The following is a 281,323-nucleotide window of genomic DNA, read 5'->3' as shown; positions in this document are numbered from 1 at the left end:
CACCACCCTCACCACCTCCATCACCATAACCAGTACCACCACCTCCAACTCCACCACCATCACCACCCTCACCACCTCCATCACCATAACCAGTACCACTACCTTCATCTCTACTACCATTACTACCCTCACCACCACCACCACCATCATCATCATCATCGTGACTCAGACTTGGAGCCAGGCACAGGGCTTTGAATTTGGAAGAAGGTGCAGAGAGGTCAGAGGGAGTGGGGAGGGTCCCAGGAAGGGTCCTGGAAGAGGAAGGCTGTGGACAATGTGCAGCCTGGGCACAATTCTTTCTGTCTCTTCCCTTTTTTCACTAATTGCCAGTGGGTCAAGGCAGAGCTTCCCATTTTTTTGAGCAAGAAACTAAGGTCCAAGACCCCAAAAGAACCAGGAAAGCAAGAGGATTGGATTGCCAGGCTCACCACCTCAGAGCTCAGCAAGGATGAGAGCATAGAGGGGTGCCAGCCCCTGTCCTCCACCTCAGTGCCAGTCAGAGCTGCCGCAGCGTGGTGCTTAGGCCAAGGGAGGCCTACAGTCAGATATGGGAGAGGTGTGAGGTTGAACGGGTCAGGCAGCACTGGGCTGTCTGTCACTCTCACTCTGAGGCTGGAGGGGAGATTGGAGTTGACAGTGTACAGGGTCAGGAGGACAGCAGATATAGAGCCTGCCCCCGGGGCCTGAGGAGGTCTAGGCTTGAGGCCTCTGTCAGGGCCATGAGGGGTAACATGCTAGCAGTCCTTCTGTCCTTCTCAGTAAGACCCCAGCCCCTGGTGCTGAGAAGGCTGCTGAGACCTAGGAGTGCAGAGAAAATGGCCAGGCTCTGCTTCTGACTGCTGCATGACATTGAGAAATCACTTGACCGCCCTGGATTTCCATTTCCCCAACTGAAATGACAATGAATTAGAGAAGTAACTTGGACTAGAAGTCAAAGCACCCAGGGTTTAAATACCTCTTCATGCCTCTAGCCAAGTCATTTGATATCTCTGGTCTCAGTGTCTCTATCAAAAGGAGACAATAATCTCAGGGCGCTGCTGTGTAAATGAAGTGAGGCCATAGGACCAGGCACATAGTAGACCCTCAGGGATTAACTGAAACTGAGCTCTCAAAATCTGAGCATAGGATTCTATTTTTTTTTTTTAATTTTTTTAGAGACAGGGTCTTACTATATTGCCCAGTCTGGTCTTGAACTCCTAGCCTCAAGTGATCCCCCTACCTCAGCCTACTGAGTTCTGGGACTACAGGTACCTGCCACCCCACTAGGCTCATAGGATTCTGAAATGAGCTCCCACCACCACTACCACCACTTCCACCATCATCTCCATCACCCCCTCCCATACTACCACCATCACTACCTCACCACCACCTCCATTACCACCACCATCATCACTTCTATCATCACCACCACCTCCATCACTACTCACCACCATCACTACCACCAACACCACCATCACCTCCATCATCACTACCACCTACCACCATCCCAACTATCATCACCGCCACACCCACCATATGATTTTGTAAACTTGAAATCCAGAGACAGAATAAACTGAGTGAAGAAAGGGGCTTTCTCTCTGAAGTGTTCAGGTCATCCAGGAGGCAAATCCAGGCCTCTCCACCCTTGAATAAGAGGCTCCCCTTAGAACAGAATCAGACCGTCTGGGAGGACAGCATGAAGCACGGACCTATGGTCCATAGCATGCTGGGTCCTCCTGCACCTCCCAACACCCCCTAAGCTTCCCACCCTCCCGCCCTTGGGGAGATGCAGCGTATACCCCTGGCAAAGGGGCTGGGAAAGGGCCCAGCATTAGTTGAGGCCCTACTATGTGCCAGGCACCATCTTTGGTGCTTTATATACTTAATCTCCTTTGTTGCTGACAGTACTTTAGTGATGGGTATTAGTTATTGCGTTTCACAGAGAAGGAAACTGACTTGCAAAGATGAAGCAATTTGCCTAAGGTCACCTGGCCAGTGAGTGTCTAGGTTGATTCATACTATTGCCCCCATTACCAGGCGGCCTGATTTTGTGGGAAAGTGAACCTGCAGAGACAGGAGATGGGTGGGAAGGAGATGTCAATCCTGGAATGGGAGAAGGATTCTGGGGCATTTCCAGGTATTCAGCTGGAAGAACATAATGTCCGGGTCCCCAGGCTGGGCACTGAGACATTGCTCCCTGGCCGCCTAGGGAAAAAATGCTTTATTACACATTTGTTTAGTTTTGATCAACTCTAAACACTGCAAGCAAGAACCTTGTCTGGCTTTTTCACTGGCTCCCAGGACACAGCACAGGGCCTGGCACTTGGATGAATAATGGTTGTTGAGTAAATACATGAATGAACCTGGAAAGCATGAATCAATCAGGACGTCAAACCTGGGTGGAAAGCTGCTCCGATGATTTAAAAAACAGGAAAACAGCAGTTGACACAACTTTCCCTGCTTTTTATTATTACTCTTCTTTTTGCCTTTCTGATTTTATAGAAATGGTTGTTCTCAGATTGCAGAGCACAAACTGACTGATTGATGCCCCAGAACTAATACCCTGAGACAGACCCGAGGCGAGAAGGACGATTATTTAACACAGCACCCAGGGGCACGGGATATGGGAACATCGTTCTTATGCATGGTAAAAGGAGATGAAGTTAAAAGTTTTTGCTAAAAACACATCAAGTTCCTCTTAATGGCTTTCCTCCCCAACGCCCTCCTCAAGCCCCTGTCTCCTGCACTGGTTCCTGTCCTGTCTGGAGGGTTCTGGGTGCCCGGGAGCAGAGCGTTGGCCTGTGCTCCTGAGCCCAGCGGCAGGGTCCAGGGTCCTGGGCAAGTCTGGTTAGCACTGCCCACCTTTTGGGGAAGGGGACCAGTTGTTCCCCTCCCTCCACTGTGACAGTGGGAGGTAAGGGTAGCCAGCCAATCACTGGTTTCTTCTGGGTCCCTGTGGGGGATGAGATGGGCACTGATGGGTGAGTTGGCAGCTGGGCTGGAGTGGCACGGCCAGCCGCCCTGGGCACTGTCCTCCCTGCTTGTCACCACTCCCGCCTGCCGAAGCAGCAAAGCAAAGCCACAGTGACAAGATCCAGAGGGGAGAGGCTGCAGCTGGGGGTGGTGCTGGTCTCACAGACCACTGGAGCAGCAATGTGACAGCTCCGCATCCGGGGGGGCCCTCTGTCCCCAGCTTCTGCCCCCTCTGCCTTGACCCTTGTCAGCCTGTGTTTCTTTGGCTTGTCTTTGTCTCTGCCTCATGTCCATTCCAGCTGGTGTCAGCTCTTCATGGCCCTTGGTCCAGGCCTCTCTCCATCTCTTCCTCCCTCTTCCTCAGACACTATTCCCTCCTGCCCCCCACACTCACACTCAAACTCACACACACACTCACACTCATAGCCCACATCAGACAGGAAACTGGTGTTTCCCTCCCAGGACCTGCCTTAAGGTCTGTAGGGAGGGGCTGGGACCTGAGCCCACGTTGGGTCTGTGAGTGCGAGCTGGTGTGTGTGCAGAGGTGTGAGCCCATGAGCATGCGAGTGAGCACCAGTGTGGATGTGGGAGTTAGAAAGTGTGTGTGGACAGTGAAGTGTGGGATGAATGTTGAAACAGTATGCGTGGGTGGGGGCAGTGTGGCCTTGGCCATGTGAGCTGTAGCCAGCATGGGGCATGTGAGTGGCTCTGAGGGTGGAAGCTGAGCCCAGGGGCGATGGACAAACGCATCCTTCTTGCTCATGTTCCCGGATGTGGAGGCTGCCAGCCCTACACCCTGCTTCATCACCCCTCTTTGCCATCCCCTCAAACCAGGCCAGAGTGTGGGGAAGGGGGAGTGAAGTTGCTGAGCTCTGGGCAGGGCCCCTGCCCGCTCCCTGGGCCTGTCAGCCACTGATCTGTTCCATGTTCCTATAAATATTTACAAATCCCAGCTGCTGAGGAGCAAGACATCCTCCACCAGCTGGGGCTCCCAGCCTGGAAGCCAGCAGGGAGGGAACTAGCGAGCGAGGAACATGGGGGAAGGGAGGAGGACTGCACCACAGTCAGGCATCAGGGACTCCTGAGTTCAGCTCCTAGTTCTGCCAAAGGCCAGCCTGGGTCCAGCATGTCCTCACCAGGAACCTTCAACCACGCCTCTGCCCTGCCCCTACCTGATAGAGACAGAGGCTCCCCCTTTTCTGCTATCTTCTGCCTTCTATCCACAGCTCTCAATTAGGGGTAAAGGGAGGGGACCTCTTAATTTTTAAATGACACAGAAAATTCTTCTGAAGTCCCGGGATTGTATTATCTCTTTGAACTCAAAATCTTTCCCATGACACTTTCAGGCTCTTTCTGGATTGGAGGCTGGAGGACATGGCAGCACAGACCCCTGTCATAAGAGCCCCTCTGTAGCCCCTAAGGGGAGCTAAATCCTTTTACCTGGCCTCATCCCACCCCCAGTCACCCCTGTCACTGCTGGAGCTGGGCTGGTTGTGAGAACCTGGAGGCAGTCCGAGGGGACCTCTGGGGAAGATGCCCCAGTCCATCAACTCTGTGGCTCAAGCTGGTGGTCAAACACCTGGCAAACTAGCTCAAGAGAGCTTCCCTTCTGAGGCAGAGACTGATTTTTTATTCTGGAGCCCCTATACCCAGTGTCCAGCCCAGGGTCAGGCACAGGCCAACAGGCTGGTGGGCATTTGTGTGGCATCATCAGCCATATGCCTAGATCTCCAAGTCAAGCTTCCACAACAGCACTTGGTGGAAACTCCAACTCCTAGTCCCCGAAGGCATGTGCCTGAGGACAGCACCATAAGGCCTGGATGTGCTGGGCCTTTCGGCTCAGGCAAACCCAGAACAGACACAGGAACCCCTGGAACTGAGTGAGATGAGAGCTCTTCCCTTGTCTGGGCTAGAATTTCAAACTTACTAATGTCGAGCCCTCCTGGCCCTCCATGGGACTCCCCTTGACCATGCCCAGGTAGTGTCTATATCCTGGTCCAGGTCCTTCCAAGAAGACAGACACTGGGAAGGATCTGGAGTGGGAGGGGGAAAAGGCAGAGGGAACCCTATGACAGTGAGGGGCTGTGTGTGGGACACCCCCGGAAACTTGGCCCAGATGAAACATCAAAGGCAGTCGGGACTGCAGCTTCCTGTCTTACTCTCCCAGATCCGGGTCAGCTGCTTTCACTGGGTGGGGGAGTCTAACCATTCCAATTTCATAATATGAAAAGGGCTGGGGCCATGCTCAGTCTGCCACCTCTCTTAGTCCAGAGCTTTGTTGAGGTACATGGAGAAGGCACAGGGCAGGACAAAGGTGGCTCAGGGGCCCAGAGCTTTCCTTGGCAAAAGTCAACTCGCCCCACCACTGAGAAAACTCTGACCTTCTCAGCTGCCAGGGAGGAAGAGGGACTGGGGAGGAAGAAGCAGGGAGAGGGGATAGTCTGGCACTCTGTGTTCTGGAAGAGAAGTCTGATGAAGGCAGTGGCATGGCAAGGGTTAAGAATATTCCTAAAATAGCCAAGTGAGAGCCTAAGCCAGCCGGCTAGTGCCTCTCCCGGAGAGCAGATCTATAGCGGGAAAAGTCAGGCTGGTCAGGCTGATCGTGCCCCACCGCCTGCTGCCTGGCTCTGGCTGCTAATTAAGCCTCCCACTCCCTTCCCCCCACCAACCCCCAACTCCTCCTGTCCTGGGGGTAGGGGATGATCAGTGGGTGAAGGGGCCAAGTCTCCCCAAATGACAGAGAACTCCAGCTGGGACCAGGAATCCTGTTACCCAGAAGCCCCCTCCATACATACTCCTGGCCTGGGCCAGGGAGGGGCACACAGAGGAACAGACAGGCACAGTGCAGGCCTCATGGATGGGATCAAGGCCAACAGGACAGAACAGCCAAGTCCTCCCAACCCCACACATGCATGGTCAGCTACTGTTATCAGGTGAGGATCCCCAAGAAGCTCATCAAATGGTAGCATCTCCTGGGTATGTGTCTCCTTCCACTCGGGGCATCTTGGGGTGATGTTGGGGCATGGAGGGGTCAAGGGAGCCCCTTCAAGAACAAAGCACATCTCTGTTTCAGGGGCAGGACCAGCTACATAATTTGCACGGCCCAGTGCTAACTGAAAATGCAGAGTCTATTGTTCAAAAATTGTTATGACTTTCATCTTCCTTTTTCTCTGATAAAAAGATTTAATAATAAAAAAAAGAGATAAAAGACAAAAATTGTTATGACTACTCGGGAGGACTGGTTGAGCCCAGGAGCTCAAGGCCACCCTGGGCAACATAGCAAGATCCTATCCCTAAATTAAAAAAAAAAAAATATTAAGAATGTCAAGGCGGGATGAGGCATGGTGGTAGCTTAAGCATGTAATCCCAGCTACTCAGGAGGCAGGAGGATGGCTTGAGGCCAGGAGTTCAAGACCAGTCTGGGTGATAGAGCAAGATCCTGTCTCAAAAAAAAAAAAAGAATTTCAAGGCAGTGAGAGCAGAGCATTGAAGCAAGTTCAGGTCCCTCCTGGGTGCAGGGCCCCTGCCACCATGCCACTGCACAGGTTGCGTGTCCATAAGCTGACCCTGTGTAGGAGTTCAGTTTAATGAGCATTTACTAAGCACCCACTGCTCAGTTGTACTGCTCTATTGGCTCTGCCACCTCAGAAAGCCCCTCTCAGTGATGCTGCCCCCAAATGTATGGAGATGAGGTGCTCAAAGACCCCTCTCAGAACAAGGAAGGGCGGCGGCTGGGCCACTTCTGACCCTGGCTAATTTGGGCTCTCCTAGGGTACTGCTGCAGCCATGTTCTACTCCTCACGTCCAGCAGTTAGACTTCCCTGGCCCCACCCTCCACTACTGCCCTCCAAGGCTCTGTGTGGACCACTGGGCACAGAAGCCAGCAGTCAGCCCCTCCTCCTTGGTCCTCTGATCTCTCACTTGGGGCATGTCGGAAAGGGCCCCTGGATTCCCATCCTGCCTCTGCCTCAGGTTGGCACTGTGACCCTGGGCAAGCTGTTTCCTCTCTCCAGGTATCGGCTTCCCTGTTTGTCAAAGGAGGGGTCTCTAAGACCTCTCTGGACCCTAAGTTCTATGGTCTCCTGAGGTGGGAATAAGAAAGAACATTTTTCCTAGAAGAGACAGGGCTTCCAGAGAGGAAGCCCTCCCGAGCCACCCTAGGGAGCACGAGGCCTTCTTTCTGATGCCCCATCCTCAGACCCAGAACGCAGGAAAACCAGCTGCTCCCCAATAGCCCCAGTTCCTATTCCTCCCTCAACCCTGCCTGGGGGATGGGGGCTGGGGGTCTGGAAGAGTCACAGCCTATGGGAGGGGGTGGGGAGCCCGTGGACCACACTGGCCAGGCGGTGCCTTCTCTGCTGCCTGTGCAGGAGGCTCTGCATAATTGCACTGCCTGTCACTCCTGCGTCCTGCTATCTGTCTCTCCAGCTGACCCGGCGCGCCTGCCATTATATTGGTTCCTGTTGGGCTGCAGAGACTCATCACTTATACATGCAGCCGGGAGACGCAGGCTGGGCTGAGGGAGGTGGCCCTTCCCAGTAGGTCCCCCTCCCTCAGCCGGGGCCTTCTTGGGGCTGCTATGCTGAGTGGGTGGGGAAGATGCCCAGGCTAGGCAGGTCCCCGGAACACCCACGCATGAGGCCCAGAGTTCTTTAGTGAGAGAGGAATAAGAAAACCTGCCTATGACCAGGGTACTTGGGCGCTGCCCCCTCAATCCCACACTCTCCTCTTTAGGAGACAGTGCTGAGGGGAGGGGCTCCTAAAGAAGGTCCCCTCACCAACCTCTACACCTGGCCAAGACTCAGAAGTTCTGTGACCAAGCCTGGCTTAGCCCACTGAGGTGTGCCCTGGCCTCCCCACCCCAAATCACAGCTCAACTTCCATTCTCCCATATTTTCTGACCAAATGCTCCCTCTCCAAAGGGGTGTTGAAATTATGAAGGGTTTTTCCAAGAAGGATCTAGAAGTGCCTGAATTAAAATGTCATTGCGGGATTTAAAATATTTTAACGGATGCCAATCACAGCCTCTGAGCTGTCCCAGACAATTACCCAGCCCAGAGAAAGAACTGGAAGCCCTAAAATGTGATGAGACAACACATGGCAAGTTGGTGGCCTAACTGGGCCTCGGGAGCAGGTCTCTGGCTCCTGGTGCCTTATTTCCTATCCTGTCCAATCCAAGGCTGTAGATTAGTGGCTTCAACCAGAAAACAAAAATATGCCCTTTATACTCCTGGGCCTTGACTCTAAAGTGCCTTTGTCTTGCCCGCCAGGTGTGCGCCTGCTGGGTAGAGTGGGTGCTGACAAGCCCCCACCTGGGTGAAACAGACCTGTGTTCCAACTCTGCCCTCCCTCGTACCAACTGAGTGATCTCGGGCAAGTCATTTAACCTCTCTGAGCCTCAGCATCCTCATCTCCAACATGGACATAATGCTTATTCCTTAGACTTCTAGTGAGGGTTAAATGAAATTGAGTATCTAAAACACCTGGCTTTATGTACTTTACATTTCAGTACCCAAGTAACAGCAACAACATTCATCCCTTCTTCATTCAACAAACATTTTGAGATACTTCCAGAAATCTGAAAGTTTCCTGACCTCTAACCTGTCCAGTCCAATCTGTCTACAAGGTAGACATTCCATCTCCTGCCTTCCCAAGTCAGGCCACGATCAGCTCTCACCTGGGCTACTGCAACTACCTCCTACTTAGTTTCCTTACCAATACTCTTACTCAATTTTAATCCTCCTCCCCACAGTAACCAGAGTGATTGTTCTCATTTGAAGAAATCTGATAATATCACCCACTTAACACCCTTCTAACTGCCCTTAGGATAAATTATAAACTCCTTGTCACAGCCCACAAGGCCCTGCAGCTTGGTCCTTAGCACATGCTGTTCCCCCTGCCTGGAATACTTTTCCCTCCCTCCTTCCTCAACTTCTGACGGCCATCTTCTCCACCATGCTAACTCCTTTGTCAGAGCTTAACTTAAATATCACTTCCTCCAGGAAGCTTCCCATGATTCTCTGCCTCAAGATGAATTTAGGTGACACTGCTGAGCATGCCTATAGGACACATTCCCAGGCAGTGCACTTATCAGGCTACATAGCAATTTCTTCTTTGACTGTCCAGGTTCCAGCAATACGACGTAAACTACATGAGGTCAGAAGCCTTTCCCACTCTTCATTATGTCCTGTGGTAACAAAAGCTATGATGGTCAATTAACATCAGTTTATAAAGTGGATGAAAGTTGGATAAATGGAGGGATGAACATATAGACGGAGAAAATGACACTCTCTGTAAACTCTTCCTGGACTCCTCTAGGCAGGGCATTTTTTTTTTTTTTTTGAGACAGAGTCTCGCTTTGTTGCCCAGGCTAGAGTGAGTGCCATGGCATCAGCCTAGCTCACAGCAACCTCAACCTCCTGGGCTCAAGCAATCCTGCTGCCTCAGCCTCCCGAGTAGCTGGGACTACAGGCATGCGCCACCATGCCCGGCTAATTTTTTCTATATATATTAGTTGCCCAATTAATTTCTTTCTATTTATAGTAGAGACGGGGGTCTCACTCTTGCTCAGGCTGGTTTCGAACTCCTGACCTTGAGCAATCCTCCCGCCTTGGCCTCCCAGAGTGCTAGGATTACAGGCGTGAGCCACCGCGCACGGCCTTGGCAGGGCATTTTGAGCTTCATAACACCTAATGCAAACCTCTACCCAAGCCTTAGATTCCTTGGCTATAAAATGGGGAAAATAATAATATCTACCTCATGGGGTTATTACTCTTAAGTGATATAAGCCATGTAATAGTTTTAAATCCATGGTAACAGGTTAAGTTTAAGTGAGATAATCCACATAAAGTGCTTAGAACAGGATCTTGCATTTAGTAAGTGCTCAAAAAATGTTAGTTACAATAATTATAATAGCATTTATAATTTTCTTTCTGCCTGTGTTGCCCACCAAATAGTGAGCTTCTCAGGGGCACTGCTTAGGTCTTACTCATCTTTGGCTATCCCACTGCTGCCACCTCTCAGAGCCTAGCTAGGTGTTTTTTAGGAAATGTATTATAAAAACAAGCAAATGCAGACTTGCCAGCTGATGAGTCAGGGCACAGCAACCCCCTTCATCACTCACAAATCCAGACACACACTAACACCGACAGTCTCTTACACATTCACACCCACTCACATTCATTCAAAGAACCCCAAAATACCATGGAACAGCCACTCAGTTTCCTAAAGTCAGCTATGCATAAGTAAACAGCCTTACCTACCCGCCTCCCTGTAGCCTTCATAATCCACCCGATCCCCAGCACCCCACCCCTGGAATGATGGGAGGGAAAGCAAAGCTGGACCTTCAGCCCCTAGCCCTGACAGCATCCCAGCCACAGATGGTGCTGCCCTCCTTCCCTACTGTGGGTGCACTCCTTTCCCTTTCTGAAAACCCGGGTCCCTGGTGTCGGCAGGTGGTTGAAGAAGAGTCCTGGGAGCCAGAACTCCAGGGTTCCTTCCTCACTCATCTTGTCCCATCTCTGAGCCTGGAAGCATAGACCCACTGTCCCCCAAGCGCAGCAATCTGTAGGAAGATGGCAGGGTCCAGGAAAACCCAGCCTAGGATGGTGCAAGGGCCTTCTTAGCCTTGAGATGAAATAATTACACCAGCTACCCTGTACCGGGTGCATAAGGGTAAAATACTGAGCCCTAGAACTTTTTACACGCGTGATATCTCATTTAATCCTCACAACCACCTTGTTCCAGAAGAGGACACTTGGGGCGCTGCAGGTTAGGTGATTTACCTAACATCAGCAGGTGGGATCCGCATGCAGGTCTTTAATTCTAGAATCTTTAACCGCCAGGCTTTACGGAATGTGGGGGCGAAGGGGGCCTGAAGGGTGGCCTTCAGGTATTAGGCCGGGAGTTGCCTCTCAAGACAGCACCCACTCCGCGATCGCCAGGCCCTCATCTCCGGGGAAAAGGGGCGCTGAGCTCCCGGGGTGGGGGTTGCTCCTTTCGAAACCTGGGCGGGGCTTGGCGAGCCCAGGGGAGGCACCGAACCGGTGGCCCCGGCTCACAAGCCAAGATGGCTGTTAATTAAAGTGCTGGCGCCAGCTCCTCTCTGCAAAGTTTGAATCCGTTATTTTCCACTCCAGCGAAGCGGGGAGAATCCGGCTGGGCTGACGGAGACGCCACACCGCGCCAGGGGAGCGGGCGCTCTGTCGGGGCGGGAGACGGGGCGCTGTGCAGCGGCCAACGCGCCTCCCGGACGCCCCGGCGAGCGCTAGGGTGGGTGCTCCTGTCGCCTCCTCCGCCAGCCGGCAGCCAGCTGCAGTAGCGGCCAGCTGCGGTGTCCCCAGGGTCTCTGCAGAGGGCTGTGGGTGGCGGGCGAGCCCCAGCGCGGTAGCGGAGGAGGGGCCCGTGTACGTGCATACCTGGGAGAGCCGGGTCTGTACAAACCATGTGCTAATGACTGCGCACATGCCCATCGGGTTCCCAGCCCTGTCGCTCGTGGGGGGCGGGGTCACACTGAGGAGACAGCCATGGGGGACCAGGAGGCCGGACTGACTGACAGCGACAGCCGAGGATAGTCAGCCTGGGGAGGTCCAGCTTGGGCTGAGTCCCCTACCCCTGCACTTTGGGCAGTAAACAGCACCTGGAGACCCACTCTCGCTGAGGCTGAATCCCTGCTCTACCACTTATTAGCTGTGTGACTTTGGGCAAATCTCCCAACTTTCCAGAGCCTCAGTTCTCCATCTGTAAAATGAAAATAATGATGGGCTTTACCTCTTTGGATTGATGTGAAGATCAAGTGTGATCACCTATGTAAACCATTCAACACAGGGCCTAGCACACAGTAAGCCCTGAGTAAATGCTATTTATTGATTTTTTTTAGCTCCCTCCTTGGTGGTGGGGATCACTGTAACCTGGACTCAGCCATCAGTGCTTGGAGGGTCCTCTCTCACAGCCTCTCATTAGATGTCTCCATATATCTTTCTTTGCAGCCCTGGGCACAGGTAAGCAATCTCAGCCTTGGGTAGGTAAGGCCAGAGATCATACGGCCAGTGGCGATATGTCAGCAGGCAGAGTGTGAGCTGGGAGTGGGCCTCTCAGGCGAGAAGAGGCTGGGGTGTCTGTCATTCTTTAGCAGTAGCCAGAGCTCTGGGAATGGAATGGCAGAGCCCTCCCTGGTGGGCTGGATGAAGGAGGGTGAAGGAGGAGCAGTGGGGCAGCACGAGCTGGGTCTCAAATAACGTGACAAATATTTTGATGGAAGCAGACACATTTCAGTTTATGCAACCTAAACACTATTGCACTAGAGGAAGAGGAGAGCCTCACATAATCTGATGGAGAGAAGAGTTAGGGGTCGTTGAGGAGGCTGAGGGTGGAGCTGAGGGACTGGGCGAGATCAATGGCTCCTCTAGGCGGCTGGAAAAAGGGGCCACTACCCAGGGATATATCTGTACCTGTCAGCGCAGAGAAGTAACGTGGCGGTGCCCACCTTCTTAGGATCCCCATTTCTCCCTGGCCTAGAGGCAAGGATAAGGGGATGATCAGAGAAAGACAGAGGAAGGGGGCACCAGGAAAAAGCAGCCTGGGCGGAGACCAGCGAGGAAAGGAAAGGCGACGACCTGGCAGAAGGCAGGTCCCGGGAACAGTCAGTGCCAGAAAAGAGGAGGCAGCTCCTCAGCACTCGGGATCTGCTGGGCACGCTGACAGGCAGGTATTCGATGCCTGGATCTCCCAGACGCTCGGCCTGAGTGTGGAATGGCCCCTCTCTGTCCTTCCTTTGCCTTCCCTCTTTTTCCCCCTCATAGCCCCCTTCTCATCCTACCTACCTTCCCGCTCCCCGCTCGGTCCTCCCCTCAATGCCCTCTTTGTCCCCTGCAGACCCGGTGCTACCCCCTCGCTTCCGCCCCCTGCCGGTCGTGCCCCTAGCGCCTCCCTCCGTCCCTCTAAAATTCCTCGTGACCGACCCTCGAGGCTCTCTCCGGGTCCCCTCGGCGCTCTCTGGTCTCTCTGTGGCCCTCTCTTCCGTTCTCTCTTTGGTCCCTATACTCTCCCCTTCCCTCTGAGAGCCTCTCCTGTTTCTCTGACTCTAGCCCCCTCCCCATTTCCGAGTCTCAATCTCTTGCTTTCTCGGTGGCCCCTTCCTCTCCCGGCTCCCGCCCGGGTCTCCACGGCCCCGCCCCCTGCGGGCCCCGCCCCCTCGAGGCGCCGGCGGCCCAATTAGGCGCCGGCCCCGCCCGCAGCCCCACCCCTAGCGCTCCGGAGCCGCGCGGAGCGGGCGGGGCGGGGCCCGGCCGAGGGGGCGGTGGCCCGAGCGCGGGGCCGGAGGAGCGAGTCGCTAGGCGGGAGGCGGGAGGCAGCGGCCGCGGCGCTCAGTCCGGTCGCGCAGCGGGAGGGAGGCGCGAGGCAGGAGCTGGCGGCTGGGCTCCGCAGCGCACCCAGCGCAGCGCGGTGCCCGGGGCCCGGCCCTATGCCCGCAGCCCCGCCGGACCGCCCTTGAGCGCGGGCGTCTCGCCCGCGCCCCCTGCCCGCCGGCACCATTGCCCCGACGGCGCGGCCGGGCGGCCCGGCGCTCCCCAGGTTCCGCGCGGGCCGGAAGACGCTGCTAGCGGCCGCCGCGGGTGTGGTGATGCTGCTGGTGCTGGTGGTGCTGATCCCCGTGCTCGTGAGCTCGGGCGGCCCGGACGGCCACTATGAGATGCTGGGCACCTGCCGCATGGTGTGCGACCCCTACCCCGCGCGGGGCCCCGGCACCGGCGCGCGGCCCGACGGCGGCGACGCCCTGAGCGAGCAAAGCGGCGCGCCCCCGCCCTCCACGTTGGTGCAGGGCCCCCAGGGGAAGCCGGGCCGCACCGGCAAGCCAGGCCCCCCCGGGCCTCCCGGGGACCCGGGTCCTCCAGGCCCTGTGGGGCCGCCCGGGGAGAAGGGTGAGCCAGGCAAGCCGGGCCCTCCGGGGCTACCGGGCGCAGGCGGCAGCGGCGCCATCAGCACGGCCACCTACACCACGGTGCCCCGCGTGGCCTTCTACGCCGGCCTCAAGAACCCCCACGAGGGTTACGAGGTGCTCAAGTTTGACGACGTGGTCACCAACCTAGGCAACAACTACGACGCGGCCAGCGGCAAGTTTACGTGCAACATTCCGGGCACCTACTTTTTCACCTACCATGTCCTCATGCGCGGCGGCGACGGGACCAGTATGTGGGCGGACCTCTGCAAGAACGGCCAGGTGGGCCAGGAGGGGGCATAGGGCTGGCATTGGGGGCAGGGCACCCAGAAAGCCTGGGGCAAATGGGTACCCCATCAGAGTAGGCGGGTGCGCCAGGCGGACGCAGGTGGAGATCCCACAGCGGCCCCGCTTAGGCATCACATGTGGGGCTGGTCGGAGACAGCGAATACCCCTGACATCTCTCTTCCTGGGCCCGGGCTCCAAAACAGACGCTGCTGGGCACTGGCGACATGGAAATGCAGCTGATAAAGCCAACTAGTCAGAGCGTAGAGCTCCGGGGCGCGCAGACTTGCCCTTGGGGGCTTGGCCTTTGGGAGGCGGTTTCAGGCAGATACCAACCGGCAATAAGGGGAGGGCAAGGATGGCTCTAGGGCACCAGGTAGGGAGACGCAGCCTTGGCGCCCTCGGGCGCCTAGGCGCTTGGCTATGCGCGCATGCTGGAAGGCGGGGTGCAGGAAATGTTTGGGACACAAAGGCAAAGAAAGCCCAGCGCTCAGAGCCCTAGCCGCAATACATCCCCCGCCCTCGGGAAGGGACCATTAAGCGGATCTGACACTCTTTGCAAAATCTGGGACTTGGGGGGGGGCGGGTTCCCACTGTGTCAGAGCTACGTTGTGCTAGAAGGCTGCCTTGGGGGTGAAAAGTTTTTCCTCTGAGACAGGGCAGAGACAGAAACTACCCCTCTTCTTGATCTCCCAGCTCCAATCCCTCCTGACTCCTGGACTGTAGGGGGATCCTCTCTATTCCCTGTCCCCATTCCAAACACTGGAGCTGGAAGGCGCCCAGTGTGTGGGGAGTCAGGTATTGGGACCTCGAGTGTGGCTAGCTCACCTTGGAATGGTCTCTCCAGGACCAACCTCGACCCAACCCTGCCCCAGGGTGACAACAAGGTTACTCAGCTCCCTTGATACCACCTCCTATCCCAGTGCTCCCAGCTCACTGAGGCCTGGGGGCCTGAGGGCATGGCCAGGCTGAGTATTCTCTTGAAAGAAGGGGACCCCTGGTCAGAACTAAAGCTAGGAATTGGGAAGAAATCTCCAGAGATTGAGACCCAAGACCTTGTTGGAACCCTTCCCACCACAGCACTACCTTGAGGCTCTGTTGGCCTGCAGTTCTGCAAGGCTTTTGGACAGGGGAAGGGGCAGGCAGGGGGTGTCAGCAGACCGCCTACCAGGTGCTTGTAAGTCCGCCCCCATCTTCTGTTTCCTCTGCCTGGCCAGTCCCCACCCTGTTTTCTGGTTTCTGCCTCTTCTCTTTCTCTCTTTTCTGTCTCTCTTCTGTGTCTGCCACTTTCTGTGTCTGTGTCTGTCTCTCCCTGGGTTTCTGGCCTCTCTCCCCTGGGGGTAACCCCCCTCTTCTCTATTCCTTGTGTGTCTCTCTCCCTCTTGTATCTATTAGGCTTTCCGATGTCTCTCTTCTTTGTCCTTGGTTCCTGACCAACTGGGAGGCCCCAGCATCCAGCAAGGGCTCCTTCTGCAGACAGCCCCAGGATTCCCTTATTAATCACCAATACGGGATGAAGCAATGTCACCTTCGTCAATAGAGTTTCCTCCTTTACCAAAGAAGTTTGGGCTGGCACAAAGCTGAGTTTTCAGGGAGCAGGGGCTTTGCCTGGATAGGGCGGCAGTCACCAGGCCAACTGTAGCCCCTAGACCCTACCTAGTGCCTGCTGGGCACCACCTCAGGAGTCCCAGCAGGGCCCCAAAGATGCTGTGTGCCTGGGGCAGGGGCACTTGCTTTAGCCACTAGGAGGTGAAACTATCTCAAAAGCCCCTTCTTGGCCAGGCACGGTGGCTCACACCTGTAATCCTAGCACTCTGGGAGGCCGAGGCGGGCGGATGCTCCAGGTCAGGAGTTCGAAACCAGCCTGAGCAAGAGCGAGACCCTGTCTCTACTATAAATAGAAATAAATTAATTGACCAACTAATATATATAGAAAAAATTAGCCGAGCATGGTTGCTCATGCCTGTAGTCCCAGCTACTTGGGAGGCTGAGGCAGCAGGATTGCTTGAGCCCAGGAGTTTGAGGTTGCTGTGAGCTAGGCTGACGCCACGGCACTCACTCTAGCCTGGGCAATAAAGCGAGACTCTGTCTCAAAATAAATAAATAAATAATAAATAAAAGCCCCTTCTTTCTCCTTCAGGAGGGGAAAGGTGTTGGCAGAGTCGATGAAGGGTGCTCACTATAGGTGGCACCGCAGGCTAATAGAAACAAAGGAGGTGGCTTTAACTATAGGCTTCAAAGACTCAGCACTTTGTTACTCAGATCATACTCCCCCAAAAGCCCAAGACAAATAATGGGGCCTACAGCCCCCTCCCCTATATCCTTCATGATTTCTCCATCCAGATTGCCTAAGAGACTCATTTAATCTCACTAGTCATTCCACATATTAATTTTGAGTCCCTGCTAGGAGACAGGTTTGGGGCTTGGTACCAGGGGTTCAGTCTACTTGCCCTCTAGACCTCATGGCCTCTGTAGGGGGAACAGTAATAACCATACAATAACACACCCCAATAATACTGTGTTAAAGGTGGGCTGTGAGCCCTACTTGTGACTTCTGTCCCCAAATGTGTTGGCTGGGAGAGAGTGATTCAGTGGGGCCTACCTTGGCTCCAACCAACCTGATGGGAGCAGAGACTGGTGAACCTGGGTCCTGAAGGTAAGGAGGCACAGCTAGGGAGAAAATGAAAGGTCAAATGTAGGGAAAGGCTGGCTCAGAGGTGGATGAGGACATGCAAGTTAGCAGAGAAAAAAAATGACAAGACTGGGCAATGGACAGGAACAGGAGGGGAGCTTGTGTCTCCCATGCCTTCAGAACTGGGGGTTGCTCTAGGCTTTTTCTTCTTGGCTTCCTGTCTACAGAGAGGCTTCCAGAATTTCTTTGGGAAGGCAGAGCCAAATCTGGGCCTTGGCCCTTTCCTGGGCAAGATGGGGGTGGGAGAAACCACCTTCATACCTGGTGCTGAGGCCCCCTCTGTCATTATCTGAGGTCCACTGGCCCCTGTCCTTAGGGATGGCTTTTAGTCGACACCCCTCAACCTGAAGGCACTGAGCCCTCATTATTAGGACATGAAGAGCCTGAGGAAAGGGCTCTAGGTTAGGGGTGGTGCTCAGGGTCAGCTGCCTGCAGTGGCCGCCAACAACCACAGTTCAGATGGGTCAGGGAGGATACAAAATTGATAAAGGGGGCCGTGTGGGGACCTGCCAGGGCCTATGGTCAGGGTGCTACTTGTCCAGGGTAGGAGGCAGCGGGGAGGTATTACAAATGGGCGAAGGCTTAGACAACAGAGTCTAGTTGAGGTGAGAGGTGCTGGTGTATATAAATTGAGGGCTACAGTATAAAGACTTAACTGGAAATCATCCTCTCACCTGGTGGTGGGAGGTGGCCCCCAGCCAGCCTCTCTGGCCACTAATAGCTTTCACAACACAGCACAGTGCCTGGCACAGTAGGTACCCAATAAATGTATGAAAACACAAGTGTCCCCTATGGGCCAGGCTGACTGCCTGGGAGCCACACATGCATATCCAAGACCCCAGCATTGATCTGGGGGCAGGGACATGTTTGCTGGATACCCTCTCACATAGTTCTCCTAGTGATACCACTGCCTCAGTTTCCCTTCCTGGCAGCCCTTGAGGAGGTGGTTCTACAGTGCCCCCTGGTGACAAGGCCCAGACCTACTTTCCTGCTTCCATGGCAACCTCAATTCCCAGACTTCCCCTTGGACCCCAGGAGGAGCTGGATGCCTCAATTGTTTCCAGTCAGGCAGAAAATTGGGACCCCTGGGTTCCATTCCTGGATCCCCCACTGTCTAAGGATGGAAGGGCATAAATTCTCCCTGCCTCCTTGGATAATTAGGATAATTACAGCAACAATCATAGTGATGAATAAATAATAAACATAAGCATAACAGTTCTGATGCCTGTCACATCACTGGGAGATTCCCGATGACTGATGACTGTATTCTAATGGATTTAGCTATTAAGGAGCACACTGTTTTAATGAGTTAAGGCTAAATTAATCTGGGTAATAAAAATAATTGTTATTAGTAGTAATTTATTAGCAAAGATAATGAAATGCATGTGTAATAATAAATACTAGCAAGATTAGGGCCCAGGGAACAATACAGGAGTTGGCTGCTTGCTTTCAGCTGTTCCCTAATAGCTCAAGATTTAAATATTTTTTCTTCACCATCAAAAGGCTTTTACAAAGGTGGCAGTGGTGAGCACGGTCTTCTCATCCATTTTTCTAGACAGAGAAACTGAGCTCCTTGACAGACAGCATCTCTCTCATTTTATACCCCCCACTTTAGCTGGACCAGGAGTTTTCCCAGTTAAGTGCCCAAATAGTTCCTTCTTGGATTGGGGAAAAGATGTTGAGCAGGGAGAAGGGGCTGGAGGAATTTGGGCTTTAGATGGAGGACCGCATGCAAATATGTCGGGTCCTCTTCATTGCAGCATTGCGGCTGAGTCAGCAGCTTCGGCACAGCTGACCTGCAGTTCTGCCTCCAGCCCAGGAGAGAGGATGGGCCCCTCCCCTAATTTGGCTTGGTTCTGCCCAGACATCAGCCATGGGGGGAGGGGGACAGTGAGCTGCCTTCAGGGAAGGGACAGGATAGAGGGGCCTTTGAGAAGCCTGGCTGAGAGGAATCCCCCCTCAGTGCAGCCTCCCCACACCACAGGCCTTAATCCTGTAGGTGGCTCTTTCCTTCCCATTCTCCACCCAGGGTCCTGGAGAAGCCCATATCTTCATGCTCAGCCCTGTGTTGCCTCAGTCTGAGAGGAGTGTCTGGAGATCATTTTTCCACCATCACACAATAGCTATGATTAGTCAGAGTCCCTAAAGGTGATGGGCAGGCTTCAAACTACAATGCTAGTACCCCTTTGACCCATCATGCTGCCTGTCCCTCCCCACCCCCATCAAGGCAAGAACCAGCAAGGATGTCAGATCAGCCTGAGCATCACAGAGGGAAGTAAGGCCTGAATTCCCTTCTTCCTACCCAGTTCCTTTCTGCCACCGTGGGGTGAGACAGAAGGAGCTAAATGTCCTCTTTGGGTGGGGTAATAGTCACAGGTATATATCTACAGCTCCCTGGAGGCTGGGACCCAGCCCCAATCTAAGTCTTAGGAGGGGAAAGAGTTACCAGCCTTCCATCTCACTGCTGCAGTGTGGGAGACCCTGGCATGAACTTCAGACAAGGCGTCCACAGCCCCCCCCCACCCCGGTTCTGGGATAGTTGCTTACTAGCAACCTGGCATTGGTCCAGACACCTGACCTGTGGTGCCAAGGGGTGCCCTTGTGTCCATCCACTGACATGAGATCGGGTGGATGTGGCTGAAATGTATGTAAGCATCATTATTATTAAAGCAGAGAGAAAGGAATGATGAGAGGAGGGAAGGCCTTCCATCCCCTGGGGGTCCAGAGAATTCCCCTGAGCAAGGAAGGACTTCCAGGCTTGGATGTCCTGGAGGCATTGAGGTTCTCCAAGGCCAGATGGGAACACCTAGAGGAGTTAAGGAGGAAGACTCCACCTTCACTCCAAATTCAGGCCCAGATTAGACCTCCTGTAGAAATCCAGGGCTCCCCTGTGACCCCCTCCCAAAATGTGTCATGTATAATTGGAAGCAGGGTGGAGTGGGATGACGAAAGAAGCAGGGGGAGAAAGAGGCTGGGCGCCCTGTTTGGGCTGGAGGCCGGGCTTTAGGGCCTCCGGATCCTCCCCACCTGGCTGCCTCACCTCCCTACCCTCTCACCTTCTCCCATCTCCGCCCCCCATACCCGCCTCCGCAGGTGCGGGCCAGTGCCATCGCCCAGGACGCAGACCAGAACTACGATTACGCCAGCAACAGCGTGATCCTGCACCTGGATGCGGGCGACGAGGTCTTTATCAAGCTCGACGGAGGCAAAGCGCACGGCGGCAACAGCAACAAATACAGCACGTTCTCCGGCTTCATCATCTACTCCGATTGAGCTCCCCGCGTCTGCATCCCCTGTCCCTCACCCCCAGGGCTCCCTTCCGGGCGGGGCAGGTGAAGACCCATCCCCCGCTACACGACCCGGCTATGACGCCCTCGGTCCGCCCACACCACCGCCTGGGCCGCAGCTAGGCCCTCCCGCCAGCTCGCCGCAGAGCCGGGCTCTGCGCGTCCGCGCCGGGTCCCAGTACCCCGGAGGCAGTGTTTACCGCCCCACGCCCCCGCCCTGGCCCGCGCTGTATATTTGTACAATAGGACTGTTTACTGCCCACCCCCGCCTACCAGCCCTCCCCAGCCTGGGGCAGGGTCGGTGGGGCTGCTTCCTGCGCTCTAAGATGAGCAGCCCTCTGCTCCTCCGGGGTGGCACCGCCTGGGGGAGGGGTGAGTTGGGGGCTGGATAGCTTCCCAGCACCCCCAGAGCCCCAGCCCGGCTGTGCCCCGTTTGACCAAAGCTATAATAAAAACATTTCCATCCTGCGGGGTTTTCAGTATGTGCCCTAGTGAGGGATGCGGGAGGGGACCTCGGACCCTGCTCTCCTCCAGACTGGGAAGCAGTATAGTGGAAGCTTCTGGGGAAAACCAGGTGCCAAAGTCAGAGTAGCTCCAGGGAGACTGGCCAAAGGGCCAACGTCCACCACAGCCCAAGTGGGCTTGGGAAGCTGGAAGGGGAAGCAGCCCAGTTACGTCACCATTTCACATGGTGGACAAGTTCCATGTTTGCATTGCTTAAAGTGGCTTCAGCATTCCAAAGGCAGAGGCCATCCTTAAACTGGGAGACAGGTTCTCAACCCTGTGCCACTCACTGTGTATGATCCTGGGCAAGTCACTCCTCTCAGACTCAATTCTGGGTTGCTGACAGCCATAGAAAGGAACAAGCTTTGCACTATTAATAAAAGCTGGCTGATCTTGGTCCAAACACTTCACCTCTGGGCCTCAATTTTCTCAGCAATCCAATGTAGGTGAGGAGGCCTATCTCACTTGATTGAGGATTAAAGAGGTATAATGTCTGCTCAATAAACATAGCTTTTATTATTTATGCATAACTTTAAAGTTTGCAAAATGCTTTCAGGTATTTATCTCACTCAAGTTTTCCAAACGGCCCTGGGAGGTTGAATGGGCAGATTTTGTTCTTCTAGGGAGGTGTGACAGTTGCTATGTTCTGTGATTGTACTGAAGTCCACGACACACTAAGGCTCCTTGCACTGCCACCGCCTCCCACACCTCCTGTGATTGGGGGCTGTGACAGTCACATAGGGCATTCCTAAATAATTATACCCAATATTTAGAGAGCACTCACTATGTATCAGACACTATGTAAGAATTTTATAAATACTATCTCATGGATATGTGTGTGGGGTGGGGAGTGGATTTGCAGGACAGCTCTCATGCACTTTAACATAGATGCTGTTATTTTATCCATTTTAAGTAAACAAACTAAGGCTCAGAGAGGTTAAGTAATTTGCCAAGATCACAGAGCTAGGAACAGGCAGATGTCAGTATTTGAACCAAAGACCATGTTCTTACCCAGTACTCCATATTTCATAAAGAATTGAGATCTCCAAAGCAGAACTGAGGATGGCGTTAGGGCAGCCTGAGTCCAGTCCTTCCATTCCCACCCTGGCCCTGCAGAGATCTGATTTATTTACAAGCATCTGCCCTGGGCAGCAGCCATGGCATGAGCCTCTTGGAGAATCCCAAGGCTCTACATTGAGGAAAAGTGCCATCTGGCCTCCCCCCACCCCAGTCTGGCTCAGCTGGAGAGACAGGAAGGAGGGGTGGCTTCCCTCCTGGCCAGGCCCCATGTATGGACCCTTGTCATGGCTGGCAGACTTGAATGACTTTCTTTATCTTCTTTTCTCTTCCCTACCTCCCCCACTGCCAGCTGTGGCCATTTAATAAAATTAGCTTAATGCTTGTTACTTCCCTGTGGGCTCTGGAGATTGAAATCTGCGGGTCCCCACAAACCCAATAAAACCCCTGGCAGGTCTGGCTGGATTGAGAGTCTCTGTTGAGAAGAGTGATTAGATTAGAAGGCACTCCTCCTGCCCCACCGGTGCTGCCCACAGCGCCCTGTGATTCTGTAATGGCCACATTGGCCTGGAATTACCCAGGCACCACACCTGACAGGCTCCCCACCACTCCCCAGAGGCCACAGGGACTGGTCCAAGACCTCCATTACAATGAAAAAGCATGTTCGTCATTTCTGTAGTGAGTGCCTGACTGGCCAGCTGGCTTGCTTTCTTTCTGGTGACTTGACAATCCTCGTGTCATTTTGAGAGATGGGACTGAAATTTCCATTTTGCAGATGAGGAATCATAGTCTGAAGAAAATTCATGACTTCCCCATGGTCATGCAGTAAGTTTGTAGCACAGCTGGGACTGGACTGAAGTCAAGGACTTTTTCTACCTTTGCAGGGCACAAGGAATGTCCTGCAGCACTAGCTGCCAGCTGCTTGTCACTCAGGCAACATCCCAGCTGCGGAAGAACCTACCGGGAAAGTAGCTCCCCCATCAAAGAGGGGCTCCCCAAGAGCAAAATCTGTTTTTTCCCTCAGATGTGGGACACTCTAAGGCAAGAACTGTGTCTTTACCATCAGATTGGGAAGCTTCCTGAAGGCAAGACTTGTGTCTCCTCCATCAGACTAGTGGGGTCTCAAATTGTACTTTCTCCTTAAATTGTCAGCTCCTTGAGGGTGGGGTATTGCTGCCGAGACCAGGGATTTGGGGGTTTCTGGATGCAGAGACTGTGACTGCCATTAATGGTGCTGAGGGTAGATACTATGCTTTTTCTATTAAACCAGGCCTTTTTGAGAGCAGGGGACAGTCTCCATCCTTGGACTGGGGGTTCCCTGAAGGAGAGACTCTGTCTGCTTATCCAACTGGGGCCTCGCTGAGAGCAGAGGCTGTGTCTCCCCTTTGGACTGGGGGCTCCCTGAAAGCAGGGCATGGGTCTCCCCTCCTCCTCAGTCAGGAGCTTTTCTGGCACAGGAACATGCCAGGGGCAGGGCTGGGTGGGTGGTGGAAAGGAGGCTGGACAGGCAGAATGGCAGGTCCGCTCTGGAGGAAGGAAGCAACAAGCCTCCCCAGGCTGCCTCCCCTTTAGAAAGATGTGTGATTAATTAGTGAATGATGTCCCTGCCAGGAGGGGTATGAAGACGGAGGTGCCCCTGGAGCTCACACACGTGGGATACGCCAGGCCATCCTGTGCCCAGGCAGCTGCCAGCCCTAGGGGCTGGTGCTGTCCTGGTTTGGGGGTTTATGGGGACCAGAGAGGGCAGCAAGGCCCACCACTGGGGGTTGCCCTAATTGGATGACTTTGCAGGAAGGCCAAGCAGGTGTGCTTGGCTCTCCACTTCAGCTTGCTACAAACACATCTGCCGTGGTGAGGTCCAAGGGTTAATTGCCTCCTGCCTCACTCCTGGTAACCAATATTTCATTTACTGCTTAGAGGGGGAGCTGCCCAGAGAATCAATCCTGGATAAGCATCCAGGAGACAGGGGAGTTGGGGAGGCACAGGAGCTGTTTCCTGGAGGAGCTCTGAGCACCAGAGGAGGAGTAAAAGCACAGAGAAGGCGGCCAGTTGCTCAAAGCTATTCTGGGCTTCGCCTAAATTCTGCTGAAACTGCCAACAAGACCCCCAAGGGCTAGGAGAAAATTCCAGGGGTCCAGAGGCTGCACTACCCCAGCTAGCTGTGTTGTTTCCCATGTCCTGGTTCTTTCTGTATTTATTTATCTGGGTGCCCCCCGCAGATAAAGCTGTAGCAGGTTAGACTCTGTTAATAAGGTTATTTTCACAAGTGATGAAGGTATATTTGAAAAGTGGAATTGGAGGTGTGAGTTCCTCGCTCCTTTCCAGGTAACCTTAAAATCCCACAAATGAGGTGATAATAAAGTGGAAGTGAAAAGTCTACACATGTTTGGAACTGGAAGGGGGTGGAAGGGTTACTGAGAGGTGGCAGCTGGGGGCTGGAGGAGAAAGAGATCAGAGGGCTGCCGACCCCACACTTTCCATATCCTCGCTTTGCCCCATCTGCCAAAATTGAGAATGAAAGCAACAGAATGGGCAACTCCCATTACACGGCTGGAAAAACTAAGAACCAGAGAGCCCAAGTTTGCTCAGGTTGGTTGAGGGCAGAACCAGAGATAGCAGGACCCAGGAGACATACAGGAAGTGGAGACAGGAGAACTGGGTTCAAGTCCTGACCATACTCAGTGTTTCAGTAAAAGACACATCACCTCTCTGAGTCTCAGTTTCCCCGTCTACAAAATGCAGCTGAATAATAAAATTATCTACTTGAAGGGCTGTTGTGAGGCAACAGATGACAACCTGTTTTGTAAGTTATAAAGCAAAATGCAAATGCACCCAGAGATTCAAGATACCTGCAGGGATCATACAGATACATCCAGGACACAGTGGTATTAGAGGGCAGGGAAGGTTTTACAAACTGTTAGCACGGGTTACCTCTGAGGGAGCTGTACTAAGTGGGGCTTATATTCTTTATTTGTATGTTTGGAAATGTTTTACAACACCATATTTTCCTCCAAAATCTAAGCCTCCATCCCCGGAGCTTTTGCTGAAGCTGCCCTTTGGGGGATGGCAGTGAGGGGTAGAACTGAGGCAGCTGGGGGATTTCTCTCCTTTTGTCCAAGGACTTGGGAAATATTGAAACTGGAGGAACAACAAATACTCCCTCATCTCTGTATCAATGGCAAAGTTATAGCAGTAGCTTATATATCATGCACTGTTCTAAGAATTTTGCATTTATTCATTAATTTAAGCCTCACAATGATCCTGCAAGGTAGTTACTGTCATCATCCCCATTTTTTCTTTTTCTTTTCTTTCTTTTTTTTTTTTTCTTTTAAGAAATAAGGTCTCACTCTGTCATCCAGACTGGAGCACAGTGGCACAATTATAACTCATTGCAACCTCCAACTCCTGGACTCAAGCAATCCTCCTGGCTCAGCCTCCCAAGGAGCTAGGACTATAGGCAAACACCACCATGCTTGGCTAATTTTAAAATTTTTTGTAGAGATGGGATCTCGCTATATTGCCCAGGCTGGTCTCAAACTCCTGACCTGAAGTGATGCTCCAACTTCGGCCTCCCAAAGTGCTGGGATTACAGGCCTGAACCACCATGCCCAGCCTCATCCCCATTTTTAGATGAGAAAACAGGCACAGAGAGGTGAATTAACTTGCCCAAGGTCACATGGCTAACCTTTTCAGGGCACAGGCCTCATGAATGGCCCTTCCTTATTTCTGTCCTTCAAGGAGGGGAAGGGTTGAATTTCACACTCTCCCACTCAGAGCAGTCTTTCCTTCCCTAAGTCACCTAGCACCCCTTGCCATGATGCCTGTTGCCTGGGCAGCTTATGTCGAGGGTGGGGCCTCCTGCCTCTTCCCAGATGGTGAATGGCTCCTTTCCAGGCCCACAAGGCACAGGCCCCTTTGCTCCCAGAGTGAGGAGCACCAGCCTGGACTAAGAAAACTGCCTAGGCTGGGAGAGTTACAGACCTCTCCCTGCCTGACCAGAGCCATACGAACACCTGCTCATTATTAAGTCCAGGCCTATTGCCTCCTCTTCCTTGAAGCCTTCCTGGACTCCCCCAGTAGGTATATACCTGTCTCCAAGGACGGACTGAGAGCATCTTCCAAGTAAGACAATGTCTCACTCAGCATGTAACACTGTGTCTGGCACATAGTAACCATTCTACCATATAGCAGCTATTTCAAACAGCTCTCATTCTGCTTAAACTTTCACCTTTCCCTGCTGTGACGGACGCTGTGATGCACTGCCCAGGTCTCCTTCAGGACTGAAGGATCCATTCCCCCAGCAGATGGCTGTCAGCTACCAGCCCCCTTTCAGGGATTTCCTCTGTTGATGTGAGCTGCCTTGTTCAATGCCCTGCTCCTTCTCAGGGCAGCCTGCTTCCCATGACTGATCAGCATGCGGGTTTAACTGCCTGGCCCCCAGCCCCTACTCAGGACAATTCTGAAGTGTCTTCCCAGCTTCAGAGCTCCCAGCTGAACTTCTCCTTCTGCCCAATCCTGCTTCCTTCCCTTCTCTTCCACAGGTATTAATTCCAAGAGCATTCCCCAATAAAGTTCCTGTACACTGATCTCTGTCCCAGTCTGCTCCAGAGTACCCAGTCTGCAATGCAGAACCCAACCCCATCTTACTCATTCACTGATCCTTTCAGCCGATATTTATTGAGTAGCTGTATGTGTCAGGCCCAGAGCAAGGGCCATAAGGGCCATAGAGCGTAAAGCTAACCATCCAATGGATGAGCACATCTCCTATCTCACAGAGAAGCCAGAAGTCACAAGAGGGAGATTCCATCAACTTTCCACCATAAAATTCATAAACTTCCTGCCCTACTGTGCCCCTCCTTTCCTCCTTCTTTCTTGCCTGCATGGAAGATACATCCTGTGCTCTCCCACCAGCAAGATCTACCTATTTTTGTTAGCTCAGGGCTGCCCCAGTTCTAAACTGATCATCTGTGAAACCCCTCAGTCCCAGCCAGGTACATTGGGATGGATGATCACTCTACCTCCCACTATAATCACACCTCTCTATTAATCTTCAGCTGCTCACTCTATATCAGCTCCTTCCCATCATCATTTAAATCTCTCCTATCCTGAAAAATCCTCCTTTAACCGCTCACCCATTCCAGCTACTACTTCATTTCTCTGCTCCCTTTAGCAGGCAAATGCCCTAAGAATTGTCACTTTTTCCTCAAGTCCCACTCTCACCTAGCCTTGCCACTCCTGTCAAGTCATACCTACTTATTGATAAACCAGTGAGCACTTTTCAGTCCTCAGCATGTTTGACTTCTGTGCTAGGACAGATCAGACCTTGAAGTTTGGCCTGGGTTTAAGATGGAAAGAATGATGTCTTGTACTTGATTCAAGGACCTTTTAAAATTGGTCTATATCAGAAGTAGCTAATGCCACACCTCAATGCAAAGGATGTACAGTGATAAGGGTGCAGGTGGGAGGATATGCCTCTCTCTGCTTCCTTTGAGCACCTAGGGTCTTGGAAATCATAAACAGTGAGACATTCACATGCCTCACAAGAGCACAGAGCCTGCTGCCTTTCACACCCCAACCACATCAGCCCAGAATCACCTTGTCTCCACACAAGGAAAAGTTCTGTACCCAGCCCTCAGATCAGGGTTCTAGGCCTTGAAATTCTTGTTGGGCCAATTCCAAACCAATCTACCCTTCTCAGCACCTGTGATGTAACACCCCCAAGTTTTCCAGTTGTGTCCATTAAGGCAGGCCTGGCCAGGCCCTACCAAGGCCCCTCAGCATCATGCAGCAAGGCTGACTCTCTCACCTGTGAGATTCTCTTCCCTTGTCTTCTGAGAGCCAAGGAACAGACTCTTTGGGCAGGCTAGCTTCCAATCCTCCCTCAGACCTCAGCCAGCATCCCACTCCCCATGTTCTCATTATTGACTGTATCTCATGTAATTGTTCATACTTAATTGTCTAATTTCTTCCATAGACTGCAAACTCCATGAGGGTAGGATGAGGGTGTTTATCACTCACTACCCTATCCTCTGAGCCTACCTGTCTCATATCAGTAAACAGTTGTTGAATAAATATGAGACTACCCATTACCATTTATTTCATTGAATGTCTGCAAGGTGCTTCACCTACATTATTTCTAGCCTTTGTAACAAGCTAAGTATTATTTTATTCCCTATTCTGTAACTTCAGAAACTGAGGCTCTGAGAGGCTAAGTGACTTGCCCCAGATTATCCAGCAAGTAAGTGCCCCTTTCCACTGCCACAACAGAGCCTCCCTCTGCCCCTTGCCCATTCTGACTCACCTCACCTCCAGCTAATTGTCTGATCCAGAGCAGGACCAAGGCAAGACCTGGCTTATAGGACACAAGAAGCACTTGCTCCTGAGGGCTCCTGGGAGTCCAAAGCTCTGTTCAAATACACATCCTGGCTCAAGCAATCCTTCTGCCTCAGCCTCTTGAGTAGCTGGGACTACAGGCATGCACCACCATGCCCGGTTAATTTTTTCTCTATATTTTTAGTTGGCCAATTAATTTCTTTCTATTTTTAGTAGAGACGGGGTCTCGCTCTTGCTCAGAGCTGGTTTTGAACTCCTGACCTTGAGCAATCTTCCCACCTTGGCCTCTCAGAGTGCTAGGATTACAGGCATGAGCCACGGCACCTGGCCCATCCTTTAACAGTTTTATTTCTCATGGTTAGTGGAGATGGCAAGAAGTACCCTGGTTTTCTTGTAGTTTTACAATGACATCACCTTTGCATAGCTCTTTTTTTTTTTTTTTTTTTTGAGACAGAGTCTCACTTTGTTGCCCAGGCTAGAGTGAGTACCGTGGTGTCAGCCTAGCTCACAGCAACCTCAAACTCTTGAGCTCAAGCAATCCTCCTGCCTCAGCCTCCAGAGTAGCTGTGACTACAGGCATGCACCACCATGCCCAGCTAATTTTTCCTATATATATTAGTTGGCCAATTAATTTCTTTCTATTTATAGTAGAGACAGGGTCTCGCTCTTGCTCAGGCTAGTTTTGAACTCCTGACCTCTAGCGATTCGCCCACCTCGGCCTCCCAGAGAGCTAGGATTACAGGCGTGAGATACCGTGCCTGGCCAGTTTTCTTGTTTTAACCTCACCAAACTGGCAGTGCTATTCTATTGTGTAGAAGGCAATTGAAGTCCAGGGAGGTGGATAAAGAGTTTGGGCCACGTCAACTGGTTATTAAATAGTGACTCTATTAGCTTGATGGCTGGTCCTATGAAGGAATTTTGCCTTTCTCTGTCCTACATGCCCCAGATATGCCCACAGTCTCAATGTGGGGATAGATCAAGTTTACTGAAAGTGGTGAGCAACTGGCGCCTAATGCAGCCTTCACCTGCTTGGTCCTAAATCGAATTCATAGAAAGCTATTCCCTTACCTATGCTGGAGCTTTGGAGGCTTTCATATCCATGCTGTCTTAGGTAAGTAGGAAGGGCATGATATTTGCCCTATTTTATAGATGAAGAAACTGACACTCAGCTAAAGTGACTTCCATAGTCTCAGCACTAGTTAGTGACTGGGCCAATTGGCAATTCTTGGACAACCACAACCTCCGGTGTTGGAGAGCAACATGAGGTTGGCCCACCAGAATCCAAGCAGCAGGCAGCTGTTCAGGATGGAGACAGGGCAGCCCATTGGTGCTGCACGGGGCCAACCCTCATATACAACATTCAGTCATGATGCTCCTGACGCTGTGTAAGCCACGTGGATGGAATTGCCTCTCTGTCTCCCGGCTAGAGTGCAGTGGCGTCATCGTAGCTCACTGCAACCTCAAACTCCTGGACTCAAGTGATCCTCCCGCCTTGGCCTCCCACAGTGCTAGGATTACAGGCATGAGCCACTGCACTGGGAATTGCCATTCTTGACGTCCATCGGGTTTGCCACATCAAGGAGGTCCTTGAAGTTCATTCTTGGAATGGTCCCCGACAGAGAAGAGACGCTGGACAGTGGCTCTTCCCTCAGACAGACGGATGCGACTTAGCCCAAGAAAAAGCAGGCTTAAAAACCTGTTGGATGTCTGGTTGCTGTAATTAACAATGAGTCCAGCTCCAGGGACCACAAAGACGGGTCGTGGACTCCCGTATCCCAGCCCCGTACTGGTTTCGGCCGGCCACTCTGGTCTGTCAGCCTCGGAGGCGCTGCCTCAGACCCGCCTGCACCCAGGAATGGGAAGTGCGCAAGCGCACTGTGAATAGCGCCAGCCACCTCGGCTTACTTGGTTACTCAGGAAACAGCCAATCAGCGATCCAGGCGGTGGCCAATGAGAAGCGCGGACCAGCCGCCCGGCTAATTTGAACGCGTGGCGCGGGGTGGAGGTTGGCGCGGGCGGGGGAGGTGTGGGGCCCGCGCTCCTGCGGTCGGGGGCTTCTGTCTGTGGCGACGGGACCTGCGAGCGAGCGGCGACACCAGCGGCGGGGAACCGACGAAGGGTAAGCCCTGGCCTACGGCGGAGCCGGCCCCGCGCACTCCTGCGCTCAGGTCTCGGACGCGCTGACCGTTTGTTGCTCAGGGCGGAAGCCTGAGCCAGGCCTTTTTTGTGCTAGACTTGAAGGTGCAGCGCGGAGACCGGGCAGGTTCTGGGTGGTCCTCTCTGAAGTGGGCGAGAAGCTGGGCGCTCCTCGCACATCTGTACGGGAGATGGGGATTCTCTGCTCATGCGTGCAGGACCTAGACTGGGCCTGCACATCTGCACTGAGACCTGGCCTTCTGTACATCGGCTTTGTCGAAAGGTCCTTCTCGCGTGTGAGAAGAATTGAGTCCTCCTGAACACTGGAACTGGAGACCTGAGACCCCCTGCACATGACTATGGAGTAGCTAAGCCTCTCTCCACGCATCTTTACAGAACTGATTGCAGAGCTGTACGTGCCTGTGGTTGTAACTTAGTTACTGGGGCACTCAGTAAATATTTAATCGAATGAAAGAACTTCTTTATGATAGAAAACCAGGCCTCTTCTACTGTTCCTTAGATGCTTCTCCTCTTAGCTTTGAAACTTTAGGGTACTGAAGTGACATGGAAAAGATAAAACCAGGTCTGTGCTTAGGGAATTTAACTGCAGACACTGGGTCTTCTGGCATCATGGGAAAATGCCATGTCATATAATTCTAATAGTGGTGGCTAATAATTATTGAGCACTTATCAAGTTTATATGGACTCATTTAATCTTCACAACCCTGTGGGATAGATGCTAATATTATTTACAATTTACAGGTTGGGAAACTGAGGCACAGAGAAGTTAAGCCTAGCTCAGAGGAGAACATCACAACATTTTCCTGAATGAGCTTCTCCTCAATGTTACATTGCTTTCTCCAGTCTCCTCCCTGTTCTATTTCTTCTGCCATCACGGCTTCCTGTGCTTCAACAACTATAAAGGTATCCAGTTCTTCTCTGCCTGTTTCATTATTGAATTCCCCCATCCCCAGGAAGTTATTTTAAATGTTGATCTTTATATTATCCAACTCAGATCCATTTATACCTTTTTGTAAGGTATATAAGTATTAATAGCATATTTTTATAGACATTTATAATTTTTTTGCTCTACCTGGCCACAATGCAAATCTAAACAATTATCAGAGTATTATACAAACCATATTCTCTTTCCACAAGCAATTATAAATACCAATGAAAAAAAAAGCAAATCCACATTTGGAAAATATACTTAGTCAAAGAGGAAATCATAATTGCAATTAAAAGATAATTAGCATGGAACAACGATAAAAATCTTATTTATAAAAGTTGTAGGCCGGGCGCGGTGGCTCACGCCTGTAATCCTAGCACTCTGGGAGGCCGAGGCGGGCGGATTGCTCAAGGTCAGGAGTTCAAAACCAGCCTGAGCGAGACCCCGTCTCTACCATAAAAAAAAACAGAAAGAATTTAATTGGCCAACTAATATATATAATATAAAAATCAGCCGGGCATGGTGGCTCGTGCCTGTAGTCCCAGCTACTCGGGAGGCTGAGGCAGGAGGATTGCTTGAGCCCAGGAGTTTGAGGTTGCTGTGAGCTAGGCTGACGCCACGGCACTCACTCTAGCCTAGGCAAGAAAGCGAGACTCTGTCTCAAAAAAAAAAAAAAAAAAAAAAAAAAAAAAAAAAAAAAGTTGTAGAATGCAGTTAAAGCAATACTTGGAGGGTAATCTATGATTTTAAATGCTTACATGAGAACATTTGTTTAAAAAGCTGAAAGTGAGGCAAATATCAAACTTTAATAAGATAGAACAGAACAACAGAATACATATGTAAAATATGAAATGAAGAAGTTAAAAGCAGAAATTAATGAAATATGGAATGTTGAACAGATATTTTATTTTAAAAAAAGAAATTAATGAAATAGCATTTTACTATATAATAGAGAGGATTAACTTAGCCAAAAGGTGTATCTTTGAAAAGACTATTAAAAAAGCCAATGCTCTGACAATATTAAAGAAAAGGGCCGGGTATGGTGGCTCATGCCTATAATTCTAGCACTTTGGGAGGCTGAGGTGGGAGAATCACTTGAGGCCAGGAGTTTGGGACTAGCCTGAACAACACAGTAAAACCCCATCTCTACAAAAAAATGGAGAAATCAGTGGACACACGCCTGTAGTTCCAGCTAGTTGAGAGGCATGATTGCTTGAGCCCAGTAGTTTCGAGGCTGCAGTGAGCTATGATTGTGCCACTGCAACCCAGCCTGAGCAACAGAGAGAGACCCTGTCTCTGAAAAAAAGGAAAAGAAAAAAGAGCCGTGGAGATCAGTGTTTATTTACCATGGAAGATGAAAGATTTTGCTTTTTCCTTTTTCTGAGTGAAGGCTGCAACTTGTGTAGCCAGCATTTGGTTAAGCTCACACCTATCTCTCAGAGTCAGTGGGCTGGAGGCTTGTTGGAATCTAAGAGTGAGAAGCAAAACAACTTTCAGCTTCCTGGGCCCTTGACTGTCCTATGGATCCACATAGTTCAAAATATCAAATTACTATATAATTTGTAATTACTAATAATCATATATAATAGGATTAATTTAGACAGAGCGAGACTCTGTCTCCTAAAAAAAAGGAAACACAAAAGATGATTTTAAGAATGAAAATAGGAACATAACTTCAGTTACAGAGATTAAAAGAGAGAGAAACTTCAGTGAAACATCCTTTTTGACAATGCTTTTGGAAATTTTTCTAGGAAAAAACAACTTACCAAAACCTGCTCAGGAAGTTATGGAAGTTTTGAATAGACTTAGGACTATTTCATTGAGGAATTCAATTTTCCAATAAGGAAATTGAATTGGTTTAAAATCTACCTTCACATACATCAAAACCCCCCACCAGATTCCACCAGAAACTTACAGGCAATTAGAAAAGACGATTCTAATCTTATACAAACACTTCCTAAAAACAACGGAGAAAACAGTTTTGGTCTACTTTATGATACCAAAAATGAGACAAAATTATAAGTCAGTTCTTTTATAAATGTAGTTGTAAAGATCTTAAAATATTAGCAACTAGAAGCCAGCAATGTATAAAAACAAACAAACATAACTAAGTTGAGTTTATCCCCGGAATGCAAGAATAGTTTAACATTACAAAATCTCTTAATACAATTTTCACAATTACAGATTTAAAGAGAAAACAATATCCTGTTAGGCATAGAAATAGAATTAAATAAAATTCAATGGTCATTCATAATTTTTAGAAATATATATATATGGGTAAACTAGAAATGGAAATACATTTTCTTAAACCAATAAAATATAAATAATAGGAGCATTCTTTATAAAATCAGAAAAGAGACAGAATACTCAACTATTACTGCTTTTATTCAGTATTATACTGGAGGTCCTAGCCAGAACTCTAAGACAAGAAAAATAAATTAAAATGATAAGATTAGAAAGAAAGAAAACTATCAGTTATAGCCTTATGATTGTCTATTGAGAAAGCAAAAGAACAAAACTCCTTCTTCTGCACAACCACACATAGGAAGAATCAGTGGTCCTGGGATGCTGTTCTATTATGGGTACCAAGGGGTGGGGGAGTTGGTAAAACCCAAGTGCAGGGCAGAATAGCCTAAGGATGGAGTAGTGCCTCTAGTGATAAAAGGTCAAGTTCTGGCCTTGCTGCTTACCATCTGGGAGACAAGATCACTTGCCTCCTGTTTCCCTTGTAGAGTAGGGATGTAACAATTCTTGTGAAAATTAAACACCATTTGTAAAGCACTTAGCATAATGTCTGATACATAGTAAGCACTCAGTAAATGTTAGCTATAAGAATAATTATTTTTAGACTTTTAGATTTAGACTCTGCTCTTTCCTGGCCTTTATTCATTCACAAGACAAATTCAGCATCTGCTGCATGCTAGGCTGGGTTCCCAGGCACCTAGGTTGCACAGACTATGTCAGAAGAGGGTCCTGCTCTCTTGGAGCTTAAGGACAAAAAGTAAATGTTTGAGGGTTGTGAGGGAGGGATGAAGGAGACTACAGCGACCCTTATAAAAGTAGGACATCCCCCACCTTTCTCAGCTCCCAGTGTCTGCAGGGGGATCCCCTCAAGTCCTCTGAAATTCTTCTCCAGGGGCTTCTGAAGAGCTCAAGCTTGTTGGGCAAGGGAGGCCATCCCCAAAACAACTGAATCTTGGCTTCTCAGCCCCAGCTCAGCAGAGCACTAGCCTCTGGGTTTTTAATGAGCTGCCCTAGGTTAGAAACAGGACGTGACTGTGGCTGGCTGAAAATCCTGAAGATCTTATTAAAGAATCATCTCCCTTGTACTTTGGGCTGAAATGCTCTTTCCAACCAAGGATCAAAGCAAACTTGACAAACGTTCTCTCATTAATCTCCCCATCCCCCTGGGGTGGGAGCAGAAATGTAGCTATTTTTCTCTGGCTTTCAAAGGGGGCAGCTGACGCGACATCCACATGGTGTGGCTGGTGAAAAGACCTTCCTCTCAGTCAGATGCAGAACAGGGACCAGGACCCAGGCATCCTAGCACCGGCCATGCCAAGTGTCACCCGAATCCTGCACCCATGCCCCCAGCACTGGCTCAGAAAGAAGGAAAACATCTCATTAGGCAAACAGACTCAGCCTCACTGCCCTCAGGAGGCGGGGAGGAGAGAACTGTAAAGGTTATGTGCACTCCTTTGCCAGTGCCCTTTTTAATTTCCTGCTTAGATTGTTAGGCTGCTCTGTGGCTCCTCAGCTGGTGCCCTCCCCATGGGGAGCTGGGACTGCCAGGAAGGCAGCCCATGCAGACCCAGGCACCCTCTGCCTTCACTTCCCCAGCTACAAAAGTGGGGTTTCCCGGGGGTGGGAATGCAAGGGTGGGAGATAGGAACTCTCTCTGTTGAAAATTAGGTACAGTCCATATATCTGAGAGTGTTTCCAGAGTACATAATGCTAATTCTGTAAAAGTGATTATAATTATTACACAAACATAAGGGACTATTACAACAATGTGATCATCATAGCATAATATATAATATCATTATAAAGCAGTATAGCAGGCTCTGCAGTTAGACTGCCTTGGTTGGAATGGAGCTCCATCACTCACTAGCTTTGGGACCTTGGGCAAATTGCTTAACCCTCTCTGTTTCAATTTCCCCATTGAAAAATGAGTATAATAATAGTATCTATCTTGTGGGATTGGAATGGGGATAAAAGGAGGTGATATGTGTAAGGTGCTTTGAAAGGTTTCTGACATGGTGAGCACATAGCTAACATGTTTATTATGGCAATCTGATTGCTGGGACAGGAATAGAATTATACACATGTAAAAGGATTATCGTTTGTTGATATATTTTTCTTGTTTTCTGTGGTGCAGAAGTGAAGAAGTTTAGGGGTAAGGGGACAGGAGTTTCAAATCAGCTCTATTCTGCCTCATTCCCCAAGGAAAATCTGAACTGTTTGCTGGAGTATTAGGTAGAAACTCTCCTTTTCTTTGCTGAATGACCTTGGTAATTGTGACCTAGCAGTGGGACCTAGTCTTTACTGGGAAAACATTCATCTATTCATATCCCCCAGGAAAAGCCCCCACCTTTCTTTGTTAAGATATCCCTAGAGTTGGGTTGAACTTTTCCAGAATATCTGTGACTCCCCCATTCCAAAAATTTTATCCCTATCCTCACTAAGCTGGCTCAAAAGAGAAATAAAAAACCAAGGAGAGGGCCGGGCACAGTGGCTCACGCCTGTAATCCTAGCACTCTGGGAGGCTGAGGCGGGTGGATCGTTTGAGCTCAGGAGTTCGAGACCAGCTTGAGCAAGAGCGAGACCCCGTCTCTACTATAAAATTAGCTGGACAACTAGAAGTATATATATAAAAAATTAGCCGGGCACAGTGGCGCATGCCTATAGTCCCAGCTACTCTGGAGGCTGAGGCAGGAGGATTGCTTGAACCCAGGAGTTCGAGGTTGCTGTGAGGTAGGCTGACTCCAGGGCATTCTAGCCCGGGCAACAGAGTGAGACTCTGTCTCAAAAAAAAAAAAACAAAAACAAACAAAAAAACCAAGGAGAGAAGTCTAGGGGAAATACAAGAGAGAATGGATAAATAAGTATTTGAGCTGGGCACAGTCTGTAGTCTCAGCTACTTGGGAGGCTGAGGCAAGAGGATTTCTCAAGCCCAGAAGTTCAAGGCCAAACTGGGTAATAGTGGGAGACCATGTCTCCAAAAAATTTTTTTTAAATGTTTAGGGGCCGGGTGAGGTGGCTCATGCCTGTAATCCTTGCACTCTGGGAGGCCAAGCCAGGTGGATTGCTCAAGGTCAGGAGTTCAAAACCAGCCTGAGCAAGAGCGAGACCCCGTCTCTACTATAAATAGAAAGAAATTAATTGGCCAACTAAGCATATATATATATATATATATAAAATTAGCCGGGCATGGTGGTGCATGCCTATAGTCCCAGCTACTCAGGAGGCTGAGGCAGGAGGATCGCTTGAGCCTGGGAGTTTGAGGTTGCTGTGAACTAGGCTGATGCCACAGCACTCTAGCCCGGGCAACAAAAGTGAGACTCTGTCTCAAAAAAAAAAAAAGTTTGGAATTATTACCTGGTTAACATTAGGAAATCTGTTGTGTCACCCTCTACATTAACATAGTAAAGGAGAAATACTGTGTGATCATTTCAGCAAGTGCCAAAAAGCATTTGACAAAATTCAACAGCCATTCCTATATTCCTAATGGGCAGCAGAGGTGGTGAACTAAATATACAAAAGTTAAAAATAGAAAGTAACTGTCATTATTTGCAAACTATATTATCATTTAATCGAAAGACCTAAAAGAATCAATGACAATCTATTATAAACATAAGGGAGTTCAGCAGTGTGGCCAGATACAAGATCTGCATATATAAATAAGTAGCATTCATATATTCTGACAAAAATGAATCTGAAAATGTAATTTTAAAAGGAGCCTATTCACAACATAACAAAGACTATATAATAACTAGTAATAAACCCATTAAGAAATATATAATACCCATGTGGGGAAAATTATGAAATTTTACTGAAGATTATAAAGTTGTGAATAAATGGAAAGAGGTACCAGTTCCTAGATGGGAAGACTTTATCATAAAGATGTCAATTATCCTCATATTAATCTATAAATTCAAAATAATCCAAATTAAAATCTTAGCAGGATTTTCATATAACTTTATAAGCTGATTCTAAAATAATATGCAAGACAAAATGCCAAAGAATAGCCAGGAAAAGGAGCAATGAGAGGATATATTACAGACCCACAGCATCTACAACAGTGAGATGCTGGAAATGGAATGGACATATCCATGAGATAGAATGGAAAGTCCAGAAACAAATTCATGTTTCTATGAGAATTTAGTTAGGTTAAATTTGGCATTTCAGGCTGGGTGCAGTGGCTCACGCTTGTAATTCTAGCAGTCTGGGAGGCTAAGGTGGCAGGAGTTTGAGACCAGCCTGAGCAAGAGCAAAACCCTATCTAAAAAAAAATTAGCATTTCTAATTGGTGGCGAAAGAATATACTATTCAATAAATGACCTTGATATAACTGCTTACCAATTGTAAAGAAAATATATTTAGAAAACTCCTCATGTAGTTAACAAAAATTAAATTGCATCTTGATGAAGACCTAAATGTAAGAAAGAAAAAGTATTAGACAGAAATACAAGAAAGTGTTTATTACTTTGTGGGGGAGACAGAGTCTCGCTCTGTCGCCGAGGCTAGAGTGCAGTGGCATCATCATAGCTCACTGTAACCTCAAACTCCTGGGCTCAAGTGATCCTAATTTTTCTGTAGAGATGGGATCTTACTCTTTCTCAGACTGGTCTCGAACTCCTGAGCTCGAGCAATCCTCCCACTTTGGACTCCCAGAGTGCTAGGATTACAGATGTGAGCTACTGTGCCCAGTCATGTTTGACCATTTATTTATTTATTTGAGACAGAGTCTCGCTTTGTTGTCCAGGCTAGAGTGAGTGCCATGGTGTCAGCCTAGCTCACAGCAACTTCAAACTCCTGGGCTCAAGCAATCCTGCTGCCTTAGCCTCCCCAGTAGCTGGAACTACAGGCATGCACCACCATGCCCAGCTAATTTTTTCTATATATATTAGTTGCCCAATTAATTTCTTTCTATTTATAGTAGAGATGGGGTCTTGCTCTTGCTCAGGCTGATTTTGAATTCCTGACCTCAAGCAATCCACTCGCCTCGGCCTCCCAGAGTGCTAGGATTACAGGCGTGAACCACCGCGCCCGGCTGGTTTAACCATTTAAATGTTGAAAACTTCATTGTGGCCAGGGTAGGATTTTTTTTCCAGGAATGCATGGTTGGTTTGATACCAGGAATAATATCAAATAACTTACCAAACTGACAAAATAGGGGAGGGGAAAAACCCATAAACATATCTGGAGATACTAGAAAAGCATTAGGTAAAATTCTATATTTTCCTAATAACAATTATGACTAAAATAAGAATAGAAATTACTAATACGATAAAGACTATTTGTCCAAAACTAATTTCTTAATACTGTAGCACTAAAGCTATTTCCTTTAAGATCAGGAGCAGCACAGGGATGCCCGTTATCACATTATTATTCAACATTGTTTTAGAAGTTCTAGAGACTGCAGTAGACAAGAAATGAAATATTTGGTGTAAGTGTGAAAAAGAATAGCTAATTTTTTTTCTCTTCTGATACTTAATTGTATACTTAGACAACCCAATAAGCCCTAATAAAAACAATTGGAATTAATAAGAGAGTTTGAGGGTGGTGGATATAAGACAAATATATAGAAATCAATTATGTTTCTCCATACTAGCAATTACCAGCTGGAAATGGAAATGAGGGAAGATGCTCCATTCATAAGAGCAATTAAGTCCATAAAATACCTGGGAATTATATTAACAGAACAATCACAGAACCTAACTGAAGAGATAGAAAACTATAAAATCTTATTGAGAGACATAAAAAATATCCAAACAAATAGAAAGGCAATAGCCACAGTCTTGCCTGAAAAGGTTTAATATAATAAAGTAAATATGTAAATTTGATGCAAGTCCAATTGTAATCCCACTAGGGTTTTTTTGAGGGGAGAGGGGGCTGCTGGGTTGGGCTAGAATAGATATTAATAAAATGTTCTTAAAGTTAAATAATATAATCAATGCCTGAAAATAACCAAGAAAGTTATGAGAAAGGAAGACGAGTAATGTGGTTCTTGCTTTACTAACTATAAAACACACTGTAAAGTGCTACAATGGAAACTGGTACTGGCATAAGAGTAGACAAATACTTCAGGAACATGATAGAAGGCACAGTAATAGATGTCTAAAAATATAGTCATCTGAATATGACAGAGGTATTTCAGGTGAGAAAGAAATATTTATTAGTCACTGGTGCTGGCACCAACATTCTTACTGTCTTGTATAAAATGGAGACTGGACCTTGGGAAGGGGGCGGAGGTGGCCCTTGAATGCTGAGGAGGGACTTGTCAGGCCCGGGGTCAGGTTGGTCCTCATCTCCATCATGTCTCTGCCCAGGTGTTGCCATGGTGATGGCAGTGGAGGACAGCATGGTGCGGGTGGTGGTGCGGGTGCGGCCCCCCACCCCTCGCGAGCTGGACAGCCAACGTCGGCCTGTGGTTCAGGTGGTGGACGAGCGGGTGCTGGTGTTTAACCCCGAGGAGCCCGATGGCGGGTTCCCTGGCCTGAAATGGGGCGGCACCCAAGATGGCCCCAAAAGGAAGGGCAAAGACCTGACGTTTGTCTTTGACCGGGTCTTTGGCGAAGCAGCCACCCAACAGGATGTGTTCCAGCACACCACCCACAGCATCCTGGACGGCTTCCTCCAGGGCTACAACTGCTCAGGTGAGAACCTGCACCCTGCCTGGTAGTGGCCTTGCCTCCTGCCTCCTCCTAAGGGGAGGGTGTCATGTGTCTTCTGACACGGGCCCGCCTCCCCCGAGCTGGGAACGACTTGAGGAGAGCTCTGGCCCTCTCATTCTCTGTGGGGCCCCCATTCACTCACTCTGCCCTGTGTGAGGCACTCTGTCCGGCTTAGGATACAGTAGCAAGTCAGACAGACCCTACGGTTCCTCCCTCTTGATGCTTCCAGTCTAGAGGGGGAGCAGACATGAATCACAAAATCACAAGTGTGTAACCAGGTAACTGACATGAGGGAAAGAATTCCAGGCCTTCAGCAGAGGAAGCTACCCAGACTAGAGTAGTAGGGGCTGGCCCCAGCATAAAGGGGACCCCATTACCCTCAAACCCATAAGCCTGCAGGGAGCCAAGACAAACACGGAGAACGCAGAGCTGCAGTGGGAACATAGGATGCAGGTGGTAGGAGCAGCAGATGGGTGGACACGGAAGGCAAAGGAAAGAGGCTCGAGAGGGAAGGAAGGCTGAGCTGGGCAGAAGTGCACTGGGGGCCACCCTAGGGAGGTGGATCAGGAGCAGCACAGGGATGCCCGTGCTGCCCTGCTGCCACCCTCCTCCCTACTCTGTCCTCTGCAGTATTTGCCTATGGGGCCACCGGGGCTGGGAAGACACACACCATGCTGGGAAGGGAGGGGGACCCTGGCATCATGTACTTGACCACTGTGGAGCTGTACAGGCGTCTTGAGGCCCTCCAGGAAGAGAAGCACTTCGAGGTGCTCATCTGCTACCAGGAGGTAGGGCTGTTCCCTCCCCTGGCCTGGTGGCCTCACCTCTCCTCACAACCTGAGGAGGAAAGTGAGCATGTGGGGAGGTGGAGTAGTGGGGGCGGGCAGGAAATGGAGACCTGTGGCCTGATGAGAGCTCAGGGCCCCAGATACAGCCCCGTGAGCAACTGTGAGAGAACAGAACTACCCACCCTGCTCTCATCACTAACATCGTCCCTCAAAGTACCACTGGTGGCCTGGTGTCTCCACTCCTAGCCTCTAGAAAGAGAGGTTTCCTGCTGGGTCCTCTCCCTGAGGTCTGCTTCCCACTTCCTTTCTCTGCAGGTGTACAATGAGCAGATCCACGACCTCTTGGAGCCCAAGGGGCCCCTTGCCATCCGTGAGGACCCCGACAAGGGGGTGGTGGTACAAGGACTTTCTTTCCACCAGGTGTGGGGCTGGGTTCAGGGGGAATGAGCAGCCCCTTTGGTCCTCTGGGGTTCCCTCACAGACCATTCGGAGACACCCTGGACCCTGTGGTGGTGGGAGGGTGACAAAGGGGGGTGACATTAGTTCTGAAGAGCAGCCTTTCCTGTGAGGGGAAAAGCCCTGGTGGGGGAGACCACAGCCCCCTTCCTGGGCGTGTTCTCTGTAGCCAGCCTCAGCTGAGCAGCTGCTGGAGATGCTGACCAGGGGGAACCGGAACCGCACACAGCACCCTACTGACGCCAACGCCGCATCCTCCCGCTCCCATGCCATCTTCCAGGTGAGAGGGGTCATGGGTCAGAGCCTGAAGCTGGGGCTTCTGAGGCCCGGCTCCCCCTTACCCCTGCCGCCTGCCCCAGATCTTCGTGAAGCAGCAGGACCGGGTTCCAGGACTGACCCAGGCCATGCAGGTGGCCAAGATGAGCCTGATTGACCTGGCTGGCTCGGAGCGGGCGTCCAGCACCGGTGCGAAGGGAGAGCGGCTGCGGGAGGGCGCCAGCATCAACCGCTCTCTGCTGGCCCTCATCAACGTCCTCAACGCCCTGGCCGACGCAAAGGTAAAGCAGCACTGACCAGTGTCCTCCCCAGGACAGCAGCCGAGCACCCAAAACCTGGGCAAAAGGCCACCAGGCCCCAGCCTGAGTCGGTCTTGTCCAGCTACCTCACCCCACATCTCCTCGCTGCCCCCAGGGTCGCAAGTCTCACGTGCCCTACCGGGACAGCAAACTGACCCGCCTGCTCAAAGACTCCCTTGGGGGCAACTGCCGCACAGTGATGATTGCTGCCGTCAGCCCCTCCAGTCTGGCCTACGAAGACACGTACAACACCCTCAAGTATGCTGACCGGGCCAAGGAGATCAGGCTGTCGGTGCGTGCCAGCTGGGAGGGCTGGCCTAGGCATGGAGGGAGCTGCAGCCCGGGAGCAGGAAGGGACAGACCCAGATGCCCAAGGCAAAGGAAAGAAGTTCCCTAGGCTCTGTCTTCTGGAGATTCTCTGCGATAGAAGCCACACAGTCCCCATCCTTGGGTGGGAAGATTCCAGCTGGGGAGAGACAGGATGGTCTCCAAACTGAGGGGAGCAACGAGGCGAGTAGCTGAGTGTTGGCCAGTAGAACAATTCAGGCTTATTTTTAGCAGTAGGACCATATTTCAGCAAAACAGACAAGTGTTAACACAGATAACAACAGAGTTGCTCTGGTTTCTGCCACATCTGCTTGGCCTCCCCCACTTCCCTGTCTCTTGATCTCCTGGGGCCGCTGCGGATAAGCCCATTCCTGGCCAGAATGTCTTGGTTGAGGAGTCGGTTTTGGGTTCAAAGGCAACTGTCTGTCTCAGGCATGTTTCCCCACTTGTGAGGGCGCGTCACAGTAACGTGAGACCCCCAGTACAGAGCCCGGCTGTTGGGGTGGTTGATAAAAGCTTCTTTGAATGAACAAACAAATCTCTCCCCTGTGCCCCATCTTAGCTGAAGAGCAACGTGATCAGCTTGGACTGTCACATCAGCCAGTATGCCACCATCTGCCAGCAGCTCCAGGCTGAGGTGAGGAGCCCACCTGGAGAGCAGGCTAGGCAGAGAGTGAGGGACAGGAACTTTGGGGTGCAGCCAGAGCTCCAGGCCCTCCCCTCTGCTCCTGTGCTCAGCTGGGGCTCTGAGGGGCTGGGCTGCTCCTGTTCCAGGTAGCTGCTCTGAGGAAGAAGCTCCAGGCATATGAGGCAGGAGCCCAGCCCCCACATCAGGACTTCCCAGGGTCCCCCAAGTTGGGCCCGCTACAATAGTGAGTTCTACTGCCCATGCCTGCCCCCACCATTCAGCTTGGCCAGGATGGAGAGCCAGCCCCCCGTCCCCAGCTTCTGCTCCAATACCTAGAGTCAGGAGTTCCCACCCAGTGCCCAGCAACCAGTTGTCACCTAGAATGCCCTATGTCAAAGGAGCCAATGACACCACAGCCCACAGAGGCAGTAACTACTATTCCAGAGCAGATGAACTCAGAGGTTGGGTATCATTGTTACTTAAACCAGAAAATCCCTGGCTCCTTCTCCCACCCTCATTTGCTGCCCATTTGTCACCCAAGTATCCGTCCCTTATGGAGTCTATACCATCTGGGTGCCACAGAGATCCTGCCCCATATCCTGCTGCTCAGACTCTAACTTCCCCCCTCAGCCTTCCCAGCTCTCCCTTACCACCCTGCCCTCTCAGCCAGCCCTGCACCCCAGAGCTCCCCATGGGGTCCGGAACCCTTCAAGAGGAGAGTCTGGGGACAGAGGCCCAGGTAGAGAGGGTCGTGGAAGGGAACTCTTCAGACCAGGAGCAGTCTTCAGTAGACAAGGACAAAGGCCCAGCTGTGGAGGTAGGACTTGAGGACATAAGGCCTGGGCATTGGGAGGGCTTAGAGCTGGTGGAATATTGGAGAAATGCCTCTCCCTGACTTGTGGGGCCCCTCATTCCCAGATCTCCACCTAGATGTCTTCCACTTTAGTCATTAGGAGGCGTGGTGGCTCACGCCTATAATCCTAGCACTCTGGGAGGCCAAGGCAGGTGGATCGCTTGAGCCCAGGAGTTTGAGGTTGTAGTGAGCTACAATGACACCACTACACTCTAGACAGGGTGACAGAGAGACTCTGTCTCAAAAAAAAAAAAAAAAAAAAAAAAAAAGGGTGGAGGGGAGGCTTTTAGATTCTGCAAAGGAAGGAAAAATAGTCTGTCAGATCCTTGTGTGTTTGGAAGTGACTAGGAGGATGAAAACCTCTCCCAGGACCTGGGCATTCCAGGAGCTACCATTGCCATGCTTGGAGGAAGGAAAGATTTTAGGAACTGCTTTCGTAGAGGCAGGGTGGCCACCCTGGCTCTTCCAGCTATGCCTCCTCGCTCCTCTTTAGGTTCCTATCCACATACTGGAGCAGAGCCCCAGGCATTCACTGCCAGGACTCCTTGGCCCGACCTTGCAGCCCAAGCCCATCGTGGGTGACCGCTCAACACAGAAGCTGGACAGGGACCATCCTATGCAGTAGGTGTCTTCTCCTACTATGGACTCCAAGGAGGGAACGGATGGGGTCAACCTCCTGGGGGTGGGATGGGTGTGAAAAGCATCTCAAAAGCTCTGGTCTGTCCAATTTGGAGTCTTGTCTCTTTTCTTCAACACTGTCCCTTATCTGCTTTCAACGCCTTGATATTATCACCTACTCTATTTACTTATCATCATCATCTCTATTTATTCCTTCACATGGCTGGCAGCCCAGCAGGAGAGGGATGTGAAACACCAGATTCCATCCAGACAGCTGGCAGGCATGGAGTCAGGGCAGGGCTGCTTGGGCTAGAGCTTTTCTTTCCAGTCTGAGGGCAAAGCAGCCCGTCCTCAACAAGGAGGGAACAGCCAAGAGGAGTTGAAATTAGGGACAGCCTTCCTGAGTCAGGTGTTTGTCATGTGTCTTCATCAACAGATTGACTGTGGCTATTTTTTCTCAGAAGTAAATACAAACCACCACTCAAAGTCAACGAGAAATGGATTTTGGACCATTCTTTCTATGCTTAATAGAGAGATGCTGCTAGTATTTTTTCCTTGGCCCCCAGCACATAAATCCCTTGCCACTTAGGTTTGCTACTGCCAACCCCACTGTTCCCTCCCCAGCACGCTTCACGCTAGACAGTGTATTTAAAGCTGCTGGACAGAAGGGCCTGTTTAATTTTATTTCTTGTTGGGGAGTGTCTGTTTCCGACTCAGCAAAAATGCTGCAGCCTGAATAATCGGCGGTTCATTATCTGTCTCCTGCTGCTGACTCCCCGGGGCCCTAGAGAGGCAGGGACACACTGGTAAATGTCCCCCCAGCCACCAGGGAACAACCACAGGCTTCCACCGATGATTCAGGGTCTTTCCACTTGGTGTCTCTTGTCATGAGCAGACATGACACCAGGGTCCTCATTTCTGCTTTGCTCTGGTTTTTTGATCTCTGAAAGTTGCTTCAACCTTGGCTGTGATTTGGGGAACATAGCCCTTAGTCTCCCTACTTCTTGAGGGTGAAGTACTAATAAAATGTGACAGAAGACCCCAAGTATCGGGTTGTAGGACATTCTAGATTGTTTCCATATTTGGAAATATCCTAACTACCAGATAATCAAAAATAATTTACCTTTGGCTTTAGAATTTAGAATCTTGGACCACCAGGGCAATTAGTAGATCTTAGATTTTCCAGTTCAGTGGTTTTTCCAGAATTTTTTTTAAATGCAAAGTTCTTGCTTCAAATGAAATCCTGTGCTGAAATCTAATGCATAGCACAGACAAAACAGAGTTACTCTGCCTGATGGATTTTTGAAACCTAATTTGAAAACCCCTGATTTAGACCAACTCCCCACCTGGCAGAGGGGGTACTGAGGCCTTTACCCAGGGCAGGAAGGATGGGGCCACTGCAGTTCCCCCGAACACCCCCTCTTCTCCATAGTCTAATCTTCCTTATAATGTGTGGCTCAGGCAGGTATAGAATGAGTCTGCTGTGTCCTTTTTAATTTACATCCTGCCTTCTTTCAGAAAGGCCTTGAGGCTGCTTTATAAAAATGAGTTTTTGTTCCCAGAGCACACTGACTAAGGGCAGCAGAGGGGGTTCAGAGATGTCCAGGCAGGTAGAGCTACCTGGGGATAAATCATTTTCTACAAATAATCCCCACCGAGATAATTGTGTTTGTTCTTTTATCATAGGTATGCCTTACAGAAAGAAAATTTGCTTTATTAGAATCTAATTTTAGACCATCAATAATCCCATTACCCTCATAATTTCCTTTAAATAGCCCCCGAGCACATGGGAAATATGCATTGGTTCACAAATACTTTTCCAGGATCCCAACCATTAAGCAGCAAGCACAGACTGGATGTACTTTTGAGGATCTTCTCAGATCCAAGATGAACACAGCCTATCTTATTTAATTTCCTCTTAGCCTAATAAGGTAGGTGATGTTATTTTACAGAGAGTAAATAGTTAGCTAAACTTATAGGGCTTACTACGTGCCAAGTATCCTTTAAACATTGTAAAATAACTCGTGTAATGTTTCTAACAGCCCTATGAAGTGGTTGCATTTTTTACCCCCATTCTAAGGTTGAGACCGAGGTTAACCAGTGCATCCAAGATCACATCGCTAAGAGACGTTGGAGCCAGGATTTGAGCAGGAAGCTGGCAGTCTGACTTGAGCTGGGTTCTTAACTGCCACCTTACATTGCTTGTAGGGTAGATTAACGTGTGATCACTGCACTAGTAAGTGGCAGAGCTGAGCAGAAACTCAGACCTTCTCAGGCCAAGGCCACTTAGTTCCCTTTCACTACTTCCCAGGTCACTGTCATGGACATGTTTAATGGTGACACCTCCCACCATTACCTGTGGCCATCTTGGCCAGCCTTGGCCTTCAGCAAGGGTAGGGCAGAACAGGAGCCACAGCTGGGAGGGTGGCGAGGCTGGCCAGCCAGACTGGGGCTAGCCAGGAAGGAGCCAGGGCACCAGCCCAGCTGTGCTCCTCAACCACACCTGGAGTGACGGGGACAGATGCACAGCACAGCAGATCCTGGTCAGGCCGGGTCTCAGAAGGGGCGGGGGGATCCCCTTCTCTCTGTTCCAGATTGGCCCTGAAGGTGCTGTGCCTGGCCCAGCGGCAGTACTCCCTGCTCCAAGCAGCCAACCTCCTGACCCCTGACATGATCGCAGAGTTTGAGACCCTGCAGCAGCTGGTACAAGAGGAAAAAAATGAGCCTGGAGCTGAGCCTTCCAGGACTCCTGGGCTGGCCAGAGGGACACCTCTGGCTCAGGAGCTGTGTTCAGAGTCAAGTGAGTCTCACCCTGTCCTACCCTGACTATTGCTGCCGTCTCCAAGGCCCGGCTGGGGCAGAGGGCTGGCCGGGGGCCTCAGTTGCTGGGTTATGCTGGGGTAAGAGGCTGGCCCCCTGGGATCGTGGACTTTTGTACACAGAGAGGCCCCCGGATGTCTGAGGAGATAGGGTGTCCTTCATGTCTCCAGTGTCTGGCTTCTCAAGTTCTATACTCTCCTTCTTCTGGCCTGTCCCTGATCCCCCTCAGCACCCCCTTCTCTCTGCCCAGAGTCTCCAGCATACTCTGGCCCTGTGACCCGGACCATGGCAAGGCGACTGAGTGGCCCCATGCACACTCTGGGCATCCCACCTGGGCCCGAGTGCTCCCCAACCCAGGCATCCCGATGGCCGATGGAGAAGAAGAAGAGAAGGAGACCAAGCCCCTCGGAGCCAGATAGTCCCCCGGCCCCAAAGCAGAGAAACAAGCGCCAGCGCCAGTCCTTCCTGCCCTGCCTGAGGAGAGAGTCTCTGCCTGAGGCCCAACCGTCATTTGGGCCCAGCACCCCCAAAGGGGGAAGGGCCTCCTCTCCCTGCCATTCCTCTCCTGTCTGCCCAGCCACAGTCATCAAAAGCCGGGTGCCCCTGGGCCCCTCCGCCATGCAGAACTGCTCCGCCCCGCTGGCCCCACCCACTCGGGATCTCAATGCCACCTTTGATCTCTCTGAGGAGACCCCCTCAAAGCTCAGTTTCCGTGAAGGTGCTGGCTGGGAGAAAGTTCCCCAGGAGCTGAACAGGCCAGACCAGCCCTTCATGCCCAGGTGGGTCTCCCCTCCTACCTTCCTCCCCCGCCTCGCAGCAGGGGACAGTGGTGCTGCAAGCAGAGTGGAGACAGCCTGACTCTTGGAGCCGGACATTTGCTGTCTGTTTCCCTTTGGTCATGATCAGCTTCCCTCCCTGGGCCCAGGAGAGCAAGATGTACAGTTGTCGGGGAGACCGGGTGTCTCTTGGGGGCCCTTGCCTTGTCTGTCCATGCTGCAAAGTCACTAGCTTGTGCTGGCTTGTGGCACACTCATGGGTAGCTAATGGGACCCCAACTTGGGAAGAGTGAGCAGAGAGCAGGAATGAGTGAGGAGAGGCCAGTGCCATCTGCTTCTCTTTTTTGTGTGGGCCCTCTGGCCCGGTCCGAGTTCTGTGTTCCTCTGGGAAATACCTACTTCCACCCCCAGATTTTGCCCTCCAGCCCAGCATTTGGAATGGGGGAAGGGGTTCCCAGAAAACTTTATTCAGGATTTTCCAGTGAGAAGATGAAGCTCCCACCCTTGCCTTTCACCCACATGGCAGGGTAGGGGAACAGCAGCCAGCTCAGGACAGTCCAAGGCCAAGAATGAGTGGTGGACTGACCTGGGCTTGTGAGACAGGCCAGCAGCTGCCTGCCCGCACCCCTGCCAGAGCCCACAAACTAGCTCTCAGTAACAAGCTCAGAGCTGGGCAGGTGGAAGGGTGAAATTGTTTGAACTCCAGTTCCCGGGACGCACCAGAAACTGACATCTGGACGTCCTCGCAGAGCAGGCCTGTCACTCAGCTGTCAGCCTGGGCCAAGTGAGGCAGGGAGAGGACTCCACCTTGTAGTAGGAAGAAACCTCAGAGGTCATCTCATCCACCCACCCCCCAGTTCCCTCCCCCCAGCTGGGGGCTGGAGGGAGGAAGTGGCTGGCACCATTTCTGGTTCCTTGCTGATCTCCCTCCCTTCCCCTTCCTTCCTCCCCAGTGGACCCGTGCTGTTCACCATGAAGGGCCCCAAGCCAACATCTTCCCTCCCTGGGACCTCCACCTGCAAGAAGAGGCGCATTGTGAGGTGAGGTGTCCAGGGAGAGAAAAAGCTCTCAGCAGGGCAGTGGACACCTGGGCCAGCTCTAGGTCCCCAGTGTGTCTCTGAACCCCCTGGAGCAGGAGCTGAGGTCTATGAGCAGAGCAGGATCTAGTTTTCTGCCCAAGGTTTCCTTGGCCTTTGGCATTCCAGGATCTCCCTAGAGCCGAAGGGGCCCATAGGCCCCGTATTGTCAAGGGAGACATTCAGTATTCATTTCTTCACCCAGTGATTGGACCCACCCCATCTCCTCTCCTTCCCCCTCATGTCCCAAACCCCACAAGCCTCTCCTCCCACCACCGCCTCTCCCTCCCTCAGATCAGGCCCCAGAAGCTCCTGTTGGTGTTCAAGCTCCCCTGCTCTCAGCGCCCACCCCCATGCGCAGCACACACCTCCATGGCCCAGAGGAAACCTCCCACCTTTCTTCCTTCCCTCCCTCAGTTCCTCAGTCTCCCGGGGCCACAGCCGCATCGCCCGCCTCCCCAGCAGCACCTTGAAGAGGCCAGCTGGGCCCCTCACAATCCCAGGTGACTGGCACTGGGGACAGGGATGGCCCGGGCCATGGTGGCAGATGAAGACAGGAAGTAGGAAACAACAGGGTGGCCTGAGACCTGGGTAACAGGAGGGCCTGGGATGCTGCCAAGGATGTCAGGGACGCTGATAAGACAGGTGGGAGATGAACCAGGGGACAATGGGACAGAGCCTCACTTTCTCCCTTCCTTCCTACAGCCCCCCCATCCAACTGGCCTGTAGAGCTGTCCTTGAGTCCGCTCCACGCTGGGGACAGGAGGAGCAGGAAGGAACTCTCTGGGGTTGGGAGAGTGCTGTCAGCTGGGAACTGTATCGCCAAGGTGTCCTGACCATCAAGGTGTTCTGACCCACCAGCCCCTCTAGGCAGGCCACTCCCACTTGGTCCCTGGAGCCGCCTACACCAGGAGCCGTGACCTGCCTTCCTTACCTGGGAGCCTTTCCTTTATTAACACCCCTCCCCCAACCATCCGTTCTGTTACTCTCTTTATTAATCTCTTATCACGCTCAGCTTCTCAGCAGGAACATATTCATTTGTGAGTGTTAACATGTTGCTATTTTAAAGGGTGCTGCCATGTTCCCTCTCATTTATGATGCCCTCCAAGCAGGCAGGGAGCCCTTTTGGGCTCCCTTCCTGGCCTGTATCTAATACAGGGCCCTGCACAGTTGATGGCCACAGGCAGTGGAGGAGGAGAATAGGATGGGTCATCCCAGCTTGGTTCTTCCTGGTTTCTGAGAGAGGGGCATCTTCAGCCCCACTCCTCCCAGCCCGGAGCAGGAGCCCCAGTCTCCGGCCACAGTCCTGGTGATGATGTGGGTGATAGGGTGCCTTAACTTCCAAATGAGAACAGCTTTACTGTTTTTGTCCTGTTGTGGACAAGATCCAAAAGGAAATGTAAAGAAGAAAGGGGAACTCAGCCTAATGCTACCACCTGGATATAAATGCTAGTAATACTGAAGTTTATAAGCCTCTGATCCTTTATTTCTGCATATATACATATATATATAAATATACATGTAGATATAGATATATTTTTATAATAATTAATAAACTCTCTCTATCCTTGGTGTGTGTGGGTTCGGGTTTTTTTGTTTTGTTTTATGAGACAGTCTTTCTCTGTCACCCTGGGTAGAGTGCCATGGCGTCATCATAGTTCACTGCGACTTTAAACTCCTGGGCTCAAGCAATCCTCCTGCCTCAGCCTCCCAAGTAGCTGGGACTATAGGCATGCACCATCATGCTCAGCTAATTTTTCTATTTTTAGTAGAGATAGGCTCTCACTCTTGCTCAGGCTGGTCTCAAACTCCTGAGCTCAAGCGATCCTCCCACCTTGGCTTCCCAGAGTGCTAGGATTACAGGCATGAACCACCACCCTGGCCCCTTGGTATGTGTTTCTCTGTACACCTAGGAAGGATAGCAGCACTTTCCCTTTCTCATCCTCCTATTCTTCAAGCCCTCGAGAAACCTCTGAGTATAGAAAACAATCCCCCCTCTGCATCCCCCAGCAGCCTTAGGTCTGGGCCTTTGGCTGAGCCCTGCTCTTTCCTCCACAGCCCAATCCGCCCGCTCCTCAGCGGGTTTAGAAGCAATTACACCTGGAGGTTGTCCATCCTCCTGCAGCCTTGGGGATGGTTGCTAGGAGTCCTGCTGTCAGGGAGAGCATTTTTAGTGGTCCCCAGGTCTTAGGTGAGGCTCTGAGCTATGCCCCCACCAGCTCGAGCCTAGTGAGGGGTGAGGGAAGTCTGGCCCTGCCCTCACCCCCTCCACCTGTTCGTGGCTTCCATCTCCACTCATTGGAATTGTGTGACAGTTCAACACAAGTTTACCTCTGCTCTCCCCATGCAGACATGGGTGGCTGAACGAACTAATAGTGTAAACAAAATTACATGAGTCTGTGTTTAACCTGATTCTGAAAACAAACATGTAAAAGGTATTTAGCACATTGTGAGTAGTGTATAAATAACGCTAATTTCAAATAAGTCCTAGCTGTTCTGGGGGAGCAGCCTCCTCCCCCTCTGCCCTGTGAGCCCCTCCATACTCAGTCCTGAGCACGTGTTGGATGAGAAGAGAAGCGTTGAGTTCCTACTGGCTGCTAGGCCTCTTTACAAAGCTTCCTGACCTCGTGGGGTTGGTAATGAGGAGGTAGAAGGGAAAAGGCTCCGGAATCTCGCCCAGAGTTAGACAGCAAGTGCCCAGGATCCAGGGGCTGGTTCTTTGCATTTCACCAAGCGGCTTCCCTTTGGAAGTGAACAGATACTGTTTCTTTTCATGTGCCTGGGGTTCCCTCCTCTCCAATTAGTCTTAATGAGTTTTTTTGCCCCCTGCATACTGTGATTCGCACAGAAGCAGTCACAGCTTCACATCATCTATAGCCCCCAGCGGCCTGGCATGGTGCCTTGACCTCAGGAGGCCCTGCTGAATGTTGGTTGGATTCAAATTGAATAAGTTCCCCCATTTCCTGGAGCCCTCACATATATTATCTCATTTGATCATCACCGTCCCCCCTGCAAGTGCAGAGGCAGAAGGCACAGGGCAAGGCAGCTGGTAACTAGAGCCGGGAGGGCAACCTTCACGCAATAGGGTCCCTTGCACGAGGCAGAATTTGCTTGGGCTGGGGACAGCTTGCAAGCGGAAGGGGTCACTCCTGACAAGGATGCTCTGCAGCCAGCCATTCCCTCGGCAAACATTTGTGGCTCTGTGGTGCAAAATGTGCTCTCGGGTGATCCATTAAATGCACAAAGACTCTGTGCTGATAGAGTTAAGCACGTGTGGCTCCTGCCCTCAATCACAGGAGGTCAGGCTGAGAGCGCCCGCTGCGTGATGTCGCGCACCGAGAGGCAGCCTGGCTGGTCCGAGCTTCTCAGGGAGCTGGCAGGGCTCGAGGGGCAGTGAGCTGACAGCCAGTTCCCAGCTGACCTCTGTGGGCGGCGGTGAGACTCTGAGATTGGATTGTTCTTACACGAAGAGAGTCAACCGCAAGACATGGCGATCGATGGCACCCCCACCCACTGCGGGCCCAGCCGGGTGTAAGGCCCGCTCTCCCTGCCTCATCTTGCCTCTTCCACCTTGTAGGCCTGGGCAGAGCCTCTCACTTTACTTCTCTCGGTTCAGAAGTCCTGTCTCCCCAGGCCCTGTACCACCACTTCCTTGCTTACCTTAGTCCACACAGCTCATGCCTGGACCCCCACCCTGGGGTACAAATTACTGTCCAGTTCACAGAACCAAGGTCAGTACTAGGGGCTGAAAACACAGAGAACAAGACATGGTCCCTGCATGCAGAGAGTCAGGATGGCACCTGTCCCTGTCACCTGAGTGTAAAACCAAACCTTCCATCAATGTTGGTACCTGTCAAGGAGAGAGCACCAGGTCTTCTTTTTGGGTCCCCTCCTACCCACAGCCATCAGCTCAGCCCCCCAGGGGACTTCATCACCACCTAGGGAGCCTCCTTGGCAGCTCCTGACTCAGGAGTCCAGCGTCCCAGACCCCAGATTTCCCCAAGAATATCCCTTTGGCTATGTTTGGGGGATAGCCAAAGGGGTATTCCCTTCCTCCAAGGTTCTTCGGTGAAGAGGGATTCAGGAGGGCTTGGGATGAAGGTTGTTTGGGGAGGAGAGTCACCCCAAGGGCCTGGAGACTGTGGCTGTGTTTTCTAGCTCATCTCGAGGGCTCCCCCCAGCTCGACTACAGCCCCCCATCCCCACCTCCATTCTCCATCCTCATCCTGTCTGTTGGGAGGACTGCTGGATTAGAAATAACAGGCCACCCGCCAGCACTCTCCTCCCACCAGGGCCACATCTGGTCCCTGCCTTTTGTCCTCTGGAGGGACACAATCAGGCAGGGAGACGGGAGCCAGGAGCAGAGCAGATCAGGGAAAGCAATTAAAAAGCTGATCTCAGGGTTAGAGACTGGGGGGGGGGGGGTGGGGAGGCTGAAGTGGGCCTGCCTGGGCTGGGGAGAAGCCAGTGAGAAAGGTCTTGTTAACCCCAAGGCAGCAGCCTGGCCCCCTGGAGTCTGTGAAGGGGAGTGAGCTGATGCCCCCAACAAGCTGAGAGGGGCCAGGGAAGAGCAAGAGGAACGAAGGGTCCGGGGTGCAGCCAGGGATCATTCTGCAGCCACAGGAGTCAGTTTCGAACTCACAGAACCGGGCTGGACCCAGGCTAAGGATGGGGAGAAGGGATGGTCCCTGCTCTGAGGCAGCCCCTCCAAGTGAATAGGGAGACAGCCCCTGCCCTCAAGGAATGTCTGTCTGACAGTGAACTGTGGATTCTCTCGTTAGGGAGCTCTCATTCAGGGGGGAAGGACGGCTCCTGTCCTGTGGGTGCTTCAGTCTTGGGGGGCAGCCCTGTCCTTGGGGAGAATCCACTTTATGGAAAGACATAGGTCCTAATGTCAGGAAGCCCCCATCGCAGTCCCCTCCCCAGGAAGCCTTAGATGAGACCCACACCCATAGGAGGTGGTGTTGGTTCCCCAAGAACTCAACCTGTGTGGATGTGGGCTCAAGGTTGGGGGTAGGGAAGGGAAGGGGTGGAGGGAACAGAGCCCATGGAGTCAGGGAAACAAAAAAACAGGGTGACAAACAGCCTCTACTGGAGTCTCCAGGGCAGTTGAAAATTACTTGCATGTATCCCCTGGGAGACCAGAAGCCACCAACAGCTAGTGGTCTAGTGGGGGTGAATGGTGCTGACTTCCACCCTCCCTTCACTGGCTGCAGTCCCTCTGCCCTGTCCACACTGCCAGGTAACTGCCTTTGAGGGGGTGCCCACCTATTCCCAGTGGAGTCAGTAGGACATGGCAGCCCCCCAGAAAACCCAGCTCCCATTCCTCCAGGCCAACCTGTCACAGATGTGCTAACATTGATAGGTAAGGCACATGGGAGGTGTCATTACGTGGAAGCTACGACTTGTCAAGCACCTGCCGTATACAGCTTCCAATGATATTATCCTCACAACTACCTTGCTTGGGAATAGGAATGGCAAGTCCCCATTTTGTAGATGCAGAAATGGAGATTCAGAGAAGGTTCCTGAAGTCATCCAAGGGTTCAACAGCTGAGTGACAAGGCTTCGCTCTCTCTCCTAGAGCGCATTGCATAACAGCCAGAGGCAAGGCTAGAGAATAAAGGGGTAAAGCCTCTGGGTGATACAAATTTGGGTTTTAAAGAACCCGCCTACAGCTGTGAGATCGGCTCTCTCCCTGCCTCTAAGCAGCTGTAGCCTGTGGCCACTGGAACCTGGGCAGCTGAGCAGCGCCATCTAGTGGCCACTGGGCTCAGTTCCCTTCCTTGGGCATGGACGAACAGACCAGTGGTCGCCAAGAGGTTGGTTGGCCAGAGAGACTCATGTTCCCTTCATCCCACCCAGCTTGATGACCACCGTGATGTGCCAGGCACTGGGCAAGGAGCGGGGGCACAAGCAAAGCCCGTGGGCAGCAGCCAAGTGGCAAAACTGCCACTTGAATTAGAGGCTGGTGTATTTGGCAAACACCAGGTACGTTGTGTGGGGGTTGAGGCCAGATGTGGGGTTGGTCTGTCCTGGGAAGCATTTGGGCTTTGCCTTGTAGGCAGGAGGTTATCTGACAGATTCTGACACAGGGGAGGGACACAGAGAGGTCATCTTGTCCCCATCTGGGCTTGAAGCGAGGCATGGCTTGGCTGCAGGCTCCTTGAAGGGGTGTCTGGGCACCCCACTGCATGCCAGCAGCATCCGGCTGTGTACTCTAGAAGTCAGTCTAGCATTTGGCTTGAGGCTTTGGATGTTAGGATCTTCTGTGGGGTGGGGCAGGAGAGGAGCTCCCCCTCCCCCCCCCCGAGAATGTGGCCTGAGCCAGGCTAGGAGAAGGGGTGGCAGCTGGGAGGGCTGAGGGCTTGCCTGTCTCTGTTGGCCGTGTCCGCCTGGGGCAGATGTGAATCAGAGTGTGGTTTAGAACAGGGAGAGAGAGACAGAACATACTGTCCAACGACAGGGCTTGGTTAAATGAATGCATATAGTGGAAAACCATGCAGCTGTTAAAACGATGATGTAGATAAATATTTATTGATGTGGAAAGATGTTCACAACATATTGTTGAGTGAGAAAGGCAAATTGCAAAATAATGTGTACAGCATGCACACACTTTGAAAAAACTGAGTTTATATGTGTGGAAAAAATCTGGCAGTGTTTATCTCCAGGTGGCAAAATTATGGCTAATTAAACTTTGTTGTATTGCATATCTGGTATTTTCTGATTTTTCTACAAGGCATGTATAACTTAAAAAATAATGAAAGTTTGGAAAACAACCACAACCAAGTCTGTGTCCCTCTGGTTCTCTGTGCCGACATCTTTAGGTGGTTAAGGGCTGAGTGTGGGGATGGGTCTAAGGGGCAGGGCTGGGGTTGAGGATGGAACATGGGCCTGCGACAGGGCCCCAGGCAGGTGGCTGAGGACAAAGACTGGGAGACTTCATCTGCTGGTGCTGAAACAAACTAGTGCCTCACATACACAGAGACAACTCACTGAGCTTCGATGACAAGTGCCTCCTGCTCTTGTCACATCTTTTCTCCCCAGGACTGCTTTGCCCTCATTTCAGTGAGATTTCACTTGAACAAAAAGGGAAGACTGTGACTTGCTGGGCAACGTGGAAGGGCGGGCCACTGCTAGCCACAGGGATGAAAGTTAGGACGAGGGTTTGTTTGTAGTCTTGCTCTTCCCTGAAAGCCCCCCGTCCTTTCCCAGTTCCCCAACCCACAGCGGGATCAAAGGTCACTGGGTGCCCCTTCCTCAAGATTGCCCTGCCCACTCAGGCCAAGGGTCAAATGTGGCTGGAGGCCAAGGGGCTCTCACCTCCCTCTCTGCACTGGACTCACGTGGGAAACCTTAGCAGGCAGTCCATGACATACCCGAATGAAGAACATCCCCTGGCGTGGAGCTCGAGCTGTTGCTCCAACGGGGCTCAGGGGCCTGAGCTGGCTCTGAGAGCCAGGAGGGCTGAGCAACCGGCTTTGTCTGCAGGCAGAGACCTGGTAACACTGGCTGGCCGCCCCCCAGGGCCCTCTCCTCATGCCCACTGGATGACTCACCTTGGCACAGACACAATGGTCGGGGGTGGGCACACTGCCTGCTTCCCGCTGCACCCCAGGCCCCCTCAGTTGCATTCCGAGAAGCCCATTGAGCAGGGGGCTTGCGTCGCACCCCAGCCTGGCAGCCGGGCATCTTGGGATAAAAGCAGCATAGCCCCCTGGGGGCTGCCCTTGCTGTGTGGCGCCCTCACCGGCGGTGGAGAACAAGGCTCTATTCAGCAAGTGCCCAGGAAAAGGGAGCAGAGGCCCAGGCATGGGCAGTGGGCGGCAGGGAGGCAGGGGGGAGAAGAGGGGTGTCTGCTTCCCAGAAGTTGGAGGACACAGATGGGTGATGGGCCTGGGTGGGGCTCTGTCCCTGTGGGACCAGAGTGGAAGGGTTAGACCGACCTGTCTCAAGGGGCAACAGGCCCCAAGCTCCCAGGTGGACCCAGTGGCTCATGGGTTCCCAAACCAACCCCCCCCCCCAGGGGCCTTTCCCATCTTCTCAGGCTGATGTGTGGGAATTCAAAGAAGATAAATCTGCAGTGGGACAGTGAAGGTGACCAGGGAAACGGGGTGCTGCCGGAACAAAGATTCAAGCTGGCACAGCCAGCTCATTCATAACTGCTTTGTGGAGCTGTCAGAGCCCAGGCTATGGGAGGGGGTGCAGGGAGGCCAGACAAGGGAGGGATGTCCTGGTGGGACTAACACGGGGGTGGGGGGCTAATGAATAGCCCAGGGAGAAGGCTGAAGACCCTGCCCCTCTTGCCCTATTAGGGCCTCCACATCCCTCTGCCATCCCTCCACTACCAGATTGAGGCTGCGATCCCTCAGACCCTCAGATGAAGGGCTGGTGTCCAATCCCAGCCCCCAGCCCCCAGCCCCCAGCCCCCAGAACTCCAGGGAACAGGCAGAAAGCAGGAGGTGGGATGTCAGTGTTCAAAGCAGAGGACTCCAGGAACCTGCTGGGAATGGGGTTTGATAGGAAACTATGACATAGGCTGTTCCTTGAGGATAAGGACTGGGTTGTTCTTCACCAAATTCCCAGCATCTAGCAGGAACTTACAGGAGTGCTAAGTGAGTGAGTGAGCCTGGGTTAGGAAATCTAAGACTCAGAAGTCAGGTCAGGGGTCATCTGATCCAGCTCTTCCTTCATTCAGTGCTTCCTTTTCCATTTTTAATTGCTGCATAATAATTGTACATATTTATGTCCAACCAACCCTTTCTCCACCCACCTTCCTAGGGTGAGGGTCTGCTTGCTCAGTGATCAGGGCCCCCAGACCCAGCATCTGGCCCCAGGCACTGCCCTCCCCAGGCGGGGGCTGCATGCCCGGAAAGCCCTCCCTCTGGGCACAATAACCTGGATGGGGTGAGAGGAGCTCTCCCCATGGCTGGGCCGCGGCCCAACCCCACCCCCTCAGGCTATGCCAGGGGGCGTAGCTAGGGGCAGCCAGGCAGCACCAGTTCGCCCACTCCTCCATAAAGCCCTTGCACCCCAGGAGCTAGCAGAGCCAGGCAGGATGGAGAGGAGACGCATCACCTCGGCCGCTCGCCGCACCTACGTCTCATCCTCTGCGGAGATGGTGGGGGGCCTGCCTCCGGGCCGCCGCCTGGGTGCTGGCACCCGCCTCTCCCTGGCTCGAATGCCCCCTCCTCTCCCAGCCCGGGTGGACTTCTCCCTGGCCGGGGCACTCAACGCTGGCTTCAAGGAGACCCGGGTCAGTGAGAGAGCAGAGATGATGGAGCTCAATGACCGCTTTGCCAGCTACATCGAGAAGGTTCGCTTCCTAGAACAGCAAAACAAGGCACTGGCTGCTGAGCTGAACCAGCTGCGGGCCAAGGAGCCCACCAAGCTGGCCGACGTCTACCAGGCTGAGCTGCGCGAGCTGCGGCTGCGGCTGGACCAGCTCACCGCCAACAGCGCCCGGCTGGAGGTCGAGAGGGACAACCTGGCGCAGGACCTGGGCACCCTGAGGCAGAAGTGAGGAGCGGGCAGGGAAGAGGGCCCTGTGAGCAGAGAGGACTGAGCCCCAAGAGGGAGTGCCTGCAGGCCTGCAGAGGCTGGGGCAGGGGCTCTGCCTCCCTACTCGCTGGGTCTCTCCACCTTGGGGGGCCCTCCTTGCTCCCCAGCATGATGGGAGGGACAGGGAAGAGACCCAGGACCTCAGGGATCTGATTCCCGGACACCTTCTGCCAGGGAGCTGGGGTCCTCTCAGCACCTCCCCAGTGGGGAAAGCTGCGGGGAGCAGTCGGGACCCCAGCAGGCAAGATCTTGGTTTCGGGCCCTATGATTGTGGGCAGGGGGCTCACCTACTCTGAGCCTGGGTCTATATAAAGGAGGAGTCACAAGTAGAGAAGGCTGGTGTCCACGAGGTGGACTGGACTCTGGGGTAAAGGAAGTAGAGGTGCAGAACACAGGTGACTGCCTGTCACCAGCTTATGACCCCAGCCAAGTCACTCTGACTTGCACAGCTGTGAAGTGGGATCATAATAAAATCCATTTCCAAGGTAGTGGCCTGGGATCAGAGGAATCCCTGAGGGGGTGGTGCTTTGCTGAGCTGGCAGGGCACGTGTGTGCCCTCAAGTGCAGGACGTGTGTGCGCACACGCACAGTGAGCGTGTCGGTGGATGTGCCTGTGTGAGCAGGAGCAGGTGCGCCAGCCCTGATAAGGCACCTTAGTAATGAGTTAAAGCAAAAGCCCTCGTCTGCTCTCCCTCCCGCCAAGGCCTCTGTCTAAGGCCCCCCGAACCCTCATTCCTCCTGCTGCTCTTCTGGTCCTGGGGGAATCTCTGTGACAGCCACCTCCAGGGAGACTGGGGCAGGGATCCAAGTGTCCTCAGAAGAGCCTGGACCTAGGAATGTGTCCCCCTACCCCAGGCTCCAGGATGAAACCAACCTGAGGCTGGAAGCCGAGAACAACCTGGCTGCCTTTCGACAGGTAATAGAGGTAGAGGGCAGGGGCAGGGGCAGGGGCAAGGGAAAGGGTTGATGGCAGCCCACCCAAACACAGCCCCCTAGCTGAGCCCTGCAGAGCAATGCACTGCTCCCCCTGCCCCAAAAGGAGGGGTAGGACAAGGCTGGGGCATGGGGAGGACGAGTCTGGGGTCAGAGTGGCCCTTTGCCTCTCCCCACTCCAGGAGGCAGATGAAGCCACCCTGGCCCGTCTGGATCTGGAGAGGAAGATTGAGTCCCTGGAGGAGGAGATCCGGTTCTTGAGGAAGATCCATGATGAGGTGAGGCCAGGGCAGAGGGAGGAAAGCTCGACACAGAGATTGCAACTGAGAGACAGAGACAGAGAGACTGAGACTGAGCGAGATACTCAGTTAGAGAAGGAGAGAAACAGATTGGCAGATAGAGAAAGAAAATGAGAGAGACAGAGAGAGAGCGCACATTCCTAACCACTGGTGAAATGCACACAGACATACACTCCATTTACTGAGAAGTACAACAGGCCTTGCTGCCTCACAGCCCAGTGAGACAGGAGCCCTCCCAGTACTCACCTCCTTTCACAGAGGAGGACAACGAGGCCCAGAGAGGTTAAAGAATGTGCTAAGGCCACACAGTCTCTCTGATTCTACCCCCTCTGCCATCTGTCCCCATTAAAATGATAGCCATTCATTAAAAATAAAAAAAAGACCCTGCTAAGCCCTGACCTCAGACCCTGGATTTAGAATCCATGGCCCCAGCCAGTGTGGTGGCTCACACATGTAATCCTTGCACTCTGGGAGGCCAAGGCGGGAGAATCGCTCAAGGTCAGGAGTTCAAGACCAGCCTGAGCAAGAGTGAGACCCTGTCTCTACTAAAAATAGAAAGAAATTAATTGGTCAACTGCGCATCCCTGTAGTCCCAGCTACTAGGGAGGCTGAGGCAGGAGGATCACTTGAGCTCAGGAGGAGTTTGAGGTTACTGTGAGCTAGCCTGATGCCACGGCACCCTAGCCCGGGCAACAGAGTAAGATTCTGTCTCAAAAAAAAAAAAAAAAAAAAAAGAATCCATGGCACCATGGAACCTGGGCACCCACAGCACACACCCCATAGGGACGCAGTCACTCACCCATGAGAACACCAGTGCATTTTCAGCACCTGGCTCCTGCCTATCCAGCCCTCGGGGGAAGAATGCTATGAGACCCTCAAACTACCCCCTGCCTCCTTTAGACTGAGGAAATGCCATTTCTTCCAACAAGGGCTGCAGCGTTTCCCTTAGCCAATGCCCATGGCCGAGGGACGGGCAGAACAGGGCATGACACCGTGGGGAACCCCAGCTGCGGCCTCGGTTCTGAGCCCTGGTACCCCTTCTCTTCCCTCTGCCAGGAGGTTCGGGAACTCCAGGAGCAGCTGGCCCAACAGCAGGTCCACGTGGAGCTGGATGTGGCCAAGCCAGACCTCACAGCAGCCCTGAGAGAGATCCGCACGCAGTATGAGGCAGTGGCGTCCAGCAACATGCATGAGGCAGAGGAGTGGTATCGGTCCAAGGTATTGGGCTGTGGGCCAACCCACCTCTTGCAGGCAGCCCTCCTTGCTCCATACAAGAGAGTGGGGGAAGGAGAGTAGAGGAAGCTGGGAGAATATCCTCTCTGGGTAACTGATTTTCACCAGAGAAATGAGATAACTTGTCCAGGGTCACAAAGGCATTATGATTTCCAAAAGTACTCATAATTATTACAGCTACTCTTATTATTATTGTTGGCCAACTTTGTTGTGTGCCAGGCCCTGTGCTTTGCATGGATTGTTTTACTATAAAGTGGGTACCACTCTTTGACAGATGAGAGAACTGAAGCCAGAGAGGTTAACTAATTTGCTCAAAGTCACACAGCTCCTAAGTGGTAGAGTCGGATTTCCAATCCCAGCCCGTCTCTCTAGGGAGCCTGAATGCTATGCCTCTGCCAGCCTGTGTTCTGGGTTACTGAGCATCTACTGTATGCCAGGCACTTCCTGGGACACAGAGAGGTGTTCAACCGAGAAGACGTGATGCGCACCCAAATATGGTGCCCACAGAGACCACCACAGCGTGGAGTTAATATGCAGTGTCAGAACCAGGGAAGATGCCACAGAAGGGGCATTTGGGATGGGCAGGGCAGGCAGGCTATGGGCATGAAGAGGAGGGGGAAAGGACATTCCCAGTGCAGGACAGAGCCTGTGTAGAGGTCTGAAGGCAGAAAAGCAGAGAAGCAGGGCCCAGAGATGCTGGCCCAGCGTGCCACGCTGAGGAGCATGGGCAGCAGATGCCACTGACAGTCTCAGCAGGGTCGAGGCCTCAGCAGCTGTGAGGGCCTCCCTGCAGGCTGGGGGAGAAGGCGCTGTTAGAAACCCCGGCTCTGCTCGCCAGAACCCACCATCCACTGTGTGGGAGGACAGGGTTCAGTCCTGCGGAGGGAGCTGCCAGTGCAGAAGGTTCTGGATTCTGTGGCACTGTTCATGCATTCGTTGGCTGACCAGGCATGCATCGTGCTAGGTGCTGGGGCCCAGCAGTGGCCACGCTGCCCCAGCGTCACAGCTGCTAGGATTGATGCCAGCCAGTGCCAATGCCCTGGGGTCCTGCCCACCTCTCTGATTTCCTGGACACCGCCTGCCCACACAGCTCCCCTACATGTGCCCCCCATCCCTGCAGCCCCGTGGCCCCAGGCTGCCCTCAGCCTAGGACCCTCTCCCCATCTAGTTTGCGGACCTGACAGACGCCGCTGCCCGTAACTCGGAGCTGCTCCGCCAGGCCAAGCACGAGGCCAACGACTACCGGCGCCAGCTGCAGGCCTTGACCTGCGACCTGGAGTCCTTGCGCGGCACGGTGAGCGTGGGCTGGACAGAACGGGCGAAGGACGGGGGACCGGCCATCCCAGGAGATGCTGGGGAGAGGGCCCAGGCGAGGACCAGGCTGGGGGCTAGGGGAGGGCTCTGAAAAGTTACCCTGGGCTAGAGGCGGTGCCTGGGGCTGGGGGTGGAGCCTCGAAGCCTCTGAGTCGTGGCGGTCGAGCGCGGGGAGGAGCCGGGAGAAACCTGCCGGCTCCATTTCACAGAACGAGTCCCTGGAGAGGCAGATGCGCGAGCAGGAGGAGCGCCACGCGCGGGAGGCGGCGAGCTACCAGGACGCGCTGGCCCGGCTGGAGGAGGAGGGACAGAGCCTCAAGGATGAGATGGCCCGCCACCTGCAGGAGTATCAGGACCTGCTCAACGTCAAGCTGGCCCTGGACATAGAGATCGCCACCTACAGAAAACTGCTGGAGGGCGAGGAGAACCGGTGAGCCCTGGTCACAGCCCTAAGGGATTGTCCCTGCTGCCTCCATAGAGTCCAGCGGGCTCCCTTCAGGGACTGAGTCCTATTCAGCCCTCCTCGCACCGCAATGCCCAGCACAGTGCATGCCCAACGCACAATAGGTGTTCAATAATGTTTGATGAGTGAATGAATGGATTCAACCAATATTGATTAGGTCTCAGGGCCAAGTACTTGGGCCACCCCCCAAATTAAGAGGCTCACTTCCCACCCTCCAAACAAAGATTGGACTTCTTTTCACCTGACCCATCTCTTCTGCTCCTTGGAACTTTTTTCATCACTTTCCCCTCCCTCTGTCATCTCCCTTTGGATACAGATGCGCCCCTTGCAGACAACACCCAAGCCCCTTGCAGACTTTTAGAGCTTCAGAGAGCATGTTGGCTGCTGGGGAAAGCTAGGAGAGGGAGTCAGACTTCCCAGGCAAGGGAAAGGGCCTTGAGGTTGTCATGATGACCCCTGGACCAGAACCCAGCCTGGGAGTGTCCCAGGGCAGCCTGGTCATCCATTTCCCTCTGCTTTCTTTCAGCATCACCATTCCTGTGCAGACCTTCTCCAACCTACAGATCCGAGGTCAGTAGAGCAGGGCCTTGTAGGAAGGGTGTTGGAGTCCTGCCCCCTTCCCAAGACTGGTGGGCTGCTCTGGCCGGGGGCCAAGGACCAGGGCAAAGGGGTCCGGGCTCTCTTTGGGGGCCTTCATGATTCACCGCACAGCTCCTAGCCACAGCACACCATCCCAGGGAATTTCCAAGTGGGGCTTGCAACCACCCTTGTCCTGCTGTTCCCTGTGCCCCACTCCCCCTCCCTGCACCCCCTACCCCTGCAGAACAGGGTGAGGCCTCCACCTAAGCAAGCTCTGCCCTGCTGAGTGTTTTATGTTTTTGTTTTTTAACTGCTTGTCACTACAGGGGGCAAAAGCACCAAGGAAGGGGAAGGTCACAAGGTCACAAGACATCTCAAAAGCCTCACAGTACAAGTTATACCAATACAGGCTCAGCAGATTGTAAACGGAGCCCCGCCGGCTCTCGGTTAGCTGCCTGCCTCTCAGCTACAGCGCTGGTCTCAGCTTGACAGGGAGGGAGCCTCACCGGCCCCACTTTCCCCCGTCCTTTTGGATCCTCTCCTCCCAAGCTTCCCCTAAAGGTCCAGGACTGTGTCATTTTTCCAGGAACCTCAGTGCCCAGCCCAGAACCTGGCACAGGGTAAATGTACATTAAGATAGCAGAACTGGTTAGTGTTAATGGAGGTGTGTCCTAGGTGCTCGGATGAGATGCTCTGGGGACATTGAGTAAACACCAACCTCCATCTCACCTCTTCTCCGTCACTGGGAAGGCCCCTTGGGTCTCTCTGTGCCTGATGGCCAGGCTCTCTGCTTGATCTGTTTGTCCCTGAGACTCCAATGCTCAGCTCAGCGCTGATTCAGTCCAGAGGATTATTTCCCTCTGGGCCGCTGCTCTTGTAGTGAATAAAGTTTTATGTTCTCTGCTCTCAATTTTAAATATTAGCGAGTGTGACATGTTATATTTTTCTCTCTGGGGGGCGGGAGAAACTAAATTACTTTTTACTTGTATGTGGCCCTCAAATAGTTCTTAGCTAAGGAAATAAAATCCTCTTCTTCTGGGCTAGAATACTTAGAAACACTAGATATAGATGTCCCAGGGCTTAATTCGCATCAGAAGGGTTAACCAGGCTGACCAGGTACAAGTAATGCTGCCAAGTGCTAAACAGCCAAGGGTCATTGGGTCCAGATAAGTGGCAGAAGGAAGGGGAAAGGGGACAGGAAAGGGACCCATGTGTATTGAGCACTAACATGTGCCAGATGTTTAACACACGTTGCTTTAGTCACTTGACTCCTCACTCCCATTTCTAGAAGTAGACACCATCATCCCCATTTTGCAGATGAGGAAATGAAGCTGGAAGAGGTCAGTTAACTGGCCCACAGTCGTGTGGCTGGTTGGTGGCTGCGCTGGGACTCGAGCTCTGGTCTGCTTGATTTCAAAGCCCATGTGCTCCTTCCTTGGCACAGCACTGGGTTGTCAGAAAACCAGGGGCCAGGCAAGGGCTCGTGCAGGGGCTGAAATGAAGGCAGGCCAGCAGACAGAGCAGCCGGGACCTGCCCAGCACTGTGGGATCTGAGGGGTCTCCAGCCCCTTTGGAAGAGCCTAGGCTCTCCCCGCCTGGTTGGATAGGCTCTCATACTCGTCATCGGGGTGTGATGGGGAAGCCGGGGCTCAGAGAAGATGCCTAGTACTCCCAGAGCCCATGGGAGGCCTCTTCTCCTCACGCCTGCAGAAACCAGCCTGGACACCAAGTCCGTGTCAGAAGGCCACCTCAAGAGGAACATTGTGGTGAAGACCGTGGAGATGCGGGATGGAGAGGTGAGGGGGACTCTGGCACAGTCCGGCTTCAGCTACCCCCAGGAATTCTCTAGGCCAGGGGTGGAAGAAAGCCTGGAACTGGCACATACAAGGTCCCCAGTAACTCCCAGGAGCTGCCTAGGGAACTGTGGACAAGGGGAAGGAAGTTCTAAGGGGAGCTTGGGCCACTAGATGGGGTCCTAACTCAGGCTTTCTGCCTTGCCTACCCTCAGTCTCAGGTGTCCCCAGGGTCAGGCCTCGGGGATAGGGGAAGAGAATTAAAGTTAGCAGCTCTAACTTTATTAAAGTTAGCAGAATTTAGCTCTAACTTTAGAATTTAGCTCTAACTTTATTAATTAAAGTTAGCAGAATTAAAGTTAGCAGCTCTAGCCACGACAGCTGGGGAAAGGGAAAGCTTTCAACTTCCAGCTTAGTGAAAGGACCCTGCTGGGGGAATGGGAAGAAGGGATTTGGCATCTTCCCGTCCCCATCACACCAGCAACAGGGACAGCTAACCTCACACCACCAGCTGACCATGTGCTAGGCATGGTGCTGAATGCTTTACAAGTGTATGTCACTACCCCCTCTGACCACTGCACTTGGTAGTTGTGATTACTATTAAAAAAGAAAGAACCAGGAAGACTGGGGACTTGCCTGAGGTTACACAGCCTGGCAATGGTGGGCCTGGGGTCTGTGTGAGCTCCTAACTGTTGCCTGTGTACCTTCCCTGTGCCCTGCAGGTCATTAAGGAGTCCAAGCAGGAGCACAAGGACGTGATGTGAGGCGGGCCCCACCTGGTGGCCCCTGCCCCACAGTATGAGGAGCCTGCAGCAGGAGCAGGACAGTTGCCCCACTTCTCATAGATCATTTCTCCAGACCCGAGTTCCAGCTCGCCCTGGCCACTCCCCTCCCTCCGTTTCTACCCGGCTTGCTGCCCTAGGCTCCGTCAGCATTAGGCCAGTCGGACAGCACCCGCCCGGCACCCAGCAGCTCCAACTGACAGGGCACTCACCCCAAAGGGGCAGCGTGGAAGGGCATGGCTAGCCGCTTGGGGTAGAATTGGGAAGAGGAGAGGCAGGGGGACCTAATAAATCATCCTCATAGCCCCGATCCCTGTTGTTATGGCAACTGTTGCCAGAGCTAGAAGTCTCTGGGGTGTCTGGCAACTGGGCCTTTGAGTTTCCTTAGGCTGCTGGAGGAAAAGTGAAACCCAGACAGGAACGGAAGTCCCCACAGGCAAGGGAGCCCTGGCCACAGGCTTGTTCTTCTAGACTGACCCTGACCAGTCTAAGAATGGGTGGCGAGATCCTGCCACATCCCAGAGGGGCCTCCCGAGTATCGATGCCAATGTCTCAGTCCCACTGAGCTGCCATCCAGGGCCCCTGTCTGTGGGCATGCCGTGGGCACGTGGGCACCTGATTCTCAGCACTTGGGGGATCTACAGTGTACGTGGAGAGGGAAGGGGTGCTGGGAGGGATAGAGGGGGGCTGCCTGGCCCCCAGGTGTAGGTGCAGAGAGGTCAAGCTCTGGAGGACATGCAGGCTGGAGGGGGCGCTAGCAGAGATGGTACAGGTGGCAGTTGGGATGATGCTAGACATTATAGTCAGGGGTTGTGAGTGACCAGTTACACTTGGCCTCTAGGTTGTGGGAATCAAGGAAGTGACTTATCCTCTTGAAGAGGCTGAAATAGGAGGGAGAGGGGCAGGGCACAACTTTGTCCCAGCGCTAAAGGCCTCTTCCTTGCTGCACAATCCCATCCACCCAGCCCCTGAGCCCTGGGACTGCTGACCCCCTCCCCCCACAATGACCAGCTTCTTCTCCCTCACCCAAGGGCATCTTGTGATCCCTTCTTGCTCATACACGATATGTACCCAGTAATTTAGGAAGCACCCTATTTTACAATTCAGGAAATTGAGGTGTGAACAGAGTGTTCCTGCAGCCTGGAGGCCGGCACTTAGGGCTAACACTTCTGCCCCAGAGCACCCCTCTGCTTTATCTGGGAAGACTGGTGGGCAAGTAGTGGGTATCTGTGCCCAGAAATGGGGCCAAGGGGACCCACCCCAGGGTCTTCCTCTCCCCTGTAAGTCTGCAAGGAGAGGTGGGGGTCCCTCCCTCTTCCCAAGACTTGGTGTCCTTTCCTCCGACTCCTTCCTGTCACCTGCTGCTGCTAACCTTCAGGGCACTGCTGCTGCCTTTAGTCACTGAGGAAAAATAAAGACAAATGCTGTGGTCTTTCCCAGAGTGGACTCTGATCTGTTCTCAAGAGGGTGGGACTGGGGCCAAGACATAGCCATGGACAAAACCACTGCTTGTTACTACTGACCACCCTCACGGCCCAACGCTCCCAGCAGCAGACACATGTCGATCTCATTCAACACTGCTCTGCCACAGTCGAGCCTGGGCCTGGCAGCCCCAAGGCCTTTGCTCCCACGTCTCTTGTCACCCCCAGTACACTCTCTCAGGAAAGCCCTGAATTTGAGCTCCACTTTCCTCACCCATTTCCCCTGTTCTTATTTTTACCTTTATTCCCAAACCTGCTATTTGTACCTGCCAGCAGCAGAGCAAGGCTGGGGAGGAGGCCAAAGAGGACAGACACTAGCTCCCACCACGCTCTCCTTCCCTCTTCTTCCCGCTACCCTCAGTTTCACCCACTCGGCAATGCTGCAAGGCAAAAGGTAAAGCACCCCAACGCTGTTCGGCAGTGGATAGCCATTTGATCATGCTCAGCTCACTCCTTCCTTCTCTGACCGGAGCGTGAAGTCAGGACACCTGCGCTTTATTCCCTCCCAACCTCGCTCCTCAATCTCCCACCTGCCCCAGGATCCCTCACTCCCAGATCAGGCCCCAGACTGGCCCACAAAAACGGGGAGCAGGCTGTAACTAACAGAAGACTTGTCCGTACCGTCTCAGTTCCAGCCCAGGGTGTCCACCCAAAGGCATCTGGTATCAACAAACACATCGAAGCACAACTGGTCTTCAGAGCTGGGCAAGTGAGCACCTAGAGGAAGAGGTTGGGACAGCAGCGAAATAAGTGACAGAAGCAACGACAGAGGTGAATGGTGACAAAGACTGCTGTGATGAGCAGGTAGCCTATCAGGGTGAGCACCACGGCAGAGTGAGTCTCCGGGTCCGAGAAGGAGGCCGGGTAGTGCCCTCGGGATGTCACACCCAGCCGAAACCCAGCAACCCGCACCCCCTGCCGCCAGCAATAGTAGATGCCCCGGTCATCCAGCTGGGTAAAGCGGATGTGGAGCTGGTTGCCGTGGTCGATGAACACCCTCATGGACCTGTTGACACCCTTTAGGTACTGTGTGCGGTAGAGGTACTGGCGGTCCTTGTCCCAGGCCACGGCATGCTCTGGCCGGGCCCCGGGACAGGAGATGATGAGTCCGTGGCCCAGTCTCTGCTGGTGGAACTGAATGGGCACCTGGGGCACCCAGGGCCGGCTGCCCGCTTTGGACACGTAGTTGAAGATGGCCAGCACGCCCTCCCGGAATGTCTTCTTCTTCTCACAGGGCACCACACAGCTCTGGACCAGCAGCTCGGGCATGTGGTCCCTGGCTCTGGTCCGCAGCTTCCTTGGCACAGCCTGAGAGCCACAGGACACCACGTCCGGCACTGTCTTGTGGTAGCGTGGGGAGAGGTCTGGGCTCTGCAGGTAGCAGAGGCCGATGCGCCACTGCTCCCCACGCACCCCGCAGCGGTCACAGGGCGTCCACTCCCAGAAGGTGGTGAAGACATGGAGGTTCCCATGGTACTCGTCTGCAAAGGGCTCCTGGCCCTGGTCCTTGAAGGTAGTCACCATCCCCTCACCACTCTGGATGTCTACATCATAGGCGTAAAAGTAGTCCCCCTTTCGGGTGCCGCAGAAGTACAGGCCTGAGTCCTCAGGCTGGGCGCGGAAAACCAACAGGCTGAACATGCGGATGCTGAAGCGGACAAGCATGTCGCTGCCCACCCGCACCTGAGCTGCCTCCGTCAGCACCCGCCCGTCAAAGTCCGTCAGCACTTTGGTGTGGCTGCTGCCTAGGTGCTTTTGGTAGAACCAGACCACAGCCGAGACCTCCTCAGGCTTGCAGCGGCAGGGAAGCTCAAAGCTCATGTCAGCCAGGTACGCTGCGTTGTCGAACATCAGGAAAGCGGGGCAGGGGGTCTTCTGAAAAATGTTCTCCTTCTCTACAATTTCAAAGGCCTGGAGACTTCCCCATGCCCACAGGAGCACAGTGGTGTGGGCCAGGCTCATGCCTGCTGGAGGAAGGGTACGGAGGGGTAAGGCAAAACCAAGACACTAAAGGCCTATGGGGCTTCTAGAAATCTGTTGAGAGGAAGCCTCTATATGAGGAAAGGATTAAGCAGCCAGGAAAAGAAGAAACGATCTGCAGGGGAAGCTGCCAAATGCAAGGCAATTTATTCCCAGTGAATGTACAAGATGCCCTTCTAATGTTCCAGACCTGATCTCAAGGGAAAATCATTCTAGAACCTCACTCTCACTTCCCTTTCTAGAACACTGGCACTTACCCAAGAATGGGCCATGGGAAACCAGAATGAGAAGGGCCCAGGTTCTTAGGCAGGGAACGCTCTGCCTCACTGCTGCAGGCCCTGCCCTGTTGGCCTGGTGGGAAAGTCTTCCCTTTCATCAATATGGGAGATGAAGGAAACCCGCCTTCCTGCTCATCTGGCCATACAGGAGGCTGGCCAGACCTAAGCTGATGGCACAGGGCTTTCCTAGGCCCAACATCCACAAGAACTCGGTCCCTAGAGGAAGAGTCTGTACCTCAAATGGGGAAGTATTTGCTCATTTGTTTATTAAATGTCCAGGTATTGGTTTGGGGTTATAAATATTCTTTTTTTTCTTTATTTATTTTCTGAGACAGAGTCTCACTCTGTTGCCCAGGCTAGAGTGCTGTGGCATCAGCAACCTCAAACTCCTAGGCTCAGGTGATCCTCCTGTCTTAGTTTCCCAAGTAGCTGGGACTACAGGCATGCATCACTATGCCCGGCCAATTTTTTCTATATATTTTAAGTTGTCCAGCTAATTTCTTTATATTTTTTTACTAGAGACAGGGTCTCACTCTTACCCAGGCTGGTCTCAAACTCCTGAGCTCAAACGATCTGCCTGCCTCGGCCTCCCAGAGTGCAAGGATTACAGGGGTGAGCCACCACACCTGGCCTATAAATATTCTTGTTAAGAGTTGTGGGGGCCAGGCACAGTGGCTCATACCTATAATCCTAGCACTCTGGGAGGCCAAGGGGGGAGGATGGCCTGAGACCAGGAGTTCAAGACCACCCTGGCAACACAGTGAAACCCCATCTCTACAAAATAATAAAAAATCAGCTGGGTATGTTGGTGGGCACCTGTAGTCCCAGCTACTTGGGAGGCTGAGGCAGGAGGATCACTTGAGCCCAGGACTTCAAGGCTAGAGTGAGCTATGATCATGCCACTGCACTCAGGCCTGGGCAACAGGGTAAGACTCTGTCTCTAAAAATATAAAGGGGGGAAAGAAAAAGGAAAAAGAACTATGTAGATCAGTGTTTATTTACCATGGAAGATGAATGATTTTGCCATTTCCAAGTGGAGGTTGTAACTAGTATAGCCAGCATTTGATTAAGCTCACACCCATTTCTCAGGGCCAGTGGGCTAGAGGCTTGGTGGACTCTAAGAGTGAGAAGCAAAACTGTTTTCAACTTCCTGGGCTTTTGACTTTCCTGTAGATCCACATAGTTCAAAACACTGAGACACTGAGGGTCTGGAGAAGTGGGGAAAACTCAATTTCTGCTTTTTATCTGAAAATTCTAAGTTGAGAAGGGAATTAAGTGTAGGTTTCTCCTTACAGTCCTGCAGAAACCCTATTGCCACTACCAAAAAAATGCCTCCAACTACCACTAGGGTGTCTGAGGGCAGCTGGTCCTATCAATTGAGCTGGTACAACCCTAGCAACTCCTGCAAGAGCCTCTCCTCCTCCTGGGGCCCACCAGACTGTTCCTTTAGATCCTGCTCCTCTTGACTGAGCCCCTCCTTCATGGGTCTGGGGCCTCCCATGGCCTGTAGCTTCTGGAACAAGGCTCTGCAGCTCTCTCTTTCTGCTTGGCTCAGCAGGCTCAGGTTCAGGGTGAAGCGCCCGGTGCTGGCCAGGCTGCGCAGGATCCCCAGCACTGCCGCCCGGTGGACCGGCCTCACATGATCAGCCAGGGCCACCAGCAGCTCCCCCAGAAGTCCAAACCCCACATCTGTCTGGAAGAGGTGGCCCAGCTTGGGACCCCCAAGCTGCAGCAGGGCCTGGTAGCGCTCTGGCCCACTCTGCAAGTGTCGCCGCCAATCTCGGTAGAACTCTGCTGAGGTCTCAGGCTGGCAGCGTACTTTCTCCTGGATCACAAAAGAAGGAAAGAGAGTCCTGAGCTCTTATGGCTGTTCTGCAACAGTAAGATTGAGGGGAGCCTGCAGGTTTTCATCTTAGCTTTGATACTGCTCTCTGAGCACTGGAAAGGCTGTGGGCCTTGGGGGCCTCATTTTCAGATGAGGGAAATGGGATGGGAGGAGGAGGGAGGGCAAGGAATCCAGGCCATGATTTGAGATTCTCATTTATACTGGGATTTTCCTAGTGATGAATGGGGACACAGCTCTGGTCTTCAAGAGTAAGTTAAAGTTTACTCTGAGTTGGGTGGAGGGATTGACTGGCAATCTCAGGAAGAGAGAAAGGAACCAAAAGTGACTGTCAAAGATCTGACAGGCTGGGGCTCTCTCTCAAAACTGCCAGAGGATCATTATACCATGAATTATATAACCCAGAGGCAGAGCAACACAAATCTGACCTGAGCATGAAAGTCAAAGGACTGATTGAAGAGGACCTGCCTAACCCACCTTTCTGACTCATTCTGCCTGGTTCAACTCAACCATCTGCTGGTTGCTTTTCTTTCTGGGATTGGAGGCAGAAACCTGTCTCTGTTGGTTTAACATGACAAATAATGAAGAGGTATTTGTTGTAAGAAGACAGGACTGAGGCCAGGCACCGTGGCTCACGGCTCACGCCTGTAATCCTAGCACTCTGGGAGGCCAAGGTGGGTGGATCGTTTGAGCTCAGGAGTTCAAAACCAGCCTGAGCAAGAGTGAGACCCCGTCTCTACTATAAATAGAAAGAAATTAATTGGCCAACTAATATATATAGAAAAAATTAGCTGGGCATGGTGGAGCATGCCTGTAGTCCCAGCTACTTGGGAGGCTGAGGCAGGAGGATTGCTTGAGCCCAAGAGTTTGAGGTTGCTATGAGCTAGGCTGATGCCACGGCACTCACTCTAGCCTAGGCAACAAAGGGAGACTGTGTCTCAAAACCAAAAACCAGCCTGAGCAAGAGCGAGACCCTGTCTCTACTAAAAATAGGAAGAAATTAATTGGCCAACTAAAAAATATATAGAAAAAATTAGCCGGGCATGGTGGTGCATGCCTGTAGTCCCAGCTACTCAGGAGGCTGAGGCAGAAGGATTGCTTAAGCCCAGGAGTTTGAGGTTGCTGTGAGCCAGGCTGATGCCACAGCACTCTAGCCCAGGCAACAAAATGAGACTCTGTCTCAAAAAAAAAAAAAAAAAAAAAAAAAAAGACAGGACCGGAGCTTTAGGGCAGAGAATCCTGCTGGGCTAAAGAAGCTGGGCTTCACCTACCTGGGAGATTTCAGTGGCCACATCCTGGAAAGTCTTTCCCTGAGTAGTGCAACAGTTCCATGGCACAGTTCTCTTTCTTCCCATCTTGTCTTTCTGCTCCAGTGGCTTCAGATGTGATGCAAGGACAATACCCCTGTGAACAAAGGACAGAGATTAGGGGATGGATTTAATGCTGTGCCTGTGCAGGCAGCTGGTATTTTCACAATATAGGCTGAACCTGTTGCAAGCCAATATGAAAATAACAGCAGTGACAGCTGACCACTTTCAAGCATTTCACATGTGCCAGACACTGCTCAGAATCTTATAAGCAATAGCTCATTTAATTATAACAAGTTAATCTCTTTTACAGATGAGGAGTTGAGGCTCAGAGACATTAATGAAATTGAACAAGATTATACAAATAGCAGTGAGGCCAGGACTGAAGCCCAGAATGGTTTGATTCCAGAGCATTTGTTGTTAACCACTATAATCTACCAAATAGGAGGACCTAAGAAAAATGGCAGTAAGCCAACCTGAACTCCTCATAGGAAGCCACCCTCTGTTCCACTGCCCGTAACTTGGCAGCATTCTCCCGTCTGTACTTCTCATCAGCAGTGAGTGCAGCCTGCAGCTCTTTCTCCAGAGCCTTGAAGTCGATGATGTCATTCCTTTCCATGGCCTGGGAAAGCAAACGGAATGCACATGAGTAGAGGGTCAAGATCAGGGGAAAGTGGGTGCCTCTGGATTATTTGCCAGAACACAAAATAACCCTAAAGCACTCTGAATAGCCTGGCGCTTATTTTGGGGGGGGGTGTTACAAAAATTTAATTTTCTACTTTACAGAGATAAGCAGAGTTGTGCAGTGAGGACTTAAACAAGACTTGTCACTGAAAATAGAGTCCTGACTTCCAGTTTGGAGCCGTCTTAATTTTGCTCTCTGCTTCTAAAAATACTTTTAATTTTGATGCTCCAGCAGAGGAGGCATTTGGATCCCAGAATTCAGTTTCTTCACTCTTCACACAAAAGCAGAACTCTTCGACCTGAAAAAGCTGATTGGAAAAAGAAAAAGCGGAACTCTAAGCCCAGGGAAAAAATTTCATCCTTCATTAAATGTCTTTAATGGGGAAGGAAACATTCCATTAAACCAACCAGATACAATGCCTGTGCAGGAAATTCAGTAGAAGTGGCAGAGAAAGGAGTTTAATGATCTTCACCCATTAATACACTCTGTCCAGCCCAGGGCTGGAGCACAGGTCCCCAGGTGTCTGGGCAACGCCTTTAGTTTTACCACTCTACGTCTGCAGCCTCTGCATATCTGAGGCTGATTGACTATTTCTACAGAGAGATTATCTATTAATATATGGGTTCTAGTCTTGGCTGTGGCATTTTTTTTGTGAGACCCATCTGAACCTCAGACTCCTGGTGGTGAATTGAGCTAGATTTAGTGGCAGAGTCATCAAGAACAGCTCTAGGGCAGGGAAGCAGGAGATACACAACCAACTCATAGCCACCCCCACCCCAATGTGGGGAAGCTGAACACCAAGAAAGGGGCTGAGCTGACCAGCAGCTCAGCTAGGGTGTTGTGGCTCCTGACCAGTCCTCAGCCCTCCCCAGTCACTGAATAACTAGAACTAATCCTACTGTCCCCCTTACTCAGCCACCCAGACCTCCACCCCGGCCTTGGTCCCCTTGCTTTCTTTGGGGATCCCCTGATATGCCAGAACAGGAAGGTAGCTCAGCGCAGATCAAGCACAGCAGCTGTGGTTGCCCAGCAACTGCTCCAACAGCCCGCCCACGTGATCTGGCCGAAGGCCCCCCACGCAGGGTAGTCCGAGGCGCCTGATCAGATTCATGCGTCCTCAGGCGTAACTCTCTTTGCAGTAGCCCACGCCTTGGTTTGGGGACCCACAGCTCCACCATGCCGGCTCCTGTCTTTACGGCTGGCATTCCTTGGCGCCGATCCTCAGGCAGAGGGCTGTCCTCCGGGGCAGAAACGCGACTTTGGCGTCTGCGGGGTCCTTCCTGGCGCTAGGCGCAGGTGTTGCCGCGGCGTGGGACGGAAGCTCGGTCTCCGGCGACGGTCTTGGCGCTCTTGGCTGAACGAGCGGGAGGTGAGCGGGTGCGGGTCAACGGCGTGGGAAGGTTGGTCCGGCTGGGATGGGAAATTAACTCCTAGAAGAGGCGTTATGTGTTATCTGCCCCTTTCGCTTTACAGATGGGTAAATTGAGGCTTGGGGCAGGAAAGGGAACGAAAGAGTCTCCCCGCCCTCAGGATACAATCACCCGGATTCCGGGGTTCCCTCGATATCCTCCATCCGCAGAATCCCGTCCCGGGGCAGGGTCGTGCTCTATTTGTCCAGTCCCCTCTCTCACCCCCTCTTCCGTCTGTGCCGCCTTCACCAGCCTACCTTCGTCTTTATTCGGTATACCTTTGAGAGCTTGCATCGTAGCGGGAAGTTGCAGTAAGGCTTGGTACCAAGAGTCACTAATTTTGTACAGTTGTGGGCGAGTCAGCTATCTTCTCTGTGCCTTTTGGGAGTCATCCATTCATTCATTCAACAAGTATTTATTGAGGGCCTGTTTTATGCCAGGCGCTGTTCTAAGTGGACAAAACAAAGTCCTTGCTTAAAATGTATTTGGGGAAATGAACAATTAAACAAATGACTAGGTGTATGTCAGCTAGTGATAAATGTTAAGAATAACAAAACAGTGCAAGTGGGAGTTGGAGAGTGTATGATATTGTGTGTGTGTGTGTGTGTGTGTGTGTGTGTGTATACCTTTTAAATAGAAACGGGGTCTCTCCATTTGCCCAGGCTGTTATCAAATTCCTGGCCTCAAGCTATTCTCCCGCCTTAGCCTCCCAAAGTTCTGGGATTATAGGTGTGAACCACCGTGCCCAGCCTGGGAGACTTTTTAGAGTGACAGAGAAGGTGACATTTTCGTAGAGACTGGAGTGAAATAAAGGAACAAGGCATAGATACCAAAAGGAAGAGCTGTTTGGACAAAGAATGACAAGTGCAATGACCCCGAGGCAGAAATGAGCTTGGTTTCTTCCATGAACAGCCTTCTACAAAAGTTTCTGCAGTTGCTTGATGGGAATATTGGGGGAATGAAGTGAGCACAGATATGATAGTTCTTTGGAAGTAAAAAGAATCTGTACCTATGAAAGTTTCCTTAATAGTTTACATTTAGTTGCAAGTCCTTGGAGCTCTCTTATCCTCTATTTTATCTACATTCAGCACCCAGCAGATGGCATTGAGGGAGGTAGAGGTATTAGCCTAATACAAGAAATATCAGTATCTCAAAATTAAACATTCCATTCCGTTAACATTTATCCAGTTCCTCCTTATGCAAGGTGCTGTCTTGGTCATTGGCAGGTGGGTACAAGGAATACAGGATTCTTGTATTTGACAATGGTCAGAAATAATGCTAGCTAACATTTATTGAGGTTGGAGCTGTGTTAAATCCTTTACACAGAGTATTTTCTTATGTGGGGAGCCCATTGCCATGGCTGCTTTGGCCACTGTGGTTGATCCTCTTGTGATTATGTAGGATGAGCTAGCTCTGGCCTTCTCCTGCACGTACGTATGTGTTTCCCTTTTTTGACATCACCCATTATCTAGTGTCGGTGATGGCTCTGAAACATCAGCTGAGAGCAGCAGCAGTGGCATGGAAGAATCCTCTTTCAAGCTGGTTTACAGCTATGCTACACTGCTTTGGTGGAGGAATTATATGCTGTGTACTGCTTGCAGAGCCTCCATTGAGGTTTCTTCAAACGACACTCACATATTATGGGCATCTTCAACCAGGTATATTGTTTTTTGCCCATGTGACCTAGTTTCCCAGCGCCAGTTATTCCTACCTGTTCAGCTCCTGGCCGCAACAAAGTGACCAGAACTTGGAAAATAGTAGATGGAGTCACACATGCTAATAACTGTTACAGAAATGGCTTGATAGTCATGATAACTATTAGATGAGCCTGATGTGTACAGGTGGTACCATTATCACAAATTCTGAGAGGTTGGTAAAAGGAAATTGAAAGGTCATGAATGACTGAAGATGTCTTACTCTTCCAAGGTAACCCTGCTGGGATCAGTTATCTCCCCATTCCAGCACACCAATCATCTGGCAACATCAAAGCATAATCTTATGTTCCTTTAGATCGTCTTTATTGCAGCCACAAAGGTAACCATGATGATTACTCAGACTTCTACTATGACTTTTGCTCGTTTTGAGGATACGTTGAGTTGGATGCTGATTGGCTAGCAGCAGCAGTTTTCATCATGTGAAAAGAAAAGTAAAGCAAAATAGTCTTCCAATGGCATTCTGTCATTGGCCTCCAAACCTACAGATGACACTCAGATAAGGTTAAAAAGAAACATACTAAGAAGATAATACATTTACTTGATGATCTCTTGAAGGCAAAAAAAAAAAAAAATGTTTTCCTTATCTACCTGTCAGATTGTGATAATATATCTGTGTAAATGATGTGAAATAAAGATTATATATAAGGAATGGAGGTGACAAAAAGAAAGAAATTCTCTCTGTTTCAGGGAAACTACCCCTCTCTGGATGGTAATTTGTGTTAGGAGGATTCATGTGAATTTGTTTTTCTAATATAAAAGATTCTGTTGTAATTATTTGAATAGTTTTATATTGATTGTAGAAGGCTGGATTCTTTTTTTGAGACAGAGTCTCTCTCTGTTGCCTGGGCTAGCGTGCCATGGCGTGAGCCTAGCTCACAACAACCTCATACTTCCGGGCTCAAGCAATCCTCCTGCCTCAGCCTCCCAGGTAGCTGGGACTACAGGTGTGTACCACCATGCCTGGCTAATTTTTTTCTATATATTTTTAGTTGGCCAATTAATTTCTTTCTATTTTTAGTAGAGACGGAGTCTTTCTCTTACTCGGGCTGGTTTTGAACTCCTCACCTTGAGCCATCCTCCCCCCTTGGCCTCTCCCAGAGTGCTAGGATTACAGGTGTGAGCCACCGCACCCGGCCTGGATTTTTTCTAAATGTTAGAAAAAGTAAACCTATCATTAAAAAAATAACAAAAATTTAAAACTTTTAAAAAATGTAGGTATTTTCGTACATATTTTTTATTTGACTCTATTGAGCTTTAGTTCAGCAGAACAGAATTAAATTTTTACTTCACATTACCATTATAATTGCTAGGTATGAAAATAATTTCTATTTAATTTTTTGTGTTTTTTTTTTTTTTTTTTTGGAGACAGAGTCTCACTTTGTTGCCTAGGCTACAGTGAGTGCCGTGGCGTCAGCCTAGCTCACAGCAACCTCAAACTCCTGGGCTCAAGCAATCCTCCTGCCTCAGCCTCCCAAGTAGCTGGGACTACAGGCATGCGCCACCATGCCCGGCTAATTTTTTCTATATATATTAGTTGGCCAATTAATTTCTTTCTATTTATAGTAGAGACGGGGTCTCGCTCTTGCTCAGGCTGGTTTCGAACTCCTGACCTCGAGCAATCCTCCCGCCTCGGCCTCCCAGAGAGCTAGGATTACAGGCGTGAGCCACCGCGCCCAGCCTCTATTTAATTTTGAACACTGAAAAGAGTAAACTTTTCTTAAACCACTTTATAGTATAAATGAAAATAAATGTCTAGTTTATTTTTTTAAAAGAGTATTTTATTTAATCCTTATAGCTTTTTATGCAGTGAAGATTATTCCCTCCATTTTCCAGTTAAGGGAACAGGTTTGGAGAGATGAAGTAACTTACCTGAAGTTACATAGTTGTTAGTGACAAAGTTAGGATTTGAGTCTAGGTCTTCTAACTCCCTGGTACTTAAGCCATGCTCTAGTCCATCGTTTATTGCTTATAAACTGTAGAGTTGTTGGTGAGGGTAATTAGTATAGTTAACTATTAATACCATTCAAGATAGAATTAAATATCAATAAAGGTGCAAAAGGCTGTAGCAGGATAAGAAATTGAGGATCTAGAAAGTTTGAAGGAGGTGTATTTGAACTGTTTCTTTGAATAGAATTTCAATAACTGAAGAGAAAACCTACAAAGTAGTACTTAATTACAGTGGGAAAATGAGTGACTTTACGATGGAAAAGCCTGGCAGATAACACATGAATCAAGTGATCAAAGTTAACATCACTACTAAGGTACAAATTAAAATCATGTCTGCCCTGATAGGAAATGCACTGACAAGAACACAGCATCACTTCTGTGATATTCCTGCCAAAAATGCAAAACCTGAATATCTTCATGAGGAAACACCAGACAAACCCAAATTAAGGGGCATCCTACAAAATCAATGGTTTATAATCTTCATTGTCAAATCATGAAAGTCAAGGAAAGATTTTGGAACTGTTCTAGATTGCAAGAGACTAAAGACAGCTAAGTGCAAACATGTGATCCTTGGGTGTGCAGGATATTATTGGAACAATTTGTGAAACTTTAATGGGGATCTGTGAATTAGGTAGCAATAATGTGTCTACATTAGTTTTCTGATTTTGACGGTTGTATTATAGCCGAATGTCCTGGTTTGTAGGAATCACACATGCTGAAGCAGGGGTTTGCAAACTTTTTTTTTTTTTTGAGACAGACTCTCACTTTGTTGCCTAGAGTGCCGTGGTGTCAGCCTAGCTCACAGCAACTTCAAACTCCTGGGCTCAAGCGATCTTTCTGCCTCAGCCTCCCAGGTAGCTGGAATTACAGGCATGTGCCACCAGGCCTGGCTAATTTTTTTTCTATATATTTTGAGTTGGCCAATTAATTTCTTTCTATTTTTAGTAGAGACAGGGTCTCATTCTTGCTCAGGCTGGTTTCAAACTCCTGACCTTGAGCGATCCACCCGCCTCGGCTTCCCAGAGTGTGCAAACTTTTTATATTAAGGAATGTATAATAAGTATTTTAGACTTTTTGAGCCATATGGTCTCAGTCCCAACTATTCAACTCTGCTGTTACAGTGTGACAGCAACTAAAGACAATATAAATGAATATGCATGGCTGTGTTCCAATGAAACTTTTTTTTATAGACACATTTGAATTCTGAGTAATTTTTATGTATCTGGAAATATTTTTCATTTGACTGTTTTCCCAACTATTTAAAAATGAAGAAAACATTCTTAGCTTGAGGGCCATGCAAATAGAAAAAACAGCCCTGGAGTTGCCAGATTTGGCCACAGGCCAGAGTTTACCAACAACTGCACTAAATTATTACAAAGTGATAAGGCATTGTGTCAGCAGCTTACTCTCAAATGATTTAAGAAAAATAAGGTTATTTGTACTATTCTTGCCACCTTTTGGTATTGAATTATGTTAAAATTAAGTTTAGTATTAAACAAGTGGAAGGAATGGTATGAAAGTAGAGACAATGAACAGGGCAGAGAGAGGAAAGTAGTGGGCTTTTGGAGGAGCATTCAGTAGGTTGACATAACTGGAGAAGAGGTGAGTGAAGGGATGTGCTCAACCAGCAGACTAGAAAGGTGGGGCCACATCATGGAGACCTTGATTACCTTGCCAGAATCTAACTCTTCTCCTCTCCTTGATTTGTAGCATCATGGATACTGACTTGTATGATGAGTTTGGAAATTATATTGGACCAGAACTCGATTCTGATGAAGATGATGATGAATTGGGCAGAGAGACCAAAGATCTTGATGAGGTAAAACAAATATTTTATTCCTTTCATCTCTCTTTTCTTAAAAAAAGCAATGAAGGACTGAATCCTCTGTGTTCTAATAATACCCTGTGTGCCTCTCTAACATAGCCTTTTTTATAAAATGACCTATTGGGGTCTTATACTGCCCCCAAGAAAGCTAGCTACTAAGGTTCCAAAAGGGAGTATATAGTTTCATTAATGAGGTGGCTTTGTAATCTGATTTCTAGTTCATATGGTAGTAGCTGTGCTTCCATTTGCCTGAAGTGTCTTTTTTGTTGTTGTTGTTTTTTTTTTTTTTTTTTTTGAGACAGAGTCTCACTCTGGTTTTTTTTTTTTTGTTTTTTTTGAGACAGAGTCTCACTTTGTTGCCCAGGCTAGAGTGAGTGCTGTGGTATCAGCCTAGCTCACAGCAACCTCAAACTCCTGGGCTCAAGCAATCCTCCTGCCTCAGCCTCCTGAGTAGCTCGGACTACAGGCATGCGCCACCATGCCCGGCTAATTTTTTCTATATATATTAGTTGGCCAATTAATTTCTTTCTATTTATAGTAGAGACGGGGTCTCGCTCTTGTTCAAGTTGGTTTCTAACTCCTGAGCTCAAATGATCCACCCGCCTTGGCCTCCCAGAGAGCTAGGATTACAGGCGTGAGCCACCGCGCCAGGCCCAGAGTCTCACTCTATTGCCCCAGCTAGAGTGCCATGGTGTGGTGTCAGCCTGGCTCACAGCAACCTCAAACTCCTGGGCTCAAGCAATCCTCCTGCCTCAGCCTCCTGAGTAGCTGGGACTACAGGCATGTGCCACCATGCCCAGCTAATTTTTTCTATTTTTGGTAGAGATGGGGTCTCACTCTTGCTCAGGCTGGTCTCGAACTCCTGAGCTCAAATGATCTGCCTGCCTTGGCCTCCCACAGAGTACAGGGATTAGAGACGTGAGCCACTGCGCCTGGCCCTGAAGTGTCTTTGGAAAATCATGAATAATTCCAACTTAGAAAAGATATTTATTCCAGGTACAGCTGCACTCAGCTTCCTCACAAGTTTTTTACTTTTGGAGACAGAGTCTCACTCTTATAGTCTGGGCTAGGTTGCAATGGCATCTTAGCTCACTGCAACCTCAAACTCCTGGGCTCAAGCTATCCTCCTGCCTCAGCCTCCCAAGTGGCTGGGATGACAGGTGTGCACCAATGTGCCTGGCTAATTTTTTCTATTGTTAGTGGAGTGGATCTCACTCTTGCTTAGGCCAGTCTCAAACTCCTGAGCTCAAGCAGTCCTTCTGCCTCAACCTCCCAGAGTGCTAGGATTATAGGCGTGAGCCATCACGCCCGGCCATAAGTTCAAGTTTTTATTTTTTTTTTGTTGTTTTTTTTTGGGGGGGGTTGTTGTTGTTTTGGCCCATTCATGTACTTGTATCAAGTTTTTAAAGATGTGTAAAAACAATAGAAAAGGAAGGTACAGATCTGGTGACTCCCCTTCAGGAGGGCTAGGAAAGGTGAAGTCCAGAATGATCGGAGATTTGCAAAAGGCATGAAAGATGGCTTTTATGTTTTAGCATTGTTCAGAATAAGATGAACAAGAAGCAGATAGTCCCACTGCTTAGCAATGGATTAGTCCGTGTATTAATGATACTTAGCGATGGAGGTGTGATATTAATGGGACAGCTGGAAAGCAGAACAAAAATCTTGGCTGCCATCTATCTTTTCCATTGGAGGAAACATCCTTCATACTAGAAAAAATAGAATAAACACTGGAAAAATAAAATTGAAGCCATATAAGTAGAGTGAAAGAGCATCCTGCAGCTTTAGATGTGTTTAAGCCTCCAGGCCCAGATGAATTATGCCCTGGCTCAGGTGGGGCCCTTGCAAAGGGAAACTGAGAGCCACTGTAGTCACCTTTAAGAAAATGTGGGGAGTGGCCATAGTGCTACTGAGGAAATCAGGCAACTTGTCCCAATTTTCAAAGATGGAGATAAGGCACTATATTTCAGAAATCACAAATTAATAAGTGCTAATAATATGCATCCATGGTAAAATTATGGAAGGAATTTTAAAACAAGTGACTGTTGAACACTTTAGGAAGCTAGTATGAGTTTTATAAAAATAATTTTCTCTTGGTAGGATTATTGGGTTGAGATACACCTCAAGGTCTATGGCCATACCACCCTGAACGTGACTGATCTTGTCTGATCTTGGAAGCTAAGCAGGCTTGGGCCTGGTTAGTACTTGGATGGGAGATACAGCTCAGGGGTATGCTGTGGACATGAATGATATATCTTGATTTGGGCATGATATTTTTTATTGATCTCTTATAAACCACTTTTTAAAACAATATTGTTTTAAAGAGGTATTTTTTAATTGTATAAGTAATTCACAAGTACATTGGCCTTCAAACTATATGGATAGAAAAGTCTTCTTTCATCCTCGTCTGTTTCACTCCCTTTCCCAGTTAACCTCTAACTCATGATGTCCTTGTGAAAATAACATGGCCTGAGTCATAATACAATTAGGGTAGGTCACAGCTGATTGAATAGTGGGGCCCACAGAGTGTTGATTAATGGGTCACCACCAGAGCTCTTGTGATGTGACGTGACGTGCCCTTGGTATCTGTGCTTCATCCTGAAAAGGTTCTTTTCTATCTTTTTGTCAATGACTTGAGTAAAGATAGAGAACAGAGACTTATAAAATGTACATATGACATAAAGCTTATATATTGGATAGCAGAATCTAAATTCAAAGTGATCCTAACAAATCTGAATTCTGGACTACAAACTCAATAATTCATTCTTTCATTAAGTATTTATAGGCCAGGTGTGGCGGCTTATACCCACCAGTGTAATCCTAGCACTATGGGAGGCCAAGGTGAGAGGATCATTTGAGGCCTGGAGTTCCAGACCAGCCTGGGCAACATAGCAAGACCTCATCTCTACAAAAAAAACAAGAAATATTAGCCAGGTGTGGTGGTGAACACCTGTAGTCCCACCTACTTGGGAGGCTGAGGCAGGACGATCACTTGAGCCCAGAAGTTTGAGGCTGCAGTGAGCTATGATGACACCACTACACTCTAGCCCGGGCAACAGAATGAGACCCTGTTTCAAAAAAAAAAAAAAAAAGAAAGAGAGGGGGAAAGAAAGAAAGAAATATTGATAGAGCACATAGGCAGGGAATTATGATACAGAGAGAGCTGAGGCTCAGCCCCTGCCTTCCAGGAACCTACCACTTATCAAGGGAAATGAAGTACAGGTATTTATAATATGAAGCAGGGAAGGACAAGTACCATTTAAGCGATATTAGCTTAGTGTTATAGTAATAGTATGTAAGGAGGAATCATTCCTGGCTAGGATGACCAAGAAAGTCTCTGAGGAAGTGACATTCGAAGTGGACCCGAAGAATTGATGGGCATCTGTAGAGGTAGAAAGTGGAATGATTAGTGGTTGGGAGGTAATAGCTAAAGGGTACACAGTTTCTTTTTGGAGTGATGAAATGGTTTTTAACCATTAAATTGTACACTTTAAATGGGTGAATTGTATGGAATGTGAATTATATCTCAATAAAGCCGTTAGCAAAATAATAACAGCAACAAAAAAAAGAATGGTGGGCGGGGCGTGGTGGCTCACGCCTGTAATCCTAGCACTTTGGGAGGCCGAGGCGGGCGGATTGCTCAAGGTCAGGAGTTCGAAACCAGCCTGAGCGAGACCCCGTCTCTACCAAAAATAGAAATAAATTAATTGACCAACTAAAAATATATATACAAAAAAAAAAAAATTAGCCGGGCATGGTGGTGCATGCCTGTAGTCCCAGCTACTCGGGAGGCTGAGGCAGTAGGATCACTGAGCCCCAGAGATTGAGGTTGCTGTGAGCCAGGCTGACGCCACGGCACTCACTCTAGCCTGGGCAACAAAGTGAGACTCTGTCTCAAAAAAAAAAAAAAAAAAGAATGGTGAGGTGGTGTGTGAACGTTTTCACCTCATTACAGACAGTTGAGTTAATCATACTCTTTAGTTCATGCTGCTTAGTATCATTGATGTGCAAGGCTCTGGTCTTGTTTAATTAATTTTTTCCCCATTTATCTCATTCCCATACCTGCCACCATAGTAATCTTTCTTATTTGTGTATGTTTCTTTTTGTTTGTATGAGTTAAAAAATACGTGTAGTTGCATTGTGGGTATGTATTTTAAATTTAAGTCAATGGAATATTATCTGCATCATTTTGTTCTTTTCCCACTCAGTGTTGTGATGAGTGGTGCATCTTAGGGGTCCATCCCTGTTGCTGTGTATATGTCTAGCCTGTGGCATCTGACTGCTGCTCAGTTCTTCAAAGTGGCATCCCTCTCTTAGTGCTGGATACCCGGGTTACCGGCCCCCAGCCTTCCCTTGCCACAAATAATACTGTGATGAAATTTCTCAGATGGGTTCCTTGATGGACCATGTGAAAATTTCTTTGGGTTGTATTCCTAAGAGCAGAGTTGCTGATTTGGGGAGTGTGTGTGTGTGTGTGTGTGTGTGTGTGTGTGTGCGTGTGCGCGTGTGTGCGCGCGCGCACATACTTACTGCGTTTATACTGAGTTGATATATTTATACTAAGTACTTTTAGATTGCTCTTCAGAATGAATGCACTAGTCTATCCTCCTTCCAACAGAATGAAGATTCTGTATCTTAGTCCACATGAGATACATAGATTTATTTTTAAATGCTTTATTGTGGTATATGAGAGTTAAGAGATGCATAGGATTTTGATATTGAAGACAGGAAAGAAAGATGTCCATTCTACAGAGAAGGGATGCAGTGAGCAAGGGCCCAGAGGTCGTATGTCAAGCGGGAATGATTTGTCCTCCAGATTGCTAAAGCACAGCCCCTGGAGGACAGCTGTGGGTGTGAAGCAGAGGCAGTGGGGCCACACAGTAAAGGGGCTTGAGTGGAGAGCTGAGAGTAAAGGCTGACATGGTCAAAACAAAATGCTGGGACCTTCAGGAGCCGGAATGTACAGAGGAACGCTGGTTATTTACACACAAAAGGCAATGATAAAAGGATGCTTATTTAGTTTTGTTTTAGACTTGTTGAGTTTGTGCTACTGTCAGGATGCTCAGGTAGAGGTAATTATAGGCAGTCAGAAATTATTACATAAAATCCCGCAATTATTAATGGATTCATAATGTATTCAGCAGTATGGGACAGAGAAAACTGGCTTGATAGCTATTTTGGAGCCACCATTAGGAGGATATATAACTGCCAAAAGAGCTGGTGTAATCTTAGGTCACTTTACAAGAAGTAGAGTGTAAAGATGGTAGGAGTTAGCCAGTCTCACCACTGGAGGGGTTTTGTTCTTTTTAAGGAAGAGGTTGGCATGCTGGAATTTGCATAAAGGAAAACAAGCACCCATCACTAACTACATCTACCCACCTGCCTGCATCTGTACCTTATAGGATGCCTTCACTTCTGTTCTTACGGATGATTTGTTAATGTTTCTGTTTACTAGAAATGAGATCCCACATCTTCTCACCACTCAAGACCTTTACCCAACAATTCTCCCCTTACTCTCCTGCATCGTCAGCTTTCCCTGTCTGCTGGGTGAACCCCATCAGCTCCCAGACATGCTATTATTTCATCTTAACCCCTCTCTTGACCACACCCCCTTTCAGTTACCTCTCTTTTTCCCTGCTTCCCAGTACAGCACATCTCCTAAGAGTTATTGATACTCACTGTCTCCAAATCCTCTCTTCCTATTTTCTCTCAAACTCACTTCCATCCTTTTGCCTCTCCCACTCCACACAGCCTTTTCTTATCAAGATCACCAGGGGCCACTGCCCCACCAAATCAAAGGTTGGTTCCCAGCTATCATCTTACTTGCGCTGCCTGCGGCATCTGACCCAACTGAGCATTCCTTCCTCTTTAAAAAACTCTTTCCTCAGCTTTCGGAGAACCCCCTGGCTTTCCTCCCCACTAGCCATCCCTTCTCAGCCTTTGTTGCTGGTTCCTCCTTTACTCCCTGACCTCTAGATGTCCACAGGCCCCAGGGATCCACTCCTTATATCTCTTCTCTATCTACACTTACTCTCCTGGTGAGCTCATCCAGTCCATCAAATAACTTCTGTTCATGAGGATGCTCAGATTCGTATCTCCAACCTAGACCTTTCTTTCCAACCTCAGGTTTGTATGTCCAAGTTCCTGCATGGCATCTCTAGTTGATGTCTAATAGGAAATTTCAAACTTAACTAAAACCTAACTACTGAGCTTCTCCCTGCCACCACCTACTCTTATAGTCTTCCTCGTTCCCTGTCTCAGTGAAGACAGTGCCATTCTCCAGGTGCTCAGGTCACACACATTGTCTCTTCTCTTTCTTACACCTTCTTTCAATTCATTAGAAAACATTTTTCATTCCACCTTCAAATATTTCCAGAATTCAGCCTTTCCTCACTACCTTCACAGAACCTACTCTAGTCCAAGCCACCACAACTGTCTTCTCTTTGCTGAATTACTAGCCTCCTAACTAATCTCCTTCCTTTCAGTATATTCTCATCACAGGACTGAGAGTGGTTCTTATAAAACAGAAGTCTGATCATATCACTCCTCTCCTCAAAACACCTGGTGTAGGCGTTTCTTGAGAGCTTATTTGGAGGTTCTAGCAGAGGAGCACAGCTACTCATATACCCTTGACTGAAAAACGGTCCTCCTCTATCGGGGAAGGTCATCCTCTTCGACTGAGCCTGCAGCTTCAGAAGGGCACACAAGGAGCAGTTAGGGAGAAAGGGCACACCTGCCTAGCCAGCTAGATCAGCCAAATCAACTCTGGCGATCAATGCGGTGATAGATATTGCAGCCAGATCCCGCTCACATCCAAGGTTTCTTAACTTTATCACCATTAACATTTGGGACCAGTTAATTCTCTTTGTTGGAGATTCTGTGCATTGTAGGATGTTTAGCAGCATCCCTGGCTTCTACCTACTGGATGCTAATGATGGTAATGGCACAACTCCCCTGCTAAGTTGTGGCAACCAAAACTGTCTGCAGGCATTGTCACATGTTTCCTGGGGGGCAAAATCATCCCTGGTTGAGAACCACTGCCTAGAGTAAAAGTAAAGTCAGAGGCAGGGCACAGTGGCTCACGCCTGTAATCCTAGCACTCTGAGAGTCTGAGGCGGGAGGATTGCTTGAGGTCAGTAGTTCGAGACCAGCCTAAGCAAGAGTGAGACCCCATCTCTACAAAAAAAAAAATAGAAAAATTAGCTGGATGTGGTGACATGCACCAGTAGTCCCAGGAGCTTGAGAAGCTGAGGCCAGTGGATCACTTAAGCCCAGGAGTTTGAGGTCACAGTGAGCTTTGAGGATACCACTGTACTCTAGCCCAGGCAACAGAGCGAGACTCTGTCTCAAAAATAAAAAGAAAAGTAGGCTGGGCACGTCACGCCTGTAATCCTAGCTCTCTGGGAGGTCGAGGCGGATTGCTCAAGGTCAGGAGTTCGAAACCAGCCTGAGCAAGAGTGAGACCCTGTCTCTACTATAAATAGAAAGAAATTAATTGGCCAACTAATATATATATAGAGAGAGAAAAAATTAGCCGGACATGGTGGCGCATGCCTGTAGTCCCAGCTACTCAGGAGGCTGAGGCAGTAGGATTGCTTGAGCCCAGGAGTTTGAGGTTGCTGTGAGCTATGCTGACGCCACAGCACTCACTCTAGCCTGGGCAACAAAGTGAGACTCTGTCTCAAAAAAAGTAAAGTCAGATGACTTAGCATGATCCAGAAGATCGTGTGCATTTACCTCCCATGTGATCTCAGCTTACTGTTCTCCCCATCATTTACTCCATTCTCACCATGTTGGTCTCCTTGCTAATTCCTCAAAGTGGCATGCTAATCCTCAAAGTTGCCACATGTCCTTGGCTCTGGGCCTTTGCATTCGCTGTGTTAGCCAACTAGAATGCTCTTTCCCAGGTACTTGTAGCGCTTCCTCTCTTCCTTCAGATTGTTACTTAAACGTCATTACCTCTTTTGTTTCATTGTTGTATTACCAACACCTAGTACAGTGCCTGGCACATAGTGCCATTTTCATCATCCCAGAAAGAAGCCCCCCACCCATGAACCATTGCCCTCCCCACTGACCCTCACCTCCACCCTCCCACCCCCACCCTAGGCAGTCTGCTTTTCTGGACATTGTCTTTTCTGGACATTATCATATAAATGGAATCATATAATAAGCAGCCTTTCGTGACTGATTTTTGTCACTTAGCATCATGTTTTCAAGGTTCATCTGTGTTGTAGCATGTGTATACATACAGCATGTATACGTACCGTGTTTCCCTGAAAATAAGACAGGGTCTTATATTTGTTTTTCCTCAAGAAGATACCCTAGGGCTTACTTTCAGGGCATGTGTTTTAAGTACAGTACAACAATCTACATTTATTCAAATATAGTTAGGTTGTCTTCTTCTAGAACATCATCATAACTCTCCAAACCCCGAATTTCATCCTGAATTTCTTGCGACTCTATTTCCTTTAGAACCATTGGCCCCAATCTCTCATGTCGAGCAATAGAGCTCTCATGGGGCAGATGAGAAGGGCTGCTTGTCTTCTTTACCGCTCCACAATGAAATGCACAGGTTGTGCAGATGCGCTGTGTAGCCACGCCCATCACTAGGTCTTATTTTCGGGGTAGGGGTTATATTGCCAAATGCTTAGAAATCCTACTAGGGCTTATTTTATGGGTAAGTCTTATTCTCGGGGGAACATGGTATATTACATTTCTTGTCATTGCCAGATAATATTCTGTTATATGGATGCACCGCATTTCATTTATCCATTCATCAGTTGATCAACGTTTGGGTTGTTTCCACTTTTTGACTATCCTGAATAATGCTGCTAATAACATTCACGTACATTTTTGTGTGGCTTTTAAGTTTTTGTTTGTCTTGGGTATATACTTAGGAATAGACTTGATGGGTCATGTGTAACTCTGTGTTTAACATTTTGAGGAACTACCAAACTGTCCTCCAAAGCAGCTGCACCATTTTCCCACCAGCAGTGTATAAAGTTCCAGTTTCTCCACATCCTCACCAACACCTGGTATTATCTGTCACATAAAAATGTGAACTTTTTCACAGTTTCTACCTCAGGTTCCTGCTTTTTGCCCTTGGAGAAAGTTGTTGTTTTCTTCCTCTAATGGGTGCGATGAGCCATTTGTTTTCTCCAGTCTCAATCCACTTGTAACCAGTGATCACATCCAGGAAGGGGCAAGTTTGAGTCAGGAGAGCTGTCTGTAGCCTTGGTTTACAGTCGTCTCTTTGTGAAGGATCTCACCCCACTGGCATAGAACTCAAAATAAGGAACAGTCTAGCACATGAAGTCAGTGCTCTTACTCATGAAAGGTAGTCAGTCATCGAGCAGAAGTGTGTGCCTCTTCCATCCTGCTTTCCTCTCTTGCTTGCAGATGGACGATGATGATGATGATGATGACATAGGTGATCATGATGATGATCACCCTGGGATGGAAGTGGTGCTGCATGAGGACAAGAAGTACTACCCAACAGCCGAGGAGGTGTACGGTCCTGAGGTGGAGACCATAGTTCAGGAAGAAGACACGCAGCCTCTCACAGGTAAGTCATGATGAGCTAAGTTGTGATAGGTGAAGTTGAAACCTGAAAACTTTATCTCATAGCCATCAGCAGATGTTAAAAGTCCAGTGAAGCCAGGCGCAGTGATACACACCTGTAGTCCCAGCTACTTGGGAGACTGAGGGCAGAAGGATCGCTTGAACCCAGGAGTTTGAGGTTATAGTGAGCTACAGCCAAGCCATTGCCCTCCAGTCTAGGCGACAGAGTGAGACCCTGTCTCTAAAAAAAAAAAAAAAAAAAAAAAACCACCCAGAAGTTTAGTGAATGAATTGATCAGTTTTTCTTTACTATTTTCAGGTACTGTTTCTAGGTTGTGATTCAGTTAATCCTGTTTTGATATTCCATAAAGCTCCTATTACTAAACAAATAAGTTATTTGTTTATCTGTTTAGGTACATGAAGACTGTTAGTAAGTTTTCCCTTTGGTCTGATAGGTTTTTCGGTCCAAATAATTCCAGCTCTTTTAACCAGTCCTCACAATGCTTATTGTCTGTTTCTTAATAGTTTTCATTGATCTTCTAGAAAGTAATTGCATCTTACAAATGCAAGGAGAGATTTTGAACTGACATTAATCTCAACCTATATCCATTCTCCTTGCCTTCCCCCAACCCTTCCACAAAATGAAGTTCAAATGCCTCAGTCCACAAGTCAAGATCCTTTACTCTCTCATACCAAATAGTATTTCTGGAACTTTCTCAACATGAGTGATCCTTAAGAATCAAATAAATTGATGGCATACATCATACATTCTGAAAGCTCAGTCTAATGGAATAGGGCTCTGTATTTTCATGTTTTATACCTACCTACACATCACTTCCTTTTTTTTTTTTTTTCCTAGAACCCATTATTAAGCCAGTGAAAACGAAGAAATTCACTCTGATGGAGCAGACATTACCTGTCACAGTATATGAAATGGAGTAAGTTATAAGGTTTCTCAGCTTCTCTGCAGAGGTAGTGTGGTTCATATTTCTGTGGAGGTAGGAGGTAGTTTGTAGTTGAAGTAGCCAGTGGATTGTGGCAGCAAAAATCTCTCAACAATTCCCCTTCATCTTATATGGCTGCTGGGATATTTAGGCTCTGTTAACTTTTCTCTTGGTGCTCATCTATGTCTTAGCTGTTTCCTCTTCTTCCAGACCCTTAGTTTGGTATTAGAAGCCAGCCTTTGAGAACTGGGTATTTATCAGTGTTGGGTCCACCAGAGTCTCTTTTGACTTGGGAAGACAGCTGAGTACCTTTAGGACCGTATCAACTCTTTATTTTGAAAAGGAGAGCACAAGTAGGTAGATAGATACATGTATAGGATCATTTAGGCTCTTCATACTACAAGCTGTTTTTGGAAACATTTTTACTGGCGAAATGCACTTGTGAGGCCCTCATGTATTGAAGTGCTTGTAACTGGTGATTAGATAATGAAACATTTTTGTTTCTAAAACATATTGACCTCTTGTATGTCCAAAAGAGCAGGGTCCCTTCTGAAATGATCAGCTCATTTGCCATCATTCAGACATTTTTTAAACAATTTTTCAGTTGTCTATAGAATTTGCTTCATATTCCTTTGCATTCTCAATGGTGACTTTTGAAATCTACAATCTTTGAGAGTGGACTTGATTTTTGTGAAGAGTCCAAGCTATCCAAGGGCTGCATGCCATAAGTAATGTGGCTGATGAGCGAGAAGGACAGTGCTGATTTTGATCAAGATAGAAGTCCTAAGACTCAACGCAGTTAACAAGATGGGGGTTTTGTCTTGTCTTGTCTTCTCTTTTCTTCTCTTCTCCCCCTCTCCCCCGCCCCCTCCTCTTCCCCTTCTCCCTCTACCCCACTCCCCCTCTCTCCCTCCCCCTCTCCCCCTCTCCTTCTTCCTTTTCCTCTCCCTCTCCCTCTGTCAGCCCAGGTAGAGTGCAGTGGCATCATCATAGCTCACTGCAACCTCAAATTCTTGGGCTCAGTCCATCCTTCTTCTTCAGCCTCTCGAGTACTTGTGACTACAGGCATGCACCACCACACACGCCTGGCTAATTTTTGTATTTTTAGTAAAGATGGGGGTCTTGTTCTTGCTCAGGCTGGTATCGAACTCCTGAGCTTAAGTAATCCTCCCACCTCAGCCTCCCAGAGTGCTAGGATTACAGGCATGAGCCACTGGGCCTAGCCAAGATGGGGTTTTCTTGAATGCCTTCAACAACAACAATTTCAATAGAAGCTCCCAAAGTGATTTTAAACCCCTTTGGCATCAATGGCATATAATTACAGCCTGAAGATTTTTTTTCCTTTTTTTGAGACAGAGTCTCACTTTGTTGCCTGGACTAGAGTGCCGTGGCGTCAGCCTAGCTCACAGCAACCTCAAACTCCTGGGCTCAAGTGATCCCTCCTGCCTCAGCATCCCAAGTAGCTGGGACTACAGGCATGTGCCACCATGCCCAACTAATTTTTTTCTATATTTTTAGTTGGCCAATTAACTTCTTTCTATTTTTTTAGTAGAGACGGGGTCTTGGGGGTCTCACTCTTGCTCAGGCTGGTTTCGAACTCCTGACCTTGAGCGATCCTCCCACCTTGGCCTCCCAGAGTGCAGGGATTACACAGCCTGAAGATTTTTAAAGGGACAGTACTCATGTGTATGTGTTAGTTTACATATTATGTTTTTTCTTCTTTCTTTTTTACTCCCATGATATTTCATTCACATGGTCATGTTACCTCTTGGGTAAGTCTGTTACATTCCCAAAGCCACAGACATGTCTGTGTCTGTGTAGACACAGACATTCATGTCTGCCTCTGAGCATTCTCCAGTTGGTCTGAAAGTTGTTCCTGGCTGAAAATACCCAAAATGCTTTTGAACCACTCCCATTTGAAAGCTTTTGTCAAAGTCACTTTTCTCTTTCCTTTTCTCCTTTCAGTTTCTTGGCGGATCTGATGGATAACTCAGAACTCATCAGAAATGTTACCCTTTGTGGCCATCTCCACCATGGCAAGGTGAGAGAACTTTCAGATATTTGGAACAGGAGTTCCCTTTGTTCCTGCTCATGTCTTGGGCCCTCAAGCGTCACAGAGGTTGAGGTTTGAGGTCATAAGGCTAGACTTCCTGACTCGAGGTGGGAGGGAGCCTCCATGCCTACTATAAAACTGTGCTGTGAAATTCTGGCTTTTTCTGAGCAGCATGTGGAGCCTGTTTCTAAAGCCACTTGTATGCCTGAGCCCTGTGTCTACATCTGGACAGAGGAAGGGAAATTGAGCCTCACTCTGATTTTTATAAGTTTTCATTTCCTGGTGGATGCTTGTCCAAGAAAGATTTCATCTTTCATTTGAAAATAATCCTGTGGCTTCAGCGTTAATACTTTGCTGTCCCATCATCCTCTTTGCTCTCCTTTTCCTCTCCTTATTCCTAAAGTACATGGTGCATTGGGAGCTGGGGGATGGGCACAGGACATTTTCCTCTGTGGCTGACAGGTCTTAACTGTCTCTTCCCTTTCAGACATGTTTTGTAGACTGTTTAATCGAGCAGACTCACCCAGAAATCAGAAAGCGTTATGACCAAGATGTGAGTAGAACTTCTGCTGAGGGTTTAGGAGGAACCATTCTTAATATGTAGGGATGTCTCCTTCCCCTTCCTTCACCATTCCCACTCTCTTTATAAATAATGACGCCTACAGAGTGAGGCTTTATGATTGTAATCTCTATTAATAGGCTGTAGGAAAATAATTTCAACTTTCTCAGAAGCATAGAGAATATTAACCTGCAGTATTTTTGGATGATCTGTTTTGTACTTGGGAATCCCTTCTCTGTTATGAAATATCCTGACTTTTATTTTATATTCTTTCCCATCATAGTATTAATAGCCTGCTCTATAAATATAATACAATTGTACCTTGTTTTCACAGTAAATTTAAATGTCCTTGAATGAGGCCAACTGTGGCTGTAAGTCTCAGTGCAATAAATGTTCAGTCTCTGCCAGATTGACTGTTTAGACATGTTGGCATGAAGGCTGGCACATGTCTTCTTTTACCACTCCAAGAATTTGGTGCATTTGATAGAATTTAGCTCTCCAGCTCTATCTGGTCTTCATTGACCTGCCCCTGCCTTGCCCTCTCCCCCCAAAACCCCAAAACCTCTACACATCCAGAAGCATTTCCAGCTGGGAGTGTCTCATTGTCTGCAATTGCTTTGGGGACACCCTGTTGTCTTTAATCTGTTCTCCTCCTTAGACAGAAACCCTTGAGCTGGGAGGTGGTGAGGGAAAGTGATTGGTATTTCATTCATGGGAGAAGAGTCTGAATTCAGGTGGTCATGACAGTTAATCTTTTTCAGCTGTGCTATACTGACATCCTCTTCACAGAGCAAGAGGTAAGTGTGCCTTGGGAAATCAGATTGTTGCCCATACCAGACCCACCAGTAATAGTTTTGCAGGGAACTCAGGGAAGCCTCTATGATAGCACTTTGGTCCATCCCCACCCCTCTGTACCCCACTGCCCCACATGCTTTATCTCCCAGCTTCTCCCAGTCATCCCAGGATTGTAACTCCAAAGAGAACTAGGTAAGCAAGATGTAGGAGGAGGGGGCCCTCCTGTCCTTGACTGGATTTAATTTGGACAAATCAGGCAAATATTAAGAGGTGATGTCTACATTTATGCTATAAGTGATGCAGAAGCTCAATGTGGTTTTTATTTTTTATTTTTTATTTTTTTTAGGCCCATTCATGTACTTGTATCAATGTGGTTTTTAAAATGACATCCTTAAAATCTATAAGGTGACTCCATCCATATGATGATCTCTTTCTAAGAGTAGCTTCTCTTTGAGAATGAGTTTGTGTGTCTTTGTGCTTCTCTTTGTCTTTCGCTGTGGAACTTTATCTCTTCCTTCTGACCCCTGTCTTTCCCTTCTCTTCTTTAGTTCTTTTTCTTTTTCTTTTTGACACAGGATCTAGCTCTGTTGCCCAGCCTAGAGTGCAATGACATCATCATAGCTCACTGCAACCTCCAACTCTCAAACTCCTGGGCTCAAGCGATCCTCCTGCCTCAGCCTCCCAAGTAGCTGGGACCACAGGCACACCACCACCACACCCACTAATTTTCTGTTTATCTATAGAGATGGAGTCTGTCTACATTGTTCAGGCTGGTCTCAAACTCCTGGCCTCCAGTAGTCCTCCTGCCTTGGCCTCCCAAAGTGCTAGAATTATAAGCATGAGCCACCACACCTAGCCTGTCTTCTTTATTTCTGTCCTTTTTTCCTAAATGACCACATGAAAGACTCAAGTACATAAGTTTGGTCAACTGGAGGACCTTGGAACAGTGCTGGCATGTGATAGGCAATCAATGAATGCTAGCTAATATATTTCTATATTTGGAGTTTTTTATGTGTTTTGTTTTTGTGGGTTTTTTTTATTTGAGACAGGGTCTTATTCTATCACCCAGGCTAGAGTGTGGTAACTTGATCATAGCTCACTACTCCCAAACTGTTTGGAGTTTTTAAAATATTTATTTCCTATTATAGCTTTTATAATATTTCTTTAAAATAAAAAAAAATAAAATGTTTGTTTTTACTTTTAAGATGCTCAGCTTTTTTGTTTCCAACGTGTGAGGAGGATAAGATTCTAGGACCCTGGATTCCCTGTTAAAGTTTAATACTGTTTTGCTTGCTTGTTCATTTTAATTTTTTTACATTTGAACCAACCCCATCCAAAAATGCTGTCTGGCACCAAGATATTTCATCTTCAAGGTCATGTTGGTTGAGGCCTAGATAAAAACCCAAGGCCGGGCGCGGTGGCTCACGCCTGTAATCCTAGCACTTTGGGAGGCCGAGGCGGGCGGATTGCTCAAGGTCAGGAGTTCAAAACCAGCCTGAGCGAGACCCCGTCTCTACCAAAAATAGAAAGAAATTAATTGACCAACTAAAAAAAATATATATATATATATATATACAAAAAATTAGCTGGGCATGGTGGTGCATGCCTGTAGTCCCAGCTACTCGGGAGGCTGAGGCAGAAGGATCGCTGAGCCCCGGAGATTGAGGTTGCTGTGAGCCAGGCTGACGCCACGGCACTCACTCTAGCCTGGGCAACAAAGTGAGACTCTGTCTCAAAAAAAAAAAAAAAACCACTACAAGAAGAGACATTAGTGTAATTTACTAGCAACTGGCAAGCCCCAAGAGCAGAATGAACCCCTCTTGCATAAGAACAAGTCTTGACCACTATCTCTTTGTGCCTTTCAGAGAGGTGTTGGCATCAAAAGCACTCCCGTGACGGTAGTCTTACCAGATACCAAAGGAAAATCTTACCTATTCAATATCATGGACACCCCAGGTAGGACATTCTTTGACTTTTTACTGTCAGAACCTTGTCCCATTGGGTATTTATGCTCCTGCTTTCCAGAGCAGAAACAATCAGACATCTTTGTTTTTACATTTTCTTCACCTTCACTGAGACAGTTTTCATTTTTAACTCTCTCTTTTGGTTAATTAGCAAGCAGCCATGCTCCAGGCCTCGAATTTACTTTTTTTTACTCTCCTCTAGAATATTTAAATTTTAGGGAATCCTAATTCATTTATTCATTTCCCACCTGCGTTGGGCCACATACTAGCTGCTGGGGAGATAAAGATGAGTCAGACTTGGTCCCTAGCCTCGGCACGCTCAGGCCTTTGAATGAGGCTCATGGACATGGAGATTACTGTGGGGGCAGCACCTCTTGTCCTGTGGATGACTCTTTTATGGAAAGGACCAACTTGGGATAGAGTTTTTAAAAACTCTGGAAAATTTGAGATTTGGGCTGATTTGCCTTCATGCACTATCAGATGTCTGGTGCCTGATACCTCTCAGCCCCTGTCCCCCAACTTCCTTGGGCAGCCTTTGCCCCTTCTTCTGTCCCCAGCTTGTCTTATGTCCCATAGAACTCTACTCACTGCTGATTAGACTAAGTGGTGTGTGAGTGTGAACTCATTATGCCCTCCTGGGTAAAACACTTCCATCTTTTTATGCATGGAGGTCTCCTGTATACAAGTGTAATCCAAGGATGTGACTCTACTGAGGGGAATTTATTATACTGCAGGGTGCTGTCGGGGGGAGGGGATATTTGGGTACAAGCTTTGCAGTGCCCCTCTGATCACCCTACAAGTTAGTTATGCCTCATCCTGCGCTAAATGGGAACTTACTTTGTATCTACTTTTCAGGACATGTGAATTTTTCTGATGAGGTCACAGCTGGCTTGCGCATCTCAGACGGAGTGGTCCTTTTCATTGATGCTGCTGAGGGGGTGAGTCAGACTCAACTCTCTTAGAACATCTTCCGCTATTATGTTTGTCCCCCACCCCGACAGTGCCCAGAGACTGAGATAGCTGAGAGCCAGAGAATGTGAAAGTCTGTGGGGTTAAGGCTCAGAATTGCTATGAAATTAGGGCAATAAATAAAGTTCAAAATTAATTTTCATCATGAGTCCTCTTGCTCCCTGCCCAGTGAAACTCAAAATGATAGGACCCCTTGTCATTCAGGAAACACAAAGATAAAATGACATGTGTAAATAAAAGAGAGGGAGGAGAGTATATTCATATAAATGGGTTTTAAATGTTAATGAGTTTTTCTAAGAGACTGAAGTTAAAAGGGTGTCTAATACTTCTCGCTTGAAAGGTTGAGTTGGCTAACCTCACTCGTGTTGTCATTGGTGAGATGGCCAGCAGAGGGAGCTAGCCAGAATTATCTTTTTTTTTTTTTGATTGATTCTTCATTTTGGAAAAATTTAAAACTTAGCGAAAAGTTGTAACAATAGTACAAGAAACTTGCCCCCATTTGCTTTGTACTTTTCTCTCTGTACACATGTGTGTGTTTTCCCCTTGAACTGTTTGACAGTAAAATATTTCAGAATGCATTTTATAAGAATAAGGACATTCATTTTTTATGACCATAGTACAGTTACCAAAAATTAGGAAATTTAACATTGTAAGTACTATTGTAGAGAGCTTTTTCTACAGACCTTATTCACTCTAATTGTACCAGTAATGTCCTTTACAGAATTTTTCCCCTAATCCAGAGTAATTTAGTTTTCATGACTCTAGTTTTCATTTCTCTTTGAACTGAAGCTGTTCTTAGCCTTCCTGAATCTCTTATGACATTGGCACTTTTGAAGAGTACAGAGCATTTATTTTGTAGAATATCTTTCAATTTGGGTTTGTTTAGTATTTCCTTATGATTAGCTCAGGTTATTTTTGGCAGGAATACTACATAAGTAAAGCTGTGTTCTTACTGGTCCATCACATCAGAAGATACATGCTGTCACCTTATCCCACAGTTTGTGATGTTAACTTTGTTTTTTTTTATTTGTTTGTTTGTTTTTATTATTATTTTAGCATATTTTGGGGGTATAAGTGTTAAGGTTACATATATTGCCCATGCCCTCCTCCCCCTGTGATGTTAACTTTGATTACTTGCTTAAGATGGGTCGGCCAGATTTCTCCAGTGTAAAGTTACCATTTTCCTCTTTGTGATAAATAATTTGTGGGGAGATACTTTGAGTCTATATGTACATTCTATCTTTTTATCTACCAGTTTTAACATCCATTGATGATTCTTGGCTTATTCCTGTGATAATTGCAAATGGCAATTTTTCTATCTCTTATTTTTTCTACATTTATTGGTTGGAATTCTATGGTAAAGAAAAGCTTTCCCTTCTCCCCTATTTGCTTATTTATTATCAGTGTGGACACATGGATATTTATTTTATTCAGTGGGTTATAATCCATTACTATCCTTACATGTTGTGGAGCTTTAGTTATCCCAGATTTGGCTAGCAAGAGCTCCTTCGTCCTTTTGAGATGTCTCATCTTTGCATTTCCTTACTTTTCAAACACAAAATATTCTGTACATATCTTTCCCTGCCCCAATCTTGGAATCAGCCATTTCCTCAAGGAGCTCTGACTTCTGATAGTGAGGACTGGTATTTAGAAACAAAGATCCGAGAATACTCGTTGCTACTAAGGTTCATTGCTTATAGGCCCTTTCACTGAGCCCCTAGGTCATATTTATTCACACATACCTGTAACTACTTTTGCATTTGTATATTAAAAGTCATTTGTTCATCCTAACAACTCTAATCCCATTTCAGCACCACAGGTCCTTCCCAGCCTTCATAGTTCCTTCTCTAGCACTGACAAACCTGACTCCCAGCGTCATCAGTCATGTATTTATTTCTCAGTCCTGCAAAGTGTTCTCTTAAAGTTCCTGCATCTGCCTTCAGACAGGGTGCTCTCTGCTTCCACCCAACAACATCTCCCCTGGTCCGCTTTCCCCCTCAGGCTTCATATTTTAAAATACTGTCCTCTTTGGCTCTGCTCTGGACTTTCTGCATTCTTTGTTCTTATCACCACCTTCTGAGCCTTGTGTTTCTCAGGTGATGCTGAACACAGAGCGGCTGATCAAGCATGCGGTGCAGGAGAGGCTGGCGGTTACTGTGTGCATCAACAAAATTGACCGGCTGATCCTGGAGCTGAAGCTGCCTCCGACTGATGCTTATTACAAGCTGCGCCACATTGTGGATGAGGTCAATGGATTAATAAGGTGTGAGGCCCCTGGAGTAGATTTCCTGTCCTCAGAGGCTCGGGTTTTTATAAATCTTAATTTTAACCCTGAATACCTCTGGGAGTAACTCTGATTATTTCTTGGCATGTGTTGATAAGCTTGTTGGGCAAAGCTAGAGGAATATTCTGGATCTCTACAGGGATTGACTCCACATTCTTGGCCTCATTAACTTTGTGCTTTAACAACTTGTGCACCTTAACACATCTTCAGTTTAGTATTGTGCCCATACCATGGGTTCTAGAATCAGTCTCATCTTCACCACATACCAACCATGCAAAGTTGGGCAAATTACTTAAGCTCAGTTTCTGGTTCTGTAAAAAAAGAATGATACCTAGGTGACAAAGTGAGACGCTGTCTCTTAAAAAGATAAAATTTTTTAAAAAAGTCTTGTCTGCAGGCTGAAGGGTGTATGGATGACTTCTTGAGGCCCTCACATGGGCCTGGGAGGAGGCCATCCTACTAAAAGAATGCCTCACCAGTTGAGGGTTGGGAATGGTTCTTGTGTGGCTCGAGGCAGAGTTAACTTCAGGAGCCTCCCCAGTTTATAGCAGCCATTCTCAATAGAAATGTCTTTACTCACCTCATCTCTGGAGAATGACTAGAGCCCAACATGACATGAGTCCAAAAAATGAAATGATAAACTTATGTTTTTTAGAAACAAAAAAGGTATGAGATAAGATATGGCTAAATTTTACCTGATGTAACAAAATAGGAAGTCAAGAGGTCATGTTTCAAACCTCTAAATAAGAAAATGGAACATATACTTTGGGAGGCCAAGGCAGGAAGATCACTTAAGACCAGGAGCTTGAGACCAGCCTGGGCAACATAGCAAGACCGTGTCTCTACAAAAAATTATATTAAATTGAAATTGAAAAGAATTAGCCAGTCATAGTGGTATACAACAACTGTAGTCCCAGCTACTCAGAAGGCTGAGGCAGGAGGATCGCTTCATTTAAGCCCAGGAATTTGAGGCTGCAGTGAGCTATGATTGTGCCACCACACTCCAGCCTGCATGATAGAGTGAGACTGTCTCTAAAAAAATAAAAAAGTAAAAGCAACATAAGCATATTATTTAGAATTATGGAGGTGAATATTAAGACAGCTTTAAAAGAGTTGAAAGCAGTTGCCTCTGGGGGAGCATAACTTGGGGATGGGATGAGCTAGAAGACTATCTTTATCAACCAATGTTTTTATTTCTAAATTAGGAAATTCCATAAAATAATGTACTAGTAAAGCTAGGGTTGTGGATTATTTGATCCCTGTTTGCAACTGGTTTTCTTATAAATATTAGTGAACTAGGGGTGCTTGTGGCTTCTGCATGGCTTCTTTTTTTTTTTTTAGACAGAGGCTCACTCTGTCGCCTGGGCTAGAGTGCAGTGGTGTCCTCATAGCTCACTGCAACCTCAGACTCTGGGCTCAGTAATCCTCCTGCCTCAGCCTCCTGAGTAGCTGGGACTACAGGTGTACACCACCACACTCAGCTAATTTTTCTATTTTTTGTTGAGATGGCAGGGGTTCTCTTGCTCAGGCTTGTCTTGAACTCCTGGCCTCAAGTGATCCTCCTGCTTCAGCCTCCGAAATCTGCATGGCTTTTAAGATTCAACGTCTTTAACATGAATTTGTAAAACAAAGCAAACCTCGGCAAAATGGGGAAGAATAGGGCAGTGAGGTGGAGAGCAGAGTTGCTTTTCTTCTTTTTCTCTCTCTGGCTTTTTTCTTTTAAGTGGTGTTCATGTCTGTTTGTATTTGTGAAATTGAGATTTCTGCAGTGTATTTCTGTCTTATCACATTCGATTCATTTCCTGTGTTCCAAGATCTTTGTCTATATCCTCCAGGTTTCCCCTTGTCTGTCTGGTACAGTTAACTTTTCCAAGATTGTGCAGAATGTTCCCGGCTCTGGGAAGTCAACTTGTTACTGGGAATTAGGGAACAGCTCCATCATGTCACTTTCTTGGACCAGGCTGTTGGCAAAACTGAGTGTCTTATGCAAGCCCCTCCGGAGGGCTGGAGAGCGGCTGTGCCACTGAGTTCCTGCCCTCCCCCTTGGCAGTGTGTCAGGGCTGCTGCACAGCCTGGCACTGTGCTCACCACGTCTCTGTTTCAGCATGTATTCCACCGATGAGAACCTGATCCTTTCCCCACTCCTGGGCAACGTCTGCTTCTCCAGCTCCCAGTACAGCATCTGCTTCACACTGGGCTCCTTTGCCAAGATCTACGCTGACACCTTCGGTAAGCACTGGCTGGCGGCCTGTCTCGCCAGCCTCCCCAGGGTCGTGTGTGCCTTTCCGGCTGAATGGCTCCGAACTTGGCTTCGTGTCAGAGTACCCTGCTGGAGGAGCGTTTTATCACCTGTTATCACATTTGGGGCTCTTTTTGGCCTTTAGACCCTTTCTGTGGGCTAAGTGGTTTCTAAACAACAGAAAAATAAGTGACTAGGAGAAAATGGGAGAATAGGGAGCTCATCTTAGGAATAAAAATCTCTCCTGGAGTGAGACAGATTTTGTAAAATAGGAATTATTTGTGCCTGCAAAGCACTTTCAGACCTCCTTCTCCGAGGTGGACTCTCTCACCATTAACACTTCCGGCCGTCTTTCCAGCCGTGTCTGCACACGTAAGTGTGATAGGCCCAACTGAGAACACGTCTTGGGCTTGCAGTCAGCACATACAAGCCTCCGTTGGCATCCCCAGTTGACTGATTTTATGGATTCCTAGAGCCTTCACACCAGATCCCTAGGACCAGCCTCCCAGCCCGCCAGGCTCTCCATCTCTCTGCCTCCCCAGTTACCTCACATTCCAGCAGGAATGGTGTACTGAGAGTTGTGTGCGTGTCAAATGCTGCACTTAGAGGGGAGTCATTGTTACCCCCATTTTTGGAGCTGAGGAGACAGGCTCTGTGAGAGGTCTCACAACCGGCAGGGAGTGGAACGCCAGCATTTCTCTTCTTGCTGGTCAGTTGTCCTGCCGAACCCTTGGTGTGGATCCCTTTGCTGTTGTGGAAAACTGGGCAATTAAAACTCAGTCCTTTTAAAAAAATATTTCATACATGCTCATTGTAGAAAATACAGTAAAATTTAGTCAAGAAGTCAAAATTAACCCATAACTTCCATACCATAACCACTGGTCACATTTGATGATAGTTCCCTCTTTTTCTGTTTATTATATTACATACATGAGATTATGTTATATACATAAACACACAATTGACCCTTAAATAACATGGGGGTTATGGGTGCTGATCTCCCTTCACAGTTGAAAATCCACATAAAACATTTTTGTTTTTGTTTTTTGAGACAAAGTCTTGCTTTGTTGCCAAGGCTAGAGTGAGTGCCGTGGTGTCAGCCTAGCTCACAGCAACCTGAAACTGCTGGGCTCAAGCAATCCTCCTGCCTCAGCCTCCTGAGGTGCTGGGACTACAGGCAAGCGCCACCATGCCCGGCTAATTTTTTTTCTATATACATTAGTTGATCAATTAATTTCTATTTATAGTAGAGATGGGGGTCTCGCTCTTGCTCAGGCTGGTTTCGAACTCCTGACCTCGAGCAATCCACCCGCCTCGGCCTCCCAGAGTGCTAGGATTACAGGTGTGAGCCACCGCGCCTGGCCCACATAAAACTTTAGTCTGTAAAAACTTAACTGCTAATAGCCTACTGTTGACCTGAAGCCCTTACTGATAACATGAATAATTGATTAACACATTTTATATGTATTATAATACTATATTCTTATAATAAAGTAAGCTAGAGAAAAGACAATGTAACTAAGAAAATCATAAGGAAGAGAAAATATATTTACTGTTTATTAAATGGAAGTGGGTCATCATGAAGGTCTTCATGGTCATCATCTTCACATTGAGTAGGCTGAGGAGGAAGACCTTGAGGGCCGGTCTTGCCGTCTCAGGGGAGGCAGAGGTAGAAGAAAATTCATATGTAGGTGGACTCGCACATTTCAAACCCATGTTGTTCAAGGGTCAACTATGTATATCTCCTATGTTTTTCACTCAGCCTTGGATCACTGATCATTTTCTTGTCATTAGATGTATATTTCAGTATACATGAAATACATATATACTGGGTAGATATGGGTAGATGAACAATAAATTCATTTGAACAGAGTTCCAGTAGAAGATTATTTTTCATTGCCCTTTATATCAGCATGTGAAGCAAAATCCAAGACCCTTTCTGTCATTGTAATATAAAGATGATTCAATTTCTGATTGAAATGGCCCTCAGCCTTGGGAGATATTGTTAGTCATCCTCTGAACCCACTGTCAGTTTAAGAAGGAGCCAGCAATGGGCTCCAACATCATTATCGTGAAAAGCCTTGTTTGGGCTTCTAGAAAGTCAGCACTGAAGGAAAGCATTGAGTCCTTCCCCTTCATTTTACATATGGGGAAACTATGCCCATGGTCACAGAACTTATCGAGAGTTGGGACGAGAATCCATTTATACCATACTGCCAAAATTATACCATGTCCTCTTGCTAGGAATACAATACAAGTCATGATGAATCATCTCTGACTTCTAGGAACTTCATCCAGTGGGTGGGCAGAATCATATAGAGTGATGAATGACAGTGTGATAGTGTGAGCTGAGTGCTAGTTAGCTGCCACAGGCAGGTAGAGCTGAGGGAATCGGGGGCAGGGGGCAGGGGCAGCTACAATGGTCTAGGGGTTGGGGAAGGAGAAGGGGTTAGGTATGTGGAGAGTAGGGAGCCAGGAATTCCAGACTCTAGGAATTGCAGGGTTGGAAGAGGAGGAATGGAGGCAGGTGGCATTGGTCATGACCTGTTCAGGTAACAGTAGACTGTTTCACCAAGGAGAAAAGTACAAGTAAAAACTACTGGTGGGGCGTGGTGTATGTGCCTCATTGTCCCTGTCTGCCTGCCTGGCTAGAAGGAAATTTCTGGGCCCTGGAATGGAAGGTGCTAGAATTCCTCAGCTATGAACCAATTGTGGCACCTGAAACAGAATTTTGAACAACACTTTGCTAGGTGGCTTATAATTGTGTGCCTTCTCCTATAGGTGACATTAATTACCAGGAATTTGCTAAAAGACTCTGGGGTGACATCTACTTCAACCCTAAGACGTAAGTAGAGTGTGAGACATGACTCCAGAGGGGTGATCCATTTTCCCAGTAAGCAAGGAGAGATAAGAAAAGACTTCCTAAGATTAAAACTTACTTTTTTCTTAGCCATAAACTACCATCTTTCCTCCCTTAAAAGGGTTGGCATTGTAAGTTCAAATTGAGTGAGAGGCTGTTTCTCCTGAGGTCTTCACAGCTTGGCTCAGGCATGCAGGAGGGTCATAACTAAGTGTCCTCTCAGGAATCTCTGTTTGGAAACTTTATGATCATACTCACATTCCTCCGCCAGCTCCTGCTCAGATTCAGAATTTAAGCAATAGTCTCTTGGGGTCAGTGACACTGCCTTTTCCCTCCTGGGTCACTCAGAATTCTTTTTCTCTTTAGGCGAAAGTTCACAAAAAAGGCCCCAACCAGCAGCTCTCAGAGGAGCTTTGTGGAGTTTATCTTGGAACCACTTTATAAGATCCTTGCTCAGGTGAGTGTCAGGCCACCAGGTTCAGATCTGCTCTTCTAAGCACACATGGAAAAGCTGGTGAACTCCGGCTTCCCTCTGCCCCTGAACCTGCTCAGATTTACATTACGAAGTATAAGGGTGGTTGGTCACCAGTTGTTTATGAAGTAATCTTCTGGATCTCCAACACTACACTACTCCAAGTGCTGTTGAAATCTGAGGAAAGGGAGAAGGTACAAAAGAAGGAAAGAAAGAAGGCATAACCTAGGGAAAGTTTGGGGACAGATATTAACTATTCAGAAGAATGTGACACTGTAGAACTAGTCATACCAGTTATGGGAATTTAAATGTTAATTAATTATGTTCATCTGAAGAAATGAATTATAGTACATCCCATAAAATGAAGTATTTTGCAGCCGTTAAAGGCATGACTGTCCACCTGGTACTTTCTTGGAAAAAAGAAAAAAAATGCTAAAAAATAAAATTAAAAAAAGGCATGACTGTGTGAACTGTTTTCATGACTGTTCTGGGCAGGTGTGTACTGGAATGTGATGTTAGGTTGAAAGGACGCATGGGAAGTGGTAAAGATGTAGTTAAAGTTGTAGAATACTGTGAAGGAAAGAATGTAACCTTATGTTTATATGAATTTGTGCTACCTAAAAAATAGGACTAGGACTAAAAGGGTAAAAATGTCATCTGGGAATTTTCAGACCTTTCTTCCAAGACAGTAATAAAATATGCAGGTGTATAATAAGCACTGTACACAATGGACACACATACACAAAACATGTGTGGCCATTCCGGCTGACAAAACAGCAAAACATAGCAACAAGACAAAATAACGACTTAAATTTATTAGTGCTGAAAAATACTTAGTATCTCATGTCAGACTGGAATGGATTAATAAAAGAAATTTATAGAACCTGCCTCAGTAGAGACCTTGAGTCTGCTGAGGATGATTTAGCTTGGCCCTGTCCCCACAGGATGGTCTGCTAGGTGACCTTTTTTGGTTCCTTCCAGTGCAATGATGCTCTAAATCTGAGAAGTGTGATTAGAGAAGGGTAGGGATTTCCTCAGTGGGGTGAGATGCTACTTTTCAGACGCCAGGGGGCAGCACTGACGGTGATCAATCTGAGTGCTTGGTTTATTGACTGGTATGGGGATATAACCAAGTCAGCTTCTCCCAGGTTTGATTTGAAGGGTGGGTACCAAAGACATCACTGAAACTAGACTGTTGTCATTGCTAAGAGCTCTCTCTGTGGAAAAGAACGTTGTGCAGGGGCACTTCAAATTACCCTTTGGCCTTCCCATGTCCTCTGTAGCACCACAGCTGGGGCTATTACTACAGCTGAGTGGTGTCTGGTACCCTTACAGGTTGTGGGTGATGTGGACACCAGCCTCCCAAGGACCCTGGACGAGCTTGGCATCCACCTGACCAAGGAGGAGCTGAAGTTGAACATCCGCCCCCTGCTCAGGCTGGTCTGCAAAAAGTTCTTTGGCGAGTTCACAGGTAATAAAAAGCTCATGACCCCTTAACACTATTTAGGAATAGTTCTAAGTAGATCTAGAAAGATGAGATAGGATGCTTATTTAGCTCAATGCAAGTGTTCAGTAAATGCTTATGTTTAATAAAAGTTCATGGGTTGATGTATTTTAAGGTTTTTGTCAGCTGAGTTCCAAGGAATCACATACCACTGAGACCTGCTTATTGCTCTTTCCTGACATCAATGTGACTCCAAGTCTTTTAGCAGCATATTCCCAAGAAACGGGGTATCACTTCCCCCTAGAATCATAGTGCCACAGCTTTTAGAGCTAAAAAGATCAGTCCCCTCACTTTTAGCCTTCTGACCATCATGAGAGGATCAATAACTCTGGCTCACTTCTCCCTGTGCGCATACATTAAGGGCTTTCTCTTCTCCCCCCACAGGCTTTGTGGATATGTGTGTACAGCATATTCCTTCTCCAAAGGTGGGCGCCAAGCCCAAGATTGAGCACACCTACACTGGTGGAGTAGACTCTGACCTTGGCGAGGCCATGAGCGACTGTGACCCTGATGTAAGAGAATGTGGCCTGCTGGTTCTCTGAGTTTTGTCCCCTCCTGCATAAGGATGCTGATATCTGGTCATGGGAATGATGCCTTCTTCCCTGTCCTTACACGTGAGCGTGGGCAAGGGAAGGCCTAAATTCAAAGCCTGATGTTGCCACTATCAGTGGTGTGACCCTGAGAGCATTGCTCGTGCTTTCTGAGTCTCAAGGTCTTGGTCTATAATATGAGGACAATAATATGTGAGTGGTTGTTATGAGAATTAAAGAAGATTAAGGAAGTTTTATAGCCGGGTGCAATGGCTCATGCCTGTATTCCTAGCACTCTGGGAGGCCAAGGAGGGAAGATCACTTGAGCTCAGAAGTTCTAGATCAGCCTGAGCAAGAATGAGACTGCATCTCTACTAAAATAGAAAAAATTAGGCAGGTATCCTGGTGGGAGCCTGTAGTCCCAGCTACTTGGGAGGCTGAGGCAAGAGGATCACCTGAGCCCAGGAATTTGAGGTTGCAGTGAGCTGTGATGATGCTACTACACTTTAGCTAGGGTGACAGAGTGAAACTCTGTCTCAAAAAAAATTTTTAAATTTTAAAAAGGAAGTATTTTGGTTATATTTAGCATATTGCCTGGCAGATAGTAAAGATTCAACAAATGGTAGCTAATCTTATCAGTCCTGGCTTTTAACAACATCTTTCCCAGCCATTCCTTAGGCAATCCAGTTTCTTGTTATAAACATACAGCAAGGTAGAATTATGAATTACATCTTCAGAGGAAATTTGGGGCAAGTAATCTTGTCAGCAGTGCCAATCTGCCATCCTAAACCTGTCTCTCTTCCCCAATGCCCTCATCCTTCTAGAAAAAGAGAATTTTTCTTGCTATGCCTGTATTTCCTGTTAACCCTCCTTAGAGAGAAGGCGTAAAGCATGATTTGGAATTTTCCAGGGAGATTGCCTTATCTTCCTCTAGCTTCTCATCCAGCTTGTGTGATTCTGTCAAAGGAGGTGGGGACAGTGGTACTTCCCCAGAGGGTAGACATGGTTGAAGGTGTACTCTGTCCCCGCTCCAGGGTCCCCTGATGTGCCACACTACTAAGATGTACAGCACAGATGATGGAGTTCAATTTCATGCCTTTGGCCGGGTGTTGAGTGGCACCATCCATGCTGGGCAGCCTGTGAAGGTGCTAGGGGAGAACTACACCCTGGAGGACGAGGAAGACTCCCAGATATGCACCGTGGGCCGCCTTTGGATCTCTGTGGCCAGGTACTGCTAATCAGAGCCTTGCCTTCTCTCCTGGATCTGCCCCTAAGGAGCTGGAAGGGGTGGTCCTCCTTGAAGACACAGTAGCTGCCTCGCTCTATGCGATAGAGGGTAATATGACCCTCCCTCAAGAGATCTTTTGACTTATAGTTCTCACTATTCAAGGTTGCTAGGGCCTAAAGGCAGCTATTATTGGGATAACACCGAAAGCTGTGCCTTTGCATTTTGGGTGGTTTGTATCAACTTTTGTAGCAGGATTTTCATTTTTATTCATCTTACTCCTCTTTTCATTTCCTCATCTGTGTTCTCTTTAAGTCTTAACCTTTGTGTTTCTTCACAAAAGAAATTCCCCCTCCTCCACTATCTATTCTTTGACCAAGATAGAAGGCTTCACCGGATCCCTTGTGGCAGAGTCAAACTTAACTTAGGTACCAGGGCTACGTGTCAGTTAGTTTATAAGTTTGGCATCTCAGTAGGCAAGTAAAACCAAGGCAGTCCTGTTCCCTAATGTGGCTGCTCTGCCTCGATGACAGCCCCTTTTCCCTTCTCCAAATCTACCTTGTTTGCTAAAAGGCAGAAGAATATTGAAGAGCTGGGAGAGTTGAAGTGTTTTCTGTGGTGTTTTTGCTCTAAGTTCCATTGCTGCTTATTGGATGTTGCAGGTACCACATTGAGGTGAACCGTGTTCCTGCTGGCAACTGGGTTCTGATTGAAGGTGTTGATCAACCAATTGTGAAGACAGCGACCATAACTGAACCTCGAGGCAATGAGGAGGTAGCGTTTCTGAAGAGGCCAACTGGTTTGACTGAAGCTAGGGGGTCACAGGGACAGGCAGGAGCAATAAGCAGCAGAACCCACAGAGGACTGTCCAGTCACTGCCACTCCCTGATAACAGGCTCCAGCATGGGCTCAGCCTTCTGGATCTGACCCTGCTGGGTTCTCTCTGTGCTCAGCTCAGATGCTAGGAATTAGGAGGAGTGCCTCTTTTTCTTTTCCCTCTCCTTTCTGCTAGAATATATGGAATAAATGCCCCTTCAGGCTGCCCCCACAACTCCTGGTTGGGGAATCCAATAGTCTGATCTCAGCACGTCCCCAGCTCCTCTCTTACTTCTGCACCTTCTGTGCCTGCTTATGCCAGATGCCCTCACTCCTCTGCATTTTGGATCTCAGGCTCAGATTTTCCGGCCCTTGAAGTTCAATACTACGTCTGTTATCAAGATTGCTGTGGAGCCAGTCAATCCCTCAGAGCTGCCCAAGATGCTCGATGGTCTGCGCAAGGTCAACAAGAGCTATCCATCCCTCACCACCAAGGTATGCCCATGACCTGCAGAAGCTGCCGGGCCCTACTTTTCCCAGCTAACTGGTCTGTGTCCCGTGCCACTTTGTGTCCCTTGGGCGTCCCTGATTTGCTGTTTCCAGCAACCTATGTCAGCAGCAGTCCCAGCCCGTTGCTATCATTTGAAGGCAAGACAAGACCTGTGTTTATGTGTGTGTGTGTTTTTTCCCAAATATATTTGGATAGGAAAGTATTTCTTGTAGAGTACACTTTGAGTTGGTTTTCCAGAAAAGACAGAAGGAAAAGTGAGTTACTCTGATACTTATGCACTCTTAAGCCTGCCAGCATGCCTTTCTGAATAGCTGGCCAGGAGGGCTAAAGGGCTATCTTATGTCCATGGACATAGGGCCGGGTTTTCCCCCTAAATGGCTAAGATGGGAATTCAGTCCTTGACCTCACCCAGTGGCACTGTGCTGAGTGATCCTGCTGTCTTGAGGACTGACTCACAGGTAGATGCTCCCCACTGAACCTTCTTAAAGAGGCTAGAACAAATACTAAACAGTAGCTATTTCTGATAGGCACTTTCTCTTGGATTCTGGCCTTGATTTTGTTTGTATCTGCTGTTGCTAGCAAAAGAGTCCAAGATGTGATCACCAGGGCTGTTGTATTTCAGGTGGAAGAGTCTGGCGAGCATGTGATCCTGGGTACCGGAGAGCTTTACCTGGACTGTGTGATGCACGATTTGCGGAAGATGTACTCAGAGATAGACATCAAGGTAGAGCATTACCTGACCAGGAGCTGGGCGCTCAGCTGCAGACTGATTTTTACATGTGGCCAAATCCTTGATTCCCCTGGAAGTTCCATGGGAAGCGAGGGTGCATTGGAGGAGATACGTTTGTAAAAAGCATGATCTGTTGCTCTTTGTATGGGAAGGCTTTTGAGAACTGGTTTTCTCCATTCTGCTAGGTTATTTTCAATGTCATATGTTTATAATCAAGTCTCCCAATGCAAAGTTATTCTTGGTCCTTTGTTAGGAAAATAATTGCACAATTAACCCATCTGTGGTGATTAGGGATCAGAGTGGATGTGTTGAAGGAGAGAGTGAGGGCCTAGTATGTTGGCTCACACCTCTAATCCTAGCACTCTGGGAGGCCGAGGAGGGAGGATCGCTTGAACTCAGGAGTTCAAGACCAGCCTGAACAAGGATGATACTCTGTCTCTACCAAAAATAGAAAAATTAGCTGGGCATGGTGGTGTGCATGCCTGTAGTCCCAGCTACTCAGGAAGCTGAGGCAGGAGGATTGCTTGAGCCCAGGAGTTTGAAGTTGCTACGAGCTGTGATGATGCCCGTGGGCTCTGGCCTGAGCACGACAGAATGAGACTCCATCTCAAAAAATAAAAGACCGGGTGCAGTGGCTCACACCTGTAATCCTAGCACTTTGGGAGGCTGAGGTGGGAGGATTGCTTGAGCTCAGGGGTTTGAGACCAACCTGAGCTAGAGCGAGACCCCGTCTCTACTATAAATAGAAAGAAATTAGCCAAACAACTAAAAATAGAAAAAATTAGCCGAGTGTGGTGGCGCATGCCTGTAGTCCCAGCTACTCGGGAGGCTGAGGCAAGAGGATCGCTTGAGCCCAGGAGTTTGAGGTTGCTGTACGCTAGGCTGACACCATGGCACTCTAGCCCGGGCAACAGAGTAAGACTCTGTCTCAAAAAAAAAAAAAAAAGGTGGGACTGGGTCTCCTAGATTCATTGTCAAGCCTTGATGTAGCCACTCAGTTAAACCATTCATTTCTTGGCCTCCGTCTCCCATTTGAGACACATTTTTCTCCAGGGCCCTGTGGCACTGGGACAGGTGCCCTCAATACAAAACTCTCCTGATGTGCCCAGAACTGGTGCTGGAGAAAATACTGGGTTTCCCTGGCAGCAGGCCGTGTGGGGGCATCAGGGAGGAGCTGCACTCCCAGGCATTAGGGGTTGAGAACGGAACAGGTGCTTGCTACCGGGCTATGGCGCCAGCTCTGTCCGAGCTACAGGAGTTGTGCCAGGAATGGTGGTGGACAGTTGAACGCGTGGTGAAGGCTACCTTAGAAGACTATAATTAAGGCCCTAATTTGATACCCCACTTACTCTTGGCTTAGGAATATAATTTCTTTACTATGTGAAGTTTTCTGAGTCTTTTTAGTGACAGTATTGGACAGTTCTTTTAACCTGCTGCTGTACTGTATGTCACTTCTGCTGATGAAGGCAGATGGGGTTTTCACAGAGGTAGTGTCAAGGGAGTTTCAGAATTCCCTTAGGTAGAAGGTTGTCCTTCCAACAAAATTAGACCTCGCTTCAACAATTTATTAATATTTTCTGTTTCCCAGGTGGCTGACCCAGTTGTCACGTTTTGTGAGACGGTGGTGGAAACATCCTCTCTCAAGTGCTTTGCTGAAACACCCAATAAGAAGTAAGCTGGGATCACAGTGTCCCTGGGGCTGACAGCCTCAAGAACACTCCCTCTTATCCCCCAACTCCACCCCAACCACAGCACTGTGGAAAAAGAGACCTCTGAGTCCAAACCTTACTTTTTAAAGACTGGTCAATTCAAATGAAAGGAGACAGAAGATGACCCCTTTTTACTCTACCCTGCCCCTGTGGCTTTCCCTGCTGTCGCTGGCTCAGCTGTCCATTGTGTTACCCTTTCCTTAGGATGTCCCTTCTGCTAGTCCTGTTAACCCTCATCATTGCCCATTTCCATTCTGACTAGGAACAAGATCACCATGATTGCTGAGCCTCTTGAGAAGGGCCTCGCCGAGGACATAGAGAATGAGGTGGTCCAGATCACGTGGAACAGGTGAGAAAGTGGCTCTGATGTCAGGGCTGAAGGCAGATGGGGACGGCATGGCTTACCTGCTAGCTCTCTTAATACCACACCTCTCTGGAAAATGTTTGTGTCTCCCCACTTTGCTGTCCTGGACACAGCGTGGGTAGGATGAGGTGACTGTCCTCCAGAAAGGGCGGGTCTGTGGCCCCAGGAGCCAGCAATCACAGAGCAGTCTGCTACCTCCATTTTCCCCTCCTTTCCCCAGGAAGAAGCTGGGAGAGTTCTTCCAGACCAAGTACGACTGGGATCTGCTGGCTGCCCGTTCCATTTGGGCTTTTGGCCCAGATGCCACTGGCCCCAACATCCTGGTGGATGATACTCTGCCCTCTGAGGTATAGTGGAACTGATGGGAACCATGTTGTGGTGTCCTAGCTCTTGAGTGGAAGAAACTACAGAGTGTTCTTCTTTTCCCAAAAGTGTTTTTTGTCCTCTGGTAAAGGAGAGCATCCCCTTACAGGTGTTCTATCTTCTTCCTCTAAACTCTTCTGCTATTGTCAGGGTGACTGCTAAGGAGGCCTCATGTTTCTGTGCAGGTGGATAAGGCCCTTCTCGGCTCAGTGAAAGACAGCATCGTTCAAGGTTTCCAGTGGGGAACCAGGGAGGGACCCCTCTGTGATGAGCGTAAGTCCACCAGTACCTCCCGTAGCCTGGTCCTTGAGGGTCCTTGCACCTGGAGGGACGGCAGGGGGGTGGGGCTCACTGTCTTTGGGACCTCACAGGAAAATCAGCATGGGCCACACAGGGCCATCCCATGACCTGGGCCAGCTTCCCATCTTTTTCTCTGTCCTGGGACCTCTGTTTGGTACATCCTGGAAATGTAAGTCGTTTCTAGTCTGGCATTTGCTCCTCATTCCTGAGAAGGATCTGGCTTTGGGTGTGTTTGAGGAAGGATATCAAGAGGATGATGAGATGGGAGTAGTTTATAAGCCCTGATTGAACTTCATGGGACTAAATGTGCAATTCCTAGAATTCCTACACCAAGAAAATGTAATGATCAGCAGAAGATGCACATAAACTTCTAGGAAAGCTCTATATGTCTGAGTGTGGTCTGAAGCAACACTAAGAACATGTGCTTAACTTCTGGCCTCGGTGTCCCAGGCCTGCCTTACTCAGAACAGCCACCTCCAGTGTAATTTTGTACCATGTCTTCTGGGGCTGCAAGACAGCTGCGGTGAGCAGGAAACTCTGCTCTGCCATGGCCCTGTGATGAGCACCAGTACCTTTCCTCAGCCAGCTGCCCCATCTCCTTTTGCAGTGATTCGGAACGTCAAGTTTAAGATCCTGGATGCAGTGGTTGCCCAGGAGCCCCTGCACCGGGGCGGGGGCCAGATCATCCCCACGGCCAGGAGAGTTGTCTACTCTGCCTTCCTTATGGTAAGAGTGCGGCTGTAGGGGACTCTGCCTCCCTGGACAGGGAGCGAAGTGGAAGACAAGTTTTGGGGGCCTCAAGACTACAGTCCCCAGCCTTCCCTCCATAGAGGGTCTTGCTTCTCCGCCTTCCCCTGCTGAGGAGCCTTTCTTCCTGCTCTGTTGCAGGCCACTCCTCGTCTCATGGAGCCTTACTACTTTGTGGAGGTCCAGGCCCCTGCAGATTGTGTCTCTGCGGTTTATACTGTCCTGGCCAGGCGCAGGTGAGCAGCTGCAGGCGTGTTGGGGACAGTGCTGAGAGAGTAGCCGAGCAAGAAGCACCTCGCCCCTGCCAGCAGGAGAGATTGGCCTCCCCCACCCTCTCCATGCCAGAAACTCAGCTGGTTTCCCAGAAGGAAGTAGAAAATGAATGAGGCAATCCCCAGCTTTTGTACAGATTAAAATTTGATTATTTCTTCCTGAGTCCCCTCCCCAGAGAGCTACTATGGGAAGTGCTGAGGCAAGTCAATGGTGGGAATGTCTGTAGGCCTTGTCCTGTCACTGTTTACACTCCTGTCATCTGCCCAGAGCTCACTGCCCCTTGACTTCACAGGGAATTGTGTTGAGTCCCCCAAGCCTCTGCTATCTGTAGGGCATTCTTAGTTATTCTTTCTTTGATGGTAACTCTTGGCTGGGATGCATTTGGGGGCAGCAAAAGCCATATTGCCACTTGGCTTTTGGCCTCTGTATGACTAGGGACTCAGCCTTTGTTTTTCTGTCTCAGGGGGCATGTGACTCAGGACGCACCCATTCCAGGCTCCCCTCTGTATACCATCAAAGCTTTCATCCCAGCCATCGACTCTTTTGGCTTTGAGACTGATCTCCGGACTCATACCCAGGGACAAGCCTTTTCCTTGTCTGTCTTCCACCATTGGCAGGTGAGAAAACAGTGCAACTGATCTCCTTCTGGCCTGTTGCCCTTCCAGGCCTACAGTGAGACATGCAGCATCCTAGAGAAGAGTCCTGCTTCTGGGCCTGAGGCCTCTGGGAAGCTTCCTCAGCCATCTGAAATCAATCCCTTTGCCTTTCAGATTGTACCTGGTGATCCTCTGGACAAGAGCATTGTCATTCGCCCCTTGGAGCCACAGCCCGCTCCTCACCTGGCCCGGGAATTCATGATCAAAACTCGTCGTAGGAAGGTATGTGTCCCTCAGACCTATAGCCATCCCTCAACCCCTGGGGCTCCCAGCAGGAGCTAGAGCTCTCTTTACTTCTTCTCAAGGGACCCTTTTCCAATGTAGAGATTTGCTATCTGTGCACTCTTTGGGCAACCAGACCTGGGGCCCACTCTGCTGGGGAAAGAAGGCCTTCGCCTCCAATGTGATAATACCCTAAAGGCAGTGCTCCTAAAACAGCCCCACCTAAGCTCTAGCCACCACCAGCCTCCCCCTTGAACACAGGTCTTGGATGCCCCACCCCCCCCCAGCTTAGCCAGCCACCAACCAGATAGGGCTCACTCTTGCACGTGCCCTCCTTCTATGCAGGGCCTCAGTGAAGACGTGAGCATCAGCAAGTTCTTTGACGATCCTATGTTGCTGGAGCTCGCCAAACAGGACGTTGTGCTCAATTACCCCATGTGAGCGAGGGACTCCTGGCAGCTCCTGCTCCCTACAGTGGACTGCAGTTCTTGGACTTGAAACTGAGACCTGGTGGGACTCGGCCTTCCTGTCGTCAGCAAGTATCTGGGAGTTGCCGTTGCCATCTTGAACAACCCACAAACCTCCAGCCCAGAACCCCAGTGAGGGAGGAGCATTTGGCCTCCTGTTTCTTTCTGTGGCCTCTGCCTGGCTCCATTCCCAGGGAACAGAGTGGAGCTTGGGCTCAGGGAAAGGGAAAGAGATGAAACAAAACCCCAAGGGGTCCTGTCTTTGGGATTTACATGGAATTTTATTTTTTACATGTTTGACCTTATCCATGGTTTATAAGTGAACAGAACATTCTGACTCCTGCCTTGCTCTGCTTCTTTCATCCCCCTCGCCCTGTCTAGTCCTGGCGCTTACATTCTGAATATATGTCACCTCCCAGGAGGCTTCATCGCCTCTGCTCCCAGCTGCAGCCTGCTTCCTGCCTAGGTCCCCAGGGAAGCAGCCTGTGGTAGGAGGAACATATGCAGTGTTCCCATGAGCATCGAGGCCCTTCTACTACCCTCACCCTCCCACTCCCACTCCTTGCTGCTTCTGGGTGGGACCGAGGTAGCGTTGTGGGGTTCCTGGGATCAGAGGTCTACACGCCACCCACCTCTTTGGGAGACCGCTGCCCCTTAAGAATCGCCCTTGCCCTGGAGTTGGCGTACAGAACACTAATTTCCAGCTGTTTGCTCCAGGTCCTCTCCCCAGCCACCACCAGTCCCTTACTCTGTTTTCCCCCCATGAAGAAGAGCCTGTTGATTTTCCTAAAAACTACTTTATTAGGAGCATTCCTGGGATTGGTTTAGGGGGCATCTGACTGCCCCTGATTCTATAGGAGACCTACTTCTCTCCAGCATCCTGTCCTGTCCTCTTGACATAATCTTTGTACATTGTGTACACAGCACCTATGTGAGGGAAAAGAGAAAAACACCCCTTGGCATTGAACCCTTCACCCGTCCCTGGCTCTCCCAGGTGTCCACCTCCAGCTGCTCCCTCGAGACTCCCACTTCCCCGCTCGTGTTTCTGCCCCAGGACCCAACAGCTGCTCCAAGCATCTGACCACACAGCCTGGGGAACAACCCATCTGACAGTTCAGGAAGCACATTCATGTACATTATATATCCGTGAGAAACCTCACAGCAACCTGTGAAGTAGGCCAGCCAGGGGTAGTTATCGTCATGTAATACACAAGGAAACTGAGGCTTAGTGAGAGGGCTTTGTCCACTGTCACGCAGCACGTGGCTGTCTGCTTTTTGATCCAGAGGGGAAGAGAAATTCAGTATGTGTTCTGCTACTTGATTTTTTTCACCTCTAGAGCAAACTGTCATAAAACACTGGGCACCATCCACACAGGCCTGGATTAGGAGATGAAAGAGGGAACCCTAAAAATGTCTCAGTATCAGGGCTTCACCAAGGATTCGATGTAGACCCCAGTATAGGGATCAGGGACTTAAGTCATGGTCCTTTTAGCTGGCAGAGTCAAAGCCAAACTGACTTTGCCATATCTGTTTTGCCCTCAATTCTCTGACCCCACCAAACTACTCACCTAGCATGATCGCGCCCACAGCACAGGCCTGCGCTGCCACGCGTGTGTGAATCAGGTGAATGGACATCTTGGTAGAGCCCCGAGCCTTCAGCCGGTAAATCCTGTACGCTGCTACCACCAAGCAGCCGCCTAAGCCTGTGGTCAGAGAACATGACCCCTGGGCCACAGCCACCAAGCACAGTGTTCCCCTGACAAGCGATTCCTCACTTGTCAGGCAGGGCACTCGAATAAACAGCTGCTTTCATGCACCTTTGTGCGACAGTGGGAGTGGGGGTCATTTGAATAGTGACTTTCCCTTCAATGTCATTTTTAAAATGACTGCCTCCTCCAATGATGTCCCTCCCCCACATACAAATAGCCCATCGTCACGCCTGCCCCCGCCTCAGCTCTGCTCTGGGCCCTGCTCCAACCGCCACTGGCTCCGGATCCTGGTACAGCTGTTCTACTTTCCCAGGGCCTGGAAGAAGGAAGCCCTGGAGGACCCCAAACTGCCCCTCTGACCCTTCCCATCCTGGCTCTGGTATTGGTGCCCCAAGTTTCTCCATATCCCAGGTACTCAGTGGGCCACCATGTCCACCCACCCAGACTCATTTCATTGTAAGGGTTTGTCCCTTGGCACTTTTTCTACTGGTTCCCTTGTTCAGGGGGTAGGACCACTTGAGTTCTCTGACCTCTGCTTCATTCTCCTTTGAAAGCACCAGGAGACATGATGTCTCAAGCCTCCTCCCCACCCATCGTTCCATTCTCCACTCACCTATAGGCACCAGTGGAGATTCCCGGGTCTTCCTCAGGAACTTCTCAGACACAGTGTCCTCGCCCTCCGATGGCACCCACCAGCCTTTGTTAGCAGACATAATCCTGGGCCCAGATGTTAATAGCTGGGGTTCCTCGGCTTCTGCCTAGTCCTGGTAGGAGGCACCCTACAGTTACGAACTTCAATTCTCAGTCTGGCATGGAAAGGAGGGGGTTACCTGCTAAGACCCTCCCTTACCATGCCAAGCACAGCCTCTTGAAAAGATGTCCTTCCCAGGTGTCCTGTCTCAGGGGGCTGGACCACTAGTGCCATTTCTCCATCTCATCTTCCTAACATCTGCCTCCTCCCCAGCCCATTTCGACTTCACTGTCTCCTCTGCTTCCCCTTCCCCCAACTGCATCCTTGTGGGTGTGATCCTTGGGCCAAGAAAAACAGCTGGAAAAATCCACATATGAGGATGGGAGAAACAGTCCTTGAGCCTTGTGGCCTTGGGTTTGTGAAAGTTGCTCCCGAGAGAGCCAGAACCATCCCAGACAGTGTTACAGCACTGGCTACCAAGTCACCAGAGCCAGAGATTTGAATGATCTGACATGGGTTTGTGTATAGTTTAGCCTATATTTTGCACATTAATACTAAAAGGATAGTAGCTCTTTCCTGAGCTGCTACTCTGTTTCTAGGTCCCTCTTTTTCCATGTTCTTCACAATTACCCACCTGCTAACTCTATCCCTAGGCTAGAAACCCTGTCGCTCCACTTGCTAACCCCTGTAAATGTCTGCTCTGATCACAAACTAGACAGAGTCCCAGAGTACCAAACCTCAGACCAGGGGTTCTGCCAGTAGGATGCCTTCTAAGTCTGACCATGAGACAATCCCTGTTTGAGACAACTATTCCTAGTTGGCCCTCCTCTGCTGGAGGAGCAATGACAGGTAGCCCCACCGGCCCTTGGCATGCTGGTGCTTACCCTAGGAGATGACTAGAAAGTAGAGAGCGAGCAGCCAGGCCAGGGCTCAGCGTCTGCTGTTTTGAACTGGCTAAGAGCTGTTGATGGAGCTGCCACTATGGGGTCAGGGAAGCAGTGACTTGGGCTTTATGGCGACTTTGAAGTCAGAGATGGAGAGGGGAGGAGATAGGACAGGGCATCAGTCTTAACCCCCCATCTGCTGAGTTCCAAGCCAGAGCTCCAGGCGCTAGAAAGTAATGAAAGGCCAGATGGAGGGGAGCCCCTAACTAGATTCAGTCTTCTAGTTCCCACGGATGTAAGTGGCTGGGTCAGAGACTGGCTTAATGTGGAGAACTGAGATAGAGATATTAAGGCAAGGATGGGAAGAGACCCTGGGTTCTCTCCCAAGTTATACTGCCTTGGATACAATTTTTTGTTGGGAGGGGAAGACCAGGTCTCTGTTGCCCAGGCTGGAGTGCAGTGTCCCAATCAGTTTACTGCAAACTCAAGTGGTCCTCCTGCCTCAATCTCCCAAGTAGCTGGGGCTACAGGCATGTGCCACTACACTCAGCTTTTTAGAAAAACTTTTTGCAGAGGGCAAATGTGGTGGCTCACATCTGTAATCCTAGCACTCTGGGAGGCCGCAGCAGAAGGATTGCTTGAGCTCAGGAGTTTGAGACCAGCCTGAGCAAGAGCGAGACCCCATCTCTACTAAAAATAGAAAAATTAGCTGGGTGACATGGCGCGAGCCTGTAGTCCCAATTACTGGGGGTGCTGAGGCAGGAGGATCTCTTGGGCTCAGGAGTTTGAGGTTGCAGTGAGCTATAATGATACCACTGGACTCTACCCACAGCAACAGGTTGAGACTCTGTCTCAAAAAAAAAAAAGAAGAAGAAGAAGGAAATTGAAAGCCCCTCCAATAAACTTTTTTTCTTTCTTAGAGATGGGATCTCATTATGTTTCCCAGACTAGTCTTAAACTCCTGGTCTCAAGCAATTCTCCCACCTCAGCCTCCCAAAGTGCTGGGATTACAGGTGTGAGCCACCCTGTCTGGCCCAGATACTCTTATGAACAATGTGGGATATAAACAAAGTACCCTAGTTGTAAGAGACAGGCTCCCTGGTCTTAGTCTTATTTTTTTTTATTTTATCTTTTTTTTTCTTTCTTTATTAAAATATAAAGAATTTTAACTTTTTAGTTATATCTTTTTTTCTGTTCAGGTGTGGTTACAGCCTGGTCTTAGTCTTGATCTCTTCAAAGATGCTTTCCAGACTAGAGAGATTTATCCAGGAGTTTAAAACAAAACTGGACTGACTTTCCTCATGTCTCCAGAGCTCTGTATATCATCTGTGGGGCTGATGCCCACTCAGGTTGCGAGGATGGCAATGACTGCCGTTGGCACTATTCTATACTTGAGATCTATTCAGGCCTCTCAACTATTCTATATGGGAAGTAGCAGTTTGTTCACAAAGGAACGGACCTTCAGAGAAGCTAAATGGCTTTTCTGAGGATACACAGCCAGTAAGTGGCAGTTTCATGATCTGAATTCAGGTCTGGCTGGCTCCAGTTTGCACTCTTGACTGCAATACCAACTGTCAGGGAGCCAGCCAGACTGAAACCCTCAGCACCAGATTCTTGATTAGGAGAAGAAAAAGTATGTGCTAAGCAAATGGGAAAAGATAGGGAGCACCAGTGAGAGTCCCACACCATCCCAAGCCTTTGTTCCTTCCCTAGATGACTCAGCCCCATATAACTGTCCTAGAAGGGCTTTTTCAGCACTGGAAATTTGTCCAGCAGCTGATGTCCCTCCTCTCTCCCCAACACTCACTGCTCTAGGAAGAAACCCAGGGTCACAGCAACTCCCCAGGGCCTACCCATATCCCCAGCGTCCATGGGAACTCTCCTCCCAGCCTTTCACACACACCCTCCTGTGTGCCTCTCTGGGTCCCAACAGTGGCCTGAATTCTCAAGAAATGGATTGTATATGCCCTCACTGGTCTGGGCCACAGTGGGGGGATGAAAATGTCTGTGTGAGGCTGCAGGAATCAGGATCAACTCCAAGTCCTTTGAAGAACAAGGACCAAACTATGGAGAGTGAAATTCAGCTTCTTCCTACTGGGATTATGTTGATGTGCACACAGCATGCCAGCTTCAAACTAAGAAATGATAATAATTGCTATGATTTACTGAGTACCTTCTATGGGCTGATTGCTTTATGTAGATTACTCCTTATAATAACTATGTGGTAGGTAGTGTTATTATCCCCATTTCACAGATGAAAAACTGAGGCTCTGTTTAATGTCTTGCCCAAGGTCAATAAGTGACATAAAAAAGTCCAGAATTCTAACCACTCCTAAAATTATATCTCATTGCTCTGGACTAACCTGGGAGAAGTTGTGTAAAGTGGAGGGGAAGTCTTAAAATAGAAAAACTATAAGCCGAGTCAGTGGCTCCTGCCTATAATTCCAGCTACCCAGGAGGGTGGTTTGAGCCCAGGAATTCCAGGCTGTCGTGAGCTATGATCATGCCCCTGCTGCACTCCAGCCTGGGTGACAGCAAGACCCCATCTCTAAGATAAAAGAAAATTGCTTTTTTTCTTTTTATTTCAAAAACTTCTGAGAACATACAGTAACTAAAACTTCAAGGGTCAGATTTCTGTGGAGTCCTGCTTTAGTAAACAGAGAAGATAAAATTATGATAGCATCATTTTTGTTAAGAAGCCAAGTCTTTAATAATTGTTTTCCATTTATACATTTCTGCATTAGTAATTTACTTATAAACCTCTTTTTCTTCCAAATCAGGGCACACCAATAGAAATTCTGATTTAGAGGGGTCTAAATGAATGATGCAGACAGACTTAGTGTAGGCAGAGTCAACCCTGGGATCAATTAGCCCATACACCAACTAAGTATTTGGTTATGCCATGCAATCTCTTTGAGTCTATGACCTCAGCCATAAAATTGAGGTAGCATCTACCCATAGGATTATTGTAAGGACTCCACAGGATGATTGCTAGAATTCCTCTGTATACTTCTGCTCCTCTTCCTCCGGATGGAGCAAGTGGCAGGGAATGGGTAGCAGCAGGCTGGGGAGAAATGGAGAGTCCCTGACAACAGATGGCAGGGTTGACATATTCTGTGTGGTCCCTTTCTCATCCCCTCCCCCAGTTTCCCCATCCTCCTGGGCTTCCTCACCCTAACTGTGTTGGAGGGGAAGGGATGGGGGCAGGGGCGACCAAGGCTTGAAGCTCTCAATACACTCTAAGGCACAGCTGTGCTATATATAGCCCAACAGAGCTGAGTGACCAAACAGGGGAGGGGAGGGACATGTAGCTTTTGCCTTGAGCTAATGAGAGCTGTGAGTGAGGGGATGATGAAGAATGAACTAGACAAGGAACAGATCCTTCCAGTTGCATTTGAAATGGGAAGAACCCGGGTTGAAGGGCTGGGGGAATCATGGGGGAGCAAACATTAGTGGTGTCTGGGGGACTGGAGGGGGGTAACAGGAAGAGGCTGTGGAAGTTTCCAGATAAAGTAGCTAGGCAGAGGCAGCCCTAGGGGGGAAGAGGGTAATACCCCTCTCCTTTTGAAAATAGGTGATGGTTTCTTTTTTCTTTTCTTTTCTTTTTTTTTTTTTTTTTTTGAGACAGAGTCTTGCTTTGTTACCCAGGCTAGAGTGAGTGCTGTGGCGTCAGCCTAGCTCACAGCAACCTCAAACTCCTGGGCTCAAGTGATCCTCCTGCCTTAGCCTCCCTAGTAGCTGGGACTACAGGCATGCGCCACCATGACCAGCTAATTTTTTTTTCTATATATATTAGTTGGCCAGTTAATTTCTTTCTATTTTTAGTAGAGACAGGGTCTCGTTCAGGCTGGTTTTGAACTCCTGACCTCGAGCAATCCTCCCACCTCAGCCTCCCAGAGTGCTAGGATTACAAGTGTGAGCTACCTTGCCCAGCCAGGTGGTGGTTTCTTGCCTGATGGTAAAAAATAAAAATAAAATATACCTTTTCCAGCATTCAAGATGTCGAAGTGAGGACGTGCTGGGTCCTCTGGTGTGAAATTCCAGGTTTCCCTGGTCCTTCCGATAGGAGCCGTGATCAACTGTGCTGACAACACAGGAGCCAGAAACCTGTACATGACCAAGGGATAATTGAACAGAATTCCCACTGCTGGTATGGGTGACATGGTGATGGCCACAGTTAAAAAAGGCAAACAAGAGCTTAGAAAAGGGCCGGGCATGGTGGCTCACACCGGTAATCCTAGCACTTTGGGAGGCTGAGGTGGGAGGATTGCTCGAGGTCAGGAGTTCAAAACCAGCCTGACCAACAGCGAGACCCTGTTTCTACTATAAATAGAGAGAAATTAATTGGACAACTAAAAATATATAGAAAAAATTAGCTGGGCATGGTGGCACATGCCTGTAGTCCCGGCTACTTGGGAGGCTGAGGCAGTAGGATCGCCTGAGCCTAGGAATTTGAGGTTGCTGTGAGCTAGGCTGATGCCACGGCACTCTAGCCTGGGGAGTAGAGTGAGATTCTGTTTCAGAAAAAAAAAAAAGCTCAGAAAAAAGGTACATCCAGCAGCGGTAATTCGACAACGAAAGTTGTACCAGAGAAAAGATGGTGTGTTTCTTCATTTTGAAGATAATGCAGGAATTATAGTGAACAACAAAGGTGAGATGAAATGTTCTGCCATTACAGGACCCGTTGCAAAGGAGTGTGCAGACTTGCGGCCCAGGATTGCGTCCAATGCTGGCAGCATTGAATGATTCTCCAGTATATTTGCAAAAAACATTAAAAAGTATTTGCTAAGCCGGGCGCCAGTGGCTCACGCCTGTAATCCTAGCTCTCTGGGAGGCCAAGGTGGGTGGATTGCTCGAGGTCAGGAGTTCAAAACCAGCCTGAGCAAGAGTGAGACCCTATCTCTACTATAAATAGAAAAAAATTAATTGGCCAACTAATATATATAGAAAAAATTAGCCAGGCATGGTGGCGCATGCCTGTAGTCCCAGCTACTAGGGAGGCTGAGGCAGAAGGATTGTTTGAGCCCAGGAGTTTGAGGTGGCTGTGAGCTAGGCTGACGCCACGGCACTCGCTTTAGCCTGGGCAACAAAGCGAGACTCTGTCTCAAAAAAAAAAAAAGTATTTGCTCCCACCCACCCCAAAAATAAATAAAATAAAATAAAATAAGAACAGGTGGTAGGTTTCACCTTGTAGCATTTGTCCAAGGAAAGCCCCAAGAGCCACAGCCCTGAGGCCAGGAAAGTGCCTTTGGTACCTGCTAATCTTTCTGGGGAGACTGTTCACATATTTTAAAATATTTTTTTTGAGACAGAGTCTCACTTTGTTGCCCAGGCTAGAGTGAGTGCCGTGGCGTCAGCCTAGCTCACAGCAACCTCAAACTCCTGGGCTCAAGCAATCCTCCTGCCTCAGCCTCCCAAGTAGCTGGGACCACAGGCATGTGCCACCATGCCCGGCTAATTTTTTCTATATATGTATTAGTTGGCCAATTAATTTATTTCTATTTATAGTAGAGACGGGGTCTCGCTCTTGCTCAGGCTGGTTTTGAACTCCTGACCTCGAGCAATCCGCCCGCCTTGGCCTCCCAGAGTGCTAGGATTACAGGCATGAGCCACCGCGCCCGGCCACCGATATTTTAAAAGATTTTAAGAGAGCGTGAATAGTGGTGATTGGAAAGCTGAATCAGACTGCAGTAATGCTGACATTATAGAATCATGACATTATAGAATCACGTCATTTGAAGGAACAATTCTGAGGACACCAATAGGGACCCCTGTGTCAGATGACAAAAGGGTGCTCCAGAGATTTGAAATGTTTTGCTAAGGTTCTCATGTTGTGTGCTTTTGAATATCCAAACTACCCAGCTTCTTCAAAAACACACCTCGGGGAACTAGGTACTGTACCACAGTTCATACTTATAATCCCAGCACTTTGGGAGGCCGAGGTGAGAGGATCACTTGAGGCCAGGAGTTCAGGAGTTCGAGAACAGCCCGAGCAACATTGTGAGAAGTACCCCCCCCATCTCTACCAAAATAAATGGGAAAGGATTAATGTGTTGGGTTTTTTTTTAAGATGGGGGTCTCGATATATTGCCCAGGCTAGCCTCAATCTCCTGTGCTGAAGTGATCCTCCTACCTCAGCCTCCTAAGTAGCTGGGATTATCGGCCTGTGCCACCACATCTGGCTAAGGGGACTAATGTCTTGAGAGCCCACAAGGTTTAGATAATTTTCATATTTCGTTTAATCTTCACAATCACCCCAACAGGTAGATGTCATATTTTACAGATGAGGAAGCCAAGTTTCAAAGAGTTTAAGTTACTCAGATCACACGGCAAGTAAATGGCTAAGACTAAGCTATCCAACCAATAGTGATAACCACTACAAACCACTTTACAATAGAAAATTAACATATAAAAAGGTATAATGTGACTTAATATTCATTTCATCATCTCATTCTCAAAACCATCTTAAAAATACAAGTAAATGGCTGGGCGTGGTGGCTCACGCCTGTAATCCTAGCAATCTGGGAGGCCAAGGCAGGCGGATTGCTCGAGGTCAGGAGTTCGAAACCAGCCTGAGCGAGACCCCATCTCTACTGAAAAACTAGAAAGAAATTAATTGACCAACTAAAAATATATATACAAAAAATTAGCTGGGCATGGTGGTGCATGCCTGTAGTCCCAGCTACTCGGGAGGCTGAGGCAGTAGGATCACTTGAGCCCAGGAGTTTGAGGTTGCTGTGAGCTAGGCTGACGCCACGGCACTCACTGTAGCCTGGGGAACAAAGTGAGACTCTGTCTCAAAAAAAAAAAAAAAAAAATACAAGTAAACATGCTATCTGCTTTCCCGTGGAGGGGAAAAATACAAATAAACAAGAGTGCAAACAGCTGGGCAGAGTGCACTTTTGAACTCAGGGCTTTCAAACATTCAAGGACTACTCACTTCTCACCAAGACAGGGTCAGTCCTGGGCCAATGCACTGTGTTCAGGGCTGTCCAGAAGTCCCTGCCTGGTGGGTGGTATCACAGCAGGTCTCCTTAACTCTCCCCAAGCCCCACCTTCACATTCTGAACATACTATAATACATCTGCCCCTCCCTCTAAGGAAATTGACCTTAATTTAAATTCAGCATTAATACACAAGAAACTGCTAACAGGGCCCCCAGGAGATACCTGGTGGGAGGCTGTTTTATATACATTCTATACTACTTGTATTACCTATTCAAGATTGTTTTTTGACAACAAAAAAAAATCTGCTTCAGCCAACATCCCTGTGGACAAGGGCGGAGAAAGCAGTATAATGTGTCCCACAGGTTAACCGAAACTGCTAGGGATTAGTGGAGAGGGAGGGCAGTGAGGGCAGTTTGTGCTACTAATAGCTCTCTCCCATTAGCAGGAGTCATCAAGAACTTCTTTAACAATTCTTCCTTACTCTCCAGCCAGTCTGGGGCAGACATCAGGACTCCCTCCTGCCAACAAGGAGTAGTCTCAAAACCTACCTCTTTGGGCCTCTATTTCTATCCTCCAAGACGGGAATCTGCTCTGAGTTTACCAGACAAGTGGGGACCCTGGAAAATGTGTAATGGAAATAGTGACACACTGTAGCCTTCAAGTTGACCCTACTGTTCCCAAACCACAGAGCCCCAGGGTGACTCTCAAGTTCTCAAATTGGGTTTTGATCTTTTCCTGCCTGGGCCCCATGTGAATTAAAAGTGACTGGTTCTCACAGCACCGGGATCCACCACTCCCTGCTGGAGCTGGAAACCAGACCAATTTCCCTATTGGAAACTCGGGGCTTTTTCCCCACTTCCTTCCAGTAGCCTGTTTTTTTGTCCTAGGAATGGTGAGCCTTCATTCACTCAGCATATATTACTAAGTACCTACTATGTGGGAGGGTCTGTTCTAGGAGCTGAGACACAGTGCCCCTGTCTTCAGGGAGCTCACATCCTATTGGACAACCTGGTTTGCTCCTGATCTTGGTGAACGTTTGGGCCCAAGAGTCTCTGGGCTAGGTTTCTGACCTAAGTTTCCCCACCTGTAATGGGATTTAAGGATGTCACTAGCTGGCAAGGTGACAGAAAAGAGAAAGAAGAGTCCCGACAAGAAGAAAAGAGCCTTAGGTTATCTTTCTGATTTTTAAACTACCTACAGGTAGAACAGCTTAGCTTCTTTGGGTCTAATTTTTACAATCTTTAAACGCTGCAGACTTGGTAGTAATGTAACAGATTTACTAAGTGAGTGTATTGTTTCCAATCTCCATGAAGAATAGGCAATAACAAAAGATAGGAAGTCTTCCCTGGCAAGTTTATTCATGAATTTACAGGAAGATAATACCTAATGAACATTTGCATAGGTATAAAAATTATACACATTTATTTGTATATCTTTATTATTTGTATATCATATACATATATAATCAATGCTTTCATACGACTTTAAAAGGTTTTTAAGGAAGTCTTAATAAGCCACAGAAAAGTACACTTTCAAAAGAATGCAGGTCTGCCTGGCGCAGTGGCTCACACCTGTAATCCTAGCACTGTGGGAGGCAGAGGCAGGCGGATTGCTCGAGGTCAGGAGTTCGAAACCAGCCTGAGCAAGAGTGAGACCCCGTCTCTACTATAAATAGAAAGAAATTAATTGGCCAACTAATATATATAGAAAAAATTAGCCGGGCATGGTGGTGCATGCCTGTAGTCCCAGCTACTCGGGAGGCTGAGGCAGGAGGATTGCTTGAGTCCAGGAGTTTGAGGTTGCTGTGACCTAGGCTGACGCCACGGCACTCACTCTAGCCTGGGCAACAAAGTGAGACTCTGTCTCAAAAAACAAAACAAAAATAAGAAAAGAATGAAGGTCAATGTATCACCTGAACACACCTGTGTATTCAGCATCCCAATCAAGAACAACAGGACCAGTCCGTCAAAAGCCCCTTCATATTCTCTTCTACTAACTATCCTGCGTGACAGATAACCATTACCCTTACTTCTAACAGCATGGATTAGTTTGTGCCTTTATTTGAACTTTATATAAATGGAAACTTTTGTGAGATTCATCTATCTTGTAATTATAGATTGTTCATTCTCATTGCTGCATAATGTACCATTTTGTGAATATAACACAATTTATCCTTTCTATGGTTGATGGGCATTTTGGGTAGTTTCCAGTTTTTTGGCTGTTATGAAGAGTGCTGCTATGAATACTCTGATGTGAGTATTTTGGTGAACCTTTGTACACACCTCCGTGGAATTTCTACGGAATTTCAAAGTCACAGTGTATTCATTCATAGGTCAGCTTTAGTAGTGTAGGGGCGGAAAGGTGTGATACCTTTCCTCACCAATCATAAGAGTCACAGTTGACACACCTATAACAAAAGTTATATTAACAAAAGAAAAACATAACAAAGTTTTTTATTTTTATTTTTTTTTGAGACAGAGTCTTGCTTTGTTGCCCAAGCTAGAGTGAGTGCCATGGCGTCAGCCTAGCTCACAGCAACCTCAAACTCCTGGGCTCAAGCAATCCTTCTGCCTCAGCCTCCCGAGTAGCTGGGACTACAGGCATGCATGCGCCACCATGCCTGGCTAATTTTTTCTATATATATTAGTTGGCCAATTAATTTCTTTTATTTATAGTAGAGACAGGGTCTCATTCTTGCTCAGGCTGGTTTTGAACTCCTGACCTCAAGCAATCTGCCCGCCTTGGCCTCCCAGAGTGCTAGGATTACAGGCATGAGCCACCGCACCCAGCCAAATTTTTTTATTTTTTATTATTTTTTTTGAGACAGAGCCTCACTTTGTTACCCAGGCTACAGTGAGTGCCATGGTGTCAGCCTAGCTCACAGCAACCTCAATCTCCTGGGCTCAAGCGATCCTACTGCCTCAGCCTCCTGAGTAGCTGGGACTACAGGCATGTGCCACCATGCCCGGCTAAATTTTTGTATAGATATTTTTAGTTGGTCAATTAATTTCTTTCTAATTTTAGTAGAGACGGGGTCTTGCTCAGTTTGGCTTCAAACTCTTGACCTTGAGCGATCTGCCTGCCTCGGCCTCCCAGAGTGCTAGGATTACAGGTGTGAGCCACCACAACCGGCCACATAACAAATTTACTTAAGGTTTTATGTGACACAGAGCCTTCAGTAATGAAGACTCAATGACCCAAGGAACACTCTTTATGCTTAGTTTCACTGAAGAATGGACAGCTAGCTGTGTAGAAATGTAATTGGACAAAAAACGGGTATGATCTAATGGTAATAGACCAAGCGGGGGAACCTAGCAAGGCCTGTGTGTTCAGATTCTTTTTGTCCTCTCTGCATAGCATTCCTTCCTCCCAGGTATGGGATAGGACCCTTCTGAAATGATGGTCTTCAAGGAGGAAGAGAGGAGAAAGGGGAGAGTGGTGTGACTTTTCTACATTTTATGACTTGCTTTTGGGGAGGAGAGCTCTAGTTTTTATGACCAGCCTTTGCGAAGAGAAATTTTTGTTTCTGTGATTCATTTCAGGGAAGAGGGTGGGAGAGATTTCTGAGGCTTTCCAATCTCCTTTAGCTCAAAGTACTCAGCATGCCAAAGCGCCCTATTTGGGGTATTTCTGAGCCCTGACAGTAGATATTGCCAGTTTTCCAAAATGATTTTCACCAATTTACACTTGCAATTGCTAGCAGGCTGTGAGAGTTTTCATATTTTAGTCAACATGTGCAATAGTGTCGCCTCCTGCATTAACATATCCTTTATTAACATTTCCAGGGTCTTCGCATTCATCATTTTAAATACATCTGTAGAGAGTTAATGTGATAAAGGGAGGGGGTCGACTGGGGTAAGGCAAGCACAGGGAGAAGTACTTAAATATTCAGAGGCCAAGCAAGTAATTAATGATTCAAGTAGCTGAGTGGGGACGGTGCCTGCCTTGGATAAAAAAAGGTTCCTCAGAAGTAGTTCCCAAGTGAAAATAGAGGTTCAAAGTGAGCACATTTTTTGACTTTTTAGAGAGAAGCTAGAAGTGCGGGTTTTAAAATTTTGGCAATTTTGGAAAACACCATCAGGCCAAACAAAACCCGTCAGTGGGTTAGATGCCTAGTCCTCAAATTTTCAACCCTTAAACTAGCCCTTGCATTTGGGTGCGAGTGTTTGACCTGCAGCAAGTAACCACACTTGTTAGACATTAATTTCCTTTCTGGTTAAAGGGGCAAAATAAAAACCTATCTATTTGTATTGTGATGCTCAAATGAGATAATTTAGGAACACAGGAAGCTTTTACGACACTATACATGGTAAAGTACTCTCCCATCTCTTCAGAAAGCCTTCCTTTGTTACCCAAGGTCTCCCTCTACTTAAAGCAGTTGGGGAATTTTCAGTTTCTTGCCAGGCAGTTTAAAACTGGAGATTACTATGCACGCAGTTTTTTAGAAAGTCCATTGAATGGGATCACGCTGGACCGCAAGCAGTTAAGAGGAAATGGCCTATTAGGGTCTTGCTAATCCAAGAAGTTCAGGACCTGAAAAGTATCTAGAATGCCTCTAAAAGGCACGACTCAAAGCAGCTAGGATGGCTGACCCACCGAGGGCCCGCGGGATACTCGCCGAGTAATCGTAGAGCAGAACCTAGACCCAGGCATCAGCACCCGTGTTGCACCGGACCAAGGCCTGGGCCCAGCGCACCGAGGTCAACTCCGGGGCCGTTGAACCAAGCCAGGATACCCAGGTAAGGAGAGTCCTCAGGGCACCGTTAGTAGCCCGCTCAAACTGAGGCACGGCAGGCGGGGGACTCCAGTCCAGAGGATCAAGCAGGAGGAATGAATTGCCCGGAGCGAAGTCTGCGCCCACCTCGGGTCGGGACTCCTGGTGGGTGGGTCCTACACTCTCGCGCCTCCGCCGCGTCGGAGACCGCCCGGGAGCGCGCGCGGACCCGACCGCAGAAAGTTGGCGCTCGCGCCGCCGCCCGCGCGCTCGGGGGCACCCCCTCCCACCCCAGCGCCACGTGCCACGCGACCCCCGCTCCCAGGCCGCGGCGGGACGCCCCCGCCCCCACCGCGGCGCGTAGTGCGCAGGCGCCTCCCCCCGGGTCCCGGCGGCGGGAGCGGGAGGCGGCGGCGGCGGCGGCGGGAGCGGCTTCAGCCTCTCTTGGAGACTGAGGCGAAGGCGGCGGCGAAGGAGGTGAAGGAGCGACGAGGGCGGCGGCGAAGGCGATGGCGACGCGGGGCACATGAAGCGGTGGCCGGCGGGACGGGCCGAGGCCCGGCGGAGAAGGCGGCTCCGGGGGAACCCGCCGCCGGGTGAGGGGCGGCCGCAGGGCCGGGTGAGGAGAAGTGGGCCAGGGGCGGGACCCCAGGGGGAGACCGGGGAACTCGTGGGGAGCCCGGAGAGGGGCCGAGGAGAGCCGGGGTTCGGGGAGGAGCGCAGCTGGGACTGGGAGGATGGAGAGGGTCTCCTCCAAGGGGTTCCCGCCGAGACTGGAGGGGCGTCGCCTCCCGCGTCCCGCCGCTGCCCCCAGCGCACCCTCCCTCTTTGTCCCCAGGCGTGGGGTTTCCAAATTGGGAGGGAAACGGCCTGGGGGTGGGCCCGGGCCGCGGCCGCGGCGCCGGGGCCGGGGCCGGGGACCGGTGAGGGAGCCGGGGCGGCGGCGGCGCGCACTTGGCGCTCAGGCGGGGCTCCCAACTCCTCCGGGCGGTTAGGGGCGCAGAGTGCGCTGGGGCCGCCCCTCGCCGCTCGGCGCTTCGCGGGCTGGTCTTTGTCTGCACGACCTCGGCCCCTGCTGTCTCTCCGTGCGGCGTGCGGGTTCGTTTGACTCTTTTCTAACATCTCCCCACCCGGACTCCTGCCTAGAGGAGGTTTAGTTCGAGGGCTGGAAGCGGGAAAGAGGGGGGCGGAAGAACTGAGGTAGTCACCTCTTGATTAACTCGTTTTCTTTACTAAAAATGACTTTTTCCCCCACTTCGTGAAACTTTGGAAGACTGTTGTTGGGGGTTTTTTGTTGTTGTTTTGGTGTTTTTTGTTTTTCCATGAGTCTCCAGCTTCAAAATTCAGAGAAGGCGCTAACGCTGTGATTGTGGGCAGTTGTGTGATTGGCGGCAGTTGTGTGATTGGCGGCTGAGTTTGGACCTTTGAGTTGAAAAGATTTATGTGAATCTGTGGTTTAGATTTTTTTTCCTTCTATTGCGATTGTTTGATTGGGATTACTTTTCCTTTGCGAAGTGGGCAAGTTTGGTTTTATCATTGGAAGGAATTTTTGTTCATTGAGAATTGGCAGTGGTACAGATTTCATTGTGCCCACGGTTTGTTTTGTCAGCATCAAGACTCTGAAATTGAGTAAATCAAGTTTGAGTGAGTTCTGGATACGGGTTATCTTGTATGTTTGATAATTCTAAAATTATGTTTGTGTTTTGTACACGTTCAAGTGAAAACGCTATAAAAAGCAAACTATAAATGAAAGGAAGTTCTGTAAGCAGAAAACAACATATCTCGAGTACATTACTATCTGCAGAAAAAAAGATTAATAATATGACCTAGGAACCAAATCCTTTTCTCCCTAAAGAGGGTTTGAGTATTATTCAGAATAGGCATGCAAAAAGAAACCCCCCAAAACCTTTAATTTCAGAGCTCCTGACTAAAATTATTGTAGATTGTGTTTGTTTGCTGATTTTTTAAAAATGTAGCATAGAGTTGTATCATCACACTTGCTTTGGATTCTTAATAGCAGAATTAATGAAAAACGAATTGACTCTTCTCTGTAAAAGACAAAAAGCTCTGGTAAACAAATGGTGTCTTAGTTTTCATTAGATCTTTGTGCCCAGTGTGCTGTAGGCAAAGAGCATTTTGAAGAGAATTCATAGAAATTAAATGGAAGTTTTGTTAATATTTGTGCTGATTCCTAATGGCTAATATTACTGACTACTTGTGTTAAACTGTTGTGCATTTTTCCAAAGCATTTCAAATATCCTTTTCAAAGGTCAGCACTTGTAACTTTTTTAGGTTGTGTGACTTCAAAATTGGTTTTCTGCTTACTCTAGGTAGACAACACAATTCTCTTAGAAAGGAGCAAAGGATCCAGTCATTTTCTCTAATCAGTTCATGAAGGTAAAATTGAGTTTTAGCCTTTAATTCAAAGGATTTAGGAACTTAACACATCTCCACATAAGAATTTTATTTATAAGTGCTGTTAGCCTTTGTTCATTTTTCTTCTTATATTTGTATAAATCAGCCAAAGAAGGAATGTAGGGCTCTGTCTCTGATTAGCCACCTAGCCCCCAGCTCCAGGCTTACTTATCAATTCAGTAATTGGAATCTTAGAATACAAGATATGTAATTAAAATCCAGAGCATCATTCTCTTAATAAATATATAGTGTTTGTTCCATACCTAATTCAGGGCAAAGTGGTGAGTTCCAAAAAACTGTTTATTTACTTTATTTGAAGTTTGTTCACATTTCAAAATTGAGATGTGTTCCTTCGATAGATGAGTGCAACCCAGGGGTATAATAACTTATTTCGGAATTCATGCTTTTCTTGTACCATAGAAACGTGTGGTTCTTATTCAGAATATTTGATGCAAATATAGGCACAGAAAGAGTAGAATTATCCTTTCTGTAAGACCATTTCTTTGAGAATAGATTTGAGAAGATAGATTTTGGCCGATACCATTAACCTGAAATTAAGACATAGAAAACAATTCTGAACTGTTAGTATCATCTAAGTGCCAATAGTTTTCACACATGCTACTACAGCTGATGAGTTTGTGTGGAAGTAAGGACCTATTAAAATGTATTGTTTAACTTACTCTGTTAAGTCAGAGCATTGCTATTTTTTACAGAGTTCAAGAATGAATGACTACATTGTTAGTACTGGCTGGCACATGGTAGTAATATTCTTGAATTTTGCAAGGAGTTGGCTGACAGTACTCCTAGATAATAAAGGTTTATATTATCTTTCAGACCTGTAGAATGTGTTGCCTAAATGGTTTTCCTAAAACAAGGATAAGATGATCTCTTTAAAGATAGCATTTTATAATACTTCTAGAGAAATTAAGTGTTCTGAGAAATGAATGAAAAATGAATGAGCTCCCAGTAAAGTTGTTCTTTGAGGCTGTGTTGCTGTAGCACCAACACAGTTTGGACAAAAGTGTTCTGGTGCCTATTCATTTATTCAGTGATTTTTTTTTTTTTAAAATCAAGTGCTTATATGTCTGGCACTGAGCTAGATGTTGAAGATACAAAGATGAACACTACGTGTTTTTTGGTCTCAAAATGCATTTAAACATGCTAAAAGGCTTAGCCATCTGGAAGTTATCTAAAATCTTTGAAACATAAGAATTGTATAAGGTTTCAAAGTAAGTTTTGATGTTTTTCCTCTACAGAAGTAGGATAAACTTCATATACCACATTCTTTTTTTTTTTGAGACAGAGTCTTGCTTTGTTGCCCAGGCTAGAGTGAGTGCTGTGGCGTCAGCCTAGCTCACAGCAACCTCAATCTCCTGGGCTCAGGCAATCCTCCTGCCTCAGCCTCCCGAGTAGCTGGGACTACAGGCATGTGCCACCATGCCCGGCTAATTTTATCTATATATATATTAGTTGGCCAATTAATTTCTTTCTATTTATAGTAGAGGTGGGGTCTCGCTCTTGCTCAGGCTGGTTTCGAACTCCTGATCTTGAGCAATCCGCCCGCCTTGGCCTCCCAGAGTGCTAGGATTACAGGCGTGAGCCACCACACTCGGCCCATAAACCACATTCTTATCCTCTAATCTCTAAACTACATTCAACTCTCAAATAATTATAAAGATTATTTTCATCCACATCTTTGTAAGATTTATCAGTTTTGGCTGAATTTATTGTTGCTTAACTAATGACTTGGAATGTTCAGAGTAAATTGGAGCTGGACTCTATTTTTAGGGAATTCCCTTTGACTCATTCTTGGACCGGAGATTCCTATTTGCCTTTCTGGAGTAGGTGTCTATTTGGATTCAAAATTTTCCTTCCTGAAGGCAACTCTCTTCTCTTGGATTCTAATATCCCCTTCCTCCTTTCTTCCCACCAGCCTTTTTTTCTACCAGATCTTTAATTTATGTACTTTCACAAGTCTTGGTCCTTAGTCCTCCTCTTTTCTCACTTTAATCGTGTCTACTCGGTGTCTTCAGTTACCATATATACCCCTTTTTTGATCCTGGCTGTGTCTGTGTGTTCAGCATCTCTGCTGAGATACTCAGAGGTAATTTGAATTGAGTTGTCCAAACTGATCACCGTGCCCCCCTGCCCCCCAAACTAAACTCTTGATCTTGACTCCAAACTTACACCTCCTTCAGGGTATCCTGTTTCATTAATTGGGTCTATCAACAATTTACTGAGGCCACACTCTGAAGATTACTCAAGTAACCTCTACTCTCCCTGTCCTAGTCCAGGCCACCCTTTCTTAAGACTGCTATAGCTAATTAATTTATTTATTTATTTATTTATTTATGAGACAGAGTCTCACTCTGTTGCCCAGGCTAGAGTGCTGTGGTGTCAGCCTAGCTCACAGCAACCTTAAACTCCTGGGCTCAAGCGATCCTTCTGCCTCAGCCTCCCGAGTAGCTGGGCCTACAGGCGTGTGCCACCATGCCTGGCTAATTTTTTCTATATATTTTTAGTTGGCCAATTAATTTCTTTCTATTTTTAGTAGGGATGGGATGTCACTCTTGCATAGGCTGGTTTTGAACCCCTGACCTTGAGTGATCCTCCCGCCTCGGCCTCCCAGAGTGCTAGGATTACAGGTGTGAGCCACCACGCCTGGCCTGTTATAGTCATTTTAAATGATCTTTCTTCATTCACTCTTTTTTTTTTTTTTTTTTTGAGACAGAGTCTCGCTTTGTTGTTCATTCACTCTTATTTTTAAAAATGTAATATGAAATATTTAAGATAGGAGAAGTAATACTACAATAAATATGTACCTGTCAACTTAAGAAATAAAATACTACTATTATAGTTGATGTTCTCTGAGTTTCTACCTGTTGTATCTCTCCTCCCATTATAGGCCTCTTTATCAGAGGTAATCACCAACTTAATTTTATTAGCCTCTTGCATTTCTTTTTTTTTTTTTTTTTCTGAGACAGAGTCTCGCTTTGTTGCCCAGACTAGAGTGAGTGCCATGGCGTTAGCCTAGCTCACAGCAACCTCAAACTCCTGGGCTCAAGCAATCCTTCTGCCTCAGCCTCCCAAGTGGCTGGGTCTACAGGCATGTGCCACCATGCCTGGCTAATTTTTTCTATATATATTAGTTGGCCAATTAATTTCTTTCTATTTATAGTAGAGACGAGGTCTCGCTTTTGCTCAGGCTGGTTTTGAACTCCTGAGCTCAAATGATCCACCCGCCTCGGCCTCCCAGAGAGCTAGGATTACAGGCGTGAGCCACTGCACCCGGCCTTCTTGCATTTCTTTATTGCTTTTGCTACATGTATATAGATATATCCCTAAGCTGTATACCCTCATCTACTCTTCTCACAGCAGCTAAAATTATCTTATAAAATAAATTTAATCAAGTTACTTATTAGAAAATGTCTGTTATTTTCCCTTTAAAACCTGAATCTTTTGTTTTTTAAAGAGACTATGTCTGTGTTGCCCAGGCTGCCCTCAAACTTCTAGGCTCAAGTGATTTTCCAAGTAGCTGGGACTACAGGCATACGCCACCCCGCCTGGCTAATTTTTCTAATTCTTTGTAGAGACAGGTCTTGCTCTTGCTCAGGCTGGTTTTGAAAACAGATAGGAGTGATGGTTATACATACGATAGTATGAAAACAGTTAGTGCCAATGAACTATATATTTAAAAATGGTTAAAATGGGCTGGGCGTGGTGGCTCACGCCTGTAATCTTAGCATTCTGGGAGGCCAAGGTGGGAGGATTGCTTGAGCTCAAGGAGTTCAAAACCTGAGCGAGAGAGACCCCATCTCTACTAAAAAGAAAAAATTATCCTAGTGTGGTGGCATGCACCTGTAGTCCCAGCTACTCAGGAGGCTTAGGCAAGGAGGATTGCTGAGCCCAGGAGTTGGAGGTTGCTGTGAGCTAGGCTGTTGCCATGGGACAATAGCCCAGGCCAAGCAGCGAGACTCTGCCCCCCCCATATATATATATATAAAACTAAGAAACTTTATTTACAAGTGCTTTTTTTTTTTTTTTTTTTTTTTTGAGACAGAGTCTTACTCTGTCGCCTGGGCTAAAGTGTCGCAGCATCAGCCTAGCTCACAGCAACCTCAAACTCCTGGGCTCAAGTGATCCTTCTGCCTCATCCTCTCGAGTAGCTGGGACTACAGGCATTCACCACTATGCCCAGCTAATTTTTTTCTATATGTTTTTAGTTAGCCAATTAATTTCTTTCTATTTTTAGTAGAGACGGGTCTCGCTCTTGCTCAGGCTGGTTTCGAACTCCTGACCTTGAGCGATCCACCCGCTTTAGCCTTCCAGAGTGCTAGGATTACAGGCATGAGCCACTGCGCCTAGCCATAAGTGCTTTTTATTTATTTTGCCTTCCTGGTTTCAAGTGACGTGCATGTCAACCCACTTTCTTGAGATAGATAAGAAAATGGAAATAAGATATCAGTGCTCAGAATAATGGTCTGAATTTCAGTTTAGCTAATCTTCAAAGCTTTAAAGTAACAGATTATTTTGGTTTTAAGAAATCCATCTAGGTCTATACATAATATTTAGTATTACTCTAGGGAGATAGATACATCGAGTTCGTACTGAGTCTCATGGGCATATAGTTATCCTAACAGAAGAATCTTTGATATGAAGTATGGAAAATGAAACAGTGATTAAGACAGGAAGTATGAGTTTTGCAGTATTTTCATTTGTCAAGTAAACATTTAGTAGAACTCACTTGTGGTGGAGACTGGTAAGTTTTTGATGGCTCTTTTAGTCATTAATTTCTCAAATAAAAATAACTCCTTCCAAATACTCAATACCATACAATAACCAGCAGGAAATAATGCAACAACTGTGTATTTCAAAAGAATATATATATATATTTAAATCCCTTTCCTGAAATAACGCAAGCATCAAGAAAATATTGGATATAATTTTCTTTATTGCTTCTGTACCATTATATAGTAAGTCTCTAAAGGAATGAGAAGTGCAGCATTGTGGTACTAAGCTGATATAAGATCGTGTCAGAGTACTACTATCTTTTAGTCCCTACAAATTAAGAATTACCTTCTGTACTCACCATTCTGTATTTTACTCTGGTTTTTTTTTTTTTTTTTTTTTGAGACAGTCTCTCTTTGTTGCCCAGGCTAGAGTGAGTGCCATGGCGTCAGCCTAGCTCACAGCCACCTCAAACTCCTGGGCTCAAGCAATCCTGCTGCCTCAGCCTCCCGAGTAGCTGGGACTACAGGCATGCGCCACCATGCCTGGCTAATTTTTTCTCTATATTTTAGTTGGCCAATTAATTTCTTTCTATTTATAGTAGAGCTGGGGTCTCGCTCTTGCTCAGGTTGGTTTCGAACTCCTGAGCTCAAATGATCCGCCTACCTCAGGCTCCCAGAGAGCTAGGATTGCAGGCGTGAGCCACCGTGCCCGACCTCTATTTTACTCTGGAATATCTTTTAATTTATTTTCTTTAAATTTAAAATTGCTGTTTATTTTGAGCATCTGGATGCAGATGGGTGGAGGCCAAAGAAATCATCCACCTCTGAAGTGGAATTTTATATAAATTCTATCTTGAATCTCTATATGCAAGGGGGTGTAGTAATTGTAGTGAAGGTCCTATGAGATAGTATATGGTATGAATATCTGGGATCTAGCAAGGCTTGGGTATAATATTTGTACTCTTCTGTGATACATCCATTACTTAGGTCTTTATGAATGTATAAAAATATTGAAATTTGTACCCTAATCTATTTTTTAAATTTCTCTCAGGGCTTTTGTTTTGTTGCATAGTAAAGCTTTGCCAACTCCATTATTACATGTTTATTGTAATACTGAATAGTATATAGAATACTATACTGAAAAGTATATAGAAGAGAAATCGTTCAGAGGCCGCTGTTAATGTTGTATTTTCATTCAGACGTATTATGCTGTTGGTGCTTTTGTTTGTTTTTCTGTTTTAAGAGATGAGCCTGTTGCCTAGGCTGGAGTACAGAGGCACAAGTGTAGCTCGTTGCAGGCTGGAATTCCTGGGCTTAAGCAATCCTCCTGCCTCAGTTTCCCGAGGAGCTGGGACTATAGGCGAGTACCACCACGCCCAGCTAATTTATATATATATATATATATATATATATATATATATATATATATATATACACACACACACACACACACACACACACACATATATAATTTTTTTGTTTTTATATTTTGGTAGAAACAGAGTCTTGCCATGTTGCCCAAGCTGGTCTCAAACTCCTGGCCTCATGGCCTCAAGTGATCCTCCTGCCTCAGCCTCCTTGGATCGTAGCCATGAGCCATTGTATCTGGCTATTTTGTTTTTGTTTGTTAGGCGGGGTTATTGTTTTTCTTGTCTTTTTACTACATATGAACAGTTATAAAACAGGTCAGAATTTGGCAAGCCTTATTCAGCTCATAAGATATTTTGCTCAGCGCTATTTAAGTTTTTTTTTCTTTAGTTGCCAACATAAAAAAGAGAGACAGGAGTGTAAGTTGATACAACCCCTTTGGAAAATTACTAATATACTAAAACTGACATGAGTACCCTATAACGAGCAATTCTGCTTCTAGATATTCCAACAGAAATACATACAGATGTTCACCAAAAGACATGCATGGAATGTTCATGGCAACATTATTTGTAGTAGCCCCAAACTGGAAACTGCTGAAATGCCCATCAGCAATAGAATGGATAAATTGTGATGGCAGTATAATAAGACAGAGAGAATGAACAGACTAGAACTAAGTAAGTGCAGCAAGATTGGTGACTCTCAAATTATGTTGAGCAAAAGAAGTCAGACACAGGGAAAGGGCATTTATTGAAACCTTAAAATCTGTACCCCCATAAAATGCCGAAATAAAAAAAAGTCAGACACAAAAGAGTATATTCTTTATGATAGTCTATTCTGTGTGATTCGTTTTATATAAAGTTCAAAAACGTGTTAAACTAGTGGCTCCCAGTGGGGGATAATATTTTATCCTAAGGGACATTTGGCAATATCTGGAGACATTTTTGGTTGTCACAGCTAGAAGAGGCCAAGGATGCTGCAAAATATCCTACAATATGCAGTTAGCACCCCACGACAAATAATTATCCACAATGTCGATAGAGCCAAGACTGGCCTTGGATTAAACTAATCTATGTTAGAAGTCAGAGTGGTGGTTTCCCTTAGATAGTAAGGAAGTAGTAGCTTTGGGTGGCTGGTAATGTTTTGTACTTAATCTCCATGCTGGTTACATGGGTGTGTTGAGTTTGTGAAAATTCGTTGAGTAGTCACTTAAATTTTTGCAACTTTTTGTAGGTATTTTTTTTTTTTTCCCCAGGGACTAGAAGTTGGAGTATTTTTGTAGGTATTTTATACTTGAATTTAAAATTTACCAAGAAATCAGATTTCACGTAAAAATCCAGGTTGAAGTGTTCCTTTGAAAGATGCAACAGTCTGGTAATTCCCACAGCTAAAAAAAGTAGCACTCTTTAGATGGCGCTTGTGTTCTCCATTTGCCTCAGGCTCTATTTTTCTGTTTCAGTTATTTGAATAACTTTACTCATATGTAGACACTAAAATTGTTTTTAAAACAGCTCTATTGAGGTAGAATTCACACACCATATAGTTTACCCATTTAAAGTGCACAGTTCAGTGTTTTTAGTATATTCTTGTGGTTATGTAGCCATCACTGTAATCTGATTTTAGAATATTTTTTGTCCCTCCCCTCTGAAGAAACCTCATACCCCATCATTGGCTTTTTTTTTTTTTTTTGAGACAGAGTCTCACTTTGTTGCACAGGCGAGAGTGAGTGCCATGGTGTCAGACTAGCTCACAGCAACCTCAAACTCCTGGGCTCAAACAATCCTTCTGCCTCAGCTTCCCAAGTAGCTGGGACTACAGGCATGCACCACCATGCCCGGCTAATTTTTTCTATATATATTAGTTGGCCAATTAATTTCTTTCTATTTATAGTAGAGACGGGTCTCGCTCTTGCTCAGGGTGGTTTCAAACTCCTGATCTCAAGCAATCCGCCCGCCTTGGCCTCCCAGAGTTCTAGGATTACAGGCATGAGCCACTGCGCCCGGCCGCCCATCATTAGCATTTATTTACCGTTTCCCCCCATTCCTCCCAGGCCTGTGCAGCTACTAATCTACTTCCTGTCTATATGATTATAGGCATTTGGATTTTGTCTGTATAATTTTGAATTTTGTCTGTATAATTATAAACATTTGAATTTTGTGATCTCTGTTCTGGTGTAGGGTTTTTTTTTTTTGAGACAGAGTCTCACTTTGTTGTCCAGGTTAGAGTGAGTGCCATGGCATCAGCCTCGCTCACAGCAGTCTCAAACTCCTGGGCTCCAGCGATCCTCCTGCCTCAGCCTCCCTAGTAGCTGGGACTACAGGCATGCACAACCATGCCTGGCTAATTTTTTTCTATATATATATTAGTTGACCAATTAATTTCTTCCTATTTTTAGTAGAGACGGGGTCTTGCTCTTGCTCAGGCTGGTTTCGAACCCCTGACCTCAAGCAATCCGCCCGCCTCAGCCTCCCAGAGTGCTAGGATTACAGGCGTGAGCCACTGCGCCCAGCCTGGTGTAGGTTTTTTTTTTTTGTTAATAGGATCTTGCTCCCTTCCCTAGGCTGAAGTGCAAGGTATGATCGTAGCTCACTGCAGCTTTGAACTCCTGGGCTCAGGTGATCCCCCTGCCTCAGCCTCCCAAGTAGCTGGCACTTAGATAGCAGGCCACCACACTTGGTTGATGATCTCTATTCTAAAACAAAATTTATGTCAGCTGTCCAATAGTCATTATAGAGGTTATACTATAAAATTTTTTTTTTTTTGAGACAGAGTCTCACTTTGTTGCCCAGGCTAGAGTGAGTGCCTATACTATAAATTATATAAAATTCTTATGTCTGTTTATTTAGGGTAAATTACTAAATGTGGAATTACTGACAAAGGGATAAAAGCATTTTAAAATTCTTGATAAATATTGCTGAGATGCCTTTCAAAAAGGTTGTACTTACTGTCAGTATACAATGATGTTTATTAGAAATTGTGTATTGTAAACCTGTTCTTATTGGAAATACCATACGTTTAGTTTTATTCTGTCTTAGACATTCCTTTTCTTAGACTGAGCATCATTCAGAACAATTGGTTTGACCTAAGGTTATGCTGTTTTGGACAAATATACCAATACTGTCCTTTTTGCATGAAGATGGTCCTACTTTTATGATGTGTTATGAATGCATGCATTATCCCTATCCCAGGTTCCCCATACTTCTCCAGCTGGTTCCTGAAGGTTCTTACATTCAAGCAGAATGGCTTTTTGCCAGTGAAAATTGGCACTTCAATGCACAATAGCACGTTTTGTTTCTTCTTTGGTTAATAGAGCCAGAATTCAAACTACTCTCTCTATGTTGATTCACAACAAATTATATTTGTGTTTTTCAAATATTGTCTGTAGCCAGGAGCTCTTTTGAAAACAAATTGTTTTTATGTTTGTAATACATAGATTACTGTTTGCTAGTTAGCTGCCATAGTGCTTTTGCTTCGAAATTGTCACCAGCTAGTTATTAAACATCTATTATCACTCATGTGGAATTAACTTCCACTTAAAACGTTCCAGTTAAATAAAACTTCATTGTATACTCTTTAATTGATTCCTTGTCTCTGCTATAAAGCAGTCTCATTTAGGGATGTGAGTCACTAGCATGATTCTTAGTGGATTGCTCAGCTCATGATCTGGGATGCTCAAATAGTTAATATTTATTTTGGATTCATGGTGAGTCAGTATTTAAATTTTTTAGTTTAGTCCAACCACAAATTTTCTGGGGTGACTGGGAAAAGCCATTTTGAAAATTTGACATCTTGCTATTGTTTAATTTCACTGCTGTTATTTCGTTTTTTTTCTGTTATTAGAGTTCTGAATTCCATGTGATTTGTCAGTTGTTTTATGAATTTTACTCTGCCTGAGAAAGTTTTCATCAAATGCTAATGGAAGGGACCTTAGAAATCATCTAACTTTATATTCTCCATTTACTTCACAAATGAAAATATGGAAAGGACTTATTCCTGAAGTCCTGGATCACATTCCAGTATTGGAATCTCTTCCTAGTCCAGAACTTGGTCTGTCTCAGTTTCACAAAATTCAAGGTTAAGAATCTCTTTTCTAGAATGTTAATTTTAATTCATCCAGAATTTTGGTTTTGTTTAGAAAAGAAGTTAAGATTTTAAAATATAGGCTACCTGTTATGAGTGAGGTTTTTTTTTTCTTTTTATAAAGAAAAAATTATCACTTTGATCCATTTGTATTTGGTTGTTGCTTTGGTAAAGCATTTAGAACAGTACTAATTTAAAATTTTTTAATTTCCTTATTTTTATAGTTTAGTGAGCACTAAAAATTGACAGGAAGATTCTGAGAAGATGGCAGAGTAGAAAACACGAGGAATCTGTGTCCCTACCTAGACAGCAGTTGTACTAGCAGAATCTATCTGATGTAACTATTTTGGAACTCTGGAGTTATTGAAGGCTTTCAACTTGCACCAGAGGGCTTGGAAGGTAAAATGCAGTTAATTTCAATCAGTGTGAGCTCTTAGCACAGTAGCAGCTAACCATCTTCCATCACAGTGGCAGGCAGCTGTGTACTGCATTTCTTTTTTTTTATGAAACAGAGTCTCACTTTGTTGCTCAGGCTAGAGTGAGTGCCATGGCGTCAGCCTGGCTCACAGCAACCTCAAACTCCTGGGCTCAAGCAATCCTACTGCCTCAGCCTCCCGAGTGGCTGGGACTACAGGCATGCGCCACCATGCCCGGCTAATTTTTTTCTATATATATTAGTTGGTCAATTAATTTCTTTCTATTTATAGTAGAGCTGGGGTCTCGCTCTTGCTCAGGCTGGTTTTGAACTCCTGACCTCAAGCAATCCTTCCGCCTTGGCCTCCCAGAGTGCTAGGATTACAGGCGTGAGCCACCACGCCCGGCCTGTACTGCATTTCTACGGTGGTTTGTACACAGCTTGCAGAAGCCAGGTTGGGCAAAAAGCACCATATCCTCCAAATAGCAGGGATTTTTGCTAATAAGCACGCTAATTGTTGCTTCTGATCACAGAGGAATAGACAAAGAGGTAGGGGGCCATTGTTGTCACATTCCCCCCCCCCCATTTGTTGCAGGCTTCTCCCCTCTAGCTGAAGTAACTTCCAGGGGATTTAAAGGACTGGTGTACCCCCTCTACCTCCACTTCATTTTTCTCTTTTTTTCCTTTTGGGGAACCAGGCATTAAAACCTAGAATGTTCAGAAAGAACTTCCTATACAGGGTAAATGAGAAAGGAAGTTTGCATGCCCAGGAAAAGGGTACAGGTTCAGAAAAGACCTGAACAGACAGACCTTCAGTATTTACTTCAGGCTGATTCTTGGCAGAGATACCCTACAACAGTTTTTTTTTAAAAAAAGCAAATCAGTAAACAAGAACAATAACAAAACCCCCAAGCAAACTCTGAGGAAGGGGGAGAATTTTATTTCCAGAGTTTATTAGATTCAAATGTCCAGTTTTCAACAATAGCAAAAAAAAAAAAAAAAAAAAAAAAAATCACAAGTCATAGGAAGAAACAGGAAAGTATGGCTCATTCAAAGGAAAAACCTGTTCTTGAAAAAGGCTTGATAGCACATCTACTAGACAAAGACTTAAAAACAGCTATTTTAAAGATGCTCAAAGAACTACAGGAAGATGTAGAGAAAATCAAGAAAATGATATAGGAACAAAATGGGAATAGAGATGGAAAACCGAAAAAGAAAACAAAAAGAAATTCTGGAACTAGAAAACAAACTAACTGAAATAAATTCACTAAAGGGTTTCAGAAGCAAATTTGAGCAAGCAGAAGAATCAAGTGAACTTGGACATAGGACAATGGAAGTTATCACAAGTCTGAGGAACAGAAAGAAAAAAATGATTGAAGAGAAGTGAACAGAGCCTAAGGAACATGTAGGGTGCCACGAAGTAGACCAATATATGTATTGTGGGAGTTCCAAAAGAAGAGAGGAGAAAGGGGCAGAGAGAATACTTAAATAAATAGTAGCTGAAAAGTTTCCAAATCTGATGAAAGACATGAATATAAACATCCAAGAAGCTCAAAAACTCCAAATGAGATCAACTTAAACCCACAGAAAGACATAATCAAACTTTCAAAATACAAAGAGAGAATCTTAAACATCAAGAGAGAAGTGACTCTTCACATATGAAGGAACCACAATGATATTTTCAGCAGATGTCTTGGAAACTTTGGAGGCCTGAAGGCAGTGGTGGGTTGGTATATTCAAGTGCTAAAAGGCGGGGGGTGGGGGGGAGTGGGGCGGGGAGAGGACTGTCAGCCAAGAATCCTATATCTCACAAAACTGTCCTTCAAAAGTGAGGGAGAAATTAAGACATTGCCTTATAAACAAAGGCTCAGGGAGTTCCTTATCACCAGACCTGCCCTCAAGAAATGCTCAAGGAAGTTCTGCAAAATGAAATGAAAGGACAATAGACAATAGATCAAAACTATATGAAGAAATAAAGATCTCAATAAAGGTAAGTACATGGGCAATTTAAAAAGCTAGTATTATTGTAACAGTGGTTTATAACTCTTTTTTTCTAAAAAGTCTTTTTTATAAAAGACTAATACATCAAAAGAAACAGTTATTAGTCTAAAATCATATTATTGCCTGAAGCAGTGACCCATGCCTGTAATCCCAGTTACTTGGAACACTGAGGTGAGAGGATCGCTTGAGCCCAGGAGTTTGAGGCTGTATTGCACAATTATTGCACTCTGTATAGGCACTGTACCCCAGCCTGGGCAACATAGTGAGCCTTGGTCTCTAAAAAATAAATTTAAAAAATTTCTGTAAAGGGAACGTGTAACTTTGGTTTATAACTCCACATTTTATCTTCTATGTAATTTTAAGAGACTAATGCATTTTGAAGACTTATTTATAAAGGTGTTATTTTGTTCCATCAACAAATTAAAAGGGTGGGGATAGCTGTAAAGGAGCAGTTTCTATATGTTATTGAAGTTAAACTGTAATAAATTTTAATTAGAGTGTTATATAACTTTGGATGCTAAAGGTAATCTTAATGGTGACAAAATAGCTACAAAATATATATAAAATGTCAAATAAATACAAAACAAGACCAATAATGTAGGAAATGAGAAACCAAAAAAGCTATATGGCATATAAAAAACAAATAGCAGAAAGTCCTTACCATTAACTACTTCAGATGTAATTGAAGTAAACTTTCCAGTCAAAACACAGAGATAGGCAGAATGGATAAAAACACGTCCAACTATATGCTAGGTTGAAGGTGAAGATATGGAAAAGATATCATATAGAAATAGTAACTAAGAACAGACATGACTATACTAGTATCAGACAAAGTAGACTTTAAATCAAAAAAGGTTATAAGAGACAAAAAAGAACATATTCCAGGATAGACTATATGTTAGGCCACAAACTAAGTTAAGTCTCAGCAGATTTAAAAGGATATATAGCATACAAAGTATCTGACTGCAGTGGGATAAAATTAGAAATCAATAGCAAAAGTAAACCTTAAAAACTCACAAATTTGTAGAAATTGACACATTCTTAAACAACCAGTGGATCAAAGAAGGAAATAAGGGAAAATACTTAGAGACAAATGAAAATGAAAACACAACCCACTAGAACTTATGGAACACAGCAAAAGCAATGTTAAGGGACAATTTTATAGCTATAAATGCTTACATTAAAAAGAAAGATTTCAAATCAACCCTAGCTTTAAAACTTAACTAGAAAAAGAACAAATTAAACCCACAGCTAGCAGAAGGAAGCGAATAGTAAAGACTAGAAATAGATAAAGAAAATAGAGAATAGAAAAACAATAGAGAAAATCAGTAAAACCTAAACTTGGTTCTTTGTAAAGATCAACAATATTGACAAGCCTTTAGGTAGATAGATGGACTAAGTAAAAATAGAAAAGACTCAAATTAGAAATATAGTGGGAACATTACTACTGATTCTACGGAAATAAAAAGGATTATAAGAGAGTACTATGAACAGTAATGTCAACAAATACTGTAACATAGATGAAATGGACAATTTCCTAGGGGAAAAAAACCTATCAAGACTGAATAGTGAAGAAATAGAAAATCTGAATAGACTGCTAAGTACTAAAGAGATTGAGTTGGTAATCAAAATCTTCCAACATCTGGGTGAGGTGGCACGTGCCAATAGTTCCAGCTACTCAGGAGGCTGATATGGCAGAATCGCTTGAGGGTAGGACTTTGAGGGTGCATTGTGTTATGATTGTACATGTGAATAGCCACTGCACTCCAGCCTGGGCAACATAGCAAAATATCCCATCTCTAAAAACAAACACCAGCAGAAACTTTGCGGCCAGGAAAAAAATTAAAAAAAAACAAAAAATATCCTCACAAAGAAAAGTCCTGGACCTGATAGCTTCACTGCTGAATTCTACCTAAGGTTTACAGAACTAATAATACCAATCCTTCTCAAAATGTTTCCAAGAAATTGAAGAGGAAAGAACACTTTTTAACTCATTCTGTGAGGCACATGTTATCCTGATATCCAGGTAAGAAAAAGATACTACGAGAAAACTAGAGATGTATCTCTTATCAACACTGATGCAGAAATCCTCAGCAAGATACTAGCAGTCTGAATTCAGTAGCATATTAAAGGAATAATACACCATGACTAAGTCATACTTATCTCTGGAATGCAAGGATGGTTCAACATACTAAATTAATATAATATACCACATTAACAAAATAAAGTGGGAAAACCACACGATCATCTCAATTGATGCAGAAAAAACATCTGACATAACTCAACACACCTTCATAATAAAAAATCTCAGCAGATTGGGAATAGAAGGAAACTACCTCAACATAATAAAAGCCGTATATGAAAAAACCCAGTGTAAACATTATACTTAATGGTGAAAGACTAAAAGCTTTTCCTCTAAGATCAGGAACAAGGCAGGGGTGCCTGCTTTTACCACATCTATTCACTGTAGTACTGGAAGACCTAGCTAGAGCAGTTAAGCAAGAAAAATAAAATTTAAAAAGAATTATAATTATTTTTGTTCACAAATAGTATGATCTTTTTTTCTTTTTCAGTTTCTGACCATTTCCTTCATGAGATGATATATGTAGAATCTTATATGTAGAAAACCTTAGAGTCTACCAGAAACATATTAGAACTAATAGAATTCAGCAAAGTTGCAGAATACAAAGTCAACATGCAAAAATCATATACTAACAACAAATGACCTAAAAAGGAAATTACAAAGGCAATTCCATTACAGTAGCATCAAAAAGAATAAATTACTTAGGAATTAACCAAGAAGGTGAAAGGTTTATACAATGAAAACTATAAAATATTGCTGAATGTAATTAAAGGTGATATACCTAAGTGGGAGTGCATCCCATGTTCATGGATTGGAGGACTTAAGATACCAGTGCTACTCAAAGTGATTTACAGACTGGCCAAAACAGTCTTCAAAAAATAGGCAAGGGCTTTGAATAGACTTTTTTCCAAAGAAGATATACCAAATGGTCAGATGCTTACCATCACTAATCATTAGAGAAATGGAAATGCAATTCTAAACTACAGTGATATACTTCCTCACCCATTAGGATAGCTACTATCAAAAAGAAAATAACATGTTGTCGGGGGTGTGGAGAAAATGGAATGCTTGTGCACTATTAGTGGGGATGTAAAATGATATAGCTGCTGTAGAAAACAGGATAGCAGTTCCTAAACAAATTAAAAGTGAAATTACCATATTATGCAGCAATTTCACTTCAGGATATATAAACAAAAGAATTGAAAGCAGGGACTTGAAGAGCAATTTGTACATCCATATTCATAGTAGCATTATTCACAACAGCCAGAAAGTGGAAGCATGCCAAGTGTAAACAAAATGTGGCACATACATACAATGGAATATTATTCAGTCTCAAAAAGGAAGGACAGTCTGACACATGCTAGAACATGGATGAGTCTTGATATTATGCCTTAGCAGTGAAATAAGCCAGTCACAAAAAGACAAATATTGTATGATTCCACTTAGATGAGGTAATTAAGTAGTCAAAATCATAGAGACAGAAAGTAGAGTGGTGATTGCCAGGGGCTGGGGGAAATGGGAGTTATTGTTTATAACTCCCCATTATAAACAGTAACTCCCCATTCAGTTTTACAAGATGAAAAAAGTTCTGCAGATGCTTGAACATGGATGAGATAGTAAATTTCATGTGTATTTTAACACAATAAAAATTTGGAAAAATAATTTCACAGACCACAAATTATTGGTTTTTTAGTACTTAATTTGAAAACCTTGGGTCGGGCATGGTGGCTCACGCCTATACTCCTTGCAGTTTGGGAGGCTGAGATGGGAGGATCACTTGAGGTCAGGAGTTTGAGACCAGCCTGAACAAGAGCGAGACCCTGTCTCTACAAAAAATAGAAAAATTAGCTGGGCATGGTAGTGTGTGGGCCTGTGTTCCTAGCTATCAGGAGCTGAGGCAGAAGAATCGATTGAGCCCAGGAGTTTGTGGTTGCTGTGAGCTATGACAGCACCACTGTACTCTACCCAGGACAGAGCAAGGCCTTGTCTTTAAAAGAAAAAGAGAAAGAAAACCTTGGGAGCTTTTTTTCTTTTTTAACACAAGTCTATTAGACGGACTTTTCCAAATATATGTATGAAAGTGATATTTTTGGATTAGTAGTGGTTTTGTGGCCTGCACAGAGGGATTGTGATGGAAACAATGAATCAGATAAATTGGAAAGTAAAGCTTTTCTCTGTGGAGTCACTACACTGTAAAATAGCACTGTAAAATATCCTAGCACTCTGGGAGGCTGAGGCGAGCAGATCACTCAAGGTTAGGAGTTCCAAATCAGCCTGAGCAAGAGCAAGACCCCATCTCTACTAAAAATAGAAAGATATTGGCCAACTAAAAATATATACAAAAATTAGCCAGGCATGGTGGCGCATGCCTGTAGTCCCAGCTACTCAGGAAGCTGAGGCAGAAGGATTGCTTGAGCCCAGGAGTCTGAGGTTACTGTGAGCTAGGCTGATGCCACGGCACTTTAGCCCCGGCAGCAGAGTGAGACTCTGTCTCAAAAAAAAAAAAAAAAGTGTGTGTAAATTTACTATAAAGTATAAAGTGCTAAGTTGCAAGCTTCTTAATGGCAGATAAATATTGCATAAATAAATTTTAATCTAAAATATTTGGGTTTTTGCATTTTTATTATGGTAAAACATACATACAACTTTTTAAAGGATATGGTCCTGCTTTGCTGGAATTCAGTCAGTGCAGTGGCACAATAATAGCATGTTGCAGCCTTGAACTCTTGGGCTCAGGTGCTCTTCCCACCTTAGCCTCCGAAGCAGCTAGGACTACTGGCACACACCACTATGCCTAACTGATTTTTTTCAATGTTTGTAGAGATGGAGTCTCACTATGTTGCCTATGCTTGTTTCAAACTTCTGGCCTCAAGCCATCCTCTCCCATCTTGGCTTCCCAAAGTGCTGGAATTATAGGTGTGAGCCACCATGTCCAGCCATAACTATGATTTTTTTTTTTTTTTTTTTTTTTTTGAGACAGAGTCTCGCTTTGTTGTCCAGGCTAGAGTGAGTGCCGTGGCGTCAGCCTAGCTCACAGCAACCTCAAACTCCTGGGCTCGAGTGATCCTTCTGCCTCAGCCTCCCGAGTAGCTGGGACTACAGGCATGCGCCACCATGCCCGGCTAATTTTTTTATATATATCAGTTGGCCAATTAATTTCTTTCTATTTATAGTAGAGACGGGGTCTCGCTCTTGCTCAGGCTGGTTTTGAACTCCTGACCTTGAGCAATCCGCCCGCCTCGGCCTCCCAAGAGCTAGGATTACAGGCGTGAGCCACAGCGCCCGGCCCATAACTATGATTTTTTAAGGGTCGAGTTATGTGTCCATGACCATCAGTCTATCTTCAGAACTTTTATTTTCTTCCCAGTTTAAACTCTGTATCTATTAAATAATTCCTTATTCCCCCCCTCCCCTGTCAATCCCCATATTACTTTCTATCTCTATGAATTTGACTACTCTAGACATATAAGTAAAATCATACAATATTTATCCTTTCGTGACTGGCTTATTTCACTTAGCACATGTTCAAGGTCCATCCATGTTATAGCCATGTCAGACTTTCCTTCCTTTTTGAGGCTGAATAATATTCCATTGTGTGTATATACCACATTTTGTCTATCTGTTTATCTTTTGATGGACTTTTGGGTTGTTTCTGGCTGTTATGAATAATGCTGCTATGAACATGAGTGTACACATGTCTGTTCAAGTCCCTGTCTTCATTTCTTTTGGTTATATATCCAAAAGGGAAACTGTTGCATTGTATGGGAATTTTATATTTAATGTTTTGAGGAATTGCCCTACTGTTTTCCACAGCAGCTGTCCCATTTTACATTCCCACCAGTAATACTCAAGGGTTTCAGTTTCTCTGTATTTTTGCCACCACTAATTTTCTGTTTGTTTTTCTATTAGCCATCCAGTTGGGTGCAAAATGGTATATCATTGTAATACTTATTTATTTAGTTAGTTTTTTTTGTTTTTTTGAGACAGAGTCTCACTCTCTTGCCTGAGCTAGAGTGCCGTGACGTCAGCCTAGCTCTCAGCAACCTCACACTCCTGGGCTCAAGTAATCCTTCTGCCTCAGCCTCCCGAGTAGCTGGGACTACAGGCATGCGCTACCATCCCTGGCTAATTTTTTTTTTTTTTTTTTTTTTTTTTGAGACGGAGTCTCGCTTTGTTGCCCAGGCTAGAGTGAGTGCCGTGGCATCAGCCTCGCTCACAGCAACCTCAAACTCCTGGGCTCAAGCAATCCTGCTGCCTCAGCCTCCCGAGTAGCTGGGACTACAGGCAGGTGCCACCATGCCCAGCTAATTTTTTTCTATATATATTAGTTGGCCAATTAATTTTTTTCTATTTATAGTAGAGACAGGGTCTTGCTCTTGCTCAGGCTGGTTTTGAACTCCTGACCTCGAGCAATCCACCCCTTGGCCTCCCAGAGTGCTAGGATTACAGGTGTGAGCCACCGCGCCTGGCCCCTGGCTAATTTTTTCTATATATTTTTAGTTGGCCAATTTCTTTCTATTTTTAGTAGAGACGGGGTCTTGCTCAGGCTGATTTTGAACTCCTGACCTTGAGTGATTCTCCCACCTGGGCCTCCCAGAGTGCTAGGATTACAGGCGTGAGCCATGACGCTTGGCCTAGTTAGTTAATTTTGAGATAGTTTTCTGCTGTGCTACCCAGGCTGGAGTGCAATGGTATCGTCATAGCTTACTGCAGGCTGGGACTCCTAGGCTCAGGTGATCTTCCTGCCTCAGCCTCCCAAGTAGCTAGAACTACAGGTGCCCACCACCATGCCTGGATAATTTTTAAATTTTTCTATAGAGACAGAGTTTTGCTGTGTTGCTGAGGCTGGTCCTGATTTCAAGCGATCCTCTGGCCTGGGCCTCCCCAAGTGCTGGGATTACAGATGTGACCCACCACGCTTGGCCTTACTTTATTTTTTCCATTTTCCTAATTATCAGTGTTAGTCTAAAACTTATTAAAGTTTAGACTCCAATTAACCCTTCTTTCTTAAAAAATAAAGTCATACTCTGCCAGTGGAAATTCAAATAGGTACCAGCCTTTTAGAATTTGTAATACTTAGGAAAAGTTTTGGAATTTTTGGAGAGATAATTGGCAAAGAAGTTGACCTTTTCTTATACACAAAAAATTTCACAATTCATACAACTGTTGACCCAACAATTCTTTTAGAAATTTATATCTGTAATTGGGAATGTATACAAAGATATAAGTATAATAACAAACTGTTGTAGACAACTTAAATGTCTAAGCATAGAAGATTAGTTAAATTCTGATTTGGTAGGCTAGGAGTGAGAGTTGGGTAACTGTGGCCTGGGAATCAGCATTTCCTACAGGTACTCTGGACAATTCTGATGAAGGTGATCTATGGGCAACATTTGAGGAACATTTATTTACCATTACTTTCATTAATTTCAGGTTCCACAGTGTGCTAAGGTCTTCTGCAAACTGGTCTTTAACTTCTCTGTTCAGCCTTCTCTCCAACTACTTCCCAAACATCCTCCATCATGTTCCAGTCCAAGAGACTTCTTATGCAACTTTTCCCTCACACCATTTTCTCCATCTTCCTGGCTGGCCTCTACTTCCCACTCCAGCTCTGCCTGGTGAAACCATACCCATCCTTCAAAGACCCACTTGCTTTGTGCAGTAAGCCTATACTTTTTAATTCATAGGAGTTAGTCTCTTTCGTTTCTCTATGTATCTTTATGTTTTATACTGTTATTCCATTCATTGTATTCTTTCCTGTAATACCACTGTATTGATGAACGTGTGTGTGTGTGTGTGTGTGTGTATTTAATTTATTTTTTATTGTTTTAATGAGTTGTTGCCCGGGCTAGAGTTCTGTGGCGTCAGCCTAGCTCACAGCAACCTCAAACTCCTGGGCTCAAGTGATCCTCCTGCCTCAGCTTCCCAAGTAGCTAGGACTACAGGCATGTGCCACCATGCCCGGGTAATTTTTGATATATATTTTTTTCAGTTGTCCAGCTAATTTCTTTCTATTTTTAGTAGAGATACAGTCTTGCTCTTGCTCAGGCTGGTCTTGAACTCCAGAGCTCAAACAATCTGCCCCCGTCGGCCTTCCAGTGTGCTACGATTACTGGCGTGAGCCACCACGCCCAGCCAGATGAACATATTTTTTTATTTTCTACTTTGCACAAATACATTCACATCTTTAGTTCAATACATCACACGTGTATTGAGTGACTTTTGTGTCCTGCCAGAATATTAGGTACTAAGGGTGCACAGAATTAAAAACAAGGGCTATACCCTCAAAAAAACTCATATTCCAGCAGAAGAGACTGATACCACTAACATTGATTTAATAGAGCAAGTGTTGATATTAATGAAACAGAAAAATTATGGGCTTTCTGGGGACGAGATTAATTGAGGATATCAAGGAAGCTTGAAGTGACTTTTTTAGTTAGATTAAAATTAAAGGATGAAAATTTTTCTAGGTAGGAAATTATGGAAAGGCAATTTTAAAGTAGAAGAAAAACTGTAAGTAATGACTCAGATTTATTAAATCACTCAACGAATAGTTATTGAACACCTACTGAGGTGCTCATTGTTGTGGGTGCCATGGATAAAAGAACAAAGTACTTGCTTTTGAATTCTTTTGGGGGTAACATATAATGAACAAATTAAAAAGATAAATGGCCAGGCATGGTGGTCACACCTGTAATCTCAGAACTATGGGAGACCTCCGGCAAGAGGATCACTTAAGTCCGGTAGTTCAAGACTCGTCTAGGCAATATGTGAAGACCCTGTCTCTACAAAAACATTTTAGATAATAGCCTGGCATGGTGACATGGGCCTGTACTTCCAGCTACTCAGGAGGCTGAGGTGGAGGATTGGTTGAACCCAGGAATTGGAGGTTGCAATGAACTATGATAAGGCCATTGCACTCCAGCCTGTGTGACAAAGTGAGACCCTGTCTCAAAATGAAATAAAAGAATGTGGTTAGGCAGCATTAAGGGAACTGAAGGAAAAAGGCAAAGTGAAGGCAGGACATAGAGAGTGATAGAGTGATAATCATTGTAGGTAGGTAGTCAGAGAAGGCTTCACCAAGGGAGGTGGCATCTAAAGAGAAGCATATGCAAACTAGGAGGATGTCCAGGGGAAGAGGATTTCAGAGGAAAACAAGAAATGCATATGTGAAAATGTGTAGAATAAAATCCAAATTTGATTTTTTAAAATTTGAAGTAGAACAGATTAAGATACTTTTTATAAAACAAGAATTTTTAAATGTTTTAAAAATATAAACAAAAGTTTTAAAAAATCTTAAGCAGGCTTTTTTCTCTAGGGCAGTGGGATGCCTTTAGGACTATTTTCTTTAGAAAAGCAGTATATTTATTTGGTTCAAAAAACAAGACCATATAAAAAGATACATAATAATATACTTTCACTACTTTTACTTAATTAAATAACAGATTTCTTTCTTTACAATGAAAGCATTCCTCATTATTTTTTACAGCCACATGGTATTCTATTGTATATTAAATAGATATATTTAACCATTCCCCTGACAGTGGACATAGCATTGTTTATACTATATTAATTAACCTTGTACCTGTGTCGATATTTATTGATGCAGTTTCCAAAGGTGAGATTGCTGGATTAAAGGATAGATGCATTTGTAATTTTGTTAGATATTGCCAAATTGCCATTAGAAATTGTACCACTTCTGTCAACAATGTATGAGCGGCCAGGCCAAGTGGCTCACGCCTGTAATCCTAGCACTGTGGGAGGCCAAGGCGGGCAGATTGCTCAAGGTCAGAAGTTCGAAAGCAGCCTGAGCAAGAGCAAGACCCCGTCTCTACGATAAATAGAAAGAAATTAATTGGCTAACTAATATATATAGAAAAAATTAGCCGGGCATGGTGGTGCATGCCTGTAGTCCCAGCTACTGGGGAGGCTGAGGCAGCAGGATTGCTTGAGCCCAAGAGACTGAGGTTGCTGTGAGCGAGGCTGATGCCACGGCACTCACTCTAGCCTGGGCAACAAAGTGAGACTCTGTCTCAAAAAAAAAAACAAAAAAACCCCAAATGTATGAGCATGTCTGCTGCTCCATAACTTCCCCAACTTTTGCCATGTGATAAGAGAAAAATTGCATCTCAAAGTAGGTTTTTAAAATATTGAGACATAGTTCACATGCCTTAACAGTCACCCTTTAAAGTGTACAGTTCACTCGTTTTTAATACATTCACAGGTGTGTTACCATCACCACTAATTTCAGAATATTTTCATCATCCCCTAAAAGAAACTCCATACCCATTAGTAGTCACTCTCCATTCCCTCCAGCCCCTGGCAACCGTTCATCTATTAATACTTTCTGTCTATATGGATTTACCTATCCTGGACATTTCATATAAATGACATTATATAGTATGTGGGTATTTCATTTCTGGCTTTTTTCACTTAGTGTTATGTTTGTGAGATTCAATCATGTTGTACATTGTGTTTAAGGGAAATTTGTGTTTCTCATGTGTGCAATGTCTGTTCATGTCCCTTGACCATTTTCTGTTCTGTTGGCTGTTTTTGTAGTATTTCTTATAGATTTTTTGGAGTTCTTTATATATTAGGGAGATCAGCTTTTTTGCCTATAAAAGTTACCAAAAACTTTTTCCCCAATTCATTATTTGTTTTTTAATATTTGTTAGGGCATGTTTTTTAAAACCATAGAGATGTTTTCATTTTTTTGTACTCATATTTATTAAAAAAGGGGGAGGCCTTCCATTTCTCAGATTGATATTTCTTATAAACCATGTTTTTTATAATACTTTTTATGGTTTCCATTTTTATATTTAAATACTTACTTGGGTTTTATCCAAATGTCTGATATTAGGTATGAATTCTCCTTTTATCTTTTTTTCTAGGTGACTATCCTGTTGCCCAAACATCATTAATTAAAAATTCCATCTTTGCCCCCACTGATGTGAGGAGCCACCTACATTAGTAGCTTTTCAGCAGAGGAGTAACACATCTGTGTTAGAGAATTCTGGTGGAGATGTAGAAGACAGACTGAAGAAGAGAAAGTAGAGCAGGTATTGATTGGTTTATAGCCTTTCAGGATTTTTGGTTGTTTTTTTTTTTTTTAGGGTTTTTTAATGCATAAATTTTGTTTTCACAAAATTGGGATAATTCTATAAGTGTGTGAATTTATTGAACAGGTATTTATTGAGAACCCATCACCATTTTTTAGGCCCTGGGGTTTCAGATAACTGGGGATAAAAGAACAGAGTCCTTGCTGTCAGGAAGCTTCTATTCTAGTGGAGGAACTAGGCAATAAAATAAAAATATAAATTACATACATATATATAAATAGGCCAGGTGAAGTGGCTCACACCTATAATCCTAGTACTCTGGGAGGCTAAGGCAGGAGGATCACTTGAGGTCAGGAGTTTGAGGTTGCTATGATGATGCCACTGCACTCTAGCTGGGGCAACAGAGCAAGACTGTCTAAAAAATATATATATATATACACACACACACATACACAAACATAATGTGTGGATTAAGTGCTGTAAAGAAAATTATGGCTAAGAAAAAAAGGCTGGAGAATTATAGGAACTGTTAGAAGTTGTCTAGGGAAGGTCTTATTAAGGAAAGTGACATTTGAGCAAAGCCTTGAATGAAGTAAGAGTGAGTCCTGCCAGTATCTATGAAAAGAGTTGTTCTAATCAGTGAAAATAGCAAGTGCAAAGATTCTAAGGCAAAAGCATGGCATGTTTGTCATGGTTTGAGGAACAAAGAGGATGCAGGTAGATATTCCTGAGGCAGAATGAGGAAGAGGGAGAATAAGTGGGAATGAGACCAGAAAGTGAGCTGATAAAGGACATTGTAAACTACCGGAAGATTTTGGATTTTATTCCAAGTGTGATGGGAAGCTACTACTAGAGAGTTTTGATCAGAAAGGGAAATTGTCTAACCTACCTTCTAAAATCTTTACTCTGGTTGCTCTTGGAGAGAGGATGAGGGCATAAGCTAAGGCAGTGGTTCCCAACGTTTTTTGGCACCAGGACAGGTTTCATGGAAGATAATTTTTCCATGGCCAGTGGGGGGTGGGGCGGGGCGAGGTGGGGAGGTAGAGTTCAGGTGCTGAGAGGAGTAGCTGTAAATATAGGTGGATCTTCGCTGGCCTTCTACTCACCTCCTGCTGTTCACAGACTGATACCTATTCATAGACTGATACCAGTTCTATGGCTGGGGTTGGGGGGTGATGGGGATCACAGGGCTAAGGGACCAGTTAGAGGGTTTGTTTTTACAGTGGTCTTGGTGACAGATGAAGGTGGCTTGGATCAGAGCGATAGCAATGGAGGTGGTTAAGAGTGGTTAAATTGTGGATATATTTTGAAGATAGAACTGACAGGATTTGCTGATAGTTTGGTGGTGGGGAGAGAAAAAGGAGCAAGATTGACTTTTCCTACCACTCTTTGCACTCCTCCTCCAACCTGTCAATATAGACAACTACTGATCTGCTTTTTCTCACTAAAGATTAGTTTGAATTTTCTAGAATGTTACAGAAATGGAATCATACTGTGTGTATTCTTTTTTCACTTCTGTCATTCAGCCTAGTTATTAGTGTTTTGAGATTGATCTATACCGAATGTATCAGTAGTTTTTTTATTCCTGTAGTATTCCTTTATGTGAATATACAATAGTCCATTTATTCTGTGAGCATTTGTGTTGTTTCTAGGTTTTGGTTGTTACAAATGAAACTTAACATTCATGTATGGCTAGGCACAGTGGCTCACGCCTATAATCCTAGCACTCTGGGAGGCCGAGGAGGGTGGATTGCTCAAGGTAAGGAGTTTGAAACCAGCCTGAGCAAGAGCGAGACCCCATCTCTACTATAAATGGAAAGAAATTAATTGGCCAACTAATATATATAGAAAAAATTAGCTGGGCATGGTGGCGCATGCCTGAAGTCCCAGCTACTTGGGAGGCTGATGCAGCAGGATTGCTTGAGCCCAGGAGTTTAAGGTTGCTGTGAGCTAGGCTGACACCACGGCACTTACTCTAGCCTGGGCAACAAAGCGAGACTCTGTCTCAAAACAAAAACAAAAACCATTCATATACAAGTGTTTTTATTGAGATAGAATTTCACCTCTCAAGTAATGCTTAAGAGCCTTCCTTCTCTTTTCCTATAACTGTGATTTTGCTGGGTAAAGAGTTCTGGGAGAATTTCTCTGGATTTTAAATGTGTTGCTCCACTATCTTCTGGCTTTCATTGCTTTCATTGAGTATTCTGTCATTAAAATTTTTTTTGTTTATATAGTATGTTTTTTCCTAGCTGCTTTTAAGATATTTCTTTATTGGTTTTAAACAATTTGGTTATAATGCTATGGAGTCCCCTTCTTCTTATTCCTTGTTCTAGTGATTTGTTGAATTTTTGTGGATTTATGATTTTCATCAGATTTAGAATTTTTTTTTTTTTTTTTTTTTGAGACAGAGTCTCGCTTTGTTGCACAGGCTAGAGTGAGTGCCGTGGCATCGGCCTAGCTCACAGCAACCTCAAACTCCTGGGCTCAAGCAATCCTCCTGGCTCAGCCTCCCAAGTAGCTAGGACTACAGGCATGTGCTGCCATGCCCGGCTAATTTTTTTCTATATATATTAGTTGGCCAATTAATTTCTTTCTATTTATAGTAGAGACGGGGTCTCACTCTTGCTCAGGCTGGTTTCGAACTCCTGACCTTAAACAATCCGCCCGCCTCGGCCTCCCAGAGTACTAGGATTACAGGCGTGAGCCACCGCGCCCGGCCCAGATTTAGAAAATTTTAATTATTATTTCTATTAACATTTTTCTGCTCCCTAGAGACCCCCCTCCCTTTTCTCCCTGGGATTCCAGTTATACATATATTAGACCACTTGTTTCACAGCTCACTCATACCCTGGTTTTTTGGGTTTTGTTTTTAATTCCATTTTATTCTGGATAGTTTCTATTGCTATATCTCCAAGTTTAAAATCTTACACATTGTCTCAGATGTAATTTTCATCTTTAGAAGTTCAATTTCAGTCTTTTTTTTTTTTTTTTTTTGAGACAGAGTCTCGCTTTGTTGTCCAGGCTAGAGTGAGTGCCGTGGCGTCAGCCTAGCTCACAGCAACCTCAATCTCCTGGGCTCGAGTGATCCTTCTGCCTCAGCCTCCCGAGTAGCTGGGACTACAGGCATGCGCCACCATGCCCGGCTAATTTTTTTTTTTTTTTTTTTTATATATCAGTTGGCCAATTAATTTCTTTCTATTTATAGTAGAGACGGGGTCTCGCTCTTGCTCAGGCTGGTTTTGAACTCCTGAATTTCAGTCTTTTTTTATATCTTCCATGTCTCTATCATGTTCATGCTTTCTTTTACCTTCTGTAGCACATGGAATATGTTTATATTAATAGTAGCTGTTTTAATGTCCTTGTCTACTAGTTGTAGCTGTGTCTTTTCTGAGTCTGTATCTACCGATTTTTCTCATACATAATTTGTTATTGGATGCCAAACATTGTAAATTTTGTGCTGGATTCTTGGTTTAGGTTTTTGTATTCTGTTAGATATTTTTAAGCTTTGTTCTAGGCCCATTATGTTATGAAAATAGTTTGATTCTTCTGATGCTGATTCTATACTTTGTTGGGGGAGGAGACAGAGCAGCCTTTAACCTATATCCAGTTTGGCTCCTTTTCTGATACCATCCTGAGTATATACTTGATGTTAGGATGTCTTTCCACTTTGGCTGGTAGGAACACACACAAATTATTCCTGGTCCTTCATGATACGTGGGGATTGTTCCACACACTCCCTTCTAGTTCTTACTCCTTCCTTAGGTGGTTTCCTGACATATGTGCACTGATCAGTGCTGAAGACTGAAGGGCCTCTCGGCAGATCTCCACGGCCTGCGCTCTGTGCAGCCCTCTGCTCTCCAGTACTCTGCCCTGTGAATTCTAGCTGCTTTGGCCTCTCAAATCTGTACTCTGTCTTCCTTAATTCAGTGAGTCTGCCAGGCTCTGCTTGGGTTCCCTGTCCCTGCTCTGCAGTAATTTGGGAAACTCAGAGGTCTCACCTTGTTAGTTTGCCTTCTCTGAGGGATCCCTGTCATGTGCTCCATGTTGTCTAAGGTCTGATAGCTACGGTGTCATATAGTTTGTCTGTTTTTTAAATAGAGGAAAGAAAGTTGAGGGCATTTTCTTCTGTTGGTTCTTATTTTCCTCTCTGAATGTAAAATCATCTGTAAACTTGGAATTAGGCTAGGATTAGATTTATGGTGTAGGTTTTGAAGAGCAGCCATTTTGGGAAATGGGAAAAGGAAACTACTAGGGAAAAGTTAAGCAAATGGGTTCCTGAAGTGTTGAACTGAGATGAGAAACTTGAAAAAAGGCTGAGCGTGGTAGCTCACACCTGTAATCCTAGCACTCTGGGAGGCCGAGGCTGGCGGATTGCTCAAGGTCAGGAGTTCAAAACCAGCCTGAGCAAGAGCCAGACCCCGTCTGTACTAAAAATAGAAAGAAATTAATTGACCAACTAAAAAAATATATATATAAAATTAGCCAGGCACGGTGGCACATGCCTGTAGTCCCAACTACTCAGGAGACTGAGGCAGTAGGATTGGATCGCTTGAGCCCAGGAGACTGAAGTTGCTGTGAGCTAGGCTGATGCCACGGCACTCACTCTACCCTGGGCAACAAAGTGAGACTCTGTCTCAAAAAAAAAAAAAAAAAGAAAGAAACTTGAAAAAAAAAAAGAGACAGAGTCCCTGTTGGCCTGGGCTAGAGTACAGTAGTGTCATTTTAGCTCACTGCAGCCTCAAATTCCTGGGCTTAAGCGATTCTCCTGTCTCAGCCTCCCAAGTAACTAGGACTACAAGTGTACACCACCACAACCAGCTAATTTTTGTGTTTTTTTGTAGAGACAGGGTCTCCCTGTTGCCCAGGCTGGTCTCAAACTCCTAGCCTCAAGTAATCTTCCCTGGGCCTCCCAAAGTGCTGAGATTATAGGTAAGCATGAGCCACTGCACTCCACCTGTAATGTAATTCTTTATTAGTGGTTAAGAAGCCAAACTCTAGAGCAAGACTGGCTGATTTTAAATTCTGGCTTTACCACTTAATAACTAGATGATCTTAGGCAATTTATATAAACTTCTGGGCCTCATCTCCTCATCTTTAAAATGGGGCTAATAATACAGTCTGCCTCCTGAGATAATCCAAATAATGTGCTTTACATTTAATCTTCAAAAATTGTATGACTTCTGGCTGGGCAGTGGCTCATGCCTGTAATCCTAGCACTCTGGGAGGCTGAGATGGGCAGATTGTTTGAGCTCAGGAGTTTAAGATCAGCCTGAGCAAGAGCAAGGCCCTGTCTCTACTAAAAAAATAGAAATTAGCTGGACAGCTAAAAATGTATATATAGAAAAAATTAGCTGGGCATGGTGGCACATGCCCCAGCTACTTGGGAGGCTGAGGCAGAAGGATCGCTTGAGCCCAGGAATTTGAGGTTGCTGTGAGCTAGGCTGACGCCACGGCACTCTAACCTGAGCAACAGATGTGAGACTCTGTCTCAAAAAAAAGAAAAAAATTATATGACTTCTGTTTTACAGAAAAATGCAGTAAGTGTTGTCATGTTCCTATTAGGCTGTAACTGATAGAAAACTCTTGAGGCCGGGCGTGGTGGCTCATGCCTGTAATCCTAGCACTCTGGGAGGCCGAGGCGGGCGGATTGCTCAAGGTTGGGAGTTCGAAACCAGCCTGAGTGAGACCCTGTCTCTACTAAAAATAGAAAGAAATTAATTGACCAACTAAATATATATATACACACACACAAAAAGTTAGTCGGGCATGGTGGCGCATGCCTGTAGTCCCTGCTACTCGGGAGGCTGAGGCAGTAGGATCGCTTGAGCCCAGGAGATTGAGGTTGCTGTGAGCTAGGATGCCACGGCACTCACTCTAGCCTGAGCAACAAAGTGAGACTCTGTCTCAAAAAAAAAAAAAGAAAGAAAAAGAAAACTCTTGAAATAAAAAGAATTTGGGAGGGAATTATGTAATTATATAATTTATTACCATGTCGATGCTAATTAATTTTTTAACTTCTACTTTCCATGTAAGACTAGGTAAATGTGTATCTTTTGTTATTTGGAAAATAGACTAAAAATAGCACATTTGGTTTCTGTCTAGAGTAAATGTTATGTAAGCAAACATGATTTTCTTTAGTATGTGGGGGTTTTTGTCTAAGTATGTGAATCCTTTTGAATTATGGGCTACCATGAATTGCATTCTAGAATGGCTTTTATTTTTTTTAATAATATTTTTATTTTATTTTTACGTATTTATTTTATTAATTTTAATTAATTTATTTTTAGCATTAATTTTTTAGTTAATATATTTTTTATTTTTTACTTTTTTTTTTTTTTGAGACAGAGTCTTACTTTGTTGCCCTGGCTAGAGTGAGTGCCATGGCGTCAGCCTAGCTCACAGCAACCTCAAACTCCTAGGCTTAAGCAATCCTACTGCCTCAGCCTCCCCAGTAGCTGGGACTACAGGCATGCGCCACCATACCCAGCTAATTCTTTTCTATATATATTAGTTGGCCAATTAATTTCTTTCTATTTATAGTAGAGACGGGGTCTCCCTCTTGCTCAGGGTGGTTTCGAACTCCTGACCTCGAGCAATCTGCCCGCCTTGGCCTCCCAGAGAGCTAGGATTACAGGTGGAGCCACCATGCCCGGCCTATTTTTTATTTTTTAAATAAAAGCCATTCTAGAAAAATAACTTTTTCTCACTTTTTAATTTATTTCAGAAATTGACTGTGGTTCTATGAAAATAATAAAATTTGAAGGACGACAAACTGAGAAAGTGTTTATATTAATTATATTAATATTAAAGGTCAAATGGCTAATATCTGTACTATAAGAGTACATTCTGCAGATAAATAGGGAAAAGGATGGAAATAGCCCACAAAGGGGATAGACATATGGGAGAGTGTATCTCATTGTATTACCGAACATACAAATTGACATAATTTTGAAATACCATTTTGCATCTAGTAAAGGAACATAATAAGTTTAAAGGTACATATAAATCAGTTGGGGCTTTCTTAATTAGCAAATGACACTGAGGTGTTTGGCTTCCACCCATGTTTTCATCACCGTTTCTACACCATTTTCCACTTGTAGATGGAATATTTTTATTTATTTATGTGAGCCATTCACAGGTGAATTACACATTCTCACCCCCTATACTATAACCAAGTCTGTTTGCAGAAGCAGAGAAGTCAGGAAAGAAAACTGTGTCCTGAATTTTAGGCACTTGAGAACTTAGTAAAATAAATAGTTCGGAGGAAAAGGAAGTTCAGTGTACCAAGAACACACTTTCCTCCAAAGTGAGACCCCACTTGGCAGTGATACATTCTGCTTTAGAAATGTTAACTCCAGAACCTGCCATTCTACTTATTCTGTTTTTCTTTTTGAAGTGATTTGATTTTATTCTCTTTGGTGGAGTAGTGTACTCTCTATGACATTGTAAGCCATTTTTAATGTTTTAATGCTAGGCTGGGCATGTGGCTCTTGCCTGTAATCCTAGCACTCTGGGAGGCCGAGAGGCTCGCTTGATCTCAGGAGTTCGAGACCAGCCTGAACAAGAGTGAGACCCTGTCTCTACCGAAAATAGAAAAATTAGCCGGGCATGCCTGTAGTCCTGGCTACTCAAGAGGCTGAGGTAGGAGGATTGCTTGAGCCTAGGAGTTTGAGGTTGCAGTGTGCCATAATGATGCCACTGCATTCTACCCAGGGTGACAGAGTGTGAGACTCTGTCTCAACAAAAAGAAAAGAAAAAAAAAAGCATACTAATGCATAGCTGTGGGACGGTAGGGCTTGCCTAGAGAATGAGTGACCCATTACAGATATGACTAACATTTTCTTCTTCTTTTTTTTTTTTTTTTTTGAGACAGAGTCTCGCTTTCTTGCCTAGGCTAGAGTGAGTGCTGTGGCGTCAGCCTAGCTCACAGCAACCTCAAACTCCTGGGCTCAAGCGATCCTACTGCCTCAGCCTCCCGAGTAGCTGGGACTACAAGCACGAGCCACCATGCCCGGCTGATTTTTATATTATATATATTAGTTGGCCAATTAATTTCTTTCTATTTTTATGGTAGAGACGGGGTCTCGCTCAGGCTGATTTTGAACTCCTGACCTTGAGCAATCCGCCCGCCTCGGCCTCCCAGAGTGCTAGGATTACAGGCGTGAGCCACCGTGCCCGGCACATTTTCTTCTTGTTTGTTCTTTTTTTTCTTTTTTGAGACAGAGTCTCACTCTGTTGCCTAAGCTAAGCTAGAGTGCAGTGACATTGTCATAACTCACTGCAACCTCAAATTCCTAAGGTCAAGTGATCCTCCTGCCTCAGCTTCCTGATTAGCTGGGAATATAGGTGCTGCAAGCCACCACACTGCCTAAAGAACTAACAGTTTCAAAATGTTTCTCAGACCACACACTCGTTACCCAGAGATTATTTGATTTGACATTCTACTCAGAGCAAGAGTGGGTACTTAGAGAGGAAAGAGGAAATTACCAAAGAAAAACCTACCATAGATCAAAACGCTGGTCATGCTGCCATTCATTTTAGGAAGCCCATGGTTCTTTATTTTAGAACGAAAATTGCACAAAGACAAGTTCATTTTTACTACTAGACCCCTTTGCAAATTAGAACTTTGTAAATTAGTGTCATTTACACTTGGTATACTGATATGAATTCATATACACAGAGACTGGAAAGAAGTATGGAAAACCAAGACATTTTTAACCCTTTGCACTCATATGTCAAGTGTGACTTGACATGGCTAGCAAAAATTATAGAGATTAAAATTACTCTTTGAATGTATCAATAATTTGAAATATTAAAAAATCCAAATAAATAAGTTTGTATGAAAAGAAACTCTAGTTTTTTATTCTACTGCCACACTGTAAAATCTGGGGTATTTAAAAAATTAAATCCCGAGTAGAATAAAGGAATCTAGAAAAAAGCAAGCGAGTGCAAAGGGTTAAGTAGCTATGATTGTGGCTTTGTGTGTTGTTTCTTTCTTTCTTTTTTTTGAGACAGAGTCTCACTTTGTTGCCCAGGCTAGAGTGAGTGCTGTGGCGTCAGCCTAGCTCACGGCAACCTCAAACTCCTGGGCTCAAGCAATCCTTCTGCCTCAGCCACCCGAGTAGCTGGGACCATAGGCATGTGCCACCATGCCGGGCTAATTTTTTCTATATATATTAGTTGGCCAATTAATTTCTTTCTATTTATAGTAGAGACGAGGTCTCGCTCTTGTTCAGGCTAGTTTTGAACTCCTGACTTGAGCAATCCGCCCGCCTCGGCCTCCCAGAGAGCTAGGATTACAGGCATGAGCCACCGCGCCCGGCCTGTGTTGTTCCTTTTAATGTTACGGGTTTATTTTTTTCCCCACAGTAAAATTATGTTAAGAGAAGCAAAGTGAATTAATCTGGGTATATCCAGTATACAGAAGACCAAGTATCCACACCCCACATCTTCTACCCTCATGGGCATTTTGTGATCAAGATCATTAACTATGGGGATACCCATTCCAAAGACTTTTCAGAGTATAGGTATAGGGTGCTATGGCTCTTAGGAATGCCCATGGAAAACCAGGCTCTAAGGGTTCAGGATTTTCTAGGCCTACAGCTTATCCAGCACAGAATACATACTTCTAGGTGTATAAAATGGCTGTTGTTTTTTTATTAAACTTACGTAAGCTTCAAAGGGTTTATCACCAATTCCTCCCACCAAAGAAAAAGTTATTGTGTGATGAGATGCTGAACTATTAGGAAGTGCTTACATAGCAATAATTATTTTAAAAGATACCCATTTATCTTTAATAATGATGGAAGTATAGAGGATGAGTTTTCTGACTAACAATTGTATTTTCCTTACTTTGGCTTATTGAAACATAGAATTTCAGGGTTTGGGGGAAATGCATTAGATATGTTTGGGGGAAATCTGAGCCTGCAGGGAACTCTGTTACGGAGTTCTGTGTTGGAAGTCTGGCTTACATCACCATTTAAAAATTACATATTATTTACTTCTTGTTTTGTGGTTTTATAACTTGTATATTTAGTGAGAGAAGGAAAAGAAGTGAGCTCAGTTGGAAAACAGGGCTAGAAATGGGAGTTATAAGTCCTGCGGTGAGATCTTTATATGTAAATCTTGATGCCTGCACTTCATTTTTTTTCTTGCTTCATTGGTCTTTTGGAAATTGTTCCAGTTTTTTTTTTTTTTCCTCCTGTATCTAAAAAGAAAAAAGTCTTTTAAATTAAGTTACTGTGAACACATAACACTTGGGGATTGTTTTAAATTTGTTAAATGATAGTAATGAACAATGTTGGACCTTATGGATGACTTTCGGCCATCACTATTCAGAGTTAGCAGAACTTGATAATGAGCAGTAATAATTCATCTTGGAATTTGCCTCCAGAACTGTAAGAATCATCTTGGAATTTGTTTTGATTTTTACTCCAGTACAGATACAGGTGTTTTCTTTCTGTGGCTGTTGAATCTGTAACTCATCTCCTGTGGAGCCGGGTGTCCCAATGGCTGAGAGCCAGAAGTTGGGTGTTTTAGATAGACAGCTTGCTCTTATCTTAGTTAGCTGCTCAAATCCCAGTGAGAGGTGTATTGGCTGCTCCAGGGAATAGAGCACGCAGGGTGAAGATTTTTGCAAGGCCTTTAGTGACCTGCTTTTAATTTGCTGGGATTCTTCTGCTTTGGGTTTTTCCAGTGGGTGCCAGAGTTCATTTGCTTTAGATTTCCACAAATGACTCATCTTCCTGCCATATTTTCTTAGAATACAATGACTTAAGAATCTTTGGGTCACTGTCACATAGTTTGTCCTACTACATGTATGGGAGGAGAAAACAGTGGTATTCAAACTCAGACTTGTTTCCATCTCATTGTGATTGATTCCTTTGGTAAGTAGAAAACTTTGTTTCTTGGCCAGGCGTGGTGGTTCAAGCCAGTAATCCTAGCACTCTGGGAGGCCGAGGCAGGTGGATCGTTTGAGCTCAGGAGTTCGAGACCAGCCTCAGCAAGAGTGAGACCTGGTTTCTATTAAAAGTAGAAAGAAATTAGCTGAACAACTAAAAATGTACATAGGAAAAATTAGCCAGGCATGGTGGCGCATGCCTGTAGTCCCAGCTACTCTGGAGGCTGAGGCAGTAGGATTGCTTGAGCCCAGGAGTTTGAGGTTGCTGTGAGCTAGGCTGATGCCACAGCACTCTAGCCTGGGCCACAGAGTGAGACTCTGTCTCAAAAAAAGAAAGGAAAAAAAAAACTTTGCTTCTTCCTTAAAATGGCGTTTTAGTGATTCATTATTTTCTATGGGAGGAAGCTTACGACCTGCTCTTTTCTTTTTTTCTTCTAGAGGGAATCTGGAAAAGTTGCAGGGAAGACATCATTTCTCTAAGAACAGTTTGGGTAACAGAAGTTCTGGAAAACAGGTAAAGTGTATTTAAACTTCTTTGGTAATGTGACAGATCCCCTGTAATCTGCAGAAGTAAACTGGGAAAGAAGAAGTGGAAAGCTAGATGTACGTTGTGCCAAGACTCTATTAGGGATTTTACATATATTATCTCATTTAGATGTTTTTTTTTCTTTTTATAAAAAATTCATTTTAATTTTTTTAATTATCTTTCCTTTTTTTTTTACTTACCAATTCATACAAGAACTTGCATCATTTAGATGATTTTTTACCTGTAAAAATCTGAGTAAACCTGTCTTTGAAAATGTTGTGTTACTATCTACCATAAACAAGATAGAGAAATATAATTTATAAACTTTGTTATGTAGTAAAGGGCTATGATATTTGTTGCAAGACCACTCACTGTGGGCTTCTAATTAAAACCAGAATCTGCTATGCTATGCAGCCTAGCTAGGGAGTGTCTTCCTAGTTCCTTTCTTTTATTTCAGTTCTTGATCATTACGTGTAGTTTGTAGCTATACCATCTCTATAATTCCTTTTAACACTTTGTCACTTGCTCCACAATTTAAGTTTCCTAATAAGCCACCTCTTCACAGTGGAGTCCAACCCAAGTGTCTCCTTTATGTTCTCAGTGGTGGTCTTTCAGTGACTGGACTGAATAACTACACCTGTGTGTTGTTTTCTTCTCTATATCACAAAGTGTTCTGAAGGTCTCATGAAAAAACAATATATGTAGCTCACCCGCCCTTCCTCCTTCTCTTCACTCTTCATATACACATAAAAACAACAATATATGTAAAGAACCCAGTGTACTGCATCTGAGAAATACATCTCAATAAATGATAGCTGTAATTCTATTTATTTATTTTAATATTTTAATTTTCTTTTTTTTAGACAGAGTCTCACTCTGTTGCCCAGGCGAATGCTGTGGTGCCAGCCTAGCTCACAACAACCTCAAACTCCTGGGCTCAAGCGATCCTCCTGCCTTAGCCTCCCGAGTAGCTGGGACTACAGGCATGTACCAAGATGCCCAGCTAATTTTTCTTCTATCTTTAATAGAGACAGGGTCTCGCTCTTGCTCAGGCTGGTCTTGAGCTCAAGTGATCCTCCCACCTCAGCCTCTCAGAGTGCCAGGATTCAGGCGTGAGCCATTGCGCCTGGTCAGTTAGGACTATTCACTTCAGTGTACGAGCACTTGTTTGGGCCTACAGGGTCCTAGAAAGTCTGGTTTGCTTTCTTATCTTCCCAGGTTTAAAAAGTAGAATTGTGGTAGGTGTGGTAGATCACACCTGTAATCCAGCACATTGGGAAGCTAACGTGGGAAGATCACTTGAGGCCAGGAGTTCAAGACCAGCCTGGGCAACATAGCAAGATCCTATCTCTAAGAAATTAAAAAAAAAAAAATACTAGCTGAGTGTGGCAACATGCATCTGTAGTCCTAAGCTACTCAGGAGGTTGAGGCAAGAGGCTTGCTTGAACCTAGGAGTTTGAGGTTGCAGCGAGCTATGATCATGCCACTGCCCTCTAGCCTGGTGACAGAGCAAGAACCTGTCTCTTAAAAATTTTTTCTCCAGTTGCTTCTTGTGGTAATAAATAAATATAAATAGGCTGGGCACAGTGGCTGAAAAATAGTCATACCTAAGGGTCGCAGAGAATGAGGTGCTCATATTTAATCTTATGTAAAGTAGTAGTTCCTAGAAATGTCATAAATAAAAATTAAGATTTTAATATTTGTTGGTTTTCCTTTGGTATTTTTCCACTTTTATTAGGGCAAACCAATTCAATCACCATGAGTTGGAGTTTCCTGACTCGCCTGCTGGAAGAGATTCACAACCATTCCACATTTGTGGGGAAGATCTGGCTCACTGTGTTGATTGTCTTCCGGATTGTTCTTACAGCTGTAGGAGGAGAGTCCATCTATTATGATGAACAAAGCAAATTTGTGTGCAACACAGAGCAGCCGGGCTGTGAGAATGTCTGCTATGATGCCTTTGCACCCCTCTCCCATGTGCGCTTCTGGGTTTTCCAGATCATCCTGGTGGCCACTCCTTCGGTGATGTACCTGGGCTATGCCATTCATAAGATTGCCAAAATGGAGCACGGTGAAGCAGACAAGAAAGCAGCTCGGAGCAAACCCTATGCGATGCGTTGGAAACAACACCGGGCTCTGGAAGAAACAGAAGAAGACCATGAAGAGGATCCCATGATGTATCCAGAAATGGAATTAGAAAGTGAAAAGGAAAATAAAGAGCAGAGCCCACCTAAACCGAAGCATGATGGCCGACGACGGATTCGGGAGGATGGGCTCATGAAAATCTATGTGTTGCAGTTGCTGGCAAGGACCGTATTTGAGGTGGGTTTTCTGATAGGGCAGTATTTTCTGTATGGCTTCCAAGTCCACCCATTTTATGTGTGCAGCAGACTTCCTTGCCCTCATAAGATAGACTGCTTTATTTCTAGACCCACTGAAAAGACCATCTTCCTTCTGATAATGTATGGTGTTACAGGCCTTTGCCTATTGCTTAACATTTGGGAGATGCTTCATTTAGGGTTTGGGACCATTCGAGACTCCCTAAACAGTAAAAGGAGGGAACTTGAAGAACCGGGTGCTTATAATTATCCTTTCACTTGGAATACACCATCTGCTCCCCCTGGCTATAACATTGCTGTCAAACCAGATCAAATCCAGTACACCGAATTGTCTAATGCTAAGATCGCCTACAAGCAAAACAAGGCCAACATCGCCCAGGAACAACAGTACGGCAGCCATGAGGAGAACCTCCCGGCTGACCTGGAGACTCTGCAGCGGGAGATCAGAATGGCTCAGGAACGCCTAGATCTAGCAATCCAGGCCTACAGTCACCAAAACAATCCCCATGGTCCCCGGGAAAAAAAGGCCAAAGTAGCGTCCAAAGCTGGGTCCAACAAAAGCAGTGCTAGTAGCAAATCAGGGGATGGGAAGACCTCCGTCTGGATTTAATCTTGGCTGGGCTTAAAACTTACGCTTTTCATGGTTTATGGTAAGCAACAGCTCACTGAATAATGACTTCCATTGAGTAAACATTTGGCTCTGGTTATCTTCAGGGATGCTGTTGGCTCTTGATCCAAGCTCAGGGGACTCTGAAGGCGAGGTTGGGATGAGGGTGAAAAGAGGGAAACATGGTGTTCTGGGCACATGTTCTCAGCAATAATACAGTTGCAGAACTTTACATTTGTGTCTTCCAGATCTGGAAAAGAACATATATTTAAATCATTCTTATTGAACAGTTTTTGTATGTACAGTATTATGGTACATTTTTTTTAGTATGAGAACTTTTTTTGTATTTGTACATTGGACTGCTGTAGTTATACTTTTATATTAAAGGAAAGAAGTCCTTATAAGTAATGCCTACTTAGGCTAGTGTTATTACTTCATTCAGCAAATTCTACCCTGCCTTTATAGTTTTAATAGATGCTACACCTAATAAAAGTGCCTCTCATATTACAGGAAAGATTTCAGATATGGAAGGAAACTGAGGAGGAAGTATAATTTTTCAGTCTTGGAAAGAAATCCACAGTAGAAGGAAGTTGAGATCTTTCTTTTACATGAGAAATCTTTGAATTTCATTCATGTGACCAGAGTTGTAGTCAATTTTGAAAACCTGTTCATATTTTCAAAGGAGGTAAATAATTAACTGTGGGATTCCTTTAAATATCAAGCATTGCCAATATGTGCTTCGATAATGTGTATATAATTTAAATTCTTTCAAAAGACTAATAAAGGTATCCCCAGTCCAGTAGCAGTGTGGAGAACCTGGCTAGAGTTGATGCTGAGCTGCATCTCTCTGAAAGCAAAGCCATGCCTGGAAAATGAGCCCTAGTGTAGGATGTAGTTGTGTTTGATTTGCCTTACGCCTCTATCCAGAAACCTGCCTCTCTCTATGGTTTCTTAAGAAGCCAGTTATGGATATTTTATTTGTTACCATTAGAAATATAAAAGTCCCCTTGCAGACTAAGAATACTTGAAAGGTATTTGTACTGCAAATGGCAGGAGGCCAAAATCCAAATTCCTTATTTTTTATAATTTACTGTGGAACTTCTATGATTTACTTCTGCCAGGGTAGGATTCTGCCTGAAAGGTCATTCTGACTTGGGATTCTGTCTGTAAATAGACGTAAAGAGAAGTTCAGTATTTATTCCCTGTAGGCATATGTATTTGTAAATGGCAAGCATTAATGTTCATCACACTAATTATAATTTGCAATATTGCCATTTTCAACTTTATGTTGGAGAGAGCTTTGCTCTCTCATGTTCACATTGTTTTAAGTTTTGTGAGCTTCTCAGTAAGAGCTTGACAAAGGTTTAAAGGGGCCTTTGCTCCACCAGGGAGCATTTTATTTGAGTATCCCACTCTTTTCTAACAGAAAGCTGCAGGCCACTTCTTACTTTGAAATTCCAAAAGGATTATTTTTTATGTCTTAAATTTGAAATGCCAGTTCTCTACGATTTAGAAGTATAGTAGAATAGAGCCCTTTGTGCAGTTTTTTCCCCTTTGTTATTTTTCTATTATATTTTTTCTCTCCCTCCCTAAAAAAAAACTTAGTAGAAATTGTAACCTTACCATTCAGCCATTCATTTACTTTATTTTGCTTTTTTTTTTTTAATCTTTAAATTTTAGCCTAGAGGAAGCTCCTCAGGATCTCTAAACATCTTAAGTAAAAAGTAAACTCAGGTGAGACTAAAGGGGAAATTTCAGAAAATGTTTATACGTGTATGTATCATGGATAATTAATAGACATGCACAGTTTCCTTCAAACCAAATGCTTAATGAGGAAATTCATATAATTCCAAGAAAACAGGCAAGGTTTTAAACACCTGAACCTAGCTAAGACAAAGAACTACCAATTCTTATGTTGCTGAAGCTTCAAGCAGGTTTCTTAATTGAAGAACAGAAAATGCCCATACATATATGTACATCTATTCAGAGCCTGAAGGAAAACAGTGGCTTCGTCAGCAAAAAGATTGGGAATTTGAGAGTGGTGGAGAGGGAAGGAGTCAAGCAGAAATGCCAGGAAGAACCAGGGAAAGACATATGGCACCAGAAGCATCCACTCACTTTCTACAGACAGTGTCCATGGTGTTTCATCTTGGCCTGTTCTGCTGTGAATGTTATCTTTTGTGTCTGGATAACTCTTCAAGTTCTTAAGTATTTGGAAAGATACCCTGTCACCTCCCCACATGCACACACTTTTAAAATCTATTTTTATTCTCTTGCTGAAGTTTTATAACAAGAATTTCCCATCTCTGCCTTCTTAGTACATTCCTTTGAGCCTTTGAACCATATAAATTTGCCAAAGCCATTTTTTCCTAATGACATGTTATGGACTTACATTAAGAAAATGACACTATCAATGTCTAGTTTGACCCATTAGTTGGTCTGCATTGAATCTGTAAAAAATATTTTTCTGGAACTTGCAGGTATTTTTATTAAAAAACTTATTAGTTTTTTCCTTTTCCTATCAAAATCATACCATTTTGAATTGTTATATAAGACATGCTCTATCGTGACATTTGCTTATATAGAAGTTGAGTGCTTAGTTCTTCACATGCTACAATCAGGATGTGATTAACATCTTTATGTTCCTTAAAGTACTGTTGGATTTCTTCAAATGTGGCGTGTCCTTTGCTCTTCTTTGTTAAAATCTATTCAGAAGAGATCATAAAAGGAACAGGCTTGCTTTCTTAATTCAAACTTGAAGGGAGAATTAGATAACATTTTCCCCTAAAGAAATGTTAAGGTTCATTTTGTGGCTTTATCTTTGCTTATGACTTAGTTTTGCTCGTTTCTATATTTGTTCATTTAAAACCACAAGTATGTTACATCATTTTCTGGGGATTTTCCTTGACTAACATCTGTAGAATTATTTACTCTTTAAAAATGTTCTTTGCCATCTGAAATGGTTCTCACAGTTTAGGACTCCCACATGTCTGTCTTTTTAGAAGGCCACGTGTATCTTTAAATGGAAAAAAATCAGTATTAGTTACCTTAACTCTTGTGATTTCTTCATCATATGAAATTAGGCAGATCACTTTACTTTTCCAAGTTTCAGGAGCCACTTACCTCTCAGAAGTGTTAGGAAGTAGTTAGAGCCTCTGGTAAAAGGTGTTAACCAGCTATTATATTATTGGTCACTTGTCTGAACTTGGAGCTTAAAAAAACTATTGGTGGTAGTAAAATGTGCTTCAGTGCTCTTATCACAGGCATCAGTGATGGTTTGAAACACAGACTTTAAGCAATTTATACCAAGAAGGGACTTAAATGTTATTCTTATTAGTTATATGTATGATTTACCCACTCAGCTTCTAGATGTCCATGCTTTATGCTTTCTGTCTCATTTAAGAGACAGTTCCCTTCTAAAAATAACATCTATAGTTGATAAATTTTTGGCCAGCCAGCTTTCTGTAAAAGTCAAGGATGTTATACTTGAACCTATTTCAAGAAATGCCTTTTTATAAATCAAAGGTCTTTCCTGGCTGTGAAGAAAATACCTGAGGTCAGACACAGCTGGTTGCTGGTCATTTTGATTGGAAGGTTCCAGGTATTAGATTAATTTTATCTTTATAAAAATCATGTAATCTCATAAAGAGTCACCACCTAAAAGTCATAAAGCCCCTGTACCTATACAGGGCACTTTGGAAACAAAATTTCAACTCATATGTTACAAATCTGTAATAATTCACAGTCACCATCAAATGTTAGAATCATTAGGTTGAATTGCACACTTGTCCTCATTCTTACCACACATCATGAAGAGCTTAAACATTTTTATTTGCTATTGTCTCTATTGTAGTTCTGTTGTTGTTTTTAATAATGATATTAAGTGGGTTTGGTTTACACACATTCCACGTTAAAAATCATACTTTTTAAAGAATCAATTCCAAAATCCAGGAGTCCAAATACAAGTTCTCCAATGTAAAGTCTCTACAGAGATAAAAGGAATTCTGCATTTCAGAGTTGGCTTATTGAACCAGGTGAAGACATTTGGCTCTATGCTTCCAAGATTGAAAATGGTTTTCTTTATTGTACTCTCAATTGTGTTTTTTTAAATCTCTTACAGCAGTCTCTACCTCAGGCACTAAGTGTTATAAGGTTAGCATATTGATATGAAAAAGTTAGCTAGGACTTCCAACCTTTTAAGATAATTTAAATGTCAAATTCAACTGTTATCCAGCAATCTGATGTAATGTGGTGTGCAGTTTGGATAATGCATGAACATCTAAGGAATTACCTGTTCTAGTGCCAAAGATCACTTGTTGCTGATTTTGTTCTGTACAGTGTATGTAAAACTTTCATGGTGGAGACAGACTTTGTGCTCAAGGCCTTGTCTCTAGGGAGATTTTGTCATTTCCAAGCGTTTTATCAGTTCCAAATACAGTTTAGAAGATTCATTTGTGGTCTGTGCATCCTTTCCCAAAATTCGAAACCCATTGAAAACTGGGCTGCCAGGAAATATCATACTGGGAATTTTACTCCATTCTTTATATAAATAGTACTCAAAAGTTTACACAGGATACCTGATATGAAAATGTCTTTGTATATTCACCTGTAAATTGGTCTTGGTGGGAATACATGAACAGAGAAATTTCCAACTAAAAGTTTGGGCTCAAAAAATGTCCTTTTTTTTTAGCTGGGTTGGAGCTCTTCCTGGACTGCTGTGGCTACATGGATGGGCGTATTCGTGGAGTCACAAGTCTGGGAAGCATAGGTAGCCTGGTGGGGAGGCTGCAGTCTACGCTTGGAGGCAGGGAACACACCCTTGGCTCTCTTTGGTTCTTGAGGCTTTTCCTCTGAACTTTTCCTCTGAACTGCCTTCTGAGAGGGACACTCCACAGCAGCAGAGACAGAGCATTGTCACTGGTATGCCTAATCCACCTCCTGAGAAGGGAAGAGTGTGGGAGAGGGTGGATGAGAGGGGAGCATTTATGGCAACAATGCCCTCTGTTCCCACAGACTTGGGAGAGCTGACTGGTAGGGCATGCACAGAGCCCACCCTCAGCAGCACACTGTGTACGCTGGTCAGCTAACCATATTTGGTATTAAACTTGTGAGCTGTTTCAAAGCTGTCGGAACCGTTAAATCACTCCAATTCTGTTAGGGTTTTTTGTTGTTTTTTTTTTTTTTTTTTAGTGTTTTTCGAAACAAGAACTTGCTCTGTCGCTCGGGCTAGAATGCAATGGTGTCATCATAGCTTACTGCAGCCTCAAACTCCTGGGCTCCAGCGATCTTCCTGCCTCAGTCTCCTGAGTAGCTGGGACTATAGGCTTGAGCCACCACACCTGGCTGATTTTTCTATTTATAGAGACAGAGTCTTGCTCTTAGGCTGGTTTTGAACTCCTGGCCTCAAGCAGTGCCGCCTTGGCCTCCCAGAGTGCTAGGATTACAGGAGTGAGCCACCATGCCAGGCCTGTTAGTTTTGGAAATTGATTCTTTGGCAGATTTGCCAACAGAACAGCGACTAATACTTGAAAAACGTACTGTGGCATCACAATGTTCAGTCTGTTTTCTTTGCTACATAAAGTTTAAAAACTATTTTTAAGGTTGTAAGGGCTCGTATTCCTATGCAATAAGGCTTTGCATCCTTTAGACAGGGCACGGTGGAAGCAGGTAGTACAGAAGCACGAAGAACATGGAGGTGGGCGCAAAGCTGAGAAGGAATCCAGGTCTGCACAGGCCAGTGTTACTTTGCTATTCCAAGAGAATTGTTCAGAAGCTCTTGCTAGTGGGGCCTTTTTAGTGTGTAGGTTACAAATGCATACAGTTAAGTAACCACCACTACAAGGTACAGAATAGTTGCATCACCCAAAGATTCTTCCTAGGTGGTTGTTACGTACATTACAGCTTGAAAACTACTCATCTTAGAAAATAGTTTTTCAAAACGGCCAGAATAAAAGGGAAAAGGGTTGTTTTGAATTATTTCTGTGCAAGGTTTAGACCTGGCATAGCATGTGAGTTTCATCTTGTCTGCCAGCTCAGAAGGACTGGTGGCTGCTGCGAGGAAGGACTACGGAGAGGGCCCAGAGGCTCATCTGGATTCAGTCAAATAATCTGTAAGTGACTTGAGGGCGGGGCAGGGGGGCTGGCAAGAGTATGCCATCTTAACTAGATGTTTTAAGTGTGAGTTTTCAAACGACATAGAATAGGGATTCAGGACTTCTGGCTCATGGCTATGACTAGACCCTTGTGAAAATAACCTTCCCACCTTCTATGTAAATGGGAGTTGGTGTCATTACCAAGAAATGTACTTAGGAATTAGAAATTTCTCCATCCTATGTTTAATGACATCTTTGAGGAAAATAGGAATAGGAAGTGACTCAGGATTGAAAAACACCCAAGGAAAAGAGATGACATGGTGACAAGCATTTTTTGTCAGTTGATTTTCTCTCCTGCCCCCTCAATCCTGAGGAAACGGCACAGCATTTCCTTGCCCTGTCCTTGACACACTCTGCCTACTCTAAACTAGATTAGGGAGTTGTGAAAGAAAACCTAAGGAAGCCCACTGCTAGCGCCTGGAGGAGAAAACTGACGACTCCCTCCACCTTAGGCCAGACCTCCCAGAGTATCCTTGTCTGCCTGGCTCTCCTGAGGCTGTCACACAGGCGGGAGGCTGACAGCCTTAAACTCCAGGCAAGGCAGAACCAAGCAACTGTTCATAACCGATTTCAGTGAATGGCCAGTGACCTGAATGGGACCTGATCATGGGGAAAAACGATATAGAACTAGATAGCTTTTTAAAAATTTTATTTTTAGTTCATGTACTCCTTTGAAAGTGTAATTTTATCTTTGTACTGAGAACATCGAAAAACACTGACAGGGAGCTCCTTTGGCCTGGCCCATTTTTCTGAAAGCAGTTGCAGCTGTGGCTTCTGCCCAGCAGGCAGACAGTGATGTTAGATCCTGTACCCAGCTGCTGTTCAGAGCTGTGACAGCCTCAGTCTCTGACTACAGAGTGATCTGCAGGCACTGGGAGGACAGGGGCACCTTAAGACATTTTTAACCACAAAAGCCCCAGAAACAGTGCAAGTTGTTGATGGATTATTTACTTCACATTCAGATTGGGAAATGATCAAGCTTTAGGAAACAGACAAGAAGGACCTTGGCCAGGCGCAGTGGCTCATGCCTGTAATCCTAGCACTCTGGGAGGCTGAGGCGGGTTGATTGCTCAAGGTGAGGAGTTCAAGACCAGCCTGAGCAAGAGTGAGACCCTGTTTCTACTAAGAAATTAGCTGGACAACTAATAATACATAGAAAACACTAGCCAGGCATGGTGGCGCATGCCTGTAGTCCCAGCTACTCAGGAGGCTGAGGCAGCAGGATCACTTGGGCCCAGGAGTTTGAGGTTGCATGAGCTAGGTTGACGCCACGGCACTCTAGCATGGGCAACAGCGAGACTGGGGGGGGGGGGGGGGGGACGGGGACCTGCAAGGTCTGGACCAGATTATAGACCAGTTTGTAATTATGCTGGTTAGCTCCAGTGGTCAGCTTTTCGGAGTTTTGACCTAGAAAGAGACATGATGTGTGGTGAGGACTTATTTTACAGTCTTGTAATGCTTAACGACAAGGATATGTTCTGAGAAATGCATCATTAGGCAATTCCACTGTGTGGATATCAGAGTATGCTCGCACAAACTTGACCAGTGTGGCCTATTGCCCCTAAGCAGCAAACCTGTATGGCATGTTCCTCTACTGAACACTGAAGACAACTGTAATACAATGGGTAAGTATTTGTGTATCTGAACATATATAAACATAGAAAAGGTACAGTAAAGGCTGGGCGTGGTGGCTCACACCTGTAATCCTAGCACTCTGAGAGGCCGAGGCGGGTGGATTGCTCAAGATCAGGAGTTCGAAACCACCCTGAGGAAGAGCGAGACCCCGTCTCTACTATAAATAGAAAGAAATTAATTGGCCAACTAGTATATATACAGAAAAAATTAGCCGGGCATGGTGGCACATGCCTGTAGTCCCAGCTACTCGGGAGGCTGAGGCAGGAGGATTGCCTGAGCCCAGGAGATTGAGGTTGCTGTGAGCTAGACTGATAAAAGATAAAATATGGTACACCTGTATAGGGCACTAACCAGGAATGGAGCTTGCAGGACTGGAAGTTTATCTGGGTGAGTGAGTGAGTGGTGAGTGAATGTTAAGGTCTAGGACATTGCTGTACACTACTGTGGATTTTATAAAAACTGTACACTTAGGCTACACTAAAGTTATTTAAAATTTTTTTTCCTTCAATAATAAATTAATCTTAGCTTACTATTACTTTTTTACTTTATAAACTCTGAAAGCTTTTTCTCTATTTTTAAAGTTTTTTATTTTTTACTTTTTAAACTTTGTTAAAAACTAAGAAACACACACACAAATTAGCCTAGGCCTACACAGGGTCAGGATGATCAATATCACTGCCTTCTGCCACCACATCTTGCCTCCTGAAGGACCTGCCTGAGGCTGTTTTACAGTTAACTTTTTTATATATCAGTAGGCGTACACTGTAACGTAACAATAAAAAGTATAGTGTGGTAAATACATACACCAGTAGCATAGTCACTTATTATTATCATGTATTAAGTACTGCACATAATTGTATATACTAGACATTTTTTTTTTTTTTTGAGACAGAGTCTTACTCTGTTGCCCAGGCTAGAGTGCCATGGCGCCAGCCTCGCTCACAGCAACCTCAAACTCCTGGGCTCCACAATCCTTTTGCCTCAGCCTCCCGAGTAGCTGGGACTATAGGCATGTGCCACCATGCCTGGCTAATTTTTTCTATATATTTTTTTTTTAGTTGGCGAATTAATTTCTTTCTATTTTTAGTAGAGACAGAGGTTTCGTTCTTGCTCAGGCTGGTTTGGAACTTGGGACCTTGAGCAATCCTCCTGCCTCGGCCTCCCAGAGTGCTAGGTTTACAGGCATGAGCCACCGCGCCCAGCCTTGTGCTAGACTTTTATACAACCAGCAGTGCGGTAGGTTTACACCAGCATCACCACAAACACGTGAGCAATACCTTGCGCACCACAACATTGCTAGCGATAGGAATGTTTCGGCTCCATTATAATCTTAATAGGACCACCATCACATTGACTGAAATGTCATCTGTTGCATAACTGTATTTAACTTGAGTGAGCCGCCACTCCAGCTAGCCCTCTGAGCAGTCTGCTGTGCTGCTGAGAAGTAGCTAGGAGCAGGCAGGGAAGGGCGTCCAGCGCAGATGCGGGTGTGTGGGGTATTTCTCACGCGGTGAGGAGGAATAAGAAATAGCAGAATTAGGTACTTGCCTGAGGAGGCTATGGATAGATGGGCAGGAGCCCATCAGCCGTGACTGAGCATCGCCAGAAATACAGGATGCCTGGTTACATTTGAACTTCAGATCAACAATGAATAACTTTTTATGTATTGTGTGGGACATAGTTATATCAAAAAATTACTTGATGTGAAATTCATGTTCAACTGGGTGTCCTGTGTTTTTATTTGCTAAAATTAGCAGCCCTTCCTTGACTTAACTGAGACATGCATTATGCGGCCTGGTAACAGAGGATGAAAAAGGCTTTGGTCAAATATTAGAAAAACTATGAGCATAAACTATCTGCTGAGCCTGAGCCCCTTCATTTAGAAAGATGGTAAGATGTCATGTTCTCTAGAATACCTTAGAGGAAAAGAAAAAAAAGTCATGCTACCAGTGAGGAATATTGGTCTTTCCTGTTTATGGCAATTCACCTTTGGAAAAAAGCACTTTTTGGTTCTATAATGTTTTATTTTTTATTTTTAGAGACAGGGTCTTACTCTGTCACCCAAGCTGGAGTGCAGTGGTGCAATCACAGCTCACTGCAGCCTCGGACTCTTGGGCTTAAGGGATCCTCCTGCTTCAGCCTCCCAAATAGCTGGGACTACAGGCATGTGCCACCACACCCAGATTATTTATTATTTTGTAGAGATGGGGTCTTGCTCTTGCTCAGGCTGGTCACGAACTCCTGGCCTCAAGTAATCTTCCCACCTAGGCCTCCCAATAGTCTTGTCTTTTTGAAAACACACAAGGGCAGGGTGTGGTGGCTTGTGCCTGTAAATCTAGCACTTTGGGAGACCAAGGTGATTGGATCACTTGAGGCTAGGAGTTTGAGACCATCCTGGGCAAAATAGTGAGATCCTGTCTCTATAAAAAAGAAAAAATTAGCCAGGTGTGGTGGCATACTCCTGTAGTCCCAGCTACTTGGGACATTGAGCTAGGAGGTTCACTTGAGCCTGGGAGTTGGAGGTTACAGTGAGCTGTGATTGTGCCATTGTACTCCAGCCTGGGCAACAGAGGGAGACCTTGTCTCAAAAAAATAAAAACTAGAAGCACACATGCACATATCTTTAAACACAGAAAAGTATGAAGGAAATAATCATTTTTAGTGTCTTCATGTAATAAATTCTTTGAACAAGGATTGATATGTAGTTTTTTACCATCCTAAAAACTAAAAGCTATATTAAATTTAGCTCACATAACTTTCTCAGATTTAGTATCTACAGATTTAGGCAAAATCAGGGTAAGATCAAGGCCAATACATACACATTCTTGATGTGGCCTGATCAGAGTACAGACATGAAGGAGTGTCTTAGGACAAAGGCACTAGTGGGTCGAAATTGTAGGGAGCCAGAACTCGATTACAGCTTGAGTTTTCTGATAGAGAATCCTTGGGTTTTGAGGAGGTATGCTTCCTGTCGTTTTTAAGGATTTCCACAAAGGCCAAGTGCAGAATAGTTTCTTAGGTCCCTCCGTCTTCAGATTCTGTCTGGAGAATAGGGTTGTAATCTCCATCCCCTTTACAACAACACTGATTATTAGGATTTTTTTTTAACATCTTTCATTCTTTCCCCTGAAGTGCCCAGAAATGCTGGGCAAGTATTTCAGTAGGTAAACACTATAAATCTTTGACATTTATGAAATACTCAGGGACGGGAAGAACCATAAAAGTCCTTGGAGCAGCAGGACTTTCCTACCTCAGTGCTGTTTCCACGCCAACGTCCTAACAAGGACGTGTTAGGTGGCCCTGCAGAAAGGCTCTGGGGAAGATGCAGAGACGTAAAAGGAGACCTTCTTGGTGGCTTTACAAGAGTTGCAGAAAATAGGACTTTAAAAATAAAAGTAACTTTGGTGGTATAGCTTGAAGTCTGAAGTGAAAAAAGAAAAACATTAATGTAAATAAATATAAAAAAAATAATGATAAAAAAAAAGTCACACTGCCCTTCAAGCATTACAGGCAGCGGGAAGGGTGAGCTCAAGGGGCTATGTCTTCTCAGGCTGGTTTCGCGCTCTGTGGAGCGGGGACAGTCACAGCCCTGCCATGCTCCGTGGTTGTGCTGGCCACCTGAGGTGCCCGTGCTGGTACTGGGAAGAATGATGTTTCCACTGATGAATCTAGAAAAGCTGAGAGGGAAGCCAGTTGGGGGAAAGGGTGGGATTGGGAATGTAATCGTGATTCTTTATAGCAACGGATCAGGTATTCCTTCTGTCATGCAACGGGAAAGAAATGTCCACAGTGAGCACACGCCGTGGGGTGTCTCACATGAAACTGTTTTGCTTCCAGATCCCAGAGACCACTCAGATTCCAGATTAAACTCCAGTTACGCAGAACAGCTGGCAGTCTGGACTGTCAGGTCCCATTTTACACTTCCTCTTTGTTCCAGCCCAACATCCAGCCACCAGCCTGCTTTAGTGGTGGCCCCGATTGTTTGCTCCGTGAGCATTTATTAAGCACTGCCAATGTCGTAGGCCCCAGATTCCATGCTGGGAATGTGGCACTGCAAAAGGCAGACCCTGTCCCACACTCCAGGGACCAATGCTGTCTGGGGGAGCAGACTGTCAGGATTCGGATCTAGGAGGCCGAATGAGGAAGTGCTCCAAGAGCACAGGGCAAAGGCACCTAACCCAGCCTGGCTTTGGGGAGCAGTGAGAGATAAACTAAGACCTAACAGATGAGTAGGAGTCAGATAAAGTGGGGGAAGTCATAAATAAGAGGAAAGTCCAAGGGTGAGAACTTTGAAGGGACTGAAAGAAATTCCCAAGGCTGGAGCCTACTAGGGAAGATGGGCGGAAATGCACTGGAGAGGCTAGTAGGAAGATGGGCAAAGCAGAGCTCCTGGTGGGGAAGAGGAGGGAGGGGAGGGGAGGAGGAGGAGGAGGAGAGGAGGAGGGTAGCCTGAGGCAGCCCAAGATGAGCCAGGGTGGCCCTGAGCCGGATGGTGGACAGAGCGGGAGGCGGGTTTGCAGTTGGCAGCCCCAATGTTTGCTTCGAGGACTGCATGGGTGGCGGGAACTGTGGCGGCAGGAGTGAGCAGCGCTAAGGTGGAGGCTCTGGGTGGGGGTGGTTTGGGGGGGATATTTATTTTTTTTTTAAGGACAGAAGGGGCCGGGTGAAGTGGCTCACGTCTGTATCCTAGCACTCTGGGAGGCCGAGGAGGGAGGATTGCTTGAGGTCAGGAGTTCGAGACCAGCCTGAGCAAGAGCAAGATCCCATCTCTATTAAAAATGGAAAAAATTAGCTGGGTGTGGCAGCATGCGCCTCTAGTCTCAGCTACTTGGGAGGCTGAGGCAGGAGAATCATTTGAGCCAGGGGTTTGAGGTTGCTGTGAGCTAGGCTGACACCACGGCACTCTAGCTGAGGGGAGAGAGCAAGATTCTATCTCAAAAAAAAAAAAAAAAGACAGACCCAAATGGGTTTGGATTATGGGAAAGAGTAGAAGAGATGGGGGAGGGTTGGTAGGTAAATGGCGAATGATGCCCTGAGGTGGCAGGAGGGCTTTCAGCCTGGGGTGGGAGGGGAGAGGTTGTCTGAGTGAGCAGGGGTGACTTCTGTAGAGAGCAAAGGAGGTGAGATGAGATGGTGGGGGAGAGGGAGGAGAGCCCTCCTGCTCCTGGGCACTGTGGGTGTGAGGGGCCATAGCGTGTCTGCCCGGCTGAGGCTGGTTCTGTGGTGCCGTCCATCTGAGCCATGCTGGGGTCTCTCTCCCCCTAAGAGCAGCCGCGCCTCACACCATCCCCTCCTGCACTTAAATCCTCCACCCAGGAGTGACCCCAGGGTGGAGAAGTGGCACGTCCCCATAACAAAACAGGGCTTCCTGAGACGAGCTTCCTATGACGTGTCCTCGGTGGAGACGTGGGAGCATGTTCCTCACAGTGGCCTCTGAAATGCCAGGGATACCTTGTTTTTGGAGGCAGCTGGAATCAGGCTCCACATGGAAGAAGTTGCTGGGATTAGGCTGCAGGAAAGGCAGATAGCGAGTTTATTTTTAAACCCAAGTGGGCACTACAGCTGCCAGCAAGAAGCAGACGGCTCTTGGGGAAATGGAGATTGGCAGCCGGTCAGACACTTGTCAGGAAGCCTGGAGGCTGCCAAGTGGGCAGGGGTTCAGGTGGCTGAAGGCCAGGACTGAGTGTGAGGGTCTGCGGGGGGTGGAGGGGGACAGCGGTTAACCCTTCAGAGCCTGATGCCAGCATGGCCCGAGGAGGCCGCGGGGGCTGGGGGACTGAGCAGGAAGGATGGACAGATCTCAACTAGGTTGGGCTGACCCCTCGGGTGACAGGAGCTAGTGTGAATAACTGTCCTGTCCCCTCACCAGAGGCAGGTCTGGGTTCGTCTCCACCTGTGGTCTGACGGACCCTGTGGATAGCTTTGTGCAAAAGGAAAGGGCAGTCAGGAGTCTGCTAGGGCCCTTGCAGCTCTCCGTGCACTTGAAGGCCCCTAAAATCCCCTTGCATTTGGGGTGTTCTTTCAGCATTTGGGGGAGCCAAATGGCACTAGAGCCGAGAGCTGACCTGGATTGCAGCCTGTGACCAAGTGGCAGTCCCTCGCCCACACTCTACATGGAAAATCACCCACCTCATGAGGGGTGGCCACAGGTTCGGGTGGTGACGGGTCCCCTAAGGACTCCTGCACAGTCAGGGCTGCCAGGGCACATTTCAGGAGCTGTCACCAGGGGTGGTCTTTAGGTTTTAACAGTTCAGGCCTCATAGAGGACACAGCAACAATAGTCTGAGTCACAGCACTGACCAGTGTTTATCTCTTTCCTTTACTGTCAACACCAGAAGGCCAGAGGAGCCCCGGCCAGCAAGCATGGAGTTTCCGGGAATGGCTGGAGGCTTGCGGGAGTCTTCCTTAGCGCCAAGCCCCAGAGCTGGGGCTGCTTGGGGCTGCTTCTCTCTCTGCTGACATTCTGGAAAGGTTGATAGAAATCTCATTTTACCTACAGCAAGTTCCCGGGGGCCAGAGCCCCTTTCGGGGCAGGACGAATCTACATCCTCACTCCAGATTAAGTTAAAAGTCCCCAGCCCTGCCGACGTGCTGACTCCTCTCTTGCCTTCTAGAAAGGACTGTACACACAGGTTCCCTGCAGCCTTTGAGGAGGCTGTGTCCACTGTCCCTGTCCACGTCTTGCCTGCTGTAGTTGTCTGTTCCCTCTTCCGTCCTTGCTGTATTTCAAAGCTTCCTGGGCTTAAATGTTGCTACATACGGTAAGTAGCATCAGTTATAGCCACATGGAGCTGCTGAGCACTTGAAATGAGGATAGTTCAAACCCAGGTGTGCTTTAAGTGCAAAATACACCCCTGATTTCAAAGACTGGGTGTAAAAAAAACCCGTAACATCTCAATCATTTTTATGTTGATTATACATTGAAATTAGAATATTTTGAATGTATTGGATTTAATAAAATACATTAAAATTATCTTTACCTATCTTGACATTTTTAATACAGCTACTAGAAAGTTTAAAAATGCACATGTAATTTTTGTGGCCTGCATTCTATTCCACTGGATAGCACCAGTCTAGACACTGGATGAGCCATAATGAACTTCTTGTTGTACCTTCAATCCAACAAGCCGACTGTGAGCACCACAAGGTGCAGTTGGGCTAAGTGACCCCAGCCCTCCATCTGGGCCACCTTCAACTTATGATAAACATGGTTGGGAATTGAAATCTATAGTCACGATCCTCTCAGAAATCCTCACCAGGTGAGCTCTGGTTTAAGAAGGGGGACCCAGAATCTGGAGTGCTGATCTTACGAAAGGATTTTCTACTTTTGAAAAAAAAAAAAAAAATAGGCCTGGCGCAGTGGCTCACACCTGTAATCCTAGCACTCTGGGAGGCCGAGGCAGGAGGATCGCTCAAGGTCAGGAGTTTGAAACCAGCCTGAGCAAGAGTGAGACCCTGTCTCTATTTAAAATAGAAATTAATTGGCCAACTAAAAATATATAGAAAAAAATTAGCCGGGCATGGTGGTGCATGCCTGTAGTCCCAGCTACTTGGGAGGCTGAGGCAGGACAATTGCTTGAGCCCGGGAGTCTGAGGTTGCTGTGACCTAGGCTGATGCCACGGTACTTTAGCCAGGGCAACAGAGTGAGATTCTGTCTCAAAAGAAAAGAAAAAAAGATAAAGTGTACCTGGGAACTCCTTGCAATAGGTGGCCTTGCAGCAAATTTCCAATTCCTGGTTGAACTCAGCCCCGTTTAGAAACCACTCTGCCTGCACAGTGTTCCGGAGCCAGACTCGGTCCTTCCAGGTGTTCCGCTTAGGCCAGACCTGATGCTGGAGTGCAGCCCGCAGAGACCGATGGCCTCCTGGCCAGTGGGGGGTGGTGTACTGGCGTCACTGGGCAGGTAAGATGGGTGGAGGGCTCGGCCCCTCCCTGGTGTCCCCTTGCTGTGCTCAGCAGCCTCCTGCACCTGTGTGCGCCCACACAGGCACCACCTGGAGCTCCAGGGGCCGGCCCGAGGCTGGGAGCTGTCCAGTGATTGCATGAACCTTTAAGAGCCTCACCTTTGTCCCCTGTGCCTGCCCCTCTGCCATTGGTCTGCCAGAAGACACCCATTTCGCTACCTAAAGGGTCAGCTGAAGGACACATCAGCCTAGGACAGACTGGGGGTTGGGAACTGAGAAAGGGTTAAGCATCAGGACAGAGAGGTTGAGAGGCAGGAGCAATGGAGAAAGTTAAAAATAGCGTTATTCAGCTCAGAGCAAGGAAGACAAGGGCACAGCTAGACTTCGGCTCCTGACAGACTGGTTGGAGAATGAGTCTTGCTTTTTCACCCCGCACTCTGAATGGGAAGCAGCTGACCTTCTGCCAGGAGAGACTGGATTTAGATGTCACCCAGTGTCCTGGGGCGATGGAGATGTCAGAATAGGGTGGGGACCAGGAATCAAAGCTGAATGTGGCTCTGTGTTCTGCTCTTTCTGCTTGTGAGCCCAGGTTGTCCCTGGGGTCCTGCCTGTCTGAGACTGGGGCTGGGAGCCCAGAGCTTCTAGCTGCCACCCCCAGCTTGGGGCTGCTATTTCTTGCTCTATTCTGTCCTTCCCTTCCTTCACTCCCCTTCTCCCACCTCCTTCCATCTGTCTTTTCCTGAGCAAGCGGAGCTTCCAGAGCCGATCCTCCAGCTTAGGGCATGGTGGAGGGAAAGCTGGGAATGACAACGTTTCCTGGCTCAAACTCGGGCCCCAGCCAGGGGAGGGAAGAGGTAGAAGAGCAGATTCCCAGCTGGCCGGGAGCCCGATGCCCTGGGACCGGACAGGATAATGGTTTTGTCCAGTGTTTTGGAATCTCTTGGAAGGTGAGGAGAGACTTTTCTGGCTTCAACCATAAAAGGGAAGTTGGGTCTCTTGCTGTTGGTCAAATGCTCTCCTACTTACTCACCTTCTACTTTGCCAAAGCCAGAGGAGGGCACAGCTGTCTTTGTTGGGAGAGCTGGGAGCGGAAGGGCTGGGCCACCAGCCTGTTTCCTCACTGGGTGTGGGAATGACCCTTCCTCCCAGCCTCCCAGCGCTGCCCTGGGTGCTCACTGCCCACTGCAGCGCCCCAGTCTCATGCTCCCTCCAGGGCCAGAGTGGCCAGGCAGGGGCCATGAACCACAGTACAGTCATTCACAAAGGAAAGACACAAGGGTGGTGTGAGCTCCGTGGAAGCCCCAGGATGTGATCTTTAATTGATACTCCTGGACCTGCCTCCCCACCCCCTAAGCCCAGATGACATATGTACAGGATGCCGTTGGAGCCAGGCCCAGCCCAGGCGATGCAGCGCCCCTCCTCCCTGCACACCGCCAGGGTGGGGCAGGAGGATGCAGACAGCTGGGAGCCAGGGTGGTCTGGTCACAAAAAGTCTTATGTCCTCCACATCCCCCCCCCCCACATATGCAGGCACACACAGACATACCCACGTGCACACAGGTGTTCACACTGTGCAGACGTGGGTTCAAATGCTTGTCCCTAGCTGCAGTGCCACCAGTGCACACATGTACCACCACAGGATGGATGCTTTAAGGTATTGCAGCAATAGTGCAAAACCCAGCCCCTGCCCCTCAGCAGGTGGGGCTGGTGCAGCCCTCACTTGGGCTGTGCCACCTGGAGCTCAGGGAGAGGCCCACTGTTGCTGGGTGTATCCAGCCACCAAGAAGGACCAGTGGGTTCCAGGCCCCAGCCTGACCCTGAGGGTGATGTGGAGAAACAGGGAGCCATTTCCTGCATAACAGCTTCTCAAAAATGCCCCAGAAACAAAGGGACTCAAACAGGCAGCTCTAAGGCCCTGGGGTGTTCAGAACCCCTGCTGAGTCTGAGCAGGGTATCCCTGGGGACATCCATTTGTGGCTTTCATCCATCAGGTAGCTGGTCCCCCATCTGGCTCCTGCCAGCTAGCTTGTAGGGTCAAGGAGCCAGAGCGCCTTCATCCCAAGCATAGGTCATGAGGCAAGGCCATGGGCACGACTTTCCATGGGAAGACAGAGGGATTCTGCTGGCCTGGCCTATCTCTCAGGCTCGGCTAGAGCAGGGACCAGAGGATGACATAATGTGGGAAATATCTGTAAACTTACTGCTCGGCCCTGGAATGGGGATAAGGAGTGGAATGGGTTTGATGGGGCCTTGAGGACTTTTCTAGAAGCCTAGGAGACCTGCCCTTTCCTACCTCCTCTTGCACGTCCCAGGCAGAGCCCCTAACCCTCCAGGCACTGGGCCACCTCTGGCCTTCTCCACCTGGGAGAGTCCTCCCTGCGGCAGCCTGGGACCTCTAGGCCACACCAGGGGGCACCTAAACCCTGAGTCAGCCCCAGAATCACCCTTCTTGAAAGGGGGAAGGTGCCATTGTATTTCAGGGACTATATTTTCTAGACCCCCCCTCCCCTAAATACATGCGTCCTGGCAGGGACAGCAGGACAGTCATTTTGGAATTGAAGACAATCTGGGACATGTGGTTGCTGTGCCCATAACCTAGGCCTTGGGCACGGCACAGGCAGCTTTGGTTTGAATCAGCACTCGTACCTCCTCTGGGCTCAGTGGGGCTGGGCAGAAGGGGCAAGTGGGGACGCCCGGCCCCTGCCTGTGCTTAGTGACAGGACTCCAGGTGTGGTCATCCCAGGGCGAGGGGAAGGGCACCCAGGGGATGGCCACATCTTGGCATCTCTGGGCCCTCCTGCAAATGTCACATCCCCACAACTGCCCTGGCCCCAGCACCCCCGAGGTTACATTCATCAGTTAAGATTCAGTTAAAAAAATGTGGATGTCAGCCCCTTCCCCCTCGGTCCCAGAAAGCAAGGACCCTGGTCCCAGCTGCCTGGTTTTGAGGAGGGGCCGTCCCAGGCTGTGTCCGCTGGTGGCTGCCTGGGGGCGTTCCTCCAGGCCCCCCAACTTGACCCGTGGCAATCTGTGATGATGGAAGCTACATTCACACAGGGAGAGTAGGTGTGCAAGGCCAAAGCCGCATGAGGTGGGTGGGGGACCAGGGAGGAAGTGCCCTCCAGGCTTGGCCCACCCTGGTGGTGTGGAGGGCAGGGCCACAGCCCCCACCCAAACTCCTGTGGAGCAGGAGTTGCAGGGTTTGGACCTGGAAGACATTTGCTTGGCGCCTCCCTCCATGGCTGGACGGGGGTGGCCTCGAGGGTCAGGGCCGAGACGGTGGGTGTCAGGGTCGGAGGGAGGGCATGGCACTTAGGCCCCTCCGGATCTGGAAGGGAGAGGGGGCATCAGAGGAGGACACACGAGGCAGGGCCAGAGGGAGAACCCTCCAGCGGGGCCCCAAGGGGTCAGTGCTGGGCCCTGGAGGCAGCAAGTCACAGGCTGGCCAGGGAGGGGATCTGGTGGAAGGTCAGACAGCGGCGACATGGAAGACAAAACAAATGGGACGCACAGGGAGGCTCCCACCCCAGAGGATGGGGACTGCGGGGGCACAGCTCCAGGGGCCACCTGGTCAGGGCGCCAGGCTGTAGGAAGGGCAGCAGTAGATGGAGGGTGGCCTGAGAGGAGGGGCGGGTGTGGGCTGAGGACTGAGGACTTCCTTCCCAGAGCAAGGTTCTCCCACCCCTGGCGTGACGGGAGGCAGCAGGGCTAGGGGATCAGCCCCCAGCTAGCTCCCCAACAACAGATGCGGGATGACGAATGAGATGGAGGAGACAAAGACAGCGGGAGGGATGGCGTGGCCGGCGTCACACTGCCCCCTGCTGGGTCGGGTCGTACCTTCCTCTGCGGATGTTTCTTCAGGAGCCACGGCGAGGACAGGCGCAGGGAGAGAGGAAAAGGAGCGTCTGACTTTCCCTTCTCTCTGGGGGGGCCTTCTAGCTCCCATGAGACCCCCCCTGCCCCGCAGTGGGACAAGGGTCCCAGCGCCTGGACAGTAACCACAGGCCAGGGAGAGATACCGAGGACACCTACCAACAATGGGTCTGGGGTTTGAGTCCTGGCTCTGCCACTAACACACTGCATGACCCTGGGCCTCAGGTCCCTCCTTTGCACATTGAGGGGGTCAGACCAGCCCAAGGACCCCAAATTTAGATGCTCACGGGGCATGATCGGCTGGGTGAGGACTGGGGATGGAGGACACGCCTGCCTCGGGCGGCCCCTGCCCAGCTCCGCTCCGTAGCCGAGCGGGCATTCTCGCAGACCCTCTGGGATCCAACCTTCTCATTTTTCAGGGGAAGCTGGAAATCAGGATTGTTAATGTAAAATCTCCTGTGTGCTGGCTTGGCCTGTGATATGCGAGGTCCGGCTTAACTAACCTCTCAGGGAGGCCCCCCAGCTCTAACAGTCAGGGGTTCTGATCCCCGAAGACGCGGGGGTGGGGGGGTGGATGGAGTGTGTGTGTGTTTCTTACTTAAATCCCCAGCCCGTGCCTCCGAGGACGATGGCTGCAACCAGGACAGCCCCGGCGATGGAGCCAATGATGATGTTGGTGCCGCTGGGACCTGGGGAGGAGGGCAGAGCTCAGTTGGCAGGGACAGGCGTGGAGAGTGGGAAAGACAGGCCCACCCTGGCCAGCTCTGGCCTCACCCTTGTATCTTTCCGTCTCCCCCGTGGGTGGAGACGTGGGCAGGGGGTTGTGGATGCTGCAGTCTTTGCCTGTCCAGTCTGGCTGGCAGATGCACTTCCCTTCGTTGCTGCAGACCTAGAGGTAGGACGGTGCCAGTAGCAGTGAGTAGGGGCCTGTCCCCTCTTGTAAGCCTCTCCCTCTGCCCCCAGCCTCCAGGCACCCACCCCATGGTGGGAGCAGATCCGGCGCTCCCCACTGCCAGGGCAGGTGCTGAAGTTGAAGGCAGAGGCTGGCAGGCAGCGATGGTCCAGGCACAGCATGTTGGGCCCGCAGGCTGTACCGTCCTCCACATAGCTCAGGTCAGAACCGTCGGCCAGCTGCACATGGCCCCCCCTGGGGAAATGGGACAGCCTCAGCCCTGGCCCCTAACCCCTGTCACAGCAGCAAGCTCCCTCCCCCAGCCATGATTCCAGCCAACACCTGCAGTCCAGCTCCTTGCCCTGGTGGTAGAAGGTGACACTGCTGATGTCTCCCCCCAGGTCCCCCAGCCGAGGAGTTCCAGAGATGTTGACACAGAGGAGAAAGCCACAGAGCACGTCCCTGTTGGCACACATGGAGACAGTGAGCCCCAAGTCTGACCTGAGATCCAACTTCTGAGCTCTCATCTGCCCTCACCCTGCCACCCGATTTGTCACACACTCTCCCACTGGCACTCACAGGCTCCTCCTAGGAAAACCTGCTGCCCCAGAGCTGGGGAGGCCCCATAGAAGCTTTGGCTACTCACTGCTTATTGCACTGGACCCAGCCTGATCCCTTGCGTCCACAGTTCCCACGCTCTGTCCCCTCCACATTCAGCTTCTCATAACAGAAGCGATCAGCAGCCGCTGTGGGGAGATGGTGCCAGCCATCACCCCCACACCCCAGAACTCACCCTAGGACGTCAGGCCTGCACCTCCAACACTCTGGCCTGACGCCCAGTCTGGCTGGGTCCCTGGGATCCTGGGGAGCCACACATTTGGTGGGGGGCCTACTCAGCTGGAATCTGCCCACCACCCAGCCTCTCCATTATGGGTCCTCCAGAGTCCCCTCTCCCATCCCTGGACTCACCATGGCCCCAAAGGGCCTGGCACTGCCGGTCCCGGGTTTTGCAGCGACCTCCATAGCAGCGGCCCTGAGAGACCAACAAATAGGAGACAAGAAACAGGGACACTGAGTAGTCAGAATGGAGGCAAGATAAGGGACTGCACTGAACCCAGAGGAGGGGCCCCCAGCCATCATACCTGCTCATGGTCACAGTAGTAGCCGTCCAGCTTGTGCAGGTTAGGGGGACACTGTAGAGAGAAGGACATGGCTGAGCAGAGCAGCCCCAGGCCTGGGAGCTGAGGCCTGCCCCAGGGAGGAACAAAAGGGTGCCAAATGCCCCCATGGGGGGGCCCATGTTGCAGGGCTCTTCCACAAGGACAAGGAGTCTGTCTGAGAGCACACAGATTCCCAAGCCCCAGAGCTGTGCCAGCCTCCCTCGGTTTCCTGCACCTACCTCATAGGGCTGCGAGAACTAAATGCCTGGCACATAATTAGGACTTAATAGATGTTAACTAGTATTATCCGCTCTGATCCCTGGCATACACCAGGCACTGCGCCAGGTGCTGGGAATACTAGCCAGACTGTAAATATTGGTTTAATGATTGAAGGAACAAAGCTGGTGGTGGGGGGGCATGAAGAACCCCTTTCTCAGATAAGGAAACAGTCTTGTCAGCGGGGGCGATGCCAGCTCCGGAGTGGAGGGGCGTGGAGAGTAGTTGCGTTGCAGAGCCGAACCGATACGGGTAGGGGTTACCTCGCCCGGGACGGACCTGGCTCGAGTCCCCTGTGCAGGTCTCTGCGATGTCGCACTCGTTCACGGCCTCTCGGCAGGACACACCCCTCGGCTCGTACTAGGGAAGGGATGCGTTCTCTAGTTTAGGTAGGATAGATGCATCGGCTCCGCGCTCCCCCGGGACCCCGCCCTCCCCCGGGATCCGTCCCTAGGCCCCCACCACCCCTGGCCCGCTCCCCGCTCCAGGCCCGCTCACGTTTCCGCCCCTCCAGTCCTTTCTCAGCAGGCTGCCCGCCCGCGCCAGCCCCGCCCCCAACATCCCCACGTGCGCCTCAGCCCCGCCCCTCACGCCTCATTGGCCCTTTCTTTCCGCAAGGCCCCGCCCCAGATTGCCTTGCCCAGGGTTCATCCTCCTGACTCCCGCCCCTTATCTGACGGCGTCCAATCGGCGCTCCTTGGTCCTGGCCCCGCCTCCTCCCCGTCCCCGGGCGGGTCCTCCTCACCTTGCAGCGGCGACAGCAGAGCCCGTCGCTGCACATGGCGTCGTGAGTGAGGGTGCATTTCTTGCAGCAGTTGCCACCCGCGCGGCTGCACTCCTGGGGGATGCGGGAGAAGGGGGAGAGGCGGGCGCGCCCTCATCCTCCCCGCTTCTCCCTGGTCCCCATCCCGCGTGCCCGGTCCCACCTGGCGCCCGCGCTAGCAGCTCACCTGCACCGAGCCGCAGTCGCACTCCTCCCCTGCCTCCACGAAGCCGTTCCCGCACTCAGGGGGGTCCAGGAGCTGGACCGGGAGGGCGTGTCGGGAGTCTGGCCGGGACCCGGCCCAAGCCCCGCTCCCGCGTTCCCCGCCCCGGGGCTGGTACCTTGAGGGGCTTGTTGAAGAGGCAGCTCCCGCCGCCCTCCTGCAGAAACTGGTTGTACTCGTCGATGCTGCAGCGCGAGAACTTGCGGGGCAGGTAGAACCTAGGCAGGGGTGAGGGGACAGTGCCGCTGGGTCCTCGCCTCCAGCCCACCCTCTCGCCCCTTCTCAAGATTGGGGAGGGGGCGCACCGGGTACTCGGTCACCCCCGCGAGGAGGCTGAGGGTCTATTCTATCTGCCCCGGGACTACACGAGAATCCTCCGGCCTGCCCGTCGAGGAGTGGGCAGAGGAGGGCGCTCGCGTCTCCTCCTCGAACCTCGGGACTCCGGGCGTGCTGGCGCAGGCAGGCGGGAAGGTGCCTCCGAACGAGGCTTGGGCGGCGCCCAGTGGCGACAGTGCGCACTACAGTCTGGCCAGTTTTGTGTCCCTGCAGGGGAATCTGGGTCTCCCTGAGTAGTGTAGGCAGAAAATTGGGATTCTTGGAATCCTGAGTGGTCTGTGAGGGGGGCCTCTTGAGCCGTGGGTCCAGACAGCCATCAGTGCTTGCTCCAGGACTCCCATCGCCCAAAACCCTTCCCCCAGTTTGTCCCCAAGAACTCACCCAGTGTCCTCCATGATGCAACCCAGCCAGATGTCTGGACACTTGCAGTCCCCTGAGAGGCGAGCCAGGTGGATATGAGGGAGGGCCAAGGACCACTGCCCCCGCTTCCACCCTGTTCATTCCAGAGACACTGGGTGTGGGGCCCCAAGCCGGTCCCCGAGGGTCAATACCTGCCGAGCTCCGGTGTTTGTTCCACATCATGCCCAGGTTCTGCCCCAGGGTCTGGGCCAGGGTCACTGCCATGGCCCCCATGTTGCCATACTGGGGGTGAGGAAGATGGAGCACAAGGACGTCCACATCCTTCCAACAGGCACTTTGTGCCTTCCCAGGCCTTCTCCCCACGTCCCCTCACTGCTCACCTCGTTCACACCCCCGCCCCGGGATAGCGAGCAGATGCCCCCCACGTAGGCTGCGCCACTGCTGGTGCTCTGGAAAGTCCTGCCCCTGGAAGGGAGAGGGCTGTCAGGATAACCTCCGGCCCTCCCCGACATACAGTCCTCCCTTGGGGAGGTAACTTCACATCAGCCTGGGTGACCTCGGTAAGCCCCTCCCTCTTTGGGTTCGTTTGCCCATAAGCCAAAGGAGAGGTTCCTGTGAGATGAGCTCTAGTCACAAGGCCCCTTTATTCAAATTTTTCCCCCACCAGGGCACTGGGTCCCCGAGGAAAGGGTGTTGGGACAGTTTGAAAGGGGAAAGAGGGGACTAAGAGGAGGTGAGGGGCAGAAGAGGACCACCAGGGCCAATGTAAAGGGCATCAGCCTAAGATGTGGGGGACGTGCCCAGCCTGTTGCATGTGGCTGGAAGCAGCTGGCAAGTGCAGGGTGAGCCCAGTCCCCAGACTCTGAGAAGAGCACCCGGCACAGGGCAGGGCTAAGTCACCCTAGGCACTGCGGCAACCAGTGAAGGCTGGCAGGTGCGTGGTGGAGTGGGGGACTTACGAAAAGAGGTGGGTGGCATCGCTGGGCTCAGGCAGACCCTCCCGCCGGTAGACCATGAGCCGGGCCAGGGTCTCCAAGAGGTCATCCTGCACCTGGATCTTGTCCCCATCTGCCCAGGTTTCCATGGCAACCAGCACGATGCGAGTGTTGAGCTGCTCCTTATACATCTGGGCCCAGAGCAGAGAGATAAGGGGACTGGAGGGTGGGAGTAGGTGTGGGGGGACAGGCTGGAGGAGGGTCTTGGTCTGTCCCTCCAGGAAGTAGGGGCGAGAGGCTGACAGTGCCCCTCGGGATGTGTGTGGCAGGCTGGGGGGACAAGGGAGAGGGAAGGGAGAGAGGGCGGCTCACCACATCAGCCAGGTTCACCACGGACTTGGCGAAGTTGCTGGTGAGGACCACCGACTGTCGCATCTGCTCGAACTGGGAGCGAGAAAAGTGGGAGGAGGATGATGACCCTTCTGGGCCCCTCCTCCCAGTGTCCCCTCAGCCTGGGAACTCACCAGCTGGTGGTCATTGATCACAATCAGCTCCACGTACTTGGTCTCACTGTGCACCGTAGGGTGGCCCCGGCGGACCTGGGGGTGGGTGGGCACTTGGAATCAGTCCCCTTCATGTCTGCTCTCATGGCTAAGCTAGGGACAGACTCCGTGAGAGGGTGGGGGGGTCTCAGCTCCAGCCAGAGGCAGTGCCAGTCCCCCACTGGCAGAGGGTCCCCTTGCCCCCTAGCTTTGGATGAGAGCAGGCAGCCTCGGTTTGCCCCCCATGGGGACCTGTGTAGATGCCAGTGTTAGGAAAGGGGGTGGGGGGCTCTTCCTAGAGGTGGCCCCCAGACACAACAGTCTGAGCCCTCCTTTGCCCAGCCACAGATGGGGGTGTCGTCCTGCTCTGGACACGACCTAAGGTCTGCACAGCCCGAGGTCTGTGCGGGCCCCCGTACCTGCCTTTTCCTTCTCAGCCTTGGCCGATCTGGAGAAGCAGACTGGGCAGGGGCAGCAGAGAGGCAGCCTGTGGGGAGGGGATAGGTGAGGAGGGCACAGCTGGACCCCCCCCAGCCCCCTTTCCCTCCCTTACCTGGTTCCCTGCATCCGAGGGGGGCTGGGAGGAGAGGGGTCCGGTAAATGAGGTGGGGAAGGGGTCCCTGCAATGAGGGGGAATTAGTTCTTGGGGGGCCAACAAGGTCTCCTCTGGGCCCAGTTGAGGGGGACAGCTTCAGCCCTTACTCCCACCCCACCCTGGGGTGACCCAGAACTGGCCGGAGCTCCCATGTCGGATCTGATCTCCCAGATGCTCAGATTCCGGGGTCAAGACCTGGGGGTGCCCTGAGAGACAGGGGCAAAGGACATTGGAGCCCAATGGGAGGTCACTTGGGGGACAGAGGGGACATTGGAGCTGGGGGCACAGGGGAGGGAACCAGAGCTGGGGTCACTGAGGAGGGCAATGAGGCTGGGGTTACTGAGGGAGGAGGAGGAGGAGGTGGCAGCAACAGCTGTTGGGACAAGCATGGCAGGGCCATCAGAAGGGCAGCCAGAGGCTGTGCAGGGCTCACCTGGGGCACTCCCCAAGGCCCAGCCATCTCTTGGGGCTCCACGATATAAGTCAAGTTCCCATCAGAGAAGACCCCACTGTGGAGAGAGAGGCACAGCTCCCTACTGTCCCCAGGCCCAGGCAGGGGTCTTGTTCCTGCTGCCCAGCCCTCCCATACTCACTGCAGCCCCTGGCAGGTGGAGAGGGCGGCAAAGGAGTGTGGGTTCCCCCGCAGCTTGCCCTGGTAGTAGCAGTGGTCTCCCGCCCCCTGCAGGAGAGAGCAGTGACCAGTGAGCAGGACAAGCCCCCAAGTGGCTCGAGGCAGGAAGATGGCAACGGGCCTCAAAGCTTTGCAGAAGGCCGGGTGCGGTGGCTCACGCCTGTAATCCTAGCACTCTGGGAGGCTGAGGTGGGCGGATTGCTCAAGGTCAGGAGTTCGAAACCAGCCTGAGCAAGAGCGAGACCCCGTCTCTACTATAAGTAGAAAGAAATTAATTGGCCAACTAATATATATAGAAAAAATTAGCTGGGCATAGTGGCGCATGCCTGTAGTCCCAGCTACCTAGGAGGCTGAGGCAGAAGGATCGCCTGAGCCCAGGAGTCTGAGGAGTCAGCCACAGCACTCACTCTAGCCTGGGCAACAAAGTGAGACTCTGTCTCAAAAAAAAGCTTTGCAGGAGTTTCCAAGCTACCCTGTGGGCAGATGGCCACAGTCCCTGCGTACACCTGGGGTCTGGAGCCTGTTTCTACACTGGTGGTGCTCCTAATTTGCTGTGTCACCCTGGGCAAGTTCCTAGCCCTCTCTGGGCCTCCTTTACCTCACCTATAAATTGAGGACATTGGACTACAGCAGTGGTTCTTAGCCACTTGCTTGGGCTGGTGAAAAGATCATAGGCTCCTTGGAGAATAGCAGTTAACATTTATTTATTTATTTATTTTTTGAGACAGAGTCTCACTTTGTTGCCCAGGCTAGAGTGAGTGCCGTGGCGTCAGAATGGCTCACAGCAACCTCAAACTCCTGGGCTGAAGCAATCCTCCTGCCTCAGCCTCCCGAGTAGCTGGGACTACAGGCATGCACCACCATGCCCGGCTAATTTTTTTTTTTTTTTTTTTTTTTTTTGAGACAGAGTCTCACTTTGTTGTCCAGGCTAGAGTGAGTGCCGTGGCGTCAGCCTAGCTCACAGCAACCTCAAACTCCTGGGCTTGAGTGATCCTTCTGCCTCAGCCTCCCGAGTAGCTGGGACTACAGGCATGCGCCACCATGCCCGGCTAATTTTTTATATATATATATCAGTTGGCCAATTAATTTCTTTCTATTTATAGTAGAGACGGGGTCTCGCTCTTGCTCAGGCTGGTTTCGAACTCCTGACCTTGAGCAATCCGCCCGCCTCGGCCTCCCAAGAGCTAGGATTACAGGCGTGAGCCACAGCGCCCGGCCTTAATTTTTTGTATATATATTTTTAGTTGGTCAATTAATTTATTTCTATTTTTGGTAGAGACGGGGTCTCGCTCAGGCTGGTTTCGAACTCCTGACCTTGAGCAATCCGCCTGCCTCGGCCTCCCAAAGTGCTAGGATTACAGGCGTGAGCCACCATGCCCGGCCTAACATTTATTTAATACCTACTATGTGCCAGGCACTGCTCTGAGCACTTACCACATACTATCTCATCTAACGGGGTGACCGCTATGGACTCACTCCACACACACACACACACACACACACACACACACACCATCTCCACACTGCTTCCTGGACACCCCTGCACACATGCTCATGGTGGAGGAGTCTGAGCAGCTTGTGTCCTCCTGGCCGGGCTCATGGGTCAGAGGGGACCAGCAGCACCCTCCTCCCCCAACTCTGCTTCCTGCAGAATTACTTGTGCTCCAGTTACTGAACAGGCTGGGGGGCGGCTATTTATAGACACTCATTCATCTTTGTTCAGTCTCCAGCCTGCAGGGCTGGGACCCTGGTGTCCCAGGCAGCCGGGAATTCCCGGAGTCTTGTTCTGAGCAAGAGAGTGCATTTCCTCAACTGCCGCCTCCCAGAAGAGTCTTTGCGGTGGTGGTGGGGGTGTTCTGACATAGCGGGCATGGAACAATGAGGGTCCTTGTATGCCCCGTGCAAGGCAGGGTGGCTGGCTGGGAATGAGACCTCTGGGGCCCTGAGCCCCCTTACCATTCAACCTGGCACTGCCGATCCTTGTAGCCTCCCGGGAGGGGACAGATGGGAGGTCCCGAGGGGCCAGGCCCATGCTGAGTAGAGACCCCTGATCCCATCTCCACCATCACTTGCGCCTACATCATTGACCTCAGAAACAGAACCTCCACCCCACCTCCCCTGTCCCCTTCCAAAGGCACTCACAGTGCTGTGCTGGGTTGGCCCCTCCCGGCTGAAGTGACGCTCCACGTATTGCGAGGAGAGCAGGTGACTGAGACGGAGTGGGCAGGAGGAAGGAGGGGGTCACTAGGAGGCTAGGGCAGGTTTGGGTCTCGCCCAAGCTCAGGATCCAGGTGCCCCTGCCATGGCCCCCTCCCTGTCCTCCTCCCCCCCAGCCGAGTCCAGGCCATGCTCTGCCCACCCCACCTGCTGCCCTCTTCCCAGGCTCAAGGCCACACTCACTGGTTCAGCTCCAGGTCCAGGGTGAAGTCTGAGTTGAAGGCTGGGATGACGAAGCTCACCTGGGCCAGGTGGACGGGCTGTCGTGGGGGAAGGCAGAGGGAGAGTCAATCTGGGGACGCCTTAAGGTGGGAGTTGGGGAAACCCCAGGACAGAGAGTGGCCCAGGGAGGGAATGACCTAGCCCCAGCATTTCAGGAGACCACTGAGTTGGGGGCGAGAGTCTTTGCACAAGCCCCTCTTCCTCTAGACCCTGCTTCTTCACTGGGCAGCAGGGGCGGGAGGCTCATCCCCTGGCCTGGCCCACCCCTGCCCTCTGGAGCAGTGGGGGTGGAGAGGCAGCTCAGCCTGCCCCTGCCACATCATGGCCAGCCACCCTCAGGAGGGATAAAGGGAGGCCCAGAAGTGTCATGGGAAGGGGACAAGGGTCCGTGGAGGGGTGGCAAACAGGAGAGGGGAAGCAGGCCCCTCGCTTCCCAGCCCCCTACCCTGGGCCCAGCCTCAGCTGACACAGGAGGCCTCACCCCGTGCAGGCGGGGCTGGGTCACCGGAAGCTGGGGCAATGGGTAGCTGCCATCGGTCAGGAGCAAAGGGCTTGGCTCCTCTACCCCCAAATCCATCACCCTCTGCCTTGCCCAAAGCAGCTCATCTTTAATATTTCAATTCCATGGTTAATTTTTAAACACGGAAGTTTTCCTGATAAATTTTTCAGAGGGGCCTGTGCAGTGGGGCTGGGAGGCTCCAGGTCACCATGGCAACGTACCAGGCCTGAACAGGATGGCTGCCCTTCCAACCTGGCACTCTTGCGGGGGACAAGACTTAAGAGCTGAGAGTACCTGAGTCACAACAGCCCTAGGGCCACACCTGGAGGCTCCCTCGTCCCATCCCGGCCTCAGGCCTTCCAAAAGATCCAGAGGCTCGGGAAGGGCTGAGAGAATGCAGGGCTGGCGCCTTCTTGCCCCTGCCCTCGTTCATATAAGAAGACTGACCTCCAGACACCCGGATGAGGGTCACCCCACTCTGCCCTGCAGACAGGAGACTTTTGTTCACTGTCTTGCTTTTGTGGGTATAGGGCAAGTTGCGGGAAGGAAGGGAGCTCCGGTGGCCATGTCATGGAATCCCACAGCCTGCTGCTGAGGGCTCCTAATCCACCCCCTAGTCCTTACTAATCTTTACCAAGCGCTTCCTACGCGCCAGGCACTGGGCTAAACGCCGTGCCAGTGTTATCATAGTGGATCTTCACAACAAGCCTATGGGAGACCTGCTACTGTTATTCCCGCCTGACCGATGGGGAAACTAAGGCACAGGGAAGGCTAATTAACTCGCCCAAGTTCACACAGCTAAAAAGTGGTGGAGCTGGGATTCAAACTAGGGAACCTGCTTCCAGGGGGTTCTCACCCTAGAGGTGAGGCAAGATGGAAGTGGGCCCAGCATCCACGCGAGGCCCCGAGAGCTGGACACGATGGGGCGAAGGGCCAGTGCCCAGGCAGGCAGGCCTCTGAGCCCCAAGGACACTGACTCACCCCATCCTGGGACCAAGGCTCCCGGCTCCATCCTGAGCCCCTACAGCATCGATCAGACTCGAAATAGAAAGTCAAGGGCAAGGCGTCACTGCTTTCTTCTCCCCACCCCTTGGCCTAGACCATCTCTGCTCTCTCCCCCCACGCTGGGCCAGGACAGCTCTATCTCCACCTCCGGTCCCCACACCTGGACCGTCCCTGCCCCCCCTGCCTGTTCCGTCCACCCCCACCGACAAGCCCCAGTCCCAGCCCCCACGCTGGCTGCCCGGACCCCTGGCCCTGGTTCGCCTCTCTCCCTGCAGCCTCAGGGGTGACCCAGCAACCTCTCTGAGCCCTAGATTTTCCCACTGAAAACCGTAAGATGAGCCCAGGTGCGAGGCTGGGAGGTTGGCTGTGTGGTGAGCACTCGTCCTGGGCCTGGAGGATTCTGGGCGCCTGCCCTGGCACCAACAGAATCTCCACACTCGGGACGTCGGCAGGCCACCCATCAGGCCTCCTCCCCCACTCTGGGAAAAGCCTAGACTGATGGGAGCAGTGTCACATGCCCCAGGATGCTCTTTGCAGCCCACCGAGCCCTCACTAGCCTCCTTCCCAGCAGGACTCAGGGCTCAGGCCAGTCAAGGCCCTGGGGTGGTACAAGGGCGGCTGGAGAGTGGGGGACTGGGCCCCACAGGAGGCAGGCCTGGGGGGTGCAGCAGAGCCCCTAGAGGGTCGGGGGAAAGAGAAAGAAGCCACACACCGAGGCACGTTGGCCTGGCCTGGCCTGACGGGGGAGACACAGCCCTGCCCTTCTGAGGGAGGAGAGGTCAGGCAAAGCCATCTCAGAGCCAGGACTTCCGCATCCCAGGCGCCTGGGGAGGCACCTGCTGGCACAGAGTCCCCAGCGCCCCCGCCAAGCTTCAGGCCAATGTTCTGTCAAAGCCCAGCCGCTCTCCTTGCCTGGCCCTGCCCTGCCCTCATCCCATTATTCCTCTGTCCCGCCAGTCCTCCAGCTGACCCTGTGCCCTGCACTGGCCTCTCACTTCCCTGGCCCCAGGGCTCACGTGCTCCAGCTCATTTGATCTCAGCCAGCCCAGGCAGTCTGGTCCTCTTACAAATGCCAGGCCAAAGCTCAGGGAGAGACACCTGGAGGCCACTGGCCCAGGGTCACGGCTGGATGCTGGGGAGGTGTGGCCAGAGTCTCATCCTCAGGCTGGAGTTCACATTGCCATGGAAGTTGCGCCCCCCGCCCCAGGGGTGACCACACCCTCCACCGGAGGTTCCCCTGAGGCTGGCTCGCCCACCCTCCCAGGCACCTGGTTCAGAAAGACCATGCCTCATCCTCTGAGAACCCCAGGTCAGGCCCAACCAGACACGGGGTGCAGACAGGAGGAGGCAAAGATTCTGCCGAAGTCCCAGAATCACAAATACAGATGCCCAGGTTCTGCCCCGGACCTGCAGTGACAGTCTTGGCAAAGGGAAGACTAAGATCTTTAGGATTCCCAAGTGGCCCAGAAAATTCGAGCGTGCAGAGCACTGCTCCCCACAGCCTCTGGGCATCACCCCTCAAACCCTGAGCCTGAACCTCTGCACCCCGACGGCTCTCTCCTCCCTCGAGCCTCGTCTGTGAACCCACACCTGCCGACCTGCATAGGCCTTTGGCCCCTCTCCACCACTGGGCCTAGAGCACACAGGTCTTGACACGTATGTCTTTTTTTTTTGAGACAGAGTCTCACTCTGTTGCCCAGGCTAGAGTGAGTGCCGTGGCATCAGCCTAGCTCACAGCAACCTCCAACTCCTGGGCTCAAGCAATCCTCCTGCCTCAGCCTCCCTGGTAGCTGGGATTACAGGCATGCGCCACCATGCCCGGCTAATTTTTTCTATGTATTTTTAGTTGGCCAATTATTTTTTTTCTATTTATAGTAGAGACAGGATCTCGCTCTTGCTCAAGCTGGTCTCCAATTCCTGACCTCAAATGATCCTCCCAGCTGGGCCTTCCAGAGTGCTAGGATTACAGGTGTGACCCACCGTGCCTGGCCTAAAAGCCCTTTGCAATGTGTTATTATCATGAGGGTCAGCAATGATAATAATAAACGAAGAAGTAAGTGTACATGTTCTGGCAAAACAGGGCTTAGAGGAACTGGAAAAAGATCCCCTTGGATCACCCTCTGTGACAGAGACTTGCCAGAACAGTGGCATTTATGCTCCATATCCGGGTGGATTGGGGTGATTTGCCTATGAGTTGTCTCACCTGAGGACATCTTTCTAAAATCCCCTCCCACCCGCTGTGCACAGAGACACCACCACCACCTTCTCGTGGGCAGCTACAGAGTGGGGGGAGGCACCAGGGAGGCCGGGGCCCCACCTGGGAGCACGGCCTGGCCAGGAGAAACCCCCACACCTGCTGACTCCCACCCCCCCACCCCCCTGCCCCAGCACTGCTCGTGTGCACTCCAGTTATCAACAGGGCAGCGGGATTCCCAGACAATGGGAAGAGTTGGACCAATTTCTGATGATGGGATTTGACCTAAATTTTTGAGGACAGAGTCACCTCCTTACAGGGTCATCAGTCCCTCTGGGGACAGACTCTGGACAGCTGGGTTCCTCTAGGCAGCCAGGAGGGTGCTCGGGTGAGGCCAAAGCCCCAGGCCAGTCTGGCTGAGGACTGGAGATGGCAGGTCTGCCCAGGTCGTTCTTCCTGAACCCCTCCCTGAGCCCGACAGGTAACCCCCAGTGCCCTGGCTCCTGCTTGTGGCACACAGCCCCCATGCGGCACCGCGGCCTTGGGGATGCCCTGGCCTGATCCCAGGCTGGCCGCCTGACATTCAGCCACCCCTCGCGTCCCCGCAGCAGCCCGGGCAGTGGCGACTATTATTGCTCCTACTTCATGAATGAGGAGGGTGGGGTTCAGGAGGCTGCAGTGGCTTGCTCAGGTCACGCAGTCAGAAGCAGTGGAGCAGGACCTGCACTGAGGCTGTCCCACCCCAAAGCCACAGAGCACGGCTTCTCACACTGAAGTTTAGCCTCATGAACTCGCCCTCACGGCGGCAGGGCTCGTAGCACAAGCCCCATGTCCCTGGGAACAGGCGGGGTCCGGCACAATCCTAGCCTTGGCTTCCAGCCACCAGCCCCCTCCGAGGAACCCCTCCTGTCTCCAGTCAGAGCTGCAACTTTGGCCACACAGACCACAGAGTGGCCTTGGCTCTAGCGGGGTACAGGGCCCCAGGCATGGCCCCTAGTACCACTGTGGCTTCCTGCCCATGACTGCCATCTTGCAAGGGCTGGGGGCTGAGCCTTACTCACTTGGCCCCCACCCTCCCAAACAGGACTGCAGTACACGGCCTCCGCTGGGGGCCTCCCGGTGGCCTTTCCAACTGGTCTACACAGCTCTCACAAGAGCTGGGCCCAGTGACGGGCTCCCCTCCCCCAGCCGGTTCAGATGAGCGTCTGTCTCTGGGCCCCTGGGCCCCTCTCACCCCCAGCCCTGCTCACTTGCCCCCATCCTGCCCTCTCCTTGGTTCCCAAGGAGTCTGGGCCTCCCCAGGGGCTGGCACAGCCCACACAGCAGCTTGGTGTGACTTAGGAAAAGATGTCCTCGCAGAACACATGCTGCCGTGTGAGCCGTGGCTTCCATTCAGCTCACTCAGCCCTCGCCCCGGTGCCCTAGTGCAGTGGACAACCAGCCCAGCTGTCCACCGTGGCCCTGCCTGTCCTCCTGCCTCACCCCTCGGCTGCAGGCTCCCTGTGACCACAGGTCTCTGCACTTCCAGAAGTTCCCATACTGCTCTGGGCCTCAAGCCCGACCTGCTTCCAGACTAGTCAGATGTGAGGTGCTGAGAGCAGTGGCAGAGAGAGGGCAAAGGGTCCCCTGTGTTCCTCTGCTACACCCCTGGGCAAGAGGTGAGCAGTGCGCTGGCCAAGGGTCCTGCTCTGGGTACCAATCTGGCCTCTGCTATGGGAGTGCTGTGTCACCTGGGGTAGTTACTTCACCTCTCTGTGCCTGTCTCCCCACCTGTGAAATGGGAATAACGGCCCCAGCTCCTGGAGTTGAGATGAAGATTAAATAAATCAACACATATAAAGGCAGAAGTGTGCCTGCCTCAGCCAGGGCCCAGTAAATTGTACTTTCTCTTCTAATTCCTTCCTGGCCACCTTTGGTCTCACCTGTCCTAGCCTCCCCAGCCCCACACCAAGCCAGGGTCCTCAGCATGCAAAGCCCTTTCATGTCTGCCACCTCCCCATGGCAAGGTTATCAGCATCCTGACTTTAAGGATCAGAAAGGGCGAAGTGACCGGCCCAAAGCCGCAGAAGTCAGTACCCGAGGCCCCACCCCCCTGGCCCTGCCAGCAGCAGGTGCCCTGGACTTGCCACATGACCAGATGCTGGCTCAACTCCTGTTGGGCCTGAAGTTCCAAACCTGCAATAACTTTAGGACAAAACCCAAGCAGTGCCCAGCTGGGGTGCTTCTGTTGGGATATGGGCTTGAGGCTGCACTGGCTCCACCATCAGCTCTGAGGTTCTGTGGCCAGAAGTGCTCGAACCCAGAGAAGAAAACCCAAGTGGGAGGTTGAGGATTTGCCATGTCTCTATCCGGTTAGGGGAAAATAGTCTGGACATTTTTGTCTTTTTGTGTCCTTTGGCCTGAGTTGAGGGAGTGCCCCTGGACCCAAATCCAGAGAGTCCTGGAGGCAGAACAGTATAGTGGGAAGTGCTGTGGTCTTGGAGCTGCTTAAGATCTGCTTGATTTCAGGAAAGTTACTTAACCTCTCTGAGCCTTAGTTTGCTCATCTGCAAAATGGGGCAGACAGAAGTTACAGGTCTTAGAGAGGTGTGAGAATTAAGTGATGTAATGTGCATACAGAGCTTAGCACAGTGCCTGGCCCAGAGAAGTCCACAGCCATGGCAGCCCTCTACTTCACCACCAGGGCAGACCCCTCACCTTGGGGGAAACTGAGGCACAACTAAGGCAGGGCTCTGAGCAAGTCCCCTGGGGAGGCTGCAGTGAGGTCCTTGGGAAGTCTCAGACTCCTGCTAGAGGTAACCAATGCCCCACAGATCCAAAGAACTCTCCACTCCCACTCCAGACCCTCAGACACCTCCTTAGGTCTATTCGGACTCAGTCACTCGCACCCACAGCACACATGCATACGCACCACCCACTCACCCAGCAGAACACCCAAAGAGTCCCCCGATCCTTCCAGTTCAACTGCTCCCATCCGGATCTTTCCCCAGAGCCTGTGCAGCTCTCTTCAGAAATGGCTGGGCTGAAGGAGCAACCTGCCCCACGGGAGTACCCCGCTTTTTATCCCTCCCGGCCCCCATGCTTCCCCTCATCTCTGACTCCCGACCCCAAGGTGGCATCACTCCATCCCTGAGTGTGCACATCCCCTAAAGCACACGCCAGAGGCCCGGCAGACAGGTGGGTCATCAACTCCCCCTCAGCGCAACCTCGGGGTGCACAGATCACAGGTGGGGAGTGACACCATGGGAGACAGCCAGACTGAGCAGCCGGGGCACCCCATCCCTGGCCCTGGGACCACCCCATTGCCCCCCCAGCCCCTCCCAGGGAGCCAGGGCAGGCACTGAAGCCAACCTAGCCCCGTCCCCCCCCACCGCCCGCCAGCCCAGGACCATCAGCCCCCTCCCCTCCCGCCCCCTCCCGCTTGCTCGGGCGCTGCCCTGAGCGCTGGTCCATCTATTATGCATGCTGCCTTCCTGCTCCATTCCATTTCACGAGTATTCCCCACCCCTGCACCACCCCACATCCCCCTCCACCACCCCCCTTAAGGGCTTTTAACCAAGTGCATTAGGCAGGGCCAGATGCCAGTCTGACAGATGTCCATAATGGCAGCCTCCGGTTCCCTCCTTCCTCCCTCTGCCCAGCCCAATCCACCTCCCACCACTCCCAGCTGCCAAAACTTCCCAGACCTGGATTGTACCCCCCCTCTGAGCCTCTCCTCTACACCTCCTATTTCTGCCAGGCCTTGTCCATGCAGCCCTCTGCTGCCCTGCCGGCCGGCTAACTTTCGGCTGCAAGCTCCTGGACAGCCCAGGCGTGCTGAGTGACTATTCCATCTGGGTGATTATTATTCACATGATATTAATTAATTATTAATTGCAATTAATCTCCTTCATTCCTAACCTTCCTCTGGGAGGCAGGAAGGGTCTGGCAGCTGAAAGGGATAGTGGGCAGGTAGAGCTGGCATTTGTGGGTGAGCTTAGGACGTTACACCATTTTCCAAGGCCCCATCTTCAGCCAGGACAGGAAGGAGAACAACAAGCCTGTCTGTGTACTGGGAGAAACTGAGGCAGGAGCAAGCACTAAGCTGTTCCAAGAAAGCACGCTGAGGGTGGCTACAGTGAGAACTTGGGAGCCCTGATCCCAGACTGGGCTCTTTGCTGATTCTCCCTGCCCCCACTGCCCTGCCCAAGCCCCATTTTGAGCAGAACCACTAGCTTTGGCAGGAGGGGGGACGGGGCTGGCGGAAGGCTGACCCAAAGCTGCACTGAGACCTGGGCATTCTGGGGTTCCTGAATGCTGAGGGCAGGGGATCCCACCATGATGAGAGGGGGCCCTGGAGCTGGGGCAGGCCTGGTGCTCCCTGCTAGCGGGCTCAGCACCCACCTGATAGCCCATTGTACAGATGGGGAAGCTGCTTCACCACCAGTGCCAGCTGCGGAGGGGGTGCCCAACCCTGCCTACCTTGGGGTCTCCCCTGTGCCTGCTGCAGCCCCCTGGGCTCACTACCCAACCCCACTCACCAGGCCCCCTGGTGGCTCCTGGCGGACCCTGGTGTCCAGCTGCTGCTTTCGGACCTCTCCCCCGGAGCTCTCCCTCACCAGACGGCTGGGTTCTGTGACCTCGGGGGCTTCTGGACCCTCCGCCTGGGGTGAGCCTCCCCATCGCAGAGCTCCGACAGGACCCCGGGCCCCAACACCTGGGGAGACAAGGCCATAGTTGCAGGCAGATGCCCACCATGAGGCAGGAGACGGGAAACGGGTGGGCACACTGCGTCCCCCACTCTGGTGTCCCCGGAGCCCTGGGGTTATCTGGGAGGTAAGATCTGGCTGCCCTGCATGGGGAAGCGCCCCACGGGGAGGGGGCCAGGAGCTTCGCTCCTGCCCAGCCGTCACGACTGCCCCCCCCAAACCCGCAGAGACCTGCAGAGTCGGCCGGCAGGCGGCAGGGGGATGGACGCGGTGGGGCCAGCCAGAAGGGGACAGGTGGGTGGACGCACCTTCCCTCCCTCCTCTCCCGCACCCCCACCCTCCCGCGCTCTGGACCGGCTGTCACCTGGAGCACTGCAGGAAAATGTGGCTGCAGCAGAAACCGCCGCAAAACTGGGGCGGGGGCAGGGAGGGGGCGCCGGGACACGGGCCGGGCCGGGCGGGGGTCACTCACCGGGCGGGGGGAGCAGCGGCAGCAGCAGCGGCAGAGCCGCGAACGCCCAGCGCCGCAGCAGCCTCATGGCTCGCTCATATCCTCCCGGTCCGGGGGCTGCGGCTGCGAGCGGCGCGGCGGAGGGCGGGAGCGGGGACGGGGGCGGGGAGGCGCCGGCTGCGGAGCCGGGGCGGGGGCGCCGGGCCGGCGGGGGTCGCGGAGGGGTGGGGGGGCGACGGGCAGGGCGCCGGGGCTCAGCGCGCTTCGGCCGCGGCCATCCCGGCGGGGCGGCGGGGCCGGGTTAAGAGCGGCGCGGCGAACACGTGAGCCGAGGGCCCGCCCCCCACCCCCCCGCGCCCCCCAAGGCGGCCCGGCCCGGGCCGCCGCGTTGCGAGGACAAAAGAGGTGCCGCCTGGGGCCCCCTTGCCCGGCACCCCCTCGGGCGCCTCGGCAGGTGCAGGGCGGGGGCGCACCACGTCTCCATCTCATGGCCCCTCCTTGGCCACTCCTTGCTTGAGGATCTCTGAGGACCCCTAGATTTCTTGGGGGGCAGGGTGCAGAGGGACCCCGGACTCTGACCTGCCGACTGCCCATCTGCGGACCTGAGGCGGGGGCGTGGCTGCTGGGCGCTGTAACCAAGAGGGGCCTGTCCCAGCCCAAGCCGGAGCGCGGGTGACCCAAGGCTGCGCGAGCTGGGAAGGCAGGGCCAGTGGCTCTTGCCCAACGCTCCGCTCCTCGCCTCGGGGATTTCTTCCCCATTCGCAGCGGATCTTATCACTGCAGAGTTCCCCCACACCCCGTCCCATCCTACAGGGGTCCCAGCCTCCAGGAGGGCTTCAGGGATTGCTGTCATCCCAACCACCAGGAGGGGTTGGCCTCTCCCTCTGGGCTTCTGAGTCTTTCACACGGGGCACCCCAATCCTTGCCCAAAATTAAATATTAACTTAGGTCATTTACATGCCGTCAGCATGCCACATTTCTGCCCCCTCCTTGCCAATCCAAATCTTTGAGAGCAGAAGACACCTCTGGAGCCCCCCAGCCTCCTCTCTCTGATCAGACCTAGGATACCTTGTCTGCGAAATATTTCACCTCCCAACCTACCTCCCCAGCTGTGCCCTCAACCCAGCTCCTGGGCTCCTGGGCAAGATGGGTCCAATGCCAGGGGCTGGGATCTCAGACTTCTGCTAGGGCCGCCAAGAGCCAGATACGTGAGAAGATGCGGTGGGGCGTGGTAGGATGCAGGTGAGGCCCCACCATGACCTTTGTACCCACACTGGGGGACCACAGGTCACTGAAGACCAAGGCTGGAGGCAGGGAACCCCTTCCTGGGTCCTCTGCACCCCCAGGGATGCAGGGCCTCTGCTGGGGATGAGGGAGCTGCCTCTGGCTTGTGACAGCACCCCCTGCAGCTCTATTTTAGGCCCAGGAGAGGTGAGAAGGCGATTTCCCAGGAGGCGCTGACATCAATGCTGGGAATGAGGTGACTCCCCCCACCCCCCACTAACCACCTGCCACTCCAGACCCAGATGCTCAGCACGGCTGAGCCAATTCTTCCCTCACTCTGAAGACATCTTGAAAACCTCCTCCAAGATGTAGGCTGAGGAGGCTCCTGGGAATGAGGGCCTACTATGTGGTATTTCCTAGGAACTCACAATTACCCCGGAGGGAGAGATTGTGCTCCCCACTTTATAGATGAGGAAACTGAGGCTCTGAGAAGCTATGTGAGCGTCCCAAAGTCCACATAGCTGGTCAGTGAGAGGCATGTCCCACACACTCCAGGGCCCTACTCCCTTCTGGCCACCCCTAGCCCATTTCTGTCCTCTATCTTGGACCAGAGGGGACTAGTACATCTGGTCCCTCACCCCCCAACACACCCCATTTGGCACTCCAGACTCCAGGGTGACTCCATTCTGTCCTCCCCCACACCATGTCCCAGGTCCCTGTAAGTCCTGACCAGGTGAGCCTCCCAAAAGGCTAGGTGGGGTTTGTCATTTCACAGTGAAGGGCCCTGAGGCTGTAGTTCGGACCCCTCCACAAGTCCAAGACCACAGAGCGAGTCCAATCTGTGCTCCAGGCCTCTTTAGCTGAGGCACTTTCCAACCACACCTGTGGCCCTGGTACCTTGGAATTCCTGTTGGGGAGACCTGATTGGCCCTCAGAGTGACTCTTCCCTGGTGGCACTCCTCGCCAGTTCCAGTAGGAGCTCAATCGTGTGGCACTTTGAGTCCCACAGACACCCATCTTCCTCAGCTCTGGCTCCAAGCAGACTTGGCCAGACACCTCACCTCTGTCTTGACCATGCCCACTCCCCAGCACCTGTGGTCCCACCTCCCTGCATCTTGTGCTGTCTCAGCTCTGCTTCAAGGGGCCTCCCCAAACAGGAAGCTTGCTTCGGTTTCCCTCACCTGCCTTCCCTCCTGAGGTCAGGGGCTGTCTTTGTCCTCTAAGTGGTGGCCCCTCAACAGGCTAGGGCTTCATAAGAATAGGGACTGTCTCCCCCATCAGACCTGTCCCATGAAAGCAAGGACTGTTCTCTTCTCAGATCGGGGAGGCCTACATCTCCCCCTCAAACAGACGGTTCTTTAGGGGGTGGGGACCCTGACTCCACGGCTACACTACAGTTGGCTCCTTTGCTCTTTCTGCCCATCCCTTGAGGCTGGTGGTCCCAGTTTCTGCTGTCTCAATGTTGCCTATGCTGAGGCACTGAGTGAGCCTGCTTAGGAGTTGGGCTCTGGCCCCCACCTCCAGCCCTCCCTTTGGGACCCCACCACCAGGAGGCCTGGGAAGCCACATGATGGGCTGCCGCCTCCTTCCCGCTATAGTTCTTCCTACCCTTCAGCCAATTCTTCCCTCAAATTTTCCTGCGCAAGGGCCAAGCTGGGCTGAGGCAGGGCCAAGACTGTGTCTCGGCAGCTGCAGGTAAGAGAGGGGTGCAGACCTGGGGCGGCACGATGGGCAGTGATTCCTGCCAGTGGAGGCCGGCCAGGCCCCATGCCCAGCCTCGAGGCCTGCGGCACAGACCATGCCGGTCATGCGGGCAGGAGGGCGAGGTGGGTGAGGGCAGGACTCAGGGTCTAGGCTGGGGTCCCAATCTTGGCTTCCCCCTTTATTGGCTGTGAAACCTTGAGCAAGTCCCCTGGTCTCTCAGCCTTGGTTTCCTCATCTGTGACTGGGTTAGGAAAGTGCTCCCTCACAGGGCTGTGGCGGGGTGAATGAGTGGCTGAGCGCCCACAGCCAGGACGGTGTCTGGTGCATGGAAGGGGCTTGGTCCACCTGGATCCGCAGGGTGAAAGGTGCTGAGGAGAAAGCCAGCTCCTGCTCTTGTCCAGGACCCAAAGCCCCTTTATGGCTTGGGGCCTCAGGGCCCTCTCTATGCCCAGCGCAGAGAGGGACCATGCTGGATGACACGATGGTGAGGAGTGGGGAGTAGGGGAAAGGCTACCGGCATTCAGACGAGAAGTCCATCCTGCTTCCTCTCAGAGGCTCTTGGCATCTGCCTATCCAGAGGGAAACCCACCCTCCTCCCTCTCAGCTGTCCTGAGTGGCCCCACCTTTAATCTCTAAAGCTCTCAGGCCTCAACCAGGGTGGAGTTGAAGTCACCTGAGGCGCCAGCATCCCAGGCTTGTGGGGCACAAATACAGTCACACCCCCCAAGGACCCAACTGCTCCTTCCTTCCCACCAGAGGGGTCTCTGGAGAACCGGCCCTTGGGAAGGGGGGGCCTGGTAATAGGGTGTCTCACAGTGCCCCTTTGCAGCTCCATCCACAAATTTACACTGGAGATGAGGATGTGGGTCACACAGGGACGTCGCAGGGCAGATTAGTGAAAATAAGCTCTATTTAAGTGTCTAGGAGGGAACCCTCACAGGTGTGTGTGAGTGTGGGTAATATGTTAGTTTGTTGAGACACCATGCCAAGCTCTATGCCAAGTACCTCACAAACATATCTGATTTAATTCTTGTGACTTCCTAATGAGGTGGCAACTACTATGATGTCCACTTTTTTAGATTAAAAAGCTGAGTTTCAGGCCAGGCGCAGTGGCTCACGCCTATAATCCTAGCACTCTGGGAGGCTGACACGCGCGGGCGGATTGCTCGAGGTCAGGAGTTCGAAACCAGCCTGAGCAAGAGCGAGACCCCATCTCTACTATAAGTAGAAAGAAATTAATTGGCCTACTAATATATACAGAAAAAATTAGCCGGGCATGGTGGCACATGCCTGTAGTCCCAGCTACTCGGGAGGCTGAGGCAGAAGGAGTGCTTAAGCCCAAGAATTTGAGGTTGCTGTGAGCTAGGCTGACACCATGGCACTCACTCTAGCCTGGGCAACAAAGTGAGACTCTGTCTCAAAAAAAAGACAAAAAACAAAAACAAAGACTGAGTTTCAGTTTGGCAAAAGTCAGAGTTCAGTGGCAGGACCTGGATCCGAACCTGTGTGGCTCTAAAGCTCATGCCCTGAAAGATTATACTCAAGGGTTCAGGAAGAATATGGAACCTGCCTTGCAGAATGGGACATTCTTGCTGCCACTGAGGGGCTTTCCAGGGCAGGGAAAAGACCAGGAAGTGGAACTGCCTGTGGTGGGTTAGTCTGGTTGGCTGAGGGATTTTTGGTGGAGGGAGGTGGCAGAGGGAACCAAGGAGATGATGTGTGAGGGTGAGGACGCTCAGGAGGGAGAGGGACTAGGAGGACTCCAGACTGGTTGGATTTGGCTCAGGGAACAGTGAGAGAGGCAGGAGTTAGAGGATGCCGGGAGGAACGCAATGACAAAGCGGGAGCCAGGAACTGGAGTCTTGGATGGAGGTGGTGTTCTCAGAGATGCTGCATTTGGGGTGGTGGCACGATGGGGAAGCATATGAGATTCATTGCAGGTCACAGTATTTTATTATTGGAAGGGCCTTTGAGATCATCTCCTCCAAGCCCGTCACTTAAAGATGAGGCCCAGAGTAGTAAGGGGACTTGCCCAGAGTCACAATGTGACTTAGGGGAGCAGCTAGATCCCGCCTTCCACCCAGCGGAGCCCCATCATCACTCCTGGGAGATTAGAATTCAGAAGGGAGTCAGGTGGAGCTACCAATTCAGGTCACATCTGCAGAGAAGTGACAGATCCACTGAGAAGAACTAAGAACAAAGGTCCCAGGACCTCGTCTGGGGGAGGTGGTTAGGGCTGGTGGACTCTCAGCAGTCAGGGAGCTGATTCAGGGTGGACATTTAAGATCTGTGCCGAATGAATGGACAAGAGTGAGCCAGCGACACCAAGGAAGTACAAGGGGAGGCAGGAGAACCAGACCAATGTGAGGTGCTGGGATTGAGGGAGCCAGGTTCCAAGGAGGTAGGAAAGGAGAAGAGGAACCTGACTTTGGTAATTAGCAGGCTACCTGATGACCCTGGAATAGACAATCCCAGTGGAATGTTTCAGGCAGAGCCACTGTGGAAGGAAGTTTGGAAGGGGAGAGGGTGAAGACATGGAGGCAGGTACAGACCACAGGAAGTGGCCAGAGGACAGGAGGGAGCCTTTCCCAAGCTGCTGAATCAACTCAAGCATTTTCCAGGATGGAGGAACATCAAGCTTTTGGGCAGAGGAAGCTGGTAAGTCTGGGAAGAAAATTGAAAAGGGTGGCCTGGAGAGCCCAGGGATAGCATGACTTGCAAAGGACGGAAACAAACAGTAAGATGATGTTGAAGGGGGACTGATGGCACGATGAGGCAGTCCTTACTGAGTCTGGGTCAAGTCATCTGGAGAGAGGGAGGAATGGAAGAGGTTTTGCACAGTCCTTGTGTCAACTGGGTCAGGTCTCCCGTGTTCTAGGTTTCCTGCTAACTGGAATCTACAGCCTGAAGCCACAATGGAGAAATGGCTGAGGAGTGTTGTAGCCTTGGGCTTTGGCTCAGCAGAGATGTGTAAGGTCACAATCGTTGAGATGGCAGGGGAAGGCCATGGCAGCTGATGTGAGGTTGGGGGAATGGGTCTTGGGCAGATGGTGACAAGGGCATCAGAACCTGGTGCCATGGCTTTGTGTGAGCAACAGGTGAAGGTGTCAGAGAAGTCTAGGGGGTGAGGGGAAACTTTTCCTCACCCAGAGGGGTGGCATCATGAAGAAAGCAGTGGGGAAAGAGGCACCCCACGTCAGAAAAGGAAAGATGTACCCAGCAGGGCCCAGGGGAAAGGGCGAGGGCCTCTAGCAGGAATGCCTGCTGGGGCAAAGGAGTCTTTTTGGGCATGGTGACGAGCATGCCCTGTGTAGGTGACCACTTACCAGGCAGCAGGGCTCAGTGATCAGACAAGACTGGGCAGGGACAGATGTCACCCTTTTCCCCTCAGATGAGGCCAGCTGGAGGGTGGTGGTACTCACACATCCCGTCCTGTTATGTGGTTATTCTGTTGGTATCTGCTGGGCCTTTGTCCCTGCTTTGGGTCACTGGAGGGCACTCAAAGGCCGACACACTGCACTCCAGCCCCATCTCTGCCATTTGTTATTAACAAGTTTATTTATGTTTCCTGAACCAAGATTAACTGTGAAACATAACGGGAATGGGATACAAAGACCAAACATGACTGACCTCTAAGGAGGGTTGTACACACAGTTGCTCTATTTCCAAACTAACAACTTGGGCCTTCACCCACAGTAAGCCCCCCTTCCTTCCTCTGAAAGGAGACACAGAACAGCACCAGGCTTCCGGTAGCTTCCACATTTAAAGAGACAAACACACAGAGGCATAGAAGGGTGAGAAGAACCACAGTACAAATTGTAATAATAAAAAAAAAAAAGTGGCCAAAGAATCGATAGCAAACCCATTTCTGTCTCTAGATTAATGGCTTGGCTGCAAGAAATGGGGGGAGGTCCTTGGGGAAGGAGAAGGGAAAGGGGGAGGGAAGAGGGCAATGTGGAAGTTGGCAGGTGAGATACTGGCCCTGGAATAAAAAACTCTGGGTGGGCAGCTTGAGCTGAGGAGGCAGAAAAGAGCTGAGAGGGGTCCCTAGAGGGGTCTCTGGCCACATCCTGGGCTCAAGGGGAAGGTCAGTACTGGGCCCCAATTAAGTGCATGGGGGAGGGAGCTCTGTAAGTGCCGAAGCCCGAGCCCCTCCTCTGCTTCATATGTTCCTGAGAATCTGCACGCAGGAGGCAGGAGCGTGGGGGGCTGGGGGAGGGGATACAAACACAGGCATTTCGGAAAGCAGGAGAGACCACATGCTTGTGGGGAAGGAGGCTGGGGGTGGGGAACACCAACTAGCCCTCAGCTCTGCAGAGGCAAACGCCTGCCGAGGCCAAGAGGCCGGGCCAGGACTCCTGCTGCTCTAGCTTCTTGTGGTGCCTCCCTATGCCAACCTCTCCTCTGGTGTGGGCAGCTGGCCATGGCCGGACAAGCCCTTGTAGCCTGCCGCTTGGTCAGGAACATGGCTGGAAGTAGGGGAAGGAGAGGACAGCCCCAACCCAGACGCTCTTGGTCCTGCGCAAAGATCTGGCGGGCAAGAGGACTCGCTCTGTCCGCTCCACAGAGCTTAGCGTGACAGCTGTTCACTTGGACTCAAAGTCCAGGCCCGGGCCTTCTTCTGGCTTCTTTAGGAATATCCTGGGGCTCTGCTTGTCTTTGTGTGCTAGTCAGACCTGGCCAGGTGCAGCACTAAGCAGAGGTATAACTAGTATTTGTGGCCCTTCAGTCTGGAGCTGTCTGGCCCCATGAAGAGCTGAGTACCTTGGGGACTCACAGGAACAGCTCTCTGCCTGCATTGGGCTGGGGCTGGGACTAGGAGACAGGGAAGCAGGGCACTTGGAGAGGCTGGGGGGCCCAGAGCCATTGGGAGCAGCTGGCTCCCCCACTGGCTGGCAGAGGGTGGGGGAGAGAGGTAGACTTGCCCTCTGTAGGCCCCCTGGGGGCTGTGTGCTGGCAGCTGAGTGCAGGTGGGCTGATGGCTGGCCGGGAGCTCAGGGCAGCTGGGGAGCTGACCAGTCTGCTGGGACACAGGGCCAGGGGCTGCACACTCAGAATCCTCAGGCCCTGGGGGCCACCCTCCCCCAGGCCAGGGAGGCTATGTGGCCCAGAACTCTGCTGCTCTGTCTGTGGGCTGCCAGGGGAAAGAGTCTGGGAGGGAGAGGCCAGTCTGTGGGTGGCACAAGGGCAGGAAGGAGGCCAGAGGCCTGGACTCATGGCCTGGAAGCGAGAGGGACGGAGGATGCCCACCACTGGTTGTCCTGGTGCTACAGGGGCTGGGGGCTCTTGGGACAAAAAATGAGGCCCCCGGTTTCTTCTCAGCATTGCCACTGGGGAACTCAACCTTCCGCTTGTGGCCACCAAGTGCCAGGTCTGGGCCAGAAGAGAGGTCTGTAAAGCTGGAGATGGTCAGGAGGCAAGCAGGGCTCCTGGGCACTGGTGTCCCTGGGGGGTTCGCAAACACACCAAGTGAGCCCCCTAGCTCCTGGCAGCTTGCTACTTGTCCAGGCACCTTGCAAGTCCCTGCAGGTTCAGCCGGTGCCTTCACACTGCCCACTGTCCTATCCCACTCTGGGGTGACTGGTGTCTGGCAGTTGTCTTCGTTCTTCATCCTGGGAGACGCTGTCTTGGGATGGGAGGGCTGGGTGGCGGGTAGAGTCTCAGGATGGGGAGGGTCACAATCAGAAGCTGGGGAACCTGACCGCCTGTTGGGACAGAAACACACAGTGAAGTGCAGGCTCAACTCCAGAGCAGGCAGCAAGCTGGGACCCTCCTGGGCTGGGGCTGAGGGCAGGGAAGCGGGGCACACATGGTGCTGAGGAGAGAACTGCCCACTCTGGAGCCCTGTGAAAGGCTTTCTCCTGGGTCTGAACCTGTAGCAGCAGCCAGCGCTGTGTACACTTCTCTCGGCTCTGTAGGCTGTGGTCAGGGCTGGCCAGGGGAACCAGGCCCAGGTTAGAGGCTGCTCCTTTAATGACTTCACAGATGAGGCTGTGCCCTTTGGCGGCTGGGGAAAACAGCACAAAGCCTGGTTGTCTAAGCTGAGCCCAGAGGTGGAAATTTGAAGAAGTGAGATGTGAAGCCACAGCCCTAGGTGGGATAGGGTCTGCTCTTGGCAGACAGCAGGGGGAAGCTAGGCTTGGAGGGCCTTGGAATTCCCACCAAACCCATGCAATCATTCCTTCTAGGGGTAACTTCCAAAGAGGGAAAATGACCTTGCTGTTCACCCATCTGGGAGGGACCCAGGAACTACTCCTCTTCTAGCTGGTCAGAACTGCTCACCACCTACCATGTCAACGCCCATATGGTAGAAAGGGAGCCACACTGTAGTCTGGGCCCAGTCCTGATCAGCTGAAGTCACAAATGGAGATCTATTTTTTTTCTTTTTTTTTGGCCACCTCCAAGACAAGTAGGACAGAGGATGGTGGGGAAAAAAGGTGAAAAAAGAGAAAAAGATCACAGCCTGATCCCAACAGCTGCCAACCTGAGTGTTCCTTTCCACCTAAAGAGGGCAATAGGAGCAGAGTGAGGATGCGGTCGTGCCTGCCTGTGTGGTGCTCACCTGGGGAGGCTGGCCTGGAAGGGGATGTCTGCAAAGCTGTGGCTGAGCTGGGCGATGATCTGGTCAACTTCTGCATAGGGATGGGCTTCTAGGGCAAAGCCCTGGTGCCGGGCGCTCTGAAGATGCTGCCCAGGGATGAGAGGAGGCACAGGGCATTAGACAAGGTTGGGGTGGGAGGCAAGCAGAGCTCCCAGTGTCCCCTGGCATTGGAGAATGTGGCCATGCCAGGGAGGAGACAGGGCAAGAAAGGCCCATCCCTGGTGGTCAGGCTCTCTCAGAACACTCTGGGAGTAGCAGCTTAGTGGGGAAGGGGCTCACCACATGGAGCTCCTCAAAGACCTCCTGGCAGCACTCGCAGTACCCTTTCTTCCTCCTGGGCACGGTGTGGGCGGTTGATTGCAGGCTTGGCTCTTGGTCCTTGGGTTCTCTGGAGAGGGTACCGAGTGTGGGAAAGTGGTGACTGCTGGGGCCCTCAGAGGAGGACCTGCTGCTCAGGGCCTGGAGCCCAGGCCAGGGAGGGGGAGGACCAATAGGGCCAAGGGGTGGGACTGGCACATGCAGGCAGGCCTGCTGTATACTTACACCACCCAGCCAAGGGCAGCTGGAGAGGCAACAAGGAAAATGAGACCTCCCTGTGGGCAGCCTGTCCTATCTCTGTCCTCTCCTCACCCACATATCTCAAACCACAGGTAAGGATGGGGTCTCAAGAAAAAAACAACAACACCAAAAACCAAAAAAACAGACAGGCATGGTGGTGCACACACGCCTGTTATCCTAGCTACTTAGGAGGCTGAGGTGGGAGGATCACTTGAGCCCAGGAGTTAGAGGTTATAGAGAGCTATATAGCTATATAATCATGTCACTGCACTCCAGCCTGGGTGACAGAGTAAGACCCTGTCTCAAAAAAAAAAAAAAAAAAGATTCAAATGATCAAACATATGCAAACATATTCAACCTCATTCATAGAAAAAATAAAAATTATGATTAAATTGAGACATAGTTTTTAATCTATCAGATTAGCAGCGGTCAAGTCTGATACCCATAGTATTAGGCAAGGGGATGGAGAAACACACTCTCTTGTACAGTGTGGGTGAGAGTATAAATTGATATCACCTCCATGAAAAACAATTTAGTTGCATTTATCAAATTACAAATGTAGGCTGGGCATGGTGGCTCATGCCTCTAATCCCAGCACTTTGAGAGGCCAAAGTGCGAGGACTGAAGAGGCCAGGAGTTCAAGGCTGACAGAGTGAGACCCTGTCTCTAAAAAACAAAACAAAACAAAAAAATTATAGATGTAGGTAACCTTCCTTTACCTAGCATTTTTACCTTTAGGAATTTATTCCACAAGTATACCTGAACAATAACAAATTTATACTGAACATGATTATGCAATGCAGCTAATCCAAGCATCCATCAATAAGAGACTGGTTAAATAAAATAACAGTAAATAAATTCCATACCATGGAATACTCTGCAGCCACAAAAGGGTTAGGTAAGGATGCTCCTTAGTATTAATAGATGTTAAGACATATTAGGTAGAAAAAGCAAGATCCAGCACAGTAAATATTATATTATTCTTTTTTTTCTTTTTAAGAGACAGAGTCTTGTTCTGGCTCTGTAGCCCAGATAGAGTGCGAGTGGCGTGATCACAGCTCACTGCATCCTTGAACACCTGGGCTCAAGTGATCCTCCTGCCTCAGCCACTCGAGTAGCTGGGACTAGAGGCACACACCACCATGCCCAGGTAATTTTTTTATTTTGTAGAGATGAGGTTTTGCTATGTTGCCCAGGCTGGAACTTCTGGCCTCAAGCGATCCTTTTGCCTCAGCCTCCTAAAGTGCTAGGATTACAGGCATGAGCCACTACATCTGGCCTACATTCCCTTTCTTTTTTCCCTCCTGTTTGCACTATTTTCTGATCCACAGCCTTCATCTGCTGATGGAACCTACAGGCCCTCCTTGGCTCTAGGAACTCTTGGGCTGAGAGTCTACCCCATTCTACTCTCCTGGTCTGTGAACTAACTCTTTGGCCCAGAAGTTAGAAACAGTCTGAGGAGGCATCTAGTCCACTTGAGCTGAATTCCTTCTCTAATTTGGTCAGTGAAGGTTCAAATTCTCAAACATCTGCAGAGTAGTAACATTAACAAGCCAACAAGCCACCACAGGCCACACAATGCAGCAAGTTCTCTGGCCCCCTACCTATTATTAGTTATTCCTGATGTTTAGCCCAACAGGTCTCACACTTTGATGTGTATCAACACCACCTAGGAGCTTGCAATGCAGCTTTTGGGGCTCCATCAGAAATTCTGATTCTGTAGGTATGGCTGGAGTCCAGAAATCTGCATTTTTTATGGGACCTCAGGGGACTCTGATGATGGGGGTCTATAGATCCCAGTTTGAGAAACCAGCCTTTGATCTCTGGACACTCAATTTAAATTCTTCAGTAGGGATGAAGAACACCAACCCCCCCAATGGATGAGCACTCCTAGTGTCTGTCTTCTCTGGGCTAAGTGCCCAAAACAGACTTCGCCTAAGGAGCAAACACATGGCCATTCTCAAATCTGACCAGCAGGCCCCCGAGGGGGAGGACTTTGGCCTATAACCAGCCCTTGGTACTCAGGAACCAGAGAGACCCACCTGGTATGGTGTGAGCTGCCTCGGGTCGTCAGAGCCTCGAAGGGACTTGCATCTTTGGGTCCCAGAAAAGAAATTTCAGGAAAGGATTTAAACTGATGATGGAAAGGACGAAACTTCCTGAAACACAGAAAACTTCCACTTTGACTACAATGGGGAAAGGAAAGGCTGAGGAGGGGACTGGCCCCACTCCCCAGAATTCCAACCCTGATAAAGTGAACCCTCATCTCCACATCTTTTACGTTCTAAAACAAAATTCTCACCAGCCTTTCTACATTAAATTAATACTTGTATTCTCCCTGTCTCCTTTTCAAACACATTTACACTCACTGCCTCACTGGGATCCTACAAGCACCCTCTGGGCTAAGTGGAATAAGTGGTGTTATCCTGTTTACAAGTGAAGAAAGGAAGCCCCAAAATTTCCATGACTTGCTCAAGGGCTCACGAGTATAAGTGGCCAAGACCAGACCACACTCCATACTCCTGGTGTGGTTTCTCCCACTTTCTCATTTTGTTTCTTGAACCTACAACAACTTTTGAGGATTCTAGCCTGGAAGACTATAAATGAAAGAATGCTTAAACCAGAATAGTGATTGTCCTATTCCATGAAGGGAAGCGTTTTTGCTCTAGGTTGGTCCTTGGTGCCATTCTGAATGGAGGGGAGAGGCACAGTGAAGGTTCTGGATAATTAGACCTGTACCAAGTGGTTTTGGCAGTTTGCCTCAAGTTGTAAACATTTAAGAGACTTTCAGAGCCAGAACTGTCGATGTATACTTAGCAAACCCTGCTGACTGAGGTAACCACTGGGCACAGCATGCTTGGTTGCAATGGTCCGTACTCAGAGGAGAGAGTGCAGGGCATGGGTTCTGGGGGAAGGGTGAGAGCCTTGTGGTCTCAGCAGGGAAATTATAAATGAATCTTCTTGGACTCTTAAGGAGAAGGGAATGGACTTCACAACCCTGGAGCTTCCCTTTCTTCCTCTTCAATGATGTTTTGTTTCTGCTTAGGGGGCTTGGAACTTGAACTTGATCAGACAAATGGGCTTTGCAGGGCACTTGCTTCAAAACAGCACATGAAAAAAAATCATAAGAAACCTCAGCTCCACTTGGATCTCCCCTCTGGCTTATGATGCCAGGAGCACACAAATTATGTATCCTCCCTCTGGTGACAGTGATATGCCATGTGCAGTGCAGATACTGAGGCTGTGACAGTGTTTCTCAGCTACTGCATATGAGCTATAACACCTGTGTTAAACCAGTGTCAAGGGGCCGGGAATTGAAGAACATGGACTCCATCCCACTGGAACTGGAAGGGGCACCTTCCATATCATGGAAGAGTGCTTTCTACTGTCTTTGCACCACCAAAACCAGCTCTGCACTATCTCCAGGCACTGAGAAGTGAACCTGGGCCCATCTGGAGGATGGGCAGGCAAGCCAGGCTCCGGGCTGGGTCTGTAGCTGCCCTGCTGAGGCACACAGACAATTCTGGCTCCAGCAGTCTCTGCTGGCTATATATGCACTTACTGCTTTTTTAAAAAATGTCTTATTTTGGCCGGGCGCGGTGGCTCAAGCCTGTAATCCTAGCACTTTGGGAGGCCGAGGCGGGCGGATTGCTCGAGGTCAGGAGTTTGAGACCAGCCTGAGCAAGAGCAAGACCCCGTCTCTACTATAAATAGAAAGAAATTAATTGGCCAACTAATATATATATATAAAATTAGCCGGGCGTGGTGGCACATGCCTATAGTCCCAGCTACTCGGGAGGCTGAGGCAGAAGGATTGCTTGAGCCCAGGAGTTTGAGGTTGCTGTGAGCTAGGCTGACGCCACGGCACTCACTCTAGCCTGTGCAACAAAGCGAGACTCTGTCTCAAAAAAAAAAAAAAATGTCTTATTTTGAGATAGTTTCACATGGGCTTTTGATTAGTACTTATTGAAGATTCAGTGATAACCAAGGTGGCTGCTAATAGCTCATCAGGTTAACATCATTAATGGGCCCCTCCTGTTCTAGGTAAGAAGAGGCCACGATGGTGGACAGAGAGGGCACCAGACAGGGCAGTCAGGACATCTGGATTCTAGCCTCAGGCTGCAGTCTATTGGCATCACAATTTTACACAAACCCCTTACTTACTCTGACCTCAGTTTTCCCTGTTAGGAAGAGATAGACTCTCATCATGCTTTTTTCATCCAGGGCTGTCATGAGATCACATGAGCCAGAAAAGAGTTTTTCAAAGCAAAACAGAAAGGCTTTATCAAGTACAGGTGGCCTGTAAGGGAATCCCCAATAGCAGCTCCAGCCTCTTCACTTCAGCTAACATGATGTCTTGGACTGTACTAGCACTGTGGCTGGGCCAGTAATGATTCAACATTAACTGTTAGCACACATCCAGGGAGAAAAGAGGAGCTGTAATGAGCCTGGTTTGGGACATTGTGAGCTCACAGAAGCAGAGCATTAAATGGAGGTAATTCACACACAGGACCATTAACCTCAGACTCAACTCTAAGAGCAGCATCAACTGTACGATGTCACCCTCAGAGGCTCCTGTTCTTCATGAGACTTCTTCATTACAGTGAGAGAAAGTGTTTTCTAGGGAAGATGAAGGTGCAGGGCTGAAGGGCTCCATGTCCCCAAGTCAAATTGGGGCCCCTAAACACCTCTCCCTTCTCTGTGCAGGAGCAAGCAGAGAGGAGGCCCACTCACCTGCTCTCATCTTCGATTTTGAGGAATGGTGCCTTCAGTCTGGCCACTGGAAGGGGAAGAACGCACACATTAGCTCTCTGCCCCAGTGCAGGGCCCGCACTATACACGCAGGAAATGCTCAGGGAGGCGAGGATCTGCCAAATCCTAAGAACCTCATAAGAGCTGGAAATCATGCTGTCCCAAGCTGTGCCTTTCCATTCAGCAGAGTTGAGGCACCCCTCCCATCTCCTCCAGCCTCTCCGCCTGGGAGAAAGGTTGCACTAGTCAGGGGGAAGCTGCAGGGTAATTGCAGGCCTAAATGTGCCCTCCCTCAGCAGCACACAGGAGTTCCTTTATGTGGGTTCTGGAGACTATCAACTAACCTAGAATGCCACTATGAGAAACCTGGCCGTAGGAGATACTCAGACCCTGGTGGTTTCTGCTAAAAGCAGGATTAGGGTGGTCAGATCCACAAAGTCCTAGGTTCTCCCTAGACCTCTGACCCTGGTGCCTCAGAATCCTGAGAGGCTTGAGAATACTCCGCAGGTAGAATTTTTCATGGGGACCCTCAGTGTTTTTGAGGGGGAGCAGAGAGGAAGAGGGAAAAAGAGTATTAAGGAATCTCAGTAACAGGATGGCAGACAAGTATCACAGGTAAAATCTGGTTCCTGAAAAAATAGGGCAAACGGGTGCTGAGAAGACAAATTTGGAGTCAATTAATCAAGAGATTCACCCCCTACTAGCTAGTTATTTGCATAGTTTACAAAATCTCTTAAGCATTAAGAACTACTTCTAACCTCACAGTGACCAGAAGTCCTGTCAAAGTGGTAGCCAAGGCAGGCTGGCAGCCTGGCCAGACCTGACAGCCACAGATTCCCCAAAGATGCTGGTACCTCACAGCTCCCAAATGTACTCAAGGCCACTGGTAGCATCCAAGCAAAAACCAGTCTTTTCTCCTTGAACAGCAGCTCCCATTAATTACTTCTTTGGGACAATTTCTTGTCTTTCTAATTAACTGAGACAGTGATTAAAATCAATTCCCCCATAGACTTCCCTGAATTTTGAGCATGAGAGAGGTGCCAAGTGACTTTTCTTAGCTCCTGTTTGTGCACGGATAAATGCCACTTGAAGAACATCTTTGGGAGAAACATCCAGGGGGAGAAACTCCCCTGCTGTCCAAGAGAAGCCAGTAGCCGGAGTCCATCAATCTGCCTGTTTGTCAGTTTCAGGGAGTTTGGCAGTTCTGAAAGCGGTAGGCAGCTGTCAAACTGCCCACCCCCAAACTGCTACTGAATCAGAAGGAAAAGGATGCTGAACTTCAATCAATACCCAGGAACTGCCAGAGGATGCAGGAGCCAAAGTGTCTGCATGGGTCTTGGCTCTAAAGGAGTAGAAGCCCTGGCCCAGCGGCTCTGGATTTACCTCTCTCACCCCAGAAAACTGAGGCCAAGGCCCTGGAAACACGAGGGGGCAATGCAACCTGGACTTGCTTCCTGCCGCAGAAAAGTGAGCAGATGCTGCCACAGAGGGAGTCGTGGGGAAGTGTTTAGGGAGGGAGGGATTGCAATTAAATGAGGAAAAGCTACCATACTGACCTTTCCGCGTTCTTGACTCTGCTGCTGGACATGTTCCCTAAATGGAAAGGAAAAATAGGTTAAGGATGTGAGGGAGCCACAGGGGTCAAGGAACTGGGGCTGAAAAGCCGAGTCACTGCCAGTCTGTCCCACTTCGCTTCCTGCTGTTGTGAGACCTGCAGAACCAGACTCACAGGCCCTGAGCTAGAGAAGATCTGGGCACAATGGCTCCCTCTGCCTCCTCAGCAACATGATGAATGGTGAGCACGCAGTGTGTGAATCTCGATGGTAGCCGACTCTGTGGAGGGAACGCAGGACAGTGCAAACAGCAAGAGCTCTGAGTCCACAGGCCTGTGTGGGAACTGGAGCTGTGCCTATCTCATAGGATGTGCATGAATTAGATTAAAGCATGTAAAGACCTGACACAGAGTAGGTGGTCTCTAAATGGCAGCTTTATTTTCTAGGCATTGCTGCAGTTACAGGTCATTTCACAGGACAAGGGTGAAGATAATGGCCACTTGCTTTCTTATGCTCTATCTTGTGCAACCTGACCCTGTGGGTCAAAAGCAACGTTTAAGCCAAGGTCAAACAAAGCTGATATTCAAAACTAAATGGATCTTCTGGTGATCTATACCTGAAAAAATAAAATAAAAATGAAATGGATTAAAATAAAAAATCAGCGAAAGAGCTGGGAGACCCATATGGAGAGATCCAGTGGATCCATGACTTCCTGTGCCTCTGGATGCAAGAAGGTTCCCAATTCTCCTCTAGGCCACACCTTGAGGGCAAGTACAACCCAGAGAAGTCTTCTATAGTCCTTTGCATATCAGCAGATTATATACAAAACGCACTCCAAAAAACTTAGATATCTACAAAACAGATTAAGTTAAAGCAAAGTAAAAATGCTGTGCTTTGCATAAAAGGGGGAAATTTCTTTTTTTTGGGGGGGGCAGAGTCTTTCTTGTTGCCCAGGCTAGAGTGAGTGCCATGGTATCAGCCTAGCTCACAGCAACCTCTAACTCCTGGGCTCAAGCGATCCTCTTGCCTCAGCCTCCTGAGTAGCTGGGACTACAGGCATGTGCCACCACCATGCCCCGCTAATTTTTTGTTTCATTTTCAGTTGACTGGCTAATTTTTTCTAGTCTTAGTAGAGTCTGGGTCTCACTCTTGCTCAGGCTGGTCTCAAACTCCTGAGCTCAAGCAATCCTCCCGCCTCCGCTTCCCAGAGTGCTAGGATTACAGGTGTGAGCCACTGCACCTGGCCAAAAGGGGGAATTTCTGACATATTTGCTTGTATTAATATGTGTACAGAGTCATAGAAGGATACCTGAGCAACTGTTCACATTGTTTATGTCAAGGAGGGAGGTCAGTAGCTGGGGAGCAGAAACTAGAGAGAAGAGAGACTTTTCATTGCGTACCCTTTTGAATTCTGAACAACACAAATCTGTTAAACAGTAGCAAAACCCCTAAATCTCCTAGAGCACAGGGTACATAGAGAGGTGTAAGCAGCTCAGCGCTGCATCCACTTTGAATGTGGTTTGCTGCTGCTGTCAGTTCTGCTCCTGGAAGCCAGGCCTGGAGTAGAGTAACAGGTTTACTCCTTCCTTGGACTTAAGCTTGGGTGAAGACACTATGGCGTTGAGTCAGCCTGGGCTATCTTGATGTGATACACACAGTTCTAACCCCAGCAAAGAAATGAAAAAAACAAACAAGGATTTGGAAGATGGCAGCTATTTCAACCTTCCATCCACAATCTTTAGGCTCACTCCCAGGCCAGGGGCTATTTCTAGAATGGCAGCCTGGCCAGTGGGCCACGAGCATTTATGAATTTTATCTAGGCCAGGACTACCATAGGCAGCCCACAGCCCAGGCCATAGTGATGCCTTGGCAGGGTAAGTGTGCCATGGAAGAGTTGCAGGTACCACAGGCAAGAAAAGAAAGGGTGGCGCAAAGCTGTGGACACCAGGAATGAGGTAACTGAAAGGCTGCACTCCTCTTCCAGAATGGCCAGGAAGAGATGGCTTGGGCAGGCCATGGATTGTCATAGACGTCACTGAAAACCATCCATCTGCCCTTCAGTTTAGTAGGATGACTTACCTCTGGTTTCTTTGGCTCTTGTTTCTTCACACATAAAGGACCAAGAGACAGCTGCTGCACGTGCATCATCATTTCTATGGAGAAGACAGAAGGCTGTGGCCAAAGGCTTCCATTCCTCATTTATACAGCACAGCCCCTTCCAGGGCTACAGGACTAAACTTCTCCCTAGCGCACCCCATTGGATCATACCAGCCTTGCCTGCCACCTTCTGGCTACATGTCACCTCTGCATCTTCTGACAACAAAAGGGCTAGGTCCTCTATGCCCAGAAAAGCACCTAAGCTGGCTTAATGTTCTTTTGTAGCATCAGTTACAACTCATTATTGAACGGGAGGTGACTCATGGCTCACTAAGTTCTTTAAAGTACTACTGAAGAGCTGCTTCTGTAGGGAAGACCAAGCCATATGAGCTACTCAGATGTACCCTTACGTAGAAGACCCAGCAGGGGCTAAGCACATTGGAGCTTCTCCAACACTGAGGACATGAAATGAGATCAAGTCAGAAATGGCTGATTTTTTAGTGACATGAAACCTTCCACACCCTAGACCAGGAACTTCTCCTGTACAGCCCCTAGACGCTCTTGGTACCAAAGGGTGGGGCAGCACCCTGGTCAGCATGGGGTCTGTCTCATCTGCACCAACCCCCTAAAATGAATCAAGAAAACCCCAGACTCAGAGTGAAGCTGGGTATTAGATTAGTCACTGCCAGCCAATTTGGGACAACTATTCTTTTTTGTTTTTTGAGACAGAGTCTTGCTCTATCACCGTAGGTAGAGTGCAGTGGCATCAGCATAGTTCAGTGCAACCTCAAATTCCTGGCCTCAAGTGGTCATCCTGCCTCAGCCTTCTGAGCATCTGGGACTAGAGGTGCATGCCCCCAAGCCTGGCTAATTTTGTCTATTTTTTGTAGAGATGGGGTCTCTCTCTTGCTCAGGCTGGTCTCAAACTCCTGACCTCAAGCAATCCTCCCGCTTCAGCCTCCCAAAGTGCTAGGATTACAGGTGTGAGCTACTGTGCCCCACCCATCAGAGCAACTATTCTAGTATAAATTTATTAGAGCCCACAAACAGGTTGTTTAGAGTTTGAGGCAATCCTACAGAAAAGAACGAACACAAAATTTATAGCTGGGTCAAACTGGGTTGGAACATGGGCCACACTACTCACTCTGGAAGACCATGGACAATTGGTGAGACCAGGGACAATTTACCTAATCCCTCTGAGGCTCAACTTCCTCATCAGTACAATGTGGGCGGGATTGCTGTGAGGATTAAATGAAGTAATTCCTAGCATAGGGTAAATATCTGATAAGGGACCATGAATATTAGGATCATTTCCTTATTTGGAGAACAGGATCATTACACTAGTTTGAAGAAAGCCATAGTAGGTTAAACCAAATAGCATGTTCTAGGTACCTGCACAATGATGAAGCCACAGCCTGCACTCAGTTGTCATTACTGCTTGTCTCCTCCCCTACACCCTCTCACCTTTGTGGATCAACATGGTCACTGAGTACTTCTGGCTTCTAGCTACCAGATGCGTACATAACCATCATGCCTCTAAAAGTTGACATTCCCAAAGTCATCAACTCCCCTCCATAGGAGCCCAGGGCAGGAATGGTACCATCCACGTGTAGAATCCTCACTCCCCAGGACCGGGCGTTGGTCAGGAGGTTGCTGCTGCTTCCACTGCCTCCTCCACTGCTGCTCCCCTGAAATGACAAAGCTTGAGACTTCCCAAGGCCTGCACATGACAGGGACAGGTTGAGGTTGAAATGGCTTCTGAAAACCCTGAGCCATCCATGGGGGCTGGGGAAAATTGGGGGAAGACAGGTAGGGGAGAGAACACAGTGCCCGGAGAATCCATCCCAACCCTCCAGGAAGATACCCTGTCCTTCCTACGAGCTTGCCATGATCTGCAGGGGATGGACTGCTGATCTGCCTATACATCCTGGACTAAGAAGGAACCTTGGACTAAGAAGGAACACATGCTTCTAAGAGAGCTGTTTGTTGGGAGAGCCTCTGTGAGGAAAGCTGTTAGCACATAGTGTACAATAAATACCAGTGGCCATCAACATAGAGCCGGAAACTATGGTGGCTGCAGACTTTCCCCCACCATGCTGGCTCAGTCTGGCAGCACCATCTCCCTCACCACAGCCAATGTATCCTTCTTCTTCTTCTTCTTTTTTTTTAAAGAGATGAGGTCTTGCTCTGTCTCCCAGGCTAGAGTGCAGTGGTCTGAGGACAGCTCACTGCAACCTCCAACTCCTGACCTCAAATGATCCTCCTGCCTCACCCTCCAGAATAGCTAGGAATACAGGTGTGCACCACTGTACCTGGCTAATTTTTAAATTTTTTGTAGAGACAGCATCTCACTATGCACCCAGGCTAGTCTTGAAATCCTGGTCTCAAGTGATTGATTCTCCCACCTCGGCCTCCCAAAGCGCTGGGATTACAGGTGTGAACCACTGCGCCTGGCCTCAATGTACCCTTCTTGATATCATTTGCACAATTCTCACAATATCACCTTAAGTCCTTTCCTTCCACTTAACTGTAATGTAATGGTCCTGGATTTCTATAAAAGGGACAAACGACTACTTGTAAAAGACATACAAAGTCTAGCTTCTGTGCAGAGTAGACCTATCCTGCCACTCCCTCCAAGGTTCTCTTGGTAGGCTCTGGAGTTAGATGGGCTCTGGCTTGAATACTTACTCCCTAGGTGACTCTGGACAAATTACTTGACTTCTCTGAGCCTCCACTCCCTAATTTGTAAGGAAATAATGACAATACCACACACCTCACAGAGTGTGCATGTTGAGTGAGTACTTGGGAATGGCTGAATCTTTCCCTGTGCTGGAGACCATCTACCTCCATTCCACCTTGCCCCAGCTCACCTGGTTCCTGATGGCCTTCTGTAGCAGCTCCTTCCCTCTGCTCATAGGCACCTGACGGAAAGAAGAGGAATGAGGTCTGCTATGTAGACCACCTGTGTACCAACGGATGTTTACAAGTGAGCTGGTGAAGATGTCTTCGGGTGATGTGCCTCAGAAAGCCAGGAGCAGTGACAGCTGAGGATTGGCAGAAATGAGAGCCTAGAAAACCTTAAGCAGGTAAAGGTAAAGCCACACACAAGTTCAGGTCACCCAGAGGTAGCTGCCTGCGCAGCCTAAACCCTGGTAGATAAAGGCACTCAGAATCCACCTGAGGTCAAATTGTTCCAGATGTTCTTAGACCTCTCTGTAAGAGTCTCTGTACTCTCCAGAAGATAATGACAACAAATGTCTCCCTTTAAAAAAATCTGGTTTTTGCTCCTTGGAAGTAACTATCTCTCATCACAATGCCAATAGCATGTGCTCATGGACATTTTAATACTAGCCTAAGAGAGAAAATAAGAATGTAAGCCCAGGAGTAAAAAAGCCATATTGCATTCTAAGTCTAAGACATGACACATGCATTGTCCAAACTGTTGGACCTTCACACATGAGAGCAAGGGAGAGGGAACTGCCACCTCTTCAGAGTACTTCTGCCCAAGCCTAGGTTAATTCCAACAGGTCTTCTCTGGTTTACAGAAGACTCTCCTCTTGTTTCTGAATCTTTGACTTTGAAGTCCCATAAAAAGTGACATATAGTGGCCAGGCGCAGTGGTTCACACCTGTAATCCCAGTGCTTTGGGAGACTGAGGTGGGAGGACTGCTTGAGGCTAGGAGTTCAAGACCAGCCTGGGCAACATAGCAAGATGCCATCTCTTCAAAAAATAATTAAAACAATTAGCCAGCATGGTGGTGTGTGCCTATAGTCCCAACTACTTGGGAGGCAGCGGCAGGAGGATCACTTGAGCCCAGGAGTTTGGGGTTGCAGTGAGCTATGTTAGTGCTACTGCACTACAGCCTGGGTAACAGATTAAGACCCTGTCTCCAAAAAAAAAAAAAAAGACATATAACATAGAAGGGATAGCATGTTGCTGAGGTGTTTAGATCTAAAGCTATGATAAAATATTCTCAGTCTCTGAATTTAAATTAGAGATTAAATTAAGCCAGATGAAATTAAAACCACACTGCCTAAAAAGGCTCACCAAAGCCTACTTCCTTTGTTTACAGAATACACCTTTCCTACCCCATGGGGTTCTCACCGAGTCTATGGATTTCTGTGAAGGCCTGGTGTGGCTGCCTCTTGGATGGGCTATGGCTGCTGGCTCTACTCTGACTTCGCTGGGGCTGGGGCAGGCTCTGTGGCTTGTTCCACTGCTCTCTGCCTTTGCTTCTCTGCGGCTGGACACGATGTAACTTATTTCTTTGCTCAGAAAACCCTCAATTACCTGAAACCAGATCACAGAGGTGGCTGAAAACCAAAAAGCAAATGTAGAATTATCGATATCAAGAGGTTAGGGAAGGAAATCTTGGCTGCCAGAAGTGCCAGAATCAATGTCTTTAAATAGACTAAATGCAGTTCTGTACCAAGTCCTCCAAAAGGCATCATCCTGAACTATAATGGAGTTTATATACATAATGCACGGTTTTGTCTCCAGAACTGCTGCTCCTGACCCAGGAGCAGAAGGCCACAGGATTTGAGTTATGTGACCAGTTTGAGTTTGCAGCAAGAACACATTGAAGGGGCTGTCAGGACTGAGAGCAGCTCCGTTAAGCCACAATTGTTCTGGGTAATATACACATCCAAACACTATATCTGTAATTCTGATCACAATACAAACAGGAGACTAACAAATGAAGCAAAATGGGTTTTAGCTAACACTTAGCTGCATAGGTACCTGCTTGTCCCACCTGACCATAAGCCCCTCAGGGGCACTGAGAGGGTCTGACTTATCTTTTTATTCCAAGAACCCAGCACAGTGCCTGAAACATAATGACTCTTAACTCACATTTGGGGGAAGAAGAGAAGATCGAAATAAGCAGTGATGACCTGGCAAATGTTTAATGACTGACTCTGCGGGGAAGTAACCTGTTTTGTACATTTTCTGGGGAGTAAATACATGATGGCACCAAATGAGGAGCTGGAAAGAGACGCTAATAACGGGCTCTTGTGAGCCAGCCCCAGCACACCATTGAAAATAAAAATGGGGCTGGACGCGGTGGCTCACGCCTGTAATCCTAGCACTCTGGGAGGCTAAGGCAGGTGGATCGTTTGAGCTCAGGAGTTTGAGACCAGCCTGAGCAAGAGCAAGACCCCGTCTCTACTAAAAATAGAAAGAAAATTAGCTGGACAACTAAAAAATATACAGAAAAACTTAGCCGGGCATGGTGGTGCATGCCTGTAGTCCCAGCTACTTAGGAGGCTGAGGCAGAAGGATTGCCTGAGCCCAGGAATTTGAGGTTGTTGTGAGCTAGGTTGATGCCACAGCACTCTAGCCCAGGCAACAAAGTAAGACTCTGTCTCTAAATAAATAAATAAATGCCATAGGGCAATAGTTAAGTAAATTAATAATCCACTCAAAACAATATTATTTTCCCATTACAAACAATGCATATGAAGGTCGATAATGATAGGAAAGTGCTAATTCTTTAAGTCATGGGTAAAAAGTTGGTAAACAAGGCCGGGCGCTGTGGCTCACGCCTGTAATCCTAGCTCTTGGGAGGCCGAGGCGGGCGGATTGCTCAAGGTCAGGAGTTCAAAACCAGCCTGAGCAAGAGCGAGACCCCGTCTCTACTATAAATAGAAAGAAATCAATTGGCCAACTGATATATATATATAAAAAAAAATTAGCCGGGCATGGTGGCACATGCCTGTAGTCCCAGCTACCAGGGAGGCTGAGGCAGAAGGATCGCTCGAGCCCAGGAGTTTGAGGTTGCTGTGAGCTAGGCTGACGCCACGGCACTCACTCTAGCCTGGGCAACAAAAGCGAGACTCTGTCTCAAAAAAAAAAAAAAAAGTTGGTAAACAAAAATGTATTCATGATCATAGCTACACAGAAAACAAATATAACAAAACAAAGGTAGGACAAAGACAGAAGGTAGATGAGTGTTTACCCAGAGCTGGGGATATTCCTAGGATGTGGGGAATGATCGACTGATAATGGGTACAAGGTTTCTTTTTTGGGGTGATGAAAATGTTCTAAAATTGACTATGTGATCTGATCACACAATTTGCACATCTCTGTGAATATACTGAAAACCACTGAACTGTGAACTTAAAATGGGTGAATACCATTAATGGTATGTAAATTATTATATATATCATATAAAGCCATTATGGGAGAAAAGGAAAAAGAAAAATATATATAAAGATGCTGGTTGTCACTTATAATTGTAGTTCCATGTTCTCTACACTTTCTAGAATGGATATTACTTTTCCAATTAGGAAAAAACTTTATTTTAAATTTAAAATTGCTTTGGAAAATGTAGAATGATGGCATTGAAAAACACCTAGAAACCACAGATATAATTCCTCTCCAACTCCTGCCCTACAACCTGCAAAGATGCATGCTATCATATGAGAGAAGCAGGTTACATACCCCACCCAGATGCTGAATGGCCTCTGTCAAAAACTGGAGATTCTTGCCAGCTGGCAGATCCAAGTAAAAGGACTTTCCAGAAAAGGGCTGCCTCCCAGCACCCTGTGAGCTCCTGTGGCATTTTTCCAGACAACTGGAAACTCCTAGCTGAGCATCTAGAAAACGACAAAGAGAAGCAAAGTAAGAAGCCTGAGTTAAGAGAGAGTCCTGCAAGCCTGGCCACCCAGTCTGTGTGCTATGCCCCACGCTAGGTCCTAGGCACACAAAGACAACTGGGAAGCTAGAGCTCCTACCCTCACAAAGCTCAGATGTGGAGAAATTGGGGCCTTCAACACTGCTGATGGGAACGTAAAATGGTACAACCACTGTGGAAAACAGTTTGACAATTTCTCAAAATGTTAAATGTAAAGTTAACATATGACCCAGCAATTCTACTCCTAGGCATATACCCAAGAGAAATGAAAAGATGTTTAGATGAAAACTTGTACAGTGCTAGGTGCAGTGGCTCACATCTGTAGTCCCAACTACTCAGGAGGCTGAGGTGGGAGAATAGCTTGAGCCTAGGAGTTCAAGGCCAACGTAGGTAATATAGAAAAACTCTGTCTCTAACACGAGCTGTTAGAAGTTGTCTAGGGAAAGTCTTATTAAGGAAGGTGACATACTTGAAGTAAGAGAGAGTCCTGCAAGTATCTGTGAAAAGAGTTGTTCTAAGTAGAACTGTTTCAATCGCTCCCCCAAAACACAAAAAACCGGCTGAACACGGTGGCTCACGCCTGTAATCCTAGCACTCTGGGAGGCCGAGGCGGGTGGATTGCTTGAGGTCAGGAGTTGGAAACCAGCCTGAGCAAGAGCGAGACCCTGTCTCTACTATAAATAGAAAGAAATTAATTGGCCAACTAATACATATAGAAAAAATTAGCCGGGCATGGTGGTGCATGCCTGTAGTCCCAGCTACTTGGGAGGCTGAGGCAGCAGGATCGCTTGAGCCCAGGAGTTTGAGGTTGCTGTGAGCTAGGCTGACCCATGGCACTCACTCTAGTCTGGGCAACAAAGTGAGACTCTGTCTCAATTAAAAACAAACAAACAAACAAAAAAACCCCACAAAAAACCAAACCAAAACAACAACAACAAAAAAACAAGGGTAAAATAAAGACATTCTCAGGCACACAAGCCTCAGAAAGTTCACCACACAAAGCCCCCCCCTTGAAAACACTCTTGAAGAAAGCTCTCAGGCAAAAAGCAAAATAGATCCAAAAGAAAGCAAAAGCAACAACATATGGGCAGGACAAATAAATAACTTAGTAAAGTGTATTACTGTTTAAAAGGTGACAACCAAATGGCATATGGTAACTACCTAGAACTAAAACTAGAAGATACTAAGGAGGGGGAGTACCGAGGGAAATGACCATGTTCTAAAATACTTATCTAATTGGGTGGCAGTGTTTATCGATAAACTTAAGGATTTTAAAATAAACATAACCATGGATATAAGTTATTTTTACTAACTTAGACGTTTAATAAGTTACTCTATCCTGACTCAGCATGTCAGGTAATTTTGTTTATAATATCTGACTCTTGTTTGATCTTTACCATGAATTCCTAAACGATCTATGACACCCCCTCCACACACAAAAATCACTGAGTGATCAGAGAACTCCAAGAGGGCTAAAATTTCTCAGCCTTTCCTTCTAAGAGACCCTGGGGCAAGAGTAGCAACTTTGACCTCACATCCCTAGTTTCTGACCTGTTACCCACCTAGGTCTGGAGCCCGGAGCCTACTCTCAGCCATGGAGCTCTCCAGCTCTAGGTAATCTTCTCCTGAGAAAGAAGGACAAAACAGAGGCGCAGCCACCTTCACCAGCCTTCGACCTTCATTCTTACCCCCGCCCGCACCGTCTCCCAAACCCCGCACAATCCCCCTACGCGGCTCCCAGAAACCGCAAGACTCAACTCCATCCTGACCAACGTCTCAGCTCAACTCTCGCGCCTCCTCCCAGGCTCTTGCCCCTCAATCTCCCCGACCCCTTTCAGACTGAGCTACCTCAACTTCCGTGACTTCTTTGCCATCCCTTGTTCACTTCAATTCCGTACCTTCCTCCAGGCTCTTGTCCCTGAGTCCCTCCGCTTCCTTTTGACCTCTGTCCCCTCAACTGCTGTGACCCCTTCCTGACCCAGATACCCTCAGCTTCTGCACCTACCCACTCCTCAATTTCTATGCCCACTCCCTGACCCCCGAATTTCTCCTCAGTGCGGGGTCTCTTCTGACCCCTTCCGCCTTCCTTCTTACTCCTTTCTCCCCTTCCCGGCATCCGTACCCTTTCCCGGCTCCTTCTCGGCCTCCGTACTCCTTCCTCAAGGCCTCCGTATTACATTCGCGAGCTCCGTGAGCTTTCTCAGACTCCCGAGTCCTCGTTATTCCTGTTCAGCTACAATATCTTTCTCTAGGCGTCTTCGGCGCGGCTACAGTTTAAATTTCCTACTGGCTCCGCCCCGAAAACACTGTAGTAGCTGCAAGATCTGCCCTACGGTGTCCTTGGAAGGACAATATTAATTCCGCAAATCCTTTTTTTTCACTCCCCACCCCTTTTGCCTTTCACGCTGCCTTCACAATTTGGCTCAGCATTTCTCGGCTTTTCATTGGCTGGCGGACTTAGCGCCTTCTTGTCCCGCAAACTGAGGATTCGTGGTAGCGTCTTAGGGACTCTTCACACTGAGCTGGTTTGAAATTCCTAAGAGTTTGAATAGTAAATTACAAGCCTGACCCTTATAGAGCATTTGCAGTTTACATATAAAGATTTCATTTACACATCATTTCATCCTTGAATCTTTGTCCTCCTCTCTTTTCTCCACTTACCTACCCAACAAAAAACTTATCAAAAGAGATGTCTACATTCCTTACTTCTCTCTTTTTTCTTTTTAAATTTTAGCCTTACCTGTCCTCTGCAGATCTTTTTTTTTTTTTTAACGCATCTAGTTAGACGTTGATCCTTACCTTTCCACTAAAAACTACTTGTTCAGATCAGCTGTTACTTCCATGTTCCCAAATACTATCCTCATCATATCCAACTTCTAGAACATGGAAAAGATTAGTCCCTCCTCGCAACACTTTCTTCTCTTTGCTTCCATGACTCAGCACTCTACCGATTTTCACTTTACCTCAGTGGCTCCTCCTCAATCTCCTTTGCTGGATCCAAAGCCAAGGTTGACCTATAAATGTTGGAGCATGCCTACGTTTTACCCCTTATCCCCTAGGAGATCTCATCCAGCTTCTTGGCTTTACAATTCAGCTCTATGCTAATACCTTCCGAACTTCTATCTCTAGCTCTTACCCCTCTCCCTGATCTCCACATTTAGATATTTAAGTGCCTACTGGACATCTAATAAGCACCTCAAGCTTAACATGTTCAAAACAGAACATTTGTTCCACCCTCCCACCTGTTCTTCTCCCAGACTTCCTTATCTCAGTGTTACCGTTATCCATCCAGTTACTGAAACTAAAAACCTAGAAGTTATCTTACAGTACTTTCTCTTATGTCCACCCCCACTCCAAGAACAAATCTTACTAACTCTGCCTCCAAAGTGCATCTTGAATCAGACAACTATTACTACCCTGGTCCAAATCACTATCATTTCTTGGCTAAAGTACTGCAGTCAGTTCCTAACATCACTCCTACTCTTGAGAAGCTTCCTACCTCTCCCCAATACAATCCATTCTCCATGCAGCAACCAGAGTGACATTTTTTAAAATACTGTGGTAGAGGCTGGACGTGGCGGCTCACACCTGTAATCCTAGTATTCTGGGAGGCCGAGGTGGGTAGATTGTTCGAGCTCAAGAGTTCGAGACCAGCCTGAGCAAGAGCCAGACCCCGTCTCTACTAAAAATAGAAAGAAATTAGCTGGACAACTAAAAATATATGTAAAAAATCAGCTGGGCATGGTGGTGCATACCTATAATCCCAGCTACTCAGGAGGCTGAGGCAGAAGGATTGCTTGAGCCTGGGAGTTTGAGGATGTTGTGAGCTAGGCTGATGTCATGGCACTCTACTCAGGGTAACAGAGTGAGACTGTCTCAAAAAAAAAAAAATACTATGGTAGAGATATACATAGCACGCATACTTGTTATCTCTTCCAGTGCTGCCCCTCTCTGCAGGAAGACTATATATCACAGCCCTGATGAACTAAGGCTTGGACATGTGACTTACTTTGGCTCACGAAAAAAGAAAGAAAAATGAGACACATCATGTCCAAGCGGAAGCCTTAAGAGCCAGAATGATTCCCCATGTTTTCTTTTTTCATCACGATGACTAGCAATGTCCCAACTAGAGGATACTTGTCAACTTGGGTTTTTAGTGAAGATGACATAGAACAGAACAATGGAAAACCCATAATAGATTTACAGCAAGAAATAAACCTTTGTTGTAAGCTACTGAGATGTTGGGACTATTTGTTACCATATCATAATGAAGATCGAGGTTCTCACAGTGTGGTTTGGTCTCTTCCAGAAGGTTCCAAGGGTCTAAAACTATTTTTATAATAACACCAAGAAATTATTTTCTTGGCTGGTCCAATGGTAGTGGGTTATCAGAACTTATTAACATTAGTGTCACTAAGGTTAGTATTCAACCTCCCACTGCTAAATTTGACTGGCTTTTAAAAAAATTATTTTCTATTTTTATCCTCATTCTCTCATGAATGTTCAGTGGAATATGCAGAAGCAGAAATAAGAATCCTATTTCTTCTGTTAAACCAGGTATTAAAGAGATTTGCAGAAATGTAAAACAATTATGTTTGTTCTAATTGTTTTTGTTTTGGAAAATATATATTCATTAGAAAAACATTATTGATATTAACACATAGAGAGGGCTTAGTTTTAAATTAACTAGTATTTAAAATTTTTGTTTTAATGTCTAATATGGTAAATATCAATAAACATTATTTTATATATTTATATACAAATATATATACTATATAATACAAAATGTTTGTATTTATAAATTTAATTTTTTTTTGAGACCGAGTCTCATTCTGTTGCCCTGAGTAGAGTGCCATGGCATCAGCCTAGCTCACAGCAACTCAAACTCCTGGGCTCAAGCAGTCCTTCTGCCTTAGCCTCCCAAGTAGCTGGGACTACAGGCATGTGCCACCATGCCCGGCCATATTTTTTCTATATATATTTAGTTGTCCAGCTAATTTCTTTCTATTTTTAGTAGAGACAGGGTCTCACTCTTGCTCAGGCTGGTCTCGAACTCCTGAGCTCAAACGATCTATCTACCTCAGCATCCCAGAGTGCTAGGATTACAGGTGTGAGCCACAACACCTGGCCCATAAATATAAATTTAAGCTGGGTGTGGTGGCACATGCCTGTAGGCTCAGCTACTCAGGAGGCTGGGGTGGGAAGATTGCTTGAGCCCAGAAGTTGGTGGCCAGCCTGGGCAACATAGTGAGACCTAATCTCCAAAAAAGAAAAAAAAATATGTATATATGTATACATAAATTTTAAAATACCCACATTGTGGTAGCCAGTCTCCAAGATAGCCTACAGGGATCCTTGCCTCCTGGTTAAATAGGGCCATGTAACCAACAGAACATTGAAGAAAGGATAATGTGTTACTTCTGAAATGTCTGTTACTTCTGAAATGTCATAAAAGACATTTAGACATCTATATTACTGTTTCTTGGATCACCTGCTCTGGAGGAAGCCAGCACTCATGACATGAGGGTACTCAAGTACGCTCGTGGAGAGGCTCACATAAAGAGGACCGGAAGTTTCCTACTAATAACCAGCACCAATTTGCCACTCATGCTATTATCTATCTTGCAAGCAGATCCTTCAGCCCATCTCAAAAATAAATTAAAAAAAATAAATAAATAAATTACTAGCACTCTGGGAGGCCGAGGCGGGCGGATTGCTCGAGGTCAGGAGTTCGAAACCAACCTGAGCAAGAGCGAGACCCCGTCTCTACTATAAATAGAAAGAAATTAATTGGCCAACTAATATGTATAGAAAAAATTAGCCGGGCATGGTGGCGCATGCCTGTAGTCCCAGCTACTCGGGAGGCTGAGGCAGGAGGATCGCTTGAGCCCAGGAGTTTAAGGTTGCTGTGAGCCAGGCTGACGCCATGGCACTCACTCTAGCCTGGGCAACAAAGCGAGACTCTGTCTCAAAAAAAATAAATAAATAAATAAATAAATTAATTAATGGGGGAGGAGTAATGAAGCATCTTCAACCATATTATTTATTTATTTATTTATTTTTTTTTTTTTTTTTTTTTTTTAAGAGACAGGGTCTTACTTTTTCACCCAGGCTGGAGTGCAGTGGCATTATCATAGCTCTCTGCAGCCTCAAACTCCTCCTGCCTCGACCTCCCAAAGCACTGTGATTATAGGTGGGAGCCACCTTACCTGGCCAACATTTTTTTACTGAGGATTTTTGGTACCACAAATAAGTAAATAAATATTTATAACATGTTATTTACTTCACTTTTTAGTTACCCTTTTTATATTAATAGTTCTCTTTTTGCATGACTTATGACATACTAATTTGGCAAACCATTTCATATAAATAATTCATAAGCATAATAACTACATCTTCTTACCTTGGAGTGCATGCTTAAGATATTTTTACTGCTAAGAGTATGGGGTAAAAATATGAATATGTGTTTGATGCTCACTGTTCTAGAGAAACTTTCCTACCAGCAGTCAAGGAGACTATATGACAATGTGAATTGAAGCACTGTTCGGAAAACTGGGAAATAACCTAAATGTCTATCGAGAAATGGATCAATTGAGGTATATTCAAACAATGGAATACTATACAGTGATTTAAGTGAATGGATAAGAGCTACATGTACCAACATGGGTAAATATTTGAAGCAATCCTAAGTGAAAAAGGCACATTGCAAGATGAAAAGTACAGCATGCAAAATCATATGATACATTGTTTATGAATATACATATGTTGTAACATGTATAGTAATATGCATTGTGTTTAAAAACATTCAAGAGGAAGATAAACACTAAATTCAGGAATAGTGGTTACCCTGGGGAGGGAGCTAAGTAAATGAGATTGAAGGAAGGGCTTCAAATAGGCTGTCTTTTTTTTTTGAGACAGAGTCTCGCTTTGTTGCCCAGGCTAGAGTGAGTGCCCTGGCGTCAGCCTAGCTCACAGCAACCTCAAACTCCTGGGCTCAAGCAATCCTTCTGCCTCAGCCTCCCGAGTAGCTGGGACTACAGGCATGTGCCACCATGCCCAGCTAATTTTTTCTATATATATTAGTTGACTAATTAATTTCTTTCTATTTATAGTAGTCTCGCTCTTGCTCAGGCTGGTTTTGAACTCCTGACCTCTAGCAATCCGCCCGTCTTGGCCTCCCAGAGAGCTAGGATTACAGGCGTGAGCCACCGCGCCCAGCCTGTATTTCTTTCTTTTCTTTTCTTTTTTTTTAACATCTAGTGCAGCTTAGAGAGGCTGTATTTCTTTTAAAAAAAAAAAAGATGCAAAGCAAAGACATATGACAAATAGCTCAAAACTAGTCTCCCTGAGTTCTCCACAGTGACCACCATCCTCACATCCCGTGTGTATCTTTCCAGAGATATTCCATGCACATATTAGGACACACATGTATATATATTCCCCTTCCTCACCTTTTTAAACACTAATGGTAACAAACATTACACACTATTCTGAGCTTCACTTTTTAACAATATATCTTGAATTTTGTTACATGTCAGTACATAAAGAGCTTCTTTGTTCCTTTTTATAGCTGTACAATACTTTTTTGTTTGGCTACATGGACTTTTTTGGAGCCAGTCTCCTACATATAGAATGTAGACTATTTCTGTCCTTTTACTACACGAAGCTTCACTGCAATGAATATCCTTATAAACGTGGCATTCTGCACACATGTATTATAATAAATTCCCAGAAGTAGAAATGATGGGTTTTTTCAAACATCCCTCCAACAAGATTATGTTGATTTACTTCCTGCTCCAACATTTTCCTGTGCCTGTTACCTAATCAGAGGTCAACACAGTATATTATCAGACTTTTTTTTTTTGAGACAGAGTCTCGCTTTGTTGCCCAGGCTAGAGTCAGTGCCGTGGCGTCAGCCTAGCTCACAGCAATCTCAAACTCCTGGGCTCAAGCGATCCTCCTGCCTCGGTCTCCTGAATAGCTGGGAATACAGGCATGCGCCACCATGCCCGGCTAATTTTATATATATATATGTTTTTAGTTGGCCAATTCATTTCTTTGAATTTATAGTAGAGACGGGGTCTCGCTCTTGCTCAAGCTGGTTTTGAACTCCTGATCTTGAGGGATCTACCCGCCTCGGCCTCCCAGAGTGCTAGGATTACAGGTGCGAGCCACCGCTCCTGGCCTAATTTTTTAATTTTTATTTTATTTTTGGAGACAGAGTCTCACTGTGTTGCCCGAGCTAGAGTGCCGTGGCGTCAGCCTAGCTCACAGCAACCTCAAACTCCTGGGCTCAAGCAATTCTTCTGTCTCAGCCTCCCAAGTAGCTGGGACTACAGGCATGTGCCACCATGCCTGGCTAATTTTTCCTATATATTTTTAGTTGGCCAATTAATTTCTTTCTATTTTTAGTAGAGACAGAGTCTCGCTCTTGCTCAAGCTGGTTTTGAACTCCTGACCTTGAGCGATCCTCCTGCCTTGGCCTCCCAGAGTACTAGGATTACAGGTGTGAGCCACCAGGCCTGGCCCCACTGCAGTTTTAATTGCAAATTTTAATTTCTATAAGCTGTTTGTCTTTTGTCCATTTGTATGAATATTTTTTAGCAAATTGTTACTTTTAATATAAAATAGCCAATGAGGATAGTCTTAAAATTTAAGGTCTAGAGAGCCTTCACTCAGTTTTGTGAGAGGCTTGTTGATGCCTTCAAAAGAGGTTTGTGTGTTTTACCAATATCATTACTGGGGGAAAATGGGTGAAGGTGTGCAGGACTCTATGTACTATCTTTGAAGCTTCTTGTGAGTCTGTAAGTATTTCTAAAAAACACACAAGTTTGGGATACTTTTCTGGTATGGGGGTTCTGCACTGACCTCAAACTCTGATCCTTGAGCCATGATGGCACCCAAGGCTGTGAACTGAAAATCATCACCTAAAAGACAGCCACTGGATTAGAAAGAACATCTAGGCTCACCTAGCACTCTGGAAGGCCAAGGTGGACAGATTGTTTGAGCTCAGGAGTTTGAGACCAGCCTGAGCAAGAGCAAGACTCCATTTCTACTAAAAATAGAAAGAAATTGGCCAACTGAAAATATATATAAAAAAATTAGCCGGGCATGGTGGTGCATGCCTGTAGTCTCAGCTACTCGGGAGGCTGAGACAGGAGAATTGCTTGAGCCCAGGAGTTTAAAGTTGCTGTGAGGTAGGCTGACGCCATGGCACTCTAGCCTGGGCAACACAGTGAGACTCTGTCTCAAAAAAACCAAAACAAAACAGGGAACATTTGAAGACTTGAAAAAGAGGCAAGCTTTGGGGGCTGACTCTGGCCTCTGACTCCATTAGCGTCACATTCTAATTCAGAGAGTACATGGAAACCATGGGACTATAATTCTCACTTTCCTGTATTTCTGCATTAGTATTTGTGACATTCATTTGGTGTCCATTCATTTATACTATCGCAATACTTATAAGGGTAGGGAACTCGCTGAGAAGGCCCTTTTGAAAGTATAAAAGTCCCTTTCCTTCTTTTGTTGTTGTCATCTCCTGAATTTCTTTTATTTGAACCTTGTTGCTCAAGCCATACATGACTCTCTAGATGCCCCTAACATGCCTTTTTAAAAACATTATTATTTATTTATTATTTCAGCATATTATGGGGGCACAAATGTTAAGGTTACGTATATTGCCCATGCCCACCCCCCTTGAGTCAGAGCTTCAAGTGTGACCATTCCCAGATGTTGCACATCTCACTCATTATGTTTGGATATACCCATCCCCTCCTCCCCCCTCCCACCTGCCTGACACCCAATAAATGTTATTCCTATATGTCCACTTAGGTATTGATCCGTTGATACCAATTTGCTGGTGAGTACATGTGGTGCTTCCTAACATGCCTTTGGACACATGGTTCCCTGCAACTAGATCTCCCCCTTTTTTCCTTCCAGTCCCTTTACCTAAAGATCTCTTACTCATTCTTCAAGAAAGTTCAAAGATCATCTCCACCGAGAAGCCTGGTTGGATTTCCCATGCTCCTCCTCCCACGATCTGCCAACAACACTCCAACAGGTAAAGTTAACTTAATCTTCCAGGCATCATACTGCAACCTCATTAGACAAAGATCCAATAAAACATTTATTCTTCAGAGAATCTTTCTATGCAAAAAACAAAAAAAAATTCTTTCACTATATTGTCATTATTTGTTTAAACACATCTGTTCCCACTGGACACAGAAATCTGGTGACATTCATTTTTGTATTTTCAGTACCTAGCAACAATGCCATGCTGTAGGCACTCAATAGTTGGTGAAGGAAGAAGTTAGGCCATGGCACTGCCAGCCTCCTTGGCACTTCAGGTAAAGCCAATCCAAGTTCTTGGGTAACTGATTCCAACCCAGGGCCAGGTGTTTTGCAGTCAGCTGAGGCTCTGGCAGCTGTGCCAGATGAGCTCTTGCCTCTGGTCAGGCTCCCTCTAGGCTGTGTGACTCTGTACCTGTATCTTTATCTTCAAAATGTGGACAATAAAAGCATCTTACAGGATTGTAGGGAAGATTGCAAGATCTAATTCATGAAAAGCTCAGAACAGAGGGTAAAGTAGGCGTTGAATCAATGACTGCATAAAAGAAATGACTTGAGGTGGCCTGTCACTTATTTAGAGCCTATTATGTGTCCTGTACTGCGTTAAGTACAAAACGGTAAGTGCTGAGAAGCAACCACAGCACGCTGGAGTGTTCTTCACACAGATTGCAGGGAATCAGGGAAAGTTTTCTGGAACTTGAGTTTTGATGGGGGAGGGCTTGGAAAGGCGAAGGTGGTAGCAGTCTGCAGCGACGACGGGTATTCCGGGCAGAGTCCGCAGGCTCCTGCAGGAAAGGTGCGTGCGAGTGGGCGGTGTAGCACCCACGAGCGCGCGGACAGGCAGCCCGGTCAGGTGGACGGAAGCGCTGGGATCGAAGTTGAGCTCCAGTCCTGTTTAGTTATTAGCTGCGTGACTTTGGCTAAGTTACTGAACCTCTCTCAACTTCCCCAACTGTAGAAAGAGTCTGTTAGGAACACTCACCCGCCAAGGAGCCAGTGAGGGCACGTGACCACGCTTACCCGAAGACGTTTTATTTAGAAGCTACAATACGCCCAAGCGGGTCACCGCGGGTCACCACAGGTCGCCAGGGCTGTGCGCCCGGCACGCAGGGGCGTGGGCGCCCTCTCTGGGCATGCGCGGCGGGCCAGCGGCGCGGCCCGTCAGGCACTGCGGTCGGCGCGCCGGGAGCCGGCAGGACCCGGACCCCAAGATGACTGCGCCCAGCCAAGTAGCCTCGGCCGCCTCCGGCGGTGGCGGGAGCGGCGGCTTTGGATCGTGGCTAGACGGGCGATTGGAGGCGCTGGGAGTGGACCGAGCCGTTTACGGCGCCTACATTCTGGGTGTCCTGCAGGAGGAGGAGGAAGAAGAAAAGCTGGACGCTCTGCAGGGTATCCTCTCCGCTTTCCTGGTGAGTAGCCCGGACACATTTCTTCAGCCTCAGGCCAGCATCTGGGGGGTCGACCCGTCAGTATCTAGATACCCCCGTCTCCTACCCGTTGTCCCAAAGGCTCAGTATCTCATCTGGGAGAGGTATAATCTTATTTGGGTTCTGGGCCGTGGGGAAAGGAGGTTGTTCCCTAATCGGGTTTTGGGAAGCCTGAAGGTATATGCAGTAGAATGGCTTTTTTTTTTTTTTATTCCGGGGGCAAGACCTTCTCTGAAGCTTGTGGGTGAGCTGAGGAGTGTTCCTCTGAAGGCGTTGAAATGTCAAAATGAGAGTTTTGTCGTAAATGTCTAACGACCAATTCCATTCCCATCCGTTTACAATGTTCAGAGCAGGGAATAATATGCTTTTGGGATATCTGACTTTCAGGGACTATTAAGGAAAATCCAAAGGTACTATGGGCTATGAGAGGTGGCTCACACCTATAATCCCAGCATTTTAGGAGGCTGAGCTGGGAGGATCACTTAAGGACATGAGTTCAAGGGCAAGAGAGCTGGACCCCTTGTCTCTACCAAAAAAAAAAAAAAGCCACATGTAGTAGCACACTCCTGTAGTCCCAGCTACTCAGGAGGCTGAAGTGGGAGGATCCCTTGAGCCCAGGAGTTTGAAGTTACAGTGAGCTATGACTGTGCTACTGCACTTCAGCCTGGGTGATAGAGCAAGACTCTCTAAAGAAAAAAAAGATACTGTGAATATATCTAAATATAAATACACATATACATACTTTGTTTTTTTAAAAGGAGAGTAGATAAGCATAGAAGGCAGAAAACATTTTTTCATATCTGAAAGTGAAGGCAGAATGGGTGCTAGGAAAAAGTCACTTATGCTTGGTGAAAGCACAGTTCATTGATTGGACACATGGTTGAAATGTAACACTAGTGCAGCTGTCCCAGATCCTTCTGGCAAGAACCCCTTTGAGTTCCAGAACTGCTCTGGAGAGATTGGCCTATAAATGGGAAAACTTTAGCACAACTTGTGAGGCAGGTCCGAAGTTCAGTGGAAATACGGTTCTGTGGAAATACGATACAGTGGAATAAATTCTTGGACCCTGACTTTACAGATTATAGGGGGAAAGAGTAGAAAGCAAGCAATTTAAGTCAGTTTTTATTTCCAGCTGGGAAGTTTGTAAATACTCAGTGAAGAAGTTGTTAAAATAACTTTGATACTTCTTAGTACCAGCTCCTTGGCCAGTCCTTTTCATGGTATCATCATTTGGAGCCATGTGTCTGTTGATAGGGGCAGACATGAGTTTGCCATAAACTCTTAATAGTCTCTTGGTAGATAGGAGAGGGAAAGTTCTAGAAATAGGTTTGGTGCTTTTTATCTGCCTCTTGTCACATAAATTGCAGAAGACAAAAATCATTTTTAAGGTTGACTTTCCACCTTCTGCCCCATTCACATACCATGTTTAATTTTTTTCATTGTTTTCCCAACTCCTTCTATGTAGAAACTGACTTTGGGAAGTATTGGCCAGGAATTATATGGTGAGGCAAGGGTCCTGCCCATGAAACAACTGAGGAGCATCTTTGCAGAACAACAAGGGCCAATGAATATGGTCTATATTAAACACATAGTTCAAAGTGCTGCTTCCTCTTTGTTAGTCTGGCTGCATATAGTGTCAGGAGGCCCTGACTGTTGTACCAAATCCCTTTCTAGCGAAAACAAAAAGCACAGCCAAATCAGTCACCACATTGGGCCAGGATTCAATATGAAGAATTAAGTTTGTTAGCAACAATTGAGGTAAGATTCAAGAATAATGGTGTATAGTTAGTAGCAAAGAACAGTAAACAAAAGCTTTCTATCATCCTTCTCTTTATTCCATTTAATAGTACTTGCATTGGTTGGTTGATCGATTGATTCAAGTTTTTATTAATTACTGTATACTAGGCACTGCCGTAAGTGCTTGGAGTACCTCAAGGAACAAAACAGGCAGAAACTTCTGTCCTCTTGGGGGTTACATTCTAGCAGGGAAAAACATTATCAGTAAATTATATAGTATGTTACAAAGTGTTAAGTGCTAGGGGAAAAGGAGCATTGTAAGAGGATCAGGAGTAGAATGCAAGGGTAGGTTGCAATTTTGAGTGTGGTAGGGCATTTATTATATTTTATGGCAGCTGTTTTTTATTTCTTTTTTTCTCCTTTATTTTATTTTTCTTCTTTTACCTTTTTCCTTTTTTTTTTTTTTTTTTTTTTCCCCTGTTGTCTGGGCTAGAGTGCCATGGCATCAGCCTAGCTCACAGCAACCTCAAACTCTTGGACTCTTCCTGCCTCAGCCTCCCGAGTAGCTGGGACAACAGGCATGCGCCACCACACCCTGTTAATTTTTTCTATTTTTTTTCTTTTTTCTTTTTTTTTTTTAGACAGATTCTCACTCTGTTCCCTGGGCTAGAGTGCCATGGCATCAACCTAACTTACAGCAACCCTCCAACTCCTGGGCTCAAGTGATCCTACTGCCTCAGCTTCCTGAGTAGCTGGGACTACAGGCATGCACCACCACGCCTGGCTAATTTTTTCCTCTCTATATTTTTAGTTGGCCAATTAATTTCTTTCTATTTTTTTGGTAGAGACGGGGGTCTCGCTCTTGCTCAGGCTGGTTTCGAACTCCTGATGTTGAGCAGTCCTCCTGCCTCGGCCTTCCAGAGTGCTAGGATTACAGGCATGAGCTACCATGCCTGGCCTATAGCAGCTGATATATACCAGCCTTCTAAATTGTGTCTTAAGGCCAGGCACTATTTGTCATTCATGTCTTAGCGCTCATCTTAGTGCCTTAAACATAGCAGGTACCTTCTGGATGAATAAATGAAGGAATGGATAAATGAACTACTTTGGTTTGCATGAGGAGACGAGGGGAATAATCCGTTTTGTCCTTCAAGAGCACCCTTTCTCTTTCACCTCTCCACTCCTTTCTTGTCCTTTTTTCCCCCTGTGGGACATTTTCCAGTTGTTGCTAGAAAACCTGCTAGACAAATTCTGAAGGAGCTGTAATGCTTCCCTGTCCTTTTTTTTTTTTTTTTCCTCTGTCTTTGTTTGCTTTCCCTGCTGAGGTGGGAGGGTCCATGAACTATTAGAACTCTGAACCAAAGAAGTTCTGTGTGTTTGTCACATGCTAAAAGGATGCAGGGCAGAAGAAGGACTTCTTTGTTGAGTACAAAATAAGGATTGCCACAATAAGTCTGTGTTCTGACTCTCCATTTTTCTTTGGGAGATGATATCATATAATGGTTAAGAACACAGGTTCTGAGCTGGACTGTTTGGGTTCAAATCCTTTTTAATCCATCATACTTGTTTCACTTTGGGCATGTTAACTAACCTTTGTGCTTTGGTTTCCTCATCTATAAATTGAGAGTACTAATAGTACTTACTTCATGGGATTATTTTAAGAATTGAGAGTTCTCACGTAAAGCTTTTAGAACAGTACCTGGCATATGGTAAGCACTTTGTGAATGTGAGTAGTCACAGCTTACCCTGAGGGGTAGAACATTTTGTTAAAAGCCTATTTTTTTTTTGCCAAGTGGGATAGGCACTTATATACAGTTTTATTTATCCTCACTAGAATCATGGGAAGATGTGAAGATCAGAAAGTTAAGAAAGTTGGTTACATATCTGGGATTTGAACTTAAGTATGTTTGACACCAAAGCCAACATCGTTTTTGTTATATCATGCTGAAGATGGAGATTGGGTGATATGCAGAATATGTATACTTAAAATGGGTAGAGGGATGGTCAGATAGGAGAACATCTACTCGTGTATCTCTTTTTTTTTTTTGAGACAGAGTCTTGTTTTGTCACCCCAGCTAGAGTGCAGTGGCATCATCATAGCTCACTGCAACCTCAAATTCCTGGTCTCAAGCAATCCTCAGGCCTCAACCTTCCAGAGTTCTAGGATTACAGGTGTGAGCCACCACTTCTGGTCAGTGTATCTCATCTTTATGATGTGTCAGCAAGCTCATGATATGTTCCAGGATGAAAGTTGATAACCCTTGGAGAATATTCTGAATTGAATATATCAGCCAAGGAAGATTGCACAGAGGAGAGTTTTCACTTAGGCAATAGGTTTTTGCTCTAAAAGAATGGGTTTGGGGTGGGGAAAAAGGAGATGTTGATCAAAGGGTCCAAACTTTAGGCTGGAGTAATATGATTTAGCAAGACCCCATCTCTAAAAAAAATTAGCTGGGCATGGTAGCATGTGCCTGTAGTCCTTGCTACTTGGGAGGTTGAGGTAGGAGGATCACTTGAGCCCAGAAGTTCGAGGTTACAGTGAGCTATGATTATGCCACTGTACTCCAGCTTGAGTGACAGAATGAGACCCAATCTCTAAATAAATAAATAAGCAAGAAAGTGAGAAAGACAGGTGTGGTGGCTCATGACTGTAAACCCAGCACATAGGGAGGCCGAGGCAGAGGATCTCTTGAGGCTAGGAGTTTAAGACCAGCCTGTACAACAAAGTGAGACCCCTACTCCTACAAAAATTAAAAAAATAGCCAGGTGTGGTGGTATGTACCTATAGTCCCCTTGGGAGGCTGAGCCAGGAGGATTGCTTGAGCACAGGAGTTTGAGGCTGCAGTGAGCTGTGACTGGGCCACTCTACTCCAGCCTGGGCAACAGAATGAGACCTTGTCTCAAAAAAAAAATAATAATAATAATAAGTAAATAATAATGTATATTTCAAAACTGCTAGAAGAATAGATTTTAAATGTTTTATCACAAAAACTAATGTGAGTAGGTGAGATGATGGATTTGCTAGTTTGATTTAATCATCCCACAATGTAAAGATGTGTCAAAACACCACAGAGTGAGTATTCTATATATAATATATGCAATTATTGTCAATTAAACATAAAATGAATAAAATATTTTAAAAGAGAATGAGGAGGATTGCCCAACTTAGGTGGGAATCTTTTCCCCTGGAGCTTACCAGGATAGAACAGGTGCTCTTAACCTAGGAGGTGTGGCTTCTGGGACACACACACAGGATTACTTCTCTGGCCAGAGCCTTAGAAGAGAAACACTCCATTCTGTGACTCCCAAACCCTTCCCATGATTTTGCAGCTGTGCCCTCTGCATAGGCTTTTTAAAAGTTGCTATTGCTTTTGAGGCCTCTCTCAGGAAATTAACTGTTCTACTTTTCTAACTAGGAAGAAGATTCCCTCCTTAATGTCTGCAGGGAGATTGTGGAACGATGGTCAGAAACTCAGAACGTTGTCACCAAAGTGAAAAAAGAAGGTAGAGGTGGAGTTTCTATGTCTAACCTCCAGAGTGTTTTCTAACAGCTTTTACTACACAGCTGTTAGGAAGAGATTTTTTCATTTTCCCCTTTGGATGCTCATTTTCCTTAAGATAATTTACACCAGCAAACACCCCATAGCCTATTCTAACCTTTTACTGAACATTGGTTTCTTTTTCTCCTTTTGCATTTTTCCATTTTAACTGACCACAGTTACCTTCATTGTGTTTTTTCTTTTCCAACCTCTTTCCACTGCATTGCAGGTATAGGGTCAAATATATTTTTCCTACCTCCTACCCTTTTTCATGTTCTCATTTTATAACACAAATAATGTTTGGTATTTTGCTTTATTCAGCTAAACCGTCACCATTTAAAATGAAAGAGAAATGGGCTAATATACTCACCATTAGGATGGTAAATTAGCTGCAGAAAATTCAAGTCATAAAAGCTGAACTTGGAAAGATTCCACCCTCTATACTGTGGGTTCTCAGTCTTGATTGAATATTAGATACACTTGACATACTTGGGTTGGAGCCCAGGCATTGGTATTTTTTAAAAGCTCCCCTAGATAATTCTAATGTGCAGACTGGCATGAGGACTTCTACTTTATATGATTGCTTCCTTTCCTTGAGAATGGAGAACTCAATAGTTGATTTTATTTTAAAATATGGCAAAATAGTCTTAATCTAAGAATTTTACTTGGCATGATTGTAAACATGAAAGGAACCAGCTTAAACTGATTCTACATTCATGCTTAGGTTTCTGGGATGAAAAGGAAGAAAGTTGAATGTTTGAGGGCTTAATGCAGTGCTTCTCACTTTTTTTTTTAACTGAATCTCTCTCTGTTGCCCTGGCTAGAGTGCAGTGGTGTCATCATAGCTCACTGTAGCCTAAAACTCTTGGGTTCAAGTCATTCTTCTGCCTCAGCCTCCCAAATAGTTGGGCCTACAGGCATGTGCCACCATGCCCAGCTAATTTTTTCTATTTTTATTAATAGTTGAGAGTAGGTCTCAGTTTTGCTTAGGCTGGTCTTGGACTCCTGAGTGCAAGTAATACTCCCACCTCAATGTCCTAGAGTGCTAGGATTACAGGTGTGAGCCACTGAGCCCACTTCACCCTTTTTTTTAAGTAGTAGAAATTTAATAGATATTATATGAAGTATGAAATGTCCAATTTCCTTATGTACTAAGTTTGACAGTTGATAATCTCTGATATTTCACTTTGACACTTCTTGTTTTATTTTTATTGTGAAGGTCCTCAGTCTTTCAAATGCACGTTCTGGCATGTGATTATCTTTCAAATTTTTTTTAGAACAATTTTTGTGAAACCATGGATAAGTCAAAAATTTGTGTTACTTTCAAATATGAGTTCCATCGTGGAACCAGTGCAGTGCAGACAGCTTGAAATATCAACAAAGTGGGAAGGATGTGGCTAATGAACACACAGTAGTCGATGGTTAGGGAAGTTCCACTCTGGTGATTGTAATCTTGAAAATGAGCCACGTGGGAGACCTGAGACCAAGGTGGATAATGGTGAGCTGAAAGCTTTAGTGGCAGCAAATCCATCTCAACCTACTTGTGAATTAGCAGCAAGGTTTGACATTATTATTCTAACAATGTTGGACCATTTGAAACAAATCAGCAAGGTAAGGAAGCTGGTGGTTTCCGCATGAATTAAATGAGCATCAGAAGAGAAATCATCTCGAAGCTTGCCTTTTCTTTGCTGTTATGACATAAAGGCGAGCCATTTCTGTATAGTATTGTTACATGTGATGAAAAATGGATTCTTTTTGACAATCACAAGTGTTCAGCCAATGGTTGGATAAAGATGAAGTGCCAAAACACAGTCCAAAACTGAATATTCATCAAAAACAGCTAATGGTGTCTGGGTGTCCAGCACTGATATTATCCACTAGAGCTTCATGAAACCTGGTAAATGGATTACAAGGGATGTCTACTGCAACCAATTGGATGAAATGATGAGGATGCTTATGATTAAGCAGCCGAGATTGATCAGTAGAGGCAGGCCAGTCCTTTTGCAAGATAACACTCAACCACATGTCGTACAAACAATGCTGCTCAAACTATAGCAGTTGGACTTGGAAACTCTCTGACATCTACTGTATTCCCCAGGCCTGGCACCAGCTGACTATCACTTTTCCTAGGCTTTGGACCACTTCTTGCAAGGAAAAAATTCAATTCTCAACAAGTTGTGGAAAACACCTTTCACAACTTCATCGCTACTTGCTCTGCAGGCTCTTTCACTGCTTGCATGAACAAGCTACTGTTAAGATGGCAAAGCTGTGTCCCTAGTTTAGGCACACTTTAATTAATTGTACTGCTTCTTGGTTGAGGTATAATAAACTAAACTTTTGATTTGAAATTGGACATTTTATATTTAATGATCTAATAAAACAAGTAAAATCAGGGCTTCTCTGATTGAAAACAGATACAAAGCCTGGCCTTCAAGGCCTTTCCTTCCTTTCTCACTGGCCCCTGAGGCATGTCCTTTGAACTACAGGGCTTTAAGGAGGCAGCAGATTCCAATGTCTTTAGTACATGTGCTGCCTGGGTGGACTAGTTGTTCAGTGAGTTTGTTTTCTCTCATACAGTCTTCTTGTTCCTTCCTTCCACCATCTCCCAGATGAAGTACAGGCCATTGCGACCCTAATTGAGAAGCAGGCACAGATCGTGGTGAAGCCCAGAATGGTATCAGAAGAGGAGAAGCAGAGAAAAGCTGCCCTCCTGGCCCAGTATGCTGATGTGACAGATGAAGAGGAATATCCTTTCTGGAGTCTTGACACCATTCCCTGAGGCTCAAGCCAGAAATGTTTGCTGGTTTACAGTGAGCTTTGGGAAGTTGCCAGTCCTCTATAGCTTAATTTTCCCCTCCAAGGTGGCATTGGGTATGAGGAATGATATTTGTTTTGTTTTGTTTTGTTTTTTGAGACAGAGTCTCACTTTGTTGCTTGGGCTAGAGTGCCATGGCATCAGCCTAGCTCACAGCAACCTCAAACTCCTGGGCTCAAGCGATCCTCCTGCCTCAGCCTCCCGAGTAGCTGGGACTACAGGCATGCACCACCATGCCCGGCTGATTTTATATATATATGTTTTTAGTTGGCCAATTAATTTCTTTCTATTTATAGTAGAGACGGGGTCTCGCTCTTGCTCAGGCTGCTTTCGAACTCCTGACCTTGGGTAATCCTGCTTCAGCCTCCCAGAGTGCTACGATTACAGGCATGAGCTACCGCGCCCAGCCTGAGGAATATTTGAATATTTGATACTAGACTTGTATTTTTCAACACATAATCAGTATATTCCTAAAAACTTCAGTGTAAAACAAATGATACTGTAATAGACCATATATTGTGCTTTAAGAAAATAAGATATAGCCATGATTTCTTATATTTGTGTAATCCTTTATTTTTCCTTTTTTTTTTTTTAGAGATAAGGTCTTCTGTTGCCCACACTGGCATGTAGTGGCATGATCATAGCTCACCACAGCTTCAAACTTCTGGGATCAAGCAATCCTCCTGCCTCAGCCTCCTGAGTAGCTGGGACTACAAGTACATGCCACTGTGCCTGGATAATTTTTTTTTTTTTTTTGTAGAGATGGAGTCTACCTATGTTGTCCAGGCTGGTCTTGAACTTATGGCTTCAAGTGATCCCCTTATCTCAGCCTCTCAGAACAGTGGGGTTATAGGTGTGAGCCACTGAGCCGAGCCTGTATAATATGTTTTTATACAGTGTAGTATCACATGTATAATCCATCTTTATATTCTTTCTCTGCCAATAAGGAAACTGGGGCACTAAGAGATGATTGGGTGATCAGAGGCATTCAGAGAATTAGTGGCAAAACCAGGACTAGAACCTGGATATTTTTGGGTGAAGGATTCCCTAAAATTGGAGCAGTTTCATTTGAATCTTTTTTATGTGACCACATGGTTAAAAGTAAGGCTGAGCCTCCAAGCAACACCAGAGTAAATCTGGAATTTGAGTGGGAACTGTGCAGAAAGAAAGTGTTGCTAATAGGGGCTGGTTAGTTCCCTTTGAATTTCAAATTTATTTAGGAAATGCTTCACTTACTGAGCCTACTCAAATGAAGTATGTGGCACATTGTACATTGGACATCATACCAGAAATGTCAGCTGTCTAATCACTAGTTTGGAAAAGAATTCTTGGCCTCTTTGGGGCTAGTTTCTTTTCTGGTTTTTTTCTCATAACTTTTCTTGCAAGGGTTGGCAGAGCTATGATTCAAATAAAAAAATTTCAGTTCTTAGACTGGAAAAGAACTTTTAAAGTAGTGGTTCTCCAGGAGGGCTTGTTAAAACAGATTGCTGGGCTTTATCCCCCAGAGTTTTTGATTTAGTAGGTTTGGGGTAGGGCCCAAGAATGTGCATTCCTAACAAATTCCCAGGAGGTTCTGGGAGCCACACTTGGAAACTTCTGTTTTAGTGGTCATCTCACCATCCCCTGGCTTCCAGGTAATGTGGCAGTCCACCCAGACCAACTTAAGTTTCTTTTCAGCCTCCAAGAAAAGGATTTTACAGAAGCTCTGAACAATTTTCCCTAAGTTGAGATTTCCAAAAGTCAATCTCCTGGGTTTATTGTCACATCCCTAACAGTGTTTTCCCTCTGTTCAATGTGCTTTTCCTACCTGCCAGTCTATATCATATTTCCTAATGTTAGGTTGGAATGTGCCAATCTTTGTTTTCCATACAATTTCCTTAACATCATTCACTGAAGCAGATGAGAAGGATGATTCAGGTGCCACCACAATGAACATTGGTTCTGACAAATGTATCCTTCTGTGTCCACCCCCATGTGTTTCTCCATAGAATCCTCTTGAGGGTCAGTTTGTATTTTGCTGTCCTTGCTGGGGGCTCCCTTTACTTCTAGGAACTCATGTCATGCCAGCACTGGGAGCTCCATTCCTAGGACAGCCCTAGATAGTCAATTTAGTAAGAATTTTCTGCAGAGAAAACTAGTTAATCAGTATTATAAAGAGATTCACTTGGAGGAAGGATTTCCAAGGTAAAATAAGAATCTGTACTCTCTGTTTGTAGCTCTGGGTTGCCAGAGCTATGGAAACAAAACAATATTGAAATTTTGTCTTTGGCCTCAAACACCTTATAATTTGTTGGAAAGAGAACACAAACACCAAACACTTTAAGCTTAAAATATGGACATATTGAAACATGTGCTGAGGAAGGTCCCTACCAACAGAGTAATTTATGAGATGCTTCCTAGAGTAGGCAGATTTAGAAATCCACTTTAAAGGTGAGGAGTATGATGGTGGATTATCAGAGAAAGGGAGCTCTCTGAAAAGGGAGACTCATTTATTTTAAAGCAGTGAAGCAGAAAAGTCATATTTTAAGAGTAGAGAGGACCTTGTCTGGTATTCATAGTTTTTATAATATTCTTAAAGTCATAAGAAATGAGGGGTAAATTTTTGGCTAGGTATTTTTTTTTTTTTGAGACAGAGTCTCACTTTGTTGCCCAGGCTAGAGTGCCATGGCGTCAGCCTAGCTCACAGCAACCTTAAACTCCTGGGCTCAAGTGATCCTCCTGCCTCAGCCTTCCGAGTAGCTGGGACTACAGGCATGTGCCACCATGCCCAGCTAATTTTTTCTATATATATTAGTTGGCCAATTAGTTTCTTTCTATTTATAGTAGAGACGGGGTCTCGCTCTTGCTCAGGCTGGTTTCGAACTCCTGACCTTGAGCAATCCGCCCACCTTGGCCTCCCAGAGTGCTAGGATTACAGGCGTGAGCCACCGTGCCCGGCCTTGGCTAGGTATTTTTAACGATGTTAAACTCTTCCTATCATCTATAAATTCGGTGTTTATGGTTATTAGAACATGGTTTTCAGTTAAGCTTTAGTACTAGGGGAAAAAGCATTTTAATAGTGCCAAATACATAAAAATGTAGCCAGTTACATTAATACTCTGTTCACTAAAACTAGCCTAGATTTTCCAACAGTATTCTGCCATTGAATGATGTAAGTACTTATTCTAGGGTGAAGTTTCATTTTAATAAAATATTTTAAAATTCAGATTTAGATAAGTCTGAATGATATTTTATTCCAAGGGACATTTAAAAATTTTTGTAATGGTAGCTGTAGGATTTCCCATTAGACCAAAGATAAAGGATTTATTTTTAAAGACTAGGAATAGGTAGAGACCATTCAGGACTCAGCATGTGGAGAGAAGACAGCCAGAATGAAGAGAGAGAGCGGTAATTGTGATCTGTGTGACTTGTACCCTAATCATTTTCTTAACTCACCTGTAGCTCTGTTTCGAAACACCAATGTGGAAGATGTCCTCAATGCCCGAAAACTGGAGCGGGACTCGCTTCGGGATGAGTCCCAAAGGAAGAAGGAACAGGACAAGCTGCAGAGGGAGAGAGACAAACTAGCCAAACAAGAGCGCAAGGAAAAGGAAAAGAAAAGGACACAGAGAGGGGAGCGAAAGCGATAACCTTGGCCCACTCTATTCTTTCCCCCACCATGAACTTCATCACACAGCAACTGGTTGTACAAATGTGTATTTAAGAGAAATGAGAGAACATTACAAAGTGGTTTCCCAAGGCATTTCCCCTTTGTTTACATGGTCAAAAGGAAAATCACAATCACTTTTAATTACAAAATGTGCCATGTTTTGGTGGTGTGAGCAATCAGATTATTATAGTTGATGTCTGTACCAAAGATCTGGAATGGGGGAAACCTTTATATTTTAATACTGAAGTCCTATGCACCTTTGGCCATTTTATAAAGTCTTCCCTCACCTTTGATAAATAGCAGAAGGGTTCAAGCTAACAGTTACAGTTTTCATCCTGAAGGAGTAGAAACATGATCACTCCTTCCCTGAGATGAAATGTGGGAGTGTACTTTGCTTTGGAGGCAATATTCATTTATTCTTAAATGTATTACAGTATTGTTTTATGGCTGAAATAGCTAATGAAGAGCCCTACCTGGATCCAGATTTTATGTTACATGGCTGCAAACTAGGAAAATGGGAAGAAATTATTTGGGGGATGTTCTGGATCTGAGAATGTTTTTTTAGAAAGTTTCAGCCTATGGGAGGAAAAGAAGTATCTTTAAACAGAGATAATTACATATTTTTCCTCATCTAGGCTATTGCTTTAAGGATGTGTCATTGGATGCAATGCAAGGATATCATTGGTAGCTGGATTCATTTTTTTTTTTTTTTTTTTGAGACAGAGTCTCACTCTGTTGCCCAGGCTAGAGTGCCGTGGCGTCAGCGTGGCTCACAGTAACTTCAAACTGCTGGGCTCAAGTAATCCTTCTGCCTCAGCCTCCCGAGTAGCTGGGACTACAGGCATGTGCCACCATGCCCGGCTAATTGTGTGTGTGTGTGTGTGTGTGTGTGTGTGTATATATATGTATATATACATATTTTAGTCGTCCAGCTAATTTCTTTCTATTTTTTTTAGTAGAGACAGGGTCTCGCTCTTGCTCAGGCTGGTCTCGAACTCCTGAGCTCAAATGATCTGCCCACCTTGGCCTCCCAGAGTGCTAGGATTACAGGCATGAGCCACCATGCCCGGCCTAGATTCATTTTTTTATGATCATGAATCCTCTTGATTTCTGGTAGAGATTTTAATACTGATTTTCCCTAAAACATGAGTATTAAGAAGTGATAACTCCTGGTTTAGAGAAGCTGGAGAAATTCCCCTTTAAGGAAGGAACACTGGAAATCTCTGCTATCACAAAGATGTTTAAGAATGTATATAGTAGGTGCTCAACAAATTTATTGAATGAGTGAATGGAAAAACTGCTTGGGAGAGTCAAAAGTGAGCAGAAATTCTCCATTTCTACTCTTGTCACAAGCCACATTCAATTATAAATAAGGCCCCCGCTCTGCTTTAGACAGTAGACTGTCAAGAAGGCTAAAGAGAGCACTTTCTCAGAAAGTAGATATTTTATACCAGGGGTCGGCAAACTACTGCCCATGGACCACATTTGGCTCAGTCTGTTTTTGTATGGTGCAAACTAAAAATGGTTTTTACATTTTTAATGGGTTATAAAAGAAAAAAATATGTGACAGAGAACATATGTGGTCTGTAAAACCTAAAATATTTATTATCGGGCCCTTTGGAGGAAATGTTTGCCAACCTCTGTTTTATACCATTAACTATGAGATTAACAGAAACTTTTACCTTTGTGCAAAAAGGTAAAAAAAGCATGGTTAAGGAAAAGGAGATGTGTTACCTCTTCATATACTCCTCTAACCGTGGCATAGCAAAAATAAAAAATAAATTTTATTTAAATCACTGTCTTCTGACTTGATTCCTTCAAGCTACTCATGGAAATGAAATCTGTGTGAGTAGTCACTTAGGAATGTGTTGATTTTTATTTCATGCTTTGTTTTGATTAGCCCTATTAACCTATATCCCACAGTGGAACATCTTCCTGGAATCCATAAATTCTGTTTTCCATTCTGTGAAGTAGGAATTAGATCAGAAAGGTTATTTTATTTTATTTTGTTTTTTGAGACAGTCTCACTCTGTTGCCCAGGATAGAATGCCATGGCGTCAGCCTCGCTCACAGCAACCTCACACTCCTGGGCTCAAGCAATCCTTCTGCCTCAGCCTCCCGAGTAGCTGGGACTACAGGCATGCACCACCATGCCCAGCTAATTTTTTCTATATATTTTTTTAGTTGGCCAATTAATTTCTTTCTATTTTTAGTAGAGACGGGGTCTCCCTCTTGCTCAGGCTGGTTACAAACTCCTGACCTTGAGTGATCCTCTCTCCCCGGCCTCCCAGAGTGTTAGATTATAGGCGTGAGCCACCACGCCTGGCCCAGAAAGGTTGTTTTTTCAGTCAGTTGGCTTTGAAGTCCTTTGAAGTACTATTGGAGTCTTAGTCCTTTATGTGGTGGCAGCAATAGGTTGTGGCTATGGAATTTGATAGAGCCTATTTTAACTTAGTAACCCTTATTTTGGGATTTTTGTCTGTCCTCACTTTGAGTTTTGTCTCCGAAGGAGTCAGGTTAGATCCATGGACCCCTGAAGGGTACTTGTTTCAATTTGTTAGTAGTAGATTTTTTCTTCTGGGACTCTATTATGTATGTCAAAGTTAAGTATATACTCAAAACTGATGCTTAAACAGAAAAAAATCATCTCATTAGGCTTTGAGTAAGGTTATCCACTTAACTCAGGTACTAATAAATGCTGTGGGTCTAAAATGTTCAATATTGCAATGGGTGAATTTTAACAACCATATCTTCTATGGTAAGATTAAGTTTTAGGCTAAATTTGGGATTTTAGTCATAACAGTAATTCCCCACCCTCTAAAACTGTATAGTAACAGATCATTGAAGTGGGAAGGATGCTGATATAATAATTCAAGATAATTTTCAAGTACCTTCCTATGAATTGCTTTTTCCATTAAAAAAGACAAATGAGTATGTCAAATTCTTTTGGATTAGAAACAGGAGCATGAGTTTTACCAGTTTCATTGCAAACTTTGTGGTAATTTTATGTTTTCATAGGTTGTAATTCAGAAGTACAGTACATAAGAACCATCCATTAGATGGTTCAATAGGTATACTATTGAAAGGGACAACCAACTAATTTAAAAATAATCTACTGGTTATATGTGATTAACAAAATTTCAGAGAATTTTTTTAAGTGTTTGTTTGTTTTAACTTCAAAATATTAAGGGGGTACAAATGTTTTAGGTTACATGGATTGCTTTTGTAATGCTTGAGTTCTGGCTATAGGTGTGCCCATCACCCAAATAGTGTTCATTGTACTCATTAGGTAGGTTTTTGCCCTTCCACTCCCACCTTCTCCTTGGTTAATTTCCACTGAGTTTTACTTCCCTCTGTGCACATGTGTGCTCATCAGTTACTTCCAATTTAATAGTCAATATATGTGGTGTTTGTTTTTCCATTCTTGAGATATTTCACTTAGGAGAATGGTCTCCAGTTCCATCTAGATTGTTGAAAAAGGTATTAATTCATCTTCTTTTCATAAGTGTTTGTTTTTTGTTAATAGACTGGTATTTCATTTCTGACCACTCTCATATAAAAGCTTCCTTAGAATTTTTATTCTGGTTTGCTTGGATTAGCATAAAGGCAAAGCAAAAATTTCATCTTTAGGCCGGGCGTGGTGGCTCACGCCTGTAATCCTAGCACTTTGCGAGGCCGAGGCGGGCGGATTGCTCAAGGTCAGGAGTTCGAAACCAGCCTGAGTGAGACCCCGTCTCTACCAAAAATAGAAATAAATTAATTGACCAACTAAAAATATATATACAAAAAATTAGCCGGGCATGGTGGCGCATGCCTGTAGTCCCAGCTACTCGGGAGGCTGAGGCAGTAGGATCGCTGAGCCCCGGAGATTGAGGTTGCTGTGAGCCAGGCTGACGCCACGGCACTCACTCTAGCCTGGGCAACAAAGTGAGACTCTGTCTCAAAAAAAAAAAAAAAAAATTAAAAAAAAATTTCATCTTTGAAGGAGGTCAGGTTAGATCCAAGGATATCCGAATGGCATTGATTTATCTACCAACATTACTTATGTGTTAATAATGAAATTTAAAACTTAGCATACGTTCTCATCAGTTAAATGAAATTTGATTGATTCTTCTGACATGAGTGACTCTTAAGGTTAGAAACTAATACAAATATAGAAAAATCTGATGGAAAATGGCTGAGGAAAAAAAATAAAATTAAAATTAAATAAAAAAAATGAAACCAAATATTTTCACCAAAGTAATTTATTTTTTCCTGAGAGAATAAATTCAGTACAATATTTGCTTTCATAACATCCAACATGTCTTATGTCAAACTTAACCACTTTCTATGCAGTGACTGTGGTGAGGTGATCTATTTTATTTGACTACCCTCAATGTAATTCATTTGGGTAATTCTAAGGCATATCAGTGATCAAAATGTTTCTCCCTACAGTTACTCCTGCATTCTCAATCAGTTTCTTCCGCACGTCATCTAAAGAAAATTTATGTGGTGTGATTACACTCTTTTTTTTTAATACCAGGATTTCTAAAACTAAGAAAAACACCAACATTTAAAACATCGGTGTTTCTAGTCAAGGATATTTCAATTAAATTTCATCAGTACATTATATTATAGTTTAACTCATGCTAGAAATGTTAAAACCCAAGATCTTCTGAGTCACATAATACCAACATTTCATATTAATGAATAAATTACTCGGGTTCCATACAAAGATATTAAGTGATGATAAACAGAAAAAAGCCAAGCTTTCAAGAGCTCTTTTAAAAAAATACAGAAGCAAACTAATGAACACAACTACACAAAATATACACTAACCAATTGCGAACTAAACTAGTTAAAGATTAACCTTAAAAAAATACATTTTAGAACTTCGTGATACCCTCATAAAAGGCAGCAAACTAAGGGTATTAAAACAATAGTCATTATTTTAGTTACTGTGCATCAAGTCTAAAAGATCCAGATAAAGGAAATATTTTGTTTTGATTCAATTTAAATACTTTAAAATTGGAAATATTTAATAATTGATAGTATAATTAAATTTTAAAGAATATACACAAATGATTTGAATAGGTTTTATATTCAGTAACTTGCATGGTTACACTGGCACTTTTATCACTAATTTAGGAGAATCAGATGCATTTCCCTCCATATACTTAGGTACTAAGATTTCAAATTTATAAATATGGTAGTATTTTAAATATTAAATTTTTACATGAATATTGGGTTTATCCTTATTTTCCTTTGTTTCCTTGGTATTATCCAGTTTTATAAGGAAAACACTTTTATATCACAATCACAACGTGGTTACTAGACTGTAGCCATAATTGGGTTACAGTCACTTAGATTCATTATTTGGAATTCTACTTACTAAGGCAGACCTAAATGAAACTGATCTCCTAGAAGAACTTCACATTTGCATTTACCTGCACTGCAGAATGGGTCTAAAGCAATATTTTAGCTGTTAGGAAATATTCAATTTACTTAAACAAACCTTGTTATTTTTAACTACTAAGAACTCCAAGAGTAGTCAACTTCACTGCTGAGTTCATTTTAACTATATGTGATTCATTCCAAATAGAAGATTTTTAAATAGAAGTTAGACTTCATTAAGCTACTAACTTTAAATCTGAAAGAAAATTAAGATACTGAAAGTTTGACAAGTTCATTAAAATTTTTTTAGCATGTCTTGATACATTTACTGTTCAGCCTTTTATTCTTCTTTCTGCTGGCATTTCCTTAATGTTTGTTTGTTTCACCTCTCTGGTTCATTGGATTGCTACTACTTATGCTTTCATGGACTTTATCTTCACAGTTTACTATATCTTGTAAAGCCTTTTCCACATCAGTTTGGCCAGCTGTAGTGGCCGTTTTTGGCAAGGTCATCTGCAGTGCACACCACAGGGTAGTGCGTGCTTTCCGAGTTGCCACACACATCTCTTTAATTGCTGAAGCAAGGGCAAACACATCTGTAAAAGAAACATTCAGGGTCATTTCATATTAGATGCCACTTAAATATCCTTTAACTATTAAAGCCTGGTGCTCTTGCTACTAAATAAACATTATTATTATTATTTATTTATTTATTTTTAGACACAGTGTCACTCTGCCACCCAGGCTGAATGGAGTGCAGTGGTGTGACCATAGCTCACTGCAGCCTCAGCCTTCTGAGTAACTGGGACTAGCACACATGGTAGCATAGGCCTAATTTTGTAGTTTTTTTGGTAGAGACAACGTTTTGCTATGTTGCTCAGGCTTCAAACATTATTTTTATTACAAAAGGATGGCTACTGATTGAACTAACCAAATTATTTTAAAATGCTTAGAAGTATTGATACTTTATTTCTGACTTGTATGACAATGACTATACTTTGAGTAGAACACAGTGTTTTATTAAGACAGTTGTTATAATTAAATGGATAAAATTAACAAAATAAGCGAAAGTACTTTTGGAATAAATAATGTGGAAACCATTTATCAATTTATTCTTTAGTTAAGTGTTAATTTTATAAAGCCAACTTATTAACCTTGGAATCTGCTTTTATTAATATTCAAATTATCACATTGCCTTTTCAAAAGAATATGAATTAATTTTTATACCTCTGTCATCTTGGCATCTAGGAACTCCTTGCCTTTGCCGATTTGAAGCATTAACAATTTCATCCTTTCTGCGTGACTGTACAATGTGAATAGACTCCAAGTGTCTATCGAGAGCAGTAGAGATATTGGCATGAAGGGGAGAGCTTCGAAGACGTTCCATTTTGCCTAGTAAAGTTACAACCTGAGGGAAACATTTTAAATATTGATAAGGCATGTAACAACTACATTGTCCTGACATAAACTTAAGTAAAAACAAACTTTCAGTGAAACAGAATAGGGATGATAGCAATAAATATTTATTCAATAAATAAATGAATGCTTACTGTGTCCTGACAAACAAAAATGAAAAGTCGGTCTTTTATACCTACTCATACATGTTAATTCTGAAAATGTCCAGTAGTTGATTACTGAGAATAAGCAACAATGAAAATGTTAAATATCCAAACATTTCCATGTCATTGACGGTGCAAATATAAGATCTGATATCTGATTCCGTTTTTGGCAAATAAGAGACTAGCCTGCAATAGAGCATTGTTAGGAAGTATCTTAACCTAAAGAAAAAAATTTGAGCTAAAAGGGAGAAGCGTTAATTAATTAGGTTAATGAATCCTGACCTCAATAAGCCTTTTTTAAAATTTAATTTTATTTTTTATTCTTTTTATTTTAGCATATTATGGGGGTACAAATGTTAAGGTTACGTATATTGCCCATGCCCTCCCCTCCCCCCTCAATAAGCCTTTAATTTTTCTAGGCCTGTGATGTTCCCCTTTTGGAAATCAGAAATATTCAAATAATAATATTGACTAGTGATAGTTTTAAAGAATCCATAATATAAAAAATATTGATTTGAATTGACATTGAAATAATATAAAACTAATCGTATAATTGTCAAAACATTAAGGAAAATTAGGAAATTTCTCAATCCTCTGGCTAATGAAGCTTTAAAAAGGACACTAGATAGATTGGTAGGGGGAGTATGTTTCATATGCCTAACTTGTTTCAAAATCTAAACTTGGAAAGTGTATGGAAAGAGACCTTTTTGAATAATTAGAATTTAAAGATCAAGTACATATTATACAATAACTGCATTTTGAAGCAAAATGACATTAGAACATGGTGTTCAGTGATTGGAGAATGTAGGGACAAAACCTCTCAATTAAGAAACTAAAGGCACTGGAATGAATGCCTCTCTAACTTCACACTCATATCAAGTTTCTTTGGAATAACTCTATTCAAGGTGTTAAATATTTTCCTCTCAACTGCATATCAGCCAAATCCTTGAGGAAAAAACAAAACACTCACAAAAAACTCCAAGGAACTACTAATTATATATATTTTAAATAAGATAATCATTTTGAGTAAATGGTAAGCACAAAGAGTAAACAAATTTGCACAGATGATTTTTAATAAACTTTAAAACTTTTTTGGGGCCGGGCGCGGTGGCTCACGCCTGTAATCCTAGCACTCTGGTAGGCCGAGGCGGGTGGATTGCTCGAGGTCAGGAGTTCGAAACCAGCCTGAGCAAGAGCAAGACCCCGTCTCTACTATAAATAGAAAGAAATTAATTGGCCAACTAATATATAGAGAAAAAACTAGCCAGGCATGGTGGTGCATGCCTGTAGTCCCAGCTACTTGGGAGGCTGAGGCAGAATGATTGCTTGAGCCCAGGAGTTTGAGGTTGCTGTGAGCTAGGCTGATGCCACAGCACTCACTCTAGCCTGGGCAACAAAGAAAGACTTTGTCTCAAAAAACAAACAAACAAAAAAAAAACAACAACACAAAAAAACCAAAAACTTTTTTGAAGACTTTTTCAATATTCTACAAAACTAGTAAACTAGAAAATAGTAAATATTTTTATCTCTTATGTATTATTGAAATAACATTGCTAAATATAGATAAAATTATTATAACAGCTATAAACATACCCTTCTAAATTAATGTGAATCATAGGCAATGCTGGGAAATGTATATTAATATCCACAATATGTGATCTTTTGGCCAAGTGCAGTGGCTCACGCCTGTAATCTTAGCACTCTGGGAGGCCAAGGTGGGAGGATTGCTTGAGCTCAGGAATTGGAGACCAGCCTGAGCAAGAGTGAGACCCTGTCATTGCTGAAAAAAAAAAAAAAAAAAAAAAAAAAAAAAAAAAGAATAAGCCAGGTGTGGTGGTGCATGCCTGTAGTCCCAGCTACTCTGGAGGCTGTGGCAAGAGTGTGGCTTGAGCCCAGGTTTTTTGAGGTTGCTGTGAGCGAGGCTGATGCCACTGGACTCTAGCCCAGGTGACAGAGTGAGTGAAACACTGTCTCAAAAAAAAAAAAAAAAAATCTAGCTGTACCCTATGTTAGTATCTGAATATACCATGGATAAATTCCACTGTACAAATTTACAAATCGAATAATAGAATTTCAACTGACCAAAGCTGAAAACTAGGTAAAATCAATCTTTTTCCGTGGAAGCAGTTCATATCTATACTTTAAAGATAGCGTGCTACAAGTAAGAAATGGATGTTCAGGCCGGGCGTGGTGGCTCACGCCTGTAATCCTAGCTCTCTGGGAGGCCGAGCCTGGCGGATCGTTTGAGTTCAGGAGTTCGAAACCAACCTGAGCAAGAGTGAGACCCCGTCTCTACTATAAATAGAAAGAAATTAATTGGCCAACTAATGTATACAGAAAAAATTTAGCCGGGCATGGTGGCACATGCCTGTAGTCCCAGCTACTCGGGAGGCTGAGGCAGTAGGATTGCTTGAGCCCAGGAGTTTGAGGCAGGAGTTTGAGGTTGCTGTGAGCTAGGCTGATGCCATGGCACTCACTCTAGCCTGGGCAACAAAGTGAGACTCTGTCTCGAAAAAAAAAAAAGAAATGGATGTTCAATAAAACAGATTCAATTATTATGTTGATTTTTCTAATTCCTAAAATGGCTTTTATTCAATCATAGAGGTAACCTGTTTTGCTGCATGCTTTTTTCCAAGAATCTTTATCAAATCTTATTTGGAAAACAGTGTAAGTTTTTAAAAGAAGAAGGTCAAAAAAGAAAAAGTATACCCACTCTATTTAAGTTGCTTAGAAAATTCTGAAATTACAAAGGAGATAATAGGAATAATCATTCATTAAATTACATAATGGCTTAACTTCAGGATTCTTTGCATTTGATTTGAAGTGATATAGTACTTTTCCAAAACAAAGGTATTTTGTAAAATTTGGCATACCTACCTACTCGAATTTATTAGTATTTAATACATAGCTGGATATACTTTCATGTTTGTTGAATAACTCAATACAGAGTTAAGAAAATGAAATATGGTAATTCCCTATTAACTTACCATCTTATATAATATAAGCATAGCTTGTTCATCAAGCTAGGAAACAAATGTTTGTAACTAAGGAATGGGACTTTTCCTATAAATAATATTCAAAATGGTTTTTGCTTTTAATAAAATTCTTTCAGTTGAAGATTAATTATCCCCATTGCCAATTTGAGTTTGAAGAGGAACCATTTAAATTACTAAAAATGCTTTTTAAATGATTAAGTGGGCTATTTCCCCTTTCTTAAACATTAATCATAGTTCTAGGACCAAACATGGGAAAGAATATATTTAGAGAATTGCATGTAATTGTGATCTTAAAATCCTTCAGAACCTGTTGAAATATTTAAAAATTTTATCAAGCAATTTAAAAATCTACTATTGGATATTTTTACAGCTTACTCTGGCTTGTTCTCGAAGTTCATCCACAATTAAGCGATCAACTCTAGATGGGTTGGAGGTCAGCCTTGGAATTGGAGTGTTGTTAGTACTAGATACTTTTTTTCCTGGATAATTCTTGGCAAGGGCCAATTCAGTCTGTAAAAAATATATATAATTTTTAGATGCTGAATTTTCTTAATATGATTTGACCATGAATAATAGTTTTCATAAGCCTAAGAAATAAATAGAAAATTACCCCTTTAAATAAAAATTCTGTTTTGGTATCAAAAGGCAACAAATGTAAATGACAGTACCACAGTATTTTCCTGTCACACCTAATACATATAAAATACCTGAAAACTCCAACTGTTTAATACTAAAAAAATTCAAAGAAATAAATTTTTACCCATTAAGGGAAAAAAATCTACTTCATAGGCAAAATAAACTTATTAGAATATAAATGACAATTATTTTAAAATCTGAAGCATTTTTAGACTTTAAGTAACCTACTTAGTCATGAACTTAACAAACATTGCACATTATAGAATTCAGCTTGAAATTAGGCAAGTATTCTTAAAACTACACTAAGTAAACAAAATGAAGACAGGAACATACTAAGTTACTCCTAAATGGTTAACTTTGTGTTACCTTTTTTCTCTCCTTTTCTAATGCTCTCCATTGTTCATAGCACTCTTCTAGACGAATATGAAGTTCACTGGCTGGTCCACTACGGGTTTTAATTGGTCTTTGAAATCCAAAAGTTGGCACGAAACCAGAAAAGGAATTATCACCATACATCATATCATTAAAATAAGGGTATAAATGGCTTAAGTCATCATAAGAAAACAAATCATAGGAATCCAACAGTGGAACAACTGAATGGCCAAAAGGGTGGGTAGATCTTAGGGGAAACCCATTTGAACCAAGTTGTTGAAAACCCTGATTATGCCTTAAATCTCCCATCATATAATTATTAGAAAAGCATGACGCCTGTGTGCGATTCACACGGCTATTAATACTGTTGTCTCCACTTCCCTGTCTGTGGCTATTAAAATGACCCTGTGACTCCAACAGATCTTGATATGTGTTTTGAGATAAGCCATCTAAATGCTTTGGACCTTCCTCAGGATCATAATGTCCACCCTGGGGCTTGGCTTGAAAATTATGTTTGTTTACATTTTCAATGATCCCATACTGTTGAGCTGAATAGTTATCACAAAATCCATTTGGCTGCTTTATTTTTTTATCGGTAACCGATTCAAAGAGATTTTCTTCTCCAGTTTTTGTCAGTCCTTCCATGTGATTGATAGATTGAATTCTTTCTGCACCATTGTAACTAAAATCAAAACTAGAAAATGCTGAAGGGTTTTCTTGGCAATATTTCTGCAATAAATTGCTATTTGGGGTTAAATTTGTGGACGATAGTTGGGGGAAATCTGAAGAATGGTTAGAACCTTTTGAAGCTGCACTTAAATGACTATTTAATTTCATCAAGTTACCTTGATTTCGATAAGGAATAGGAGTGTTATTTTTCGTTTGAACATTCATCCAAGTTGGTCTGTTTAAATTGATACCTCCTGAAGATGCTGCTGAGTTTGTTAATAAATTCACTGATTTAAAATACTCAGAATTTGGGGGATCAGGTTTAGCAAACTGTTGCTTTTCTGTGACATTAGCAAAATCATTATTGGCTGGACAAGCTGTGTGAGGTTTTAGTCCATATTCTGATTTTAAGCCAAAATCAGCAGTGAATGCTGCTTCCTTTGCAAACTGTTTTTCTGTCAGATGTGGTGTAGTTTTTGGAAATGTGAAGTTCTGCTGGTCCGGGATTGTCTCCTCCATTTTTTTCTGATTTGCTGGTTTAACCTGAAATAACTTTGTGTAGGTGTCTGCTTCTACAGTTGGTGTTTCAGGTGTGCCATTGGCTAATTTTTTACTATCTTGGACACTAAAATTTGAACATTTATTAAGCTTAGCCTTATTAGGATGAGCATATTCTGGGTATCTACAATAATCTGCATTTTCATTGTATCTATTTAATTGGGAAAGAAATATCTCTGCCCTTTTTTGCTGTAATGGTGCTTCAAGACCTTTAGCACATACTTTCTCTCTTCCATAAGAGTAAGTATCAACTCCTGATTCTTTTATGATGTCAGACAGACCAGTTTGTGGTGTAAAACAGTTTTTGATAAATGGATATTCTTGGAATGTTGTCTTAGCTGTATCATTTGTCTGAATATTGTAACAGTTAGAATGATCACTTCGTGAAGGGTACATCCATTGTTCTTCAAGGTCTAAACCAGTAAATCCATGATAAAGTTCATCTACTTTTTGTTGTGGTGTGAGATTACTATTATGCAGGTATTGCTTTTCCACTGCTGACACAGATTCACCACTATAAAAAGCTTGCTGAGAGATGGCTGTATCTATTGGCCTTTTGGTTTCTGTTAAAAGGTCATGGTGATCTGCAAATCTGCTTGTGTTCATTGGCCAAACTGACTTTAAATTGGAGGAGCAGGTCCTAGAACAAGTAAATATATTTAATTACAATTTAGGTTTTAAAGACTTTATTTCTTCAGTAGGAAAGATTTTCAGAAACATTTATCTTGCCCCACCTCAGCATTCTCTAATCGTTTCCAACTCTGCTTTATAAGCTACCATTATCTCCAATAATTCTATATCATATGAAATGTGCTATATACTATATAAATATACATTTCAATCTTAATATGTCTTTACTGTACTTTCCCAGGAAGCATTAACTAAGGCCTAAGATTAAAAAAAAAAAAGAGTCTCAGGCTGGTGACTTTATGGTCTTAGATGAATTATTTATCTATAATAAGCAGAGAATAAGTTTTTCCTTTGATTAGGTTATTATATAAAAGCATTGTTGACTATAATTTTTTGATGGAAAAAGATGCATTTTGCTTAAACTATTTTTGAAATTAAAATATCTTAATTGGTTACATGTGTTCTGCATATGTCTATATTTATGAAATTGGGTATTTGGGTAACATGGCTTCCATACACAAATAAAACAATTAAGACATATTTTAGGCTAGGCAAGGTGCCTCACTCCTGTAATCCTAGCACTCTGGGAGTCCAAGGTGGGAAGATCACTTGAGTTTAGGTGTTCAAGACTAGCCTGAACAAGAGTGAGACACCATCTCTATTAAAAATAGAAAAAATTAGCTGGCTGTGGGGGTATGCGCCTGTAGTCCCAGGTACTCGGGAGGCTGAGGCAGGAGAATCACTTGAGCCTAGGAGTTTGAGGTTGCTGTGAGGTAGGCTGATGCCACAGCAATCTAGCCTGGGCAACAGAGTGAGACTCTTGTCTCAAAAACAAAAAATAAAATAAAATTAAATTAAATTAAAAAATTTCTATCACATGAATAAAATCCATATGTATTTTTGGATACCTGTAATGAATTTTACTTTTGGGGATCTATGTATAAAAGCTCCTTGGAATTTATACTCTTTAAGCCAAACTTGAGCTCACGAACTCAGGTGAAATAGCTCTGAATTATGCAAGAATAATTTTCCAAATGAAAGTTCTTAAGCAAATAAAACCTTAGATTGAACCTTCAATTGTATGGCAAATAATTCATCAAAATCAAGATTCCTCCTAGGCCGGGCGCAGTGGCTCACGCCTGTAATCCTAGCACTCTAGGATGCTGAGGCAGGAGGATTGCTCAAGGTCAGGAGTTTGAAACCAGCCTGAGCAAGAGCGAGACCCTGTCTCTACTAAAAATAGATAGAAATTAATTGGGCAACTAAAAATATATAGAAAAATTAGCCTGGCATGGTGGCACGTGCCTGTAATCCCAGCTACTTGGGAGGCTGAGGCAGAAGGATTGTTTCAGCCTAAGAGTTTGAGGTTGCTGTGAGCTAGGCTGATGCCATGGCACTCTAGCTTGGGCAACAGAGTGAGACTTTGTCTTAAAAAAAAAAAAAAAAAAAAAAAAAAAAAGACTCATCCTAGATACAAATACTTGAATTAAGATGTCTACTGTCAGATGATCCACTACTAAGTAACAATAAAGGTTAGTGAACATACTCTATGGGAATTTAAAAGTTTACAATACTCTACATAGCTTATATAATATACTAACCCTTCAGCAAAATATGGCTGTGACTTATCTTGTTCTTCCAAAATGTTAGACACAAGTCCATATAAGTCTGTTTCACTGCCATAGTCATTTCTTTCTGTTTGAATCCTAAAAATAAATGAATATATGTGAACTATTTTATTCATGTTGAAGTAAAACATATTGATTTATCTTTCCAGAGACTTATTGTACCATTTTTTTCTATAAAATATTTGAACTGAATCTTGTCTTCAAAATAGTGTTGCAAAAATAAAAATATTTGGACTGAAGCTACACCATCATTTTAAATAGAGGGGAAAAGAACTCAAGAATATTTTCCACTCTGGTATGATATCTGTCCTACATAAATATTTTTCCTTCATTTAAAATTATATGTCTATCTCACAATGTATGTTTATCTCTTACTTCTCCTACAATATATACTATTTGTATTAAGTGACTAACATATAAATCTCTGACCTATGATGTCACAGATATATTTGGTATCATAGCTGCTCCTGAAACATGTCTAGTCCTATTATACATCGTTCCATCAACATATGCTCACTTTCTTTATTTGCAATTTGAAAATGTTATGAACATGTTTGAAAATGTTATGTTATACACTATTTTTGTGATTCTTTATGCTAAATATTGGATTAAAAGGTGAAATGTATCCTAGGTATCACAGCAATTTCCAGTTGTCCCTTATGTGACTGATCTGGGTACTATCCCTAAATCCTTGCCAAAATAGTGACTGGATAGAGTTCCATGTATCCAAAATCCACCTAGTTACTGATACTGTCTAAATACAAAATGTAAATTCTACAAGTACATGGAAAATTGGTACCTTACCTCTATAGTGTTAGATAATTTCTTCCTAGAAGTAATACAGGTTGAATGCTTGGGGACAGAAGTGTTTTGGATTTAGGATTTTTTTGGATTTTGGAATATATGCATTATATCCTCATTGGTTGAGTATCCCTAATCCAAAAATCCAAAATCTGAAATACTCCAATGAGCATTTTCTTTTGAGCATCATGTCAGTGCTCAAAAAGTTTCATATTCTGGAGCATTTTGGATTTTGGGTTTTCAGATTTGGGATGCTCAACCATATATTGTTCTAAATTGTAACTTCTTGTTTTTTCATATTTTATTTCCAACATTTCATAGTGTTGGGAGATTTTAGGAAAAAACCTTATATTTGTATAACACTCAAATATTTAATTGCTCTTTGTAACATTGGAAGGGTAGACATTAGTAATATAGTTATTACCTGTGGGATAAATGAATGATCACTTGAAATATTAAGAAACTTGTATTTTGCAAGGGTATGTGACTCGCCAAATTACTATACACTTGCCAAACTGTCTGCCTGTAAGTCCAATACTTTTTTGACTACATCATGTTACTTCATAAAGATTCAATATAAAAGCTTTTTTTGTATAATAAGGTATTATTATATATCTAGAAAAATATTCAATGTAACATATACCAAACTATTAATAGTTGTTATTGGTGAGTGGGGAGACAGGGTTAAAGTGGACTCTTAACTTTTCTTGACATATATTTCTGTAAAGTTTAAATTTTTGCAATAGCATGTATCAATTTAAAAAATATTTATTTATTTATTTATTTTTTTGAGACAGAATCTCACTTTGTTGCCCAGGCTAGAGTGAGTGCCGTGGCGTCAGCCTGGCTCACAGCAACCTCAATCTCCGGGGCTCAGCGATCCTACTGCCTCAGCCTCCCGAGTAGCTGGGACTACAGGCATGTGCCACCATGCCCGGCTAATTTTTTTTTTGTATATATATTTTTAGTTGGTCAATTAATTTATTTCTATTTTTGGTGGAGACGGGGTCTCGCTCAGGCTGGTTTCGAACTCCTGACCTTGAGCAATCCGCCCGCCTCGGCCTCGCAAAGTGCTAGGATTACAGGCGTGAGCTACTGTGCCCGGCCTTGTTTTTTGAATTATGTATTATATAGTCTAACAAAATCATTAGAGAATTTTCTAAGAATTGAAAAATTTTAACATCTTTTAATTAACAAGATACAGCTGGTCATGGTGGCTCATGCCTGTAATCCCAGCACTTTAGGAGGCTGACATTGGAGGACTGCTTGAGGCCAGGAGTTTAAGACCAGCCTGGGTAACATAACGAGACCCTGTCTCTACAAAAAACAAGAAAAATTAATTGGGCATGGTGGAGTATGCCTATAGTCCCAGCTACTCAGGAAGATAAGGCAGGAGGATCACTTGAGCCCAGAAGTTCCAGGCTGCAGTGAGCTATGATTGAGACACTGTACTCCAGCCTGGGCAACACAGTAAGACCCTGTCTCTTAAAAAAAAAAAAAGAGCCGGGCGTGGTGGCTCAAGCCTGTAATCCTAGCACTTTGGGAGGTCGAGGCGGGCGGATTGCTCAAGGTCAGGAGTTTGAAACCAGCCTGAGCGAGACCCCGTCTCCACCAAAAATAGAAATAAATTAATTGACCAACTAAAAATATATATACAAAAAAAAAATTAGCCGGGCATGGTGGCACATGCCTGTAGTCCCAGCTACTCGGGAGGCTGAGGCAGTAGGATCGCTGAGCCCCGGAGATTGAGGTTGCTGTGAGCCAGGCTGACGCCACGGCACTCACTCTAGCCTGGGCAACAAAGTGAGACTCTGTCTCAAAAAAAAAAAAAAAAAAAAAAAAGAGAGAGAGATTCAACAAATAACCTATTTCTTGTTTAAACTAAAGCTGTATTAGCATCTATCAACAGCTCCTTTATATGTAGTTAAAGGTAGATGACAGTCCCTTAGGCTTCTCTATGCAATAGGCTCCTATAATATTCTATACATCCTCTTTTGGAACCTTCACTATACTTGCAGTGCCTGACATGTCATTGTCGTCATCGTCATCATCATCATTATTGTAAGATCATAAAGGCAGGGATAATATTTGTATTGTTAATTCTGGTATCCCCAGTAGGAAAGGATCTAACATATAGCAGACTATTATTTGTGGAGCTGAATAGAAAAATAATTTAAAATATTTTGTTTGATAAAACCCTGTTTGTTGTGTAGTTGTGAAGGAAAATATTACTGAAAACGTAGAATTGGATTTAAAGAGATCTAAAAATTGTAACTCATTAATATAAATTATGTTTAGAAAGAGAAACTTAAGATTTATTACTTAAATTTCTCTCTAATGAATTAAAAAAATAACCTAAAAATTATATACAAATAACTGCCCAGTTTAGGCTTTTCTAAACATTTTATAAACATAATATTATAATGCCACAACAGTAAAATGCTGATCTAGGGAACAGAGAGCTAATAAACCCCAGTTCCTATGTAATTAAACTTAAAAACACCTCATTTAGCCTGAGAAATCTAATTTACTAATTTACCTGTTCTTTACATTGATCTGAGAATTAGAAGGTTGTTTAATATCATCTCCGTAAGTAGACCATGGTGCATAGAAAAGTGAAGAATCTACAGAACTTGAATATTCTGTTGATGAAGAAAGTGGAGTATAGGTCTGCCTTAGGTCTACATTGTCTTCACTCTGAAAAATTTAAGAAATGTTTGTATATCAGATATATCAAACTTCATTTATTACAAAATATTAGGGAAATATAAGAAATCAGAAGAAATAACACAAGTGTAAGAGTTGAGAGAATTACATTCAAATCTAGAGTTAACTTAATCTTACTTTATACCAGAGATTAACAAACAATTTCTGTAAAAGGCCAGATAGTAAATATTTTAGGCTTTGCTAGCTGTTAAGGTCTCTGTTGAAACTACTCATCTCTGCTGTTCTAGCACCAAAGTGACCATATACAATACATACACAAATGGGCATAGCTATGATGCAATATAATTTTATGAACAAAAACAAGATCTGGGCAGATCTAGCTCCTTGTTGCTGATTCCTGGTATATAAATGCCTATAATTATTATAGTTTTAACTTTTTGAACAGATGAACATTGTGGATACTAATAGTGTTATTTTAAATCATGTACAAAATTCAGTCTTAATGCCCCCAATTTGTGAAAAAAGTTAATGTACATTTACATAGAATTTTGCGATTTTCAAAGAAATTCCACATATATTATCATATTCAGTTAACCTTGTGCCATAGGTATTATCTCTATTTTAAAAAGGAAATTGAGGCTACAAGTGACTCAGACAAGATATCACAAAACTAAAACCAAAACTCAAGGTCTTTTTACTCCTAGTCAAAGGTCTTTTTTATAATTTCTTTAATTAGCAGCCTAGTTTCTATTTCTAACAGATATTGTAAAAATGACATATAAACTGTTATGAGCTCTTCAGAATTTTCTTTTTTTTTTTTTTTGGCTAGTCAAGTGAAGCAGTAGGAGTGAAGAAGGAACAAAGGAATCTGTAACTGGTTGTGATCAGTTAGTTGTAAATACTGCTGCACTTGGACCAGCTGCTCTTCAGAAATGTTAAAGGTACTACTATAATTAGAAGAAAAATATTCTACGAACTAATTTCTCTTTTTTCCCCTTTTTTTGGTGAGTGCTTTCATAATGAACTTTGAGTAAATAAATAAAAAGTTTGAATTTTAAGCTTTTAATGAATTACTTAAAACTCTGCCTTTTCCAAAAGGGATTGGGGTGCAGTGAAAATAAAAATAGAGCAGGTGGATTGCTTGAGGTCAGGAGTTCGAAACCAGCCTGAGCAAGAGCGAGACCCTGTCTCTACTAAATATAGAAAGAAATTAATTGGCCAACTAATATATGTAGAAAAAATTAGCCGGGCATGGTGGTGCATGACTGTAGTCCCAGCTACTCGGGAGGCTGAGGCAGGAGGATCACTTGAGCCCAGGAGTTTGAGGTTGCTGTGAGCTAGGCTGATGCCACGGCACTCAATCTAGCCTGGGCAACAAAGTGAGACTCTGTCTCAAAAAAATAAAAAAAAAGAAAAAAAAAAGAAAAGAAAAATAGAATGAATTTAACAAACAAAAAAAGATTACACTAATATAGACATTGTTTATTCTAGAAAATGCTTCCCTAAAGAAGTCTGAAAGTACAGATTCACAATTTTTAACTCTCCAAATAAGAAACTATTAAAACCTGAGATGCAATAACTATAAATATCTAATAAAAACACAATGGAAATAGTATTTTCTTATACTTATAAATACAGAAGAGATATAATTCTGGCTAAAAATATTTTCTAATTGCTTTCATTCTTTTAATAAAAATTTATATAAGACATGTTTAGATCAAACTATTTCTAAAGTTTTGTTCCTCACAGACACATTTATTGAAAAACAATATTTAAAATATACAACACTGATTTTACACTATACTAACAAAATGTGAAAATTAAAAAAAAAATACCTTCCAAGCATCCATCTTCAAGAATCCCAAAATATTTTATAACCATTTCTTTAAATTCTGGTTATGATTACTAGTTAAAACCTACACATTATAATTTTTCTGTTTATAGCTAATATTATGGTAACTATTCTCAAGTTGGGAAAACTGAGGCACAGAAGGGATTGTGCTGAGAGTGCCACCAAAAACTACTTTTCCAGAATTTCTGTTAGCAGCAACTTTTACAAAGGCTTTTATCTTTAGTACTTTTCTTACTTTTATCCCTTTAGTTCTAAAGTTTTTATTACAGGCTCACTTTAACTCGTTTTTATGTGTGAAGGATCCAAAGTAACATAAGTAATTGTTCATTTTTTTTGAAATAGTTGCTTAAACAAAAGCAGCATTTTCAGATTATGTAATATCACATGAGATAAACAATATTTGAAAATAAATATATTTTGGAGTAATCTTTCAAGCATATTTTATATTTTAAAATAAGTTGTGAGTATTAGAAATCAAAATCCTTTTAAATGATTGATTTAACTTTTGTATTCTTAGATAAAACAAGCAACTAAAGTAACATGCTGGAGTCAAACATAATTATAGTTGAAATATCTGGATCCTTTTCAGTTAAAAACATTTATGGAAGATTGAAAATATGTAAATATTTGGGGTGGGCATATTAATTATGATAACTGCAAAATGTATCACTTATATCTTTGATATACTTAAAAAAACCAACTGAAATTAAATCTAAGTAAATTTTAGTAGGGAAGTAAACATTGTGGAGAGCATGGAACTCTGGTCTTGGGAATGAAAAGACCTGGTTTCCACTTGTGCTTTGTCATTTAGGGAACACATCAAGCTCTCTGAGCTTCAGTTTCTCAATCTGTGTAGTTGGCATGATACTATACAAGGCTGTTAGTGTGGATTAAATAAAATAATTGATTTCTAGATTTTGTTATAATTCAAAATATAACAATATCAACATTGATGTCCTGGTTAAATAATTTCAAATGAAGATGACTTATATTGCTCTAAGCCTAATTTAATATGATTAACAAAGCAAAATGTCTTAGGTGAGGTAAATGGCAGTATGTAATTTAAGACATTGTTAAATCCAGACAATAAAGGAGTAAAGAAAATTTTACCTTAAAATTATCAAAAGTATGTTTGTACCAACTTGTAATAAATGCTCGCAAGAAAAAAACATTTTTTTTTTTGAGACAGGGTCTTACTTTGTTGCCTGGATATCATGAGGGCAGTGGTATGATCATAGCTTACTGCAACCTCAAACTCCTGGGCTCAAGCGATCCCCCTGCCTCAGGCTCCCAAGTAGTTGGCACTATAGGTGCCAGCCACCACGCCTGCTTAATTTTTCTAAAAAAACTGTTTTGATCTTACTAAATAAAAATGGATTTCCTTATGTTTCTGTAGCCATGTTATGTGAAGAAAAGATGGAAGCAAGAGTCAATGAAAAATCTTATTCCTTAACTTATTTTTTTTAAATAAGAGTATGTATTCTGCAAACTCTATTTAAAATGTCACACGTTTTCTGGTCCTGACTGGAGAGAGAGCCATTTAAACCCCTATGAATCGGCTTTGGTAAATGAGTTTGATTTAGAATAAATCGTCTAACAAAGGGTTGAGTTTATTAGTGGACCTGCGATTTGTAGCAATCATAGAAGGAAGTGGAGCCAGTCAACATCACACTGTTGAATACATCTGTTAATCTGCTGCTGGTGTCGGCACTGAGGTTCCAGCAGCGATTCGCCGCCCCTCCGCGGAACGCTACTTTAGGCTGCACAAAACAGGAATAGGAAATGGGAGAAAGGCATCACGCAGTGCAAAGCCAGACTGAAACGGCCAGATGACTGTTCTATCTTGGCTGTTTGACTAAGTCAATTCTGAATCCTCTCAGAGGACACTCATTTGGGGACCCGCGCTTCCCTCCAGCCATCTGCGGCCGACCCGAGGCGCGTCACTTGCCGGCCCTGACAGACCCACGCCTCCGGCCACAGTCCCAGTGCCGCCGCGGCCCGACGTGGAGGAGGCGGCGGCCGCCAGGACAACGCGGCGACCCCAGCCCCGGCTGGCTGGTCAGGTCCACCCACGCCGCGGCCCCAGACCCCCGTGGACCCTGTCGTTGCACTCCCTGCCTGTCCCTACCGCGCGGCCCGGTCGCCCCGTCGGGGCTCCGCACCTGCGACTCTCCCTCTCCTAGCCTGCCCGGCCTCCTCAAAGAACCGCCTCTGGGGACGCGCCCGCTCCTCAGCCTTTCCTCCTGTCGCCATCCTCCAAGCCTGGCCTCCCCCCGACCCTGACCGTCCTCACCCGTTACCCCAAGTCCCCCCCTCAGGCCTGGTGGGTGACGGGGTGGGCAGGTGTCCCCTCCTCTCACCTCCATGGGGACCCCCAGCCCCTCCTGGACTAGGTACAGCTCCTGGGGTACGGGGGTGAGGGGGACGTCGAGGCCCGGCTCCCTCAGCCCGCACCCCGCCGCTGCCGCCGCCGCCGCCGCCCCGGGCGCTGCCTGCAGCCGGTCTGTGGGTAGGGGGGTCGGAGCGGGGAGGGAGGGACAGGGGGAGAGGCCGTTACAGTGCGACCAGGCACGCGACCCGGCACCGGCCCGCCCAGCCCTCTCCTGTGAGGCCCGCCCCCTCCTTCGCACCCCCTCATTGGCCCGCTGCCCAGCCAACGGGCGACCGCTCCAGGGCTTGTTACCCACCAGAGACAAGGCTAAGAAGGGGCGGTTAGCCGACCTTGCTCTCTTGCAGCTTCTAAACTTTTCCCGCTCAAAGTAAACGCGTTCAGTATTGGCCTGGGCTGGCAAGCACCAGCCTGATGATTGATTAATAGGGCAGCGGAGGGGCGGGGCGTTAAGGGGAGGGGAGGAGGGTGAGCCTACCGGGTGGGAGAAGTGATGGAGGTGCTTGGAAGATTTGAGAAGTTGCTCAGCAACTGGCAGATAATCCTAAACCTATCCGTTGCGCACCCATTGCCACCATTTCATTTTTACCCTTTGGCTCCTCCCCTAGCTCCCAGAATCCTTTGGAGCTGCCCAGGGACTAATGGACCTTGAACCCGCTTTCGGAGGGTGAGGAGCCCCTAATGGAACTGGGCATTGTTGGGAGACCCCCTTCTGGAGGAGAGCCGGCCTCTGTCCTAGGCCCTGGCTTCAGTCATGGTGAAGACATTTGGTTGGTAATGTGGCTCTTGAAAAAGTTCACACAGACCCTTACCACAGAGAAGTCATTTCCAGCACCCAACAAGCCATTCACATTGGCAGTCCATTGGGGTGCGATGGCCTCAGACAAATGCAAGTTTTTGTGCGCAGACACTGGTAAAAAACAAAAAAAACAAGTTTGTGTTGAAATATGGAAGTGATATAAGTAAACACAGTAAGCACCTTTAGGCTGTTTATATTTAAAAATTTGAGAAATGCTCAAGTAATTAAGTGCAAGATACTCATTTTTTTGTTGTCGTTGTTGAGACAGGATCTCTGTTACCGGGGCTTGATGGCAGTGGTGTCATCACAGCTCACTGCAACCTCATACTCCTGGACTCAATCCTCTTGCCTCAGCCTCCCGAGTAGCTGGGACTATCCGCACGTGCCACAATGCCTGGCTAACTTTTCTACATTTTATAGCGACGGGGTCTCGCTGTATTGCTCAGGTTGGTCTTGAACTCCTGACCTCAAGCAGTCTTCCCAGCTTGGCCTCCCAAAGTGCTAGGATTACAGGCATGAGCCACTACTCGGGCTGGAAGATACCCTTTAAACTCAGGCACCAATGGAAATAGAATAAGGGGACGAGTTTTTTTTTTTTTTTTTTTTTTTTTTTTGAGACAGAGTCTCGCTTTGTTGCCCAGGCTAGTGTGAGTGCCATGGCGTCAGCCTAGCTCACAGCAACCTCAAACTCCTGGGCTCGAGCGATCCTTCTGTCTCAGCCTCCCGAGTAGCTGGGACTACAGGCATGCGCCACCATGCCCGGCTAATTTTTTATATATATATCAGTTGGCCAATTAGTTTCTTTCTATTTATAGTAGAGACAGGGTCTCGCTCTTGCTCAGGCTGGTTTTGAACTCCTGACCTTGAGCAATCCGCCCGCCTCGGCCTCCCAGAGAGCTAGGATTACAGGCGTGAGCCACCGCGCCCGGCCAGGGGACGAGTTTTATTGGCTCATATTGTCCTGATAGTTATTTCAGATTTCTACTCAGCTTTGAGTGCATAAAGCTGACCAGGTGACGTGGCTGCACCAATTACACTTTTCTGCCTCACCCTTAAAGTTGCTGATCTGGGTTTCATTGCTTTGAGAGCACAGTCAAAATATTTTTCCCCGTCTCTCCCATGGTCTCCAGAAGAATTTTGAAAAGAAAAAAAAAACACCTCTGAATCCTCCTATGTTGGTTTTTTTTTGTTGTTGTTTGTTTTGGAGGGTCTCGCTCAGTTGTCCAGGATAGAGTGCCATGGCATCAGCCTAGCTCACAGCAACCTCAGACTCCTGGGTTCAAGCGATCCTCCTGCCTCAGCCTCCTGAGCAGCAGGGACTACAGGGACGCACCACCAGCGGTGGGCTATTCTATTTTTAGTAGAGACAGGATCTTGCTCTTGCTCAGGCTGATCTGGAACTCCTGACCTCAACCAATTTTCCTGCCACAGCCTCCGAGACTGCTAAGATTACAGGCATGAGCCACCCTCTGGCCCTCCGAAGTATTTTTTGTGTATGTGTGTGGTAAAATATACATAAATAAAATTTACCAGTTTAACTTTGTTCTTTTTTTTTTTTGGAGAAGGA

At 46.8% G+C, this 281,323-nt stretch overlaps 12 protein-coding genes, 1 non-coding gene and 2 pseudogenes across 23 annotated transcripts; 8 read left to right on the top strand and 7 right to left on the bottom strand.

The window, feature by feature from the left end:
- Nucleotides 1-13,318: 13,318 nt before the first annotated feature.
- On the top strand, nucleotides 13,319-21,037 carry C1QL1 (complement C1q like 1). Its single transcript, XM_012786814.3, has 2 exons — nucleotides 13,319-14,170; nucleotides 19,959-21,037. Exons 1-2 carry the CDS (start codon nucleotides 13,574-13,576, stop codon nucleotides 20,136-20,138), a joined length of 777 nt encoding a protein of 258 aa, XP_012642268.1. The 5' UTR covers nucleotides 13,319-13,573; the 3' UTR covers nucleotides 20,139-21,037.
- Nucleotides 21,038-30,928: 9,891 nt separating this feature from the next.
- On the top strand, nucleotides 30,929-50,368 carry KIF18B (kinesin family member 18B). Its single transcript, XM_075994626.1, is given in 16 exon segments — nucleotides 30,929-31,066; nucleotides 39,644-39,970; nucleotides 40,619-40,776; nucleotides 41,092-41,196; nucleotides 41,402-41,512; nucleotides 41,592-41,789; nucleotides 41,923-42,099; nucleotides 42,697-42,771; nucleotides 42,909-43,001; nucleotides 43,004-43,579; nucleotides 44,109-44,236; nucleotides 46,828-47,033; nucleotides 47,304-47,832; nucleotides 48,783-48,869; nucleotides 49,323-49,408; nucleotides 49,611-50,368. Coding segments are annotated over 15 exon segments (2,979 nt in total). The 5' UTR covers nucleotides 30,929-31,066; nucleotides 39,644-39,651; the 3' UTR covers nucleotides 49,742-50,368.
- Nucleotides 50,369-57,933: 7,565 nt separating this feature from the next.
- On the top strand, nucleotides 57,934-67,293 carry GFAP (glial fibrillary acidic protein). Of its 2 annotated transcripts, XM_012786787.2 has the most exons (9): nucleotides 57,934-58,421; nucleotides 59,319-59,379; nucleotides 59,579-59,674; nucleotides 60,752-60,913; nucleotides 62,097-62,222; nucleotides 62,452-62,672; nucleotides 63,232-63,275; nucleotides 64,995-65,080; nucleotides 65,800-67,293. In XM_012786787.2, exons 1-9 carry the CDS (start codon nucleotides 57,961-57,963, stop codon nucleotides 65,839-65,841), a joined length of 1,299 nt encoding a protein of 432 aa, XP_012642241.2. In that variant the 5' UTR covers nucleotides 57,934-57,960; the 3' UTR covers nucleotides 65,842-67,293. The 2 variants fall into 2 exon arrangements, with proteins under 2 accessions (XP_012642241.2, XP_012642242.2); XM_012786788.3 differs by lacking the exons at nucleotides 64,995-65,080; nucleotides 65,800-67,293 and adding an exon at nucleotides 63,611-64,974.
- Nucleotides 67,294-67,758: 465 nt separating this feature from the next.
- FAM187A (family with sequence similarity 187 member A) lies at nucleotides 67,759-69,982 on the bottom strand. The gene has a single exon (XM_012786789.3). It carries the CDS (start codon nucleotides 69,300-69,302, stop codon nucleotides 68,058-68,060), a length of 1,245 nt encoding a protein of 414 aa, XP_012642243.1. The 5' UTR covers nucleotides 69,303-69,982; the 3' UTR covers nucleotides 67,759-68,057.
- Nucleotides 69,983-70,578: 596 nt separating this feature from the next.
- Nucleotides 70,579-74,470, bottom strand: DNAAF19 (dynein axonemal assembly factor 19). 2 transcript variants are annotated; one of them, XM_012786779.3, is made up of 4 exons: nucleotides 74,345-74,470; nucleotides 73,225-73,370; nucleotides 72,713-72,845; nucleotides 70,579-71,423 (listed from the first exon to the last, which is right to left on the bottom strand). In XM_012786779.3, exons 2-4 carry the CDS (start codon nucleotides 73,365-73,367, stop codon nucleotides 70,971-70,973), a joined length of 729 nt encoding a protein of 242 aa, XP_012642233.2. In that variant the 5' UTR covers nucleotides 73,368-73,370; nucleotides 74,345-74,470; the 3' UTR covers nucleotides 70,579-70,970. The 2 variants fall into 2 exon arrangements, with proteins under 2 accessions (XP_012642233.2, XP_012642232.2); XM_012786778.2 differs by having other exon boundaries at nucleotides 74,359-74,470.
- Nucleotides 74,471-74,666: 196 nt separating this feature from the next.
- EFTUD2 (elongation factor Tu GTP binding domain containing 2) lies at nucleotides 74,667-115,783 on the top strand. 2 transcript variants are annotated; one of them, XM_012786774.2, is made up of 28 exons: nucleotides 74,667-74,802; nucleotides 80,215-80,323; nucleotides 89,729-89,894; nucleotides 90,750-90,828; nucleotides 92,800-92,875; nucleotides 93,375-93,440; nucleotides 94,208-94,243; nucleotides 96,107-96,197; nucleotides 97,061-97,143; nucleotides 99,271-99,437; nucleotides 101,563-101,687; nucleotides 104,479-104,542; nucleotides 104,924-105,014; nucleotides 106,365-106,500; nucleotides 106,918-107,045; nucleotides 108,098-108,291; nucleotides 108,951-109,062; nucleotides 109,459-109,599; nucleotides 110,238-110,339; nucleotides 111,934-112,016; nucleotides 112,317-112,403; nucleotides 112,639-112,765; nucleotides 112,967-113,054; nucleotides 113,689-113,807; nucleotides 113,970-114,064; nucleotides 114,565-114,718; nucleotides 114,872-114,979; nucleotides 115,325-115,783. In XM_012786774.2, exons 2-28 carry the CDS (start codon nucleotides 80,219-80,221, stop codon nucleotides 115,418-115,420), a joined length of 2,919 nt encoding a protein of 972 aa, XP_012642228.1. In that variant the 5' UTR covers nucleotides 74,667-74,802; nucleotides 80,215-80,218; the 3' UTR covers nucleotides 115,421-115,783. The 2 variants fall into 2 exon arrangements, with proteins under 2 accessions (XP_012642228.1, XP_075850740.1); XM_075994625.1 differs by lacking the exon at nucleotides 74,667-74,802 and adding an exon at nucleotides 76,792-76,876.
- On the top strand, nucleotides 75,941-76,957 carry LOC142861845 (trimeric intracellular cation channel type B pseudogene; annotated as a pseudogene).
- A 444-nt stretch (nucleotides 115,784-116,227) lies between the features above and the next one.
- Nucleotides 116,228-118,170, bottom strand: HIGD1B (HIG1 hypoxia inducible domain family member 1B). The gene is made up of 4 exons (XM_012786785.3): nucleotides 118,006-118,170; nucleotides 117,769-117,919; nucleotides 117,015-117,149; nucleotides 116,228-116,373 (listed from the first exon to the last, which is right to left on the bottom strand). Exons 2-4 carry the CDS (start codon nucleotides 117,866-117,868, stop codon nucleotides 116,309-116,311), a joined length of 300 nt encoding a protein of 99 aa, XP_012642239.1. The 5' UTR covers nucleotides 117,869-117,919; nucleotides 118,006-118,170; the 3' UTR covers nucleotides 116,228-116,308.
- A 4,559-nt stretch (nucleotides 118,171-122,729) lies between these two features.
- Nucleotides 122,730-123,476, top strand: LOC105883522 (large ribosomal subunit protein uL14 pseudogene; annotated as a pseudogene).
- Nucleotides 123,477-130,226: 6,750 nt separating this feature from the next.
- On the top strand, nucleotides 130,227-174,849 carry GJC1 (gap junction protein gamma 1). 7 transcript variants are annotated; one of them, XM_012786768.3, is made up of 4 exons: nucleotides 130,227-130,416; nucleotides 156,375-156,542; nucleotides 167,881-167,956; nucleotides 169,707-174,849. In XM_012786768.3, the coding sequence occupies exon 4, from the start codon at nucleotides 169,727-169,729 to the stop codon at nucleotides 170,915-170,917; it is 1,191 nt and encodes a 396-aa protein (XP_012642222.2). In that variant the 5' UTR covers nucleotides 130,227-130,416; nucleotides 156,375-156,542; nucleotides 167,881-167,956; nucleotides 169,707-169,726; the 3' UTR covers nucleotides 170,918-174,849. The 7 variants fall into 7 exon arrangements, with proteins under 7 accessions (XP_012642222.2, XP_012642224.2, XP_012642226.2 ...); XM_012786766.3 differs by lacking the exon at nucleotides 130,227-130,416 and adding an exon at nucleotides 130,756-130,987; XM_012786765.3 differs by lacking the exon at nucleotides 130,227-130,416 and adding an exon at nucleotides 130,756-131,010.
- An 11,375-nt stretch (nucleotides 174,850-186,224) lies between these two features.
- Nucleotides 186,225-208,771, bottom strand: ADAM11 (ADAM metallopeptidase domain 11). Of its 2 annotated transcripts, XM_012786760.3 has the most exons (27): nucleotides 208,490-208,771; nucleotides 207,850-208,025; nucleotides 199,593-199,669; nucleotides 199,335-199,401; nucleotides 197,155-197,240; nucleotides 196,995-197,070; nucleotides 196,520-196,586; nucleotides 196,386-196,453; nucleotides 195,949-196,023; nucleotides 195,797-195,868; nucleotides 195,449-195,615; nucleotides 194,870-194,954; nucleotides 194,681-194,771; nucleotides 194,511-194,562; nucleotides 193,912-194,011; nucleotides 193,758-193,829; nucleotides 193,553-193,645; nucleotides 193,087-193,167; nucleotides 192,514-192,564; nucleotides 192,341-192,404; nucleotides 192,018-192,117; nucleotides 191,714-191,833; nucleotides 191,458-191,626; nucleotides 191,254-191,368; nucleotides 191,078-191,168; nucleotides 190,444-190,461; nucleotides 186,225-189,934 (listed from the first exon to the last, which is right to left on the bottom strand). In XM_012786760.3, the coding sequence occupies exons 1-27, from the start codon at nucleotides 208,554-208,556 to the stop codon at nucleotides 189,919-189,921; spliced, it is 2,316 nt and encodes a 771-aa protein (XP_012642214.1). In that variant the 5' UTR covers nucleotides 208,557-208,771; the 3' UTR covers nucleotides 186,225-189,918. The 2 variants fall into 2 exon arrangements, with proteins under 2 accessions (XP_012642214.1, XP_012642213.1); XM_012786759.3 differs by lacking the exon at nucleotides 186,225-189,934 and having other exon boundaries at nucleotides 189,941-190,461; nucleotides 208,490-208,590.
- A 6,166-nt stretch (nucleotides 208,772-214,937) lies between these two features.
- Nucleotides 214,938-235,719, bottom strand: DBF4B (DBF4B-CDC7 kinase regulatory subunit). Its single transcript, XM_075994621.1, has 13 exons — nucleotides 235,491-235,719; nucleotides 235,155-235,217; nucleotides 233,400-233,554; nucleotides 231,063-231,248; nucleotides 229,828-229,878; nucleotides 228,558-228,645; nucleotides 226,940-227,013; nucleotides 224,864-224,900; nucleotides 223,290-223,335; nucleotides 220,598-220,714; nucleotides 218,277-218,385; nucleotides 217,959-218,083; nucleotides 214,938-217,101 (listed from the first exon to the last, which is right to left on the bottom strand). Exons 2-13 carry the CDS (start codon nucleotides 235,186-235,188, stop codon nucleotides 216,495-216,497), a joined length of 1,629 nt encoding a protein of 542 aa, XP_075850736.1. The 5' UTR covers nucleotides 235,189-235,217; nucleotides 235,491-235,719; the 3' UTR covers nucleotides 214,938-216,494.
- A 9,065-nt stretch (nucleotides 235,720-244,784) lies between these two features.
- Nucleotides 244,785-258,620, top strand: CCDC43 (coiled-coil domain containing 43). The gene is made up of 5 exons (XM_012786757.3): nucleotides 244,785-245,069; nucleotides 250,241-250,328; nucleotides 252,973-253,108; nucleotides 255,070-255,128; nucleotides 256,620-258,620. Exons 1-5 carry the CDS (start codon nucleotides 244,794-244,796, stop codon nucleotides 256,805-256,807), a joined length of 747 nt encoding a protein of 248 aa, XP_012642211.2. The 5' UTR covers nucleotides 244,785-244,793; the 3' UTR covers nucleotides 256,808-258,620.
- On the bottom strand, nucleotides 248,032-248,095 carry LOC142862305 (U7 small nuclear RNA). The gene has a single exon (XR_012913372.1). It is a non-coding gene; the product is annotated as a U7 small nuclear RNA (small nuclear RNA).
- Nucleotides 258,621-262,566: 3,946 nt separating the features above from the next.
- On the bottom strand, nucleotides 262,567-278,934 carry MEIOC (meiosis specific with coiled-coil domain). Its single transcript, XM_075994619.1, has 8 exons — nucleotides 278,869-278,934; nucleotides 278,191-278,328; nucleotides 274,589-274,746; nucleotides 271,222-271,326; nucleotides 267,758-269,630; nucleotides 267,131-267,265; nucleotides 263,428-263,608; nucleotides 262,567-262,796 (listed from the first exon to the last, which is right to left on the bottom strand). The coding sequence occupies exons 1-8, from the start codon at nucleotides 278,932-278,934 to the stop codon at nucleotides 262,567-262,569; spliced, it is 2,886 nt and encodes a 961-aa protein (XP_075850734.1).
- Between the last annotated feature and the right edge of the window lie 2,389 nt (nucleotides 278,935-281,323).

Source organism: Microcebus murinus, chromosome 18, assembly GCF_040939455.1.
Source record: "Microcebus murinus isolate Inina chromosome 18, M.murinus_Inina_mat1.0, whole genome shotgun sequence".
Lineage (NCBI taxonomy): Eukaryota > Metazoa > Chordata > Mammalia > Primates > Cheirogaleidae > Microcebus > Microcebus murinus.
This window is presented reverse-complemented; position numbering and strand designations above follow the sequence as displayed.

Excerpts from the sequence above, each read along its gene's own strand:
- C1QL1 (XM_012786814.3), top strand. The coding sequence starts at position 13,574 with ATGCTGCTGGTGCTGGTGGTGCTGATCCCCGTGCTCGTGAGCTCGGGC. Across the intron at positions 14,171-19,958 it reads ACCTCTGCAAGAACGGCCAG|GTGCGGGCCAGTGCCATCGC; the intron begins GTGGGCCAGGAG and ends CCGCCTCCGCAG.
- EFTUD2 (XM_012786774.2), top strand. The coding sequence starts at position 80,219 with ATGGATACTGACTTGTATGATGAGTTTGGAAATTATATTGGACCAGAA. Across the intron at positions 107,046-108,097 it reads TGAGCGACTGTGACCCTGAT|GGTCCCCTGATGTGCCACAC; the intron begins GTAAGAGAATGT and ends TCCCCGCTCCAG. Across the intron at positions 113,055-113,688 it reads GGGACCCCTCTGTGATGAGC|TGATTCGGAACGTCAAGTTT; the intron begins GTAAGTCCACCA and ends CTCCTTTTGCAG.
- ADAM11 (XM_012786759.3), bottom strand. The coding sequence starts at position 208,556 with ATGAGGCTGCTGCGGCGCTGGGCGTTCGCGGCTCTGCCGCTGCTGCTG. Across the intron at positions 199,670-207,849 it reads AGGAGCCACCAGGGGGCCTG|CCCGTCCACCTGGCCCAGGT; the intron begins GTGAGTGGGGTT and ends CCCCCACGACAG. Across the intron at positions 194,012-194,510 it reads TGCATCATGGAGGACACTGG|GTTCTACCTGCCCCGCAAGT; the intron begins GTGAGTTCTTGG and ends ACCCCTGCCTAG.
- DBF4B (XM_075994621.1), bottom strand. The coding sequence starts at position 235,188 with ATGGCTGAGAGTAGGCTCCGGGCTCCAGACCTAG. Across the intron at positions 227,014-228,557 it reads GAGGATTCTACACGTGGATG|AAATGATGATGCACGTGCAG; the intron begins GTACCATTCCTG and ends TCTTCTCCATAG. Across the intron at positions 220,715-223,289 it reads AAAATCGAAGATGAGAGCAG|GAAGTTTCGTCCTTTCCATC; the intron begins GTGAGTGGGCCT and ends TCTGTGTTTCAG.
- MEIOC (XM_075994619.1), bottom strand. The coding sequence starts at position 278,934 with ATGGAGGTGAGAGGAGGGGACACCTGCCCACCCCGTCACCCACCAGGC. Across the intron at positions 271,327-274,588 it reads CAGATCAATGTAAAGAACAG|GATTCAAACAGAAAGAAATG; the intron begins GTAAATTAGTAA and ends ATTTATTTTTAG. Across the intron at positions 267,266-267,757 it reads TAGAAAAGGAGAGAAAAAAG|ACTGAATTGGCCCTTGCCAA; the intron begins GTAACACAAAGT and ends TATTTTTTACAG.
- GFAP (XM_012786787.2), top strand. The coding sequence starts at position 57,961 with ATGGAGAGGAGACGCATCACCTCGGCCGCTCGCCGCACCTACGTCTCA. Across the intron at positions 60,914-62,096 it reads AGGAGTGGTATCGGTCCAAG|TTTGCGGACCTGACAGACGC; the intron begins GTATTGGGCTGT and ends CTCCCCATCTAG. Across the intron at positions 62,223-62,451 it reads TGGAGTCCTTGCGCGGCACG|AACGAGTCCCTGGAGAGGCA; the intron begins GTGAGCGTGGGC and ends TCCATTTCACAG.
- FAM187A (XM_012786789.3), bottom strand. The coding sequence starts at position 69,302 with ATGAGCCTGGCCCACACCACTGTGCTCCTGTGGGCATGGGGAAGTCTC.
- GJC1 (XM_012786768.3), top strand. The coding sequence starts at position 169,727 with ATGAGTTGGAGTTTCCTGACTCGCCTGCTGGAAGAGATTCACAACCAT.
- HIGD1B (XM_012786785.3), bottom strand. The coding sequence starts at position 117,868 with ATGTCTGCTAACAAAGGCTGGTGGGTGCCATCGGAGGGCGAGGACACT. Across the intron at positions 117,150-117,768 it reads ATCTCCACTGGTGCCTATAG|GCTTAGGCGGCTGCTTGGTG; the intron begins GTGAGTGGAGAA and ends CTCTGACCACAG. Across the intron at positions 116,374-117,014 it reads TGTGGGCGCGATCATGCTAG|GTGCTGTGTACACAATGTAC; the intron begins GTGAGTAGTTTG and ends TCCCTCACATAG.
- CCDC43 (XM_012786757.3), top strand. The coding sequence starts at position 244,794 with ATGCGCGGCGGGCCAGCGGCGCGGCCCGTCAGGCACTGCGGTCGGCGC. Across the intron at positions 245,070-250,240 it reads GTATCCTCTCCGCTTTCCTG|GAAGAAGATTCCCTCCTTAA; the intron begins GTGAGTAGCCCG and ends TTTTCTAACTAG. Across the intron at positions 253,109-255,069 it reads GATGTGACAGATGAAGAGGA|TGAAGCAGATGAGAAGGATG; the intron begins ATATCCTTTCTG and ends AACATCATTCAC.
- DNAAF19 (XM_012786779.3), bottom strand. The coding sequence starts at position 73,367 with ATGGAAAGGAATGACATCATCGACTTCAAGGCTCTGGAGAAAGAGCTG. Across the intron at positions 72,846-73,224 it reads GCTTCCTATGAGGAGTTCAG|GGGTATTGTCCTTGCATCAC; the intron begins GTTGGCTTACTG and ends CTTTGTTCACAG. Across the intron at positions 71,424-72,712 it reads TGGCCACTGAAATCTCCCAG|GAGAAAGTACGCTGCCAGCC; the intron begins GTAGGTGAAGCC and ends TTTGTGATCCAG.